Source organism: Pinus tabuliformis, chromosome 4_2 (assembly GCF_031772625.1).
Source record: "Pinus tabuliformis cultivar Carrire ecotype Pingquan chromosome 4_2, CPIR1, whole genome shotgun sequence".
NCBI lineage: Eukaryota > Viridiplantae > Streptophyta > Pinopsida > Pinales > Pinaceae > Pinus > Pinus tabuliformis.
In genome coordinates, this window is record NC_142304.1 from 1,040,915,597 (window position 1) to 1,041,203,954 (window position 288,358).

A 288,358-nucleotide genomic window follows, 5' to 3' on the forward strand; every position below is an offset into this window, starting at 1 on the left:
ACCCCCAACTATCTGTATATTATAATGATAGAGAACATGTAACAATACATAGTACAATACTCCTCACAAGTACTCAATACTATCTCCCCCTATTACACACAAACTAGCTCAGATCTGAACAAGTCACAGGTTCAAATCTCCTGCGCTGCTTGCCTGCCTCCACTGCGCAATCCTGCATGATAATAGATGATAATGGCTGATCCAAACTTGTATTTCCCTTGTGTTGCACTATGCAATCCTCATTGGCAATCTCAATCCACTGATTGTGCAAATCTCATGCACAACTATAGTCACAACTGACAGCTGTCTTGCCCTTTCACTCACCTCTAACACTTGTCTCCACTGAACTGTCCATGCACTGAGTTAACTAATGTATTATTTAGTTGCTTTATGATTTAATAATTAGTGAATTAATTAATAATTAATTCACATCACTCATCACTAGTGTATTCTGCAGATAGACTAAATAGAACTAGTTCAACTAAGTCAAACTGAACACAACTCCATCAACTCCACCAAACTCAATCACTTGAGTTCTAACTGAAGTCCATCATGCAATAGCTCAACTGACCCATAAGAAAAGCGTATTTCCTTCTGACAGCTGCATGTGCCACATCCGTAGCTCGAACTGAAGTGCTCCAAGAGGATAAGATAATGTTTATAGTCCAAATATTATTAAGAGCTAATAATATTCGACTGTTCTATTTTTAGCCTGGCAGTCTAAAAATAGACTCCGCCCATATGTCTAAAAATAGAAGTCCATCTATTTTTACCAACATGGCCAATCATCCATAAATAGCATCCTGCAACTCATAGACCATGATCCATATGTCTAAAAATAGACATAGTATAAAAATAGACTTTGCGCCAAAAATAGCCTGCGGGCCCACTTAGTGAAGGCGACTCCTTTCCACTAAGCTCCATCATCTTGTTGCATTTTCAACATTATTTTATTTGCGATGATGATGTGGCTTGCTGGTGGGGCTGATTCTGACCTTTTCACATGACGTGGAGGATTTTCTCTTTATTAAATTTATATAATACACATTGTTAATTCATTGAGTTGTGGGAAAATTACATTGCACTTTTACTAAAAGGCCTACTTTTCTCTAACCTATGTGATTGTTGATATGCAATATGTGAACGACCCTATTAAATTTTTTATTAAGTTATTTAATTTCCAAATAAATTTAAAGGGTTTTTTAGGAATCTTGTTTTATTTAATTATTAAAAGATTTTATACTAAAAATTTTGAAGGGTCCCCATTATGGATAAGTTAACGTGTCTATTTATAATAGGGGTCGTTGAGTGACACAACAATATCCAAGAGTATGGGAGAGAGAGAATAATGAGAGAGCTCCAAAAATAAACTGACAAAAGTTTACCAATTGCTCCACATAAGCATTTTTATGAATGATGCCTCTATTTTCTTCATTTTCCATTATTTTCCTTCATTTCCCTCCTCACATGCAACCTATGACCCTTCACCTCACTTTTCTCCTAATTTCCATTATTTTCATAAATAATTGTGCCCAAAATTCCATTTTTCCTTTCCAAAGCCTTAGCCATTTCCTTTTCCAATTTCCTTAGCCATTAATAACCAAATGAACACCCACAGTAGGATGTCTTTCAAAAAATTCAGCGTGGAATAAGTGTCCCATCAAATGTGGTATTTTTTTCCTTTATTAACCTTTATTACATGGAATTTTTACCAGGGCTATTGCACATTCTCTCATCCAACACATTATTGGGATTGTACTTCAATGACTGTATGGCCCTTTGCCATTGATGTCAAAGTGGGAGAGATTTGGATGATTAGAGATCATCCTCATATGTCGTATTGAGGTTTACATCAATGCCAAATGGGGAGTTTGTTGGCATTGATGTCAAAAGGATAAAGGTGTTGCTCGTCATATGCATGAGTGATGAGTGTTTGGTGTAGGATGATTGGTGATGGCCTTATTAGTTAGCATTGATGTCAAGATACTTATGACTAGACCTACTAGAGATGATGTTGTGGTTGTTGAGTAGAGATGGATTCCTCATATGTGTTTGGATTGCTACTATGGGTGTTGATGTTGTGTTGTAGCTTGGAGATGCTGCTATTTTAGGTAGTTTGAGTGCTTCTCTAGATGTTTCATATGTCTCTACATGTCTTGGATACATTGCATATGTTTCTACATGTGTGACATGTGGTTGCTTATGTTGGAGGTGATTCTACTAACAATGGAGGAAGTTGTATGCCTTTATGCAGTTGTATTCCTTGATGTTGTTGTTGCATGAGCTTTAGAATGCCACTATAGGTGATGGAGGTGTTGCTACAGGTGCAGGAGGTGTTAGAGATGTTTTGGTCACTGCTTGAGGAGCTGGAGGTGTTGGTCTTGGTGCTAAATTTGTCAGAATAGGTCTAGCATGTCATTGACTTTCTCTTAGCCTATTTAATCAGTTTTCGACTTGTTGCATAGGCTTGGAGGATTGTTCAGGTGCTGGAGAAGATGATGAAATAAGTGGTAAAGGTTTAAAGCTGAGAGGTTGTTGTTTTTACTGAGCCTAATCCCCATTCACATGAAAAGAGGCCTATGGGAGAGGTTAGAATGCTATAGTTTCATGGAGGCCAACTCAAGGGAGAGGTTATAGTCCAAACCAAGTTTAGACAATGTTAAGGTTCTGATTGGGGAAAAGCACAAGAAAAGCTTCGTGTTCCTTACACTGTTGAGCCAATTTTTGGCTTGTGGCAACTTTCTTGATTGTGAATTTTTGGTTTATGATTGGAAAAGTTCATGGGACCTACAATATCTGATTAAAGTTGAAAATATCAAGAAGGTTAATGTTGTTAGTGGTTGATTGAGTAAATTAGCTGAATCTGGATCAAATCTAGCATATGAACATAGTTTTGATACTCAGTAGTTCTGAGTAATTATTGAGGTTTTCACTTGAGTTCATCTACATATTGGAGATAGTTCATTCTGAGTTGGTTGATTATCTAGTTATGTTGATGGAATGAGTGTGTGTAGGCGAGCCTACAAGCTACATGTATTCTCTAGTGTAGAATTGCTAAAGTAGATTTCAGTGGTAGCAGCAGTGAGATGAAGTATATTTCAACCATCATGTTTATGCAGAGTGCGTATAAGTTGTGTATAGAAGAAGTGATTGGAGAGGTTTTGTGGCAGCTTGTGGAGTATTTGGAGTTTGGATATTTAGTTTTTTTTTTTTTGCTTTGATGCTATGCTATTGCAGTGCTCATGTTGACCAAGTTTTGAGAGTCTAATATGAAAATATATGAAATAGGATTGCATGGAGGAAGTGAAGGCATGGAGGATTTGAGTAGACAATGACTTGACAGGTTCAATAGAAGTAATAGTTTTCTCCATCCAATGGTGGTTGGATAGTTCGACAGAAATTGAGAGAGGTTCAATGGTCATGACTCTAACTAGTAGATAGGAGTTTGTAGAGTCGTGTTGTTATTTCAAGAGTAACTGGACAAGAATCATTTATCATGGTGGCCTTCAATGGATGATAGTCCACAGATTCGAGAGAGAAACAATTTTCTAACTAAAATGATCAACATACTGAGAAAGGAGTCGATTCTTCCAGCTCATATAAGTGATCTTATCCATGTATAATTTTTTTCAGAAGATAATAAAATATCACGTAGCACAACAACAATAGGGTGGTTTTTTGTGTGAGATGGATTTTCCACTAGAAACACTTGTTTCTATGGGTTGATTGATTTTAGGGTTGCATGTTTATTTGTGATTATTTAATCTCTGGTTATGTGCTTCAGTTTATTCATGGAAAAATATTAAATAATTGGAGAAAAAAGTTTAAAAGTGCCACACTACTAATTCACCCCCCCCTCAGGAGTGATCTAGTTTCCAACACCAAGAACATGTCCTTGAGAAGTGCTAGTGAGAAACATGTTACCTCCTACCATCCACATGACACATACTTGATCCATCACTTGCCTAACCCTGAAAAACATATGGACTCTTATTTATATTTGGTAATAGGCTATCTCAATACCAAGGATATGGTCAAGACGTGGGTAAAGGAGTTGTCGAAGTTTCACTTATAAGACCAATTCACTAAGAAAGGTGTTTCAATATTTGATAGTATTATGCTGCCAAATTTATAGATAGAATAATACTGAATCCTCCCAGAAGGATGGGTTTACATGCAATATCATATTGTCTCCAATGGGAAGATATTCAATTTGTTAGATATTATCTCTTATCAGCTGAATATCAATGTAAATAAGGCCAAAAATCCATTAAAAGGAATGCAACAATAATTCTACATGTCTACCTACTTGCTCGACGATATATGTTGTCGCAATGCTTTCTCTAACATGGATTGGAAATGGACTTCCAGAGACCCTCCTATCCATATCTTTTGTAAGTTGTTATTCGAAGGAATTTATAAGGGAGTTTTTGAAAAGTTGGCTGATAATTTCTTTAAGGTCCTATACGAGATGATCTTTGGAGAAGAGGACCCTTTCACATTTCGTGAGGAAATGAGTGTAGTATCAAAGGTTGCAGATTGGTTCACCTCATCAGATAACACTTACCTCAGAGTTTTTGGCTACCATAAACTATCTCATCTCTTATTGAGGTACTCCACTAACAAAATAATCATGCAATAGATCACATATCATCTTGTCACAGGTTTATTCAAATTGCTCCAAAGGAAGAAAAAAGCACCATGCCCTACTCTTTCCTTGCAGGTGTGATCCTACATGATTAGGATTTTGAAGGTTGTAGAAAGTAAAGAAAAGAAATTCAAAGACCTGAGGTTTGATACAATAAAATATCATCAGTATGATCCTAGAGGAGTTTGCAAGAATCAATGTGCCAAGCTACACTTTGTCTGGTCATATGGGACCTATGCTAGACCAGAGGAAGGAAAGACAAAGAATCACTAAAATTCCTCTCGTCCATGTGCACTAGAGGATCCGAAAGGCCCTTCCAATGCAGTTGAATAGAAAAGAGTTACTTACGAAGCTAAGAAGCTAAAAGAGAACTCTCCATTGACTATTAAATATAAGATGAAGGTTTCCCACAACCCATCAGAGGAGCACAACCACAAATTCAAGACAGATCTAACTATTCTATGGGAAACTATGGTGGCAGAAAGGAAAAGGGAGCAAGGAAAATTGTAGAGGAAATAGGAAGAACAATGGATACAGAAGGAAGAATAGGAAAGGAAGGGATAGGAGGAAATGTAAGCATAATAAGAGCTAAGAAGAAATGAGGAAAAAGAAGCTACACTGAAGAAGGTAGAAGCAACTTGAATAAGACAAAAGTAAGTGAAAGCATGATCAAGATATTGTTAAAGAAAGAGAGGAGCATATAATAGCCGAGAACATAAAAATAGAATAAGGGGAGAAAAACCAACATGTTTACCTCATGCTTAGTGCATATAGATTATCAATCAACTTTCACCTCCCATCGCATATGGGCAAGTGCTAAATGATGAAGAAGAGATGTATCATCTAGATTATGAGCCAATCATGGATGTCTTGAACTTATCCTTTATTGAGCTCTAGAACAAAATTGTGTAGGAAAGAAAGAAACAGTTTCTTGATGATTTGGAACATCCAAGTTTTATTTAGATGGAGAGGGTGATCATCACTAATACAAGAAGAAATCCTTAGATCATCATTGCAGCTAAATTAGCCTTTACAGGTGCTTCAAAAGAAAATACATATTTCCTGATGGTCGAGAACAAACAAATGGAAAAGAATCTGGAAGCTTTAAAGAAAAAATTATAATAACTCCAAGCATAGACTCATAGGTTTTCTTCCACACATTCTTTCTTGCAGGAACTTCGAAAAGATATATATGGCAAGATCTAGGCATTGGGTGACACACTATGAGGCATATTTACGAGGAGTTGGTCAACATGCATATGGGAGTAGTTCCTCTGCATGATATGTAAAAGAAATTGTGGGAAAAATGTGAAAGACATGAAATTCATTCATGCATCCATTACCATGATTCATGAGTGGGAAACTAAGTATAGTAGCGCACTAGCAAAATTGGTCAAGAAGACATGGAAGGAAGCATAGTTGGAAAATGTTAAGGTTAGAATGCTTATAAAAGGCATTTGACAACACAACACCTTCTTGGCCAGCATTTTAGCTTCTTATGCATGGTTATATGACAACATCGATTCCTTGGTTCAAGCACACAAGATCCCCTCTATAGGGCCATTTGAAAAAACAAAGGGAAAAAAAAGTGGTTAGGTGGGAGATCAAGGAGTACCTGAATCAACTAAAGTAGATCACTACTTAAGAAGACTTGGAGGTTAAAATACACAACATTTAGAAGTTCATAAGTGGTTTTGTAGCTCATTTTACTTTTCTATATGTGTTCAAAAAAAATGTATATATATGCACTCAAAAAATAAATAAATAAAATCATAAAAAAATGGACAAAAGTTTTGATTTTAAATTTTACTTAATTTGTAAAGGTGGATTAAGCTATGCTAATCAAATTCGAATGAATATTTAAGATTAAGAAGCTTATGGTGGGTCTCCATACATGAAAGTTGACAATGTTTAAATGTCCTTTAAATTTTTCAAGTGCGATGGAGAATACAGGTGGGGCCCATCAGATGGAACAAACTCGTACACACTACATGCCCGACGGTTAACTCTCCTATGGATTCTGCAAAGACTTTTTCAGATCTCTGATGACTACAAATAAATGACTTATAATTGTTATGGGGGGACTCCATCAGGTTTCCTTCGTACATGATTCTGCCCCCATATTACGTTTACAAGCAAGCATGGGCCCCATGTATCCATTCTACCACTCCTCTGTCATCGCCTGTCACCATATCCCTCCACCACCTCATCAACCATGTCATCCATCACCTCATCCATCTTGTCACCATGTCATCCATCACCTCATCCATCTTGTCACCATGTCAACAATTGAAACAACCCACGTTCACATTCAATTCCATTTTCCCTCCCGTTATTATGTTTTCCCTATAAATCTTGTTTCTTTTACTCATTTCATTTGTCATTGTCCCTTGCTATTTCTTTTGTGGATTTAATTGTACAAATTGCAACTCCAGTCAGCATCACCCTCCACTACTCAGGTATTTTCACCATATCTATTACATACAAGATTATCAAAATGTCAAAGAAATCCATTTTAGTAGGTTCTTATTCCCATATTCCATTGATGGACACCGAAATGGATATATTTGACCTAGTTTTCTCCATTAATTACATAGAAATTTACCATATCATCCTTCTCAACTAAGATGAGTCTCCTATATATGCTGCTATTGTTAGGTCAAGTGTTTTAGTTGCAATGATTCCTCAAGCCTTTGTTCCCAGAATTCATACATTATCTGGTCTCTACCCTTTATCCTAAAAAATGTTTTGTCATGAAAAAATTAGGTGAAAATATTTTCCAAGTGTCTTCCCTTTTGATTCAGCAAGGATTATTTTTTCCTTCCTCAAGTTCTTATACTCCTTTCAGAGAAGAAACTCTATTCTATGCCTTCCAAGACTTATCCGAGTTGAATTATGCTCAATTGACTTTCTTTTTAATGCTTGTTGGGAAGCATTTACCTTTGGAACCTACTCATTTTCCTTTGGATACTTTTGTTGAGGAGGTTAGACCTATTCTTCAAATTTTGGCCAAGATTTTAGGAAGAGAAGATACAACTATTATTGACAGAGCTATCTTAGGAATTTTTAGTTTGATGATGAATCCTGATTTTTTTTTTTACATAATTTTTTTCTGGGAAAGGATGGTCAATTCTCAGTTAATAGATTTTTCTCTCACTAGATGTTTCATATTTCATTCTTTAATTACTTACCTCTTCTTATATACTCATGTTGAAATCTTTATGAACATTAGATTGAATATCATGGATCCTCACAAGAATAAATAGTTAGTGGTGTTTTGGATTGATGTGGTAAGAAGTACTGCAAATAATGAGGGCTTGATGTACTTTACCACTCCCTTTTTATTAGTTTCTTACTCAATAATAAACAACTCTCCTTCACCTTGCATATTACCAAAAGCCCAGTGTTTTCTTCAACCCAATAAATATGTCAAAGTAGGTGATTGGTTTTTATTTCAAGATTATGAAAAGATTAGTTTATATGGAGCAGAAGTCAACCCCCCCCTGTTGTGGGGAAAAATGCCTATGCAGGACGATCCTATCCACCTAAGGTGTGACAGAGCCTTAGCAACAAACAGATACAGCTATTCTGGTTTCTTCCTTTATGAAATGTGAAAGAGGGGAGATTAATGGACTTACCGGTGTCTTCTGTTTGTCCCTCGATCTAGATCCTCTTCTCTTTGGATGTTCACAGCTACTTGCCTCCTCGCTCGCCCAAGAGAACAGCTACTTGATTCCTGCGAGATCACAAGAGAACAACTACTTGCGACAAGAGAACAGCTACTTGCGACAAGAGAAGAACACAACACAAAGGAAAATATTCATATTCATAAATGATTCAGGATTAGAAGTAAATCAAATACACTAATGCAATCATACAAATACACCAGTATATAGGAGAAAACCAAGATAGCTTTATTGATAAATAACAAGGTTCAGGAAGAGATACAACCCAGAGGGCTCCAATCCAGCATCTCCTTCCCAGCAGAATGGAATTCCTATCTTCACCTCCCTTCAAAGCATTAAGCACCCAATGATTCCAGTCTCAAACCAACAGCAATTCTTTGCAATAACAAAATTCCAGCCTCTAGATCTCATGGAGGAGAGATCTATATATAGTTATTTTGGAGAGAGGATGAGTCAGCTTGAGATCTGACTAGTGTCCTCTCCCTCTCTCAGTTCTTGAGTCCACTTGGAGGTTCTTGCTTCCACTTGGAGATTTGGAACCTCTTACTCATCACCAGTCGAATTCCCTGAGGCAAGTGTCATTTTGGAAGCTTCCTCGCTTCTGACACCTTGAGGAATGAGTCTGCCACATGTCCAAACTCGCTCAACACAGGTAGCTAGTGTTGGAGTTGACATTCAACGCAGGTAGAAAGTGGAGCCACTGACATTCAGTGCAGATGGTCAATGGAGCAGTTGACATGATCCTGAATTGACTTGTTTTTGAGCAGTTTCCGGTGTAGAACTTCTGTGAATTGTTGTGGTTTGTTAGCCTTGTTCCTCTAGGGGTAGGAACAACATGTTTAGGGACTTTGGATCCCTTAGATTATGGACATTTCATGCTCAATGCTGTAAGGCACAAAAATGTCTATAACAGCCCCCCCCGCTACAGGCTCCCCACATTTCTTCCTATGAGATTGTTTTCAATGGAATTTATCAGGAAGAGTTTGAATTTTCATCAAGTACATTTTGTCCTCGCAAATAAGGGGCATCTATTTAAATTGCGAAGGACAGTGGGACCTTTTATTGTGAATAACAAGAAAGCTATAGGAGAAGTGCAGAAAGCTCTTGAAGATATGAATTTGCAACTGGGTGAGAAATGGGCATATGACCCTCACCATATTATTTCAAACAGGAGAGTGGAAAATTCTTATGCTCCCTATGTACATGAAGCTCAACTAGATGTTGAGAAATTAGAAAATGGAGGACAAACTAATTTGTCAGGAGGGGTGGAGATTGAAACTCCTCATCAAAGTGAAAATAATTTAAAAAGAGGTAGTGAAGATGTCATTGATTTGGAGGAAGAAATAGATAGAGGTACTAAAAGGGTTAAGCTATCTGAGGGGGGTAGTTCATCATCAACATTAGGTTTTCAATTACAGTTAGGGGAAATTATTTGCACACCTTCTTCTCCTGTTCTAGAAGAGACTGCTTAGAGCTCTATTCCAGTGATAAAGCAATTGTATTCTCAGATTGACGAAAAGAAAAAAAAAGTCAAAGAAATCATGGAGTCCCAATTATAAGCCTGGTTCATTTCAGATTATCAAACTAGATTTCTTTCTGCCATGGACTTGGAGAGAAATCAACTAAAATTATCTTTCTCTCACCCCTCTGCTTTGACTATGTCTTCTTCATCAGGTTTCAAGACTATCAACTTGACAGTAAATGCTACAGAGATATCACTACCTGACAAAATCAACTTACATAGGCAGACTGGAGAATTGATTTATAGTGATTTGAATAAAACTTATTTGGCTACTAGCAAAGTTGAAGCCTTGTTAGAGAAAGTGGTTAATCAATTGAAATTATTGTGTTAACATTGGAAAATTGTACACCTATTAGTACAATCCAGAAGACACTAAAATGTGGCCATCATAATGCACAAGTGAACATTTTCCAGCTAAATACATCATGAAGTTAAAAAAAATCAAATTTCTCCTAAGGTCCAAAGTTTATAAAGAAAACAAAATTAAGGTCACGCATCTATTTCTTCGATAAACACGTGCACATAGAATATCCTTGAAAAGCCATGCAGTTGTAGAAAATGATGACTCAACAATCCAGGACCACTCTACACATTTGGGGCCAATTCTCTGACATGAGTTCAGTCCAATACAGCTGAATTCGAGTCACCTTAAAGATATGTAGCCCTCAATGGAATCATATTGTCCTAATAATGTATCATTATCATGCATTAAGCAAGAGGAGGAAGATGGATTCAAAAATTATATATCAACAGGCCATGGGAGAACCAAAATATGAGACATTGTTATGTTGGGCAAATTGTTATCTGAGCAAACCACCATTGCCTTTTTTAATCCAAATAAGGGAAGAGCACTAACACATTGGCCATATTTATTCTAAGCAATAATCATCTTAGTGAGAGAAGATGAATACACAATTGGAGAGTCTTTATACTTCTTTGAGCAAGAGGATAAACTTGCAATGAGATTGAGGAAATGAAACACCCTTGCTGAGGATTTTTGAGAACCATAGCTTAAAGAATTCTCTTCAAGTTTCTAAGATTCATATATTTTATTCAACCTCTATTACCAACGTCCAATAAAGGAGATTTTTCCATTATCTTTTTGATCTTTTTGCTCCATTTGAGCATCATTTGTGTATTTACCTCGTTTAGTTTATATTTATGTATGTATTGTTTCCACTACTTACAATTTTATGTCTATTTAAGTATGTCAACTAACAACACCAATTCTGCCTATAATCCTTTGCAGGGAACAATCAAATGCTAAGGAAGTGTCTTTTGGTACACGGTTTCCAAAAAAATAATACCATAGGAATGGTGACCATACAATTCTCTTTTCATTAATCTAAAGTTTTTTTTGCAGAATTTCCTCTCTACACATCCATCCTATAAGGTGCTCAACACATATCTAGAATTTTTACAGACCCCAAGGACCTATTCTGAGCCCACAAAAGTGAAAATTTTCCTCTTCTTTCTTGCCGGCATGACTTTCCCACTCACAAATGCATGCACTTGTGTCTATGTGTGCTAAACCCGCGTGACCAATAGAAAACAAAAAGGAGCCTTGTATTTTTCTTTTTTCTCAGGTGATTGGAAGCCTTTAGTGAATTTCCTTCACCTTTGCATTTTGTATTTTTTGTTTAATACCCCTAGTTTCTTTACTAACCTCAATTGGTGAAGCAATTAGATTATTTTTCATTTTTCATTTTCAAATACACACATAAGCTTAATTAGGGAGAAAAGTAAGTGGCCAAATTCCACATATGTTTTTCAAACTATTTTGCTTAAATTTTCTGCAAATCACATAGCTTAATTAGTAAAGAAGTAAGTGGCCCATCATCCACAAATATTTCTACTAACCAAAGCATTTCATTCATAATTTTTTGGGACTAGGAGAAAATGTTATTAGAGAAAGTAAGTAATCTTTGCTTCCCTTGCGTCTCTTAGACGAACCTGGGCTTGCACATGAAAACTTTCTTGAAATCATTTGAATTTCCATCTCCCTTATTAAACCCCACATATTTTAATAGGAAAAGAGTAAATGGCCCATAATACATACTATATTTATTTTTCCATGCAAGGAACAATCAACACTTAGGGTAATTAGAAGGACAATGTAAAGGATCACTGCATATTCACATCTTATCACACTTTGTATGCTCACTTGCATCACACACTAAGCATCTATACACTTTGTACTAAAGGGCATCTAGTTTTCAGATCTTCGGGTAATTAAGTGTATTTTGGCTTACAAAATCACTCGATAAGTGAATTCAGATTCCTTAAAAACAACCATAACCTGAACCAACTATGTTTCCCCACAGGGTCCACAAAAAAATTTATTGTCCAAGTTAGGACTGTTGTGGGTAGACATCCCATAAGCTACCATGGTCATGTTACACCTTTGAAACATAGTTTTTGAATTTTTAGGGAGCTTAAAATCCTTCAATCATCCCATGGAAAACAATACCCGAGCATGGTAGAGACCCGATTCAGAGGGGGTTCGGCTTAGGTCCAGTATGTGCAATACTCTTTGGGGCTACTTGACCTATATAGTGCTCGGTACTGGTAACAAACTACAAAGAAGCTAAAGACTCGAATGATCACATGGGACGAAGGTACTTTAGTGGCAAATATCTAGGGCATCCTTTCCCTATAGGTGACGGTACAGGCAACACTTGAGCCTCATTACCATTACCTTGGTTGATTCTTCGACTACTAGAAGGCATTGCCAGTTCTTCCCGAACATTACTCTAGGACCCATCAAAAGATATGTTCACAAGGCTTAGTTACTTTGAGAGTGGAAAGGATGATTAAGTCTACATAGCATTTTTTTTTGGTCATACGCAACAAACAAAACCCTTTTTCTTGTTTTCTTGATCACATAGTTTAATTATTAAAGGAAAATAAACCATTTATATTTTTGTTTTGTTTTATGTATGTGATCATATTTCATTGATACTTATCTCCTTCCCTCACCATATAAAAAGTAGAACACATGCTAATCAACACCATAGGGGACCCCACGACCCCCCATCGATCTAGATGTTTTTTAAACTTCCCCCCATTACAGGGAGGTGTGTTAGGACTCTTGTCATTTACACATAGAATACATCACACAACCACCATTATTGGATCTTCATTTATTGGTGCATATTTTCTTGGAACCCCTCCCCGACAAAGTACACCGTTAACTACTCTAGAAGGGTCTCCATGTGCCACCCGCTTTAGGAGCGCACACACCACTCCTCCGGATAGTCCCCGAGACACCCATCGAGGTAGTTCTCCTGAGACATCCCCACAGAGGACCCCTTTGCATATAATTGGCCAATTTTTTTTTATGACAGGTAATGCACATATCCCATTCTTAGCTTCACTAAAACTGCTAGATTTAAGCAAGCTAACCAATGACCTGACCACCCACTACCAAAACTGGATGGCTATTCCCACCAAGCTTGCTTAGGATATTCCAAAGTTTGAATGAATACAGGGAGAATAACCAAGGAACCGTATCATGAGTTTTCACCTGTGGTGTTCATCTAATAGTATCTCGGATGATACTATTAGATTATGACTATTTCAACACACCCTAACTGGACCTGCAACAAAATGGTATGTTGATTAGCCTACTACATCACACAGAAACATTAGCTCATTATCTACAACTTTCCTCACCTTCTTGCAGCTCCCTTTTCACCATGATTCAGGTCTAGAACTCCTCAACCACTTCAAACAAACACCCACTACCGACATCTTAGATCATATCCATGAATAGTGAAAATGCCACAACCTGTGTAAAACCCAGTTTGAAGATAAAGCCCTCTTGGACTTGTTCCTAAGATCCCTCACATCTAAAATCTCCAAGGACATGGAAAATCCATCACGGAAGACGGAGGAAGAAGCCATTAGTAAAGCCCAAAAATTGGAGCTCATGTATACCTAGTTTGGGTACATTTATCATGTGCTCTGAGATGCCCTATGCCTACAAATTCATAAAGAGATCCCAAGCGCATCCAATGCCGCTGACGGATTAGTTGGGTCCATATCCCAAAATCAACACAACAATAACTACCAATACCCTAGATATTCATTCAATGGCCAATAATTTGATTTTATGCAAAACGCACCACCTTTGCAACATATAGGGTATTATCATGGTAAACCCACACCTATGCAGAATACGGTCAATTGGGTTAACCAATATCATCCCCCTCAAGGAGGCTCATATCCAACCCCACAAGGAAACCAATACTCCTCTAGGAATACAAACATGATGTTCTCTTCCCAGAATCCATACATTAACTAGGGACAAGGAAACCAATATTCTCCTTTCCCAACACAACAACAAAATAACCCACTAATGCAAAATAATGCAAGGGTGAATCTAGTGCAACCTTCTCTTGCTTCACAATAGCAATTGGAGGAAAAAATGACTTTAGCTAATCCTTTAAATGTTACTAAGAAAAAACTAAAAAGTAATCCAAAGGGAGAACCCAAGAAGGGGGCAACAACCAACAACAACTCCCATGGGCATGTTGTGTCCAGCAACAAACCCCCCCTCCTTTTATTTAGTTTTATTACTAATACTAAATAAATGGGGCCTCTTCTAAAAAGTAAAAAGTAGCACTTATATTCCCCTTCAAATAAAACTTACTATCATAAACTTAGGAAAACACTTGCAAAACCAAAAAGGACTTAAGTTTTATGATAAGTTCGAATAAAATCATTCTCTCAATAAGACGTCGCATTGCAAAAGGTAATGAATGACACCATATAAGAAAACTATTGAAATTGCAAAATCGTGATGAGAGATCGCATGCTATAAAGACTCATCGAACGTCGCAGTTTTCATATGCCTCAAGTATCACTTAAGGTAAAATATCTCGACCCAACGATATGCAATAAGGCATCTCGCAAATCGCATCTCGCAGAAACATTTGGTGATAGATGATTGTTAACATAATGGAATAGCGATATTGCGAAGCAAATCACAAAATCGCTTTATCACAGATCTGTAGGGCTCATGATTCAATAAATCTTTTCGTAATCTGATACCAAGTTATGTGCATTAATGTCAATTTAATGGGTTAGTTGATGATCATTAATGAGATAAGATTTATATCTGATCGAAAGGTCATTTCACGTAGGGTGGTATATTTTATATGATTTCGGCATTAAGAGCTTTCCCGTCACCTTATTTTTTATCATTACTCTTTCCTTACTTGTAAGTTGCAGGAGCAGAAAGCAGAAAAATATACGCAGCAGTGTTCAGAGCGTAATGGGAAAGAAATGAAAAGCTTTGAATACTGAGGACAAAGAAATGACACCCTTATACATAGACACCACCTGTAACAGAGATGTCGGCATAACGACTAGGGAAGGCATGTACAGTCTGCTCGAAGAATAAAATCCTAGAGTAATGGAGGTTAAAGCAATAGAAGAATCACGCGGGTCGTCTGAGGCATCAATCACAGAACTTGCATGTTCATTCTTTCACCGGGTAGCGGCAAGACCCAAGATTCTTCCATACACAGACATGGTCAAGTGGGTACTGGACAGTGCTGATGTAACAAACAGACAATTTAAGGCTCACAGCCAAGAACTCATTGGGTCATTCACTCGACAAGATTTAAGGTTTATGTATCATCAACCAAAAAATGCACAAGAGGCAAAATTGGCACCAGGGAAGCCTGGTTTGAGAAACGGAGGCAGTTTCCGATGCGCGATGTACAAAACTCCTCAAGAAGGAAAGCCTTTGATCGCTCAATCAACTATAAGCCCGGAAATCTGTAGGAAAAAGCGCTAAAGGCTAAAAGCAAAACCCGCACTCAAAAACCAGTGGTATTTATCAAAGATATCCTTAGGTCGTATGCAAATTTCTGATTATTTAATTTAGCATCTACAGAAAAGCTAGAGACAAAAGGCTGAAGAAAGAGTATATTCCATCAAAAATTTAACCAAGTTGAATTGGGATTCTTAGTGGCAGTACTTGGTTAAACTACACAATCAATGCATGAATCTCAAATGTCTTACGAACTCTACCGAGAAGATAGTGCCAGCACTTGCCAATTCTGTTTTCGTAGGGCAACTAAAATCGGATGCTGGCTAACCGACACTCCTCAAACCGATGCTGAATCCTTGCGACCTCAGAGAACAGATACATGGATAGTTAATTTCTAAATTCAGTTTTAGTTTTAGTTTTGATTTATTTTTTCCTTAAATGAGGACGGTCATTTAAACCTCCTCCTATATTTTTGTAATAGACTATTTTGAGGATTTAGTTAGTAGTATTTTAACCCGTCTCATGCATTTAGAGAGGGGTCCTGAAATTTTTCAAAAAAGTTTCCTCAAAACATGCACTTCTGCACCCTTGGAGGAGGTTTTGATGAATGAATGGAACAAGATTTATTGATATTTGTGTTTAATGTCTGCTATTGAAATGCACTTTTGTACTCTTAGTAGATGTTGAATTAAGAAGAGATAAATCTATATTGATGAAGCTCATGAGTAGAACTTGTTATCAATGGTACTTTTATCTCTTAATGATTTCTTCTTATGTGTTAAAGTGATATTTATGTTCAGTTATTTATATGTGAAGGCTTGAATGCTTGAGTTATCATTTAGCACTTTTGTACGGTGATGACTATTCTATTTATGCTTAATGTGTGAATGACTTATTATGCGATATGCTTCTCACAATTGTTTTAGCTAACCTTTTATACGAAATTGTTCATTTTTAGTGAATTCTTTTCTCATAGCAATTGAATGATCCTTATTACCAATTTCCATTAGAAATTATTTTATATCGCATAACTAAAAGGTTAAATCCCAGGTTAGTTTTAGAATTAGATATTTCTGTTCATTAGAATACAATTGCATATTATTAAATTAGACTTAGATTAAAAGCATTTTACTTAGGAATCATTAGAAAGGAAATATCAATTCTCATCACACACACACAAATTGGGAAACTGGTCCCATTATCCCCAGTCAGACCCACCATCCCAAACGGAAAAGGAGTTGCTTTCAAGGTCCGGATCGGGTGGGTATCCCCCTTGTTGTAGACCCAATTTTCAAGGCTTCAACATATTTGGCGCTAGAAGGAGGGCCTCGAACTATGAATGGCTAGTAAATCCAAATCTAAATACCATTCTGAGAGTAAATCACCCTCAACATATCCCCCGACTTCTCCATCACACTTCGAATCTTTAAATCTTGAGTGAGAAGTCAATAAAACAACAACCACTGCCACAAACCTGAACATTTTAGAGAAATCCACTATTGAACCTCCTGAAGTTGAATCTTTGATTCATAAACTTCAAGGATTTTCCATATCACCCCAAAAATCTGAAATATCTCAAGGTAGTGTGACTTCGCAATATAATCCTTCTCATCCTCTTACCAGATTGCAGAGTGAAAAGTTTGGTATCGAACCAACTAAATTACCTCTACCTAAAAGGAAAAGAGAAAGGAAGTCACGTAAAGGGTCTGATAGTGAGACCCTTTCATCATCATCATCCAACTCAACCTACCCACTACGAAGTCAACAAGCCACCCCTCCACTTCAAATTGTTGTCCACCAGATTACTGGAACTTCAACATCTTCTTCTCAATCATCTGGAACTGTAATATCCTCATCTTCCCAACCACAAGGAACATCTTCTGCATTTTCCTCTGTTAGTAGTTCAACGATGACCCAAACCCCATGGAATAACCCAGGGGCGGTCTTAATGCCTGCGCCATTAAGTCAAATATCGACCCATCCTGAAAAATGGTTGCCTAAGTTTAATCCTGAAGTAGGCATGCTAGCAGAAGAACACATAAATAACTTTATGTTATCTGTAAATATAAATGGATTTACTAATGAAGATGTTGTTTTCCGGCTCTTCCCTTACATTTTATAAGGAGAAACCGGATTCTGGTATTTTTCATTACCAACGAGATCCATCACTAGTTGGGATATTTTCCAAGAGCAATTTCTAACTAAGCTTGGTGATGATAGGTCTACTGCAACATTGATCAATGATCTATCAAATCTTAATACTGAATCTAGAGAACCTATCAAAGATTTTAACTCGTGTTTCAATAAGCTTTTGAATAAAATTCCTATTGCTTCTAAGCCTAGCAAAGAAGTTCAAAGTGAGTGGTACATATTTGCTCTACCATCAAACATAGAGATCTTCATTGATAGGGCTGCCAAAACAACATTGGTTGATAATATGAAGGAAGCAATAGTGGTAGAAAACGTATCTTAGCTTTAGAAAAGAAAAACATTGTCAATGAACGAAAATTTAAGAAGGTTACTTTTAGAGATGATCCTAAGAAAAAACAATCAAAAGACCCATTTGATTTAGAAGGATTACAAAAAGTCCTAAAAACCATGTCTAACAAAATGGTTGACATTAAGAAACAAGTAGCATAGACTTCTTCTAAAAGGCCCTACAAACCTTATAGAAAAAATCCATCAACTGATTCAAATCCTCCCAACGCTATAACAATTGCAGAATCAGAAGAAGAAGAAGAGGAAGTTTCTAACGAGGAACCTACTGATGAAGATGAAGTTGTAGAAGTACAGGGAATGTGGGACTTCATCCTCCCAGATGAAGAGGATCAAGAGGCATCACCAGTTAGTACTAGAAGTAGAAATCAACTCGATCCTCCACAACCTAGTCCTAAACAGAAGAGCGCAAGCTCAGTATCTAAAGATAAAGTCATAGGTAAGAAATCATCACCAAAAGTGACTCAAACAAGCCCAGTGCAACCCAATTCACCAACTCCATCTAAAACACTGATTGTTTCTGATGATATGGAGTATAATATCGTTGAAGAAATGAAGGAGACTAGGGCTAACATTACTTTGCATGAATTGAGCAAATTGAAACATCAACAAAAGCTACTTTTAAAAGAGTTACATGCAATACCTGTTGCACCCCTGCCTTCCGTTGTAATCTCACAAGCTTCTCATGAGATGGGAAGACCTCCAACTAATATGACTATTAAAGTTGATCCTAACGATATCGCTTTAATTGGAGGTAGGTCAAGATCTCATACTCCCCCATTCCTTCTTACTTATGAAATTTTCAATAAAAACTTGCATAATTGTTTGATAGATTCAGGAGCTTCATCTAATATCTTACCTAAAACAATATGTGCAAAGTTAAACGTCCAACCTCAAAAGTATGCAGTACGCATAGTTCAGCTGGACCAATCGTAGGTTGAAGTAATTGGTGAACTAAATCAGGTTACCATAAGGCTGTCATCTAATCCAAAGGTATTTCAAGTCATTGATATTTTACTTGCAGACAATCCTGAATTTTATGGCATAATTCTTAGTAGGGATTGGTTTGAAAAGCTTCATGGATACTTTGCGACCGATTGGTCACATATGTGGCTCCCTTATAATGGCAAACTGAATCAAATAAAGGTTAAACGAGAAAGACACCAAAAATACATAGTGACATAATTGGAAGGAGAAAATGAACCTGTAGCATACAACAACAATATAATTGACAACAATATAATTGGCAACTATTCTATTGACTCTTTCTTAGGAAATTTTAATGCTCATACTTCGCCTAGTTCTAAATGTGTTAATTTTATAAATAGTCCTATAAATAAATCTTTATTTTGGAAATTATTTTTTGATGGTTCTATGTCTAACGATGGAGCAGGAGCAGGATGTGTATTAGTTAGTCCAGAGGGAAACAAAACTATGCTAACTTGTAGACTCGAATTCGATTGCACCAATAACACTGCAGAATATGAAGCTTTAGTCCAAGGGTTACACAAGGCAATCAAATTAGATATAAAGTATCTACAAGTATTTGGAGACTCTGAGATTGTTATTAAACAGGTATGAAATACTATACATTGTCCATTAGGTCATTTAAAGCATTATCAATCTTTAGTGCAAGATCTGACTGAACAATTTATAGCATTTAACATTTCATCGATTCCCAGACTCCAAAATACTAGTGCTGACCTCCTGGAAAATGTAGCTTCCAAGCTCATTCCCTCATAATACTATAGCCCAGACAGATTCTCAAGCGAATTAATCTTTAGGCCCTCGATTCCTGATAATGTTACAAACTGGAGAATTTTCAACGATGAACCTGATATTGTAAGTTTCTTGACATCGGAAGGATCTTACACTAATCAGATAATTGATCAGGGCCAACATGACAAATAGTTACAACAAGAAAGCACTAATAATGCTATTCCAAAATCTGTAGTCAACTTGGAAGACTTATATGATTTGAAAGACCGATTTAAGAGATCTACCAATTCAAAACTTCAGAATTCAACTCTGAACTATGAATTAGTAAATCTAGGAACGGATACCAAGCCACAGAATATCAACCTATGTATTGGAATAACCTGTTAGTGTCAGTCTTTGCAACCTTCCTCCAGTGATCAAATATGCTCTTACAAAGTGGTCTCAGAGTGTCAAGGTCAAATTTTATCATTTCAATGAGTCTTCAAGTAAAATTTGGTCACTATGCATTAGATCTAGGGTTTGCTTTTACTCCTTTCAAAGTTGTCCAAATGTTGGTCTATGTCACTATTCAGCTGAGTCTACCATCATTCAGAGGGTTACCATCATCATGTAAGGTTCCAATGGGTCATTTTACACCTTGTTCATGCTTCAGTTGCACCTAGGTAAGGTCATTTCCCTCTCCTAGGGTTTTGAAGGCAATTTCTCTTGGATGGTCAAATCACCAGCAAAGCTTGTATCCTGATGTTCATCCACCTTCCCCTATCCTTAAAGTACCTTTTCAAACACTTCCCATCACTGAGACCCCCCAAATTCCTCATTTTCGCATAAACCCTAGTTTCTTGCTACAACTTGACAATTTTCAAGACTAGGCCTATGTTTTTCCCTTTTGGACCCCTTCCCCTCACTCAATTTCAGAGATTACACTTTCCCCTCCTTCCTAACATCCCTACCTACTTCCCAAAATTTCCTCAAGAATTTATAAGCCCCTTATCCCCTTCATTTCGCTTCATTTCAACAAATCCCTTGTTCCACACATCGGGGTAGGTTTTACTCAAATGATGTTTCTGACCAAGAAAAGATGAATTTGGAAACAATTAGAGAGGTTTTTGTCCACAACAGACCCAAGAAGAAAAACCTCCTTCACTTTTTACACAGGTGTCATGGTTTAAGAGAAATGTCAAAAATATCGTTGCCTCGGGGAATTGAATGCACCTCTCGAGTTACCTTGGGTAAATCAAGTTTTCTCCTAGATTGGTTGGCCAAATGACTTACCTGATGAGTTAAATGATGACTAGACACAAATATCTTTCCAATGAGCTATCATGAGCTCAATTTGGAGTTGAGAAAGACCTTCAAACGTTGACTACAACATCACTCTGCCTTGAGGCAGCCTCATTCTGCACATTTTGACCAGTCTTGGGACATTTGACTTTTGACAGAGAAAATAAACTCCAAAATGAAAAATTCTAGTTGATTTGGAAATTAGACTCAGAGACCTTTCCAACGAGCTATCTTGCACCCAATTTGGAGACCAGGAAGGCCTCAAAAATTGGTCTACAAGAAGGCATGGCACATAGGCGCGACACACTCAGGGTCCGCACCTGTCACAAAGAGAAGGTGGGTCAGGTCAGCAGGATCCATGACCATTAGGTGCAGGACCGCAGGTAATGTGAAGATAAAGTGCGAACCTAGACATTTTTGGCAAAACACAGGTTTTTTCTCCCTGTGGCGTGGCGCTAAAAATCTAGAGCTCCAAATGAGGAATGGTTTGCATTTATGGATTCAGCATGGAAAATCACGACTACTGGTGCTCGGACAAGAAATTTGGGCAAGATCTGAGTCTCCAGGAGATAAAAAACACCCAAAAAATGGCCTCTCTACCCCTTTTTTGACACACAACAAGCAGTCTTGGGAGAATGGAGATTTGGATAGGAAAATGAGCACCAAATTCAAAAATTCTAGTGGGGTTATAAAGTAGACAGGACAGGCTTTCCAACAAGCCCACTTGGGCACATTTTGGACACCTAAAAGTGCCCCAAAACAGGCCCTAAAGTAGCACGGCGCACAGAGGAAAAATTGCCCAATTTTCTTCCGTTTCGCGAAATTTTGGTTCGCGACTTCTCCAAGTGGGCCCACTCATCTACACTTCGGTTTCTTGGCACTAAAGGCGGCATTTAAAGTGTTTTTTCTCCAGATTTGCTTCTATCCAAGTGGCAAAGGAAGGCAAACGGTCACCCAAGCCAAATGTCATGTTTGTAGCGCTGCACCTGTAGCTGATGGTTGGCTCTCCATCTCCATTTTGCAATGATTTGAGTAACTTCCCAACCCTTGGGCATTCTATCTCTTCCTTACACATTCTATATATTGTATGCAAGCTATTTGCAAAGGGTTGGTTGTCTTGTAACTTCTGGGAGATTGTGGGAAAGAAACTTTGTTTCTTCATTGTGTAATTTTGACAGAGAATTAATGAAAGGAAATGGCTCTGTTTCATGAGATTCTTATGGTTGTGAGTGTAGCAAATGTGTCTCTTATGTTTTCATACGGATTTCGTGATGTTTCATAATTTAATTCATGTTCATTTCTAGTGAAATTTTCTGAGTGAGATTAGGTAGAATTCAATTTTATTGCTCTGCCCGTGGGAAAATTTCATGTTCAGTGTTTTTCTTCTGTTGAAAAGGATTCATGTAACTATGCCCCTTTCACTTTCTTCAACAACCTATTCATTCCGCGTTACCTCAAACTAAATTGCTACATTTTACACCTGCCTTGCCTCACGGAATAATCTGTGCCTTTGTATTTAAATTCTCTGTTCTTTTCTGACTGTTGGTCCCATACCATCCCAGAAGCTCGGTCATTCATGAAAATGGTTTCTTGTATCCCTATTCACTTACTAGCCTAAGATCAATATTTCATTGTAAGTCATCTCAGACTGTTTTTTCTTATATATTCACTGAGCGTGACTCGAAGAGAGCCCTCTCCTGTTCTGGTAGGGCTAGCTACCAGACTGAGCGTGGTTTGTGGTTACCCTGAATTTTTCCTTCCTTCAGCCTAGGGCAGATTTAGGTGCTAACATAGTGGCGACTCCACTGCAGAAGAAAATGGTTTGCTTGAAGATTGTTTTTCCCCAGTACATATCTCAAGTTCAAAGCTGATTGTTGATTGTGAACAACGATCAGACATAAGAAGATGGCTGAAATCATTCACCTGGTGACTCCTTTCACTGAAGAATCCAGTAACCGATGCTTCATGGTGACTCCACTGTAGAGAGGTCAGTAGCTTTGAGATTTTCAAAATGGAGCGGGTTGCAAGAAGATACGCTCCCATGAGCTGAGATCACATCCCAGGTTTTCCAAATAAGATTCCGAAAGTAGATTGGTCAAGGAATTTGCCTACGTTTAAAGATGATGGTAAGAAGGACGCTGCTTTACATCTAGTTCGATTTCACATGCATATTCGCAAGTTGAAGGTTGATTTTCCTGAAGATTGCTTAATGAATATATTCATGGCCACTCTAGAAGGTGAAGCCCAATCTTGGTATGAAAGTTTGCCGCCTGCTTGTATTTACTGTTTAGAGGATTTTCATGCCATGTTCATTGAAAGATATAAAGGCTCTTAGGCTCTTATCCATCATTAAATCTAGTTCATGACTGTTGCAAACATGCTTCTAGTTTTATTGAAAGCCTTGAAAAATACTATGAGGATGATAATTTTATGGATGATGAGATCATGGAAGCCCTGGATGAAAATCCCTTTCAGCAGCGTAAAGACGATCATGGAAATTTGTAGCATGATCAATATTGTAGTGTGATGGAAGAGGAAAGAATTTTGCATCTTGACAGTCAACAGGAATTACATGAAATGGATCAGCAGTATGAGGAATATTTATATACACCTTCACTTGAAACTAATGAAGACAATCACTGTTTGAGCGAAAGGAAACAAAAGGTCTTATCTCCTTTGTCTGAAGACGAGATAGGTCAACTCTTGCACAGTTATGTTCCAGCTCAAGCTAAAGCGGCTTTGCAGTGCACACATGGTCAAGAAAGTGATGGTGGAAATTTTTCCTCTTCTGAAAAGGACGACAGTCCTATGGGCAGCTTTATAGATCAGCAGGCTGAAGATTTCCATATGGCTAGAAATGATGAAAGAAGAAGTTTTGTTTCAGATCTAGTGGAAATAAAAGATGATATGCAAGAAAATGATGTTCCAATCTCAGATAATGGGGATGATAAATCAGATCAAGAGACAGATGGTGAGGAGGAAAAAGAGAGTTGCATGGTTGAGGCTGCCTCAAATGAAGAAAACAGAGGTACGAACCTAACTAACCTTATGTCATCAAAACACAGTCTTCATGAAGAGGTAATCTAGTCAGCTCATGAACAACAAGATGAGAATTTTGTTCAAGTAAGTGAAAAAGGTTCCTTGGATGAATCGTTGGTAGATGATAGAAATGTCATGCTTGGGTTTCAAGAATCATTCGAAGTTTCTTTTCTCATGATTGATGAATGCAAAGACAATCTGGCTGTCATGTCATATGAAGGTGACCTACAATACATTCAGGCTACCGAAGAGCAGAACATTTAAGATTGTCTTTCAGACTCTTCCTCATATGTTTCATGTTTTGAAGTGTTCTTTGAAGAGGAAATCCGCTTATCTGCTTGTTTAGAATTTTTTGAGGACCAGGAACATACTTTTTCTAAAGTACATTATGAAGGAAGATCAAAATCAAAGGAAAAAGACATCTTGTTTCCTCAGCAGGAGATAAATCTTCATGTTTTTCATGATCCAATGGAAAATCTGTTACAGTTAGCAGTGAAGGTCATTATTGCAGTATTCAGTGACGAAGGAGATCATGGTCAATTATGTTTTTGGAGGCCCAGTTACCAGTATCTGTTGTTGACCAGAAGATATGATCCGGAGAATCAATCAAGGAGGCATCTACTTGATTGGTTACATTGGAAGACACATTACACATGATTGTACATATTGCATTAGTATGCGGGTGGCTATCATCATGATTTGAAACCCTCGAATCTTGATGGACTGCTGCCATTGAATAAGTTTTGTCAGTTCGTGTTTTAGTTAAGTCAGCATGAGTCATTTCCTTTTGTATAGAGTCAAGTTTTTCAGTCATTTCAGTTCACATTGAGTCAGTTTCAGTCAAGTCTTAGTCAATAAATTTAGTCATGTTGGTTTGCCGGAATAATAGATGAAGGCACTGTCTAGCTCTTCGAGAGATCTATTGTTCTTGGCACCTCCAAGGAGCTACCATCCCCCATTAGAGCCAATGTTAGTGTCAGTATTTTCAGCCTTCCTCCAGTGATCAAATATGCTCTTACAAAGTGGTCTCAGAGTGTCAAGGTCAAATTTTATCATTTCAGTGAGTTTTCAAGTAAAATTTGGTCACTATGCATTAGATCTAGGGTTTGCTTTTACTCCTTTCAAAGTTGTCTAAATGTTGTTCTATGTCACTATTTAGCTGAGTCTACTGTCATTCAGAGGGTTTCCATCATCATGTCAGGTTCCAATGGGTCATTTTACACCTTGTTCATGCTTCAGTTGCGCCTAGGTAAGGTCATTTCCCTCTCCTAGGGTTTTGAAGGCAATTTCTCTTGGATGGTCAAATCACCGGCAAAGCTTGTATCTTGATGTTCATCCACCTTCCCCTATCCTTAAAGTACCTTATCAAACACTTCCCATCACTGAAACCCCCAAAATTCCTCATTTTCGCATAAACCCTAGTTTCTTGCTACAACTTGACAATTTTCAAGGCTGGGCCTGTGTTTTGCCCTTTTGGACCACTTCCCCTCACTCAATTTCAGAGATTACACTTTCCGATACTTCCTAACATCCCTCCCTACTTCCCAAAATTTCCTCAAGAATTTATAAGCCCCTTATCCCCTTCATTTCGCTTCATTTCAACAAATGCCCTATTCCACACATAGGGGTAGGTTTTACTCAAATGATGTTTCTGAGCAAGAAAAGATGAATTTGGAAAAAATGAGAGAATTTTTTGTCCACAACAGGCCCAGGAAGAAACAACTCCTTCACTTTTTACACAGCTATCATGGTTTAAGATAAATGTCAAAAATATCATTGCCTCAGGGAATTGAATGCAGCTCTGTAGTGACCTTGGGAAAATCACGTTTTCTCCTAGCTTGGTTGGCCAAATGACTTGCTTTCTGAGTCAAATGATTACTAGACACACATATCTTTCCAATGAGCTATCATGAGCTCAATTTGGAGTTGCGGAAGACCTTCAAACGTTTACTGCAACATAACTCTGCCTTGAGGCAGCCTCATTCTGCACATTTTGACCAGTCTTGCAAGATTTGACTTTTGATAGGGAAAATGAACTCCAATATGAAAATTTTTAGTTGGGTTGGAAAGTAGATGGAAATACCTTTCCAACGCGCTATCCTGCACCCAATTTGGACATCGGGAAGGCCTCCAAAATTGGTCTTCAAGAAGGATCGGCGCACAGGCACGGTGCACTCAGGGTCCGTACCTGTCAGAAAGAGAAGGTGCGGTCAGGTCTGCAGGATCCATGACCATTAGGTGCGAGACCACAGGAAATGTGAAGATAAAGTGTGGACCTAGACATTTTTGGGCAAAACACAGGTTTTTTCTCCTTGTGCAGCACGACGCTAAAAATCTAGAGCTCCAAATGAGGAATGGTTTGCATTTTTAGATTCAACATGGAAAATCATGACTACTAGTGCCCGGACAAGAAATTTGGGCAAGATCTGAGTCTCCAGGAGGTCAAAAACACCAAAAAAATGGCCTCTTTGCCCCTTTTTTGACACACAAGAAGCAGTCTTGGGAGAATGGAGATTTGGAGGGGCAAATGAGCACCAAATTCAAAAATTCCAGTGGGGTTAGAAAGTAGACAGGACAGGCTTTCCAACAAGCCCACTTGGGCACATTTTAGACACATACAAGTGCCCCAAAACAGGCCCTAAATTAGAGCGGTGCACAGAGAAAATGGCACGACGCACAGAGGAAAAATTGCCCAATTTGCTTCCGTTTCGCGAAATTTCGGTTCGCGACTTCTCCAAGTGCGCCTGCTCATCTACACTTCGGTTTTTTGGCACCAAAGGCAGAATTTAAAGTGTTTTTACTCCAGATTGGCTTCTATCCAAGTGGCGAAGGAAGGCAAACGGTAACCCAAGCCAAATGTCATGTTTGTAGCGCTGCACCTGTAGCTGATGGTTGGCTCTCCATCTCCATTTTGCAATGATTTGAGTAACTCCCCAACCCTTGGGCATTCTATCTCTTCCTTACACATTCTATATATTGTATGCAAGCTATTTGCAAAGGGTTGGTTCACTTGTAACTTCTGGGAGACTGTGGGAAAGAAACTCTGTTTCTTCACTGTGTAATTTTGACAAAGAATTAATGAAAGGCAGCGCTCTGTTTCATGAGATTCTTGTGGTTGTGAGTGTAGCAAATGTGTCTCTTATGTTTTCATATGTATTTCATGATGTTTCATAATGTAATTCATGTTCATTTCCAGTGAAATTTTCTGAGTGAGATTAGGTAGAATTCAATTTTATTGCTCTGCCTGTGGGAAAATTTCATGTTCAGTGTTTTTCTTCTGTTGAAAAGGATTCATGTAACTATGCCCCTTTCACTTTCTTCAGCAATCTATTCATTCTGCGTTACCTCAAACTAAATTGCTACATTTTCCGCCTGCCTTGCCTCACGAAATAATCTGTGCCTTTGTATTTAAATTCTCTGTTCTTTACTGACTATTGGTCCCATACCATCCCAGAAGCTTGGTCATTCATGAAAATGATTTCTTGTATCCCTATTCACTTACTAGCCTAAGATCAATATTTCACTGTAAGTCATCTCAGACCGTTTTTGCTTATATATTCACTGAGCATGACTCAGAGAGAGCCCTCTACTATTTTGGTAGGGCTAGCTACCAGACTGAGTGTGGTTTGTGGTTACCCTGAATTTTTCCTTCCTTCAGCCTAGGGCAGATTTAGGTGCTAACATAGTGGCGACTCCACTAGGGAAGAAAATGGTTTGCTTGAAGATTGTTTTGCCCCAGTACATATCTCAAGTTCAAAGCTGATTGTTGATGGTGAACAACGATCAGACATAAGAAGATGGCTGAAATCATTCACCTGGCGACTCCTTTCGCTGAAGAATCCAACAACTGGTGCTTCATGGTGACTCCACTGTAGAGAGGTCAGTAGCTTTGAGATTTTCAAAATGGAGCTGGTTGCAAGAAGATACGCTCCCATGAGCTGATATCACATCCCAAGTTTTCCAAATAAGATTCCGAAAGTAGATTGGTCAAGGAATTTGCCTGCGTTTAAAAATGATGGTAAGAAGGATGTTGCTTTACATCTAGTTCGATTTCACATGCATATTCACAAGTTGAAGGTTGATTTTCCTGAAGATTGCTTAATGAAGATATTCATGGCCACTCTAGAAGGTGAAGCCCAATATTGGTATGAAAGTTTGCCGCCTGCTTGTATTTACTATTTAAAGGATTTTCATGCCATGTTCATTGAAATATATAAAGACTCTTATCCATCATTAAATCTAGTTCATGACTGTTGCAAACATGCTTCTAGTTTTATTGAAAGCCTTGAAAAATACTATGAGGATGATAATTTTATGGATGATGAGATCATGGAAGCCCTGGATGAAAATCCCTTTCAGCAGCGTAAAGACGATCATGAAAATTTGTAGCATGATCAAGATTGTAGTACGATGGAAGAGGAAAGAGTTTTGCATCTTGAAAGTAAACAAGAATTACATGAAATGGATTAGAAGTATGAGGAATATTTATATACACCTTCACTTGAAATTAATGAAGACAATCACTGTTTGAGCGAAAGGAAACAAAAGGTCTTATCTCCTTTGTCTGAAGACGAGATAGGTCAACTCTTGCACGGTTATGTTCCAACTCAAGCTAAAGTGGATTTGCAGTGCACACATGGTCAAGAAAGTGATGGTGGAAATTTTTCCTCTTCTGAAAAGGACGATAGTCCTGTGGGCAGCTTTATAGATCAGCAAGCTGAAGATTTCCATATGGCTAGAAATGATGAAAGAAGAAGTTTTGTTTCAGATCTAGTGGAAATAAAAGATGATATGCAAGAAAATGATGTTCCAATCTCAGATAATGGGGATGATAAATTAGATCAAGAGATAGATGGTGAGGAGGAAAAAGAGAGTTGCATGGTTGAGGCTACCTCAAATGAAGAAAATAGAGGTACAGACCTAACTGACCTTATGTCATCAGAACACAGTCTTCATGAAGAGGTAATCCAGTCAGCTCATGAACAACAAGATGAGAATTTTGTTCAAGTAAGTGAAAAAGGTTCCTTGGATGAATCGTTGGTAGATGATAGAAATGTCATGCTTGGGTTTCAAGAATCATTTGAAGTTTCTTTCTCATGATTGATGAATGTAAAGACAATCTGGCTGTCATATCATATGAAGGTTACCTACAATACATTCAGGCTACCAAAGAGTAGAACATTTAGGATTGTCTTTCAGACTCTTCCTCATATGTTTCATGTTTTGAAGTGTTCTTTGAAGAGGAAATCTGCTCATCTGCTTGTTTAGAATTTTTTGAGGACCAGGAACATACTTTTTCTGAAGTACATTATGAAGGAAGATCAGAATCAAAAGAAAAAAACATCTTGTTTCCTCAGCAGGAGGTAAATCTTCATGTTTTTCATGATCCAATGGAAAATCTGTTACAGTCAGCAGTGAAGGTCATTATTGCAGTATTCAGTGATGAAGGAGATCATGGTCAATTATGTTTTTGGAGGCCCAGTCACTAGTATCTATTGTTGAACAGAAGATCTGATCCGGAGAATCAATCAAGGAGGCATCTACTTGATTGGTTACATTGGAAGACACATTACACATGATCGATATTGCATTAGTACGCAGGTGGTTGCCATCATGATTTGAAACCCTTGAATCTTGATGGACTGCTGCCATTGAATAAGTTTTGCCAGTTCGTGTTTTATTTAAGTGAGTCATGAGTCATTTCCTTTTGTATAGAGTCAATTTTTTCAGTCATTTCAGTTCGCATTGAGTCAGTTTGAGTCAAGTTTCAGTCAATAAATTGAGTCATGTTGGTTTGCCGGAATAATGGACGCAGGCACTGTCTAGCTCTTCCAGAGATCTATTGTTCTTGGCACCTCCAAGGAGCTACCATCCCCCATTGGAGCCAATGTTAGTGTCAGTATTTGCAGCCTTCCTCCAGTGATCAAATATGCTCTTACAAAGTGGTCTCAGAGTGTCAAGGTAAAATTTTATCATTTCAGTGAGTCTTCAAGTAAAATTTGGTCACTATGCATTAGATCTAGGGTTTGCTTTTACTCCTTTCAAAGTTGTCCAAATGTTGGTCTATGTCACTATTCAGCTGAGTCTACCATCATTCAGAGGGTTGCCATCATCATGTCAGGTTCCAATGGGTCATTTTACACCTTGTTCATGCTTCAGTTGCACCTAGCTAAGGTCAATTCCCTCTCTTAGGGTTTTGAAGGAAATTTCTTTTGGATGGTCAAATCACCAGAAAAGTTTGTATCTTGATATTCATCCACCTTCACTTATCCTTAAAGTACCTTATCAAACACTTCCCATCACTGAGACCCCCCAAATTCCTCATTTTCGCATAAACCCTAGTTTCTTGCTACAACTTGACAATTTTCAAGGCTAGGCATGTGTTGTGCCCTTTTGGACCCCTTCCCCTCACTCAATTTCAGAGATTACACTTTCCCCTACATCCTAACATCCCTCCCTGCTTCCCAAAATTTCCTCAAGAATTTATAAGCCCCTTATCCCCTTCATTTTGTTTCATTTCAACAAATCCCTTGTTCCACACATCGGGGTAGGTTTTACTCAAATGATGTTTCTGAGCAAGAAAATATGAATTTGGAAAAAATAAGAGATTTTTTTGTCCAAAACAGGCCCAAGAAGAAAAACCTCCTTCACTTTTTACACAAGTGTCATGGTTTAAGAGAAATGTCAAACATATCGTTGCCTCAGGGAATTGAATGCACCTCTGGAGTGACCTTGGGAAAATCAAGTTTTCTCCTATCTTGGTTGGCTAAATGACTTGCATGATGAGTCACATGATGACTAGACACAAATTTATTTCCAATGCGCTATCATGAGCTCAATTTGGAGTTGAGGAAGACCTTCAAACGTTGACTGCAACATCACTCTGCCTTGAGGCAGCCTCATTTTGCACATTTTTACTAGTCTTGGGAGATTTGACTTTTGATAGGGAAAATGAACTCCAAATTGAATAATTCTAGTTGGGTCGGAAGTAGACTCAAATACCTTTCCAACGAGCTATCCTGCACCCAATTTGGACACGGGGAAGGCCTCCAAGATTTGTCTGCAAGAAGGCGCGGCGCACTCAGGGTCCGCACCTGTCACAAAGAGAAGGTGCGGTTAGGTCCACAGGATCCATGACCATTAGGTGCGGGACTACAGGTAATGTGAAGATAAAGTGTGGACCTAGACATTTTTGGGCAAAACACAGGTTTTTTCTCCCTGTGGCGCGACGCTAAAAATCTATAGCTCCAAATGAGGAATGGTTTGCATTTTTGGATTCAGCATTGAAAATCACGACTACTGGTGCCCAAACAAGAAATTTGGCCAAGATCTGAGTCTCCAGGAGGTCAAAAACACCCAAAAAATGGCCTCTCTGCCCCTTTTTTGACACACAGGAAGCAGTCTTGGGAGAATGGAGATTTGGAGGGGCACATGAGCACCAAATTCAAAAATTCTAGTGGGGTTAGAAAGTAGATAGGACAGGCTTTCCAACAAGCCCACTTGGGAACATTTTGGACACCTACAAGTGCCCCAAAACAAGCCCTAAAGTAGTGCGGCACACAGAGAAAATGCCGTGGCGCATAGAGGAAAAATTGCCCAATTTGCTTCTGTTTTGCGAAATTTCGGTTCGGGACTTCTCCAAGTGGGCTCGCTCATCTACACTTTGGTTTTTTGGCACAAAAGGTGGCATTTAAAGTGTTTTTTCTCCATATTGGCTTCTATCCAAGTGGCGAAGGAAGGAAAATGGTCACCCAAGCCAAATGTCATGTTTGTAGCGCTGCACCTGTAGTTGATAGTTGGCTCTCCATCTCCATTTTGCAATGATTCGAGTAACTCCCCAACCCTTGGGCATTCTATCTCTTCCTTACACATTCTATATATTGTATGCAAGCTATTTGCAAAGGGTTGGTTGGCTTGTAACTTCTGGGAGACTATGGGAAAGAAACTCTATTTCTTCACTATGTAATTTTGACAGAGAATTAATGAAAGGCAGTGGCTCTCTTTCATGAGATTCTTGTGGTTGTGAGTGTAGCAAATGTGTCTCTTATGTTTTCATATGTATTTCGTGATGTTTCATAATTCAATTCATGTTCATTTCCAGTGAAATTTTCTGAGTGACATTAGGTAGAATTCAATTTTATTGCTCTGCCTGTGGGAAAATTTCATGTTCAGTGTTTTTCTTCTGTTGAAAAGGATTCATGTAACTATGCCCCTTTCACTTTCTTCAGCAATCTATTAATTCCACGTTACCTCAAACTAAATTGCTACATTTTCCACTTGCCTTGCCTCACGGAATAATCTATGCCTTTGTATTTAAATTCTCTGTTCTTTGCTGACTGTTGGTCCCATACCATCCCAGAAGCTCGGCCATTCATGAAAATGGTTTCTTGTATCCCTATTCACTTACTAGCCTAAGATCAATATTTCATTGTTAGTCATCTCAGACCATTTTTTCTTATATATTCACTGAGCGTGACTCGGAGAGAGACCTGTCCTATTCTGGTAGGGCTAGATACCAGACTGAGTGTGGTTTGTGGTTACCCTGAATTTTTCCTTCCTTCAGCCTGGGGTAGATTTAGGTGCTAACATAACCCCTGAAGAAAAATTAGCCTATGTTCATCTCCTAAAACAATACAAAAGTTTCTTTGCCTAGAACTACTATGACCTTAAGACTTATGACACTTCAATCATTCAGCATATTATCCCAATGATAACTGATGAAAAACCTGTCCAGAAAAAGCTGAGGAAGATCCATCCTAATCTGGAAAGCCAAATTAAATTTGAACTCAACAAATTATTGAAATCCAAAATTATTTTTCCTATTTGACATTCTAGATGGGTTTCCAACTTGGTTCCCATCAGAAAGAAAAACAGAGACATTAGAATTTGTATTGACTTTCGAAATCTTAACAAAGCCTACCAAAAGGATAACTTTCCCCTGCCTCCTATGGAATAAATATTGCAAGCAGTTGCAAGATCAAAATTAATGTCCTTTTTAGATGGTTTCTCTGGCTACAACCAAGTTTTGGTCCATCCTGACGATCAACTCAAGACCACATTCAAAACCAAATGGGGTACTTACGCATATCAAAAGATGCCTTTCAGTCTGATCAACACTGGCGATACATTTCAAAGGGCCGTGGACATCACATTTAAGGGATTAGTAAACAAATCAGTGGTGATTTACTTGGATGACATAATTGTATATTTTAAAAAATGTGGTAATCACCTTAGAGACTTAAAGTATATCTTCCAACGTTACCAAAGGTATGGGATTTTCACTCAATCCAAAAAATTCCTTTTTTTGCATTAAGTGAAGGAAAAATTCTTGGATTTATAGTGTCAAAATCCAAAATCCATATTGATCCCAATATAATTAAGGAGATTTCTAAAATACCCTTGCCTCACAACAAGAAAGTCATGAAATCCTTCCTTGGCCAAATTAATTTTTTGAAGATATTTTTTCCAGACTTCTCAAGGATTGTATCCCCATTACAAGCAATGATCAAGAAGAATTCACTCTTCAAATGGGGCCAAGATGAATATGAAGCATTCAATCTGATTAAGCAAGCGATTGTAAATGCTCCATCCTTAGCAACTCCAAATTTTTCCAATCCTTTCATTTTATATACATTTGCCTCTGATAAATCATATGCTGCGATACTCACTCAAGCAAATCAAGACAAGGTGGAAGCCCCAATTGCCTTCTTTAGTTCAAATCTACAAGGGGCTGAATTAAATTATTCCGACGTCGAGAAACAAGCTTATGCTATTTTCAAAGCGATCAAACACTTCAGACCCTTCCTTCTTAAAACCCATACAAAAATCATAGCACCATTTCCAGTGGTAAGAAATCTCTTAATATAGAAAGACGTGGGTGAAAAAAGAGCAAATTGGGTTACTGCCTTACAAGAATACTACGCTAAGATTAAGCCAACAAATATTGTAAAAGGTCAAGGCTTTTGCAAAATGTTGGTTGGAGCATCGCTTATTTCTGAAATACCATCTTCAAATCAAGAAGTGCAAAGGTATGAGGTAATCCTAAACAATATTGAATCAATATATGCTGATATCATATTTTACCTAAAGAATGGATATGCTCCTTCAAATTTGGATTATACAAAGAAAAGAGCCCTAAGATTGAAGGCTAAGCAATATCAACTTGTAAACGATGTACTTTTTAGGATGAATTATGATTCTGTTCTCCTTCGATGTCTTGAGAAATATGAAGCTGAAAAAGTTTTGCAGGAACTCCAGGATGGACCAACAGGTGGACATTATGCTGGAGATGCTACAACACATAAAATTTTTCGCACAGGATACTATTGGCCTACACTATTTAAAGATGCGCATAGCTATGTAAGGAAATGTCAAGTTTGTCAAACTGCTGCTAGAAGACAAAAGAAACCGTCGTTGCCTTTGCAACCAGTCAATATTGATCAACCCTTTGATCAATGGGGATTGGATATAATAGGTGAGATCATTCCTCACTCTTCTAAACAGCATAGGTATATCCTTACAGCTACAGATTATTTTACTAAATGGGTAGAAGTAGTTCCTCTCAAGATAGCTAATGCTGAACACATCATTGATTTCATAGATTGGTTCATAATCACCAGGTTTGGTTTACCCTCTGCTTTAATGTTTGATAATGCATCATATTTTTTTGGCAATGCTATGACTGAATTTGCACTCAAAAGAGGTTTTAAGCTTAAATACTATGCCAATTATTACCCACAGGGGAACGGGTTGGCCAAATCAATGAATAAAAACTTAATCAGAATCATTAAGCGAACCATTGATCAGAATCATAAAAATTGGCACAAATCTTTAATGTATGCCTTGTGGGTAGACCGAATAACGCAGAAAGCCTTCATTGGCACTTCTCCCTTTCATTTAGTTTATGGGAAAGAAGTGGTTCTCCCAACTCACCTAGTAATTCCCTCTTTGGCCTTAGTTCAATTTATTGACGAAACACCAACTTCATCTTTACAACTAAGACAACTGCAGATCCTTAAGCTAGAAGAGAAACGAGAACAGGCTAAAATAACACATGCTCATCATCAAGCATTAGTAAAGGCTTCCTTTGATTCAAGCATGGTATCTAGAAAGGACTTTCAAATTGGAGATTTAGTTTTAAAATGGGATAAGGCTCATGAAGAAAAAGGCAAACATATGAAATTCCAACGAATGTGGCTTGGCCCATTCCAAATTGCGGAAATCATAGGCCCATCCACTTTTATGTTGCAAGATTTAGTAGGGAAAAGAGAATCTTTACCTGTTAATGGGCAGATCCTCAAAAAATACTTTCCATAGAAGATAACCTCTTCTACTTTTGTAAATTATTGTTTATAGCTTTAATTTTGATAATAAAACCAGTTGTAAATGGTTACGTTTGGAATTCACGAAAAAGACTAGTGTTTCTTTTATATTTTGTTTTTCTCTTGTATAAATAGAACTGATTTGGAAAACTGGTCATTATTATTGAAAGATACAGTCAAAGGCTATAAGCCTGGGAATGTTACTAGTTTCAACCTTGCGAATTTTGATAAAAGACAACCTTTAGTGGGAATTTGTTCTATATCAGTCAATGAAAAACATCAATAACAAAAAACGAAGACTCTTTGTAGAAAAGCTCTTTCCAAAAACTCTATAATTGTCATCCAGAGCTATTCTTAAGGAACCAATGACTTCCTCCCCACCTAGAGAATTACGAGCTTCAAGGAATAATCCAGTGATATACCATAAACTTGAAGAATAACACGAGTTGACTTATCATGATCATAGATATTATAACTTGCTGACATTGCCAAAAGTTGCATACCAAAACAGGGCAATGACTCAAGATTATTGCAATCAAAAGACAAGGGGTCTCATCACAAGCCAGATTGTTTGTCAAAGTTATAAATCAATTGAATGGCACTTTCATAATTTGGCTACCAAACCAAGACATTGTTCTTGAAGAATTAAAAGAAAATAAAAGCAATAAGTGTGCATATGGATTTCCCTTTGAAAATCATATATTTCTCCAAGTAGGATACAAGATCATTGCTGGGTAACATGTAACCCTATCGAGGCTATGAACGGCTGCTGGCAGCAGAGGCTCTACCTATGACAAATGAGCATATTTAAAACTGATTTACAGAGAAGACTTTGTTTTTATCTTTATAAACCAAGTAGCGACTGATGTAAATACAATGACTAGCTTTAGGAAGTAAATAATCAGAGTTAACACAGAAGAAACAAACTATCATTAATAGTTGAAAGCATGATGTACTTTATGTTTCTATAATAAAGTTTGATTTTCTGGAAAACTCTTCTATTTTGGAAGTTTATAAAATTCATAAGATAATCATAGATAATTGGTTCTTCCAAGTGAATCGCCAATTGTTGTGGCCAGCAACAACCCCCCCTTTTATTTAGTTTTATTACTAATACTAAATAAATGGGGACCCTTCTAAAAAATAAAAAGTAGCACTTATATTCCCCTTCAAATAAAACTTACTATCATAAACTTAGGAAAACACCCACAAAACCCAAAAGGACTTAAGTTTTATGATAAGTTCAAATAAAATCGTTCTCTCAATAAGACGTCGCATCGCAAAAGGTAATGAAGGACACCATATAAGCAAACTACTGAAATCGCGATGCGAGATCGCATGTTATAAAGACTCATCGCATGTCACAGTTTTCATATGCCTCAAGTCTCACTTAAGGTAAAATATCTCTACCCAACGATATGCAATAGGGAATCTCGCAAATCGCATCTCGCAAAAACATGTGGTGATAGATGATTGATAACACAACGGAATAGCGATATTGCAATCTACGATATGGCAATCTATGATATTGCGAAGCAAATTGCAAAATCACAGATCCGCATGGCTCATCGTTCAATAAAGTTTTTCGTAATCTGATACCAAGTTATGTGCATTAATGTCAATTTAATGGGTTAGTTGATGATCATTAATGAGATAAGATTTAGATTTAATCGAAACGTCATTTCACATAGGGTGGTATATTTTATATGATTTCGGCATTAAGCTTTCTCGTCAACTTATTTTTTTATCATTACTCTTTCCTTACTTGTAAATTGTAGGAGCAGAAAGCAGAAAAATATACGCAGCAATGTTTACAGCGTAATGGGAAAGAAAGGAAAAGCTCTAATTGTTGAGGACAAAGAAATGACGCCCTTATACACAGACAACACCTGTAACAAAGACATCGAAATAACTACTTGGGAAGGCATGTATAGTCTACTCGAAGAAGTAAATCCTAGAGTAATGGAGGTCAAAGAAACAACAGACTCACACGGGTCATCTAAGGCATCAATCATAGAACTTGCATGTTCATTCTTACACCAGGTAGCGGCAAGACCCAAGATTCTTCCATACACAGACATGGTCAAGTGGGTACTTGACAGTGCTGATGTAACAGATAGACAATTTAAGACTTAGAGCCAAGAACTCATTGGGTCATTCACTCCACAAGATTTATGGTTTATGTATCATCGACCGAAAAATGCGCAAGAGGCGAAACTGGCACCAGGGAAGCCCAAATCGAGAAACAGAGGCGGTTTCCAATGCGTGATGTACAAAACCCCTCGAAAAGGAAAGCCTCTGATCGCTCAGTCACCTGTAGGCCCAGAAAACTGTAGGAAAAAGTGCTAAAGGCTAAAGGCGAAACCCACACTAAAAAACCAACAGTATTTATCAGAGATATCCTTAGGTGGTATGCAAATTTCTGATTATTTAATTTAGCATCTGTAGACAAGCTGGAGACAAAAGGCTAAAGAAAGAGCAGAGTCCATCAAAAAGTTAACCAAGTTGAATTGGAATTCTTATTAGCAGTACTTGGTTAAACCGCACAGTCAATGCATGACTCTCAAATGTCTTACGAACTCTGCCAAGAAGATAGTGCCAGCACTTGCTAATTCTGTTTTCGTAGGGCAACTAAAATTAGAGGTTGGCCAACTGACGCTCCTCAAGCCGATGCTGAATGCTTGCACCTCAGGGAACAGATTCATAGATAGTTAATTTCCAGATTCAGTTTTAGTTTTAGTTTTGATTTATTTTTTCCTTAGATGAGGATGGTCATTTAAACCTCCTCCTATATTTTTGAAATAGACTATTTTTAGGATTTAGTTAGTAGTATTTTAACCACTCTCATGCATTTAGAGAGGGGTCCTGAAATTTGTCAAAAACGTTTCCTCAGAACATGCACTTCTGCACCCTCGGAGGAGGTTTTGATGAATGAATGGAACAAGATTTATTGATATCTGTGTTTAATTTCTGCTACTAAAATGCACTTTTGTACTCTTGGTAGATGTTGAATTAAGAAGAGATAAATCTATATTGTTGTAGCTCATGAGTAGAACTTGTTATCAATGGTACTTTTATCTCTTAATGATTTCTGCTTATGTGTTAAAGTGATATTTATGTTCAGTTATTTATATGTGAAGGCTTGAATTCTTGAGTTATCATTTGGCACTTTTGTACAGTGATGACAATTCTGTTTATGCTTAATGTATGAATGACTTATTATGCGATATGCTTGTCACAATTGTTTCAGCTAAATTTTTATACAAAATGGTTCATTTTTATTGAATTATTTTCTCATAGCAATTTAATGATCTTTATTACCAATTGCTGTTAGAAATTATTTTAGATAGCATAACTGAAAAGTTAAATCTCGGGTTCATTTTAGAATTAGATATTTTTGTTCATTAGAATACAATTGCATATTATAAAATTAGACATAGATTAAAAGCATTTTACTTAGGAATCATTAGAAAGGAAATATCAATTCTCATCACACACACACAAATTGGGAAATTGGTCCCATTATCCCCAGTCAGACCCACCATCCCAAATAGAAAAGGAGTTGCTTTCAACGTCCAGACCGGGTGGGTATCCCCCTTGTTGTAGACCCAATTTTCAGGGCTTCAACATGGCACCATGAAGGGGCAACCCCAACTGGAATCAAAACTAGGGAATGGCCAACAATAACCCATTAAAAAAAGGAAATAAAAAAAGTCTTCGAACTAATCACTCATGTGATATATGTGGGGAATACGGTCATTATACCCACCACTATCCTCAAATTCCTGATTTAAAAAGGATACAAGATAGTAGGGGGTAGGGATGTCAAGAAACTGCAGTGATACAGGACCCCTTCCCCCATCAAGGAGTAGTTAACATAGAGCAATAAACTCCCCACCCTCATCCATATGGAGGGAACCCCCATAACAATCAAAATCATGATACTTTCATGACAGGAGAGGATATCCTCCTGAAAACTTGGAACTAAATTTATGAAGCTCCCCCAAAGTCCAATCCATTAACCTCGGCTACGAGAATACCTACAGGTTTGTTGACCATCTATCAACCTTCTATAGAATCTATGCCTAAAATGGTCAAAGGACCTTTATGTCACGCATAACACAACTCAAAAGCTACTCATAGCTGCAGAATATTTGACGACTTAGCACACTCATCATCAGGTGTGCCTTACCTTTTGCTCTGTGCACAATCTACCCAATGGAAATCCTTACTTTATGCTCTAGGTGCAATCTACCCATTCGATTCTTGCCTAATGGTATTCGACTTGGATAAAGGAAATCCATGACTACCATCAACCATTGCTTTCAAAATCCTAGTCTTAGTCTGTTGATGGTGTTGGACCTACCAACATATCAGGGGATCTCCCCTGTAAGAAGTCCCAACTAGACCTCAAACTATTTGGTGTAGGAGTCCTAGCAGTGGGTCGTACGATATCACCTTGACCGCAGTTGCGTACAGAGGTAGAAGGATGTCCTTGTTGGTAGCAAGGGTGTGACATGCACATCAGGTCAAGGAAGGTGCATGAATGGTTCTAACACTCGGAAAGTGGGGTGAGTGCACCCCTTGGAAACCTTTGGAAACACACAACTTGGAAGGGAACACACAAGCAAAGATGCATCACAAACTGGAACGCAGGTAAACCAACAATCCAAAGTGATGGTTAAACTAGAAACACATCTCAGTAAGATTCATATATACATATATAGAAAGAGTCTATACATACATGTGTAAGCAAACAACTACATATATCATTAGGGTAACCAAGATAACTGAAATGCAATAACAACATATGCATGAAATGTGTTGGCTTTGTTATATAAAGAAGTGAAAGTTCCAATCATACAATACAACCATGACCAAGCACTAGTCCTGATAACAGAACGTTACAGTCACTGGCGTGTGATCCTCCAAAGAGATGTACTATCTCTGCATTGTGGAGAAGTCAAGGCTCATTACAATACACTCCAAGCTTTCTCTAAGATACTCCTATGGGAAGCTTGGCTACCCAAAAGCATGTACATTGAATTATTAGGTTCTATGAATAACAAAGGGTGGGGTGAAGCTTGAAATCCCCTTTGTGACTGTTCACCTACCTTCATGACTCTTCAACTACCCTATGACTGTTACATTCAACTATCAACACTTGGACTTTCACTTTACAAGATGTTACATACAATCTACACATGTACCCATGTGAGAAAAAACAGTCTTGAGCAAGCCATGCAAGGCATCACTAACACTCAGAAAACTATGGAAATACCAACTCTTCAACATCCTCACAATGGTCAATGGTGGCGAACTGATGCCAATCTTGGTAGTCAGCGATGGTGTCTGTGTACTCTGTGGTGACATCTTTCTGAAACAAACTCTTGCCTCTATTGCATCCAAGTACACTGACTTTTCTCCTATGTCCAACTTGTTTGATAACATGCACATCATTGTCTTGAGTGCGGCCAGACCAGTGACATATTGATGCATAGTTTCTACGTTGATCACCAAGTCTGCGATGGTGGCTATGCGCATCAACTCGTCAAAGTACATGTCCATCTCCAGTCAGACTTGATTCTTTGTCTTTACCTTAGTGAGTGTCCCAATGGATAGGATCGCATGCACATGCACAAAAACATCCATGCTTTTGAATACCCGTGCATGTGAAGCCTCCAAACTGGTGATGAGCTCCAGGAGTTCCTCATAGTTCCAGATCTGACTCTAGATGCATGCCTTTAACTCTACCACCTTGGGCTTCATCAACTTGGGTAAGTATAACAGGGCTCCCTTGTATCTCATTATCCATGTTTGCATGTGGTCGACAATAGTGTGCAAATCTGATAAGATATATTTTCTCCTAGCATAGCATTGTTGCTAACCATTGAGATGGACAACTGACTTATGCATGGTGACAAATATGGAATACAACATTTTCATGATTGGCTCGAGAGACGATAACTCATTCAGTATTCTCTCTTCAATTCTTCTCTGGAGGATGTTGTAACCTAGTCTCCTCCCTGCTTGACCATCTGTAACTCCTTAGCCCATTCACTCATTCTCTGCTATCAAGAATAGAACACTCGAGCTGGTGGCTTCGACATATGCTTTGGTAGCATCGGCCAATGCTGTTGGATGCTTGCACACATCAGATATGATCACTCGTTCTTCAAATTGCACAAGATATGCATGGACATCCGAAGTAGTCACTCTTCACGATTGCACAACTCTAGGTTGCAACTCGTCAAATAATATGTTGTGCATATTTTCTTCCAAATTGTCTCCAAGGATCTCAGTATCTCCTTGGTCACTCAGGACTTGCTCTACTTTCGGATCTGGTGAAGCTGATGGATTTACCTATTGGTTGTAAGGCATGAGGTCAATATCATGTTCTGACTCTGGCTACTCCATATTGGTATCCATCTGCTCAAGTATCTGTTCAATCTCTTAAGTGAAGTCCTACTCCTACGACTGCTCATCCTATCTACCAGCTTCTCGGATGATTCTACAACCGTTATCGGTGCAGTTTCATTAATATGTGCATGTTGCACCTCCTGCTACGTCTGTCCCTGGTACGTTTCCTTCTCCTCTCTTCACAGCTCTTGCTCTTCCTAGAGTTGTTGCTTCAACTCTTGAAACTCCTTCACTGTTTCGTTCATCCTTTGTTTCTCTCTCTGCCTTTGTGTGTTCCTCCTGTCGTGCTGTTGCCTCTTCACCTGTATCTCAAAATCTGCTTTCTCCACAAGTGGGTCTGATTTGAACTTGAAGCTTTGTTCTACCTCTACTTTGTCAACAACCTTTCTCTTGCATTTTTCACGCGTAGGTACAATACCCTATGCTACTGCTAATGATGGTTCTCTCCTAGATGTTGCTTCACATTGTTCACTAACGATTCCACATATATGTAGACTGGTTCATTGATCCTAGAGAAGTTATGACAATATCTCCATGGGTCTTCCTTAGCCCAATTACATGCCCCTGGATCTAAGGAAATTTCACTCTCACATAGTGGTCCTTTACAAAGCAATGTGGGTCGTACGGATTGAAACTTCTGGTGTCAAAAGTAAATCTTTTGAACTCTTTCATCTCGGCATCAGCATGCTTTAGATTTTGTATCTCATACAACTTGATCCACAAAGGAAGAGTGGGCCAGGGTGCCTTCTTCTTCCGATGTAGTTTAGGTGACAATCCTATCGAGATGTGGTACGACACTTCTTGCATGATGAGCTTGTCCATGGAAAACTTTGGTAAAACATGTGGAGGCTTCTCCGTGTTGTACATCCGTATGAAGGTGACAAGGGGTGATGCATACCAATCTGCTATGTTGATCAATGTCTCCATTGTTGCCTGTGCCATGCAAGGTAGTGTTGGAAATAGCAACAAGAAATGATAAAAAATAGAATCTAGAAATTCCAATTTTAATTTGTCCTTGAATTAAAATTGTGAATTAAAATCTAATTTAGTCTCACCAGCTTCTTGGAAATAATTAATTAATTCATTATGGATTAATTAGTTGGAGAAATTCAAGTTAGAAGTCTTTCTGAAGTCATGCAAAAGTTATCCCTTAAATTAAGGAGATTATCCCTTAATTAAGGAGATAAGATTGAGTTATATTTGAGTTGTAATTAGTTAACTCAGTTTACTGAGTTAAGTCTAGTTAAATTAGTTCCAAACTGTTTGAGGAACTAATTATGAGTTGTCAGTCAGTTGATGCATGCATGCACTCAACGAGTGTACTCCAGATAACTAAAGATTCCCTCATCAGAAACTCATGCATGTCTATTCTGAGAAAGACCCAGTTGAGAAAAATGTCAAGGACAGCGTACTATTTGTTGCATGTGTTTTCCTATAAAGGAAACTCATGCATGCAGTCAAGGTAAGGTTCCTTGAGGATTGCACAATTCTAACAGTGTGTTAGAGTGGTGTGAGAGCAACGTTACACTGGGTGAAGGAGATCATCCTAGAGGCAACTGCGCAAGGAATAGGAGCTTGAAGGGCAGAGGAGAAGGCTTGTGAGAAGCCAAGTTTGCCTGTGAGCATCCAAGAGGATTGTACTGAGAGATGGATATCTATGAGAGCTAAGGCTTTGTATAATATTGATGTATTTTCAACTTGTATGATAATACAGATAGTGGGGTTTTTAGTTGAGGCTTTTCCTTGAGTATTTTCTATGTTTCATGTGCATTGATTCTTCTTATTCTGGTTATATGTGTTCAGCTCTAATATTTCTCAATCTTTAAGTTCCGCAAATTGATGGTAGAAGTAGATTATAGTATTTTGCTTTGGTATATTGCATTATCAGGTTAATCTACAGTCAGATTTTCTATAGAGATCTTAGAGGTAGATTTTTAGATAATTTGCAGAATTTCTACAGGTAGATCTTGCTCAATTATAATCTTATACATCGGGGTGAAAAAATGGTCTAAAAATTGTGTGATGACTCTGCGAAAGCTGCATTCGGAAAAAAATCTACAGTAAGTGTGTGGAGATGTTTCCGCTTATGTTAATGCCCAACCCAGCCTAGGAACTGCTGATAGGCCTAGATTGCATCCAGAATGTATGCATACATGTATATCTCTACTTTATGTCCTTTGTGTGGATGCCGAGCTTTTGTTACCTATTCCTTGAGCTTGTGAGCCAACATGTCAGATCCATTGCATGGTTTTCTTTCACTGGCCAGTTGGTCCAACGTGATCACCCAACTCTGTGGGAAGGTCTTTGTGATGTCTTGGTCATATAGGTGACATGAAAAAATGACCAAGTACTGATATGCCTTCCATAGTATCTTCCTCTTGTAAACTTGGTTGGTTTTCATCCTGAACTTGGTTGGCTCCTTCACCCAGCTCTCCAAGATACCTCTGGAATTTGCAGTGCTCATGAGAATTTTGGGACAGCCAAACCTTGTCAGTACGTTCTCGAACAAAAACTTCGCAGTTGTTTCAGTCGTGCAATCCTAAACTGACTGTGCCTTTTCCCATCGGGTCAAATAATCTGTCGCGGTGATGATATAGTGCACGCTCGTCTTCCTTCATGGCTCGATAGGTCCTATGAAATCAATTTCCCACTTCTCAAATGGTTGTAGCATCATCTGTGGCTGGAGAAACATTTCATCTCTCTGCAATGCTTTCCTCGTCCATTGACATACATTGTAGGTTTGGTAGTATGCTTTCGAATCCTGATGCAAAGTGGGCCACCATAATCCTACACGAAGAATCTTCTAGGCTGTGGCGTGACCTGCATAATGTCCACCAGCAATCCCCCCATGTGCTTCGGCCAGGATCTGTCCTCGCTCGAACTCCGGGACATATCTACGCAATATTTCGTCATTGCCCATTTTGTAGAGGTGTCCTGCAATCACGGTGAAGTCTGCTGCACGTATCACCAATTCCTTCTTCTACTGAACAGAATATCCCTGTGGCACAATTCCTGTAGTTAAGAAATGGATTATATCCTCAAAGTGACCATCCGCTACGTGCACCGCATATTGTTGTGCATCTGGGAGTCTATCCTCTAGATTGATGGGTTCTTCGCGAGTCTCAATTCGGGATAGGTGATCAAGGCCTACGTTTAGACATCCTAGCTTTACAATGACCACAAAGTCATACTCCTGGAATAACAACAACCATCTAAAAATGTGCCCCCCCAACACAGGCTTGTTCACTAGGTATTTTAACGTTAAGTGATTAGTATACATCTTAAAGTGGCCTCCAAGCAGATAGGGGAAAATTTTTTAAAGCATGTATATCATCGCTAATCCATTGTGCTCAATAGTGGAGTAATTCTTCTCATCTTTTGACAACTAGCGACTTGCGAACGTGATCGAGTGGTAAATTCCTTCTGCTCCTGGTTGAGTAAGTACCGCCTCCAATGCGATACATGACGTGTCAACATGCACATGAAATTCGACGTCCCATTTCAGAAAGACCAATATAGGGGTTGATGCCATCTTTTCCTTAAGCGTCTCCAGACTTTTGTTGCATTCCTCATTCCAACAATAAGTAGCATCCTTCTTCAGCAAATTTTCCATCGGAGCCGTGATCTGAGCGTAGCTTTTTATGAACTTCCGATAGTAGCCCGTGTGTCCCATTGTGGCACGTAATTGTTTGACACTTCACGGCACTTGCAGATTGAGTATGATGATGATCTTTTCCGGATCCACCATCAGGCCTTGCTTACAGACCACATGGCCGAACAGGTTCCTCAATGGGACAAGGAAAGTACACTTCTTTAAGTTTAGTGCAATTTGGTGTCGGCGGCAAGTATCCAGCATCAACCATAAGCTCACTACGTGCTTCTTAACTAGCCCAAACACGGTCCAATCATCAAGATAGACCTCTAAGAACTTGTGGATAAATTCTTTGAATGCTTCTACTACTATCTGTGAAAATATCGTCGATGCATTATTTAGTCCAAAGGGCATCACCGTGTACTAAAAGCAACCCAATTCAGTGGCGAACGTTGTTTTACTCCTATCCTCTGGCACGGTCTTGATCTGGTGGTATCCTAAGAACCCATTCATGAAGGAGTAGGCTTCCTGCCCCCCCCACATTTTCCAGTATCTTATCTGTAAACGGTGCTGGAAATGGATCGTTAATGCAAGCATCATTGAGCTTCCTGAGATCCATGCAGATGTGAATCTCACCCTTTTGTTTCTTCTCCTACATAACCACTAGACTTACCCAATCGGAATCCTCGACTGGTTCAATGATTCTTGCTGCCAGCAACTTGTCCAATTCTTCGCGGACCTTTGCTTTATATTTGGATTCAATCCGTAGGGTCATTGTTTCACTGGTTTCATGTCTAGCTTCAACGTTATCTTCATCACTCCCAAGTCTCCTAGGATCCATTTTAGCGCGACAAAATGGTTGGGACTTGCGCATCCCTGCTGTGCTATGGGCATACCAAACCATGTGCAAGAAGTTGATGAGCCAAACACCTTTTCGGTTAGTCTATGGCAAGGAGGCCATTATGCCTATGGAATATATTGTACCTAGTCTATGGATCGCAACAATCACAAGTATGGCAGACTGTGGGGCTTTGGAGGAAAGGCTCGCGCAGCTAGAGGAACTCGAGGAGGAACAGTTTTTGGCCGGATTCCATTAGCAAGTACAGAAACAGCGCAAGAAAGCGTGGCATGATCACCATATCAAGGTACACACCTTCAAGGAGAATGATCTAGTATTGCTATACGATAGTAAGTTCAAGAAATTCCCTGGAAAACTCTGAATGCATTTATTAGGACCCTATGTCGTCAGAGAAGTTACCAATGGGGGCGCGGTTAAGCTTGCCAAACTCAATGGAGACCCCTTCCCAGGTAGAGTGAATGGCAGTCGCTTGAAGCTCTATATGGGCGGGCCGATAGCCTGACTAACTGTTCGTAGGATAGTCTCACCGCTCCAGCTAGTTGAAAGAGAGTGTGGGATGGTAAAGCAGTCTGAGGGAAAGAGGCGTGGGTGCCAAGATACGCATCGATCTGGCCCATCACCAAGATCACGGTCGTGCGGTTCGAAGTATGCTGCTGCATTGCTACGAGCAAAGGTCACCGATCATGTCATTATTCATGACAAGATGTCTGCATTATGGCAAAAGAGAGCAAGCGGAGGGCAATTAAGAGAAGGAGTACAAGCCAAATATGGAACGAGCTGCCACAGATTTTACATGAGGACGCTAAACCAGGTGGGAACGAGTGAATTTGAAATTTTATAAATCATCGGGATGCATCCACCAGGTGATCTACACTTCGAGAGAACACCTGTTGGTTATCGATATGGAGCTTTTCATTATCTCCACACCAGTAGTAAGCCCAAGGGTGGTGATATAGCTGATGAAGAAACATGACTCGCTAAGGAATAGGGTGGTGACGACTACAGTCGTCCCGCAGCATGTAGCATCAGTAGTAGGGGATGTACCGAAACAGGGGAAACACGAAGTAGAATTGGTCTGAATGTTGTCGCCTTGCCCAAGGGCAGGTCGATGAACCACAACAGATAAGCGAAAGAATGGAAAAACGGAGACCATGGGTAGAAACAATGTTAATAAGTTGTCTCTGAAGGACCTTGAGGATTGGGATCTCGCAGACAGTAGCACAGGTCTTGCAAAATCGCAACACAAGCTGCCACAGACAGTGCAAAGAGTAGATACAAAGGCCAGAAATGGATGCGGTGGTACAAGGAGGTCCCGTATGTAGCTCCCTCACTAGAGCTAAAATCCTAGGAGGGGGTGTTCTGTGTTAACTGAGCAGAGAATAATGAGCATTATCAGTCACAAGAATTGGGACAAACAACGAAGCAGGAGTCAGACGAAGCGTTGTAGGAGACAATGAAGAAGCAATGGGACGATGAGCATCACTCAGAGGCAGGTGAACCGCGAATCCATGGTAGCGCATCTCGCCACACCAACGAGTCACTCAGGATTAGTCACAATGATTGTGTTGGGGGACTGTTGGGTAGCGGAGGTCCTGCGTAACAATTTTGGGTTTGATAGCCTAGAAAGTAGGATAAAAATATTGTAAACCTCCAAAATATGCGGAGCGCAAAATGTAAAAGGCCGAGTGAAAGGGTTGTATGCCCAAGAAATAATATAAAATATTAGGAAGTAAGTTGGTCTATGGACAATAGAAATGTATAAATAGAGCGCAACTCTATGAGGGAAAGGCAGTTCTTTTGGGTATGATCTGGGAGCTTAAATGTAATTGGTTTTTGAGGAGAACAATTTGAAGCATCTATAAGTCTAAGTCGAGGGTTTGGGTAGTGGGTAGAGGCTCTGCAGCTATGTGCATAGAGGCCTGGAAGAGTCCGCAGCTATGTGCGCGGACCCTTGTAGCTGAGTGCGCAGGGCGGATCTGGATGTATTGGTGAAGAAAGTTGAATAAAGATAATTGGTTACTGTAATTCTGTGTTAAATCTGAATTATCGCATATCTGGCTTTTTGTATGGTTAATATAATTGCTTGATCTATGCGCATATGCTTATGTTATGAATCTATGTGAATCTGAGTGCGCGAACTGGGTAAATCTATTAAATTTTTTCTTAAAGACCCTATGAAGAAGATCTGATTTACACAAGTAATTAATATTACGAATTAACCCGGATTCGGATCTACGCAGAAGAAAAGTAGCGTGAGGCTACAAAATGGCATGCGAACCCTCCAGACCACATCTAGACACCCCCAAGGTGTGGAAACCTAGTTCCAACACCCTCCCCTGCTACCTCAGGTGAGACCTCAGTCCGCGCTTTGCAAGCTATTGCTAAAAGGGCCGGTAGCTGCGGGATTTACTTGGCTAAATAATTCTTCTAAACCTTGGTCAGGCCCATATAAGCCAACAATAGATCATCATAAACTGGTGGCTTCAAAAAATCAACTGTGATAGAAACATGATCGTGATCGAATATGGGAGTAAATGGATCATGACAGCCACGATCATAAAAATCATTGATTTCATTGGCATCCTCATGATCTGATGAATCAAACAGAGGGGTAGATGAAGAGTGAACAAATTCATCTTCTATTTTTCTGGAAAAGGCAGTTGAAAGATCAAGTGGATTTTCAATGAATAACTTATCCTTTCCGTTGTCATATGATGGACTAACATCTGGTGTGTCCTACGAGTGATCAATAATGGGTGCATCTATAGATGAAGATACACATGCGAAATCATTGATTGAAGGTTCACCAAAAATGCCAGGAAAGAATGGAAGGGGCTCGGATGGAAGGGAGTCATCCTTTGCTAAGTTTGATGCTCAAGCTCCCAGTCATATTCTTCATGAATGACAACACATGTTGGTTGTACAACACCAACTCCATCGATGGCTTGATCCTCGTTCACAACAAGTTTAGAGTTTGGAATGGAAGAACACAAGATATTATCATCCACAGGATTAGGCGAGTATGAAGATGGAGGTTGTGGAACAAAATGCATGTGACAACTCGATGGACTCACAACCAAATTTGCATGAAAATTAAGCGAAGTGATGTTGGAAAAATGTGACAGTTGAACATATGTGTGAGCATGATCTCCCACATCACTCTGTAGTGGTGGAGCCTTTTGATGAGGGGATGGCAGACAGTCACTTGTGACAGTGACAACATCCATTTGTGATTACAAAACTCCATCACTAAATAATGCTGAGCGAGGCTTGATTTCAGACTTCTTCTTGGGATGAGAAGACTTTTTAACACAATACTAAAATCGTTCCCAAAGATAGAAAAATTTCATCTACCTCTTCGAAGCTTGAAACTGCAAATCATGGAAGCGGTGCCAAAAATCCATAGTCAATTCATGCGAATCTTTCCATTGTTGTAATAATTTTTAGTCAAGATGGTCTGGTTCAAAATTATGCAAAGTGTCTTCAATGAGATCACATAAGTGCTCAAGTGAGTGCATGATGTGAGCTAGTAGGTTGCACAACCATCGTTTTGGAGATTCACAAAGTGTGTATGCAAGCAGCAAGCTGGCCTATTCATTAGAACATCCATCTTCCTCATGAAGCATGGAAAGAAAGTCATGTAAGAACTCAGGCTAGGCCACTTCACCTTCACCATCATACGTGTAAGTGGACAAGAGATCAAAGAAATCCCTCGTGATGGTGACATCTTCATGATTCGAAAAACATCGTGGAGGGATAAGAGTGCAAGAATCCCTGATAGACATGTAAAGGTTCAAAATAGGATGAGAGGACACAACTTGTCATCTGGAACTCCTTTTAGTGCCAGAAATATTGACGGTGCCGGATCTGCCAACATGTCAGGGGATCTCCCCAATAAGAATTCCCAATTAGACATCAGACCATTTGGTGGAGTCCCAATAGTGGGTCGTATGGTAATTCCTTGACCGTGATTTCACACAAAGGCAAGTAAGATAACTATGTTGGTAGCAAGGGTGTGACCTATGCAAAGAAACAATGAAGGTGCATGAGAGGTTCTAACACACGGGGGTTGAGATGAGTGCGCCCCTTAGAAACCTATGATAACATAGAGTTAAGAAGGGAACACATGAGCAAAGATGCATCACAACATGGAAGGAAAGTTAGCTAGCAATACAAAGTGATGGTTAAACCAACAACACATTTAAGAAAGAATCGTACATACATACACAGAAAGCGATACATGCATGCATAAGAAAAAGGATACATATATCATTTAGAGTAAACCAGATAGCATAGAATACAATACAACATATGCATGAAATGTGTTGGCTCTTGTTATATTAAGAAGTGTAAGTTCCATTCATACAATACATCCATGTCCAACCACTAGTTCCAACAGAAGAATGTTACAGCCACAACTGCCTGCTCCTCCAGAGAGATGTAATAGCTCTATGCAGTGGAGAAGCCAAGGCTCGTTACAATAATGTCTAAGCTCTCTTCAAGATAGTCTTATAGAAAGCTTGGCTAACCAAAAGCCTATGCAATGAGTTATGATGGACTATTTATAGCAAAGGGTGGGGTGACCCTTGGCATTCCCCTTTGTGATAGTTCATCTACCCTCATGACTCTTCATCTACTCTATGACTATTACATCCAACTATCGACACTTGAACTTACACTTGACAAGACATTATATTACAATGCACATGTATCCATATGAGACAAAATGGATTGAGAAAGCCATTCTAGACATCACTATGACTCAGACAACTGTTGGAAGACCAACTCTTCGACATCTTCCTTGTGGTTGACAGTAACGTACTGATGCAAAGACCAGTAGTCCGTGATAGTGTCCATGTGCTCCATGGTGACATATTTCTAGAACCTGACTCTTGCCTCCATATCATTCAGGTAAACTGCTTGGGCTCCTTTGTCCAAGTCATCATAAACCATGCACATCATTGTCTTCAATGCGGCTAGACCAACAACATACTTGTGCGTGATTTTTGAGTTGATGGGAAAGTCTGAGCTGGTGGCAATGCACATCAACTCGTCAAATTATGAGTCAAGCTCTAGTAGGACATGTACCTTTGTCTTCGCCTGGGTGAGAGTCCCAATAGATGGGATTGCATGTGCATGGACCACAACATCCATACTCTTGAATACATGTGAATGGGAAGCCTATACACTAGTGATGAACTGCGGGAGCTCTTCATAGTTCCGGATCAGACTCTGGATACATGCCTTCAACTCGACCACTCTGGGTTTCATCATCTTAGGCAAGTGAACTAGGTCTCCTTTGTATCTCATCATCTATGTTTGCATGTAATCAACAACAACATGCACATTCGCTAAGATACATGCTCTTCTAACACATTGTTGTTGCCATCCTTTAAGATGGACGACTACCTTGTGCACGGTACCAAACTTGGAATACAACACCCACATGACTATGTCAAGGTACAACACTTCATCTAGTATGGCCTTCCTTAGTTCTGCTTGAGGGGATGTTGTAACCAACTCTCCTCCTTACTTGGCCATGTGTAGTTCCTTAGCCATTCACTCATTCTCAACTATCGGAAAGTGAACACAAGAGCTAGTGGCTTTGGCATATGTTCTAGTGGTATTGGCCAAGGCTATTGGATGTTTGCATATGTCAGGCATGATCACTCATTCCTCATACTGTGCAAGAGATGTATGATCCTCTGGAGTTGACACTCTGCGAGATTTCACAACTCTATGCTAAGATTCATTGAATGAGATGTTGTGCATCTCTCCTTTCGGTTGATCTCCAAGGATCTCAGTGTCTCCTTGGTCGCTTGGGACTTGCTCATCTTCTGTATGCAGTGAAGCTAGTGGGTCAAACTCTTGGTGGTGAGGCATGAGGTCAATGTCCTGCTCTAACTCCTGTTGCTTCATGTCTGTATCCATTCATTCAAGTGCTCGCTCTATCTCCTGAGAGAAGTCTTGCTCTTGCGATGGTTCACCCTGTTCGCGTGATGCCAGCTGTTCTGATAAATCCAGTACCTATACAGGCACTGTTTCATCTGTCTGCACATGTTGCGCCCCCTGCTGTACCTATTACTGTTGTGCTCCCTCTCCTTTTTTCACAACTCTTGTTCCTTCCGGAGTTGCTCCTTCAAATCATGCAAATACTTCTCTGCTTCCTCCATTCTCTATTTCTCCCTTTGCCTTTGCTCAATTTGCTTATCGTGATGTTGCCTCTTCACCTCTATAGCCATAGTTTATTTCTCTACAAGTGGATCTGCTCAAAACTTGCAGCTTTTCTCTTCCTCCATGTGATCGATAATATTCCTCTTGCACTTGTCGTACACTGGTATGTTCACCTCTACCGCTATTTGTCCTTTTGGTGCTCTCCAAGATGCTGCTTCACGTTGCTTCACTAACCACTCCAAAACAAAGCTGGCCTATTGATTGGGTCTAGAGAAACTCTAGAAATATCTCCATAGGTCCTCCTCCGCCCAATGAAATTCCCTGTGGATCCAGTTGAACTATACTCTCGTGTAGTGATCTTTCACAAGAAAATGTGGGTCATATAGATTATAAGTTCAAAGGTCGAATGGGTACTTCTTCATATGTTCTTCTTCGACATCCGCATGCTTGAAGCTTCATATCTCATATAACCCAATCTGCAACGAAAGAGCGGGCCAAGGTGCCTTCTTCTTCTGGTGGAGTCTAGTTGTCAATCCTTCTGAGATGTGATATGTTACTTCTTGCATAACGAGTATGTCCAAGGAAAAATTCGATAGAACATGTAGAGGCTTCTCCGCACTGTACATACATATGAAGGTGCTAGACGATGAGGCATGCCAATCAGCTATCTCTATCAGTGCCTCCATTGCTGCCTTCGACATGGAGGGTGGATCCTGTTCGAATATCATCTTGTAAACCGAGGTGACAAAATTATTGGATAGTCATTTGATAACTCCTCTCAAGTTGCATTCAGACAATAACTTATAATAAGTGTTCACAATAGTCTTCGCCGGTGACCATGCCAACTTCAAACCTAGGAACTCTTGTCAAGCACAGATTGCATCCAAGATATAGGTGGACATGTAGATTTCTACTTGCATACCTTTGGGCAGTTGTCGAGCCCTCGTTACCTATTCCTTCAACTGATGAGCCAACATGCCAGACCAGTTACATGGTTTTATTTCTCTTTCCAGTTGGTCCAGCACAATCACCAAACTTTTTGGGAAGGTTTCCATGCTTTCTTGGCCATACAATCGACATGAAAATATGACCAAGTATTGATACGCCTTCCGCATTACCTTCATCTTGTAGATCTGGTTGGGTGTCATCCTGAATCTAGCCAGCTCCTTTACTCTGTTCTTCATAATGTCTCTCAAGTTGGCATTGTTGTTGGGTAAGCTGAAGGGAGTCTCCATGATAGTTATGAGATCTAACATCTGATACATCTCATCATAATCCTCTATCCTAAAGGTTGCAATATTTTTCCCGCTGACACTGCTCGAGGTCATCATCTCGGGATTAGTGTGTGAGATGATCTAGTGTATCATGTCTGTGCATGGGAGCACGGGGTGTCTCCATGCAATCTAGTACAAGCTGAACTTGTGAATGTTCACGTACATCTGGTAGCCTTTGAGGTCTTCCCCAAATGTGGTTGTAAATGCATCATTGAACTCTTGCCATTTCAACTTGATGTCCTTGTCTAGAATCAACTTGGTATCTTCATAGATTGGTAGACTTGATGAAACTCGCTCAACTGCTGCTCCAGCTACACTTCCATCACTATCCTTTGATCCTACTCTCTTGGAGGCCATTGATCCTGTATGGTTAAGAGGTGGATGAACACCTGGAAGATCTGGAGACAAAGTGACATGCATGGCAAGGCATTTGTCAGTGAAAACCAAAGAAAACTTGAGGAATGACATAACACATACCTGGGGATTGATAGGCAAAGATTAAACAATTTCTTCTGGGAGGCTGGGTGACTGCCTTCCAGATCTGTGCAAAAGGCAGTCTAGGCTTTCTAGGAGGCATGACTGGCTACTGCAATTGCACAATGTACAATCCATGTTGAATGCTGACTGTTGGAATTGTGCAATGTGCAATTCCAACTGGCAATGACTGTAGGATCGATGACTGCATTGTGCGATTTTTTGGGCCATCAGTCACTGTCCCTCATGATTATGCAAATCAGGCCTAGGGAAAAGCTGCTGGGTAGAAATATGCATCTCTAGAGAGGAAGGTAGAGCCTTCCCTCTCAGGATTGTGCAAAGTTGTCTTAGTGAGGCAGAGTCTGGGCCAAGGATGCCCAGACCCATCGACATGCAACTCAAAGAAAATGTGAAAGTGATTGCATGGCAATACTGAGTGTACGCAGAATCAAATGACCATGCATGCAAATAGTGAATGAAAGATTCAGAAAACAGAACAACATGCATGTCGGTGAAGCGAGTAGCTGAATCGATGACTGTTCATGCAAAACAATTTCATGCATGCGACAACAGTGAGATAGCAATGCAAATTGAAACTATGTTATTACAAGCTAGTATGCATGTAAACGATATCAAGCATTCAAAGAAATCAAGAAAACAACACTCACACAAGAAAAAACACAAAAGCGACAAAAATGCTGAAAAATACAAGTTGAGACCACTTACCCGTGAATAGCTGAGCCGATGTTTTGAAGAGTCCTGGATGTGTTGTGGGATGTCAGAGCTCCAAGATCGATGTGAAAGAATGAGCTCTAATGCGTTGAATAAATAAGTTTAGGCTCATGATGTGCATGCCACAGATCTAGGAAAAAGTGACACTTGGAGGAAAGATTCCAAAACGATCTTTGCATGTAACCTCCAGCTACTAAAAATAGCGCCCTAAATCAAGGGATGTTTTTCTGCATGTTGCCTTTTTCTATTCCAGGAAAAAGAAAGCCATGCTCAAGTCAAGTTTCCTTGGTCCTGGGTGGAACTCATAAAGCCAAATTTCACATGCAAGAGGTTGCTCAACTGTTGGGAGAAAATGTGCATTTCTGGATGGGAGCTGGGTTGGTTTCCCAGGATATTTGTGCAATTTCTTGGCAGAACAACTGACTGCTACCCAAGATTGTGTAATTCCTGGGCTGAATAGCCCTGCTCGGAAGAATTGTGCAATTTTTTGGATGAATCCTGACTGGAAGAATTGCACAATTTTGTAGCCCAGTAGGCTGCCAGACTGAATTGTGAAATTTATGGAGGAAAGGATGGTTTCCCTCCAGAATTGTACAATTTCTTGAAGGAATTTCTCAGCCTACAACTGGACCAAGTTCAGAGAAACAACCTGTGAGGGAAGTTCATCAAACTTTGTTTGACAGACTGCATTTCTGCAAGAAAATCATTGAAGCTTATGTACTTGACGAAGCAATACATGTTGTTTGTGAAAGGTTAGTAGGGAGGCTCCAAAACGAAGCTAAGGCAAATTTGAGGGTGGTTGTAGTTGCTACAAGAAGTCCCTAAAGTCTATGTTAGAGTCAGTATTTGCATACTACCACCAGTGATCAAAATTTCTCTTTTATATCATATCAGAGTCTCATTTGAAATGTTTTGCATTCCACTCACATCATTATGAAAAACTTTGTTCACTTATGGTAGTCCAAAGTCCAAAATCACTTTTCCCTCTTAAAAGTTTGTGTTTGTTGGCCCTCCTTCATGTGTCTTCTGGGTTACCATTGAACATGAAGGCTCATTTCATCACATTTTATATCAGTCAAATCCACATGAAATTCAGTCATTTGAGGTTCCATTAGATCACCTAGGTTTTATTTTTCCAAGGGCCAATAAATCACCATCTCACTACATAAGGTCAGCAAAATATGAGAGTCAAGTATATAACGTCTTTCTTAGTTAAATAAAGCTTTCCAAAGCATGTAACCATAGTTACTGTAAGCCCTTAATTTTATTTCAAGAAGGGATTTTATCCCAAGTTTGTAAATTAGACCTACAAACAGATGTAATATTTTTTATTTTTGTTTATGTAATTTTATGTCTATTATATGTAATAAGTTACTTTTAGTTGCATACTCAATTCCATTGCCAAAAGCATCCCAAGAAGAAAGTCAAAATCAAGATTTCCAAAGCATCATCCACCTATCAAGAGCAAAAAAGTTCAGAAAGTCAAAAAGGCATTAATATGAGAACTTGGAAATGATAAGAAACAATAGAAAGTGGGTATGAAAACTCATAAATTAAAGTCCATTCAAGTATAAAGCCTCTTAAGACACTCATGAAAGCCTTATTTGCACTCTAGAACTCTCACAACTCCTTAGAAAAAGAAAATTAGCAATTTTATGGTGAAATTGGGCAAAACAAAAAAAGAGGACGCATTCAGCAAGATTGTTGCGCATTTAGCATGGTCACTACTTTCTTGTAGAGGTGGCTGCACATTTGCTAAGGATCACAGTGTAATTTATAACGATGTTGCGCTCCTATAGAGGTTGTTGCACGTTTGACCAGGTCACTGCGCCTTTGCCCAGGTTGCTGCACGTTCACCTGGAAGGAGCCAAACATTCTAAAAACCATCCATCGCCACCAAGTTTCCAAGTTAATCATCATTCACTCCAGCAAATCAGGTTGGTGGAATAATTACTCACTCCTTCCCTCCTTTGTTTGCCTACATAGGGTTTAAATTATTTGTTTTTTTCCTAAGAGCAAACCCTAGTTTAGCATTCCCACCATCTCAAATCACATTTCCTAGCTTTCATCACTATTCCCCCTCACTTAACAACTATTCCCTATCACCTCCCTCATTCCACATATCCCCATCTCCTCCTCATTATCTTTCCTCACATCATTCCACTTTTCCCATATCCACAGTCCATTCTACCATTCCCCTAGGGTTTTGAAAAGAAACAAATCATGGAAGAAGAAGAACACACAAGTCAGAGTGATGGAGAAAAACAACAGAGGAGGAAATATAAAAAAGGAGGGAAAATCATCAGATATGAACCAACCAACACTAGAGAGCTCATGGCATCTCCCATCACTGTCACAAGCTTCAAACATATGGGATGTTTTGAGTTTTGCGAGAAGGTGGAAAGGACACAACATCATTCTGAATTGACCTGAAAATTCATCATCAACCTCCATCACAATCAAGCAACCCTTGGTGGTGTCACCTTTTCACCATATCTTTTTCTATCATATCAGCTGCTACTGGGATCCCAGATGTTGGGGAAAAATGGTTTAAATGGGAAAATTTGGATTATTGCTACTATGAGCCATATATTAAACCCAGCCAGAAGAAAGAAAGAAGGAGGATTTTTCCTTTCTCTTACCTCCTAAATAGGTATGTTCTTATGATGAAAATCATCATGAAGTACTTCACATGTGAGGTCAGCTTTTCTAGGCTCTATTCCTATCATATTCAGCTACTCATGCATTTTACAAGAGTTATAATGCTCAATCTTCCCTACTATCTTTACCAGGATATTGAAAATATGTCATACATTTCCCGAAGGAAAGATCATGATCATCAAATGCATAGCATATTTCACCATTCTCTAATCAAAATTATAGTCCTCCACCACCTTGATTGGGTTAACATTGCATGGGACACTTTCATATCCAATGAGGTTTTCACAGTCCCACCTATTTAGCATGGCCAAGAGGCACCTTCATCCTCTCATCCATCCACCTCCATTCCTACACCTTAGTACATACATCATTCATCTTCATCTGATGAGTCAACCACACCATCACCTCCATCATCACCATTTCATGAGCCTATTCATTCACCTGGTAGAGATGAAGGCACTGAGCAGTAGCATGTTGAGCATGGTGAGAGTAGCAAGTCTAAAGGGGTTATTTTAGGTACCTTGGCACATACCTATCAGAGAGGGCATAGGCAAGTGTTTTCCCCATTGATTGTGGGAGGGGCCTTGCCTTCTTCGTCGACAAAGCAGGTACAGAAGGTTAAGGAAAACATTATAGAGGCAGAGATCCAGCAGTAGGAGGAAGACCTCCATGAGGTAGAGCATGATTTTAGCTAGTTGAATCAGATGAGCATGATGACAATAAAAGAACAACTATTTTCATCAAGGAGAAGAATGCATGCATAGGTGAGCTCGAGGTCAACTTGCAAAGGGCCAAATGGATCATTTCCTACTATGAGCAGGAAAATAGGCAGTTTGAGGTCAAAAATGAGCTCATGGAGTTTCAGCTTAGAAAGGCAAAGAGAGAGGTTGAAAAGGAAAAGGCCTTACCTGATGAGGCATATGGGTAGTATCGTGAGCCACTTAACGAATAGGTGCCAAGAAGAAGGCCAAGGACTAGAGGCCTGAAGAAAGCCTTGGAGCAAGAAAGGAAAAGGGAGGAAGAACTAGCAAATCAACTCACCTTGAATGAGCAATTTGCCAAGATGGTAAATGAGAATCGAGAATATTGGCTTGAGAGGGTAAATAAACATCTGGAGAACCTCCTAGACAAGGCCAAGAAGGAAAATGATATTCAAAGAAGGATGGTGAAGCACAATGCTATGAGAGACAAAATTGCAAGGGCCAAGCTCAAAAGAGCTCATGCAAAAATTGAGGCCTTGACCAAGAAAGAGGAGAGAAAGAGGTTGGATATCCTTGTCGAGGCATCACTCCATGCCTCAAACAAATAGCCAGCCGTCAGCCCACCAATTTTGGCCATTTTTGAACAATTTTTGCAAGATATGTTTTGTTGTGCTTTTTGAGAAATTTTGGCACAGTCATCATGGTCAAACGCACAGCACCTAGGACGCTGCACTTTTGTTTGGAGAATCCAATGAGAAAATGATTAGAATTTTTGGATTCAGAATGATGAGGACATGCACCTTGTAATTTTTCTAAGAATTTGGAGAAAAAATGGTCAGCTAAATGGGTTAACAACTACCAAAAAATCACCTTTCTGCCTCTTTTCTGGCCTAGTTGCTATGCGTTTGAGTAGTCTTGGGAGATTGCAATTTTGGATGTGCAAATCAAGCCCATTTTGAAAATCAAGGGAAGTTTTGGAAACTAGACATGATAAGGTTTCCAATGAGCTATTCTAGGCTAGATTTGGACATCGGGAAGGTGGCCAAATGTCATCTTGAATAGGACATTGCGCGTTTGACCAGGGTTGTTGCGTGTTTAACCAGGCCGCTGCGCGTTTGACAGTTTTCCACAAATTTCATTGTTTCATTCCAAGTTGACTTTTATCTATGGGAAATTCAAGTTTTACCTATTTAGTTCATCTATATGATGTAATTATTATGTTTTTACTTTTATCTAGGGTAGATACATCAGTTAGATGGCCTATGTGGCATGTAATGAATCAATTTTCTAGAGTGAGGGATGAGTCACTTTGATCACCCTACACTCCAGCTATCAGTTCAGCCTTTCTTGCAACTACTCCTCCACTCATGGATTCGACCCCTAAGCCTAGGATGAGTTGGTTGTTGGCCTATATTATGTATTTTCTTAGTCATTTTATAGGTTGGATTCAATGGGATGCTATACTAGTGATCAGAGACCATTGTATCAAATATTGGCTAGTTTCAATAGATGAGTTGTAACTATTTTTCTGGGATACATGTGGTATGAATGTTTAGCATTGTTTCTTCTTTGTGATCATTTTTATGAATGTTTTATCAGTTGATAAGCAAAATACATGCTTTCTCATGCTCTGTTTTGGGTAATTTATCATACTTTGTCCATTTTTCCTTAGTTTAGGAAGAATACATCTTTTATGCTCTTCCTAACACCTCATCACTCTTAAACCATCTCATCAAATCACCTTTTAAGTGTTAAGCTTCATACCTACCTTACCCCTTTGAATGTTTGCAATCATATCTCATTCGCACTGATCTAGTCCCTCTGACCTAAATCACCCATCCTTGTGACTACCCAACCAAAATCAAATCAAACAACCCCCTACACTTTACATCTAGCCTAAAACCCTAATCTATCTATCCCTCTTGGTTGTGATCCTTTGGAGAGAACCCTCTCCGGCTTGGTAGGGCTACCTACCAAGCTAAAAGATTGGTCTCTAGTTATCTCAGTTGGACTCTTCCTTAGCCTTGGAGATCCGAAGGAGTGATAACATACTATCGTCTTTTCCAAGGAACACAATGTTCATTTTCCCTGGGTGTATGACAAAGTTTAGATCTAATTACTGATGGTGGATAACAATCAATCACATGAAGGCTGAAATCATTCACTTGGCGACTCCATTGACTGAAAGATCCAGAAAAGCAACACTGCATGGCGACTCCACTTTTCAAGAACCAATAGTTTAAAAACCTTTTTGCTGACTTCATTGTTTTCAAGATGAGTTCTACTGCAAGAAGAAATCCCAGGTATGCTCCTATGGATCAATCTTAGATCCCTGGATTTCCAAATCCTATGCGTCATGTTGATTGGTTTGAAAATATTCCTATATTTAAAAATGGACAAGAAGATGATGCTACTTTGCATTTAGTAAGGTTTCATGTACATGTATGTAGACTAAGAGTTGAGTTTCCTTAGGACTGTCTCATGATGTTGTTTATGGCTACCCTTGAAGATAAAGATAGGGTATGGTATGAAGGGTTACCAGAAGGAAGATTATGTTCTCTAAAGGATTTCTATAATGTGTTCTCCAACCATTATGTGAAGTCTTATCTTTCTTTACAAATATGTTGTGATTATAGTGAAGGTTTCATTGCGTATCTTGAAAGTATTGATGATATCGAATATATGGATGATGAAGAAATCATTGAAGCCTTCTTTGATTTTTCCCTTCAACAATAGTTTGAAGAAGCCAGTCACTTCGATATGCAAGATCATAGTCAGCATACAATAGCTTCCCCTATGGTTGAAGATGAAGGAATTTTGCATTTTGATAGTCAACATGAATCACATGAAATGAAACAATAGTCTCATGAAAATTTATATACTCCTTTGCTTGAAATTAATGAATATATTCAACATCCTTGTCAAACTTTAACAGGCAAAGAAGACAATTATTGTTTTAGCAAAAGAAAACAAAAAGTACTATCTCCTCTATCTGAAGAGCAGATAGATCAAATCTTGAAAGTTCAGGTTACAACCCAACCTAATGCAGATTTACAATGTTCACATTGTCAAGAAGGTGTCAGTGAAACTTCTTCCACTTTTGAAAATGAGGACAGTCTTGAAATTAGATTTATAGATCAACGAACATATATTGTTTTCTTTCATGAAGATGATAGGGCTGTCATGTTTGATAATCTTGAAGAATGTTTTATGTTTAAGAATGACTTAGACTATGAATTTGAGGAGTATGAGCCCGAGAGAGACAGTATGCAAAAAATCGAGTCAGAATTTCTCATGCTTGAGGAATTTATAGCGAACACTCAGATAGAAGAAGGTTATAATTCCCTATGCCTTCCTATCAATCAACAACCAACTGTTCTTTCAAGTTAGAATGAAGGGAGTACTTGTATTTTTGTTGTTGGATCTCAAGACAAGGCAATGCTTCAGGATTTTCAAGATCCCTTCGGCATTCTTTTGCAAGCATTGGAGAAGATGAATGTTGTCTGGTTTTTTAGCATAAGCCTTGGTTTCAGTTGTTATTGTGAGTTTCCTACATGTACATCATTCTGCCTACTTGGGGAAAGTGAGAGAAAAATTTCAGTGAGTAGCCATCTAATGGATTGGTTAGATTGGAAGGCTCACTTTACATGATTGTACATATTTCTTCAATAGGCAGCTGGTTGTCATCAGTATTTGAAGCCCTCAAATCTCGATGGTCTGCTTCCATTAATAAGCTTTGTAAGTACTTGTGTCAGTTAAGTAATTCTTGAGTCGTTTTTTCAGTCAATTTCAAGTCAGTTTCGAGTTAGTTTTGAGTTAGTTTCAAGTTAGTATCACGTCAATTTTGAGTTTTTGACTGCATTGTCCCAAATAAGGCCAATGTTAGAGTTAGTATTTGCATACTACCACCAGTGATCAAAATTTCTCTTTTATATCATATTAGGGTCCCATTTGAATTTTTTTGTGTTCCACTCAGGTCATCATGAAAAAAATTGTTCACTAATGGTAGTATAAAGTCCAAAATGACTTTTCCCTCTCAAAAGTTTGTGTTTTCTGGCCCTCCTTCATGTGTCTTTTGGGTTACCATTGAACATGAAGGCTCATTTCATCACATTTTATATCAATCAAATCTACCTGAAATTCAGTCATTTGAGGTTCCATTAGGTCACCTCTAGGTTTTATTTTTCCAAGGGCCAATAAATCACCATCTCACTGCATAAGGTTAGGAAAATATGAGAGTCAAGCAAATATTGTCTTTTTAAGTTAAATAAAGCTTTCCAAAGCATGTAACCATAGATACTGAAAGCCCTAAATTTGATTTCAACAAGGGATTTTATCCCAACTTCGTAAATTAGAATTGCAAATAGATGTAATAATTTTTATTTTTGTTTATGTAATTTTATGTCTATTATATGTAATATGTTACTTTTAGCTACATACTCAAGTCCATTGCTAGAAACATCCCAAGAAAAAAGTCAAAATCAGGATTTCCAAAGCATCATCCACCTATCAAGAGAAAAAAGGTCAGAAAGTCAAAAAGGAATTAATATGATACTTTGGAAATGACAAGAAACATTAGAAAGTGGGTATGAAAACTCATAAATTAAAGTCCATTCAAGTATAAAGCCGCTCAAGACACTCATGAAAGCCTCATTTTCACTCTAGCACTCTCACAACTCCTTAGCAAAAGAAAATTGGTGATTTTAAGGCGAAATTGGGAAAAATAGAGCAAGACGACGCGTTCAACAAGGCCGTTGCACATTTAGCCTGGTGGCTGCACTCCTGTAGAGGTTGCTGCACATTTGCTAGAGATCATAGTGTAGTTTATAATGGTGATGTGATCCTGTAGAGTTCACTGCGCATTTGACCAATTCACTGCGCCTTTGCCCAAGTCGTTGCATGTTCACCTGGAAGGAGAAAAACATTATAAAAACCCTCCATTGCCACCAAGTTTCCAGGTTAATCATCATTCACTCTAGAAAATCAAGTTGGTGGAAGAATTACTCACTCCTTCCCTCTTTTTTTTTCTTACATAGGGTTTAGATTTTTTATTGTTTTTCCTAAGAGAAAACCCTAGTTTAGCATTCTCACCATCTCAAATCACATTTCCTAGTTTTCATCACTATTCCCCCTCACTTAACAACTATTCCCTATCACCACCCTCATTCCACATATCCCCATCTCCTCATCATTATCTTTCCTCACATCATTCCATGTTTCCCATACCCACAGTCCATTCTACCATTCCCCTACGGTTTTAAGAAGCAACAAATAATGGTAGAAGAAGAACACATAAGTCAGAGTGATGGAGAAAAACAACAGAGGAGGAAATATAAAAAAGGAGGGAAAATCATTAGATATGAACCAACCAACACTAGAGAGCTCATGGCATCTCCCATCACTGTCACAAGCTTCAAACACATGGGCTATTTTGAGTTTTGTGAGAAGGTGGAAAGGACACAACATCATTTTGAATTAACCAAAAAATTCATAATCAACCTCCATCACAATCAAGCAACCCTTGTCGGCATCACCTTTACCATATCTTTTGCTATCACATCAACTACTAATGGGATCCTAGATGTTGGGGAAAAATGGTTTAAACAAGTAGATTTGGATTATTAGTACTATGGGCCATATCTTAAACCCAGCCACAAGAATGAAAGGAGGATCTTTCCTTTCTCTTACCTCCTAGATAGATATGTTCCTATAAGTACTTCACGTGTGAGGGCAAGTTTTCTAGGCTCTATTCCTATCATATTCGGATACTCGTGCATTTTACAAGAGTCAAAATGCTCAATCTGCCCTACTATCTTTACCGAGATATTAACAAGATGTCATACATTTCCTGAAGAAAAGATCATGATAATCAAATGCATAACATATTTCACCATTCTCTAATCAAAATGATAGTTCTCCACCACCTTGATCAACTTAACATTGCATGGGACACTTTCATATCCAATGACGTTTTCATAGTCCCACCTATTCAGCATGGCCAAGAGGCACCTTCATCCTCTCATCCATCCACCTCCATTCCTCCACCTCAGTCCATACATCATTCATCTTCATCTGAAGAGTCAGCCACACCATCACATCCATCATCACCATTTCATGAGCCTATTCATTCACCTAGCAGAGATGAAGGAACTAAGCAGGAGCATGTTGAGCATGGTGAGAGCAGTAAGCCCAAAGGGGCTAGTTTAGGTACCTTGGCACATACCTATCAGAGAGGGCATAGGAAAGTGTTTGCCCCACTGATTGTGGGAGGGGACTTGCCTTCTTCATCGACAAAGTAGGTACAAAAGGGTAAGGAAAAAGTTGTAGAGGTAGAGATCCAGCAGCAGGAGGAAGACCTCCATGAGATAGAGCATGATTTTCAGTTAGTTGAATCAGATGAGCATGATGACAGTCAAATCATAGCTATTTTCATCAAGGAGAAGAATTCATGCAAAGGTGAGCTCGAGGTCAACTTGCAAAGTTCCAAATGGACCATTTCCTACTATGAGCAGGAAAATAGGCAGTTTGAGGTCAAAAGTGAGCTCATGGAGTTTCAACTTAGAAAGGAAAAGAGAAAGGCTGAAAAGGAAAAGGCCTTACTTGATGAGGAATATAAGCAGTATGGTGAGCCACTTAATGAACAGGTGCCAAGAAGAAGTACAAGGACTAGAGGCCTAAAGAGAGCCTTGGAGCAAGAAAGGAAAAGGGAGGAAGAACTAGCAAATCAGCTCACCTTGAATGAGCAATTTTCCAAGATGGTAAATGAGAAACGAGAATATTGGCTTGAGAAGGTAAATGATCATCTGGAGCAGCTCCTAGAAAAATCCAAGAAGGACAATGATAATCAAAGAAGGATGGTGAAGCACTATGCTATGAGAGACAAAATTTCTAGGGCCAAGCTCAAAAGATCTCATGTAAAAATTGAGGCCTTAACCAAGAAAGAGGAGAAAAAGAGGTTGGATATCCTTGTCTAGGCATCACTACATGCCTCAAACACATAGCCAACTGTTAGACCACAAATTTACGACATTTTTGAACAATTTTCACAACATATGTTTTGTTGTGTTTTTTGAGAAATTTTGGCACAGTCAGCATGGTCAAACGCGCATCACCTAGGAAGCTGCACTTTTGTTTGGAGCATACAATGAGAAAATGGTCAGAATTTTTGGATTTAGAATAATGAGGACATGCATCCTGTACTGTTTCTAATATTTTGGAGTAAAACTGGTCAGCCAAAAGTGTCAAAAACTACCAAAAAATCACCATTTTGCCTCTTTTCTAGCCTGGTCGCTGCGCGTTTGAGTAATCTTGGGAGATTGAAATTTTAGAGGGGAAAGTAAAGCCCATTTTGAAAACCAAGGGAATTTTTGGAAACTAGACATGATAAGGTTTCCAATGAGCTATCTTAGGCTAGATTTGGACATCGGGAAGGTGGTCAAAAGTCAACTTGAAGAGGACGCTATGCGTTTGACCAAGGTTGCTGCGCGTTTAACCAGGTCGCTGCGCATTTGACAATTTTCCACAATTTCCACCATTTCATTCCAAGTTTTACCTATGTAATTAATCTAGATGATGTAATTATTATTTTTAAACTTTTATCTAGGGTAGATACATCAGTTAGATGGCCTATGTGGCATGTAATGAATCAGTTTGCTAGAGTGAGGGATGAGTCACTTTGATCACCCTACACTCCAGCTATCAGTTCATCATTTCTTGCAACTGCTCCTCCACTCATGGATTCGACCCCTGAGACTAGGATGAGTTTTTTTTTGGCCTACATTATTTATTTTCTTATTCATTTTATAGGTTGGATTCAGTGGGATGCTATACTAGTGATCATAGACTATTGTATCAGATTTTAGCCAATTTCAATAGATGAGTTGCAACTATTTTTCTGGGATACATGTGGTATAAATGTTTAACATTGTTTCTTCTTTGTGATCATTTGTATGAATGTTTTATTAGTTCACAAACCATTTCATGTCTGTTATATGTTAATTTTCAAGTTGATAGGCAGAATACATGCTTTCTCATGCTCTGTTTTGGGTCATTTATCATACTTTGTCCATTTTTCCTCAGTTTAGGAAGAATGCATCTCTTATGCTCTTCCTCACTCCTCATCACTCTTAAACCATCTCATCAAATCACATTTTAAGTGTTAAGCTTCATACCTACCTTGCCCCTTTGAATGTCTACAATCATATCTCATTCGCCCTGATCTAGTCCCTCTGACCTAAATCACCCATCCTTGTGACTATCCAACCAAAATCAAATCAAACAACTCCCTGCACTTTACATCTAGCCTAAAACCCTAATCTATCCAGCCCTCTTGGTTGTGATCCTTTGGAGAGAACCCTCTCTAGCTTGGTAGGGCTAGCTACCAAGCTAAAAGATTGGTCTATGGTTACCTCAGTTGGACTCTTCCTCAGCCTTGGAGATCCGAAGGAGTGATAAAATACTGGCACCATTGTCGGGGAATGAAAGGTTCATTTTCCCTGGATGTATGACAAAGTTTATATCTGATTGTTGATGGTGGACAACGATCAAGCACACGAACGCTGAAATCATTCACCTGGCGACTCCATTGACTCAAAGATCCATAAAAGCAACACTGCATGGTGACTCCACTTTTCCAGAACTAGTAGTTTGAAAACTTTTTTGGTGACTTCATTGTTGTCGAGATGAGTTCTACCGCAAGAAAAAATCCCAGGTATGCTCCTATGGATCAATCTCAGATCCTTGGATTTCCAAATCCTATGCCTCATGTTGATTGGTTTGCAAATTTTCCTATATTTGAAAATGGAGAGAAGATGATGCTACTTTGCATTTAGTAAGGTTTCATGTACATGTATGTAGACTGAGAGTTGAGTTTCCTGAGGACTGTCTCATGAATTTTTTTATGGCTACCCTTGAAGATAAAGCTATGGTATGGTATGAACGATTACCAGAAAGAAGCTTATGTGCTCTAAAGGATTTCCATAATGTGTTCTCCAACCATTATGTGAAGTCTTATCTTTATTTACAAAGATGTTGTGATTATAGTGAAGGTTTCATTGCATATCTTGAAAGTATTAATGATATCGAATGTATGTATGATGAAGATATCATTGAAGCCTTCTTTGAATTTTCCCTTCAACAACAGTCTGAAGAAGCCAGTCACTTCGATACATAAGATCATAGTCAACATACAGTAGCTTCCTCTATGGTTGAAGATGAAGGAATTTTGCATCTTGATAGTCAACAAGAATCACATGAAATGAATCAACAGTCTCATGAAAATTTATATACTCCTTTTCTTGAAATTAATGAAGATATTCAACATCCTTGTCAAACTTTAGGAGGCAAAGAAAACAATTATTATTTTAGCAAAAGAAAACAAAAAGTACTATCTCCTCTGTCTGAAGATGAGATAGATCAACTCCTGAAAGGTCATGTTACAGCCCAAGCTAATGCAGATTTGCAGTGTTCACATTGTCAAGAAGATGTTAGTGAAACTTCTTCCACTTTTGAAAATGAGGATGTCGAGCAGTAAAAAGGGTCTTTTTCAGCTCTATTTACCCTACATTAACTGCAATCTAGAAACAATTTGTTATCTCAAAGAGTGTACTCAGTTTGACGCAGTCATTTGTCAGAGTAATGCTAGTAGTATAGTGCTCTAAATACAAGAGTAAACAAATGCTTGGAATAAGATCTACTTATAAAAAGAAACTTAAAACTCAAATCGTGCATTCAAAAAGCTATAGCAATTTATCAGTCAAGGGTACAATAATGGTAACTCCTCCCTCTATAAACTGATGCAATTAAAAGGCAATCAAGGAAAATATCATCAATCTGGGAACTAGACAACATCTGTCAATGTTCACTATAGTCTCAGATCATTCTGCACACCAAAGCAATGATACTTCAATTGACAGGAAATGGAACAGCGACTAGTCTTATGAACATGATTGAACAACAAAACCTTAACCTACAGAAATGAAAGCAACAGTAATTATATCCTACAGGAATTAAGTAACAATCCTTACTTTAAATATGAATTGGACAACAAACAAAAATAGAATAGCAACTAACAGAAATGAGATATGGAACAACAACTTGAATAAATGCACAACAAACCAGGTCAATTATTACACACGGCACGCTTAATATTGAAAGGAACAGTAATCTGGCTTCGATACAACAAGTATAAATCACAGTTATAAAGAGAAGCAATTGTGATTCACGATGGAACAACAATCCCAAATGAACAACAATCACGTTCAAATGTGAACCATAGATAAATACAGTAATATCGATTTATGAATGTACAGCACAGTTACTCTGTAATCGAACAGCAATGGTAATCTGTAAGGAATGGAAATGTTACATCAATGGTTAAAGGAGCAGCAATGCGATATAAAGTCAGAATGAACGACACAACATTCTTGTTACAGAGAATAACATCACTTAGTCAAGTATAAATAAAATATAATAGAACCATTATGTAAAACAACAAGGCACATTAGATTACTGAACAAAGCTAATAGAGAAAATCAAACCACACACAAATTGGAAATAATGGTACAGGAGCAAGTGTTCCACAAGGGCCGGGCCCTTAGCCTCTAGGGACAGACTACTTGAGATTATTCCAGAATCAAAGATGGAATGGCAACCAAATTTATATATTAAAGCATCAACACAGAGTTACATTGAATCGCTCTTCAAAGAGAGTCGATGATCCAAGTTTCAAATACAAAGGAGAATTTCATAAAAACAACAACAGTTCGTCCCCCTAGGCTAACAGTGTTGCCCCTTCTTATAACAGCCGAGTGGAGATATCAGCGATACAAAAAACTGTTAAGATAGTGATCCCTCAGGATCAAAGGATCCTGAGGGATTCACCAAACTATTAGTTCTTAGTTATCCTCTTGTTCTCTTGCGCCGATTTGGTATCTCCTTTTCCTTTTCCTGGCTGATACGCTCCAATTTGGATCGCCTTGTTTGCATGCGGTTCCCTGTCAAAGGGACAACAGTTAACTTTGTCTTGTCTTTTCCCTTGGGACAACAATCTTCTGTTTTCTCCTTTTTCTGCATAAGAAAAGGGTAATTATTAGTTATTTCGTGTTACATACAAATCTTCTAGATTTTATCATAATTTCTTATTATCTACCTAGTTCATGATGTAAAGAGGTTATGAGTTTTAAAGAAAAGATGACAAAATAAATGATAATAACATACCTTCTCTAGTGCTCAACACACCCCCCTGCTTACCCTTTTTCATGCCCTCATGATACATTGTAGTTGACATGCAAGGCAGTGAGGGAGTAGGCTCGAGATGGGATCTCATGAGGTGGTCTACAACCAGGATGCCTAGCTAGGTGCTCAAAAAGATGTCCTGTTTGACCCTCAAGCATTTCATACAAGGCTTGGTATCTTGGTGTAGGGTGCCAAATAACTGGAATTCGGAACCCACAGCCTAACCAAGATGGGCCTTCTCTCAAAATAAGGTCACCATAGAGACCCAAGCGATCAGTAGCTAGCTTAAAGTTCTCATAGTTAAACGGTTCCCTGAGTTGGATGTTCGGATTAGAAGTCTGATATCGGAACTTGGCAACTACAATGGCAAGGTCCTTGATGGTAAAGAAGTATTCTATCCCTTGCCAATTGATTGTTGTATGAATAGGTCCTAATTCCTCAATCATGCCTGGAGTCCTCATTAGGTTCCTATGTTTAGGCCATAACTGTAATGGGTCTATAGGCTCAGCTCACACCCATAAGTCTAATCCATTTTCTTGTCTTTGAAAGGAATTGTAAGCTTTAAACCATTTTATTTTATTAACACCAAAAGAAATGAATGTCTACAGTTGGACATCCCCAATGAAAGGGCTAGGATCCTGCTTTGTTTCTTGATCTAACACAAGGTTGTGCAAATAGAATTCACACAATAATCTCTGAACCTTCACCCCATAATGCTTACAACAATTTATGAAATCATCAATAGTGTTTACTTCTATAGGGGCTCCTGCTTTGATAGCTTTGCTTTTCGATTGCAAATATCTTTCTGTTAAAAACAAGGCATAGTTCCTAGCAAGTGCTCTACATGCTAGGATGTCAATGTACAAAGAGCATAAGGTATCCATTTGTTTGATGACTACATCTAGTCTATGAGTTACCTTTTTTACCCTTTCTTCTTCCTTTCGCCATCCTTCAAAGGCTTGGATTTCAGATAAGTTGACGTTCCTCAACTTCTGTTGTAATTTCTCATACTTTTCTCAAGAGATAGTATGTTCTGTAAGTTTCTCTACTACTTGTTGGGCTTGCACCAAATCCTTTCGCAGAGTTACTGTCCTCGGATCACTATCCCACATAGTAGTTGTAAGCGAGAGGTTTACTTGAATCTTCTTATTGCATCGTCCCGTATTCATGATTCGAATTTCCTCAGAGGACTGTGCCTCTGTCTAAACTTCTTTGTCACAGGCCAATATATTATCTATTTGTACTTCGACATGGGCGACAGCCAAATGCTGTTCATTTCAGTTTTGAATGGCAGGCTAGACTTGAGTCCTCCTAATATTTTTCTTAAGGGGTTTCGCCGGAGTGGTTGCATGCTTTACCACCGAGGTCCTTTTTGCTTTCTTTCTCATTTTCAAAACCCTGATTTGTTGTCGAAGTTGTGCTATCATGTTAAGTAGTCTTTGTTGTTCTTTTCATAATCTTTTGATTTCTTCTGTTTTCTTGGAAGGAACAACTGTTCGTTTACTCAGGCCTGGACTTTTGCCTTGACCAATTTCCTAGTTTTCTTCTTGGGGTGCTTCCTCATTGTTCTGATTGGGTTGTTCAGGAGTAGAAACCCTAGCTTGTTCTATTATTTCCTAGGTAACTTCTTCTTCCACCCTTTCTCCTTCATGAAATTCTTCTGGTGTAGTCTGACTAGGAATAGATTGTTCCTCTTCTTTATCTTCATCACTTTTCTCTCCGGATATACTTTCATCATGGGCATAATGATTCTCTTCTTCTTCTTCCTAGTCACACAATTCTTCGAATGCACTCTTATCATGAATAGAGTGCTCCTGTGGTCCTTCTTCCTCATCGCACAGTCCCTCGGATGCATTTTTGTCATGAGAAGAATGCTCCTTTGGTTCTTCTTTGGTGTGGAGGTTTAGTGGGCTGAGAGGTTGAGCATATTCACCCATATTGGCCAAAATTTGGGCCAATTCATCTTCTTGCAATGGATTTTGCAATGGGCTTTCTTCACGTTGCTTTGTTTCTTCCTCTACCTACCCAGACTGCCTAGTCTCTTCCTTTGTTTCTCCTTCATCGTTTTCCTCCAACTCTTTTTCATTCTCCTCTCCTTCCAATTCCAGGGGTTGCTCATCCCCTGAATCATCTATCTCCACCAGTTGACTGGTGTTCCCTTGGGAATTTTCCAGCCTCCCTCTGATCCATGCCAATATAAAGGATTTCCTTTGTTTCAACAGTCTATTCAATGTACTGGAAGCATGTTTTCATTTTGGGGCTGGCAAAGCCAGTCCCCTGTCTATTTTGAAGATCAGTTCTTCCCAACTGCTCTGTTGTTGAGCAAGATTGTAGCTAACTATCAGTCGTATCAACCCATGGTGACTTACTACCGATTCTACGTGGCAAGATTTCTTCATGCTTCGGGCAACATCGTGTAATAAAGAATTTAAAAATGCAGGCAAATTCACAGTGCATTTCTGTTTTAATACGGCTAAAAGTTTAAGGTGGCATGGTCTTACCACGTCTTTCTTGCCTTCACAGGTGATGTAACTCTGGATGATTCTTGCCAATTCTGCCCATGGCTCTCCTAATGCTACTGGTAGAACTCCCTTTCCTCTTACAGTCAGGTTTTGGCCTTCATCTTGGAAGATTTTTATGACATTTCGTAGTCTCTCCTTCTTCAGAGTCCACACAGGTCCAGTGGTTGACAGTCCCGAGACCTCTGAAATTATGTCATCGGTGATTTCTATCTATCTCCCTCTGACTGTGGAGTGATGTTCTTGCAAGTTTTGTAAGAATTAAATGGCTACGGTCTCGTTGGATTGTTGTAAACGATTGAGATAAACTATCCATCCTGCCCTTGTTAGGATTTCTCATGTAGCATCAGAGACTGTCAATACCTATGGTTCTCTACAAATTGATCTTCTTCCCATGCTTAACACACTATAAAAAAATGCAGAGACGGCAATGGAACAACAAGTTGTTCAAGCTGTTAGGAAACACAGAGAAAATGACGAAACAACAAGCTTGTTCAAATTTCGAATTACTTCTAATTTTTGTAGAGCATAACATGGAGATAGCTTTGGAACAGCAAGCCATGTAAATTGGAAAACAATATACCGTTAAGCCTTGCTATTCCCGAGTAAGAATTATTTGAATGATAGTTTGACACGTATGCCAGCAACTTATGAGGTCACCTGCTCCCCCCCGTAATGTGATAGGCCGTCCTCGACTGTCAAATGAGGGAGCGACATGCTGAACTCCCATGGTACAGATTCATAAAGGAACAGTGTATAATGAGATGCCATGTTTACAATAACGAGTAGATTGTCGAAATCAAGGTATATAATAGAATCGCTTAATAAATAAGAGAATGTCGTGATATGATGTGAGATTGGGAGGATAGGACAGCTGATGTGCACAAAAATTCTAATGCGTTCATTATAAAATCATTCCATCATAATTGATTGTAATAGATTTTCATGTATTAAAGGTTCGGAGGGATTATGTACATAATCTCATTTTGACCGATTACAAAGATATAAGAAGAAGAAGGGTTTTATAATTGCTATTGGTGTATAAGGAATGTGACTTCAATACCATCAACAGAGCTCTATTTCCCACAGGTGTCCATAACCTTGACAGAGTTGTTTATTTCACCCATGGAACCATGATCCTTTGTGTATGCTTAGGAAAGTGTTGTGAAATGTCAAAATGGAGGCCATTATGCTGGCTTGGTAACCAGATAAATCATAATTCCATTCACCAGGAAGGAGTGAAAGGTGGGTAGGCCAGCTCGTGATGAGACCTCCTGTTCCAAGGACTCTTTTATTTTTTCTGATGTGCCTCTTGGATCATATCCCTGGTGTGGTGGCAATAGTGGGAACGCCACTTCACTTTCTTCCTTATGATCATGGTAGGCTAGCTCTTGATGAGACCCCCTATCCTTCATTTGACAAACCATGTTAGCAAATCATATAAACATTTTTCTCTCTTTTTTCTCTTTATAAAGTAGTTTTCCTATTTATACACAAAGGGTGGTTCAGCACTCCTTAAGAGTAGGAATGGTGGAAGAAGTCTTAACATCTCAATAGAAAAATATACCCTTTGTTCTTATTTCTTAATAATGATCAAAGAGGATTATGGGGATTTAGAAAGGAACCATCATGATAAAGATAACCAATCATATCGGTATTAGTAGAATAATGACAGCAAGGTGATCAATAGTTGTGTCCTTTCCTCTTTTCTCTTATCAATTCAAAGCAATTTCTTGTAAAGATAACGATTTTATGTAATTTGTTGATTTCAGTATCCTGTAGTTTTTGTATTCATTGCATAGGTGTATAGTTGTGCTTCAAAAATGATTAAACACAGAAAGAAAAAAGATAAAACAGGTATTGTGCACAAAATCGCAAGCAAAAGGAAGAAAAATACTTGAAACTGTTGTGTATTAAGAGGAAAAACAGTTGTTCTTAATTGGAACAGCAAAGAGAACAAGCACAAGCAAAAAAAATGTGAAAATGTTGTCCTTTCAAAAAGGAACAACAGAAAAATGAAGGTGCTATTCCTTCGGAAAGGAACAACAGAGAACACAAGTGTTGTTCTTTCGGAAAAGGAACAGCAGAAAATGAAAGTGTTGTTCCTTCGGAAAAAGGAATAGAAAAAAACAAAAGTGTCGTTCCTTCGAAAAAGGAACAACAAAAATGAAAGTGCTATTCCTTCGGAAAAAGGAACAACATAAAACAAAAGTGTCGTTCCTTTGAAAAAGGAACAACAAAAATGAAAGTGCTATTCCTTCGGAAAAAGGAATAGAAGAAAACAAAAGTGTTGTTCCTTCGGAAAAGGGAACAATGGAAAAAAAAAAGTGTTGATCCTTCGGAAAAAGGAACAACAGAAAATGCAAGTGTCGTTCCTTCGGAAAAAGGAACAGCAAAAACAAAAATGTTGTTCCTTCAAAAAAAGGAACAACAAAAAAATGTAAGTGTTGTTCCTTCAGAAAAGGAATAGCAAAAAAATGTAAATGTTGTTCCTTCGGAAAAGGAACAGTAGAAAGCGAAAGTGTTGTTCCTTCGGAAAAAGGAACAACAGAAAGCGAAAGTGTTGTTCGTTTGAAAAAGGAATAGCAAAAATGAAAGTGTTGTTCCTTCGAAAAAGGAACAACAAAAACGAAAGTGTTATTCCTTTAGAAAAAGGAACGGAAGACAATGCAAGTGTTGTCCCTTCTGAAAAGGAACAGCAAGACGGTGAAAATGATGTTCCTTATGAAAGGAAGAGTAGAATGCAAAGGTGTTGTTCCTTTGGAAAAAAGGAACAACAAAATTCCAAGGTGCTATTTCCTCAAAAAGGAAAAACAAGGTGGTGAACATGTTGTTCCTTTCCAAAAGGAACAGCAAAGTGTAAACATTACATAAATGAAAAAATATGTACAGAAAGTAATTTATACTAACAAAACAAAGGAATTATGTACAGAATGTAAGAGCAATCAAATCACTTAATGAACCAAAGGTGAGGAAGATTTCTCTTCGTTAACCAAAATCTGCATGTCGGAGTCTTCGCGGAGTTGTTGGTAGAAGGATTCCCGAGTAAGTGGTTTGCGGTATAATCAAAGTCGGTGGCCGTTTTCCTTAAAGGTATTTCCGGATCCATCAATGGTGGTTATAGTAATGGTACCATTATCATGTACCTTCTGGATTTCATATGGCCCCAGCTAGTGAGTATAAATTTTCCCTGGAAAACCCTGAAACCTGGAATCGTATAGGAGCACCCAATCTCCTTCGCGGGAGACTTTCTTTTTAATGATGGTGTCATGCCATTTAGCTCGTTGTTGTTGGATCAACGCAGTATGTTGAAGGGCAGAGAGCCTGATTTCATCTAGCTCATTGATATGTTGTAATCTATTAATCTGGGCCTCGTTTAAATCTAGACCGACTTCTTGTGCTGTTCGCAGTGTCTGTATTTCGAATTCTATTGGAAAGATGGGTTCCTTTCCAAATACTAGCTGGTATGGTGAATAACCGATAGTACTTCTCCATGTTGTTCTGTAAGCCCACAAGGCTTCCGGCAATCTTGTAGCCCAATCGCGTCTATGTGATGCAATGGTTTTTGTCAGGATTGCTTCTATTATTTTATTCGTGCTTTCTACTTGACCATTTGCCTCCGGGTGGCATGGAGTAGTAATTTTATGCTGGATATGATAGTTTTTTAGTATTACAGCAATTTTATTACCAGCAAACTGTGGTTTTCCATATGTAATTATATCCCTTTGGAGGCCATATCACACAAATATGTGGAACAGGAACTGTATGACGGAATCCTCTATAGCTCTCGGCAATGCCTCTGCTTCAACCAATTTGGTGGCATATTTTGTTGCTACCAAAATATATGTTTTCTGGTTCGATGATGGGTTAATTGGACCAAAACAATTGAGGGCCCATCATTCGAATGGTTCAATGACTAGCTGTGGGTTAAGGGGCATTTCATCAGACTGTCTAGGGCATCCTACTCTTTGGTAGTTTTCACAAGCTTGAACGAACTTCTTTGCATCTTTGAAGATCATGGGCCAATAATACCCTGTCTACAGCACTTTGTCCGATCTACAAAATGTCCACCACATGGTCCGTCGTGACAAGCTTTCAAAATGTCAAAAATTTCATCTTCACGGACGGATCTCCTGATGTGCATATCTGCCCCTCTATGAAACAAGTAGCCCCCAATCCAAGAAAATCGAGTACTATGCTAGACAATTTTCTTTCGTTCATTAGGGGTCAGATGTTTCGATAATTTCCCTACTGCTAAATAATTCGCAATGTCAGCATACCAGGGTGTTTTAACAGTGACAGCGAACAAATGTTCGTCTAGAAATTGATCTGCGACCACTACTGCGTCCAATGGTTTTGGCATTTGTGAGAGAAAGTCAGCTACAGGATTTTCTTTTCCAGGTCGGTCCTTTATTGTGATATCGAATTCCTGCAATAAAATTAGCCATCTGGTTACTTTACCATTTGTGATTGGTTTATTCGCTAAATATTTTATGGCAAAGTGATCTGTATATAAGATAACAAGATATCCAGTGATATAATGCCTAAATTTATTGACAACATGTATTATGACTAAAAATTCCTTTTCATTGACAGTATATTTCAATTCAGTAGGAGATAAATTCTTGCTAATATAATAAATTTCATATGGTTTTTTATCTTCTTCCTGCCCAAGGACTGCTCCAATAGCTGTGTCTCAAGCATCTGATGAAATTTGAAAGGGCAGGTCCCAATTTGGACCTTTGAGTACTGGGGTTGTTGACACAAGCTTTTTCAGATCCTCAAAAGCATGGTCACATTTATCTGTCCAAACAAAGTCAACATTTCCTATTAGTGCATATAAAGGTGCAACAATATGAGAAAAATGTTCTATAGATCTTCGATAATAACTAGAAAATCCAAGAAAATTGTGTACCTCTGTCTTAGTGGTAAGAGTAGGTATTAACAAAATTATTTGAATTTTGGCCGGATCTACCTGTATTCTAGCTGTTGAGATATAATGGCCTAAAATAAGTCCTTCAGTCATCATCATGTAACATTTTTCATGGCTTAAACAGAGATTGGTGGCAATGCATCGCTGCAACACTTTTTCCAGTGTGTCCAATGCTGGGTCGAAATCATCTTCGTATGGTGTAAAATCATCCATGTATACTTCGATCCCTTCATTTATTAAATCTAAAAAGATGCTGAGGATAGCCCTTTGAAATGTGGCAGGGGAATTGCATAGGCCAAAAGGTAAAACTCTGTAGGCAAATGTTCCCCAAGGACAGGTAAAAGTAGTTTTGTCTTGGTCTTCAAGGGCAATCTGAATCTGATTGTATCCACTGAAGCCATCTAAGAAGGAAAAGAATTTCTTTCCTGCTAAAGTATCTAATACCTGGTCAATGAATGGAAGGGGAAAGTGGTCTTTTTGTGTTTCTTTATTTAGCTCTCTATAATCTACACAAATCCTCCACTTTATTCTTTTTTGGCAACAAAACAAGTGGAGAGACCCATTTGCTATCAGAGATAGGGTAAATGAAGTTCACATCTAAATTTTTTTGAAGTTCAGATTTTACAATGTCTTTTAGATGAGGGTTAAGTCTCCTTTGTGGTTGGTGAACAGGTCTTGCATCCTTTTCTATGTAAATGTGGTGTGTACATAACTGGGGATCAATTCCTTTCATGTTAGGGTAATCCCATGCAAATGCTTCTTTGTATTTTCTCAGTAGTTGGATTAGATTCTCTTCTTGTTCAGGAGTCAGGTTTCCATTAATGTTTAAAGTTTTCCCTGGCTCAATTTCTACAGTTTTGCTATTTGAGATAGAGGTAGTAGGTATTGTTTGATCATGAGTTTCTTTGAGAGGATCTTCTTCTAATTCATTATCAAATGTTGCTTCTATCATGTGACATTGTATGTGATATCTAGATTCGGCTTGGCTAATAAAGTTGTTAATGACATCATCCTAAGTTTGATATTTGAAATCGGGGGCATCTTCTATGGTTAATTGAGATCTAATATTTTTGGTGAGGTATGATACAAGATTTTATTAGTTGTTATTATTGTGACACTTGGCTGGGCTGGAGGGTATAAGGCTAGATTCTTGATATTAGCGCCTCTAGTTATGGTCATACTGCCTTGCTGGTAGCCAATATAAGCATCAGTAGTTGCAAACCAAGGTTTGCCTAAAATCAATGGATGTCCATCAAGTCAGTTTTTTGGATTTATTATCAGAAATTCGGCAAGATACTCCCAGGGATCAACGGATACCATGACATCATGCAGTGTGCCTTCTGGCCTAAATACAGATCGGTCAACCAGCTCTAATAAAGTGGAAGTCGGTTCTACTGATGTAATGCCCAGTTTTTGACAAGTGGTGGTTGTTAGGATATTGATTGCAGCTCCTAGGTCGACTAAGGCATTTGAAAAGGTTTGTCCATTGATTTGTTACTATTGGATTTCCTGGGTCTTCATATTTAACGGGTGTTTCTTTTCCTGATAATAGATCGGATAGGGTGCCAACTACTTGGACTGTTGGGTTATTTGTTATTCTCCTCCTTTGTTTTTTTATACATAGTTCTTTGATGGTCTTTGCATATATTGGGATATCTTGGATGGCTTGGAGGAGTGGGATTTTTATGTACAAGTTTTCAAGTTCTCCCAAAATGTCAAAATCAGGACATTGTATAGGTCGAGGTATAATTAATCATTCTAGGAATGGGGGAGAAGATGTGGTTGCTTGATCATGAGTTTGTTGTCTGATCACATCCTCTTCTTGTGGTGGTTGTTCTATAGGTAACTGATTTTCAACTTGAGCGGTTTTATCTCCCTCTATTTCTATAATGCGCCCAGATCTTAATTGAAGGTCATTACACTCCTTTAGATCGGTTTCTGGTTCTGGTGTTTCAATTATTTGGATAGATTGAACTGGTCTATTATTTGGATTAGGGTTGGGCTAGGCCGGGAGTTGCGGTCTTAAGTTAGACTGGGGGTTTTGTTGTAATGCTGGCAGTGTAGATTGAGGGAGCGGAATGGTTCCTACTGGCTGATTCATCAGTCTTTGCTATTTTTTCTGCCAAGCTTGACTCTGTGAAGTAGGAGGGGACCATTGCGTTGGGTATACATTGTTTTTCCAATATGGTGGGGCATAGGGAAAATTTGGCCAATTGGGTTGACTTGCTTGATTTGGCCATGGTGATGATGAAGGAAATGGTTGTTGTGACCAATTTGAGAGGGGAGGTTGACTTTGCCACATTGTATTATATTACTGAGCATGATATTGTGGAGGTTGAAAAGAAGAAGCTGGATCGGGGAACATACCTGACTATCGCGGCTGCCATTGATGGCGCTGATTGAGTAGGTACACTGGTTTTGGCTCTTCTTCCACTTCCTTGTATACTGCTTTCAATCCAGGAAGTGAGGGACAACTCTCTATAGAATGGTATTTTGTACAAATGGCGCAAACTTGAACCGCATCTAATGGACACTCTTTGTGGCTGTGTTTCTTTCTTCATCTGGGACAAAAGATTGCCAAATTATGTTCTACCTCTGCTTGCTTCTGCTTGGCTTGCATAATATCAAGTTGCGTTGTCAGAGTCCCCAATATGTCATTTTTAAAATTTTCTAATAAATTTCCAATTTCTGCGTTAGTTACTCCTTCTGTAGAGATCCTATTGTCTCTTGTAAACTTGTCATGTTCCACTGGTTTTAGTCTTGTGCTACCTCTCAAACTCCTGATACATAAATCAATAATGTCAGCAAAATTTTCCTGATAAATATCTCCTTTTCCCATAATATTTAGTGTTTCAATCCATTGTTCCTTCATTCCTCTAATTAATGTTGTTTTTAATACATTATCAGGTAAGGGTAATTATGCACAAGGAGATCTTTGAAGATTATACTGAAAAAGTTCAACATAATCTTCTAATGTTTCATTCAGTCTAGCTACCATCTAAAATATTTCATCTTTTAATTCTCTAGACCTGCAATAGTCCTGATATTTTTTCAGAAAAGCATCTTTCATTTGATCCCAGTTATTTATAACACCACCACCCAATCCCATAAACCATCTTAAAGCAACCCCTTTTAATGTAGAGGGAAATAATTTTAGTTTCTAGGGATCAGTGGTATAGTCATATCCTCTACACAACACATCAAATTCAAACAAGAATGCATCCACATCTTCGGATGTAAGGCCATGGAATGTAGGGATATGCTAGAGAGGAATTGCTTTCATAGGTGCATTAGCTGTAGTATCCAAAATGGGATATTGCAGTGTAGAGGTTTGGGTGTTTCGCTGGTTCTGGGCCATTTGGTCAAATATATGCCAATAATCTTCTGGGATGTCTAGGAGGGTATTCCTAGGCTGAGGAGGGGGAATGGCTTCAACATGAATGGCCTTAACAACACTTCCTTTATCTGGGATGATGAAAGTACCTAATTTCTGGGGGGATTCTGATTCTTGAGGTTCTTCAACTTCATTATAGATGCTTTTTGTAGCACTTCCCTTATCTGGGTTGTTTATGGCTGAATTATCCCAAGAGGAGATCTTGGTTCTTCAGTTTCCCCTGTTTCTCCTCTCCCTTCACAGAAGTTGCTAGGGTTCTTTTCTTGCAATGATTTTGGGCTAGAATTCTCAATTTCTTGAAAATATTGCTCTTCAGATTGACTATGCACCTCAGCAAAGGCTACAGATGGTGATCCTGTGGCTTGAAGGGAACTAGTAGGTTGTCTAGAAGCAACGTTTCTAGGTCCTACTAAAGGCTGAGATTCTGCTTTCTTAAGGATTTTGTCTATAAAGGTTGATCGGCCAAGGGTCATCGACCCCTTAGCTTTATTAGACTTGGGTGTGGTTTAGGATTCTTTTCTGGCTTTTTCTGCTTAGTCATGCACACAAATCAAATGCTAATTTCTACCCAAAAAAAAGCAACAAATCTGTAGGAAACTAGGCAGGGGAGCAGGGATATTACATGCCCCCTACGCAGGTTCTTACCTTCCATTTTTAAAATCCAATTCTCTCCTGGTAGGTTCTTACACTACTCTAGAAAAGAAACAAATGGCTACGCTCTACCAAGCAATGACGCCAAAATTTCAAGAAGTAAAAAGGGTATTTTTCACCTCTATTTACCCTACATTAACTGTCAATCTAGGAACGATTTGTTATCTCAAAGAGTGTACTCAGTTTGAGGCGGTCATTTGTCAGAGTAATGCTAGTAGTATAGTGCTCTAAATACAAGAGTAAATGGATGCTTGGAATAAGATCTACTTATAAAAAGAAACTTAAAACTCAAATCATGCATTCAAAAAGCTATAGCAATTTATCAGTCAAGGGTACAGTAATGGTAACTCCTCCCTCTGTAAACTGATGCAATTAAAAGGCAATCAAGGAAAAGATCATCAATCTGGGAACTAGACAACATATGTCAATGTTCACTACAGTCTCAGATTGTTCTGCACACCAAAGCAATGATAATTCAAATGACAGGAAATGGAACAACAACTACTCTTATGAACAGGATTGAACAACAAAACCTTAACCTACAGAAATGAATGCAACAGTAATTATATCCTACAGGAATTAAGTAACAATCCTTACTTTAAAGATGAATTGGACAACAAACAGAAATAGAACGGCAAACTAATAGAAATGAAATATGGAACAACAACTTGAATAAATGCACAACAAACTAGGTCAATTATTACACACGACACGCTTAATATTGAAAGGAACAGTAATCTGGCTTCGATACAACAAGTATAAATCACAGTTATAAAGAGCAGCAATTGTGATTTGTGATGGAACAACAATCCCAAATGAACAACAATCACGTTCAAATGTGAACCATAGATAAATACAGTAATACTGATTTATGAATGTACAACATGGTTACTTTGTAATCGAACAACAATGGCAATCTATAAGGAACAACAATGTTATATCAATGGTTAAAGGAACAACAATGCGATATAAAGTCAGAATGAACAACACAGCATTCCTGTTACAGAGAATAACATTACTTAGTCAAGTATAAATGAAATATAATAGAACCATTATGTAAAATAGCAAGGCACATCAGATTACTGAACAAAGCTAATAGAGAAGATCAAACCACACACAAATTGGAAATAATGGTACAGGAGCAAGTGTTCCACCAGGGTCGGGCCCTTAGCCTCCAGGGACACACTGCTTGAGATTACTCCAGAATCAAAGATGGAATGACAACTAGATTTATATATTAAAGCATCAAAATAGAGTTATAGTGAATCGCTCTTCAAAGAGAGTCGATGATCCAAGTTTCAAATACAAAGGATAATTTCATAAAAACAACAACAGTTCGTCCCCCCGGGCTAACAGTGTTGCCCCTTCTTATAGCAACCGAGTGGAGATATCAACGATACAAAAAATCGTTAAGATAACGATCCCTCAAGATCAAAGGATCTTGAGGGATTTGCCAAAGTATTAGTTCTCAGTTATCCTCTTGTTCTCACGCACTGATTTGGTATCTCCTTTTCCTTTACCTAGCTGATACTCTCCAATTTGAATCGCCTTGTTTGCATGTGGTTCCTTGTCAAAAGGACAGCAGTTAACTTTGTCTTTTATTTTCCCTTGGGACGACAATCTTCCATTTTCTCCTTTTTCTGCATAATAAAAGGGAAATTATTAGTTATTTCATGTTACTTACAAATCTTCTAGATTTTATCATAATTTCTTATTATCTACCTAGTTCATGATGTAAAAAGGTTATGAGTTTTAAAGAAAAGATGACAAAATAAATGATAATAACATACCTTATCCAGTGCTCAACAGAGGACAACCTTGAAATTAGATTCATAGATCAATGAACAGATATTTTTTTCTTTCATTAAGATGATAGGGTTGTCATGTTTGATAATCTTGAAGAATGTTTTATGTTTAAGAATGACTTAGACTATGAATTTGAGGAGTATGAGCCTGAGAGAGACAATATGCTAGAAATCGAGTCAAAATTTCTCATGCTCGAGGAATTTACAGCCAACACTCAGATAGAAGAAGTTTATACTTCCCTGTCCCTTCATATCAATCAACAACCAACTATTCTTTCAGATCAGAATGAAGGGAGTACTTGTATTTTTGTTGCTGGATCTGAAGACAAGGCAATGCTTCAGGATTTTCAAGATTCCTTCGACATTCTTTTGCAAGCATTGGAGAAGATGAATGTTGTCCAGTTTGTTAGCATAAGCCTTGGTTTCAGTTGTTATTGTGAGTGTCCTACATGTACATTGTTCTTCCTGCTCAGGGAAAGTGAGAGCAGGATTTCAGTGAGTAGCCATCTGCCAGATTGGTTACATTGGAAGGCTCACTTTACATGATTTTATATATTTCCTCAGTAGACAAGTGGTTTTCATTAGTATTTGAAGCCCTCAAATCTCGATGGTCTGCTGCCACTAATAAGCTTTGTAAGTACTTGTGTCAATTAAGTAAGTCTTGAGTCATTTTTCAGTCAATTTCAAGTCAGCTTTGAGTTAGTTTCAAGCTAGTTTCACGTCAGATTTGAGTCAGTTTTGATTTTTTTCACCATATTGGCCCTTATGGTAAGGCTACTTGGTCTACGGTATTCTTGTCACCTCCAAGGATTTTCCATCCCCAAATAAGGCCAATGTTAGAGTCGATATTTACGTACTGGCACCAGTGATCAAAATTTCTCTTTTATATCATATTAGAGTTCCGTTGGAAATTTTTTGCATTCCACTCAGGTCATCATGAAAAAAATTGTTCACTAATGGTAGTCCAAAGTCAAAAATCACTTTTCCCTTTCAAAAGTTTGTGTTTGTTGGCCCTCCTTCATGTGTCTTCCAGGTTACCATTGAACATGAAGGCTCATTTCATCACATTTTATATTAGTCAAATCCACCTGAAATTCAATCATTTGAGGTTCCATTAGGTCACCTAGGTTTTATTTTTCCAAGGGCCAATAAATCACCATCTCACTGCATAAGGTCAGAAAAATATGAGATTCAAGAAAATAATGTCTTTTTTAGTTAAATAAAGCTTTCCAAAGCATGTAACCATAGTTACTGAAAGCCCTAAATTTGATTTCAAGAAGGGATTTTATCCCAAGTTTGTAAATTAGAACTGCAAACAAATGTAATAATTTTTATTTTTGTTTATGTAATTTTATGTCTATTATATGTAATAAGTTACTTTTAGTTGCATACTCAAGTCCATTGCCAAAAGCATCCCAAGCAAAAAGTCAAAATCAGGATTGCCAAAGCATCATCCACCTGTCAAGAGCAAAAAAGGTCAGAAAGTAAAAAAGGCATTAATATGAGAATTTGGAAATGACAAGAAACATTAGAAAGTGGGTATGCAAACTCATAAATTAAAGTCCATTCAAGTATAAATCCTCTCAAGGCACTCATGAAAGCCTCATTTTCACTCTAGCACTCTCACAACTCCTTAGCAAAAGAAAATTGGTGATTTTAAGGTGAAATTGGGCAAAACAAAGCAAGAGGACGCGTTCAGTAGGGTCGTTGCGCGTTTAGCTTGGTCATTGCACTCTTATAGAGGTCACTGCGTGTTTGCTAGAGATCACATTGTAATTTATAACGGTGTTGCGCTCCTGTAGAGGTTGTTGCGCATTTGACTAGGTCACTGCGCCTTTGCCCAGGTCGCTGCGCGTTCACCTGGAAGGAGCCAAATGTTCTAAAAACCCTCCATCGCCACCAAGTTTCCAAGTTAATCATCATTCACTCTAGAAAATTAGGTTGGTGGAAGAATTACTCACTCCTTCCCTCCTTTGTTTGCCTACATAGGGTTTAAATTGTTTGTTGTTTTTCCTAAGAGAAAACCCTAGTTTAGCATTCCCACCATCTAAAATCACATTTCCTAGTTTTCATCACTATTCCCCCTCACTTAAAAACTAGTCCCTATCACCTCCCTTATTCCACATATCTCGATCTCCTCCCCATTATGTTTCCTCACATAATTCCACATTTCCCATACCCACAGTCCATTCTACCATTCCCCTAGGGTTTTAAAAGGCAACAAATCATGGTAGAAGAAGAACATAGAAGTTGAGTGATGGAGAAAAACAACAGAGGAGGAAATTTAAAAAAGGAGGAAAAATCATCATATATGAACCAACCAACACTAGAGAGCCCATGACATCTCCCATCACTGTCACAAGATTCAAACATATGGGTTGTTTTTAGTTTTGTGAGAAGGTGGAAAGGACACAACATCATTTTGAATTGACCAGACAATTCATCATCAACCTCCATGACAATCAAGCAACCCTTTCCGGTGTCACCTTTACCATATCTTCTTCTATCATATCAGCTGCTACTGGAATCCCAGATGTTGGCGAAAATTGGTTTAAATAGGTAGATTTGTATTATTGCTACTATGAGCCTTATCTTAAACCTAGGCACAAGAATGAAAGAAGGAGGAATTTCCTTTCTCTTACCTCCTAGACAGATATGTTCCTATGAGAAAAATCATCATGAATTACTTCACATGTGAGGGCAAGTTTTCTAGGGTCTATTCCTATCATATTCGGCTACTCATGCATTTTATAAGAGTCAAAATGCTCAATCTGCCCTATTATCTTTACTAGGATATTGACAAGATGTCATACATTGCCCGAAGGAAAGATTATGATCATCAAATTCATAGCATATTTCACCATTACCTAATCAAAATGATAGTCCTCCACCACCCTTATGAGCTTAACCTTGCATGGGACACTTTCATATCGAATGAGTTTTTCACAGTCCCACCTATTCAGCATGGCCAAGAGGCACCTTCATCCTCTCATCCATCCACCTCCATTCCTCCACCTCAGTCCATACATAATTCATCTTCATCTGATGAGTCAGCCACACCATCACCTCCATCATCACCATTTCATGAGCCTATTCATTCACCCGGAAGAGATGAAGGAACTGAGCAAGAGCATGTTGAGCATGGTCAGAGCAGCAAACCCAAAGGGGCTGGTTTAGGTACCTTGGCACATACCTATCAGAGAGGGCATACGCAAGTGTTTTCCCCACTGATTGTGGGAGGGGCCTTTCCTTCTTCATCGACAAAGCAGGTACATAAGGGTAAGGAAAAAGTTGTAGAGGCAGAGATACAATAGCAGGAGGAAGACCTCCATGAGATAAAGCATGATTTTCAATTAGATGAATCAGATGAGCATGATGACAATAAAATCATAGCTACTGTCATCAAGGAGAAGAATGCACACATAGGTGAGCTCAAGGTCAACTTTTAAAGGGCCAAATGGATCATTTCCTACTATGAGCAGGAAAATAGGTAGTTTGAGGTCAAAAATGAGCTCATGGAGTTTCAGCTCAAAAAGGCAAAGAGAGAGGCTTAAAAGGCAAAGGCCTTACCTGATGAGATATATGGGAAGTATGGTGAGCCACTTAATGAACATGTGCCAAGAAGAAGGACAAGGACTAGAGGCCTAAAGAGAGCCTTGGAGTAAGAAAGGAAAAGGGAGGAAGAACTATCAAATTAGCTCACCTTGAATGAGGAATTTGCCAAGATGGTAAATGAGAACTGAGAATATTGGCTTGAGAAGGTAAATGATCGTCTTGAGAACCTCCTAGACAAGGCCAAGAAGGACAATGATATTCAAAGAATCATGGCGAAGCACTATGCTATGAGAGACAAAATTGCAAGGGCCAAGCTCAAAAGAGCTCATGCAAAAATTGAGGCCTTGACCAAGCAAGAGGAGAAAAAGAGGTTGGATATCCTTGCCGAGGCATCACTCCATGCCTCAAACACATAGCTAGCTATTATCCCACCAATTTTGGCCATTTTTGAACAATTTTGGTGAGATATGTTTCGCTGTGTTTTTTGAGAAATTTTGGCACAATTAGCATGGTCAAACGCGCAACACCTAGGACTTTTTTATTTTGTTTGGAGCATCCAATGAGAAAATGGTCAGAATTTTTGGATTCAAAATGATGAGGACATGCACCCTGTACTTTTTCTAAGAATTTGGAGCAAAACTGGTCAGCCAAAAGGGTCAAAAACTACCAAAAAATCACCTTTCTGCCTCTTTTCTGGCCTGGTCACTGCGTGTTTGAGTAGTCTTGGGAGATTCAAATTACGGAGCAGAAAATCAAGCCCATTTTGAAAACCAAGGGAGTTTTTGGAGACTAGATATGATAAGCTTTCCAATGAGCTATCCTAGGCTATATTTGGACATCGGGAAGGCGGTCGAAAGTCAGCTTGAAGAGGATGTTGCACGTTTAACCAAGGTCGTTGGGCGTTTAACCAGGTTGCTACATGTTTGATAGTTTTCCACAATTTTCACTGTTTCATTCCAAGTTGACTTTTATCTATGGGAAATTAAATTTTTACCTATGTAATTGATCTATATTATGTAATTATTATGTTTTTACTTTTATCTAGGGTAGATACAACAGGTAGATGGCCTATGTGACATGTAATGAATCAGTTTGCTAGAGTGAGGGGTGAGTCACTTTGATCACCCTACACTCCAGCTATCAGTTCAGCCTTTCTTGCAACTACTCTTCCACTCATTGATTTGACCCCTGAGCCTAGGATGAGTTGGTTGTAGGCCTATATTATGTATTTTCTTAGTCATTTTACGGGTTGGATTCAGTGGGATGTTATACTAGTGATAAGAGACTATTGTATCAGATTTTGGCTAGTTTCAGTAGATGAGTTGAAACTATTTTTTTGGGATACATGTGGTATGAATGTTTAGCATTTTTTCTTCTTTGTGATCATTTGTATGAATGTTTTATCAGTTCATAAACCATTTCATGTATGTTATATGGTAATTTTCAAGTTGATAGGCAGAATAAATGCTTTCTCATGCTCTATTTTGAGTAATTTATCATACTTTGTCCATTTTTCCTCAATTTATGAAGAATACATCTCTTATGCTCTTCCTAACTCCTCATCAGTCTTAAACCATTTCATCAAATCACCTTTTAAGTGTTAAGATTCATACCTACCTTGCCCCTTTGAATGTCTGCAATCATATCTCATTTGCTCTGATCTAGTCCCTCTCACCTAAATTACCCATCCTTGTGACTACCCAACCAAAATCAAATCAAACAACCCCCTGCACTTTACATCTAGCCTAAGACCCTAATCTATCAAACCCTCTTGGATGTGATCCTTTGGAGAGAGCCCTCTCCGGCTTGGTAGGGCTAGGTACCAAGCTAAAAGATTAGTCTGTGGTTACGTCAGCTGGACCCTTCCTCATCCTTGGAGATCCGAAGGAGTGATAATAGTGTGATCACAGACCTTTGCGGAGGTATAGAGGTTGTTTTCTTAGAGTTGCAGTAGTGATCCATAGAAGGATACAAATCTGCACGAAGGTAGATCTGAGTTACAAGGGCTTAAGGTCACTTATCACATGGTCTTTGGATGCATAAACCTAGTTCTAGCATCCCTCAATACTACTTCAGGTGAGACTGCAGCATGCGCTATGCAGGTTTTCTCCGAAAGGGCCAGTGGTTAGGGTTTTTTTGGTTGGCGCAAACAACTCTGAACCTGGGTCAAGCCCCCTTAAGCCAACAAGTGCCAACACATCTAAATCCACATGTCATGAATATAGTAAGACTATTCATTATATATTTGTGATATGTGTTGTTTCACTTACACTAATGATAATGAGCTAATTCTTTTGCTTTAGTATGTATATTGTTGGATGTGTGATGTTATGTTATTGCACTTATTGTTATCTTGTGAATTATTTTGCAGGTTAACTAATGATTCTCTTGTATTGCTTGTGCTACTCTTTTAAGTTAGTACTATTCCTTTCTTATAAGGGGCTCACCTATTTCCCTTCATTGTGATGGAACCTTTCATTCATTACATTTGATACTTCACAAAGTTCATACAGTTGCTATCACAAAGGTCATGTAGATATCATTCTATGTGTTTATCCCAACCAAGGCACATATTTAAAACCACTACTTTGGAAACCAACCATATTTCGGTTGGGGATCCTACTCCAAATGATGTGGGGTCTAATTGGGACCTCACATCAGGGACAACCCCTTCCCTATTGACAGCTTCCAATGTCGACAACAGGATGCAAAGTATGTTTTTCTTGATAACCTTTCTGACTTATCTAATAAAAAGTGCTTTGTGAAACTGTTGACAGTGCTGGACCCGCCAACATTTAGGGGATCACCCTGGTATGAAGTCCTAGCTAGACCCCACATTGTTCGCTGTGGGATTGCCATCCGATATGATGGCCTGATTTCCATTATCTTAAGGATTTGCCTCAACTCTTGCTTATCAGCATAGAAGAGTGGTTCTCTTTTGAGAAGTGAGGTTCACATGCCTAATGAGTGTAAGTGTACTTGTGTCAATGGTTCTTTCACTGTGAGGGGAAGAAGGTGAAGGTGAGTTCTAGGTTGAAAGGGATCAGTCCCAACTCAGCTAGGAACACACAACGCAAAGGACATACATAGCTTTTGGTGAAGCAGTCCACTCAAATGCGGCAGTCACAACATACATGGTAAGATAACACGTACAACACTCATAGAATAGTCCGAACGAGTGCAACAGTTGTTACACCAAGGTTCATGTGAAAGGTCTTTCTGATGTCTGGTAGAGAAGTCGACATGGATGGGATAGCATTAATAGCATATACAACACATTGCCATTAATATATTGTGCATTACAACAAATGAATCAGTTCAGATGTAGAAAACAGGTTAAAGAAACATGCATTACAAGTGTTAAAGATCAATCTTACAGCAAATACAATACATGTGTGAAAACGTTTTGGCCTGTTAACAGGCTCCTAAATTAAGAGAAAGTTCCAAGACACATCGTTACACCATACATCACTAACCCTGTCAGTGGGGCATTGGAGCCACTACTTACTCAAAGAAAATATTACAGACTCTCTTGGCTATGTGGGAGGAGCTAAGGTGAAAAGTCCTTTCATGTACAAATGAGGGGGGTATTTATAGCCAAGGGTGAAACTAACCCTTGTGGCTATTCGACTACCCTCATGACCATTCGAATTCCATCACTTTTTGACTTTCATGACTCTATGTTCAACAAATGGGTCTCTTGGACTTCCACATTACATCACATTGATTGACAACAAGCCCATAGTGGAGAAGTGGGCAACATGACTCAAGAATTGACTCGACATGACTTGACATGACAATGATGGTACATTCATGTTGTTGCTGGAGTGCATGTTGAGCTAGTGTTGCTGTGTGATGGATGTCTTCATGGTGTATCATAGCTTCACCTCTGCATGGTGAAGTGTGTGGAGTCTTCGATGGTCCTTGATTTGCTTGATGAAGCTTTAGGATTTTGTTCCTTGCTTTCATGCTAGAAGGCTTAATAGGCTCACTTGTTCGCGAAGGTGCATGTTCATCACGTTCATCTGCTTCACATGCATGATTCATTCATTCGTCCGTTGGTGAACCTGTCCATCTTCATGTGCTCCCTTCATTCATCCCATTCATCGTCTTGAAATGTTTTTTGGTGTACCTATAATTGCAGTCACTCATGAAAAGACAATATCAAATACAAAACCTCCTAGTCTACCATGACACATGATCATTCGAATGCAGGTGATCGAGAGAGGTAGCAGGGTTGTGATGTGGGATGATGGCTCTGGGCAACTGCTGATGAAAACTGCGCAAGGGTCACTAAGAGATGGAGATAGACAATCTGAGTTGACACTGACTGTATGTAAGGTTTGGCTCAGCTAGGAGGCAAAATTGCGCAAATTTTGGGAGGGACGGTCCGGGCTGCAGGAGGGAAAGGCAGACATGTTATTCACATTTTCCAGAATGAATAGTCAGTAGGGTTGGACAACTAGATTTGTGCAATTTTCTAGAGGAATGGGTCGGGCTCCATGAAGGGTGAGCAGGTAGGGATTGCGTAGTTTTTCCGGGGAACTGCCTAGGAGACTGGTAGCCAAAACTGTGCAATTCCCAGAGGGAATTTCCAGTTGGCTGCTAGGGTCACTGGCAGCCAAAACTGCGCAATTGCCAGAGGGAACTACCTATTGGCTACTAGGGTCATTGGCAGCCAAAAATGTGCAATTCCCATATGGAACTGCCAGTTGGCTGTTGGGGTCACTGGCAGCCAAAACTGCACAATTCCTAGAGGGAACTGAGAGTGAGCTACTCAATCACTAGCAATAGAAACTGTGTAATTCCTAGAGTGACAAGCAGTCTGCTACTAGGAGCTGCTGGCTGGGAAAACTACACTGAGGCTAGGAGGTTAGGCTATTAATCATCTCTTCACAATATCTAAGCTAAGATGAGCTGATTGATGGGCAGCGAAAGGCCTACTCATGAGCACTACACAATTTTTGAGATGAACAGTCGGTCGATTGTCCGGATGACTGACTGGGAAAACTGCACAATTTTCTGAAAGAGGCATGGATGGGTACTTGGTGTCTGTCTGACCTGTCTGTGTAGTTTACTTAGTTAGTTGAACGGGTGAGGCCAATGGCCTTTGCACAAATTTTGAGGGGATTTAGTCCCAAGGTGACTGTCGGGTCAGACTATCCAGGTGGCTAGCATGAGATTTGATTGAGTTGCTTGCGGGTAGCGCATCATGAGAGGACTAGCTTGGTGCTTCTGCATTGTTCTGGTTGACAATCGATCAAGTTGAAAGTAGGTTGATGGTCTTCTGGTCATCAGAACTCTAGCCAAAATGACTAAGTTTGTGAACAATTGAAAGATGCATAGGTGATCATATGAACACATGCTCGCATGACTTGATAATGAAATGACCAAACCATCCAGATACAATGTTCAACACGACTGACCAACGGTGCAAGTAACAAGCGTGACACTTGTGATTTATTGTTCATGATTGAGATGACGCTTGTGTGACAGTGAATGTGACTCTATGTGTGAGTGCAACAAATGCTTTCATGGCGAACACAACAAAAACATACGAGGCAAAGACTTTGAGCATAACCAGAACATGGCCGCAAGCATGACTTGGACATCAACATGCAGAGACTTGGATGCAATGAGCAAGCAAGTTGAATGTAAAGACTCACATGAGCTCATGGAGTGAACCCAAGTATATGCAATCATCAAGTGAAACTCTTCAGGGGAGGCTCCAAAATTGGTGCAAGCCAAAATTTTGGAGGGTGGTTGTAGCTGCTACAACACATGGCGACACACTGGTAGAACTCTAGCTTCTCTATCTTGGTTCATTGCTAGCACAGGGCCTTATTATTTCAAGGAGTATTGAATCATTTTGCATGTTACTTCAGTTTCCCCACTTACCCCATGGTCATACATGGTTCACCCTTTGTCAACTCAGTCCAACACAATAGAAAGTTTAGCTTAGATCTTAGTGTTTCGAATCTAGGAAGGGTAGTTTAGTTTGCAAGATGAAGATTTTCAGAGTATAAGTTTTCATCTCTAGTGTTGCTCCATGTGATGCAGGAAAGTGTTCCCTTTGCGGACAGAGGCAACCCCTCTAGCCCTAGAGTGGGTCTAGTCATAGCAAGGACAAAACAACAATTAACTCCCTTAAATATTTATCGTTGGAGGCTTACCTCAAACTGGTGGTTGATGAAGTTCCATTGCGCTGCTCCAGCTTCTGTTTCCTTCTCCTTAATGAGCAATCAACCTAAAACACCACAAAGAAACAACAAAGCATGTAACTGAGAAACAACAATGATCTATTTACTCATAAAGTCAAGATGTCATGAGCTATCAGGTAAATTACATACAAGACATAGGAAATCATCATTGATTGTATTAATAATAAATCAAGAGAAAATCTTACAACCAAGTCTTGACGTTGCAAGCCTTCTCAAAGGGTCCAACCAATGTGTTTCTTCAAGCATTCACTCTCAAATATGGGTCTCCCAAATAGCAATATATCTCTCTCTCTCATTCACAAACTTTAATACAAGGTTAAGGGCACTCCACAACCTCTTACAAACTATTAGCAATCCCACACTTGTCACACTCACACCAAAGCTATCTACAGAGCTCAAAACAAGAACTAGCAACCAGTAATCCAAGAATTAGGAACTAGTAGATCATAGCAATGGTGAGTGATTTCATAGGAGGAGGAGACTCCATGGAATGAGGGAGAGGGATCTTATCCTCAAGGGAGGTTGCACAAGAGGTGGAACCACCATCCCAGAGGCAGAAAGGCCACCCAAACTAACCCAACAACCAGTTCTAGGAACATCCAGAAGGTCAACCATTTGAACTAATTCGCCAAATCTGGATCATCACGAGTTTATAACTAAGCTTTTACACCGACATCGCTAGTAGGCAATGTAATCAGTCAAAACGTCACCAAAGATAGCAAATAGACTCGTGTCGGAGCATGAAATCTGATCGTTATGGGAATCAGATGTACTCCCACGATGAAAGCGTGACTGGACTGTTTATGACTGCTATCTGTCGCGTATATTTAGCTAATTATCACGATGAGGCAGAAAAATTAGGAAAAGTGGGTCAATTGGCAACATAAGAGAGCACTTGTTCAGTATGAGCATGTTTTACTGGACACATGACACAATAGAAGGACTGGGGTGAAGGCAGTGACAAATTACTGTGTAACAGATGCCCCCTAAAGTATGAAGCCCGAGAGAGTGGGAGGGGTGAAATGCTTTACAAAACTGCCTGAGCTGGAGCACCATCTGGAAAACCATGCAGGTGCAAGTACAAATAATATCTCTGATAGTGAAATACATGTAGTCTAGGTATGGGCACAGCCATCCAAAACACATACGAACTAGGTTTGTGGTATGGACACAGCCATCCAGCTAGTAAGACCATGATAATGACAAAGGCATGGTCATATCCATCCATGAAGACTCAAGTATGGTCGCAGCCATCCATCAATGAGTCATGAAATCACAAACCAATCCACGCATCTTGAATATGTGTAATCTTAGTTCGGGGTCTTGAAACCCAACCAATCATAATAAACATTCTAGAATGCGAATAGATGTGCTGAAGTCGAGCATGATAGAAAGTCGCTTGATTACCGGTCAATGAGGAAAACCATTAACAAGTGCGAGAGAAACCACCAATAATGCCAATGGCTCTCAAGGTATTGCCAAGTACGAACCACAAAGTGTGAAAAATAAGTTGAAGTTGAACACTTGTGGACTCAGCCAATCGACAACCAATGATGAAAGTCGACCGTCAAGCACGAAGAAATTGCCATTGAGGCATGCAAACTCTAAGGTACCAAAGGGGATCTCTAGATCAATCTCTTGGATAATGAGCTAATGTCAACAGGAGACGATCCATCGTAGGAGGGCCATAATGTTTCCCCCATCAACGACACGAGATAGAGAACAAGTGCAAGATGGTGAAACAAAGTATCAGAGGAGGAGGTAAGGATGTGAACTACAGAAGGATTATACTCTTGAACATGTCAGTGACACGACTGCAGAGGGTGGCAGCATTCAGGTACCAAGAGATTAGAGGCTTGATGGAGATAGCGTGGATCAAATGGAATAAGGCTAAATGGCAGCCCAAAACCCCAGAAGGCCAAAAGAAAATGTATGGATATCCCAACCCAACAAGAAGAAAAAGTGTCGATGTTCAAGAGTGACTAGCTACCGCAGGTAACCAATGACAACTTCCAAATTTCCCCCTACCATTGCTGGGGAGTACCCCAATTATTTTTGAAAACAAGCTTGAAGGGGATAACATATGCTTGTAATATAAGTTCGACCTTCGGCCGAATCCAACCTAGTGAGAGTTTAATGAGCCCTAGGGTGGAGAAGCTCGAGTCTCGTCATGGTGACGAGTCCAATGTCGTCAGGGTTTAACGAGTCCGACATCGGTAAAACTCAGAGTCTTTTTCATGTTTAGAGAGTTTGAAAAAGACACGGAAAAGAAAACTCCAGGGGGGTCCTTTTTCGTAGATTTGTGTCTCTCGAGCCCGAAAAAGTATAAAATAATACTCGAGATAACCGCTTCACCATTACGATCAAGGAGTACTTTTCATAATTAGTGGCCCCGATCTGAAAAAAAGTAAAAAAGCGATCGAAGACACGTCGTTTCATAACCAATATCGAACTAGAAATGACAAAAGTCTGGCTATCTTTTCAGATTTATACGATTGGAAAAGAGCTGAAAGTGGACCGCCTTTTTATTCTGTTTAATTAGTAAAAAAAGGAAAAATACTCGGCAATATTTTCATATTTTACGAGTTAGAAAAGAGCTTAAAGCAGACCTTCATTTTTATTCTGTTTAATGAGTAAAAAAGGGAAAAATACTCGGCAATATTTTCATCTTTTACGAGTCAGAAAAGAGCTTAAAGTAGACTCGTCCTAGAGAATGAGTGGTATAAAGGGTAGTAACTAGTTCTGGCAATGATGGAACTGCTCAAAACATGTAATGGTCAAGAGGCTGGCTAATAAAACCAGTCATTGCTACAGTTCCTCAGGAAAGGACAAACAACCAAGTGAAAGCATATGATCGGCCAAAGAGATGGTGGCGATGGAATGAAACAACCAAGGCTCATCTAGCAGAATTTAGCAGATAAAAACGGCAATCATGAGGTGTAAATCGGGTATGGGTTCATTTTTACACAAGCTTGAACCATGGAGAACTTTTCTTGGATTTGGTTTCATGTTTACACAAGCTTGAAACGAAAAACTATGCTTGTTATGAGTTCGCATGCCCCCAGCATAATGACGCAAATCGAGGTACATACCCCCCAAGCTTCATTTCATCCAACGGAGTGGATGGAATGAAGGTTCACTTTCAATATCTTGGAAAGACTCGACTTGGATTTTACAAGATCTTGATCAAACACTCGATTTGGAAAAGGAGTTGTTTTATTTTTTAATGAGGTTGACATAGTAAAAGAACTATCCTCATAACCCTTGTTTCATTTTTTAACGAGTTCGACACAAGAAAAGAACTATCCTCGGAATTCCTTGTTCATGGGCCATACGAGAACATGGATCCAAAGAGGTCTTCACTAGATGGAAGAAACGCACTCTGGGAGGAATACATGTCATGATGCACCAATGACAGATCGGGTTCCAATGCCCCCAGTACATGATGTACGAGACCATCTACATGATCATCAGTAGAGGCGGAGACGGAATGGGTAGCCACATAATTGACCTATGGCAAGGAAGGCACTGCTTGCGAGAAAGAACTGATAGGGGAAAAAACATTTCTGAGACTTGAATGAGCGAGCCACCTTCTTCATCCTTCCAAATTGCTGCAATGAGATTTATGTCCATATCATGAAGATTTGATTCTGCCATCAGTTTTTCTAAGCCTTGTCCCTTGATTAGTTTAGTGGGTTTAATCTCCAGATCATATTCCAACATTGTCGCTATCTACTCACCTCTACTTCCCTCCGGATCGGTGTGCATCAAAACATCCTTTACTGCTGCATTAGGATAAGTAATTTGAAGAATTTTGTAAGAAGTGTGGTATAGCATGCTAGAAGACTACTCCATATACACCTCAGCAAAATGGAGTTGTAGAAAGAATGAACAAGACATTGATGGAAAGGGCAAGAAGCATGCTCAGTGGTGCCGAGTTAGGATAGGAATTCTGGGCAGAGGCGGTGGAGACAGCATCTTACCTAGTCAATAGATCACCTTCATCAGCATTGGAGGATAAAACACTACAAGAGGTATGGACTGGTAAGAAACCCTCTCTTTCACATCTGAGGGTATTTGGATGTGATGCATATGTACATGTTCCAAAGGAGAAACGAACCAAGTTGGATAGTAAATCTAAAAAGTGCATCTTTATTGGGTATAAGAATGGTTTAAAGGGTTATAAGCTTTGGAACCCAGTAACAAGTAAGGTTGTGTACAACCGAGGTGTGGTGTTCAGAGAGGTGAAATATGTTATTAAACTTGAAGTCCAACCAAAAGAACTTGAGAAGATAGAGTTTAAGCTAAAGGAGGAAGAATCAGACTCTACAACAGAGGAGGAATCAGAAGATGAAGAGCCACAAACTCCAGGTGTGAGAAGATCAGTTCGAGAAAGAAGGCAGCCAAAAAGGCATAGTCCATCTGCTTTCTGTTCAAATTTTTCTTTATCTATTACTGATGATGATCCCAGAACTGTGAAGGAAGTAGTAGATTCAGAGGATGGAAAACTCTGGAAAGAGGCCATGGTTGATGAAATGGCATCTTTGCACAAAAATGAGGCTTGGGATCTGGTGGACTTGCTGGCTAGAAGGAAACCCATTGGCAGCAAATGGGTGTTCAAGAAGAAGACAAATGCATAAGGAAAGGTGGAGAAATACAAAGCTCGGTTGGTAGCAAAAGGTTATTCCTAGGTGTCGGGAATTGATTTTGGTGATATTTTTTCTCCTGTTGCCAAGGTAACTTCTATTAGATTACTTTTATCTATTGTTGCTGCTTTTCATTTTGAGGTAGAATAGATGGATGTGAAGACAACATTTCTTCATGGGGATCTGGAAGAGGAAATCTACATGAAGCAACCTGAAGGCTTTGCGGTGAAAGGTAAGAAAGAATTGGTATGCAAGTTAAAGAAGTCTCTATATGGGTTAAAATAGTCACCAAGGATGTGGTATCAGAAATTTGATACATTTATATGGGGACTTGGCTTCACCAGAAGCAAAGCAGATCATTGTGTGTATTTTAAATTAATTGGTGACCTTGTTATTTATTTGGTTTTGTATGTGGATGATATGTTGCTAATTGAAAATGACAAAGAAACTATCCAAGATTTGAAGACCCAATTGTCCTCCAAATTCGACATGAAAGATCTTGGTGCTGCAAACTATATTTTGGGCAAGAAAATTAAAAGAAATCGGGCAAAGAGGAAGCTTTGGTTAAACCAGAGGAAGTATGTTGAGACAATATTGCAGAGATTTAATATGCAGGATAGTAAACCGGTGAAGGTTCCTATTCCTGTAGGTGTAAATTTATCTGCTAAACAGTGTCCCAAGACACAAGAAGAGGAAGAGGACATGTCCCGTGTTCCATATGCAAGTGCAGTCGGTAGCCTGATGTATGCAATTGTCTGTACTAGAAAATACATTGCACATGCGGTGGGAGTATTGAGAAGGTTTATGTCAAAACTAGGAAAGGAGCATTGGACAGCAGTGAAGCGGGTTTTCAGGTATTTGCGTGGCACTAGTGATTATGGTTTGTGCTACCAAGGAAGACCAGGATTGGATAGAGCGTTGGATATTTGTGGCTTTGTTGATGCAGACTGGGATGTAGATTTGGATAAGAGAATATCAACAAGTGGGTATGTGTTTAACCTATTTGGAGGTGCAGTCAATTGGATGAGTAAGAAACAACCTGTAGTGGCACTATCAACTACAGAGGCAGAATACATGGCAGCCACTCATGCAAGCAAGGAAGTAGTTTGGTTGTAGAGATTGTCTTCAAGTATGGGGTTAGTATAGGAAGCTATAAGGATAGACTGTGACAGCCAAAGTGCAATTTTCTTAGCAAAGAACCCCGCATATCATTCAAAGACAAAGCACATTGATATGATAGAAGACAAAATGGTGTTGCTGGTAAAGGTGGACACTTTGAAGAATACTACAGATGCATTGACAAAATCTGTGAGCTCTAAGAATTTCTCTTGGTGTAGAGAAACAATGGTCATTGCAAGGCTGGATAAATGACTAAGCTCTCTTGTGGCCCCCTATGGAAAGAAAACAACAAGTGGGAGAATGTTGGGTTGTGTTATATTCTTTCCACGACTAGCCCAGGTAGTTAACCGGGGGGTTAGAGGGGGGGCGGATCCCCCCTTTGTTGCGCTGATTGCGTAGCGAGGGGATCACAGGGCGTTTGAGGGGTGTAGGTAACCCCACTCTATGGGGTTCAGGGTAGCACCGAGGAAAATTTTGGTTTTGGAACCTATGTTAGGTTGGGCGGACCCACCTATGGTTTTGTGCATGATTTTCGCACATGTTTTTGGACGCGATGGTTTTCGGTCCATGGTATTGGATTCTTCGGCATGTATAAATATGTATTGTAACATTGAAAGGAACATAATGAAAAATCAAGCTGGTATTCTCGGTTTTGGGATCTAGGGGAAAATATCTGTGTATATGTGTTTTATGTGTTATGCTCTTGAATTGTTTATTTTATGTGTTTTAGAATTTGTATGCAGGTAATTTCTATATGGGGTTAAAACCTACAGGATTGCATTTCTAATGAAAAGGAATAACACAAAGGAAAGGATTACAATAATAAACATTTATGCCCCAATAATCTATGATGAAAAAGGTGATTTTTGGGAATCATTGATTTCATTATAGGAGGTCCAATAGCATCTAGAAAGTATAGTAGGAGGATATTTCAACATAATCCTCTTCTCTTTAGAGAAGCGAGAAGGAAATCTAGTCAGAGATCCCTTTAGGGAAAGAGTGGAAGATCTAGTGAGTGAATGGGACCTAATCAACATAGTACAAAAAAAAATCATGTTCACAAACAAAAGAAGCAGAGTAGATCATATTACAACAAGGTTGGATCCGTTTTTACGTCATAGTAATTTGCTACTAAGTGGATTGGATTGTGTCTCCTAAATTTGGGCATAAGGAGACTTGGATCATCATTTGATATTGTTGGAGGATGACCCACCAGAAAACCTATGTCCTATTTTGTTTCAATATAACAAGGAGTATATGATTTAATAAAAACAAGTTTGGATGACTCCAGTGACAAGAACACCTTCCTTTATTTCGGAATCAAAGTTGAGAGTAGTTAAGCAAGCCCTTCAACTTTGGGAAAAATAAAAATACAAACCTTGACGCCAAAAAAATCTTGAGCTAGTAAAGCAATTATAGTAACATCAAAATTTGATTGACAACAAAGTAGTGTAGGAATGGAATATTAAAAGATAAAATGATTTGAGAAGACAAATACATTTATTAAATAAACAAGAGAAAGAGTAATAAAGGTTTAATTCAAGAAGCGTATGATTGAAAGATAGATATTGTTGTGGAGGTAAATCCTCTCTGCAGACAGAGACGATCCCTACTAGCCCAGACCGGGTCTAGCAAAAATCACACAATGCTATCACGCAAGTTCCTAACTGCAAATACAAAGTAGATGGTGAGAACCTACTTGGATTCCAACGCTAGTGTTCGTCGAAGAGATGTCGCCTTCGTTCCTTTGCTTTAGCCGGTCACGATCTGCACGATCTCCGTGATAGGATACCTGCACATGCAAAGAACAACACGAAAACAAGCGTAAAATCTAGTAGATGCAATTATATACCAGTCAGAAAAGATATAACTCAACATCAAACATAAGACAATGAGAGTGGAACCATAATGATAGTCATCTATTATTAATGAATAACAAAGAAGAATACAACCATTGTTCTGACGTCAAATTCTCCTTTGGCTGGGTAGTCAGCTACACAAGTCTTGCAAAGCTTGTTGGGATGAGGGACAAGCCTCTCTCTCTTTGGGTGACAAGAATCTCCTTACTTAGATTTGGCCTTATGGGTGCAAAGAAGGCTCTTGCAGCTTCAAACTCTTAAACTCCTAGAACTATTGTAATTCTAACTGTAACTATTGTGACTAGCTTGCTCAAGGCATAGAGGCAAGATTTTATAGATAGAGAGGGAAAGAGATAGGATCAACCACATTATTCATGGGATTGGCTTTATCACTTGGAAACTTCCATGAAAGGCGGGCAAACCACTTTCCCTTCTATGGAGATTCGAAGCCAAACCATCCTAGCTCAACATAGATTCAGTTGGTGAATGGGTTGAAGAGAACCTTCGGGAGTTTGGTCTTTGAAACCTTTACTCAATTCGGTTGGCGCGAGTGCGACTCTGGGACAGAGTGCCAATGGCGCGCCCTTTATAGAAGATTTCCCTCATTGGCGCGGGCAGTAAACTGTGAACCCACGCTAATGCAAAAAGAGCTGTTTTCATGAGGATTTTGCAGGAGATGTCTTCAGGGAAAATGAAGCTCATACTTAGAGGAATATGATGCAAGTGGTTTCAGGTCATGTCACTTCTCACAGGTCCCGAAATGAGTCCTCCAGTATGCGGGTGAGGGATAACAGGGACGATGACAAACGGTGACAAATTGTTGTGTAACAGATGCCCCCTAAAGCATGAGGCCCGAGAGAGAGAGGGGTGAAATGCTTTACAAGAACATGCGTGACTGAAAACACGGCCGCCGGAGAACCTGCGTAAAGAAGTACAACTGATATCTCAAGTACATGATATATGTGTGGTATGGGCGCAGCCATCCGTAACAGAGTACATAATAATCTAGATCCAAGGTATGGACGCAGCCATCCGGAGAGGATCGATAAATGGACTCAGGCATGGTCGCAGCCATCCAGTAAATGAGTCATGTAATCATAATAATCCACAAATCGCAACCTGGATCTCAATAGACAAAATCCAGGGTCTTGCGCTCCATCTCGACCCGAACAGAGTACAAGTTCAAGCATGCGAATGTATGAGTTGAAGTCGAACATGCATGAACATCGTCTGATTACCAGTCAATAATGAAAACTGTTAACAGACGTGAGAGGTACCACCAATAATGACAATGGCCCTCAAGGTACTATAGGTACAATCTACGGCGTGTGAATGAATGAGCTGGCGTCGAACACCCGTAGAATCATTCGATCGGAGGCCAATGATGAAAACCTCTCGTCGAACACGAAGAACCTTCCATTGAGGCATGCAGGCTCCAAGGCACCGAAGGGAGTCTCTAGATCGTTTCCAGGATAATGAGCTGAAGTCGACAGGAAGTGATCTTGATCAAAGGTGGGCCATGATGTTTCCCACATCAGTGACACGAGACAAAGGAAAGATGTTATGGTGATGTAAAATTATGTGAGGTATCAGAGGAGGTAGTATTGATGCAGAGGTCAACTTCTCTTGAACATATCGGTGGCACGACAGTGGACTTGGCAGTATTTGACATCAAATGAGCAGAGGTCATGGTGACAAGGCAATGAGGAGATGAGAGGTCAAACAGGATAACCCAAACCAACGGAGGCTAGTGTAAAACAAGATGAGATGTCCCCACCCCGACATGAATGCAGACTAGTGCCATGTTCAAGAGCAACATACTGCCGACACGACGACAATTATGGATCCATTGTCCCCACCATTTCTGGCGAGTACCCCAGTTATTTTTAGCAAGCTTGATGGGGATAGCATATGCTTGTGAGTGTCATTACGATGGAATCCGACGTTAATAAGTTTTAACGAGTCTGACAAAGGAAGAACTCGGTGTCTTTTCCTATTTAGAGAGTCTGAAAAGACAGTAAAAAGAAAAACTCCAGGGGGGTCCTTTTTCGTAAAGTTGTGTCTCCCGAGCCCGAAAAAGTATAAAACAATGCTCGAAAGAACCGCCCAACCATTATGATCGAGGAGTACTTTTCATTTATAGTGACATCGATCTGAAAAAGTAGAAAAGTGATCAACATCACGTCGTTTCGTAACCATTCACGAATCGGAAACGACAAGGGTCCGACGATATTTTCGTTTTTACACGGTCGGAAAAGAGTTTAAAGACGACCGCCTCTTATTTACGTTTAACGAGTCAAGAGGGATAACTTGGTGATCTTTTCGTCTTTAAATGGTCGGAAAAGAGCTGAAAGCAGACCTCCATTTTTATTCTCTTTAACGAGTCAAAAAGGGGAAAATACTCGGAAATCTTTTCATATTTTACGAGTCAGAAAAGAGCTTAAAGGAGACTCGTCCTAGAGGAACGAGTGGCATAATGGGTAGCAACTGGTTCCGACAATGGTGGAACTGCTCAAAACATGTAATGGTCAAGAGGCTGGCTAATAAAACCACTCATCGCTGCGGTTCCTCAGGAAAGGAAAAACAACCAAGTGAAAGCATATGATCGGCCAAAGAGATGGTGGCGATGGAATGAAAAAACCAAGGCTCATCTAGCAGAATTTAGCAGATAAAAATGGCAATCACGAGATGTAAATCGGGTATGGGTTCATTTTTGCACAAGATTGAACCATGGAGAACTTTGCTTGGATTCGGTTTCATGTTTACACAAGCTTGAAATGAAAAACTATGCTTGTTATGAGTTCGCATGCCCCCAGCATAATGACGCAAATCAAGGTACATGCCCCCCAAGCTTCATTGCATTCAACAAAGTGGATGGAATGAAGGTTCACTTTCGAGATCTTGGAAAGACTCGACTTGGATTTTACGAGATCTTAATCAAAGACTCGATTTGGAAAGGGAGTTGTTTCATTTTTTAATGAGGTTGACACAGTAAAAGAACGATCCTCATAACCCTTGTTTCATTTTTTAACGAGGTCGTCACAAGATCAAAACTATCCTCGGCCAGATCCAGTTTCATTTTTTAAGGAGCTTGACACGGGAAAGGAACTATGCTCCGACCAGACCCAATTTCATTTTTTAACGAGCTTGACAACGGAAAGGAACTATGCTCCACCCGAACTTCATCATAATGAATAGAAAGTCGGGGCTTCCAAGATTGCCACTCCTGGTGGAAGGGAAACATCTTGGAAGTCAAGTCCCAATGCCCCCAGGACACTATGCACAATGGCGGCATCACTAGATCCAGGCATGGGATAGGTGGCCACGTAGTTGATCTGTGGTGGGGTAGATGCAACTGGTGGGTGAAAACTAGGAGGGGATGACAACGACGCAGGAGGCATCGGGGGACTAACGAATGACACTTGATCGATAGTCACAATTCTTCCATCATGCAGAAAGCAAACCACATGGAAAAGCGAAGAAATGAGGGCCCCCATGGCGTAAACATAGTCACGACCAAGGAGAAGACTAAAGTCTAAAACACCTTGGGTAACCAAGACGTCTATATAGACGATTTTGCCTCCCAAAGTAATAGGGAACTTCAGGAGGACTCCTAGAGATGGACAGGCTCCTCCGTCAAAGGCCAACAGATTCTGAGTGACTGGCTCAAGCTGCGGGGAACCTAAAGCTTGCCAAGTAGTGTATGGCATAAGACTGACAGACGCCCCTTCATCCAAAACAGTGCCAGGTACTGCCTTAGCACAGGCATATACTGTGATCTGGAAAGGCATATGGGATGGAAGGCGATCGGCGATCAGGCGATTCCAATCAAAGGAAGTGACCATACTACTTGGTGGGGGAATCGTATGATTGCCCCCATGTGCTAAAGGAACCGAAGGAGAACTTTCGGGAGCAGCTGGGTTAGGAGAGTCATTACGGGACTCAGGAGAATCTGAAGAGACGAGAAGAACATGGGCATGATCCTCTTCCGAAACAGAGTGAGCGAGCGGCGGACTCGAGTCGACACTCTTTCTGACCAATGGTTGGTCCGGAATAGGCTTAGCACAGCCTGGTTCGGGAAGAGGAGCCGGGACAAGAGAAGAATCTAAGTCAATCTCTTTGTCAACAGGGAGAGGGTCTGAAGAGAGCCTCTGATAACCAACAGGAAGTTGGGGTGAAGGAGCTGTAAGACTTTCCAAGACAACGGAGGCTTTATCCATGAGTGGACAGAGGTGAAGGAGATGATTGCCTCCACAAAGTCTACAGGGGATTCGAATCTTTCCTTTTCCTTTACCATTCCCGACTGTTAAGGTAGCATCGCCGTGAGCTTCAGAGGACGATGAGGGGTGGCCAGATCGCGAGACCATACTTCTAGTACCCTAGGAATGCTAGGACAATCGCGAAGAAGATGGTCCTCCTTGCATAATCGACAAGGAAACTTGACCTTCCACGGAGGAGCAGAAGGTGGCCCGACTTCAGGTATACTCAAGGGAGTAGCTACACTTGTAACCTCTCCTTTGGGAGCCTTCTTCTTCTTCGTCTTCTTCTTCTTCTTCTTAGCCACCGGGTTACTCGAATCAAGACTTTCACCAGGCGAAGTAGAAGATGAGGACGTAGAATTAGGCATAGAAAGTGAGAGGTCCACCTTAGAATCAACATGATGTTGTTTAGGTGGAGGGACTGATTGACCTGTAGTTGATACGGTAGGGACCAAAGAGGTTGAGAACAACCAAACAGGCAACCCAACAGTTAACCCTGGGAGGGAAAACGTTGCCATGTAAGGACCACCAACATTCCCAAAAGGAGGGAAGTGACCAGGGTTCCCGTCAGAGGGGATCGCTGGGTTGGTGAACCCCGGAAAAGTTGCCATCGAAAAAGAAACCTACTCAAGCTAACACAAACACGATCTAACCAGGTAATGTTAATCGCGGCCAAATAAATTTTAAGACGCAAGGACACAACTTGACCTTTTCATGTTTTAAGAGTCAAGAAAAGGACAAAAAGGTGACTCTAGTCGCCTTCGAATGTTTTGTGAGCCCGAAGTGACAAATGCTCAAGTGAGCCTTTTCTTTTAAGGAGTCCGAAAAGGATCAAAAGTGACTGCTCTGGAGAAACTAGGGAAAAAGGTTTACCAAACAAATCCGTAAAACTGCATATACACCTTGGCAGGTATATGAAAACCAAGGACTTCCCATACGGTAGTCAATCTTCCCGAATGTTGTGTTCGGTGAGTTACGGCTTGTAAGGCGGCAGACACGGCTTCCTGTGGATCAAGGATGATAACCTAGTGGGGTCTCCCCATATATACGCAACGGTACGTGGGAGCTCAAGTCCGTGCTAGACCACTATCGAGTCACAAAAGGAGGAATCACCCAACTGTAGTGTGAAACAACAGTGACTAGGTTTAACGACGCCGGAGCACGTCTCTAGCCTAGACCTCTAATTAGTGAGCGTTATGTTCCAATGCGTTTTTAAGTTCATTCAGTTCATTTTATGGTGGATCTTTAGTTAAGTTTCAGTTTCCAGGTTCTACCGTATGTAATCTCTCACAATTCCCTAAATGCAAGCTATATGCCAAAGAATATCATTTCGTTCGATGAATACTAACTACGGGAGAGTTGAGAATTTTTCAAACAAAATGACCACGAACAATCAAGAACCACTCTAATGCAACTAATGGCAATAAATGAAACTTTTCTTTAAAGTCACTAATCGCTAACAACAACGAAAAGCTCTAATTTCCATTAACTAATTCAACGCAAAAGAGACTGTTTGTTTTCTTTTCAATGGCAAAGTGCACTAAACAAATTTTGAGAGATAAAAAAAAAGAGTAGAAAGACAAATTTCACTCAATGAGAACACAATCAAGTCCCCGAAACACCAAGACAGTCCTTCAAAACGAAGAAAAACACCAAAGACTTCAATGAGCCATGTGATCTAGGCCCAAAACGAAGCCGAGCGGAATCCAAGTGAAAAAGAAGTAAATCACTCGAATAACGCAATAAAATACTTAACAACCACTGAACAAGTGCAAGAGAGTAACCAAAAAGTCGACTGGAATGATAGAAGACGCAAAGCCACTAGATGTCCTAGGGCTAAAACGTGAAATCAATAGAAAATGGCAAACACCCAAAGTATGCAAATGTAATTTATGCACACTTTTCATTCATATCCTGAAAATGAGAATTATAATTGCGCAAGTGTGATCTATGCAAGAGAATTCTCAAACACAAGATGATTGTAATCTAAGAATCAATCAAGTGAAAATCAAGAAAAACGGGTGAGAGTTCCAAAGATCATAAAATAAAAACACTCAAAGGCGATTAACACTCATACACAATTGTGAAAATACTGAGACAAACCTCCAAGTAATGATCAAAGGAAATCAAATTAAGAATTTCTCAAAAAAGAGACTCAAAACCAGTCAAACAAGACTCTGACACACTCCAGTAATTGAAAAATATATGACTAGACACAAAACCCAAGCTGGGAGGGCTTGAAAACAAGAAAACTGGAAAAGTTGACAGACCTGGCGTGACTGTCAGGCTGCAAATCGCGCTTTTATGGGATTGGCGCGGGTTGTCTTTGAGCAACGTGTGCCAATTGGCGCGACTGTTAGGCTAAAAAGCGCGCTAATCGAGTTTGCTAAGTCAAAAACAAAAACAAGCAATCCAGGGCTTGAAAACAGTATCTAGGCAAACCAGGAAGCAAGAAACAACAAGAAATCCAACCCAGAAAGCTATCTAAGCAATCAAACGAGAAACCAAAGAGACAAGATTCCCCAGCGGAGTCGCCAAATTGTTGTGGAGGTAAATCCTCTCTGCGGACAGAGACGATCCCTACTAGCCCAGACCGGGTCTAGCAACAATCACACAATGTTATCACGCAAGTTCCTAACTGCAAATACAAAGTAGATGGTGAGAACCTACTTGGATTCCAACGCTAGTGTTCGTCGAAGAGATGTCACCTTCGTTCCTTTGCTTTGGCCGGTCACGATCCGCACGATCTCCGTGATAGGATACCTGCACACGCAAAGAACAACACGAAAACAAGCATAAAATCTAGTAGATGCAATTATATACCAGTCAGAAAAGATATAACTCAACATCAAACATAAGACAATGAGAGTGGAACCATAATGATAGTCATCTATTATTAATGAATAACAAAGAAGAATACAACCATTGTTCTGACGTCAAATCCTCCTTTGGCTGGGTAGTCAGCTACACAAGTCTTGCAAAGCTTGTTGGGATGAGGGACAAGCCTCTCTCTCTTTGGGTGACAAGAATCTCCTTACTTAGATTTGGCCTTATGGGTGCAAAGAAGGCTCTTGCAACTTCAAACTCTTAAACTCCTGGAACTATTGTAATTCTAACTGTAACTATTGTGACTAGCTTGCTCAAGGCATAGAGGCAAGCTTTTATAGATAGAGAGGGAAAGAGATAGGATCAACCACATTATTCATGGGATTGGCTTTATCACTTGGAAACTTCCATGAAAGGTGGCAAACCACTTTCCCTTCTATGGAGATTCGAAGCCAAACCATCCTAGCTCAACATAGATTCAGTTGGTGAATGGGTTGAAGAGAACCTTCGAGAGTTTGGTCGTTGAAAACTTTACTCAATTCGGTTGGCGCAAGTGCGACTCTGGGACAGAGCACCAATGGCGCGCCCTTTATAAAAAATTTCCCTCATTGGCGCGGGCAGTGAACTGTGAACCCGCGCTAATGCAAAAAGAGTTGTTTTCATGAGGATTTTGCAGGAGATATCTTCAGGGAAAATGAAGCTCATATTTAGAGGAATATGATGCAAGTGGTTTCAGGTCATGTCACTTCTCATAGGTCCCGAAATGAATCCTCCAGTATACGGGTGAGGGATAACAGGGACGGTGACAAACGGTGACAAATTGCTGTGTAACAGATATCATAATACAAAATTCTTCCATAAGCAATCGAAAGCTTGGGAAATCCAAAATCGAGTAATAGAAATAGCTCCTAAAGGTAAGACTAAAATTTAAACCTTTTCTAATATAAAGCGGGAAGCCTTTCTGCAATTTTTTGCCTCTTTATACTGAAGATAAAGAAGTAGAGTATTAGATGTGTCCAATTTCTCAACTATAGAATCATCATCACTCATTGTCAATGCAAACAATTTTTTTCATGGAAATTTTTAATTAACCTAATACAAATATTCCAATTGCTTCTAGAGATTTTTTATGGTTTTTCTTTTAGAATCGTTCAATGATATTGAATTAACAAAATACAACATGATAAGGCATATTACCTTAAATTTCTCCAACACCACTGACTCTTCATCTTTTGTACTAGAGGATTTGGTTCTAGATACTGGAATCCTTAGATATTTATCTATGAGACGATCCTCCATCTTAAGATTTCACAACCTACAGTTAGTTCCATTTAACTTCTCCATTTCTAATATGGACATGCTTTTCATTTCCATACAACAAAATTTCCTTTTTGATCAAATTTCCACTCAAACCACAATTAGATCAAAAAAGATTTTACCTAACCCCTTAGATATGAGATGATCAAACTGCAATACCAAATGAAAGGAAATAGAGTTATGGAATAATAGTAAATGTGTTCAAGTTATTGACTATAGAATCATCATCACTCATTCTCATGTAAAAAAAATCCATGGAAAAATTTATTAACCAAGTACAAATCCCCCAACTACTACTAGAGAGTTTCTATGGCTTTTTTTTCAAAAGCGTTCAATAATATTGGATTGACCAAATAGAACTTGATAATGCTTACCTTAAATCTCTCCAACACGACCAAATATTCATCTTTGATACTAGCGGATTTGGTTCTAAATATTGCAACCCATAGATCATTCATCTTGATTTTACACATCTTACAGTTAGTGCCATTTAACTTCTCCATTTCTAATGTATATATAATTGTCATTTCCCTATAACACAATTTCTTTTTCCTCAAATTTCCACTCAAACCATAATTAGATTAGAAAACCTTGTAGCAAACCCTTTGTGTATGAGGTGATTAGCCTCCAATACCAAATGAAAGGAAATAGAGGTATGGAATATCATTAAATGTGTTTAATTTCTTGATTTTAGAATCATCATCCCTTGTTATCAAGTCAAACAACTTTTTCATTGGAAAAAAATAAAAATTAACCTAATACAAATCCCCCAACTACTTCTAGAGACTTGTAATATCTTTTTCCTTAGAAGTGTTCAATAACACTGAATTGACCAAGTAAATCCCGATAAGTCATATCTCCTTAAAAATTTCTCCAATACCATTGACCCTTCACTTTCATACTAGTGGGTTTGGTTCTGAATATTACAACCCATAGATCTCGCTCTATGAGAAGATCCTCTATCTTGAGATTTAATAGTTCACAATTAGTGCCATTTAACTTCTCCATTTCTAATCTAGACATATTTTCCATTTACCTACAACAAAATTCCCTTTTTCTCAAATTTCCTCTCAAACCAAAATTAGATTGAAAAATCCTTGTACCTAACCTAGTAGATATGAGGTGATCAATCTCCAATACCAAATGAAAGGAAATATAGGTATGGAATAATATTAAATGTGTTCAAGTCAAGTCCCACTAACACAACCAGTTGAGGATGGGCCTCATCAACAAGGTGACCCAGGATCAAACCTCATAGGGGGTGTTTATGACCTATGCTAGGGGGAGGAGACATGCTAAAAAATCTAGTCAGCTTAGGGCTAATGCGGCCTAGTTCGGGTATGATTCCTAGGTGAATTTGACAAATTAGATGCCCCTAGTTTACGACTCCTCAAGCCATAAGTCAAGCTTGGAGGATAACAAACAACTTGACAAACACAAAGAATATTAAATTTGTTCAAGTTCTTAATGATAGAATCATCATAACTTAGTCTCAAGTCAAACAAATTTTTCCATGAAAAAAATACATTGACCATAGATTGACCTAATACAAAGCCCCAACTGCTTTGAGAGAGTTTTTACAGTTTTCATTTAAAATCATTCAATAACACTAAATTGACTAAATAGAACCGAATAAGGCATATTTCCTTTAATCTCTCCAATACCACCAATAGATCTTGATCTATGAGAAAATCCTCCATCTTGAGCTTTCACATCTCACAGTCAACAACATTTAACTTCTCCATTTCTAATCTAGACATGCTTGTCATTTCCCTACAACAAATATCCTTTTGTTCAATTTCTACTCAAACAAAAATACATAAAAACCTTGTACCTAACCCCTTGAATATGAGGTGATCAAGCTCCAATACCAAATACAAGGAAATAGAGGTATGAAATAGTATTAAATGTGTCAAGTTCTTAACTATAGAATCATCATCGCTCAGTTTCAAGTCAAATAACTTATTCCATGGAAAAGGTTTATTAACCAAGGATTGACCTAATTCAAATCCCTCAACTGCTTCTAGGGAGATGATATGGTTTTTTCTTCAAAAGCATTCAATAACACTAAATTTATCAAATAAAACCTAATAAGGCACATTGCCTTGAATCTCTCCAACACCACTCACTTTTCATCTTTTATACTAGTGGGTTTGGTTCTAAATGTTGCAAACCACTAACCTTGATCTATGAGAAAATCCTCCATCTTTAGCTTTCACGTCTCATAGTAACTGCCATTTAACTTCTCCATTTCTAATCTAGACATACTTGTCATTTCCCTACACCAAAATTTCATTTTGCTCAAATTTCCACTCAAACCACAATTTGATCAAAATAACCTTGTTTCTAAACCCTTTGATCTGAGTTGATTAAGCTCCAATATGAAATGAAAGGAAATAGAGGTACGAAATTGCAGACTAATTAATGAGAGAAAAATGTGAAAAAAATAAATATTAAACATCCCTACAATATACAACCACTAGATGATTTTCTAAGGAAATCGCTTCCAAGAGAAAAACCCTACAATAAAGCACATTTAATGTACTATTTAGTAATTAATATGTTATAGTACACTACAGAGTCTCCACACTCTCAACAAGAGAGTTCAACAATAACATAAGAATTCTAGAGAAATTTTGAGAGAATGAGAGTAAGTTAAAATTATCACTTTATATTTCTTCATCCCTAACATTAGGCATAACAAAAACTATCGACCATATATGATTTTCCAATTCTAAATGTTTCAAACCACCAAACAATTAACAATTATTGTTACTTGGCATTCATTGTCTTCTAGTAATTTGCATTTATTTTCTTTCCACTACTTTTTGATTATTCTTTGTCATTACTCTATGTTTATTCTTTTCTACAACTTTGCATTTATTCCCTACTATTGCTATGCATTTATTCCATGCTACACCATAATACTACAAAGTGTGTGATAGGCTTGTCCTAAGATTTTACATTATAAGATGCTAATTGATTGGTATAGACATTGTATATGGGGCATTCAAATCACTCCATTTTTAATTAGAATGTTTTTTTTATGAGTCAAAGTTCCATCTTTTAATTTTTCTTTATTTTTGAAATGTCACTATTTATGTTGCCTTCAACTTGGTCAAAAGTAATGCAATTAATATCACATGTAAAGCTTTTTATTGAAAAAATTTATTGCAATCAATATCACATCATAGGATGCTTATTGATGGCTTTCATGTGAAAGGTTTTAGTTTGGAAAAATATTTGAGAGTAAATGTTGCATTATAGATGCTTATTTGATTACGTTTAAGATTTGGATAGAAAATGTATATATATATATATATATATAGAGAGAGAGAGAGAGAGAGAGTTAAAAAATATTCATAGGAAATTTATCGATTACTTTTATGTGAAACATTTTGGTTTTGAAAAATATTTGACAAGCAATGTGGGATGTGTATTTGATTATCTTCACAATTTAGATTCAATAGAAAATATATTATATTTTTTTTTTGTATATATAATAGATCTACGGAAAGGAAAAAAAAGTTATATTATAAAAATAAAGGACCAATCCAACTATGATAATAATAAATGCTTTTGTATATCACATGACCTCTTTTTCATAACTTCAATGTGGATCATAATGGAATATTAGGTACCTCGTGGATAGGATGATCATTATAAGATATTAATTATATAGTGAATGCTATTAAATATCACATAACTTCTCTTTCATAACTTCAATGAGAGTTATGATGGAATATGGGGTATATGGTGGATAGGATATTTGGTATATGACAAATATTAGTAAAATTTCTTTAATTATTAAAAACTTATTTTTATTAAAATAAAGAAAATAGTATAATAACCTAATCTATATATATTTTATAAAAATGGAATAAGTTATTATACATTGTTAAGATTATTGTTTTTAAAACAATAATATCAAAGTTTTAAAAATAGTATTAAAAACTAAATTTTATAAAAAACAGCTTCCTCTCAGTTTGAAAGTAAGAGTGAGTACTATGCTAACCCACAGCTATATTCATTTATGAGTTATTTTTTCAAACTGTAATTTATTATAATAATAATTATCAAAACATTAAAACTCATTAAATTCATGGAATACCAAAAATAATAATGATTTAGTCCAACCAATATATATATATATATATAAACTAATTTAAATAAATATAAATTATAATAGAAACAACTCATTTACTCTTTCTCTTTTTGATAATATAAAATACAATAATTAAATAATATTTTTATATAGAATATAACATCTAAGTAGAAAATAAATTATATATATATATATATATAGTTTATTATTAAAAAAATAATATAATAAATATTTAAAAACTTAAAATATAAGAGACAAGTACTTATTTTTTTTTGGTAAGTTTCAAATTATATTATATTTGACTTCTTTATCCAAAAACCCAAAATGATATAGGAGGCATTGGTAAAAGCTGTTTTTAAATCAATACCTTCACCAAACCCCCACAATAAACTTTGTGGAAAAAAACACTGCAAACACCCAAATTTAAATAGTTGAAACTCATGCCATAAAGATGGGAATCCACAGTAAAAGATTAGATATATATATATATATATATGACCATTAAAAGATTATATATATATATATATATATATATATATATATATTATTTTATTATTAAAAAATAATATAATAAATATTTAAAAACTTAAAATATAAGAGACATTTTTCCCATTTCTTTAAAATACAGTTTTTTGGGTCATGTTTGAATTTATATTATATTTGACTTCTTTATCCAAAAACCCAAAATGTAAATCAATACCCTCACCAAACTCCACAATGAGCTTTGTCAAAAAAATATCCACAGTGCAAACCCCGAAATTTATATAGTTGAAACTCATGCCATAAGGATGGGGAATCCACTGTAAACATGACATATGACACCATGTGTTAGACAGCTTGACAGTCAATGGTTATATCGCTTTTTTCGTTGTGGAATAAATCCTATTTGCTGCAAAATTGAATACACAGTTACTTGATCAGTACAGTCCCAACCTGTATAGTTTCAATATAAATGTCACTTATTGGCCCCATTGACAATCTTGTCCCTGAAGGTATACTCCTAGTTCTTAAAAGTAGAAATATAGATACATTTATTTAATGATTCTGTGCAGTGTGGATATTTTGTGAGACAGTTTTAAATTTATAGTTGGTTGCTTTTTTCAATTTTTCTTTTTATATATAATTAAACTGGAGACAAATCAACTAATTCTTATTACATATTATCATTCATCATTTTTTAAATTAAAATTTCTTAAAATGAATTTTCAAATTTAAATTACTACACCATCTAAATGTAAAAAATATTACTTTCAATTCAAAAACTCTACAATTTGATGCATGTCCTTCGTATTTTGATATTGTAAACAACCATCTGAGTTTTATGAGCCTTTTAAGACTGATCCCTTCTGCAAGTTATGTAACATAATGAGCAGTACTTTTCATATATATAAAATAACCTTTTACAATTTTATGAACAAAAGTAAAAGTGAAAAAAATCTAAGTAGAAACCAAATATATCAACTGCAAGCTGCTATCCAGAAAATTAGACAGACCATTTCTGTGTCATAAATTGTATATTGAGTAACAATCTACAATTTTATGAAAAGAAAATTCAATAAAAAGTCTATAAAATGTTATAATTTTTATTTTAGGATAGGTAAAAGTTATTTTTGTTATTGGTTTTGGAGTATGCTCTAAAATATTTTTCTTTAGGTTAAGAAGTAGTTTTTTCTCAAGGAAACAGATTAATGACACAAGACTGAAGAGACATCTTGCAGGAGTGAAACTGTGCCCCTTAGAGACCACAAGCTAGTAATTTCAGATAGTTGGTTTTAGTTGAATAATAGTGATGAGTCAACTTCCATTCTTAGCCAGTAATAATTGTCCTACTATTGTTTTAGCAACTGATTTTTAATTGGTTTTCCCACCATCTAAAAGAAAAAGTTATTGGTGTTATTTGTTTGTAAAAGATGTGAGTTTGGCAGAAATTGGTTGTACAATAAATTTGAATTTCATTTCGATCTTGAACTTCACCAAATAAAATTAAATTCCAAAATTTTTGTCAACAAATTTACATAAGCAATTTTCTAGTGTGTCACAAAATACCTACTTTACTATGTTACTGACAATATGGCTATGCAATCTCTGATACTAATCAATCAAGATCCTGAAAGCTCAAAACCAGGTTATTAGAGAAGTCCACATTACCAATAACAATCTCATTCAATGTCCATAATTTCTCAACCTCAAACATGCTACACAACTTGATCCAACCTGCCTGACATTCTCTTGTCCCTATTAGAATGATCCCTGTGGCCAGACATGCATTTATAAATTATATCAACTCAAATCACATGAAGCAGCTCCAGAATAGCCAGGACATTAAATATTTTGTGAATACTACTTTTTCTGGACAACTGAAAGGGATAAACATGTGAGAAGAAAAATATGAAAGTGTATCAAATATGATTCAATATATTACAAAGAATTCCATAAAGTGAAACACTATGACAGCTCAGTATGTTAAGAGGATAAAAAAGGATAAACAGGTTACAGAATATTCTGAAAGTACACAGAATATATTAGATAAAATGAATTACTTGTCTTTATTCTGACGTTGTTTTTTATTGTATTTTATTTTGAGTTAAAAATATGTTTTTTCTGACGTTGTTTTTTATTTTATTTTATTTTGAGTTAAAAATATGTTTTACTAAATTGTAAAAGTATCAATTTGAACTAGGCAGCGAAATTTAAATAGTTTTTAATTAATATACATTCATGTAAAAATTATGATGGCCAGCGAGGTCTGCATGAGCTTCTACTAACTAGTCAGTTGAGTTGAATTTACTTTTGACCAAATTTATTTCTTTTTTATTTCCTAAGGTTTTTCTAACCTTATTCTAATGCATAAAATGAAATTGACCAAGTTTAAATGCTTTGGTAACTTTTTCTCTAATCTATCATATCTACTAATTTCATCCAAGATTAGACAGTTTGGTTGAAATATTTCTTAATCTAAAAATATAAATTTAAATATGTTTGATCATGATTATACTACATGATTCAAACAAGAATTATTTCTAGTGGCATTTGAGCTTGCTCACTTGTACACTTGTTTTTCTTTTCATGGGGTTCTTTTCATTATTATTTTTAAAAAAAATTATATTTTCATTCTTTTATTCTATTTTTTATTTTTTTATACCCTCTTTTATAAATATCTAATGTATTCAAACCATTTATGTTACAACATCGTCTCCCACTGGGGATTGCTTCCTCCTGTAGGATGTAGAGAACTTGCAGATCCATGTGTCTTCTCCTCGGGCTAATGGGGTCTCTGTTGAAAACAATCACACTTTGCTTAAAAATAAAAACAATCCAGAGATGTACAAATGATGAATGAATGAAGGAATCTCAATATTGGATATAATGCTTCAAATATTTCCCATTGACACACAATGAGGAATATTGTCCTTCCAGGTTCTACAAGATAAAAGTAGTGTTGCCTTTAACTTCTAAAATGCTAAAAGGTCTAAACCAGAGATTATCAAACTTTCCATGTTTTCATTTATCTTTCCTTCTAGCATCCAATTCTAATACTAAATCTCCTTCTTTAAAATCTCTTTCTCTAGCCTTTCTGCCAAACAGAATTTTCATTTTGTTCTGATATTTCCGAAGCTTATAATGAACTCCATCTCTATTTCCATTAAGTTCTATAATCTGATTGATTCTCCTAGAAAAATCACGAGGTTCTTCATTTGCTTCTTGTAGAAATCTCATGACAAGAAAAGCTAGATGTGTAGGAAATATGGCTTCTTTACCATAAACAAGCTGAAATGGAGATTTACCTGTTGACCTCTTTGGAGATATTCTGTTTTCCCAAACTGCATATATGAGATGGTTGTCCCAACTCCTTTTGTGGTCTTCTAGCATTTTCTTAATGACTTTAACTAGGGTCTTGTTTGAAGACTTTGCCAATCCATTTCCCTGTGGATAGTAGGGGATATAATGATGCAACAAAATTTGGTATTTCTGACAAAATTCAATCATTTGACACTGTTGAATGTTGTTCCATTATCTATAACTATCCGTTGGGGGAATCCAAACCTAGATATTATATTTTCTTTAATAAATTTAATAACTGCGGCGTTAGTTGCATTCCTAACTAGAATTTCCTCTACCCATTTAGTAACATAATATGTGGAAGTTAATATCCATTTATGTTAGCTTCTTGATATTAGATGAATTTCTCCAATGAAATCCAATCCCCACTGTAGGAAAGGTTCTTGAACTAGTACTCAACTAGAGGAAGTGTTGCTAATATTTTCTTTCCAACAAAGATTTGGTTGTGGAGAAATGGCAACAAGGAATTCCAGTTTCATTTGTACTTGAATTAAACTGTGAATTAAAATAGAATTATTTTCTCACAGAAATTTGAAAATAATTAATTAAGTTTAATTAACTTAATTAATTTAGGAAATTCAAATTGGAAGTCTTTTAGAAGACATGTATATGTTATCCCTAACTTATAGGAGTTAAAGATGAGTTATGAATGAGTTGTAATTAGTTAACTCAGTTTATTGAGTTAAGTCCAATTAAATTAGTTCCAATCAGTTTCAAGAACTAATAGTGAGTAAACAGTCAGTTGGGACACTAGTGACCTAATTAGTGCTACTCTAGTTAACTGAAGATTCCACCATCAGAAACTCATGCATGTTGATTATGAGAAAGACCCAGTTGAGACTAGAGTGCAAGGACAGTGTACTATTTGTTTTAGATTTTTCTGAGTTGCACTAATAGTGCATGCATTCAGGAATTGATCCTTGAGGGATTGCACTATTCTTGATAGGAATTACACATTGAAATAGAGACTTGGAGAGATTTTGAATTGGCTAAGCTTTGGCCTTGATCTTGCTTATGAGTTGGAGATTGACTTTTTTGAGTGATGGGATTGTTCTAGAGAGAACAAGCATTGTAATTTCATCTTGATTTTCCAAATTAATACAAAACAAATAGTGGGTTTTGAGTTGTGGGTTTCCTTGGATATTTATTGTTTTATGTGCCTTTGATTCTATTCCTCTATTGATTAGTATTTGCTCGATGTTTATGGGCATCTGCTGTAAAAAGTAGAAGTAGATTCTTGTCTCTTGTTATAGTAGATTACATGAGCTTGTGAATCTATAGCTTTTTTTACATGGTATCAAAGAAAGATTTTTTTTTTTGGGTCGAGAGTTTGTAGAGAAGTTCTGAGAATTTCTGTGCAAAAGTTTCAGAAACAAATTGCATATTTGGATTTCTCGGGAAAAAATACACAAATTAAAAAAAAACAATCAGCCGAATCAGAGTTCGGATGAGGGAGATATCGCTGATTTAAAATCAACTCTCTAGAGGAGATTTCGAAGTTTTGAGTTTCTGGGTTACAGGTGAAAGTCGAATTTGCATACATACTTCAGGATCAACAGATGGCATTCCATGGGTTGAGGCTTGAGTATGCCTTGGAAGGCAGCTCAAATTTTATATCCTGGAGGGACAGGATGGAGGTTGTGCTAGAAGATAATGGCTTGAAGGAATTCATTGATCAAGAAGTCCCTAATCTAGTAGCTACGGATCCACAGAACTTGGCCAAATAGAAGAAGTGTGTGGCGAAGGCAAGGCAGATAATCCTTGAGGGAGTTCGAGACCACATTGTCTCGAGTCTCCATGGCAAGGAAACTCTGCATACTATGTGGAAAACATTGATGGACTTGTATTAGAATATCAGTGATCAAAGGAAGTTGGCACTGAAGGATAAACTTTGTAAAATCAATATGGAGAAAGGTGAGATGATTCCAAATTACTTGACCAAGTTCACTCAATGTCACAATGAACTTGGAAGTGTTGGAATCATCATTGCCTAGGAGGATATGGTGAGCCTTGCTCTTCTTGGACTCCCAAAGAGTTGTTATAGTTATTAGGACTCTGTAAATGGTCAGGAGAAGCTACTAGATTGGGAATGACTATGGTCAGATTTGATGCAAGATCAGATCAAGAGGAACACCAGGGATGGCTCTTCATCAAAGAATTATGATGAAGAGAACTATGCCTTACCGATTAAGGCAAGGAAGGGAAAAGGTGAAATTTCTCATTCTAAATCAGATTCTTATCATGGAGGTAAGAAGAAGCACATGACGAAAGTTAAATGCTTTCATTGTCATAAGATGGGTCACTTTGCTACAAATTGTCCATTGAATAATTCCAAGGAGAAGTCCTCAGGAGGAGTGGCAGGTGAGGCTTTGGCCTCCCAATTTGAATTGAACTTTTCCCTCATTGCATGCATGGTGTATTCAATGATGGGAAGTGCCTAGTACTTAGAAAGTGGAGCTTCTTTCCACATGACTGGCGACAAAGAGTTATTCAGTGAAATGGAGGAAAAAGATCTCAAGATGCATATCGAGATGGGTGATGATGGTAAGTATAGTGTTACTGGTGTGGGCACTATTACATTTTAGAGGGAGCATGTGGCTCCACTCTCCTTGAAGAATGTTATCCATGTACCTGGACTGAAGAAGAACTTGGTATCCGTTTCCATGCTAGAGGATAGAGGTTATGATGTGATATTTTCGAAAGGAAAGGCGTTCCTTCAACACATAGCCACGGATTAAGTAAAGAAGACAGGGATTCGAGTTCAGAATCTCTATAAGATATAGGTAGAGGATTATGTTGCTTTGATTTCAAAAGCGGAAAATATGTTGAGTTGAGATGTCGACGAGTTGTGGCATGGGTGATTGGGCCACTTGCATCATGGGCTTTGAAGATATTGCAACAAATCTCTACTGGTCTTCTGAAAGGTATGCTTGAGCAAGTTGATACATGCAAGGGTTGTACTTTGGGAAAATACACCAAGTCTTCATTTGGAGATAAATATAGTTGAACAGAGTCTATTTTGGAGAGAGTCCATTCAGATGTGTGTGGACGATTCTCGACAGTATCCACTGCCAAACACAAGTATTATGTTATATTTGTAGATGACTATTCTCGTAAATGCTATATATTTTTCATGAAGAGAAAGGATCATACATTCACAAAGTTTTGTGAATTCAAAGCATTGGTCAAGAGAGTCGGGTAAGAAGGTTAAAGATATACAGAGTGATAATAGTGGAGAATATGTCTCTAATGAGTTTTAGAACTTATGTGCAGCGGAAGGGATTAAACGAGAGTTGACAACACCTCATAACCCTCAACAGAATGGGGTTGCCAAGAGGAAGAACAGGAGCATAGTAGGGGAAGCAATTGCGATGTTGCATGATTAGGGCACACCACTACACTTGTGGGCCGAGGCATGCAACATAGCGGTTTATGTTCAGAACCATAGTCCACATCAGATACTTGAGAGTATAACCCTAGAGGAAGCTTATTCCTGTAAGAGGTCAGATGTTGGTCACTTTAGGATTTTTGGTTCATCGGTTTACTTCCATGTGACCAAAGATGCATGGAAGAAGCTTAAGCCAACAACAGAGTTGGGGATGTTTATGGGGTACACTAATACTCCCCACAACTATCGGGTGTACAGGCAAACCAGTCGGATGACAGTGGTTCGAAGGGATGTCAAGTTTGATGAGGAGAAGGTCGTGTGATTATCCCTTGAGAGGGGTCTTGAGCTACATGCATAGTAGGAACTTTTAGTTCCTAAGGTTGAGGAACCTCATATTGATGTGGAGTATCCAGATGTATAGGTTCTGTGAATGGATACATCCACTCAGGCAGAGTCTTCCAGAGAGGGAAGAAAGTGCACTAGAGAGGCTGATAGATTGTTGGATGATGAATGGTAGAATGTGGGAACACTCTTTTCTTAGCACAGGCGGAGGAGGTCAATAGAGAGGTACATTGGATAAATGGCACTTATGGGTGCATGTGTTGGGTCAGAGCCATCTTCCTTTTAGGAAGCAGTGCAACAACTAGTTTGGGTTGATGCGACGGTGGAGGAGTATGACTCCATAGTTCGAAACAGTGTTTAGGATGTGGTCCAGGGACCAGAGGACAAGTTAGTTGTGAGATCGCATTAGCTTTATAAGGTAAAGAAAGTTGCAGATGGTAGTGTTGAGAAGCATAAGGCCAGATTTGTGTTCTGTGGATTTTCACAGGTAGAGGGGGTTAACTATGATGAGACCTTTGCTCCTATTGCAAGGTACTCATCTATCAAATCTATTTTGGCACTATCTGCACAGCTTGGTTGGAGTATCCATCAAATGGATGTGAAGACTTCCTTCCTCAATGGCATGATTGAAGAAGAGGTGTACACAGAATAGCCCAAAGGTTTTGAAACCTTGGACGTGACTCACATGTGTGTCGACTGAAGAGAGCGTTATATGGGTTGAAGCAAGCACCCCGTGCTTAGTACACCAGGATAGATAACTACTTCAATATGTTGGGCTTCATGAAGAGTGAAGCAGATGTGAACCTGTATCACATAGTGGTGGAAGGTAAGATTTTGATCATTGTACTTTATGTAGATGATCTCATACTTGTTAGGGCCTAAATCTACCTTAGGTTGAGAAAGGAAGGATCTAGGATAACATCAAACCACGCTTAACCTGGTAGCTAGCCCTACCAGGTTGGGAGAGGGCTCTCTCCTTGTCAATCTCAAGAAAATATGATCAATAAGGTTTGAGATGACTGATGTAAAGACTAATTTTAGGCTAGGTATATGCTCAGAGGAATTTAATTGAGTATAATTTTGTTTTGCTAGCTCAAATGTGAAAGGCAGATTTGGGTCCAGGGAATGGACACACTCTTGCAGAGATCTCTATGGGGAAAGGTAGGGAAATGGTTTAGTACTTAAAATTGAGTGATATGGAGAGATTTTAGACTGGAGAGGAATTGGAGAGGGCATGAAAGTCTCAAGGATCCTCTTCAAACAGTTGAAAACATAAATAACTAAACAAATCCTAGGTAGAGCACTGCAACATCAATGTATTCTACCTTTATCCTTGTTTCATTTAGTTAAGATGAACAGAGAGAGATGATGGCATACAAAAACACATGTAAACTTGCAATTACAGAAGGAAAGACAATACCAAATCAAGTTGCTACAAGAATCCCACAAAGTGTTGCAAACCCTAGACTATTCCTTTGCCAAACTGCAAAGATGAATGTACAATAATGCTCAAAGCATTCACAAGAGTCCAACCTTTACGAATGACTGAAAAAATACTAGATATAGGCAAAAACAACTCATGCTAGGATTTAGGGGTCGAATTCATGAGCTTAGGAGATTTTTCAACAAGATCTAAACTAAGAATTGAAAAGTAGGTAGTCAAACAACTTGCCTCTAAAACCTAGGAAACTGATTCATTCAGTTGCAAACTACCTTTTCATGATGTATCTACCTCCTTGAGTGAAATTTTAGCATATTTATATCAAAATCCATCAAGTTACATCAAATTACATCATGAGTTTGACTATTAGAGAGAAAAGAGTCAAAGTGAGAAAAAACCAGGCGAAAAACAAAGCTTTTTGGCAAAAATGACAAAATTTCATCCTGTGCGCCGTGCTCCTGTCCTTGTGCACCATGCTACTTTGGAGCTGATTTTGGAGGCCTTCCCATGCACCAAAGTTGCTCCAAGTGGGCTTGTTGGAAAGGTCTACCTGTCTACTTTCTATAACAAGTGGAATTTCTGAATTTGATGTCCATTGGTCCCTCCAAAAATGAGTTCTCCCAACACTGCTTCCTGTGTGGCCAAAAAGGGGCAGAAAGGGCATTTTTGAGGTGCTTTTGACCCTTTTGGAAGCTCTAAACTTGAAAAATTTTCTTGGCCATGTGTGAGAATTCATAGTTTTTCCTGAGGAATACAAAAATGCTAAGTTTTGCTCCAAAGGAGGTCCCTAGCAAAAGCACGCGCCAGGCAGAAAAACCTGTTTTTTGGTCCAAAAATTCAAAATTTGCAAAAAGTATCCCAAATTTCTTGAAATTTGGGCTAAGTATCCTGCATCAAGTGTTGTGTTGGGCTAAGGAAGCCTCAACCAAGATCTGGGGTTTATCTTGCTCTTTTCTCTTCCTCAATGCTTTCCCCAATTTGGCCTTCAAAATCCTAATTCTTACTTTGCAAGCTTTGTTTCTCGCCAAGAAGTGGTAGGCCATGTGCCTCAACATCTTTTTCTCTTTGTTGGCCTTCTTCAGCATCTTTTCTAGGTGCATGTTTTTCCTCTCAAGCCAAGATTCACAGTCAGTTTCAATTTCTTGTTTAAGCGGTGTCAATTTGGTTTTCCTCCTCTTGGCAGCTTGCTGATTTCCCCTTATGTTTTGGAGCTCCATGATGGCTTGCTGATCCTCTAACTATTTGTTCTTCTGATCCAGATATTTGATTATCCACTTGGCTCTTTCTAGGTTGAGAGACAAGTCATGAATGTCATCTTGCTACCCCTGAATGATCTCCTTGAGCTTTGAGCTCAAATCAGTGTCATCATCCTGAATGAGAATGAAATCTACCTCTTGACCTCCTGAAGGCCCGTCATCATGTAATGGCTACTTACCCTTGTCCTGTACCTGCTCCGCTGTTGGAGGAAATGAGAACCCTTCCACCCTGGGTGGAGATAGTATTCATTTTGCTACTACAAACAATCTCCTGGTGCCCTTTTGGCAAGTGACAAACACTGGCACACTGGTGGTTTTTGTTTCATGCACCTCTTGCTGATGTGAAGGCTCTCCTACCTCATGAAAAATTGGTGGGGGCACTTGACGACCCGTAAAGACCTCATGTGAAATGAAATCCTCCCATGAAACATTCAGTAAACTAAGCTGATGCAAAACCATAATTTTGATCAATGCAAAGTGATAGATGTTGTTATACTACTGACGAGGAGGCTTCCTTTGCACCAATGTGGTCATTTTCTCAATATTATGACAAATGAAATAGGGGAGGTTCATCATCCTCACCCTAGTAAAATGCATCAACAATCTTATATGATAGGTGTATAAGTGAGAAAATTTGCCCTCACAGCTGAAATATTTGATTATGAGTTTTATAAGGGGAGCATATGTGTCCTGTAGGTACCTGAAAGGGAAGACCCTACTAACATGCCAAACCAACCTTGATATAAGGATCATAATGATCTCTGTCCACCAGCTACCCCTTATTCTACTGTTCACCTACATTCGGAATACCGGTTGCTTGAGCTATAGTCTCAGGTGTCAAGGTGAATGTCACACCTATCAAATTGACCTGGCCATTGTGAAGATGGAGCACAAAGAGTCTGGCAAGCTCATGGTGGTATTTGACTCTTTCCACCATCTCACAAAATTGATAACAAGATTGATGTTGGAAGCATGTCACAGCAAGAGGACGAGCCAATAGCTCGGTAAGTGACGTAGGTTCCTCCCGGTTATGTTTTCCACTCTTGTGAGGTCTCCTTGGTGCATGAATTTCCTTGGAGGAGTCGTTGACTGTTTCCTCATTTTTTTCATAAGAAGAATCTGACTCCATGTTTGCCAATGCTTGAGTTTTCTTAGATGAATATGAAGATATTTTAGAGTGACAATAGGTATTCGCTGCTAAAAGATAGGGATTGATGATAACGACTATGAAGGGATTGTGTATGAGGGGTTGGGGATGCTGTTGGTTGAGCTTTTGGGGAATGGAAGGGTTTGGGGAATAATATTTAGGGTTTATAGTTGTTAATTAGGGTTTGGGGTAATGGCATTAGGGATTAGGGTTATTAGTTTTAGGTATAGTGGGAAATAAGTAAGTGTGAGTGAAAAGGGAAGGAGAAAATAGGTGAATGAGATGGTAGTGAGGGGATGTGAAAATGGTGGGGGTGTGTAGGACAACAAAAAACAATAATTTACAAACCCTAGGTAGTTTTCTCAACAAACTGTGCAAGGAACTAGGATTTATTTATTTCCCTATTGAAACACCATGAACATTAAAGCAAACTCATACATTGGCCATATGGGAGTGTTGACTTACTTGTGAAATGAGGAATTAGCGATTTTGAAGCTTGGAGGAAGATTTAGATGAAATTCAGGCCTTGAAGACTGGTGCACCGCGCCCACTGACAGGTGTGCCACGCCTCTCTAGTGCGTCGCACCTGCTAAAAACTCAGTGCAATTTTCTCTCTGTGTGCGCCACGCAGCCCAGGTGCGCCGCGCCTGCAAATTTTCACTGTATGGATGCAAAATCACTCCCTTGGCTCAAAAACATGATTTGTGCTTTCTCTCCTCTTCTTTGGCATACAAATGAGCCTCCTTTGACATTTAAAAACTTTATATACCACTGGTTTTAATTTTTCACTCATGAAAACCCACTTTCCTAATGTTTGTCTTTCATTTGCTTTTTAAAACTCTATTTTGGGTAGTTTGTCTTACTTTTTGCCTTCGATGCACTAAATGCTTTGACATTTTGTTTCTTTTGCAGGAACTGGAGTGCGGAGGCTTGGAAAGGTGACCAAGGCTGCCTCTTGAAATTATTACATATAGAAAAATGAAATTACATAAAAGTTTGTACATAAAACATAAAAAAAAAACTTTGTTTTTCCTCAAAACAAGGTTTCGAGGAAAAATCAATCACTAAGCATGTGATTATTGAAATTTTTGTTTCTGAGACTTTATTTGACCTCTTCATGTGCTTGCTAACCATTATTGAGTGTTTTCAAGACCTTATTGACAAAACCCTAAACCTAATAAGACCTAAAACCCTAAAAATGACTTTTGCAGATTTAAGGACAAAAAATGACTACAAATGACCTAAATGTATGAAAATGGGCTAGCAAGTAAAGAACATGAGGGAAAATTTACAATATGCCATTACCATCAGATGGTCCATGACCCTAATGGAATGCAATTGATTGGATGAGACACCTAACATGCAATGCAACAAGAGAATTTGATCACTGATGGAGGGATGAAGATACCGACACTAACATTGGCTCCAATGGGGATGGTAGCTCCTTGGAGGTGCCAAGAACTACAGACCTCTGGAAAGCAGACAATGCCTTCTTCCATTGGGCTATGGAGTCAATAACTTTGACAAACCAAAACCAATATCTTGACTCAATTTCAGGACTAAAATCCGACTCAAAACTGACTCAATTTCAAGACTGAAATCGACTGAAAACTTGACTCAAACAATCCAAACCAAAACTGAAATCAAACCTTCAGTTTTATAGCCTTCACTTCGGGCCCCAAACTGAATGAATGATAATAGTACACACTTGCAATGAAGGAAATAAAACGGTATGTACAATGATACATATGACAACAGAAAACATTTCAGAGATGGTACCATTTCAGCAGCCAACCATTGACCGGCCCACTTGGACAATCTTCTCCATCCATTTCTTTCAGCAAGAAAGCATTTTGACCCCGGTATGTAGCAATTCTGAAAGGTCCTTTCCACAGGTTCTCGAACTTGTTGTGCTTGCCTTTGTCTTCGTTTCGAGCATCCAATTTCAGCACTATGTCTTTAATTTGAAACTTTTCCGCCTTTGCCTTTCGATCATATATCTTCTTGATTCTAACTTGCAGTTTGAAGGTATTCTAAAAAACCTCCTCTCTAGCCTGCTGTAAATGTATCATTTGATTGATTCTTTGCTCCAAATAATCTTCCTCGTTGCCAGCTTCCTATAGAATTTTAACAACCAGGACTGCGAGAGATGTAGGGAAAACCGTGTCAACACTATACACGATCTCGAAAGAGGACATACCTATTTATTTTTTCTGACTTACTCTATCTGCCCATAGTGCATTGACTAATTTCTTGTGCCAACTCTTCTTGTTTGTTTCCAACAGCTTTTTGGTAATGTTGACTAATGATTTATTAGAGGATTCCACCAATCCATTACCTTGTGGATAATATGCAGTTGAGTGCCCCAAGGTAATTTGATATTTATTGCAAAAATCAATAATCTTTTTAGATTTAAAGGTTGCTGCATTATCTGTAACCATCTTATTAGGACAACCAAAACGTGACAAAATATTGTTTTCAAGAAACTGAATTATTACCAAATCAATGGCCTGCCAATAGGAATCGCCTCAATCCATTTAGTGAAGTAGTCTGTCGCTGTAAGGATCCACTTATGTTGTGCTGAAGAAGTAGGATGGATCTCACCAATGAAATCTAAACCCCACTACTAAAATGGTGCACTTACTTCAACCGGTTGAAGTGGCAAAGGCTGTAATTTTCTCTTACCTTGAAAAATCTGACATTCGTGGCAGCGTGTAACAGTTTTGTACACATCAGCAAAGAGGGTTGGCCAATAATATCCCGCTCTCAAAATTTTATTGGCTATTGTCTTCCAAAATAGATGACCTCCACAATCTCCCTTGTGAGAATCATCCGTGACCTGTTTTGCTTCTTCTTCAACCAAACAATTAAGCAAGATGCCACCAAGATCTTTCCAATAGAGTGCATTATTCATTATACAAAACTTGGCAGCCTTTAATTTCAGGGTCCTACTTTTATTCTTAGCCATTCTAGGTGGCGGTGAAAAATGTTGGAGCACATAAACAATATCCAAATACCAGGGAGAAAGAAGAAACATTGAGATACCTGAACAAGTGAACTTTCCTCATCTTCTTCGGACATAGCAGCAATGAGATTTATGTCCAAGGCATGCAAATTAGACTCCACCATCAGTTTGGCCAGCCCCTGTCCTTTGATGATCTTTGTTGGTTTGATCTCCACATCATATTCTAACAAAGTTGTGATCCATTTTCCTCTTCTCCCTTTCGGATCTGTTTGCCACTAAGACATCATTAATGGAAGCGTTAGGGACATAAGCAAGGATGTGAGAATGCAGAATATAAACTCGAAAATATTTCAATGCCTTTACCAAAGCAAGAGATTGCTTTTCAATAATATTGTACTTTAAAGCTGCATCCCTTATTGTTCTGCTGAAAAAATCAATTGGCTTCTCAAGCTGGTCTCTTTTCTGCATTAAGACCACTGCCATAGTATGATCTGAAGCAAATGAAAACAAAATAAAATCTTGGGAATAATCCAGGCTTATCAAAATTGGAGCTGAAGAAAGGGCTAACTTTACCAAATTGAAAGACTTGATGGCTTCCTCGGTCCACTTCACTACACTATCTTTCTTTAACATGTTTGTGATTTCCCTTAAATGTTCTGCAAGACTTGGCACAAAACGACGTAAGAAATTCATCTTACCATTGAATGCTTGGATCTCCTTTCTACTTCGTGGAAAATCAATCTTGTAAATGGCTTTCACTCAAGCTGGATCGATGTGGATGCCCTCCTTGGATATGATATGACCGAGAAGCTTGCCTTCATCCATGGCAAATAAGCTCTTCTTTAGATTGAGAGATATGCCATACTTTCTACACCGCTGAAATACAATCTTCAAGTGATAAAGGTGCTCTTGATCTGAATTAGAAAAAACTGTCAAATCATCAAGATAAACAACTAAAAATACATCTTTCTCATCTACAAATGCGATATCCATAGCCCGCTGAAAGGTTGCACCAACATTCTTCAATCCGAATGGCATCTTGGCATAAAGGAAAGTTCCCCATGGAGTGGTGAACATTGTTTTGTCTCTATCATCCTCATGGAACAAAATTTGGTTATAACCAGAATACCCATCGAGTAATGACATGCGGGATGCTCCAACTACTCTTTTAAGTATGTGATCCATCTTGGGCAACGGACAGTTATCTTTCAAAGAAACTTTATTCAAATTTCTGAAATCAATACATAATCGAATCTCACCTGTTTTCTTGCGCACAGGCACCAATTAGAAATCCAATATGAAAATCTTATGGGAACGATTATACCAGCTTTGTACAATCAATTCACTTCCTTCTCTATTGAGGGTAGCAGCTTTGGATTTATCCTTCTTAGCTTCTGTCGAAGTGGCTTTTGATTTGGCTTGATCAAAATGATGTGCTAAATTATACTCTTATCATATGCCTTCAAATTTGAATAGTCCCATGCAAATACATTAGTAAATGAAGATAATAAACTAATGTATTTTTCCTTTACCTGTGGAGGCAAGGCCTTTGATAACTTGACCATTTTAGGATTTTCTGTTGATCCAATGTTTACATCCTCAACTCCTTTCTTGGTTGGTACCAAGCTCGGTTTCTGGGCTACATCATCTTGATCAAACAACTCCTCTAAAGGTATTAGACCTTTAGGAATGACATTGTCCTTGAGCTGCAAAACTTCCATCTGATTTACTTCCATATCCACTTCACCATCATCATGCTCTCCATCTATAGAAGTGTCTTTGTATTTTCCTTCATTTTGCAGAAATTCTTCGATCTCTTTATCATCTTGAAACACCTGCCAATATCTTTGATTATCAGGGATAGCAAGGCGATGTTTCACATGAATTTCAAACTTATTGTTTGAATTCATCAGAATTTTCAAATTACTTGCAGCTGTTGCAAGAGAATCTGCAATAACATTCTGTACATGAGGGACACATGTCAAAGTGTAATCTGGAAACAATCTCAAAATATCTAATACCACATTACGATAAGCCCGCATGCGAGGATGCTTAGCTTGGTATTCACCTTTCACTTGCTTGATAACTAACTCGGAGTCGCCATATACTGAAATTCTTTTAGCATTTAACTTCTTAAGGATTTTCAAACCAGCAATTAAAGCTTCATATTCAGCCTCATTATTTGAACAATCAAAAGCCAATTTATACGAACAAACCCTTACATTACTTGGCACTTTGTTTGGAAGAAATGCAGGGCTGCGTATCCAAATGCCAATTCCAGCACCTTCCCTACCTACTACGCCATCAAAATCCATGCTCCACAAACTAGCTTCATCCTCCAAGTGCTGAAACTCTTTTTGCTCTTCTTCTTTTTCTTGCTATCCATCGATTTTTTGTTGCCGTCGGAAGGCTGATTGCTCAGCGGTACTATCAAGCTTTTGTCTTTCTTGATCTAGTACAACTCTGAAATTTTCAGTGATCTCTGGAATATCTTCTACTTCAACTACTTGGCTATTTACATCATTAAAACTATCAGAATATAGAACAAAAGATTCTAAATCAGTATGTACATAATTGATTGGATGATTTAGAGGTTTCTCCTTGCTAGTGATCATGTACTTCATCTTTTTCTCCCTGTATAATTTCCTCAACTGACCAAACACAAGAATAGTAACATAGGAGAAATCAAGTTGTAATGTCCCTTTGAGTTTTGCTCCCCAAGATCTGGAAAGAAGCATACCAAATCTAGGAGGAATATCTGCCACAACCACATCCATCAAAACATTCTTCGCTGAAATCTGATCTAAGGTGACAACCAAATCTTTAATAAGCCCAATGCGCCTGACCTTACTGGAATCAAAGGAATATAGATCATGGTACTTGCAAGTGATATCTAAACCCAAATTTTCCATGATTTCTTAGGCATGAGATTATGCGAGGCCCCTGACTCAAACATGGCATTGTGCAATACATAACCATGCAATCTAAGGCTGATGTAAAAAGGAGCTACATCACTATCCTCAGACTAACATTATAATGCTAGCCCAAAGATAACTTCGGGCTGGTCATCCTCCACATTTACCATATCAGATAATGGATCCAAATTCAAAATATTCAACACATGACCTTTATAGCTACCGTTCTTCATTAATTCAGTCAAAGGAATTGACACTTTTAACTTAGCAATTTCATTTTCTAAGCTAAAGGCTAATGTTTTCTCTACCTCTTTGACTTGAGCATCCATGTTTTCAATTTTCTCCTTTGATACAATTGGCTGATTTGATCTTTCATTTGTTGATTGTGTCTTGCTGGTGGTAGGATCAACTGCCTCCTTTCCCTTACTCTGCGCTATTGGAGAATCATTCTTTGGCGGTGACACTTCCTTCCTCTTTTGAATTGGATTGATCGGAAATTCTTTACTCTTGAGTGAATATTGTTGTTGTTGGGCTGTCAAAGCATTCATGTATCCCCTTTGATATTCATCAGAATCTTCTTCAAGAATTATTTCAATTGCCAAGATGAAATCTTCATCTTTTTGTACAACTAGGCTTTCTGAATACTCTTCATCTTCGGTGATATAAATGGGTAGATCATCAAGTGTTAAGAAATGATTCTCCTCACCAATTATGTTTTCATCATCATCTGATTCTTGACCATGTACAAAATTCTTTTGTAGGGGTGTCTTTACTTGTTGCTGTGCTGCTTGGTCTCGTGCTCTTTGTTCTCATTGCTTGATTCTGAATTGTGGTTGCTGCTGACCATGGAAGTTTGGATTTATGACTTATGTTTCAGGCTTATCAACAATTTTGAGCCTATCAAACATCTTCTCGATCTTGTGAAGCAAATGATCAGAGGAAGAATTTTCCTCTTTTATGATCACCTTCTTTTCGACCTTTGCTCTAGCTCTCTTGGCAAGCAGATTTGCATCAACGCTGACTTCAATTTTCTGCATGTCCTCCAATGTGGTCGGATCTCTTTCTTTCAATTGATATGCCATGTCGAGATCGAAGCCATCAGGAAATTTAATCAAAGCTAGCCCCATAGGTGGCTTTATATCAACAGGAAATGCATTGTAAACAGTATTGAATCTGACACAATAATCTTGGACACTCTCACCAACATTCCTCTTGATGTTCTCATATTCAGAAAGAATTTGAAGAGGGTTTTTCTTTACCTTCCAGTGATCCAAGAATTGTCCTTGAAGAGTAGCCAATGTAGTGATACTCATAGCTGGTAAAGCTCTGAACCACATTTGCACTTCACCTCCAAGAGTTTGCACAAATAATCTCATAGTCACATTTTTGGCATCAATCTCATGAAGGTCAAAGAATTCTATCATCCTATCCACATGCCGCTGAGTTGTGATACTTTGAGGAGTGCCATCAAACAATGGGATTTTTCTCTGGTAGTCAGTGGGCATGGCATCCAAATTTTGAGGCAACACAAGGGGTGCTTATCGGGTAGCCATTGCTTTAGGTGGATTTACAACTGGCCTTACGAATGTAGGAGGAGTCGGAACAATGATAGCAGCTGACGATGTAATTGGTGTATGAGGTGTCAAAGGAGGAGAAGAAATACAAGATGTTTGAGGTCTTGATGGGGTTGATGGAGGATATGAGACAGGAGGTCTCTGATCTGATATAGTGGGCTGCACGGGAATGGTGGGAATGAAAGGAGGTTCGGTAGGAATTTCTGAACTAGATGCAATTGCAGATGAACCAAGAGTTGCAGATGCAGATTCTAAGAACTCAAGAATGTTTGAAGCCACAATGGAAGTTTGAAGATTCAAGATGTAACTGTCAATTGATCTATTTGCCCTTTCAGTTTCAAGATCTTTAACAAAATACAAATTTAGGGCAGTGGAACCAACAACACTTTCATATTTAGTCTCAAACAATGATAGATCAAAACGTTCATCAAACTCAAGATCTTCAAGATATTCAAAAACAACGGGACATGAACAATATTTGAACACGGGAATCACAGAACTTTCTTCTCAAAGAATTCTTGGGATGAGATTTGGGTTTTCATACAAAGGAGGAGGATCAGGATCAGGATTGGCCCTGGTGTATCGTCTGGAAGCCAGTGTGTTGAATTATTCCCAAAAATCAAATCGACAAAATCAACTTTTTCAGCCTATCAAATTCTAAACTCATCATCCAAAGTCTAGAATCACTTAATGATACTGAGGTAATCGTTTAGATCAGATGTTCAGTTTATAAAATAGACCGGAGATTGACTGAAGCAACATTCATCTACTTTCGATAATGCAAAGCAAAAGTGTTTCGAAGGCTACCTGGCTAACTTCAGGCTCCGTCTGTAGTCTACAAAGAAAAACAATGATAATAAAATTTCTTCCATAGTATGGTCACCAATATGTTAGGGCCTAAATCTACCTCAGGCTGAGAAAGGCAGGATCTAGATTAACATCAAACCACGCTTAACCTAGTAGCTAGCCCTATTAGGTCGGGAGAGGGCTCTCTCCTTGTCAATCTTAGGAAAATATGATCAATGTGGTTTGATATGACTAATGTAAAGACTAATTTTAGGCTAGGTATATGCTCAGAGGAATTTGATTGAGTTTAATTTTGTTTTGTTGGCTCAAATGTGAAAGGCAGATTTGGGTCAGGGGAATGGACACAGTCTTGCAGAGATCTCTATAGAGTGAGGTAGGCAAATGGTTTAGTAATTAAAATTGAGTGAGATGGAGATATTTTAGACTAGTGAGGAGTTGGAGAGGGCATGAAAGTCTCAGGGATCCTCTTCAAAAAGCTAAAAACATAAATAACTAAACAAACCCTAGGTAGAACACTGCAACGTCAATGTATTCTACCTTTATCCTTGTTTCATTTAGTTAAGATGAACAGAGAGAGATGATGGCATACATAAATGCATGTAAACTTGCAATTACAAAAGGAAAAACAATACCAAATCAAGTTTCCACAAGAATCCCATAAAGTGCTACAAACCCTGGTCTATTCCTTTGCCAAACTGCAGAGATGAATGTACAATAATGCTCAAAGCATTCACAAGAGTCCAACCTTTACCAATGACTGAAAAACTACTAGATATAGGCAAAAAACAACTCATGCTAGGATTTAGGGGTCGAATTCATGAGTTTAGGAGCTGTTTCAACAAGATCTAAACTAAGAACTAAAAAGTAGGCAGTGGAACAACTTGCCTCTAAAACCTAGGAAATTGATTCATTCAATTGCAAACTACCTTTTCATGATGTATCTACCTCCATGAGTGAAATTTTAGCATATTTACATAAAAATCCATCAAGTTACATCAAATTACATCATGAGTTTGACTATTAGAGAGATAAAAGTCAAACTGAGAAAAAACTAGGCGAAAAACAGAGTTTTTTGGCAAAAATGACAAAATTTCATCCTGTGTGTCGCGCTCCTGTCCCTGTGTACCGCACTAATTTGGAGCTAATAGTGGATACCTTCCTGTGCACCAACTTTGCTCCAAGTGGGCTTGTTAGAAATTTTTTCCTGTCTACTTTCCAGAATAAGTGGAATTTTTGAATTTGGTGTCCATTTGCCCCTCTAAAAATGAGTTCTCCCAACACTTCTTCCTGTGTGGCCAAAAAGGGGCAGAAAGGGCATTTTTGAGGTGTTTTTGACCCTTTTGGAAGCTCAAAACTTGACAAAATTTCTTGGCCATGTGCGAGCATTCATATTTCTGCCTAAAGAATCCAAAAATGCTGAGTTTTCCTCCAAAAGAGGTCCCTAGCAAAAGCGCGTGCCAGGTGGCACAACGCACCAGGCAGGAAAACCTGTTTTTTGGTCCAAAAATTCAGAATTTACAAAAAGTATCCAAAATTTCTTGAAACTTAGGTTGAGTATCCTACATCAAGTTCTGTGTTGGGCTAAGGAAGCCTCAACAAAGATCTAGAGTTTATCTTGCTCTTTTCTCTATTGGGTGTGGAGCCTGATTATCTTCTGTATTCAAAGGTATTGCCACATTGGACCCCAGTTCGAAATGGTGTGGCAAAGCCGCTCGAAAAATATTCACTACAGGGGGGGGGTCCAGGGGGGGTGGCTACGGCCTTTGGGGAGCCCCCCCCTGGCAGGGAGTTTCGGGGGCAGTGCCCCTGAAGCTAAGAATAGATGCAAAATTGCCTTGTAAAAGTATAGTAATTTCTAGTCAATCTGGGCCGTTCATTAGGCGGAGATCTAACGATAGAAGTTATGTTTAATTTAAGTTTTTTTTCCCTAGAAGGAAACACCTCACTATATATGAGGGAATTGTATTGCATCTATGTAGATCTATATTCTTAGTGAGAAAGAGAGAGGAGATTAAGAGCGAAGAGGGTGTTACAACAGATCTGCTGTAGGTTGTATCTCTTCAGTTTTCTGGATAATATAAAAGGAAGGACTGGTTGTTTCTCCATGGACGTAACCCAAACTGGGTGAACCACATATATCTGTGTCTCTCTTGTTTTATGCATTTTCTGTGTTTATATTTCTACAATATTTTATGTGTTCCATTGCTCCGTAATATATAATTTTCTAACATTCTCTTCCTCAATGCTTTCCTCAATTTGGCCTTCAAAGTTATAACTCTCGCTTTACAAGCTTTGTTTCTTGCCAAGTAGTGGTAGGCCATGCGCCTCAACATCATTTTCCCTTTGTTGGCCTTCTCCAGCATCTTTTCCAGGTGCATGTTTGTCCTCTCAAGCCAAGATTCACGATCAGCTTCAATTTCTTGTTCAAGTGGTGTCAATTTGGTTTTCCTCCTCTTGGCAGCTTGCCGAGTTTCCCTAATGTTTTTGAGATCCATGATGGTTTGCTGATCCTCTAACTGTTTGTTTCTCTACTCCAGACTGTTGATTATCCACTTGGCTCTTTCCAGGTTGAGAGACAAGTCATGAATGTCATCTTGCTACTCCTAAATGATCTCCTTGAGCTTTGAGCTCAAATCAGTGTCATTATCCTGAATGAGAATGAAATCTACATCTTGACCTCCTGAAGACCCCTCATCATGTAATGCATGTTTACCCTTGCCTTGTACCTGCTCTGATATTGGAGGAAACGAGACCCCTTCCACCCCAGGTGGAGATAGTACTCGTTTTCCTATTGCAAACAATCTCCTGGTGCCCTTTTGGTAAGTGACAAACACTGGCACACTAGTGTTTTGTGTTTCATGCACCTCTTGCTGATGTGAAGGCTCTCCTACCTCATGAAAAACTGATGGGGGCACTTGAGGACCTATAAAGACCTCATGTGAAATGAAATCCTCCCATGAAACATTCAGTAAACTAAGCTGATGCAAAGCCACAATTTTGATCAATGCAAAGTGATAGATGTTGTTATACTACTGATGAGGAGGCTTCCTTTGCACCAATGTGGTCATTTTCTCAATATTCCGACAAGCGAAATAGGGGAGGTTCATCATCCTCGCCCCAGTAAAATGCATCAACAATCTGATATGATAGGTGTATAAGTGAGAAAATCTGCCCTCACAGCTGAAATATTTGATTATGAGTTTCATAAGGGGAGCATATGTGACTTGGAGGTACCTGAAAGGGAAGACCCTACTAACATGCCTCTGAAAACTAGCCTTGATATAAGGCTCATAATGATCTCTGTCCACCAGCTGCCCCTTATTCCACTGTTCAACTACATTCAGAATACCGGTTGCTTGAACTATAGTCTCAGGTGTCAAGGTGAATGTCACACCTGCCAAATTGACCTGGCCATTGTGAATATGGAGCACAAAGAGTCTGGCAAGCTCATGGTGGTATTTGACTCCTTCCACCATCTCACAAAATTGATAACAAGATTGATGTTGGAAGCATGTCACAGCAAGAGGACGAGCCAATAGCTCGGTAAGTGACGTAGGTTCCTCCCGGTTATGTTTTCCACTCTTGTGAGGTCTCCTTGGTGCATGAATTTCTTTGGAGGAGTCGTTGACTGCTTCCTCATTTTTGTCATAAGAAGAATCTAATTCCATGTTTGCCAATGCTTGAGTTTTCTTATATGAGTATGAAGATATTTTAGAGTGACAATAGGTATTTGTTGTTAAAAGATAGGGATTCATGATAAGGACTATGAAGGGATTGTGTATGAGGGGTTAGGGATGCTGCTGGTTGAGTTTTTGGGGAATGGAAGGGTTTGGGGAATAATATTTAGGGTTTAGGGTTGTTAATTAGGGTTTGGGGTAGTGGGATTAGGGATTAGGGTTATTAGTTTTAGGGATAGTGGGAAATAGGTAAGTGTGAGTGAAAAGGGAGGTAGAAAATAGGTGAATGAGATGGTAGTGAGGGGATGTGAAAATGGTGGGGGTGTGTAGGACAACAAAAACAGTAATTTAAAAACCCTAGGTAGTTTTCTCAACAAACTGTGCAAGGAACTAGGATTTATGTTTTTCCCTATTGAAACACCATGAACACTAAAGGAAACTCATACATTGGCCATATGGGAGTGTTGACTTACTTGTGAGATGAGGAATTAGTGATTTTGAAGCTTGGAGGAAGATTTACATGAAGTTTGGGCCTTGAAGACTAGTGCGTCGCGCCTCTCTGGTGCGTTGCACCTGTTAAAAACTCAGTGCAGTTTTCTCTCTGTGTGCACCGTGTAGGCCAGGTGCACTGCGCGTTGACGTAGGTGCACCGCGCCTGCAAACTTTCACTGTATGGATGCAAAATAGCTCCCTTGGCTCACAAACATGATTTTTGTTTGATCTCCTCTTCTTTGGCATACAAATGAGCCTCCTTTGACATTTAAAAACTTTATATACCGATGGTTTTAATTTTTCACTTATGAAAACTCACTTTCCTAATGTTTGTCTTTCATTTGCTTTTTAAAACTCTGTTTTGGGCAGTTTGTCTTACTTTTTGCCTTGGATGGACTAAATTCTTTGACATTTTGTTTCTTTTGTAGGAACTAGAGTGTGGAGGCTTGGCAAGGTGACCAAGCCTACCTCTTGAAATTATTACATATAGAAAAATGAAATTACATAAAAGTTTGTACATAAAACATAAAAAAACTTTATTTTTCCTCAAAACAGGATTTTGAGGAAAAATCAGTCATTGAGCATGTGATTATTGAAATTTTTGTTACTGAGACTTTATTTGACCTCCTCGTGTTCCTTTTAACCATTATTGAGTGTTTTCAAGACCTTATTGACAAAACCCTAGACCTAATGAGACCTAAAACCCTAAAAATGACTTTTGCAGATTTAAGGACAAAAAATGACTGCAAATGACCTAAATGTATGAAAATGGGCTATCAGGTAAATAACATGAGGGAAAATTTATAATATGCCACTACCATCAGATGATCCATTACCCTAATGGAATGCAGCCGATTGGATGGGACACCCAACATGCAATGCAACAAGAGAATTTGATCACTGATGGAGGGATGAAGATACCAACACTAACATTGGCTCCAATGGGGCTGGTAGCTCCTTGGAGATGCCAAGAACTATAGACCTCTCGAAAGCAGATAGTGCCTTCTTCCATTGGGCTATGGAGTCAATAACTTTGACAAACCTGTTATCGGGAAACCTAGTGTGCACTCGGAGCTGTCCAACTAAGACTGGTAGCTATCTTAGAAGCAAACAAACTAAAACTACTTTCGCTTTCCTTTATGAGAAGTACATAAGAGGGGAACAAAGGACACCAACCTTAGTCTTGCACTTAGTTCCTTGCTTGGTTCCTCTCACTTCTGACAGATCCTTGCCTCTTTTCCTTCGTCTTCCCAGCTTCAAAGAGCACCTGTGGAATCAAAGCAGCATAATACTATCGAAGAACAGAGATCTACAATCATAAACAATATAGGACAAGATATATATCGACCACACAAATGCATATATCATCAAACATACAAGAATGTGGAGGGAAACTTGAATAGCTTTATTAATATCAAGAATAGCAAAGAGGATTGTAGGAATTTACAGGGTCAGTTCCTCAGACAGAGCACCAAAGGACACCGCTCACAAACAGATCACAGATCAATACACCAGTATTTTGACATGGTTAAAACCATCAAAGAGGGAAACAGTCCACGGCCTGAGCCAACGCGGCCACTTCAGGCAATTTATTAATAAAAGAATGAAAATTTACATATGCTTCTCTCATAGATGGATTACCCTACAAATGACCCTCCATGCTCTTTAAATAGAGATCATGGACCAATCGGGTGTTAAGCCACAGATCAAGTGTCGGTAATACTGAGGAGAGAATGAACCGTCGATCACTACATATCGTGACCGTCGGATTGTAAGTTACAAAATGTACATAGTAAAGAAACACACTTTACCTAACTCTATACTAGACCAAGTTGTACTTAACTATTTCCTATGTGTCGGAATATCCTAACATCCCCCCTAAGAACAAGTTGGGATAGGATTGAAGGATTTAAAAATATGACACAATAGGAGAAGGAAGGAGGCACTAGAGCCTATCCCCCCTTAGTGACAACTTCCTGAACTCCAACCATAAATCGAAGTTTAGTGAACTTCGCCTCTGTGAGAGCCTTTGTAAAGATGTCTGCAACTTGATCATCTGTTGAACAATATTGCACTTCAAGAACATGGTCATGAATGAGCTTTCTCATGAAGTGCATGTGCAATTCAATGTGTTTTCTGCGCTGATGTTGGACTGGATCTTTGCATAGTTGAATGGCACTTGATTATCACACCAAAGTGTAGTCGGATGCTGCTGCTGAAAGCCAAACTCTGATAGGATCTGACGAAGCCACAAGGCTTCCTTATTAGCTTCTACGACACCACGATACTCTGCATCTGTTGACGAAAGAGAAATGGCACCTTGTTTCTTGCAAGCCCATGTAATAGGTCCTGAACTAAGAGTAAACACATAACCTGCAGTAGACTTCCGATCATCAGGGTCACCAGCCCAATAGGAATTAGTGAAACCAACCAATAGAGGAGTTGCTTCAGCACTGTAATGAATCCCAAACTAAATTGTACCTCGAACATAACGAAGTATTCTTTTAGCTGCTTTCCAATGAATTTCATGTGGGTTTTGCATAAATCGAGCAACAAGGCCAACGAAAAAGGAAAGGTCAGGACAAGTATGGGTTAGATACAAAAGTTTTCCTACAAGTTGACGGTATAAGGTAGCATCAACTTCAGGAGAAGTACAAGTGACTGAAAGTTTGACTCCAGACTGAAAGGGAGAAGGGGCTGGCTTACAGTCTTCCATGTGAAAATGGCGTAGAATATCACATGCATACTTGGACTGAGAAAGGGAAATACCTTCCTTGGATTGCAAGACTTGAAGACCGAGAAAATAATGTAAGTGTCCTAAGTCTGTCATTTCAAACTTCCTTTTAAGGCTAGACTTCACATGGTTTATAGGGTTGGGATCACTACCAGTCAGGATAAGATCATCAACATAAAGAACAAGAATGATAAGAGACTTACCCACTTTCTTGGTGTAGACAATATTGTCAGAATGACACCTAGAGAAGCCAGATCCTAAAAGAAAGTTATCCATTTTGGCATACCAAGCTCGAGGAGCTTGCTTGAGACCATAAAGGGATTTCTTAAGCCGACATACAAGGCTAGACTCTGTTTGTATAAAGCCAATAGGTTGTTCCATATAGATTTCTTCATGCAAGTCCCCATGCAAGAAGGCAGATTTAACATCCATCTGATGGACTTCCCATTTGAAAGAAGCATCAAGGGAAAGAACAAGGCGGATAGAGTTCATTTTGGTAACAGGGGAGAAGGTTTCAGTATAGTCAATGCCTTCAACTTGTGAAAAACCCTTAGCAACAAGACGAGCTTTATGTTTATCAACTTTCCCATCTGGTCCATACTTGGTTCTGTAAACCCATTTGCATCTAACAAGTTTTCGTCCCTTTGGTAGAGGAACAAGATCCCATGTATCATTTGATATTCTTCATTCATAGCTGCATCCCAATCTGGATGGCCTGAAGCTTCTGAAAAGGTGTCAGGATCATAATTCACTGAAGCTTGAGCTAGTAAAGAAGAGGCTCTCTCGAACTGAGAACGTGTACGTCGCTGATCTGTAGGATCACCAGCAAGATCACCTGCTGCATCTCGAGTAGCACAGACCCATTTTGGAGGCTGAGGAGCTGAAGGAGGATCTTGAGAAGGTGGGGGATGATTTTCATCCTCACTTTCATCATCTGAAGAGAAATATTTTCAAAAGTAGAAGAGATAGGGAGAGGTGGCACATCCGCCGATACTAGGCTCGTAGGCTGATATATTTTCAGCAAACTTTACATCTCTTCTAATGATAACATTTTTGGACTTAAGTGGAATAAGTCTATATCCTTTGACATCTTCAGAATATCCAACAAAAATACATTTTTCACTCTTAGGTTCTAAAGATTTATGTTTCTCATCTGGAATATGGGCCCATGCTTCACTTCCAAAAACACGAAAGTGACTTACATCTGGTTTAATTGAGCTCCATGCTTCTTCTGGAGTGATATTCTTAAAACCTTAGTAGGAATGTGATTTATTATGTAATTTGCACAGTTAATTGCTTCTGCCCAATAATTAAGACTAGGTCCTTTAGATTGAAGCATACAATTAGCCATTTCCTTTAAGGTGCGATTCTTCCTTTCAGCTACACCATTTTGTTGTGGAGTATATGGAATAGTATGTTGCATTTGAATTCCATTCTCAGTGCAAAAGTTAATGAATGTGTTTTTAACATATTCTCTGCCATTATCAGATCTTAGCTTAAGAATTTGATGTCCAGATTGTTTTTCAACAAAGGCCAAGAACATGTTAAATACTTCACTCTTGAGTTTTAAGAAGTATACCCAAGTGCGTCTAGAGAAATCATCAATGAAAGTTAAGAAATACTTGTAGCTAGAGAATGAAGCAACTGGAAGTGGACCACATAAATCACTATGCACGAGTTGTAAAGGGGTTGAGGCGTGCCAAGAGGTACGTTTTTCAAAACTATCCCGATGATGTTTTACGAGTACACATCCGGAACAAACACCATCTCTGCAAGATACCATTGGAAGACCTGTCACCATATTTTCTTTACATATATTCTGAAGAGAGCGATAGTTTAAGTGACCAAATCGCTCATGCCAAAGTTTGCTCACTTCATCATTATGAGCAACAAATACTGAGGGAAGATTTGATGACCCAAAGCTGTGAAACTTATACAACCTTGTAGAATCATCAGCAATGCCAGTAGCTAAAATCTGTCTAGGATCTCTTAGGTCCTTAATTACAACATCATGAGGTGAAAATTCAACAATTTTACCTTCACCTTAATGGGTTATCTGATATACAGATAGAAGGTTGCAGGATAATGTTCGAACACATAATACATTATTAAACTGACCATTGTCTAGATGAACAGTTCCAGTCCCTACAACACTAAGAGATCTATCATCACCAACATATATATTTTTGGTGTTACAATCATTTAAAGAAGAAAACATGGCTTTGTTTTTGGCCATGTGATAAGAAGCTCTAGAATCAATGAGCCACTCATGAGAATGAGAAGAAGAAGTGTTAAAATTGGCAACCAGGGAAAAACTTCATGTGGGTCATCCTATTCATGGCTGATAATATTTTTATTAGATTCCTCTCGTCGAGAGGTGTAAGATTGATATAAATATCATCCAATTCCGATAAGTATTCATGAAGATATGAATTTATTTTGATTATGGAATTATTATCAAGCTGACCTACAACTCATGTAGGCTCAGAAGCCCAACATTCGCATCTATTCACCCACCAACGTTGTGTATAAATATAAGAGGAATTTTCCTCATTTGGACTCACTCATCTCATCACATCTCTCTCTCTCTACTGCGCAGATATGAGTCTCTTCTCTACTGTGCTGAAATGGGTCTCTCTCTCTCTCACATGTGAAGCCAGAAGCTGTTGAATTTGAAGCTGCAACTGCAGAAGTAAAGATTGACTTACGTGGCCTAGAAGATATCCTCTTTGGAACTGCGCTGTAGGTTCATCTAAACCTTCTTTGAAAGCTGCAACTTTTGGTGGTGGAATGAAGTCAATCCGACGAACGGTTTGCAAGATATCGACTGCCCTAGTTTGAAGTCGGAAACTGCTGAAACTGAAGCTGCAACTGTAGAAGTAAAGATTGACTTGCGTGGCCTAGAAGATCTCCTCTCTGGAATTGTGTTGTAGGTTCATCTGAACCTCCTTTGAAAGCCGCAACTTTTGGTGGTGGAAGGAAGTCAATCCGACGAATGGTTTGCAAGATATCGACTGCCCTAGTTTGAAGCCAGAAACTGTTGAAACTGAAGCTGCAACTGCAGAAGTAAAGATTGACTTGCGTGGCCTAGAAGATCTCCTCATCTGAACTGCGTTGTAGGTTCATCTGAACCTCCTCTGGAAGCCGAAACTTTTGGTGGTGGAATGAAGTCAATCCGACGGTTGGTTTGTGAGATATGGTCTGCCCTAGTTTGATAATGAAGCCGCAAATGATGATGCTACTGATCTAGGGTTTGCTACTGCTGATATGAATCATATTTATTGTACTAATTCTCTCTGCTGAATTATTGAAGATAAAAGAAGATTTGATCAAAGGGTTTCCCCACACATTGTGGGGTTTGTCCCTGACTAGCCACCACATCTTGTGTCTCTTGTCTTGGCTTGTTTTTTGTCGATCGTTTAATGTTCTATCTGCACTTTACTTTATGTACATGTGATTGCTAATCGATGGAATATAATAAGAAAAAGAAGTAAACTGTTATAAGCATAGAACATACCATAACTTAACATGGTATCAGAGCTGAGGTGAAGACAAAGCCCGAGCAAGAGCAAGAGCAATCATCGAAGAGAATATTGGCAAGGCTATCCTAAAAGAACTATGGGGTCCTCAACACTCTTTCCTGCTGAAGACAAGCTCCGTGAGAAAGCTGACTATCACGGATGGAAGATGTCTATCGATCTAACCCTTGAGAATCAAGGAGTGTTGGACCATGTAAGAGGCAATATTGTTGAGCCTTCATCAAATGCATCTACTGCTGCCTTGAACAAATGGAAAAATGGAGAAGTCAAAACAAAGAAGATCATCCGGGACTCTATCGACAAGCGCTTGGTGGCCTACATCTCTGATCTAGACACCTCCAAGGAAATCTACGACAGACTGGTGAGTTTATTTAAAGTTAATGATGCAAATCAAGTTTTGTTTCTTAGAAATAAGTTGAGGGAAATCAAGAAGGGTAAAGATGAAAGTACACAAGCATACTTCTTAAGAATCACTGAGATCAAGAACGATCTCCTATCTATTGGGGAAACTATTACTGACAGAGAAATGGCACTCAAAACTCTTGGAGGATTGCCATTTGAATGGTATGTGTTCAAGACTACTCTTTTGAACTATAATGTAATTCTTGGTTTCGAGGAATTAGTGGCTAGATGCATTCAAGAAGAAACAAGGGAAGAAGTGCAAGAAATGCCCATGCCTAAAGGTCCTCCTGCTGCCTTTTCTTCTCATGAAAAGAAAAGAAATAATTCTGGGACTAAATCAAAAGGAAAGGCTGGACCTAAGGCTAGAAGAAAATGATGATGTTACATTTGCGATAAAGCAAGTCACTATGTATGAGATCATGAGCATCATGATGAATGAGATCATGGACATAAAGGGCAACATGAGATCATGCACATATAGGATAGCATGATGATGATGCACACTAGTTTGAGCAGCATTATGATGGATAAAATCATGGACATGGGCAGCATGATGATAATCATGATTAAAGAAGCATGGTACAGTATGCAGTGGTGCAACTTGAAATCCCTCCGATGGCAATCAAAGGAATGACAAATTCAACAGCAAAGGTAAGAGGAGAGCTGGGAATCAAGGAAGAGGACAAGCATTCAAGAAGGCTAGAAATTCTAGGATGTATTAAATGCACCTGACCTCAAAAGGAACATGGTGTCCATCTTGGCAATGGAAGACAGAGGCTTCAAGGTAACCTTCAGCAATGGCAAGGTATGTATATGGAAAAATAATGTTAAATATGCCTTTACTCTTGGGTTTAGTGTTGATTCATTATATCAAGTCGATGGAAGTCCGCTAGGTGTCATGTCTTGTGACACATCTCTTTAGTCCGAACTTTGGCATCGAAGGTTTGCCCACCTTCATTACAAAGCTCTACCCGATGTAAGACAGATGGTAACAGAGATGCCCGAATTCCAAGTAGAGAAAGAAGGTGTATGTCCGGGATGTGCCTAAGGAAAGCTCAAAAGGGGACCATTCCCCTCAAGCCAAAGCAAGACCTCCGATATATTACAATTGGTTTACTCAGGCACACCTGAGGTTGGCATTAAGAGGGAGACTACTACACCACATACTCCTGAGCAGAATGGTGTGGTGGGAAGGAAGAACCACACGATGATGGAAGCTGTCTGGGCCATGCTACATGATCAAAGACTTCCGAAGTTCTATGAGCTGAAGCTGCAAACATTGTTGTATGTGTACAAAATCGATGCCCTCATCAAGCATTGGGTTCCAAGACTCCTGAAGAAAAATTCACCGGTAAGAAACCTGATGTTTCTCATTTTAAAATTTTTGGAAGCCCTGTATACTTTCATGTGCCGAAAGAGAAAAGAAATAAATTGGGTGCATCTGGAAAGAATGGAATTTTCGTGGGATATGGGAAAATACTAAAGGATATAGAATCTATGTAGCTGGTCAAAGGGAAGTCGTAACTAGTCATGATGTCACCTTTGACGAAGATATGGCTCTCAGCAAGCTGAACAATCTTTCGACTTTGAGGAGCTCTCAAGAAGCCGACACCAGGGAACCGAAAGAAAAGGATGATGAATCAATGCCTGATGTAGAAGAACCCATGGATCCGATTGATCCTCATCCACATGAGCCTTCCTCTTCTAGGAAGAGGCCTTCATGGCTTAGGGGGATACTTGATGATGCTGAAGGACATGCTGCACCCTGAGGAACCTTCCATCAAAGTAAGAAACTTAATAGGTATCAAGGATACCATACCATCATGAGCACGATCATACAAAATGAGCCTTTGTCATTCTCAGATGCCGTCAAGCGTCAAGTATGGAAGGATGCTATGACCGAAGAATATGAGTCTATCATAAAGAATGATGTTTGGGAAGTAGTTCCCAGACCCCAGGACAAGACTGTTGTTACTTCCAAATGGCTTTACAAGATAAAGCATGCAGCAGATGGAAGCACGGAAAAGTATAAGGCTCGTTTTGTTGCTCGAGGTTTCTCCCAAAAGGAAGGTATAGACTATGATATTTGCACCTGTTGCCAGATATACGACCATCCGCTTGATCATAGCCCTTGTGGCTTCATAAGGATGGAACCTACATCAGATGGATGTAAAGATCACGTTCTTGCATGGTTCTATCAAAGAAGAGGTCTATGTGGAGCAACCTGAAGGATTTGATATTTATGATTGAAAAACTCATGTATGCAGGTTGAAGAAGGCTCTCTATGGGCTGAAGCAAGCACCCCGAGCATGGTATGAGAGGATCGATAGCTACTTGATGAAGCTGGGATTCACTAGGAGTGAAGCTGATCCTAACCTTTACTTTAAGGTTGAAGATGACAAGCCTCTCATACTGGTGTTGTATGTGGATGACCTCTTTCTAACAGGTGCAAACCCTCTCATTCACAAATGTAAGAGGGAGATGGCTTTTGAATTTGAAATGAAGGACCAAGGACTTGAAGTATGGCAGAAGCCAAGGGAAATTTTCCTAACTCAAGGAAAATATGTGGTAAATATATTGGAAAGATTCGGTATGATGGACTGCAAGCCTGTGACTACCTCGAGGATCTTAACTTTTAGAAGTTATATGGTAGTGATGTCGGACCAGACTTGGGAAATGCCTCTGAGTTTCAAAAAACTCATTCACATTGATGTTCTTGGTGAACCACCGTCCGAACATATGTTTTGCAGTTAGCATTGTGAGCTCATATTTGGTTGAGCCTCACTAGATTGATGCCAGGAATCTTCTGAGATGTCTTCAGGACACAATCTCTCATGGATTAAGATACACTGTCGGAGATGTGAGACTACTTGGATATACTGATGTTCATTAGGCAGGCAGTGTGGTGGACCGTAAGAGCACTTTCAGGTACTGTTTCACCTTGGGATCTACTTCGATATCCTGGATGAGCAGGAAGCAGAAGTCGGTGGCTTTGAGCACCGCCGAAGCAGGATATATTGTTGCTAGCATAACCTCGTGTGAGGCAGTCTGGTTGCAAAAGCTCTTCAGTGAGTTGTTTGGATTTACATTAGATACCACTGTGATTCTTTGTAACAACCAGAGGTGGGATTCGATTATTGAGGAATCCCGTATTGGTCAATTTCTCCAGCAGATAGACATCATCTGGGATATGGTACGTCGATGAGAAAGGAAGCTCCATCACATTAAGATGATGTACAGGTTGATACACCTTGTCAAAGCCCCGAGGAAAGATCTAATCTGTGATTTTCCCAAACGACTTAGAGTCGGCAAGAAACCTTTGTACAAGGGTCCTTCATGTTGCATACATTGAGCTCTAGGAGCTCTAAGGGCTTGCGGTTCCTACTGGAGCAACATATGACCACAGGGTGACTCACCCTCCCCTGGTGGTGCACACTGGAACAAGATGATTCGCTCTCTTGTGGGACAAGATGATTTGCTCTCTTGTGAAATAGGATGATTCGCTCTCCTGTGTAGCAGGATGATTAGTTCTCCTGTGAGGCCTGGATTGATGTGTTCTCCATGGTAGCCTGGATTGATGTGTTCTCCACGGCGATTGTAGCAGGATTGATGTGTTCTCCTGTGAGGCCTGGATTGATGTGTTCTCCATGGAAATTGTAGCGGGATTGATGTTTTCTCCTGTGAGGACAGGATTGATTAGTTCTCCTGTCGAGGCATCCTACCCATGTAGTCTGGGACTCATGCGAAGTACCTCTCATCTGATGAATGAGTAGGGAAATGAAGTTAGGGACCATAGTAGTACCGATGGACGCATCGTTGTAACTACCGTACTCCCTACGCTAGGATGACCTCCATTGATCTGGGATCAATGATACTGGTCTAGGACCAGTGGTAGGAGTTGTACCATACTATGACGCTGACTTCGGGTCGGTTGAGACTGGTCTGGGATCAGTGGTACATACTCTGAGACTGACTTTGAGTCAGTGGAGGATGATATTGGTCTGGGACCATTGGAGTTGTACTCACTATGACGCTGACTTTGGGTTGGTTGAGACTGGTCTGGGACCAGTGGTACATACTCTGAGACTGACTTTGAGTCAGTATGATACATCCTCGATCATTTCTTCTTCTTCATAATTCAGACAAAAGCAGAGTAGAACAGAAAAATGCAAGAGCAGAGTAGAACAAAACAAAATAGTATAGATCAGTGCAGGGCAAAACAAGACAAAGCAGAATAGGCAGAATAGAGCAGAGCAGGGCAAGGGTCAGGTTGTACAGGGTAGTGCATTTGATGGATGAATAGTAACGACCGATAGACAGATTGCAGATGAAGTTCTCCATGGTTGAGAGGGAGTGTTAAAATTGGCAACCAGGGCAAAACTTCATGTGGGTCATCTTATTCATGGCTGATAATATTTTTATTAGATTCCTCTCATCGAGAGGTGTAAGATTGATATAAAGATCATCCAATTCCGATAAGTATTCATGAAGATATGAATTTATTTTGATTATGGAATTATTATCAAGCCGACCTACAACTCATGTAGGCTCAGAAGCCCAACAGTCGCATCTATTCACCCACCAACGTTGTGTATAAATATAAGAGGACTTTTCCTCATTTGGACTCACTCATCTCATCACATCTCTCTCTCTCTACTGCGCAGATATGAGTCTCTTCTCTACTGCGCTGAAATGGGTCTCTCTCTCTCACACATGTGAAGCCGGAAGCTGTTGAATTTGAAGCTGCAACTGCAGAAGTAAAGATTGACTTGCGTGGCCTAGAAGATCTCCTCTTTGGAACGTCACTATAGGTTCATCTGAACCTCCTTTGAAAGCCGCAACTTTTGGTGGTGGAATGAAGTCAATCCGACGAAAGGTTTGTAAGATATCGACTGCCCTAGTTTGAAGCCGGAAACTGCTGAAACTGAAGCTGCAACTGCAGAAGTAAAGATTTACTTTCGTGGCCTAGAATATCTCCTCTTTGGAACTGCACTGTAGGTTCATCTGAACCTCCTTTGAAAGCCGCAACTTTTGGTGGTGGAATGAAGTCAATCCGACGAAGGGTTTGCAAGATATCGACTGCCCTAGTTTGAAGCCGAAAACTGCTGAAAATGAAGCTGCAACTGCAGAAGTAAAGATTGACTTGCATGGCCTAGAAGATCTACTCATCTAAACTACACTGTAGGTTCATCTGAACCTCCTCTGGAAGCCGAAACGTTTGGTGGTGGAATGAAGTCAATCCGACGGTCGGTTTGTGAGATATGGTCTGCCCTAGTTTGATAATGAAGCCGCAAATGCTGATGCTACTGATCTAGGGTTTGCTACTGCTGATATGAATCAGATTTATTGTACTATTTCTCTCTGTTGAATTATTGAAGATAAAAGAAGATTTGATCAAAGGGTTTCCCCACACATTGTGGGGTTTGTCCCTGGCTAGCCGCCACATCTTGTGTCTCTTGTCTTGGCTTGTTTTCTGTCGATCGTTTAATGTTCTATCTGCACTTTACTTTATGTACATGTGATTGCTAATCGGTGGAATATAATAGGAAAAAGAAGCAAACTGTTATAAGCATAGAACATACCATAACTTAACAAGAAGATACATTTAGTGCATAGCCAGACCGAGATGCTTGAAAACCACATGCAGAAAGTGCCATTCCTGAAGATGAAGTTGAAGTTGAAGAGTGCTCCAAATCGATGTTATGGTTCTTCATTGTTGCTTCCAAGGCTTCCATCTTTTTAAAGAATTTGGATTCTAAGTGGCCATCTTGATTACAAAAGTTGCAATGTCTATCAGTCTTCTTCCCTTTGTTTTTTTTTGTCTTATCATTTTGTTGAAATGATTTTTCATTTTGAGGCTGAAATTGCTTAGGACCCTTGTTTGATTTAGGACCATTCATTTTAGGATACAACTTCTTAGGATTCTTTGGATTTGGTTGTTGTTGGGCGGCTAACGCTTTCTTAGAAGAGTTTCCAAGATGAAGAAGACCAAGGTGTAAGAGTTTTTCTTGTTTTCTTATTAAAGAATCACAAAAGGAGTCAAAGGAAGGGGACTTGTAGGTTTGTCCTTGAGAAATGAAGTCTTCTCTTGTAGAATGGAAGGTGGAAACAAACACAGAATAGGCTGGTCCCAACTTAGTAAGAATGGAGTAGATAAGTCTACTATCTTCTTTCTTAACCTTAACACCTTCCAAGAGAAGTCTAAGGGTCTTGAATTTGGACAAAAAATCTTCAATGCAAGAAAAATTATTGGGGTCCAATGTAAGCAATTCATTTTCAAGTTGATGGGCTTTAAGTTCATTTTTAGTTCCAAAGACTTTAGTAATTTGTTTCATTGCTTCATCAGGAGTATCAAGTTTTGCAATATGGAATCTAAGATCTGGAGAAATAGACATCCCTATCAACCCACGTGCTTGGTCTTGTCTATTATCCCATTTAACTGCCTTGTCTTCATCTTTCGGTTTGGTCTCTTGGCCTGTGGCTATTCTGTAAAGACCTTTACTTCTAAGTAAATCCACAATGTAGGACCACCATTGGAAGTAGTTGGTGCTGTCAAGAATAACTTGGCATGGACTTTTCATTTTTTAAAAAAAATTGAAGCTATAGATGCTGAAACTAAGTGTTGCAATGGAAAGATCTCGAAAAATTAGGCTGTTTAAAAAAAACAGTTCTGAAAACGGCTTCCGGATGAAGAAGTTATGGCTTTTTGAAGAAAATTTGATGAAGTCGCCGACGAAGTGTGGGAATTTGCGGAAATGAACCCAAGACCTCTACTCTCATAAATTAGCTTTGCACCAAGTGAGCTATACAAAAAGTTTGAGAGAGAGAGAGAGAGAGGGGTGGGGGGGGTTGATGCTTTGGGTTGCGTGCTTGCTTTGAGAAAGCTCTTTTTCCCTACAAAACAAAAAACACAAAACCCAACACGGACATACAAAAAAAAAATAAACCTTGCGGCTCGAAGTTAGCTTTAGCTGGAAACTAAATATTTTCAAAAAACGAACCTTGCAGCTCAAAGTTAGCTTTAGCCGGAAACTAAATATTTTCCTCAATGTTTCTGATTTTCCGAGATCACACTAAGGCGCAGTAGAAAATAGCATACGCATGAGAAAAATCCTTCCTTTCTGTTTCTGATTTGCCCAGATCGCACAAAGTCGCAGGGAAAAGAGCATACGCAGAAATGAAAGGTATAGATCCGGTACTAAGAAAAGCTAAATAAACCAAAAATCGAAATAAACAGAGAGAAAATAACTGTAAACTGCAAATAAACATTGTATACCTCCAGATCTTAAAAATGACGCAGCTAGGGCTACCGGAAACCTTTTCACGTCAAATGAAAGGGGTTCCTCACTGGAACAGATGCTCCCAACACAACAGAGCAGTCCTCTCGGCCTGAAAGTAGTCAGAAACAGTAGATCTAGGAAACGGTATTTGGATGCAGTTCTACCGGCTTCAGATTTGGATCACCATCGGACGCGGCCCTCAAATAGCTCTGATACCATGTAGGAATTTACAGGTTAAGTTCCTCAGACAGAACACCAAAGGACACTGCTCACAAATAGATCACAGGTCAATACACCAGTATTTTGACGTGGGTAAAACCCTCAAAGAGGGAAACAGTCCACGGCCTGAGCCAATGCGGCCACTTCAGGCAATTTATTAATAAAAGAATGAAAATTTACATATGCTTCTCTCATAGACGGATTACCCTACAAATGACCCTCCATGCTCTTTAAATAGAGATCATGGACCAATCGGGTGTTAAGCCATGGATCAAGTGTCGGTAATACCGAGGAGAGAATGAATCGTCGGATTGTAAGTTACAAAATGTACATAGTAAAGAAACACACTTTACCTAACTCTATACTAGACCAAGTTGTACTTAACTATTTCCTATGTGTCAGAATATCCTAACAAGGATTACAACCAATTGTTCTGACCCAACGTCATCCTCTTAGCATTAAAGCCCTTCTTCACCTCATGAAAAGTTTAGATCACCCAACACTATGATATTCCACCAAGAAACCAATAGCACTTCCTTACAAGATACAAAATTCCAGCCTCTGGATCTCTGGGATGAGGGATCCATATATAGATGATTGTAGGGGGGTGAGTCAGCTTCTGGGATTTTGATTAGTGTCCTCTCTTTGATATTTCTTGATTCCACTTGGAGATTGATGATCTCTTACTCATCCCTGGGCGAATTTAGAGAGGCAAGTGTCACAGGAGAAGTTTCTGGAAGATTCCATGACGATCCACCTTGCAAACTGTCTCTGCCATTTGTCTACTCTCACCCATCGCACCCTATAGAAGGGCTTTCCAGTATGCATCGCACCCTTTTCATTGGGCAGGTGAGATGCATCGCACCCTCTGCACTGGGTAGTCTGTATGGTCCAGCTTTGACCAGTTCTGAGCAGTTTACTGTGGAGAACTTCTGGGAGATGATGTAATTAGCTGACCTTGCTCCTTTAGGGTGTGAAGCAACACTTTTAGGGACTTAGGAGCCCTTGGTTTATGGACATGTATGATTGCAGTTGCAGTGCCCAAGAATGTCTATAACAGTTGCCCCCTAAAGCATGAGGTCGTTAATCTTTTTATGTCGGGTGAAATACTTTATCATGAGGATCCGAAGTTTTTTCAAGTTGGAAGGTGACCTGTAATAAGATAAAATACAATACATTATCTTCATAATATTTTTCATGATCTAGCTAAGGTGGGCATTCCCATGCTCAACTTTATAAATTCATTTTCATGTACATAAGATAGACAACCGTCTGTGTGGCAGACTGATGATTCTGATAGAGCCATCATCCTTTGATTCAGATGATCATATGTGCAGCAATGATGTACATTTGATGTCTTTATTTTCCTGAATATATCGCAGCCCAGATGGATGAAACTAGATCCGGGGTCTTCAAACTCGTCCAATCTTCACTCGGAGTACAAGTCGATCCATGTGAAAGATGTTCTGGAGTCGAACATGGAAATACATCGCCTGATTACCAGCCAATGATGTATTCTATTAACAGGTGCAAGAGGAATCACCGATAATGATGATGAACCTCAAGGTAATACAATACAATTCGCGTGGTGTGAAAAGGGACTTGGCGTCGAACACCACACAAAATCTTTCGGTCGAAGGCCATTGATGTAAACCTGTCGTCGGAAGTGAGAAACTTGCCATTGAGGCATGCAAGCTTCAAAGTACTGAAAAGGTTGTTCCTAAGTCAACTTCTTGGATAATGAGCTGATGTCGACAAGAAGTGACCCATTGTACGAGGGCCTTAATGAATCCCACATCTATGACATGGAACAAAGTAAATGATTTTGGAGGTGAAAACGATCTGATGATACAGGGTTCAGGGTGGCGGTCATGAAAGAATGGAGCGTGAATGTATTGTAGTGGATGAGACACAAGTGAATTCTCTGAGTGGCTTCTCTTGAACATACCAGCGACACTGACATGGATTGGTAGCATTAACCCCAAATATGGATGGTGTGATATACCAATGGTGATATGACCGATGAACGGAATAACCCAACCCGACTCGGATGTGGAGTGAAAGTGTCATGTTCAAGAGCGACTTGCTACCAATAAAGTTTCTTCAAGTTTTCTTCCCAATTTTTCCCCAATCATTGCTGACCAGTGCCTCTTTATTTTTATCAAGCTTGAGGAGGATAACATATGCTTGTTCTATAATTTTCCCTTCGGGCAAACCCATCGCTATGTTTTAACGAGCCTAGTGACAGTGAAACTCATTCTTGTCTATATGGAAAAGTTTGTCGCTATTTGGTTTTAATGAGTTTAACGACGAAGATAACTCGGTCCTTTTCAATTTTAGAGAGTCTAAAAGGGACATAAAGGAAACTCCAATAATCCTTTTTCGTCATATAATCCCTTAAGTCTGAAAAAGTATAAAATAATACAAAAGGGATGAATGTTTCGGTAATTTTAACAAGCCGAACAAAACAAGCGCTCAATCTTTTTGTGTAATGATACCTCAGGTCCAAAAAGATTAAAATATAGAGGAGGGATAGCACTCCCGGTAGCTTTAACGAGCTGGAGAGGCCAATTTCTCGACAATCTTTTCATAATTTACGAGTCAGATGAAAAGAGCTTAAAGGAGACTCGTCTTTTGAGGAACGAGTCATAATTTTAGGTAGCAGCTGATTCCAGGTAAGGTTTGGAATTTTCCAATCATGGTAGTGTCACAAGGATGGCTAACAGGATCACTCATCACACTTGTTCCTCAAAAGGGGTAAACAATCAAATGGAGGTGAATGATTGACTAAAACAGAGTGGAGGTGATGGCAAGAACACGACCAGGGCTCAAAAGCTGATGATAATGCATTCACAATGGTTATTTACTGGGGATTGGTTCATTTTTTAATGAGCTTAAACTCTCGGGGAAACATTTGCACATTGCTAAGGTTTAATTTTTAATGAGCTTGAAATTCGCATAAAAACTACTCGTGATAATGGTCGTTGATTATTTGATTTTACCGCTAACCACTTTGTTCCTTCAAAGGTTGTACTGCCTGTTCAATTGCTTCATCAAACCGATTAGAAATGAATAATATATGTTTGAAAAATGAGTTAAAATACTAATATTTTACTTGAATTACGTGAAAAGTAATTTAAAAATGGTTTTTACCCCTCATTTTACCATTTCATTTGAACTTTGGTTTGTTGGAGCTCTGGAGGTGCTTTTCCCCCTTGATTTTCACCAGCTGATTCTGGGAGATTCTGTGGACGATTCTTGGCGCCGTCTAGACCAGGTAGGAGCTAAACCTGAGCTCTTCCAGTTTTTGAATTCTGGAGCATGAAATGGACAACATAAGCGCTTGGGATGGGGAAGCATGATCACTAGCAACCATGTTTATTTCTGGGCTTGGAAATGGATTAGTCAACACCGTCGGGGTATTTGAAGTTTTTAAAATTTTCATAACCTTAGCTTTATGTGGAGAATCTTTCGTGAAATGCTCATCGTCGCATATGAAACATGGATAACGAGGTTTCTTTTGCCCAGTAGGGTTTTCAGAAGATTTTTTAGGAGGTGACCCATCCTGCTTCTTCTTTTTCCCTTTCTTTTTCTTCTTGCCTCCTGGTTGCTTCAGTTCTTTGCCTTTGTCAGTCGACATGGCATTCACCTCTGAGGTGAGAAGTTCTTCATTTGCATTTTGACTAGAAACCGTACGAGCTTTCTTAGATGTAGACTTTGTGGTTTTTGTGCTTGTCTAACCTATCACGCCATCACCGGCATGAGAGTCTTTGTTCGATTTAGGAGGGGTAGGAACAGAGAATTCCGGTCTAGGAGCATCAGGGATTTTATCGTAGAGCATGCCAGACTGAGTATATATCAAGTCTAGATATTGTGCACGAGAAATTACTTTCTCTTCAGTGATGACTCCTCCCTTTGCCTCATATTCCGTAATAGAAGGTAATAATGACTTAATAAACCATTCAGCTAGCAGCTGATCAGGAACATATGTTTTCACCATTCTACAACGATGTCACCACTCATGAATATGATCAGATATGTGAGTGGCTGTTGTCTTTTTGAAATTGGTAAGAAGCTCTGTTCCTGTTTCGTACCTTATGGGTAACTGAAAATGGGTTAAAAAGGTTGTGGCTAGGGTGCTGAAGTTATCAAATGAAGCTATAGGCAATTCGATATACCATTTTGCTGCTGGACCAGTTAACGTTCACTAAAAAAGGCGAAGCCTGATCGAATCATCGTTGAGAGTGTTGGATGAACACCACAGATGAAAGGTCATCACATGATTCGACGGGTCTTCACCCAGATTTCCATTAAATTTGGGAATACCTGACGGAATTTTCTGCGAAATCGCCGGCCACCAAGGGGAGTAATCAATTGGATCATTCATCAGCCGGTTTAGATTTGGTAATTCTAGAGTTGCTACAAAGGGCAACTGTTGATTCAGGTTAGGCGAAGCATACCCAGGATAAGATGGAATTTCCTAAGTAGTGGGTCTTTGCATACCAACATAATTTATTTTATGCTGGTAAATTTGATAAGGTTGATGGGCATAACCATTATAAAATGGTTGATGTTGACCGTTTTGAATATACGGCTACCCATTACTTGCAAAGACTTGGTGCTCATATCCTTGGTAAACTTGTTGGAATTGTGGTTGTTGATATTGCACCAGCCATAGTTGTGAGACCATGTGTCGTTGTCCAATACTGGTTGTTTGACCAAGGTGAGGAGTAATGGTACCTGTTTGAGCCTGGGTCACTCCAGTTAAGGAGCCACTAATCGATGATTGTGGTGGCATCACAGAGACAAGGGGTTGTTGGATTGTGACCTGAGAGACTTGAGGTTGGCATACAATAGGTAACGCTTGTACTTGCGACACTGTCACAATAGCCAGTGTAGTGGGGATATTTTACATAGACAGACTTTGTTGCATTGAGTATACAACTCTTGGTTGTTGAGCCAGTATTGGCATCCAACCACTGGATGTAATTCTAGCATAACTTGAATTTTGTTGTGAACTCCCATATGTTTGACCTCTTGGAGGAGACAATGAAAGGGCATATTGCCCCCCATACGGTAGTAATCCGATGCTTAAGGGAATGATTTGCCTTTGAGGACCGGACTGCCCAAATTGACATTGCGAAGGATCAATTTTCTGAGACTCAACATAAGAGATTCCAGATATTATTCCGGACAAACAAATGGTAACAGACCATACCATTGAAACAGCCCCTGAATGGATTCCATGTGATTGAGAGCTAGTTGCGACAGATGGTACGCCGACGAACATTGTTGGAGTGGCAACAGGAAGTTCTGCTGCTGATGTGTCAGATGACACAGTCCTAGATGTCAATGGTTGTTCAGACATATCTAGTCTATCCAAAAGATTTCCTAGCGATTCTACAGGAACTTGTGATGAAGGGAGACTAACTTCTAAGACCAACGAGGGAACAGTGACGTTATTCCAATTAAAATAAATCTATGATGCTTTGACACAACTTCCTTTTTCAATTTTTAAGAGTCGAGAAAAAGTTAAAAATGACTCTAGTCGCCTTCGATTTTTAATGAGCCTGAAGTGACAATTTCTCAGATGGACCTTTTCCTTTAAGGAGTCTGAAAAGGAACGAAAGAGACTACTCTAGAAATCTAGACAGAGGGATTACCAAACCAATCGCAAAATTGCAGAATACTTTTTACAATACGGCAGTCAATCTTTTCGAATGCTGTGTTCAGTGCATTGCTATCAATAGGGCGGCAGACACGGCTTCCTATGGATAAAGGATATAGCCTATTGTGGTCTCCCAATATATACTCGACGGTACATGGGAGCACAAGTTCGTACTGGCACTTGTCGTCTCAAAGAGGAGGAATCACCCAACCAACAATGAAAGCGACAGTTACCAGGCTTTACGACGCCGGAATACGTCTCTAGCCTAGACTTCTAAATGTTGTGCGTTAGGTTCCAAAGCATTTTTATGTTCATTGAATTTATTTTACAGTTGATCTTTCTTAAGAAATTTGCGTTTCAGGTTCACCGTATAATGTAGATATACAATTCCTAAAATGCAATCTAAGATGATAAACAATCGTTTAATCTTCTTTTTGCAATGAAAATCCTAGCTACTAAAGAAAGAGAGATGATATTCTTACAGAGGGATTACCAAACCAATCGCAAAATTGCAGAATACTTTTTACAGTACAACAGTCAATCTTTTCGAATGCTGTGTTCAGTGCATTGCTATCGATAGGGCGGCAGACACGGCTTCCTATGGATAAAGGATATAGCCTATTGTGGTCTCCCAATATATACTCGACAGTACATGGGAGCACAAATCAGTACTGGCACTTGTCGTCTCAAAGAGGAGGAATCACCCAACCAACAATGAAAGCGACAGTTACCAGGCTTTACGACGCCAGAATACGTCTCTAGCCTAGACTTCTAAATGTTGTGCGTTAGGTTCCAAAGCACTTTTATGTTCATTGAATTTATTTTACATTTCATCTCTCTTAAGAAATTTTCCTTTCAGGTTCACCGCGTAATGTAGATATACAATTCCTAAAATGCAATCTAAGATGATAAACAATCGTTTAATCTTCTTTTTGCAATGAAAATCCTAGCTACTAAAGAAAGAGAGATGATATTCTTTCAACATAGAGCAGAGAGCACACAATAGATACACTGTCCTAAATCAAACCAACAAGCAGTCTAAATGCAAATGCACATGCATGTATTTGTTTTCAGCTTTCTTAATGTGTGAATGACAAGAAGAATGCTAAGTACAAATCTAAATTATCTTTTCAAAGTGACAGTGCTAACAAATTTCTCTTCAAAAATGAAAGGAAGATAATGACAACACTTTGCTATTTTGAATAACTGTAACTATATAATCGACCATCAAGAGCAATAGAATTCTTTTCTTTGACTGGAAATGACACTTGCGACACTTTCAAATCAAAAGATGACAGTTTGATTATGCTACTTTTTTGTAAAAGAGAACTGTAAATGGTGCACAATACATAAAAACATTCACAATTCTTTGTACTATGGAGGTGGAATCATGCAAAATAAGGTATTTTCTACAATGGTATACTGATCACAGACAACAAAACCCCTGAATAAAGCTGAAGAGAATGAACACAGAAACAAAATCTGAGAGCAGAAGAGGTCTTTCCTGATCAATGCACCTGCAACACAGGGAAAGTGCGATGTAGCGCACATACGGCACACGGGAGGTGCGATGCATCCAGATTCCCAAGAGGAGAAAGTGCGATGGTCCAGGGAAGAGACTTCAACTTGGTTCCGGGTCATAGTTTGCAGCTTAGTTTAGGGATTTAGGCCGAGCTAATGATAGTCAATAAATAGAAATCACAGGGGCTAATCTAATGAGGTTACTAGAGCCACCACTAGGGAAATTAGGATGTTTGCAAATCGATTGTTCAGTTTATAAACAAAACTCGAAGATAGATTCAAGCAACATTGATCTATTTTGCACTCGCATAGAAAATGCAGTTCGGAGGCTAGTTGTCTTGACTTCAGGCTCCGTTTGTAAGTTTATAAAACAAAAAATATAGATAAGCAAACAATCTATTCGCCTCCCAGTGGAGTCACCATTTTGTTATCGGGAAATCTAGTGTCCACTCGGAGCTTCTAGTCCCACTAAGACTGGTAGATATCTTAGAAACAAACAAACTAAAACTACTTTCGCTTTCCTTTATGAGAAGTAGATAAGAGGGGAACAAAGAATACCAACCTCAATCTTGCACTTAGTTCCTTGCTTAGTTCCTCTCCCTTCTGATAGATCCTTGCCACTTTTCCTTCATCTTCCCAGCTTCAAAGAGCACTTGTGGAATCAAAGCAGCATAATACTATCGAAGAACAGAGATATACAATCATAAACAATATAGGACCAGATATATATTGACCACACAAATGCATATATCATCAAACATACAAGAATGTGGAGGGAAACTTAAATAGCTTTATTAATATCAAGAATAGCAAAGAGGATTACAAAGAATTGTTCTGAGCCAGCGTCATCCTCCCAGCATGAAAGCCCTTCTTCACCTCATGAAAGGCTTAGATCACCCAACACTATGATATTCCACCAAGAAACCAACAACACTTCCTTACAAGATACAAAATTCCAGCCTCTGGATCTCTGGGATGAGGGATCCATATATAGATGATTGCAGGGGGGTGAGTCAGCTTTTGGGATTTTGATTAATGTCCTCTCTCTGATAGTTCTTGATTCCACTTGGAGATTGGTGATCTCTTACTCATCCCTGGGCGAATTCAGAGAGGCAAGTGTCACAGGAGAAGTTTCTGGAAGATTGCATGACGATCCACCTTGCAATCTATCTTTGCCATTTGTCTAGTCTCTCCCATCGCACCCTATAGAAGGGATTTCCAGTATGCATTGCACCCTTTTCACTGGGCAGGTGAGATGCATCGCACCCTTTGCATTGGGCAGTCTGTATGGTCCAGCTTTGACCAGTTCTGAGCAGTTTATTGTGGAGAACTTCTGGGAGATGATGTAATCAGCTGACCTTGCTCCTTTAGAGTGTGAAGCAACACTTTTAGGGACATAGGAGCCCTTGGTTTATGGAAATGTATGATTGGGGTTGCAGTGCCCAAAAATATATATAACAAAACCAAAACCAATATCTTGACTCAACTTCAGGACTGAAATCCAACTCAAAACTGACTCAATTTCAAGACTGAAATTGACTAAAAACTTGACTCAAACAATCCAAACTAAAACTGAAATCAAACCTTCAGTTTTATAGCCTTCACTTCGGGCCCCAAACTGAATGAATGATAATAGTACACATTTACAATGAAGGAAATAAAATGGTATGTACAATGATACATATGACAACAGAAAACATTTCAGAGATGGTACCATTTCAGCAATCGATCATTGACCGGCCCACCGGGACAATCTTCTCCATCCATTTCTTTCAGCAAGAAAGCATTTTGACCCCGGTATGTAGCAATTCTAAAAGGTCCTTTCCATAGGTTCTCGAGCTTGTTGTGCTTGCCTTTGTCTTCATTTCGGGCATCCCATTTCAGCACTATGTATTCAATTTGAAACTTTTCCGCCTTTGCCTTTCGATCATATATCTTCTTGATTCTCTCTTGCAGCTTGAAGGTATTACGAAAAACCTCCTCTCTAGTCTGCTGTAAATGTATCATTTGATTGATTCTTCGTTGCAAATGATCTTCCTCGCTGCCAGCTTCCTACAGAAGTATAACAACCGGGACAATGAGAGATGTAGGGAAAACCGTGTCAACACCATACACGATCTCAAAGGAGGACATACCTATTTATTTTTTCTTACTTACTCTATTTTCCCATAGTGCATTGACTAATTTCTTGTGCCAACTCTTCTTGTTTGTTTCCAACAGCTTTTTGATAATGTTGACTAATGATTTATTAGAGGATTCCGCCAATCCATTACCTTGTGGATAATATGCAGTTGAGTGCCCCAAGGTAATTTGATATTTATTGCAAAAAATCAATCATCTTTTTAGATTTAAAAGCTGTTGCATTATCTGTAATCAACTTATTAGGACAACCAAAACGTGACAAAATATTGTTCTCAGGAAACTGAAATATTACCGAATCAGTGGCCCTTCGAGTAGGAATCACCTGAATCCATTTAGTGAAGTATATTGTCGCTATAAGGATCCACTTATGCTGTGTTGAAGAAGTAGGATGGATCTCACCAATGAAATCTAAACCCCGCTGCTGAAACAGAGCACTTGCTTCAACTGGTTTAAGTGGCAAAGGCTGTAATTTTCAAATTCATGGCAGCTTGTAACAGTTTTGTACACATCAGCAAAAAGGGTTGGCCAATAATATCCCGCTCTCAAAATTTTATTGGCTATTGTCTTCCAAAATATATGACCTCCACAATCTCCCTTGTGAAAATCATCCGTGATCTGTTTTTCTTCTTCTTCAATCAAACAATTAAGCAAGACACCACCGAGATCTTTCCAATAGAGTGCATTATTCATTATACAAAACTTGGAAGCCTTTAATTTCAGGGTCCTACTTTTATTCTTAGCCACTCTAGGTGGCGGTGAAAGATGTTGGAGCACATAAAAAATATCTGAATACCAAGGAGAAAGAATAAACATTTAAGATACCTAAACAAGTGAACTTTCCTCATCTTCTTCAGACATAGCAACAATGAGATTTATGTCCAAGGCATGCACATTAGACTCCGTCATCAGTTTGGCTAGCCCCTGTCCTTTGATGAGCTTTGTTGGTTTGATCTCCACATCATATTCTAACAAAGTTGCGATCCATTTTCCTCGTCTCGCTTCCGGATCTATTTGCACTAAGACATCTTTAATGGCAGTGTTAGGGGCATAAGCAAGGATGTGAGAATGCAGAATATAAACTCGAAAATATTTCAATTCCTTTACCAAAGCAAGAGCTTTCTTTTCAATAATATTGTACTTTAAAGTTGCATCCCTTATTGTTCTTCCAAAAGAAGCAATTGGCTTCTCAAGCTGGTCTCTTTTCTACATTAAGACCGCTGCCATAGTATGATCTGAAGCAAATGAAAACAAAATAAAATCTTGGGAATAATCCAGGCTAATCAAAATTGGAGCTGAAGAAAGGGATAACTTTACCAAATTGAAAGACTTGATGGCTTCCTCAGTCCACTTCACTACACTATATTTCTTTAACATGTTTGTGATTTCCCTTAAATGTTCTGCAAGATTTGGCACAAAACGACGTAAGAAATTCATATTACCATTGAATTCTTGGATCTCATTTTTACTTCATGGAAAATCAATCTTTTGAGTGGCTTCCACTCGAGATGGATCAATGTGGATTCCCTCCTTGGATATGATATGACCAAGAAGCTTGCCTTCATCCATGGCAAACAAGCTCTTCTTTGGATTGAGAGATATGCCATACTTTCTACACCGCTGAAATACAATCTTCAAATGATAAAGGTGCTCTTCATCTGAATTAGAAAAAAATATCAAATCATCAAGATAAACAACTAAAAATACATCTTTCTCATTTGCAAATGCGATATCCATAGCCCGCTGAAAGGTTGCACCAGCATTCTTCAATCCGAATGGCATCTTGGCATAATGGAAAGTTCCCCACGGAGTGGTGAACGTTGTTTTGTCTCTGTCATCCTCATGGACTAGAATTTGGTTATAACCAGAATACCCATCGAGTAGTGACATGCGGGATGCTCCAACTACTCTTTGAAGTATGTGATCCATCTTGGGCAATGGATAGTTATCTTTCAAAGACACTTTATTCAGATTTCTGAAATCAATACATAATCGAATCTCACCTGTTTTCTTGTGCATGGGCACCAAATTAGAAATCCAATCTGAAAATCTTATGGGAACGATTATACCAACTTTTTACAATTGATTCACTTCCTTCTCTATTGAGGGCAGCAGCTTTGGATTTATCCTTCTTAGCTTCTGTCAAAATGGCTTTTGATTTGGCTTGATCGAAATGATGTGCTAAATTATACTCTTATCATATGCCTTCAAATATGAATAGTCCCATGCAAATACATAAGTAAATGAAGATAATAAACTAATGTATTCTTACTTTACCTGTGGAGGCAAGGCCTTTGATAACTTGACCATTTTAGGATTTTCTGTTGATCCAATGTTTACATCCTCAACTCCTTTCTCGGTTGGTACCAAGCTCGGTTTCTGGGCTACATCATCTTGATCAAACAACTCCTCTAAAAGTATTAGACCTTTAGGAATGACAATGTTCTTGAGCTACAAAACTTCCATCTGATTTACTTTGATATCCGCTTCACAATCATCATGCTCTCCATCTATAGAAGTGTCTTTATATTTTCCTTCATTTTGCAGAAATTCTTCGATCTCTTTATCATCTTGAAACACCTGCCAATATCTTTGATTATCAGCGACAACAGGGTGATGTTTCACATGAATTTCAAACTTATTGTTTGAATTCATCAGAATTTTCAAATTACTTACAGCTGTTGCAAGAGAATCTGCAATAACATTCTGTACACGAGGGACACATGTCAAAGTGTAATCTAGAAAAAATCTCAAAATATCTAATACCGCATTACGATAAGCCCGCATGCAAGTATGCTTAGCTTGGTATTCACCTCTCACTTTCTTGATAACTAACTCGGAGTTGCCATATACTGAAATTCTTTTAGAATTTGACTTCTTAAGGATTTTCAAACCAGCAATTAAAGCTTCATATTCAGCCTCATTATTTGAACAATCAAAAGCCAATTTATATGAACAAACCCTTACATTACTTGGCACTTTGTTTGTAAGAAATGTAGGGCTGCGTATCCAAATGTCAATTCCAGCACCTTCCCTACCTACTACGCCATCAAAATCCATGCTCCACAAACCGGATTCATCCTCCAAGTGCTAAAACTCTTTTTGCTCTTCTTATTTTGCTTGATGTCCATTGATTTTTTGCTGTTGTCGGAAGGCTGATTGCTCAGCGGTACTATCAAGATTTTGTCTTTCTTGATCTAGTATAGCTTTCAAATTTTCAGTGATCTCTGGAATATCTTCTACTTCAACTACTTGGATATTTACATCATTAAAACTATTAGAATATAGAACAAAAGATTCTAAATCAGTATGTACATAATTGATTAGATGATTTATAGGTTTCTCCTTGCTAGTGATCATGTACTTCATCTTTTTCTCCTTGTATAATTTCCTCAAGTGACCAAACACGGGAATAGTAGCATAGGAGAAATCAAGCTGCAATGTCCCTTTGAGTTTTTCTCCCCAAGATCTGGAAAGAAGCATACCAAATCTAGGAGGAATATCTGTCACAACCACATCCATCAAAACATTCTTTGCTGGAATCTAATCTAAGGTGACAACCAAATCTTTAATAAGCCCAATGCACTTGACCCTACCGGAATAAAAGGAATATAGATCATGGTACTTGCAAGTGATATCTAAACCCAATTTTTCCATGATTGCTTTAGTCATGAGATTATGCAAGACCCCTGAATCAAACATGGCATTGTGCAATACATAATCATGTAATCTAAGGCTGATGTAAAAAGGAGCTACATCATTATCCTCAGACTGATCTTCTAATGCTGGCCCAAAGATAAGTTCAGGCTGGTCATCCTCCACATTTGCCATATCAGATAATGGATCCAAATTCAAAATCTTCGACACATGACCTTTATAGCTGTTGTTCTTCATTAATTCAGTTAAAGGAATTGACACTTTGAACTTAGCAATTTCATTTTCTAAGCTAAAGGCTGATGTTTTCTCTACCTCTTTGACTAGAGAATCCTTCTTTTTAGTCTTCTCCTTTGAGACAATTGGCTGATTTGATCTTTCATTTGCTGATTGTGTTTTGCTGGTGGTAGGATCAGCTGCCTCCTTTCCCTTTCTCTGCACTACTGGAGAATCGTTCTTTGGCGGTGACACTTCCATCCTATTCTGAATTGGATTGATGTGAACTTCTCTACTCCTGAGTGAATATTGTCACTGTTGGGATGTCAAAGCATTCATGTATCCCCTTTGATATTCATCAGACTCTTCTTCAAGAATTGTTTCATTTGCCAAGATGAAATCTTCATCTTTTTGTACAACTAGGCTTTCTGAATACTCTTCATCTTCGGTGATATAAATGGGCAGATCATCAAGTGTAAAGAAATGATTCTCTTCACCAATTATGTTCTCATCATCACCTGATTCTGGACCATGTACAAAATTCTATTGTAGGGGTGACTTTACTTGTTGTTGTGCCGCTTGGTCTTGTGTTCTTTGTTCTTGTTGTTTGATTCTGAATTGTGGTTGCTACTGACCATGGAAGTTTGGATTTCTAACTTGTGTTTTAGGCTTATCAGCAATTGTGAGCCTATCAAACATCTTCTCGACCTTGTGAAGCAAATGATTAGAGGAAGAAGTTTCCTCTTTTGTGATCACCTTCTTTTCGGCCTTTACTCTAGCTCTCTTGGCAAGCAGATTTGCCTCAACGCTAACTGCAATTTTCTGCATGTCCTCCAATGTGGCCGGATCTCTTTCTCTCAATTGATATGCCATGTCAGGATTGAAGCCATCAGGAAATTTAATCAAATCCAGCCCCATAGGTGGCTTTATATCAGCAGGAATTGCATTGTAAACAATATTGAATCTGACACAATAATCTTGGACACTCTCACCAACATTCCTCTTGATGTTCTCATATTCGGAAAGAATATGAAGAGGGTTTTTAGTTACCTCCTAGCAATCCAAGAATTGTCTCTGAAGAGTACCCAATGTAGTGATACTCACAGCCGACAAAGCTCTGAACCACTTCCGCAGTTCACCTCCAAAAGTTTGCACAAATAATCTCATAGTCACATTTTCGGCATCAATCTCATGAAGGTCAAAGAAATTTGTCATCCTATCCACATGCTACTGAGCTGTGATACTTTGAGTGACATCAAACAATGGGATTTTTCTCTGGTAGTCAGCAGGCATGGCTTCCAAATTTTGAGGCAACACAAGGGGTGTATATCGGGTAGCCATTGCTCTAGGTGGATTTACAACTGGCCTTGGGGATGTAGGAGGAGTCAGAACAATGATAACCGCTAATGATGTAATTGGTGTATGAGGTGTCGAAGGAGGAGAAGAAATTAGAGATGTTTGAGGTGCTAATGGGGTTGATGGAGGAGATGAGACAAGAGGTCTCTGATTTGATATAGTGGGCTACACGGGAATGGTGGGAATGAAAGGAGGTTCGGTAGGAATTTCTGAACCAGATGCAACTGTGGATGAACAAAGAGTTGCAGATGCGGATTCTAACAACTCAAGAATGCTTGAAGCCACAATGGAAGTTTGAAGATTCAAGATGTAACTGTCAATTGATCTATTTTCCCTTTTAGTTTCAAGATCTTTAACAAACTTCGAATTCAGGATAGTAGAACAAACAACACTTTCAGATTAGTCTCAAACAATGACAGATCAAAACGTTCGTCAAACTCAAGATCTTCAAGATATTCAAAAAAAATGGGACATGAACGAGATTTGAACACGGGAATCACAAAACTTTCTTGTCAGAGAATTCTTGGGATGAGATTTGGTTTTTCATACACAGGAGGAGGATCAGGATCAGGATTGGCCCTGGTGTATTGTCTAGAAGCCAGTGTGTTGAATTATTCCCAAAAATCAAATGGACAAAATCAACATTTTCAGCCTATGAAATTCTAAACTCTTTATCCAAAGTCTAGAATCGCTTAATGATACTAGGGTAATTGTTTAGATCAGATGTTCAGTTTATAAACTAGACCGGAGATTGACTGAAGCAACATTCATCTACTTTCGCTAATGCAAAGCAAGAGCATTTCGAAGGCTACCTGTCTAACTTCAGGCTTCTTCTGTAGTCTACAAAGAAAAACAATGATAATAAACTTTCTTCCCTAGTATGGTCACCAATATGTTAGGGTCTAAATCTACCTCAGGCTGAGAAAGGCAGGATCTAGGGTAACATCAAACCATGCTTAACCTAGTAGCTAGCTCTACCAGGTTAGGAGAGGGTTCTCTCCTTGTCAATCTCAGGAAAATATGATCAATGAGGTTTGAGATGATTGATGTAAAGACTAATTTTAGGCTAGGTATATGCTTAGAGGAATTTGATTGAGTTTAATTATGTTTTGTCGGCTCAAATATGAAAGGCAGATTTGGGTCCGGGGAATGAACACAGTCTTGTAGAGATCTCTATGGGGCGAGGTAGGAAAATGGTTTAGTACTTCAAATTGAGTGAGATGGAGAGCTTTTAGACTGGTGAGGAGTTGGAGAGGGCATGAAAGTCTCAGGGATCCTCTTCAAATAGTTGAAAACATAAATAACTAAACAAACCCTAGGTAGAGCACTGCAACATCAATGTATTCTACCTTTATCCTTGTTTCATTTAGTTAAGATGAACAGAGAGAGATGATGGCATACATAAACACATGTAAACTTGCAATTACAGAAGGAAAAACAATACCAAATCAAGTTGCCACAAGAATCCCACAAAGTGTTGCAAACCTTGGTCTATTCCTTTGCCAAACTGCAGAGATGAATGTACAATAATGCTCAAAGCATTCATAAGAGTCCAACCTTCACCAATGATTGAAAAAATACTTGATATAGGAAAAACACAACTCATTCTAGGCTTTAGGGGTCGAATTCATGAGTTTAGGAGCTGTTTCAACAAGATATAAACTAAGAACTGAAAAGTAGGCAGTGGAACAACATGCCTCTAAAACCTAGGAAACTGATTCGTTAAGTTGCAAACTACCTTTTCATGATGTAACTACCTCCATGAGTGAAATTTTAGCATATTTACATCAAAATACATCGAGTTACATCAAATTACATCATAATATTGACTATTATAGAGAGAAAAGTCAAACTGAGAAAAAACTAGGCGAAAAACAGAGTTTTTGGCAAAAATGACAAAATTTCATCCTGTGCACCGTGCTCTTGTCCTTGTGCACCATGCTACTTTGGAGCTGATGTTTGAGAACTTCGCGTGCACCAAATTTTCTCAAAGTGGGCTTGTTGGAAATATCTTCCTGTCTACTTTCCATAGCAAGTGGAATTTCTGAATTTGGTGTCCATTTGCCACTCCAAAAATGAGTTCTTTGAACACTATTTCTTGTGTGGCTAAAAAGGGGCAGAAAGGGAATTTTTGAGGTGCTTTTGACCCTTTTAGAAGCTCAAAAATTGACAAAATTTCTTGGCCATGTGTGAGAATTCATATTTTTTCCTGAGGAATGTAAAAATGCTAAGTTTTCCTCCAAAGGAGGTCCATAGCAAAAGCGCATGCCAGGTGGCGCGGCGCACCAGGCAGAAAAACCTGTTTTTTGGTCCAAAATTTCAAAATTTGCAAAAAGTATCCCAAATTTCTTGAAATTTGGGCTGCGTATCCTCCATCAAGTGCTGTGTTGGGCTAAGGAAGCCTCAGCCAAGATCTGAAGCTTATATTGCTCTTTTCTCTTCCTCAATGCTTTCCTCAATTTGGCCTTCAAAGTCCTAATTCTCACTTTGCAAGCTTTGTTTCTCGCCAAATAGTGGTAGGCCATGTGCCTAAACATCTTTTTCTCCTTTTTGGCATTCTCCAGCATCTTTTCCAGGTGCATGTTTTTCCTCTCAAGCCAAGATTCACAATCAGCTTCAATTTCTTGTTTAAGTGGTGTCAATTTGGTTTTCCTCCTCTTGGCAGCTTGCCAATTTTCCCTTATGTTTTGGAGCTCCATGATGGTTTTCTGATCCTCTAAATTTTTGTTCCTCTACTCTAGATAGTTTATTATCCACTTGGCTCTTTCCAAGTTGAGAGACAAGTCATGAATGTCATCGTGTTGCTCCTGAATGATCTCCTTGAGCTTTGAGCTCAAATTAGTGTCATCATCCTAAATGAGAATGAAATATGCCTCTTGACCTCCTGAAGGTGCCTCATCATGTAATGGCTACTTACCCTTGTCTTGTACCTACTCTGCTGTTGGAGGAAACGATACCCCTTCCACCCTAGGTGGAGATTGTACTCGTTTTGCTACTATAAACAATCTCCTGGTGCCCTTTTGGTAAGTGACAAACACTGGCACACTGGCGGTTTGTGTTTCATGCACCTTTTGCTGATGTGAAGGCTCTCCCGCCTCATGAGAAACTAATGGGGGGCACTTGAGGACTTGTAAAGACCTCATGTGAAATGAAATCCTCCCATGAAACATTCAATAAACTAAGCTGATGCAAAACCAAAATTTTGATTAATGCAAAGTGATAGATGTTGTTATACCGCTGATGAGGAGGCTTCCTCTACACCAATGTGGTCATTTTCTCAATATTCCGACAAATAAAATAGGGGAGGTTCATCATCCTCACCCTAGTAAAATGCATCAACAATCTGATATGATAGGTGTATAAGCGAGAAAATCTACCCTCACAACTAAAATATTTGATTATGAGTTTCATAAGGGGAGAATATGTGTCCTGTAGGTACTCGAAAGGAAAGACCCTACTGACATGCCTCTGAAAACCAGCGTTGATATAAGGCTCATAATGATCTTTGTCCACCAACTGCCCCTTATTCCACTATTCACCTACATTCAGAATACCGGTTGCTTGAGCTATAGTCTCAGGTGTCAAGGTGAATGTCACACCTGCCAAATTGACCTAGCCATTGTGAAGATGGAGCACAAAGAGTCTGGCAAGCTCATGGTGGTATTTGACTCTTTCCACCATCTCACAAAATTGATAACAAGATTGATGTTGGAAGCATGTCACAGCAAGAGGACAAGCCAACAGCTCAGTAAGTGAAGTAGGTTCCTCCCGGTTATGTTTTCCACTCTTGTGAGGTCTCCTTGGTGCATGAATTTCTTTGGAGGAGTCGCTCGCTGTTTCCTCATTTTTTTCATAAGAAGAATCTGACTCCATGTTTGCCAATGCTTGAGTTTTCTTAGATGAGTATGAAGAGATTTTAGAGTGACAATAGGTATTTTCTGCTAAAAGATAGGGATTGATGATGAGGATTGTGAAGGAACTGTGTATGAGGGGTTGGGGATGCTGCTAGTTGAGTTTTTGGGGAATCAAAGGGTTTGGGGAATAATATTTAGGGTTTAGGGTTGTTAATTAGGGTTTGGGGTAGTGGGATTAGGGATTAGGGTTATTAATTTTAGGGATAGTGGGAAATAGGTAAGTGTGAGTGAAAAGGGAGGGAGAAAATAGGTGAATGAGATGGTAGTGAGGGGATGTGAAAATGGTGGGGGTGTGTAGGATAGAAAAACATTAATTTACAAACCCTAGGTAGTTTTCTCAACAAACTGTGCAAGGAACTAGGGTTTAATTTTTTCCCTATTGAAACAACATGAACACTAAAGCAAACTCATACATTGGCCATATGAAAGTGTTGACTCACTTGTGAGATGAGGAATTAGCGATTTTGAAGTTTGAAGGAATATTTAGATGAAGTTTGAGACTTGAAGACTGGTGCACCATGCCTCTCTGGTGCATTGCGCCTGTTAAAAACTTAGTGCAATTTTCTCTTTGTGTGTGTTGCACAGGCCAGGTGTGTTGTGCCTTGACCTAGGTGTGCCGCGCCTGCAAATTTTCACTGTATGGATGTAAAATTGCTCCCTTGGCTCAAAGACATGATTTGTGCTTGCTCTCCCCTTCTTTGGCATACAAATGAGCCTCCTTTGACATTTAAAATTTTTATATACCAACGGTTTTAATTTTTCACTTATGAAATCCCACTTTCCTAATGTTTGTCTTTCATTTGCTTTTTAAAACTATGTTTGGGCAGTTTGTCTTACTTTTTGCCTTGGATGGACTAAATGCTTTGACATATTGTTTCTTTTGTAGGAACTGAAGCGTGGAGGCTTGGCAAGGTGACCAGGGATGCCTCTTGAAATTATTATATATAGAAAAATGAAATCACATAAAAGTTTGTACATAAAACATAAAAAACTTTGTTTTCCTCAAAACAGGGTTTTGAGGAAAAATCAATCACTGAGCATGTGATTATTGAAATTTTGTTTCTGAGACTTTATTTGACCTCCTCATGTGCCTGCTGACCATTATTGAGCATTTTCAAGACCTTATTGACAAAACCCTAGACCTAATGAGACCTAAAACCCTAAAAATGACTTTTACAGATTTAAGGACAAAAAATGACTACAAATGACCTAAATGTATGAAAATGGGCTAGCAGGTAAAGAAAATGAGGGAAAATTTATAATATGCCACTACCATCAGATGATCCATGACCCTAATGGAATGCAGCTGATCGGATGGGACACCTAACATGCAATGCAACAAGAGAATTTGATCACTGATGGAGGGATGAAGATACTGACACTAACAATACTGACAGGTGATGAGAAGCTCATCAAATCTTGCAAGGAGGATCTTGCAAGGCAGTTTGAGATGAAGGACATGGGGCTCATGCATTACTTTCTTAACACGGAGGTATCACAGGGAGATGGGGAGTTGTTTGTTTCTCAAGGCAAGTATGCTAATGAGAAACTGAAGAGATTCTACACGGAGAGCAATAAACCCATGGAGACTCCTCTAGGTGGTAACTAGAGGAAGGAGGATGCTACTTCAGGAGAAATAGTGGAAGCTACTATTTATAGGAAGCTTATGGGTTCACTCATGTATTTGTTGAATACACGACCAAATATGTGTTATGAAGTTAACCAAGTTATTCAACCGATGGTTAGGTGTACCAAGATGTATTGGAAGGCAACAAAGCATGTATTGAGATACCTCAGAGGCACTACCCAGTTTGGGTTGTGGTACCGACGGAGAGAGGGAGTGAATATTCAAGGCGTCATCGATGTAGATTGGGTGGGGAGTCCATCTCAAAGGAAGATCACATCAGGAGGAATCCTTAGTATTTGTTCAACTGCAATTTCTTGGTACAACAAGAAATAGAGATCGGTTTTACTCAATTCGGCAGAGGCAGAATACATGGCTACAAGTCAAGCAGCATGTGAGGCCATCTTGATGAGGAAGATCCTGGTTGGTTTTTTTGGTCAGTAGATGGATCCAACAATGATTTATTTTGATAATCAGAGTTGTATCAAACTCTCTGAAAATCCTTTTCTCATGATCGGTCCAAGCATATAGATATCCAATATCATCATCTTAGAGATTGTGTATTGAGGTAGATCATGTTGTTAGATTACATTCTCACAGAGAAGAAAGATGCTAACATCTTGACAAAGGCATTGCCAAGATGTAAATTCAAGTTTCACAGAGATAGGATTAGGGTAATGGATAATCCATTTCTTGTTGAAAGGGAGTGTTGAGAAATGGAAACAAAAAATTCCATTTTAATTTTTCCTTGAATTAAACTGTGAAGTAAAATATAATTCTTTTCTCATAGCAATTTGAAAATAATTAATTAAGTTTAATTAACTTAATTAATTTAGGAAAATTCGAATTGGAAACCTTTTAGAAGACATGTATATGTTCTCCCTAACTTATAGGAGTTAAGGATGAGTTATGAATGAGCTGTAATTAGTTAACTCAGTTTATTGAGTTAAGTCCAATTAAATTAGTTTCAATCAGTGTCAGGAACTAATAGTGAGTAAACAGTTAGTTGGGACACTAGTGACCTAATTAGTGCTACTCTAGTTAACTGAATATTCCACCATTAGAAACTCATGCATGTTGATTCTGAGAAATACCTAGTTGAGACTAGAGTGTAGGGACAATGTACTATTTGTTTATATTTTTCTGAGTTGCGCTGATAGTGCATGGATTCAGGAATTGATCCTTGAGGGATTGCACTATTTTTAGAGGCTTTATTTCCCTTTAAATACAAGCTATTCTCCATATGAATTACACATTTGAATAAAGACTTGGAGAGATTGTGAATTGGCTAAGATTTGGCCTTGAGCTTGCTTATGAGTTGGAGATTGAAATTGTTGAGTGCTAGGATTGTTATAGAGAGAACAAGCATTGTAATTTCATCTTGATTTTCCAGCTTAATACAAAATAAATAGTGGGGCTTTGAGTTGTGGCTTTCCCTAGATATTCATTGAATTATGTGCCTTTGATTCTCTTCCTCTATTAATTATTGTTTGCTCGATGTTTATGGGCTTCTGTTGTAAAGAGTAGAAGTACATTCTTGTCTCTTGTTTTAGTAGATTACATGAGATTGTGAATCTAAAGGTTTTTCTACATTGGCATTGAGTAAAACTTCTAACCTTTGCTCCTACTTGTGAAAACAATTTTGGCCAATAAAATCCTACTCTCAACATTTTATATGTTGTAGCTCTCCAAGCATAATGTCCTCCATAAATACTTGCATGAAATTGTTTAATAATTCCTTCTATCAAATTTTCTGTCAAGCAAAGCAAAAGGATATTGAGTGGATCTTTCCAATACATATTTGCATTGATGATATAATATTTTATGGCCTTCAACTTTAGTGTCTTGCATTGATTCTTTGTGAATTCAGATGGACACTCAAAATCTCTAAGAAATTGTACAATATCAATGTACCATTTAGATAACAAGAATTTCTCACCAATATGAATAGGACTTAATTGAATTGAAGATGAAGGCTCTTGTGGATTCTTCTCTGCTAAAGTTTGAGAAGGTTCTTGTGGATTCTTCTCTATTGAGGGTTGATAATGTTCTTGTGGGTACTTCTCTGTTGAAGTTTGAGAAGTTTCTTGTGGATTCTTCTCAGCAAAAATTTCCAAAACATAATTTATCCCCAAAAATTTACAATTTGACTCAGCTAAGAGTTTATTTTTAACCCTGACCTTTCACCAACTTTGTAGTTTTGATAATGAGATCAAATTCTAATATCTTAGTAATCCATCTTCATCTTCTTCCATCGGTATTAGGTCAAGTTAATATAGTTTTAAAAACACTATTGGGAACATAGGAAATAATGGAAGAATGAAGGACATAGACTCTAAAAGATTTTAATGCTTGAACTAAGGAATAGGCTTGCTTTTCAATAATATCATATTTGAGTTCAACATCTCTCATAACTTTATTGAAAAGGAAATACGTTGGTTATCTCCATCCTCATTATTTTGTAAAAGAATAACAACTAAGGTGGTTTCAAAGGCAAAGGAAAAAATACTAAATTGTTCAGAATAGTTTGGACTCGCTAATATTGGGGCTTTAGAAATAGCTTTTTTTAATCTAGTCAAAAGAAAATCTTGCTGGAATTTTCCATTTGACTTCATAATCTTTCCTCAACATATCAATGATATCCTTAACTATTTCAGCATAATTAGGTATAAATATCCTTAAAAAGTTGATTTTTCTAAGAAAAGCCTAAATTTCCTTTTTATTCCTTGCTAATGAAAGTGCTTGGATAGCTTAAACTCTTCTAGGATCAATGACCACTCCTTCCTTAGAAATAATATGGCCAAGAAATTTTCCTTCTTTGATTGCAAATATGGACTTTTTGGGATTGAGTGATATCCAAAACTTCCTACACCTATCAAAAACTTTCCTCAAGTGCTTTAAATGTTTTTGATCAGAATTAGAAAATACAGTGAGATCATCAAGATCAATGACAAAAAAATTATTTTCCTTACCCATAAATGCTAAATCCATAGCTCTTTGAAAGGCAACTCCAACATTAGTTAATCTGAAAGGCATCCTTGCATACCTAAATGTATCCAATGGAGTTGTGAATGCTGCCTTTTCTTTATCTTCTGGGCTCACCATGATCTGACTGTATCCAGAAAAACCATCTAACATAGAAATTCTATTAGCACCTAATTTTTTTTAATAAATTGGTCCATATTGGGTAGTGGATAATTATCTTTCAAAGATGATTTATTTAAGTTCCTAAAATCTACACATAGTCCGATTTCACCATTTTTCTTTCCTACTGGAACTAATTTTTCTACCCAATCACAATACCTCAATGGAACTATGATCTTGGAATCAAGTAGTTTTTTAATTTCTTTCTCAATGGTAGGAAGAAGGATTGGATTAATTCTCCTTAACTTTTTCTTAAAAGGTTTAGTTTCTGGTTTTAAAGGGATTTTATGTTCAATGAGTGTTGTATCATATGTCTTCACCTCATTATAAGACCAAGCAAAAACATATTTATAAGTGTTAAGGAGATGTAATATTTATCTTTCACTTCCATTGGTAAAGATGCAGAGATTTTAATATTTCTGATTTCTTCTGAAGTTCCAATATTACATTCTTCTATATCTTCTTCAGGTGAATTTGATAATGGATTTTTAGGAACATCATTGTGGTCAAACAATTTTTCAAGAGGAACCAAGCCCTTAGGAATGAAATTGTTAGATAATTTAATGATGCTATGATCACCAATTCTTGAGTCTAATTGTGAAGTTTGATTTTCCTTATTCAACTCATTATTATCCAATTGTTATTCTTCAATTTGTAAGGCTAAAAAATGCATCAGTTACTTGAAAAAATGATTTCAAATGTTCATCATCGTCAAATATTTTCCAAAGTTTAAAATTATCAGGAATTGAAGGCCTATATTTAAATTGAATTTGATAGTGCACCAGCATTTGATCAAGAATTTTAAAAGAACTAGCTGAAATAACTAAAGAGTCTGCATGAATATTCTCATTCCTTGGAATAGTCGTGATATTAAATCCTTGAAATAAATTATCCATTAAATCCCATACCTCATTTCTATAAGATCTAAGTCTAGGATGTTTTGTTTGACAAATATTCTTTACTTGTTTAACAAGGAGTTCTAAGTCACTAAATACACTTAGATTTTGCATATTAAGACTTTTGGCTAATTCCAATCCTAGAAGCAAGGCATCATATTCGGCTACATTATTTGTAACATCAAATTCAAGCTTATAGGGTTGAGTTATATTCTCTTTTTCTGGTGAAACTAGTACAACACTAGGTCCAACTCCTTCCTTTGAATAAGAACCATCGAAATATAACTTCAAAATATCAGTCTTAATATCCTTTGGTTTGTCTAAAATGTTTTCAATTCTAAGCTGAGTGGTATGTAAGTTATTTGATGATAATTCAAAATATCCAAAATCTTGATCTACTGCATAAATTGGATGATTTCTTGCTTGATATGATTTGCAAACAGTATTAATTAATCTTGCCTCTTTGTATAACCTAAGATGTTCACCCCCATATACAAGAATGGTAGCATACGACATGACCATTTGAAGATTTCCTCCTAATTTGGCACAACATGATCTTGATAATAACATGCCAAATTTAGGAGGAATATTAGTAACTACAATGTCTAATACCGTGCTTAACAGGGATTTGAGCTAAAGTGACCACTAGATCCTTTATAAGTCCAAGACAAGGTACTTTCTTGGAATCAAAAGTATATAGATCATGATAAGATCGGGTGACCTCTAATTGAAGTTGATCCATAATTACCTTTGGCATCAGATTATGGGAGGCTCTAGAATCTAACATGCAGTTGTATAATAAAAAATCATGAACTTTTAAAGTAACATAGAAGGGTGGTACATTTTCATCAATCATATCTGAGCTGGGACCAAAGACTACTGAAGGTTTTTCATCTTGTAAGCTTATTACATCTCCTTCAGCATCAACACTTGAAGATTGGATCCATTTGGAAACTTGATTTTTATAACTTGGATTCTTTGAAAGTTCAGACAAAGGAATGGATATTTTGACTCTTTATAAAAAAATTTCAACATTGAAAGTGGTTAGAACAATTTTATCAATTGAAGTTGTTTCATTTGGTTGATTCAATGGTTGGATTGTTGTTGTTTGAGATTCAGTAGATTTAATTTGTGATTCATTTACAATGGGATTTTTAGGAGGTCTACCAAGCCCTGACCTTGGTCTTAAATAATATCTTCTATTCAACTCTATAATTAAAAAGTCAGAAAAGGCCTGATATTTTGAAACTTGTGAGTTTTATTGATCTTGTTGAGAATATTGATTGGGAGGAAGAGAGCCAATAGTATTTTGAACAGATGAATGATCGAGATTATTGATATCCTCAGTAATCAAATGGCTAATATCTTCAGGTTGTTGATCATCAGTCATTAATGGAGGTTGAATTTGTTGATCAACATTTGGTCTTTATAAGGTTTTAGGTTGGGGAGGTCTCCTATATTGAGTTTGAGGTCTAGCAGCAGTTTGTTGAATTGTTCTAGGCTGAGCTTCTATTTTTGAAATCCTATTTGAAAGGTTTCTAAGAAATGAAGTGATTTCATCTATCTTTTGATCTTCATTTTTAGCTTTTGAGGAAGAACCCTCTTCCTTGGCTTTTATTTTCCTTTCATTTTTTTCTGCCTTAGCTTTAAGTTTAGTTGATGCTAACTTATTGACTTCAACTTCTACGGAATTTGTTTTCATGCCTTCTAAGGTATGAGATGTTCTTTCCCTAAGAATAACTGCAAAATCATCTTCAAATGCTTTGGAAAATCTACCTTTGGTTGCTGCTACTGGTGGCTTGCAGTCAAGTGGAATTTTATGCTAAATTCTATTAAATCTCTTTATGAAAAAAACCACTCACTCACTAGGGTTTATTTTTAGTTCTTCAAATTCCATAAGAAAATACAAAGGATCCTTTTTAAGCCCCATTGATTCTTAAATATGGTAGTTAATTCATTTAGAGATCAGATAAAATTTGGTCTTAGTTGTCTAAACCAAATTATGACATTCCCTTCTAATGATTGAACAAAAAATATCATATACATATTTTCATGTTCAGTATTCATGTTATCAGCAAAGTCCAAGAAGGCAGCTAAATGGTCTTCAACAAAAAACCTAGTTTATCCATTAAACCTAGGTTGGTGTTTTAAATACCCATCAGGAAAATTATTGAGTATATTAGGAAGTTGTAAAGTGGCATACCTGGCTTGAACAATAGGTTGAAAAGCAACCGTACTTGAAGATGAAGATGAATGAGTAGAATATGTGGTAGAGGATGATGAAGTTGTAGGTGAAGATGGAGGTGAAAAAGAAGGTGGAGGAGAAAAAGAGGGTGGAGGATTTCCTGAAGTTTTTAAAGGTGTTTGAATGACTAACTTCTAGACCTCTGTTTCAACTTATTCTTTGGTTTCAAACAAAGGATTTGAATATAATAAAAAAGTTTCCTCAATTTGGGAAGAGGTAGATGGAAATGTATAAACAGTTGGAGAGCTAAAATCAGTAGGTTTTAACTCAGGTAAATGTCCATCCAATTCTTCTTCTAACTTAGGTGATTCTGAAGTTACTTCAGGAATTTGATATGATTCCAGTGAATGGACTAAATTAAGAGATGAATACATATCAACTCCTTTGGATACTAGTTCTAATACCCTAGGTGATAATTCAGCGAAATCTAAAGGAGATGGAACAAGCCTAAAGGGATGAGAGGCTGAAATATCCTCAGGTTGTAGTGGTACAGAAAAGAGGAAGAAGCTTCAAGTCTTCTTCTTAAAGAGGCTTCTCTTACCATTCTCTCTGGATCGGACAATGGAGAAACAATTTCATAATCATAATGAGATCTGGTGTGTCTTGAATGATCCAGTTTGGTTTTGTGAAGTCGCCAAGTGAAATTTTTTAACCTAATAGTCCTTTATTCACCTTAAAGGAAAAGTTCTATCGTTTCCCCAGGGAAAATAATTCAATTTTCATTCCCTGGTAGCGGCGCTAATATGATGTTATCCTCTGAGATAATTCCAGGTTAGGTAATTATGCCAGATCATCTAAATGTTTTTTTGTTTTTAAAAGTTTTTTGGATGACCAATGTTATGAGCAGATTAAGGGATGTGCTTAAACTTTATTAATACTAAATATTTAGAAAGGGTTGATTCTTTACCTCTGAATAGTAATTTTATTTAAAAGTGTGTGGAAAGGCAGAGACGTAAGAGACTATGATTCCCTAAATATTCAAACTAAATTTTTAGTTAATCATAAGAAAGCATGCAAGTAAACAATGTTTACAGGCCAAAAAATTATATTTAATCTCACGAAGATGATTGACAATTTATAAATGTAGAGGAGCTTATAAAGGACAATAGTCTAATAAACAAATCTCTAAAATAGATTATAACTTCAAAGGGTGTTTAAGATAGACTGATATTTAGTTTTCTCTTACCCAATTTTCTTCATAAAAACTTAAATACATGTAGAACAAAGAAATGAAGTGAAAACATAATAAAAACTCACAAAGTGACAAGTTGTCTAAAGCAAATCCAGAATCCTTTCATTAATATGAAGAAATTTCAGTTTGATACAATTCTTCTTTAGAAAACTCATCCAAGGGTTCAACCCTTAATACATCGAATTGCTACTTATTTATACAAAAATATTTGGATTCTAGAAATATCTAACTAATTTACAAAAATAGTACAAAAATGTAGGAAGGCTTAAACTATTGAGGTTGCTGGCAATATTTTTGAGGAAATTGTTTGATGACTCGGCCCCAAAATTTGTTGTCTTGGTATATGTACGTTGGAGATAAAAAAGTTTACTCGATAGTATCACACAACTAATCCCACCTTTCATCATTGGGTATAGAAAGATTTATTAGCTTTCTATAAACTTCATCTACTTCAGTATATTTCTCGAAAGTTGGGTTGTTGATGAAATGTGCTTGATTTCATGTTTGATAGTTAAATCAAACTCCAAAACTTCTAAGAGATCTTTACCTATGACATCTCCTTTGAAACCTAAAAACTTGGATTTATCTATTGCAATAGTGTAAAGTTTCTCACAGTAATCTTCCAAGTTGATTAATCTATTATTGGGAGCTACTAACCCTGGCAATCCTCTTTGATTCATAAAATTAATCTTAACATGAAATCTTTGGACAACATTTTCTAGAGTTTGACTCTTAGTCTCCAACTAAGTCATTAAATTCCTCTTCTGCAATACCTTCTTGATTTCTAGGATGGTCTTTGTCCTATCTGCAATCTGGAACTACTCTAACTCATATCTAATCTTTGAATTCAACACTTTGATCATGAATGCAGCCTTAGTTGGTTTTTGTCCTAGTGTTGTTATGACTTGTTCAATGGTTGTTTTTCACTTGTTAATTAACTATTCTTGTTCAAAAATAATCTAAATGGATGGCCAAATCTCAGTTATGGCATGATTTATATCTAGCCAAATACTTGCGTAGGCTTGGAACAAGTTGTGACCCATCAGTGACTGACTTTCTTATTAATCAATCTTCTTGGCAAGTTGGTGATATTTCTACATCTCTTCCACCAAAAGGGTATCATTTTTTTTATCTTATGTGCTTCTAGATTATTTAGTTTTGTTGGAGCTTATCATTTTCTTGTCTCTGAAGAGATAGGTGTTATAGACATTTTTGGGCACTGCAACCCCAAGCATAAAATGTCCATAAACCAAGGGCTCCTAAGTCCCTAAAAGTGTTGTTCTAACCCCTAAAGGAACAAGGTCAACTGATTACAGCTTCTCCCAGAAGTTCTCCATGAAAAACTGCTCAAAACTGGTCAAAACAGGATCATTTCAGCTGCTCCATAGGCAAAGTGCGTTGCACCTCACCTAAGTACACTCTGTGGGTGCGTTGCATTTCAAAAATCCCTTCTATGGGGTGCGATGGGCGAGAAGTGACAAATGGCAATGTCAATCCGCGAGGTGGAGAGGCATGGAATCTTCCAGAAACTTCTCCTGTGACACTTGCCTCTCTGAATTCGACCAAGGATGAGTAAGAGATCATCAATCTCCAAGCGGAAACAAGAACTATCAGAGGGAAGACACTAATCAAATCACAAGTTGACTCATCTCCCTTATAGATATCTATATATGGATCCCTCATCCCAGAGATCCAGAGGCCGAAATTTTGCATCTTGTAAGGAATTGTTGTTGGTTTATTGAGACAACATCATAGTGTTGGGTGATCTAAGCTTTGTATGAGGTGAAGAAGGGCTCACTTGCTGAGAGGATGATGCTAGGTCAGAACAACTGGTTGTAACTCCCTTGGCTCTTTCTTGATTATCAATAAAAGCTATTCAAGTTTTCCTCCATACTCTTGTGTCATTTATGTTTTATGCATTTGTATGGTCAATTTACATCTGATTATAGATTGTTTATGATTATAGATCCATGTTCTTGTATAGTGTTATGCTACTCTGATCCTACAGGTACTTTGTGAAGCTGGGCGTACAAGGAAGCAAGTAGCAAAGGACTATCAGAAGAGAGAGGAATCGAACTAGGAGCTAAGCACAAGACAGAGGTTGGTCTCCTTTCTTCTTCTCTCATCTATATTTCATAAAGGAAAAATGAAAGTAGCTTTACTTTGTTTGTTTCTAAGGTAGCTACCACACCTTAGTGGGATAAGTAGTTCTGTGTAGACACTTTTCCCTGTAACAAAATGGCGACTCCACTGGGGAGCAACTAGGTTGTTTGTTTATCTTCCTTGTTGTTTATTTTATAAACTTACAGATGGAGCCTGAAGTCGAGCCAGGTAACTTTCGAACTGCATTTGCTATGCAAATGCAAAGTAGATAAATGCCGCTTCAGTCAATCTCCAGGATTTGTTTACGAATTAAACAACTGATTTACAAACTCTCTAATTGCCCTTGTGGTAGCTCTTGGAACCTCCTTAGATCTACCCTTGTTGTTGATTTACTGATTACCATTTGCTCAGCCAAAACCCCTGAACTGAACTGCAAACTGTGACCCGGAACCCAAGCAAATTCTCGTCTCTGGCCCAGCGTAGGCTCTGTTCTGTGAATCTGAAATTCAGTGCACTTCCCGAGTGTAGTAGGTGCGCTGCATTTCAAGTTCACCGTGTTACAGATGCGCTGATCAGACTAGGCATTGTTCCTCAGTTTTGGTTTCTGTGTTCATTCTTTTCAGTTCTATTCATGAGTTTTGTTGTTTGTAATCAGTATATCTCTGTTTGAAACCCGTTTCCTTGCTGATATTCCACCTCCATTGTGCAAAAGAACTGTAAATGTTTTTGTGTATTTGTTGAGTCATTTTCAATTCTCCTTTGCAAAAAGTAACGTAATTGTACTGTCGTTTCTTGATTTGAAAGTGTCGCAAGTGTCGTTTTCAGTCGTAAGAGAGAGTTTGGTTGCTCTTGATAGTCGATTACCCGGTTACTATTGTATTTGGTCTGAATTTGTAGTTTTTCTAGTGTCGAAAGCAAGTATTCATTTCTGAATCCTAAAGTGTTGTGATTGTCTTCATTTTTGATTTTGAAAAGAAACTTGTTAGTAGTTGTCACTTGAAAAGTAATTCAGATTTGCGCATTAGCTTTCTTTTTATCATTCACATACTAAGAAAGCCGAAAACAAATACATGCATGTGCATTTGCATTTATACTGTTTGATTGGTTTGATTTAGGATAGTGCATTTAGTGTGTGCTCTTTGCTCTTTGTGAAAGAATATTGTCTCTCTTTCCTTAGTAGCTAAGATTTTCATTGCACAAAGAAGATAAAAGACTGTTTATCATCTTAGATTGCATTTTAGGAATTGTACATCTACATCTCGCGGTGAACCTGAAAGGAAAATTTCTTAAGCAAGATCAACTATAAAATAAATTTAATGAATCTAACAACGCTTTGGAACCTAACGCACAACATCTAGAATTCTAGGCTAGAGACGTATTCTAGCGTCGTAAAGCCTGGTAACTGTTGTTCTCACTGATGGTTGGGTGATTCCTCCACTTTGAGACGATAAGTTCCAGTACGGACTTGTGCTCCCACGTACCATCGAGTATATTTTGGTAGACCACAATAGGCTTGATCCTTTATCCATAGGAAGCCGTGTCTGCCGCCCTATCGATTGCGATGCACTGAACACAACATTTGGGAAGATTGACTGCCGTACCATAAAAAGTATTCTGCAGTTTTGCGATTGGTTTGGTAATCCCTCTGCCTAGATTTCCAGAGCAACCCCTTTCGTTCCTTTTTAGACTCCTTAACGGAAAAGGTCCATCTGAACACTTGTCACTTCAGGCTCATTAAAAATCGAAGGCGACTAGAGTCATTTTTGTTTTCCTTGACTCTTAAAAATTGAAAAACCAAGTTGTGTCAAAGCGTCTAAAATTCATCTAATTCGGAAACATACTTCCCCTTTGATTTTTAGTTGATCGAGTAATCCGCAATCGTGGAAGAAATTCAATTGAAACCCCATCGTTCGCGGAGTCTTACGAGTCAACCGTATTTGTCTCCGGAATCAAAACTATTACAGACAAAGCGAACTCGTCTAACCGATTCCAAATCTCCTGGTAAAGTTAGAACATGTGTTCCAACAACATCAGAGACTCCGGTTACTCCAAACATTTCTGGTATCCCTACCTTTACAGAAGAAGTTTAGCAGCCACCGAAGGACAGTAGTACTGATCCTAGCTTGAGGGTAAATACTTGTATCATTGAACCAGTTCCATCTACAACCGGTTCGGAGAGTGTTGTTCCCCAAACATCTATCACTGCAGATTCCATACCTTCTTCGGCACCAGAAATATTCTACGGACCTGATGGTCTGCCTCTTCCACCTGGTCTGATTACTATAGAAGAGATTGTGGAGGATCCTCCATCTAGTACTCCATCGCAATTTGGAGTCGGGATCACTCTGTATCCTTCTTCGTCAGATATTAGTCTACCGCCAGCGGAATCTCCTGTAGAATCGCTAGGTAATCTTTTGGATAGACTAGAAATGTCTGAACAACCGTCAACATCTAGGACTATGTTGTCCGACACAGTGATGGCAGAACTTCCTGTTATCACTCCAACAATGTTCGCTGGTATACCATCTGTCCCAACTAGCTCTCAATCGCTATAAGGAGCCCACTCAGGGTCTATTTCGACGGTATGGTCCGTTCCTATTTGTTCATCCGGAATAATATCCGGGAACTCTTATGTTGAGTCTCAAAAAATTGATCCATTTGGAGGTCAATTTGGGCAGTCCAGTCCTCAAGGGCAAACCATTCCCTTAAGTACTGGATTACCGTCGTATGGGGGGCAGTATACCCTTTCATTGTCCCCTCCGGGAGGACAGCCATATGGGAGTTCACAACAAAATTCAGGTTATGCTGGAATTACGTCTAATGGTTGGGTACCAATAGTACCTCAACAACCAAGAATTATATATTCGATGCAACAATGTTTACCTATGTCAAGTATACTAACTACGCCAACTATTATGACGGTGTCGCAATTTCAAGCGCTGCCTATTGTATGCCAACCTCAGGCTTCTCAGGTTGTAATGCAACAGCCTCTTGACCCTGCAACTCAACCACAATCACCGACTGGTGGAATTTCACAGGTTCAAACGGGTACAATTACCCCTCATCTTGGTCAAATAGTTAGTATCGGGCAACAGCACATGGCTTCAAAACCATGGCTTGTGCAATACCAACAACCGCAATTCCAACAAGTATACCAAGGATCTGAGCAACAAATCTTTGCAAATAGTGGGCAGCTGTATATTCAAAACGGTCAAAATCAACCATTCTACAATGGTCATGCCCACCAACCTTACCAAAGTTACCAGCATCAAATGCATTATGTTGGTATGCAAAGACGAACTGCTCAGGCGATCCCATCTTATCCTGGGTATGCTTCACCTAACCTGAATCAACAGTTACCCTTCGTGGTGACTTTAGAGTTACTTAATTTAAATCGGTTAACAAACGATCCAATCGCTTACTCCCCTTGGTGGCCAGTGATTCCGCATAAACTTCCATCAGATATTCCTAAATTTAATGGAAATCCGGGTGAAGATCCGTCAAATCATGTGATGACCTTTCATCTGTGGTGTTCATCAAACACCCTAAACGATGATTCGATTAGGCTTCGCCGTTTTTAGGGGACGTTAACTTGTCCGGCAGCAAAATGGTATGTCGAATTGCCCAGAGCTTCGTTTGACAACTTCAGTACCCTAGCCACAAGCTTTTTAACCCATTTTCAATTACCGATAAGATACGAAATGGGAACGGAACTTCTTACAAATTTCAAACAAACAACGGCCACTCACATATCTGATCATATACATGAGTGGAGACATTTTCGTAGAATGGTAAAAACGTATGTTCCTGATCAGCTTTTAGCTGAATGGTTTATTAAGTCATTATTACCTTCAATTACAGAAGATGTGGCAAAAGGGGGAGTGGTCACCGAAGAGCAAGTTATCGCTCGTGCGCAATATTTAGACTTGATTTATACTCAGTATGGCACGCTCTACGATAAAGTCCCTGACGCTCCCAGACCGGAATTTTCCGTTCCTCCTCCTCCTAAATCGAACAATGACTCTCATGCCAGCAATGGCGTGATTGGTACTACAAACACGAAATCAACAAAGGCTACATCTAAAAAGGCCCGTAAGATTTCTAGTTAAAATGCAAATGAAGAACTTCTCGCCTCGGAGGTAAATGCCGTGTCGACCGACAAGGGCAAACAACTAAAGCAACCAGGAGGCAAGAAGAAAAAGAAAGGGAGGAAAAAGAAGCAGGATGAGTCATCTCCTGTAAAACCTTCTGCAAACCCTTCTGGGCAAAGGAAACCCCCTGCGGGGTGTCAAATATGCGGTGAGGATCATCGGACAAGAGATTGTCCACATAAAGCTGAAGTTAAGAAACTCTTTAAGAGTTCAAAAACCTCAGCAATATTTACTGATCCGTTTCCAAACTCGGGAACCAAACTGGTTGCTAATCAAAATGCTTCCTGATCCCAAGTGCTTATGTTGTCTATCTCAAAGCAGCAAAATGATGCTTTGAAAAGGAATAAAGATTACGGGAATCGACAACTATCGAATAACAAGGCTAATGAACAACCTAGTATTTCAACAACAACGTTGATCGAAGTTGTGCCACCCATCATTCATGAACCAATGATAAAGTCGCCAAAGGGAGTAGTACACAAATCGACATTTAATCCTTGTGCAAAAGTAGCACAGGATTATAAAATAGTAGAGGACCTGGCCCAATCGATGTCCGCTATGTCGACACTTGAGGTACCGCAAAATTGCCTCTCCCAAAAGCAAGATCTATTATCAATAATAGGTGGGATTGACCCAACGGATTCCAATATTGTATCCTTTAATCACAAAGGATATGACCCTCAGTTACCAGCTCAACTAGCTTTCCTTATTCAAGTGAAAGCCCTCAACAAAACTGTTCATCGAACAATTATTGATGAGGGGGCATCTACATGTATTATGTCGATGAGTTTCTAGAAAACTTTAGGCTCACCACCCTTGTCACGATCATCAACAATGTTAAAAGCATTCGATGGATGATCATACACTCCATACGGGATTTTAAGTAACTTGCAAGTTGAACTAGGGGGAAAAACAGTAGGAATTGATGTTGAAGTAATTGACGGAAACCTCGATTACAACATCCTACTGGGAAGACCCTAGGTATATGCCATGGCCGTAGTTGTGTCGACCTACTTTAGGAAGATTGCATTTCCCTTTCAAGGAGGAATTACAATCGTCGACCAACAAACATTTCTCCCCAACAGTTCACAAGTTACAGGAAGCATTCCAATGATCCATGGAAGCAATCATTCACTTCAAAATATCGGAGTAGGTCTCCTAAAAGACCCTGCCTTAATGGGTACTTTTTCCCTACCGCCTCCGAGGAATCTAGCGAAAGTGGCCACACTGGAAACCCGCAATATGAAATCTTCTATATATAATGGATTCAGAAGATTCCTAAACATTTTGTCAGCATGGATCATCGCCATTTTAGAAATATTGTAGCAATCAATTTTCTTGGCCTGGGGGGCAAACCCAAATCAATGCTCATCGAGTGTTTGGATAGATAGGTCTAAGGAATATGGTACCTCTTCAGATCCTTGGTCGCATGTACATTCTATAGACAAAGGAATCAATCAGTCAATGATGTTAGGAGAGGCACCATGGGAAGATCACCACCATCGTTCCCATCTCCCGGATTACAAGGAAGATAGTTCCAGTGACCTTAATCATCCTTCAATTTTTTATTTTCTATCAAATACTGTAAATACAGTGGATTCCGAGGATGGTTCTTATCTCGTGTCGACCTCGTTAAAAAATGAAACAAGGAGTCATGAGGATAGTTCTTTTACTGTGTCAACCTCATTAAAAAATGAAACAACTCCCTTTCCAAATCAAGTGTTTCGAAGATCTCGAAGGTGAACCTTCATTCCAACCACCTCGTTGAATGCAATGAAGCTTGGGGGGCATGCACCTCGATTTGCATTATTATGCTGGGGGCATGCAAACTTATCACGAGCAGTGTTACTGCAGGGTTCAAGCTCGTTAAAAAATAAACCCGCATCGAGTAGTTTTAGCACATAGTTCAAGCTCGTTAAAAAATAAACATGTCATGAGCAAATGTTTCTCCCCGTGTTTAAGCTCATTAAAAAATGAGCTATTTCCCGGTAAATAACCATCGTGAATGTAGTACTTCAACCTTTAAAGCCTTGGTCATGTTCTCATCATCACCTCCACTCTGTATTGGCCGATCATTCACCTCCATTTGATTGTTTACCCCTTTTGAGGAACAGCTGCGAAGAGTGATCCCACTAGCCATCCTTGTAACACTGCCGTGACTGGAAAATTCCAAACCTTACCTAGAATCAGCTGCTACCCAATTTTATCACTCATTCCTCAAAAGACGAGTCTCCTTTAAGCTCTTTTCAACTGACTCGTAAAATATGAAAAGATTGTCGAGCCATTGGCCTCTCTAGCTCGTTAAAGGGACCAGAAGTGTTATCCCTCCTTTAAATTTTAATCTTTTTGGACCTGAGGGATTATTACACAAAAAGATCGAGCGCTTGTTTTGTTCGGCTCGTTAAAAGTATCGAAAATTCATCCCTTCTGTATTGTTTTATACTTTTTCGGACTTAAGGGATTAGATGACGAAAAAGGAATTTTGGAGTTTCCTTTACGTCCCTTTTCAGACTCTCTAAAATTGAAAAGGACCGAGTTATCTTTGTCGTTAAACTCGTTAAAACTTAATAGCGACAAACTTGTCCATAGCAGATAAGAACGAGTTTCACTATCGCTAGGCTCGTTAAAACATAGCGATGGGTTTGCCCGAAGGGAAAATTATAGAACAAGCATATGTTATCCTCTTCAAGCTTGACAAAAATAAAGAGGTACTGGTAAGGAATGACTGGGGAAAATTGGGAAGAAAACTTGAAGAAACTTTATTGGTAGCAAGTCGCTCTTGAACATGACACTTTCACTCCGCATCCAAGTCAGGTTGGGTTGTTTCATTCACCGGTCACATCACCATGGTCCCATCACACCATCCACATTTGGGGTTAATGCTACCAATCCATCACGTCAGTGTCGCTGATATGTTCAAGAGAAGTCATCCAGAGAATTCACCTATGTCTCACCAGCTGCAATACATTTACACTCCATTCTTTCATGACTGCCACCCTGAACCTTATATCACCAGATCGTTTTCACCTCCATTAAAATCATTTGCTCCGTTCCGTGTCATTGATGTGGGATTCATTAAGGCCCTCCTATGACGGATCGCTTCTTGTTGACATCAGCTCATTATCCAAGAAGTCGATCTAGGAACACCCCGTTCAGTACTTTGAAGCTTGCATGCCTCAATGGCAAGTTTCTCACTTCCGGCGACAGGTTTACATCAATGGCCTTCGACCGAAAGATTTTGCGTGGTGTTCGACGCCAAGTCCTTTATTCACACCACGTGAATTGTACTGCAGTACCTTGAGGGTCATTATCATTATCGGTGATTCCTCTCGCGCCTGTTAACAGCTTACATCATTGGCTGGTAATCAGGCGATGTCTTTCCATGTTCGACTCCAGAACATCTCTCACATGGATAGACTTGTACTTCGAGTGAAGGTCGAACAAGATTGAAGACCCAAGATCTAGTTTCATCCATCCGGGCTGTGATATATATTTAGGGAAATAAATACATCAAATGTACATCATTGCTGCACAGATAATTATCCAATCAAAGGGATGATGACTCTACTAGAATCATCAGTCTACACTCAGACGATTGTCTGTCCTATGTACATGAAAATGAATTTATAAAGCTGAGCATGGGAATGCCCGCCTCAGCTAGATCATGAAAATATTACGAAGATAATGTATTGTATTGTATCTTATTACACGTCTCCTCCCAGCTTGAAAGAACTTCGGATCCTCATAATAAAGCATTTCACCTGACATCAAAAGATTAACGACCTCATGTTTTAGGGGGCAACTGCTATAGAAATTTTTGGGCACTACAACCCCAAGCATAAAATGTCCATAAACCAAGGGCTCCTAAGTCCCTAAAAGTGTTGTTCTAACCCCTAAAGGAACAAGGTCAACTAATTACAGCTTCTCCCAAAAGTTCTCCATGAAAAACTACTCAGAACTGGTCAAAATAGGATCATTTCAGCTACTCCATAGGCAAAGTGTGTTGCATCTCACCTAAGTACACTCTGTGGGTGCGTTGCATTTCAAAATTCCCTTCTATGGGGTGTGATGGGCGAGAAGTGACAAATGGCAGTGTCAATCCACGAGGTGGAGAGGCATGGAATCTTCCAGAAACTTCTCCTATGACACTTGCCTCTCTGAATTCGACCAAGGATGAGTAAGATATCATCAATCTCCAAGTGGAAACAAGAACTATCAGAGGGAAGACACTAATCAAATCACAAGATGACTCATCTCCCTTACAGATATCTATATATGGATCCCTCATCCCAGAGATCCAGCGGCCGGAATTTTGCATCTTGTAAGGAATTGTTGTTGGTTTCTTGAGACAACATCATAGTGTTGGGTGATCTAAGCTTTGTATGAGGTGAAGAAGGGCTTACTTGCTGAGAGGATGATGTTGCGTCAGAACAACTGGTTGTAACTCCCTTGGCTCTTTCTTGATTATCAATAAAAGCTATTCAAGTTTTCCTCCATACTCTTGTGTCATTTATGTTTTATGCATTTGTATGGTCAATTTACATCTGATCCTAGATTGTTTATGATTATAGATCCATGTTCTTGTATAGTGTTGTGCTACTCTGATCCTATAGGTACTTTGTGAAGCTGGGCGTACAAGGAAGCAAGTAACAAAGGACTATCAGAAGAGAGAGGGATCGAACTAGGAGCTAAGCGCAAGACAGAGGTTGGTCTCCTTTGTTCTTCTCTCATCTATATTTCATAAAGGAAAAACAAAAGTAGCTTTACTTTGTTTGTTTCTAAGGTAGCTACCACACCTTAGTGGGATAAGCGGTTCTGTGTAGACACTTTTCCCTGTAACAATAGGTCCTGCATAACTTCGTTCAAATCGTCTCGTATTGATGTCGAATCCCCTATTGCACCTACAACTGTAATTGATATGGTTGTTACTGGAGCTATAGTCAATTTTTCAACCTCTTATTTTTCCTTAAGTATCTTCTCTATATGTTCCTCCATTTCATTTATCTTTATATTTTTCTCAATGATCAATTTGAGCATGCCTTCTTTATGATGCTCACTTTCTTCTATCTCTTTCTTTTGTGGATCCCCTATAGAAGGTAACTTCAGTTCTTTCCTAAGTGTTGCTATGTTTGTATTCTTTTTCTTGAGGATCTCCTCCACTTCTTTGACATCACAGGGATCATAACCCAGCTTGATCACCAAATCTTCCAATGTTTTTATTTTAGTTTCCTTTGCTAATGAAGACATTTTATCTAATTTTAATTGTGTCTGGACATTGGTGAGGGATGTTCTTAACTTTCAAAGTGCTATAGAAATATTTGTCATGGTGGAGAAAATCATTTCTCTAGATTGCCTATACATATCCATTTGATCAATGGGATGTATTTTCTTTGCATAAAATGAGAAGATAGTCTTCATATAGTCTGAAGGGGTTTTTGGAGATGGTACTTGAGCCTATAAGAATTCCATTTTCATCCTTCCTTTCTCACTGTCAAATTTTGTTAGCAACCTATGCTAGGAGGTAGAAGTCTATTTCCAAAACGAAGCATGGGTGAGTGTTTCATTTTTTTGTTTAATTTCCAAAATCTTACTGAAGATATTGGGATCATCATGTTCACCCAATTCTGTTGACTGTGATTTTTTTGAAGGATTCTATGAGGCCGAGGAGGATGGGGTATCAGGGAAGAGCTCTGACCTTGTGGGAACCTGTAAACCAATCATAATAATAATTTCTTGTTCTTCCTCATTCTAAATGGTGACATATTTGAGATGTGTCCTTTGATTTTTCTGTTGAATGATGAATTCTTGGGCACTTATTTTTATACATGCTGGAGATGAAGGTTCTTCCCTTTTCCTTTTTTCTTGTTTATCTTGAGGTACTGGAGTGTGGAGGGTGGTTGTAGATAGAATCTTCTCTTCTGCTTCTTGTAGTGTATTTTACTCCCACTAGTATTGATTCATGAACTTCTCAATATCTGGTTTGGGGGTATGATTATAAGGTGTGGTTTTGAGTTCCCCCCTTAAATTAGAAATTATGCCAAATGGGTCATATGACCAGGCGAAACTGGGCTGAAAATTGAATTGCTTAAGGATTGAGTCTTCCTCATATCCTATTGTTCTGGTATTACATATGAATGGTCCCACTTGGGTCTTGATCTTAAATTGTGATTTTCTTTTACCTAAGACAATTAAATGGATTTCATCCATATTGATCATCTTCCTTATGTATTCCATAGAGGAAATCCTCATTGAAACATATTTAGGTAGCTTGTATGGAGCTAGCTCACATCCATACATCCTTATCTCTGAATAATTCTGGTATAGATACTGATATCCAATTATTGTCAGCTCACTCAGGTTCAACACCATTTTAATATCTGAACTGATCCTTGGCTCACTCTAACTGCTAAGAAGCCCTGCAATTGTATGAACAAAATTGTCTATGAAGTCTGCAAATTTCAACTCTATTGAGCTTTTCCTAAATAATGAATTCCACTATATCATTAGTTGGTTGATGCATTGATAATCTTGTTTATGTAAAGTTATTGGAAACTTATATTCTTGGTGAAAAAGAAACATATAGACTAATATAGATACATATTTAAACATGCCTTCTGTAGTAATATTCATCATTTGTTCACGCATATTATCAGCCAGAAATTGACTAAAATTAAACATGAATGTTGGCTTATATTCATTAGAGAAAATAGATAGAAAGCTTAGAAGAGGCTCATCCACCCACTGGTCTTATTGATACCCTAAAAGCCAAGAAACTAAAGCAATGATCTGTTTGGATTTATCTAGGAACATAGAAGCTAGATAAGGGGGGTTTTTCTTGGGAAGTTGAGAATTTTCTAGAAGGAAAATCTCAAAAATCTGGTCTCTCTGAGGAAAGGTGAGCTTATGATACAAATCCATAAGGACAACTGCAAAAAAATGGCTGAGGGAGTCATTTTCGGGAATTAGCAACATCTGGTTTATGGTTTTAGGTGCAATTGAGATTAGAATGTCTCCCTTCTAGGCCACAATGGTTCTTTGCAGGGGATTGTATCTAGCTTGACACCACATGACACGATTAGGGAAATAGTGTGTATATGGGAACATGAACATTGTAATAGGGATTCCCAACGGTTAATTTCATCTTGATGGTCTAGGTAGTTTTGCTTCAACCAGTTGTGTAATTCAAATAGGTTGAATTGACACTCAGTATCAACAATCTTGTAATACTAGTCTACCAATGGCATATGGTCGAGGTCTAGCGTAGCAGAGGTTTTAGGATTATCCTCACTCTTTTGATTTTCTACTAGAGGATTGGCCCTTTCCCTTTGGTGCCATGTCTAAGGAGTTTGAGAAGGAACAAGATAACAAATATTTGGCATGTGAACACGTACCTGGATGAGTGATGAATATATGTCAATGGTAGTGGGCTCTGAATTTGATGGGATTGATAGGTGTTGGCAATAGTGGGGGTTGCGAGACCTGAAATCAGTACCTACAATCAAAATAGTAACATCACAACTAGGAGAGTCGCGTCAGGTGAGACGAGGCGGATTTTATAAGACTTAGATCAATTACCGTTGTGGTTAGTACCATTACATAATGATATTTATATGAATTAATGGGCAACGAGAAATTTGCAACTGATAATGTATAACAGCCGAATAGCAACGAGAATTGGTGGTGAGCAAGGGTTAGAATTACAAGTGGCACGGTGTAATTAGAGGTAGGTAAAATATGGGAGGTGACCATTGGTGGTAGCGAAGGAGAGATAGGAAGATTTGAAAGGGGGGAGTGGTGGTATGTGGTTTTCAACGAGGGGGGTGCGAAGTCATGAGGAAGGGCCACGTTGTGTGGGGCTCAGGAAAATCAATACCACTTTTCGAACCCCCCCACTTGCCGTTAACAGGAAATGAGGTGAGCGGGTGTGAAGTTGTTTCCCCACTATTGATTCGGGCGGGGAACATCATGGCCATTGAGAGGTTCATTTTCGATATCACAAGCTCACAAAACATCTTGTTGTCTCCCGACCTTATAATAAAACCCAATGCTTAATGCTTATTAAAATTTGTTAATCATGTTTAAATGAAATGATTAGTTCATTATTTAACCAAGGTTAATCTATCTAAAGCATGATTAATATATCCTATGGGTGCATTTGATCTAGAAGACCCTCTTTTTATTTCCTAAGGTTACTTCTGACCCTATTCTAGTGCATAAAATGCAATTGACCAAGTTTAAATTCTTTGGTCGTTTGTTCTCTAATCTATCTTATCTACTAATTTCAACCAAGATTAGACAATTTGATTGAAATATTTCCTAATCTAAAAACATAAATTTAAATATGTTTGATCATGATTATACTATATGATTCAAATAGGAACTAGTGGCATCTAAGTTTGCTCACATGTACACTTGTTTTTTTTTTCATGGGGTTATTTTCATTATTTGTTTTCAATTTTTTTTTATATTTTCATTCTTTTATTCTATTTTTTGTTTTGTTTTTTTATACCCTCTTTTATAAATATATAACTTATCAAAACCATTTATGTTACAAAAATTTTCATCAAGATAAGATCAATGTGGGTTAGAAAATGAAAAAAATCTCAAAACTAAAAAAAAAATAGGTAATATAAAAATACAAGAATATTCATTTTTTTAATTTTTTTAAGGATCTAAGGCATCCATGACATCAAATAAATTCATATATTCCACATAAATTTTAAAATAAAACTAATATATAAGGTGTATAATATTTCTAGTGCTAAATCACGCATACTAATGAATCATGTCCTAAATCTTGTCTCAATCTCAAATTACCAATAAAAAATATAATAAATGTATCTCATCATCATAAGTCATATACAATGAAACTAGATATGTAAAATACTAACTAATGATTTCCTCTACCCTTTTTACTAGAAAATGTAATGCCTTTTCCTCTAGAGGAATAAGGCCCTCGAGTGGGATTAGGCTCTTATGTCCTCTTGAAGAAGTCGGTGGTGGTCAACTATGTCCATTACTGGTGACCATGCTATGTGTAGAATTTCCTATAGATTCACAACCTCATGCAAATTACTAAAGCACAAGACAAGAATCTACCTCTACTTTCAACGAGCGGAAACCAACAGATTGATGAAAACAATATGAATAATAAGAAGATAAATCTATGGCACATAACACAATAAGTTTTCATGGGGAAAGCCACAGCTCAAGACCCCGCCTATCTGTATTGCATTAAATCAGAAATATGAGTGAAGATACAAATGTTGTGTTAGAGTCGGTCCTTACAGCCCTCCGTCAGAGATCTGTTTGTTTTTTTGCATAACATTCTTAGGTGTCTCACTCATTCCACTTCGTTGCATTTCGCTAGGGGCATGCCATTCACTGACGACAGGGTCTGGTCATCTTGTCTTTCCTCATGCTTGTACCTGCAGATCTAATTAAAATTCCTCAAAAAAATCACTGAAGTTTAGGTCACGTCATCACAGTCATAAATAATTATTTTCGGTAAAAAGAGTCTTTAGTCCTAGAGTCTAGGGTTTCAAGTCTTTTGATATATGTGATAAAAGCTCACAGGCCATGAGGTTGGTTTCGAAAGTTTCCTATTTCATATTCCCAAAAACATTTGAAGACATTTTTTAGTTCAAAACTCTATTTTGAATTGGAAACTGTCAAATTTAGTTTTTGTAATATGGATGTATTTGTTTGACCATAAGAGGTTTCAAAGCAAGCCTCTAATTTTTGCCAAAGCCAAATGCCAAAATTCCTACAAAAAAGTCAAGACAATCATCAGTGAGAGATTAAGAGAAAGAATGAAAAATCAAAGACATAATTGTATTAAATGATAAAGTGCCAAAAGCCAAACATTATAAAAGTGGGTTATGGTTTAATGAGATATTTTATAACCCACTATAAAGCATGGAAAACAAATCATTTTCACAAATTTCTCAAAGCAAGACCAAAATAGAGTGTTGAAGGCGAAGTGGAAACGTTTCAAGGTTGTGGAGTTGAAGGAGAAGTGCGCGCTATGCACAGAGAAGGCGCGCGCTACGCACTGGGCATCACCGGCCTGTGCAAAATTACATGCGCGCTACGCATTGGGAGCGCGCTACGCATACAAATTCAGAGCCAAAAAAATTTTGCTCCTTCGTTCGGATCCACGCCAAATCGCCTCCAACTGTTTGCAAACAGTCTGATTTCAGCACAATGTCAGAGACGGATTCAGTTTATGAACAGGATCATGACAGTGATTCCCACAGCAAAAATTAATGTGCCACGGAGGTTTCATAACTCAGGGAGGAACCTACTTCTTTGGCTTAATTGCATGTTTGCCCGCTTGCAATGGATTGTTTTCGCTATCAGACATGCTACCACTATTGTGAGTTGATTTCACAAATTCAGCATCATCATGAGCTAGCTCATCTATTTGTTCTACACTTACATGATGGCCATATAAATCTTGTCAGAGTAGATTTCATTCTGTCACCAGAAACCATTGCTCAGGCCACCGGAATACCAAATGTAGGAGAGGAATGGAACAAGAGATAGCAGCCAGATAAATTCTACTATGATCCATACTCAAACCTGGGTTTATAAGGCAGCTAAGCAAGGTATTTCCATTCAGATTTCTAAAGGATGAGTTTGCACCCTTGATGAAGCTTATCATTCGATATTTTAGTTGTGAGGGCAGATTCTCGCACCTCTATACGTACCATATTCGTTTGTTGATGCATTTCACGAGGGTACGTATGATGAGCATTCCATACTTCATGTATCACAACATAGAGAGGATGACATATCTTGTACAGAGGAAGACCCCAGCACAACAACATAGAAGTATATATCATTATGCGCTGATCAAAATCATTGTGGTACAGCAGCTCACACAGCAGGGCATCACTTGGGAGGATTTCATCTCCCGTGACTTCTTCACAGCGCTACAACCGCCTCCTGAGGTAGTTCATGATGAGGGAGAGCCTTCACATCAGTTTGACATTCCTGAGACCGAGCATATTAGTGCTCCAGTGTATGTGACATACCAGTGAGGCCACAGGGCCTTATTTGCAGCTACACGACGAGTACTATCTCCACATGGCATGGAAGGGGTCTCGCCTTCTTCTTCAGCACAGGTACAGGTTCAGGACAGAGGCAAGAGGCTGATGCATGAGGAGAGCCCATTAGGAGGCCATGATATTGATGTTACACTCAGTGATGTGGATGGGAGCTATCCTGGCTTGGAACTGAAAGAGGTCATCCAAAAGCAGAAGGCTAAGATTGATAGCTTGAATGAGAAGTTGATGAAGGCAGAATGTCTGATCAAATATATAGAGCAGCGCAATAAGCAGCTAGAGGACCAGCACACACTTATAGAGCTGTGACAAATCCGTGAAGACCGAAAGTTGGCCCGAAAAAGACCTGGCGGTTTGACACCTTTTGAGCGGCAATTTTGGCTTGAGAAAATCAATCGACATCTAGAGGAGTTATTGGCGAAGTCCAATAGAGACAAAGACATGCTCTGTCATATGAAACATCACTATTGGGCTCGCATGCACGTCGGCAAAGCAAAAATAAAGATTTTGAAAAGGAGGTTGAGAAAAGCACTAAAACGGCGAAAGAGGCCTAATCCACTTCGGATTTTGGCTGAGACTTCGGTGGCTGAGCATGATACATGATGGAGGGTCTTCACTCCGAATTTGAGCAAATTCGGAGAAATTTTTGTCATTTTGAAATTTTTGGCTTGCAAAACAGGTTTTTCAGCCCAACGCGTAGCGTGTCAACGCGCTCGCTTATGATTGGGACACTTTCTGGAGGAAAAATTTATAGTTTCGGATTTTTCATGGTAAGTTATGCATGCTCTAGTATGGCCGAGGAATTTCATCAATTTCTGGATGATCAAAATGGTCAAAAACACCACGAAATCCACCTTTCTGCCACCTTCTGCACCAGCAGGAAGTACTTGTGGGAAAATGAAATTTTGAAAGGGCAAATGAGCTCCAAATTGGGAAATTCCACTTGGGATGGATAGCAGACATCCATGGATTTCCAACCAGCTATTGTGAGCTTGACTTTGATGTCGGGAAGTGCCCCAAAAACAAGCTGAAAGGCGCGCTACACATAGAGGTTTTTGGTTAAATTTTCATCCTCCAGCTCAGGAATTCGGCCAGTTTTCACCAATTTCACCTTCTGATGTAGTATGTGACTTATTTGATGTAATTTGATGTTTATGATGTAAATTTGTCACTTATTTACCTATTCTAGATGATTCATTCACAAAATAGCAAAAATTTAATGTAATGAATCAGTTTCCCTTCTTTTAGAGGCAGGTTGTTTGGATGCCTAGTTTTCAGCTCTATGTTTGGAATTAGTTCAAACTGCTCCTAGAAGGAGGAGCTCGACCCCTAGAGGCTAGGAGATAGGTTGGCATGGTCTATATTATGTAGATTTTCAGTCAGTAGCAAGGGTTGGACTATTGGGAAAGTTTTGGCACACTATTGTACATATCTTCTGCATTTTGGCTAAGGAAAGATCAGAGGTTTTGCAGCACCTGTTGGGATTCATGTGGTTTTCAGTTTTGATGGTGTGTTCTCTCAGTTATTTGTAAGTTCTTTAATGTTTTAATGTATGCCATTCCCTTCTTTTGCTTCCGAAACTAAATGAATTAGTAAGTGAGGTTGAATCCATTGATTTCAGTGCTCTGCCTTTAAATTTGTTTAGTTTTATATGTTTTCATCAGTCTGGAGAGGATTCTTGTTTCCCCTTGCCCTTTTCAGCTCCTTGTCATTCTGATCCATCCATACATATGATCAAAAAGCATTAAAGCTGTTAAATTGAGACTTCGGTGATCCATAATAGTTGTAAGAAGAGCTTCGGCATAAATCACATAAAGGGAGATCTTTGTCGACGCGTTTCGAGCCAGCAAGTGTGGCTCATCGTCAGGACAAGTTGAAGAAACAGATCGAGCTTTGCAAGTTAAATAGTCTGAGTAGGGCCTCCAACAGCTATCTAGATCAACGGCTAGATTTGACCAAGGGAGAGTCAAAAAGTCAAATGGATTATTTAGAGGGTTACATTATTAATTTAATAATTAAAAATTATTATTAAATGGGAAATAGTTATAATGGAGACCTAATATTTTATACCTAAGGTAAAAGTAAGAGGATAATAAAATAAATAATAATAAAAATAAGCAATTAAATAAATAATAATAAATATTCGTTAGTAGGTAAATAGATTAAAATAATAAAAACATAAATAAAAATGAAAATAATATAAAATTTAGTTACGAAAAATTAGCTAGAAATAACAATAATAATATAATTAAATAAATTAAGATATAAAATAATATAAATTAGTCATGAAAGAAATAGTAAAATATATATTCGTTAATAACTATATGAAATAATAACAATATATAAAGGCTAGTTACGGACATCAAAAAAATAATAATAATAATAATAATATGTATACGTTAATAGAAAAAAAAAAAAATAATAATAATAATAATATGTATACGTTAATAGATAAATAAAATAAATAACTTATATATATATAAATACTAATAATAAAACTAAGTAAATATATATTTGTTAATAATATAAGTACCAATATCAAATGGGAAAAAGGGGGGGGGGGGGGGGGGGGGGGGACGACTAAATAATACTGATATTATTAATATATTTGTTAATAGATAAAAAATATACATAAAGATCATATAAAATAGATAAAAATAAAAATAATAATGAGTCAATAAAAAACTGATAAGAATATGAAAACCAATATCAACTCGGCAAAGGCGGGAAAGGAACGATACAACTCAGAAGGAGAAGGACCGGAAAGAGTCCAGAGCAAGAAGGATAAACCAAAGGAGACAGGAAGGCTCCAGGGGAACGATGAAAGCGAAAAAGATGAAGGGGGGGGCGAACTAAGATGAAAGGGCAGGGATCCAACACCTACTGATCTTCCAGCCGTCATCTCTATTGAGATTGTTAGGTCTTCTTTTAATCTCAATAGCTTCCCTGAGTTTGCTTCCCTGAGTTTAAGATGATGGAACTGGGCAACCTTGGCAACCACCTTAGCCTCCTAAATACAAACATGATGCTTGGTCTTCACCACATGCTCTGCTAACGCTGAAGACTTGGTTCTCCCATGTCTTAGGTCAGCTGCATGTTCGTTGATCCTTTGATGGATGGAGCGCCCCGTTTCCCCGATGTAGGGGGTCCCACAAGAACAAGGGATCAAGTAGACACCCTTCATGTCCTTGGGGTCAACGGGATCTTTCACAGATCGGAGGGAATTACGAATCGTGTTGAGGGGTCTAAAAGAAGAGGGAATATCATACCTCTTAAGGATTCGAGCAATCTTGTTTGTGGTTCTTTGGACATAGGGAAGGTGGACCCCTATTCGGTGTTCCTTAGGTTCTTTTTTAATAGTTGCATTCCTAGATGCTTTAAGGAAAGCCTTCTAACCTAGGCGTCTACTATATCCATTCTCCACAAAGACATCAAGGAGATGGGATCTCTCCTTATCAAAGCTCTCATTATCAGAAATCCTGAGGGCTCGAGTAGCAAGGGTGTTAAGGACACCTATCTTCTGAGCAGGGAAATGATGGGAATCGGCATGCAGATACTGCTCAGTATGCATTTTCTTCCAGAACACAGAGTGGAAGAGATAGCCGTCCTTATTCCTCGAAATAAGAATATCTAGGAAAGGGAGGCAACCATCGACTTCTTTCTCCATGGTTGCCTCCCTTTCCTAGATATTCTTATTTCGAGGAATAAGGACGGCTATCTCTCCCACTCTGTGTTCCGAAAGAAAATGCATACTGAGCAGTATCTGCATGCCGATTCCCATCATTTCCCTGCTCAGAAGATAGGTGTCCTTAACACCCTCGCTACTCGAGCCCTCAGGATTTCTGATAATGAGAGCTTTGATAAGGAGAGATCCCATCTCCTTGATGTCTTTGTGGAGAATGGATATAGTAGACGCCTAGGTCAGAAGGCTTTCCTTAAAGCATCTAGGAATGCAGCTATTAAAAAAGAACCTAAGGAACGTCGAATAGGGGTCCACCTTCCCTATGTCCAAGGAACCACAGACAAGATTGCTCGAATACTTAAGAGGTATGATATTCCCTCTTCTTTTAGACCCCTCAACACGATTCATAATTCCCTCCGATCTGTGAAATATCCCGTTGACCCCAAGGACATGAAGGGTGTCTACTTGATCCCTTGTTCTTGTGGGACCCCCTACATCGGGGAAACGGGGCGCTCCATCCATCAGAGGATCAAGAACATGCAGCTGACCTAAGACATGGGAGAACCAAGTCTTCAGCGTTAGCAGAGCATGTGGTGAAGACCAAGCATCATGTTTGTATTGAGGAGGCTAAGGTGGTTGCCAAGGTTGCCCAGTTCCATCATCGTAAACTCAGGGAAGCTATTGAGATTGAAAGAAGACCTAACAATCTCAATAGAGATGACGGCTGGAAGATCAGTAGGTGTTGGATCCCTGCCCTTTCATCTTAGTTCGCCCCCCCCCCCTTCATCTTTTTCGCTTTCATCGTTCCCCTGGAGCCTTCCTGTCTCCTTTGGTTTATCCTTCTTGCTCTGGACTCTTTCCGGTCCTTCTCCTTCTGAGTTGTATCGTTCCTTTCCCGCCTTTGCCGAGTTGATATTGGTTTTCATATTCTTATCAGTTTTTTATTGACTCATTATTATTTTTATTTTTATCTATTTTATATGATCTTTATGTATATTTTTTATCTATTAACAAATATATTAATAATATCAGTATAATTTAGTCGTCCCCCCCCCTTTTTCCCATTTGATATTGGTACTTATATTATTAACAAATATATATATTTACTTAGTTTTATTATTAGTATTTTTATATATATAAGTTATTTATTTTATTTATCTATTAACGTATACATATTATTATTATTATTATTATTTTCTATTAACGTATACATATTATTATTATTATTATTATTATTATTATTATTTATTTATTTTTATTTTTTGATGTCCGTAACTAGCCTTTATATATTGTTATTATTTCATATAGTTATTAACAAATATATATTTTACTATTTCTTTCATGACTAATTTATATTATTTTATATCTTAATTTATTTAATTATATTATTATTGTTATTTCTAGATAATTTTTCGTAACTAACTTTTATATTATTTTCATTTTTATTTATGTTTTTATTATTTTAATCTATTTATCTACTAACGAATATTTATTATTATTTATTTAATTGCTTATTTTTATTTTTATTTATTTTACTATCCTCTTACTTTTACCTTAGGTATAAAATATTAGGTCTCCATTATAACTATTTCCCATTTAATAATAATTTTTAATTATTAAATTAATAATGTAACCCTCTAAATAATCCATTTGACTTTTTGACTGTCCCTTGGTCAAATCTAGCCGTTGATCTAGATAGCTGTTGGAGGCCCTGCTCAGACTATTTAACTTGCAAAGCTGGATCTGTTTCTTCAACTTGTCCTGACGATGAGCCACACTTGCTGGCTCGAAATGCGTCGACAAAGATCTCTCTTTATGTGATTTACGCCGAAGCTCTTCTTACAAGCATTAAAGCTATTACCTACCTTGCCCCAACTCGAATTCTGCAAAGATCTAGTCTCATCCCCGAGCCCAAATTTGTTTTTTCCTTTTTTTTTCCAACAAAACCCCAAAAATTTTAAATCAAACCTACCTATCCATTTACTAGCCTAAAATCAATATCCATTACAAGTCATCTCAGTTCCTTTGAAGACTTTTTGCTGAGATAGACCTGGAGAGAGCCCTCTCCTGTCCTCGTAGGGCTAGCTACGAGGCTGAGCTTGGTTTGATGTGGCCTTGAGTCTCGCCTTCCCTCAGCCTAAGGCAGATTCCAGCGCTAACATAGTGGCGACCATACTGGGGAGAAAATGGTTTGCTTGTTGATGTCATTTCTTTTATAAGCTACAGACGGAGCCTGAAGATTAGCCAGGTAGCCTTCGAAACGCTTTTGCTTTGCATTAGCGCAAGTAGATAAACGCTACTTCAGTCAATCTCCGGTCTAGCTTGTAATCGTGACACTTGAAACACCCCAGTACATCTGCAAATTCTAAGCTTCTGGATGATAAGCTTAGAGTTTAACAGGCTGAAAAAGTTGTTTATGTTCCTTTGATTTCTTGAAAATAACACGCTGGCTTCAAAGAGATATACCAGAGCTAATCCAGATCCTAATCCTCCTCCTGTTTACGAAAATCCCAATTTGATTCCGAGACTCCTTCGTCAAGAGAGCTCTGTGACTCCCGTGTTTAAATCTCATTCATGTCCTGCAATTTTTAAGTATCTTGAAGAACTTGATTTTGACGAGAAGTTTGAATTGTCGCTGTTTAAAACTAAATCTGAAAGTGCACTTGATTCTCTAGTTCCAAATCCTGACTTTGCTGCAGCCCTTGAAATTGAAAGAAACAATAAATTAATTGAAAATTTTATCTTGAGGCACCTTCAGAGAAACATTCAGGCTGCAAATCTTGCTGATTTCCTAGAAGCTGCATCTGCAAATATTGGATCTTCTATCACGGCTTCCGCCTCGAAAGTTCCCACCGAACCGCCTTTCATTCCCACTATTCCCCTACAACCTATAATCACATATCAAAAGTCTGCAGTAAATTCCCCTTCTTCATCCCACGTTGCTTCTCCTCCGCATACACCTCCTCATACTCCTCATACTTCAGTTACACCCACTCCTCCAACAACCCCCAGACCAAATCCGCCAAGGGCAATGGCCGCTCGGTTTGCACCTCTCGCTCTACCTCAAGTTTTGAATGACATGCCCGCAGATTATCAAAGTAAAATTCCTTTGTTCGATGGCACACCTCAGAGTATCACAGCTCAGCAACATGTCGACAAAATGTCGGATTTCTTCGATCTCCATGAGATTGATGAAGAGAATGTGACTATGAGGTTATTCGTGTAGACTTTTGGTGGAGAGGTAAGGAAATGGTTCAGAGCTTTGCCGGCCAGAAGTGTTCCTACATTAGAATATCTGAAGAGACAGTTTCTGGAACGTTGGGAAGTAAAGAAAGATCCACTGCAAATCAAATCTGAATACACTAAGATCAAACGAAATGCTGGAGAGTTCATTCAAGACTATTGCATTAGATTTAACGCAGTGTATAATGCAATTCCAGATGATTTAAAACCAACTAGAAAATCAGCATTTTTTAAGTTCCCGGATGGTTTTGATATGGACATGGCTTATCAATTAAGGGAGAGAGATCCACCTACCTTAGGAGAAATGCAGAAAATTTCCGTTAGTGTTGAGGCAAATTTGAATGATAAGAGAGCTAGAATGAAAGCCGAGAAGAAAGTCTCAATAAAAGAAGAAGCCTCCACATTAGACCAAGTTCTCCACAAGGTAGAAAAGATGATTGAAAGGTTAGCTCTTGATAAGCTTGAATTGCAGATTCGGAATCCTAATTTTCGTGGCCAACAGCAGCCTCAATTTAGGATCAAATAGCGTGAGCAGCGAGCACAAGAAACGGCAGCACAACAGTAGCAAGTAAAGACACCTCTTCAGCAGAATTTTGTTGGTCAAGAATCAGATGATGAAGATAATGTAGTTGGGGAAGAAAATCACTTCTTTACTCCTGATGATATGCCCACATTTATCACTGAAGATGATGAAAATGCAGTAAGTTCAGCAGTACAGCATGATGCAGATTTTATCTTGGCAAACAATACACCCCTTGACGAAGAGTCGGATGAGTATCAGAGAGGTTATATGCATGCTTTTTCCACCCAGCAGCGTCAGTATTCACTTAGAAACAGAAATGTTCCCATCAATCTAGTCCAAAAAAGAAAGGAAGTTCCAGCATCTAAAGATGAAACACCAGTTGCCCCAAAGAAAGGAAAAGAGAGTGTTGATCCTATGACTAGCAAGCCTCCACCAGCAAATGAAAAGGTAAATCAGCCCATTGTATCAAAGGATAAACCTAAAAAGAAAGATGTTCCAGCCAAAGAGGTAGAAAAGACTTCTACTTTTAGTTTAGAAAATGAAATTTCTAAATTGAAGGTATCCATTCCTTTGACTGAGCTCATGAAAAACAGCAGCTATAGAGGTCAAGTCTCCAAAATTTTGAATTTTGACCCAATGTCTGATATGGTGAGTGTGGAGGATGATCAACCGAAATTGATTTTTGGACTAGCATTGAGTGGTGAGTCTAAAGTACCTCATTTTTATATCAGTTTGAGAGTGCATGAGTTTGTGTTGCATAATGCTATGTTTGATACCGGCGCCTCCCACAATCTTATGCCGAAAGCTATCATGGAAAATTTGGGTTTGGACATCAATAGGAAATATCATGATCTTTATTCATTTGATTCTAGCAGGGTGAGATGTATTGGGCTTATTAAAGACTTGGTTGTAAGTTTGGATCAGATCCCCACAAAGAATGTCTTGATGGATGTTGTCGTGGCTGACATTCCTCCCCGCTTTGGTATGCTCCTTTCTAGATCTTGGGGAGCAAAATTGCAAGGAACAATACAACTTGATTTCTCCTATGCAACGATTCTCGTGTTTGGCCAAATGAGAAAGTTGTACCGGGAACAGAAAATGAAATACATGATCACCAGCAAGGAGAAACCAATTAATCATCCGGTTAATTATGTACATACAGATCTAGAGTCTTTTGTTTTGTATTCAGATAGTTTCAATGATTTTGATAGTCAGTTAGTTGTAGCAGATGATATTCCAGAAATAGCAGAGAATTTCAGAGAAGTTTTGAAGAAAGAACGACAAGAACAGCAAAACACCATTGAACAATCAGCTGGAGGTAATGGACAGCAAGCAGAAAAATTACAGCAAACAACATTTCAGCACTTGGCAGAAGAGGAAGATGGTTTGTGGACCATGGATTTTGATGGAGCAGTGGGCAATGATGGTGTTGGAATTGGTATTTGGGTACGTAGTCCTTTTTCCGCCTCAGACAAAGTGCCTAGTAATGTGTGGGTATGTTCTTACAAGCTTGCTTTTGATTGTTCGAACAATGAAGCTGAGTATGAAGCTTTGATCGCTGGCCTGAAAATTCTAAGAAAGCTGAATGCTAAGAGGATTGCAGTATATGGCGACTCCGAGTTGGTGATTAAGCAAGTTAAAGGCGAATATCAAACAAAACATCCTCGGATGCGGGCATACCGGAACGCTGTTCTAGATATCCTGAAGGTGTTTTCAGATTATACATTGACGTGTGTGCCTCGTATTCAAAATAGCATTGCAGATGCACTTGCTAAGGCAGCCAGCAATTTGAAGATTCCTATGAACTCAAGCAATAAATTTGAAATCCATGTGAAGCACCGCCCAACTGTCCCGAACAATCAGAGACATTGGCAAGTTTTTCAAGATGATGAGGAGATTAATGATTTTCTGCAAAACAAAGGTAAGTTCAAGGATACTTCAATGGATGTAGAGCATGATGATGGTAAAGATGAGGTCCAGATAAATCAAATGGAAGTGTTGCAGCTTAAGGACAATGTAATTCCTAAAGGCTTGATACCTTTAGAGGAGCTCTTTGATCATGATGACGTAGCCTGCAAACCGACATTGCAGCCAACAGAAAAGGGAGTTGAAGACGTGAATCTTGGAACAGCCGAGCATCCGAAGATGGTAAAGCTCTCCAAAACATTGCCACCTAAGGTAAAGGCCAAATATATCAGCTTGTTGTCATCTTTTTCCAATGTGTTTGCTTGGGACTATTCTGATTTGAAGACATATGATACAAATATAATTCAGCATACCATTCCTATTAAGCCTAATCAAAAACCTTTCAGACAAAAGTTAAGAAGGCTTAATCCAAAATTGCTGCCATCAATTGAGAAGGAGATAAATAGGCTGTACAAATCAGGAATTATTGTTCCCATCCGCTTTTCTGATTGGATATCTAATTTGGTGCCTGTGCGAAAGAAGACCGGTGAGATTCGTTTGTGCATTGATTTCCGAAATCTCAACAAAGTTTCATTGAAGGATAATTATCCGCTGCCCAAAATGGATCACATACTACAGTGAGTAGTTGGAGCATCACACATGTCACTACTCGATGGTTATTCTGGATATAACCAAATTTTAGTCCATGAAGATGATTGAGACAAAACAGCGTTCACCACTTCGTGGGGAACCTTTCATTATGCAAAAATGCCTTTCGGTTTGAAGAATGTGCGCGCTACTTTTCAGTGGGCAATGGACTTGGCTTTCGCAAATGAGAAGGATGTCTTCTTAGTGGTGTACCTTGATGATTTGACCGTGTTTCCCAAATCAGATGATGAACACTTGCTTCATTTGAAAATTGTCTTTGAAAAGTGCAGAAAATATGGTGTGTCGCTCATTTGCCATGGATGAAGGCAAACTACTTGGGCACATTATCTCAAAGGATGGCATCCGTATCGATCCAGCACGTGTGGAAGAAATTCAGAAAATTGGCTTGCCCCGGAATAAGAAAGAAATTCAATTGTTCAATGGTAAGATGAATTTTTTGTGTCATTTTATTCCTAATATTGTTGAGCATCTTAGGGAGATTACAAACATGCTTAAGAAGGATAGCCAAGTGTCATGGATGGAAGAGGCTGTGAAATCTTTCAATTTAGTTAAATTGGTTCTTTCTTCAGCTCCGGTTCTAATCAGCCCGGATCATACTCAGGATTTTATATTGTTTTCTTTTGCTTCGGAGCATACAATGGCAGTTGTGTTAATGCAGAAAAAAGATGAGCATGAGAGACCCATTGATTTCTTCAGCCTGATCATAAGATATGTTGCTTTGAAATACAACATTATCGAGAAACAAGCCCTTGCACTTGTAAAAGCACTAAAAGATTTCCGTGTGTGCATTCTGCATTCTCATATTTTAGCTTATGTTCCTAACGCTGCCGTCAAAAATGTTTTGGTTCAGACCGACCCAGAGGGAAGACGTGGCAAATGGATAGTAGCTTTGCTGGACTATGATGTGGAGATAAGGCCCACAAAGCTTGTTAAAGGTCAGGGATTGGCGAAATTGATGGTTGAATCAAATTTACACATCTTAGACATAAATCTGATCGCTGCCTTGTCTGATGAAAATGAGGAAAGTTCTTCGCTTTAGGTATCAGAAATGTTTGTTCTTTCTCCATGGTATTCAGATATCATATATGTACTTCAAAATTTGTCTGCACCACCTGGTATGGCTAGAAACAAAGCGAGAACTATTAAGTTGAAGGCTGCAAAATTTTGTGTTTTAAATTCTACACTTTATTGGAAAGATCCCAGTGGCGTTTTGCTAAATTGTTTGGTGGAAGAAGAAGCGAAGCAGGTCATAGAAGATTTCCATAAAGGGGATTGTGGCGGTCACCTTTTTTGGAAAACAACAGCAAATAAATTTTTGAGGGCTGGATACTATTGGCCAACATTGTTTGCTGATGTGTTTAAGGCTGTCAAGAGCTGTCATAATTGCCAGCTTTTTGAAGGGAAACAAAAATTACAGCCCTTGCCGCTTAAACCCATTGAGGTGAGTAGCTCCTTTTTAGTAGTGGGGGTTAGATTTTATTGGTGAAATTTATCCTTCTTCTTCAGGTCAGCATAGCTGGATCATCACGGAACGGATTACTTCACGAAATGGATTGAAGCAATTCCCACCAGGCAAGCTATGGATACGGTAATAGTTTCATTCCTTGAGAATAATATTTTGTCTCGTTTTGGTTGCCCGAATAAGTTAATAACTGATAATGCAGCAACTTTCAAGTCAAAAAGGATGGTTAAGTTTTGTAGTAAATATCATATTACTTTGGGGCACTCAACTGCCTATCATCCGCAAGGCAATTGATTGGCGGAGTCTTCCAATAAATCTTTGGTTAATATCATCAAGAAAATGTTGGAAATGAACAAGAAAAGTTGGCATAAGAAGCTGGTACATGCTCTTTGGGCAGATCGAGTGAGTCAAAAGAAATCTATTGGAATGTCTCCTTTCGAGTTGGTGTATGGAGTGGACACAATGTTTCCTTCATCTCTGGCTGTCTCGGTAGTCAAATTGCTTCAAGAAGCAGGCAGCGAGGAGGATCCTATACAGCGAAGACTTAGTCAGATGATTCATTTACAGCAAACACGGAAATCTTTCAAAACACATTCAAGTTACAGGAACGCATAAAGAAGATCTATGACAGAAAAGCTAAAATAGATAAATTTCAGCTGGATGAGATAGTTTTGAGGTGGGATGCAAGAAATGAAGAAAAGGGCAAGAATGACAAGTTTGAAAACCTTTGGAAAGGTCCTTTTAATATTGCAACATTTCGGGGTTAGAACGCTTTTCTTCTTAAGGAGATGAACGGGGAAGATTGTCCAGGAGGGCCGGTCAATGGTCGACTGCTCAAGCGGTACATTTTCTGAGTTTTTCTGTTGTTCTATTATCATTGTAAATACCATTTTATTTCAGTTTCACTACAAGTGTGCTGTGATCTTTTCTTCAGTCTGGGGCCCGAAGTGAAGGCTATAATTCTAAAGAAAGATTTTAGTTTTAAGTCAGTTTGTTTAGTCAGTTTAGTTTTAAGTCAGATTTGGTCTCAATCAGTCTTCAATTAAGTTTTCAGTCAATAAATATGTCAAAATATTTTGTGTTGTCTATTGAAATAATGACTCCATAGCCCAATGGATGAAAGGCACTGTCTAGCTATCCCAGAGATCTACCGTTCTTGGAACCTCTTTGGAGCTACCATCCCCATTGGAGCCAATGTTAGAGTCGGTCCTTACATCCCTCCGTTAGAGATATGTTCGCTTTTTTGCATAACATTATTAGGTGTCTCGCTCATTCCACTTCGTTGCATTTTGCTAGGGGCATGCCATTGACTGACGAGAGGGTCTGGTCGTCTTGTCTTTCCTCATGCTTGTACCTGCAGAGCTAATTAAAATTCCTCAAAAAAATCACTGAAGTTCAGGTCACGTCATCACAGTCATAAATAATTATTTTCATTAAAAAGAGTCTTTAGTCCTAGAGTCTAGGGTTTCAAGTCTTTGGATATATGTGATAAAAGCTCGCAGGCCATGAGGTTGGTTTCGAAAGTTTCCTATTTCATATTTTTATTCCCAAAAACATTTGAAGACATTTTTTAGTTCAAAACTCTGTTTTGAATTGGAAATTATCAAATTTAGTTTTTGTAATATGGATGTATTTGTTTGACCATAAGAGGTTTCAAAGCAAGCCTCTAATTTTTTCCAAAGCCAAATGCCAAAATTCCTGCAAAAAAGTCAAGACAATCATCAGTCAGAGATTCAGAGAAAGAATGAAAAATCAAAGACAGAATTGTATTAAATGATAAAGTGCCAAAAGCCAAACATTATAAAAGTGGGTTATGGTTTAATGAGATATTTTATAACCCACTATAAAGCATGGAAAACAAATCATTTTCACAAATTTCTCAAAGCAAGACCAAAATAGAGTGTTGAAGATGAAGTGGAAACGTTTCAAGGTTGTGGAGTTGAAGGAGAAGTGCGCGCTACGCACAGAGAAGGCGCGCTATGAATTGGGGGCGCGCTACGCACTGGGCATCACCGGCCTGTGCAAAATTACATGTGCGCTACACATTGGGAGCGCGCTATGCATTGGGTAAGCGCGCTACGCCTACAAATTCAGAGCCAAAAAAATTTTTCTCCTTCGTCCGGATCCACACCAAATCGCCTCCAACTGTTTGCAAGCAATCTGATTTCAGCACAATGTCAGAGACGGATTCAATTTATGAATAGGAGCATGACAGTGATTCCACAGCAGAAATTAATGTGCCACGGAGGTCTCATAAAAGTCGCAAAAGTGGTAAGCAACTCAGGGAGGAACCTACTTCTTTGGTTCAATTGCATGCTTGCGCACTTGCAATGGATTGTTTTCGCTATCAGTCATGCTACCACTATTGTGAGTTGATTTCACAAATTCAGCATCATCATGAGCTAGCTCGTCTATTTGTTCTACACTTACATGATGGCCATGTAAATCTTACCAGAGTAGATTTCATTCTGTCACCAGAAACCATTGCTCAGGCCACCAGAATACCAAATGTAGCAGAGGAATGGAACAAGAGACAGCAGCTAGATAAATTCTACTATGAGCCATACATCAAACCTAGGTTTATAAGGCAGCTAAGCAAGGTATTTCCATTCAGATTTCTAAAGGATGAGTTTGCACCCTTGATGAAGCTTATCATTCGATATTTCAGTTGTGAGGGCAGATTCTCGCGCCTCTATACGTACCATATTCATTTGTTGATGCATTTCACGAGGGTACGTATGATGAGCATTCCATACTTCATGTATCGCAATATAGAGAGGATGACATATCTTGTACAGAGGAAGACCCCAGCACAACAACATAGAAGTATATATCATTATGCGCTGATCAAAATCATTATGGTACAGCAGATCACACAGCAGGGCATCACTTGGGAGGATTTCATCTCCCGTGACTTCTTCACAGTGCTACAACCACCTCCCGAGGTAGTTCATGATGAGGGAGAGCCTTCGCATCAGTTTGACATTCCTGAGACCGAGCATATCAGTGCTCCAGTGTATGTGACATACCAGCGAGGCCACAGGGCCTTATTTGCAGCTACACGACGAGTACTATCTCCACATGGCATGGAAGGGGTCTCGCCTTCTTCTTCAGCACAGGTACAGGTTCAGGACAGAGGCAAGAGGCCGATGCATGAGGAGAGCCCATTAGGAGGCCATGATATTGATGTTACACTCAGTGATGTGGATGGGAGCTATCTTGGCTTGGAATTGAAAGAGGTCATCCAAAAGTAAAAGGTTGAGATTGACAGCTTGAATGAGAAGTTGCTGAAGGCAGAATGTCTGATCAAACATTTAGAGCAGTGCAATAAGAAGCTAGAGGACCAGCACACACTTATAGAGCTACGACAAATCCGTGAAGACCGAAAGTTGGCCCGGAAAAGACCTGGCGATTTGACACCTTTTGAGCAGCAATTTTGGCTTGAGAAAATCAATCTACATCTGGAGGAGTTGTTAGCGAAGGCCAATAGAGACAAAGACATGCTCCATCATATGAAACATCACTATTGGGCTCGCATGCACGTCGGTAAAGAAAAAATAAAGATTTTGAAAAGGAGGTTGAGCAAAGCACTAAAACGGCGAAAGAGGCCTAATCCACTTCGGATTTTGGCTGAGGCTTCTGTGGCTGAGCATGATACATGATAGAGGGCCTTCACTCTTGTTATCACTGAAAAGTCTGTTGTAAAAATTTTTAGCTTAGCTTAAAGACAGCGTGTTTTCGCAGCACATGAATCCGTTAGCAGTTTAGCAGCGCCATCTGTTTTAGTGATTTCATAGCGAAAACACTGACCTTGCATTGGCTGCGCTGCGAAATTGCGCAAATGACAGATATTTAAGGGAAACTTCTAGAAGCACTACAGAAAGCTGCACATGTGGCATTGGCAAGCTGCCCTCCAAATTGCCCAATTGCTCATATAGAACGAACCATTTCTACAGTACTTATAAAGGTGGTACGGAAGTACAGTAGCAAACGGCCAGAAGTTATTGTAATGGCTAGGGAAAATATTTCTGGTGTCACTACTAAAGAGTTAAAGTTAGAAAGATCCAGAAAAGACCACAAAGTTCTTGGGAGCCTTGATGATAGTGTGCCAAAAATTACATCTTTGCAAGGTTCCCACTGAAACATTGAATGTAGACTTGTCAGTTATATCTCCAACTAAGAAGCGTGGGAATATGGAAAATAGGTTTAAAGCAGAGAAGGAAAAGGTAATCTGGGAAGAGATTTCGGCATCTTTGTTCAAGCATGGAATTGATCGTGGTCCAGACCAGTGTAAATCTCTATGGACATCACTGAGTACAAAGTATGAGAGTCTTCTCCGAGGAGAGACAAACATCATTAGATCTTTGTATTGCGGAGCGGATGAAAATAGCCCTTGATGGCATTATAATTGCAAGTGTGGATCCATGCCCACGTAATGTTGAACTTGGTCAAAACATTAAGATTGCTCTTGATTTTTATGTGCAGTAGCAAAGAATGCGGTATGCAGTCCATGATGGTTATGTTCTTCAGAAGGCTATGATGTTTCTCCCATTGGCGGGGAGGTTTTAGCTGACTGGCTTATGAGGTTTTTTACGAGTAAAAAAAGGGATGAAGCGAAGAAACATCTATTCTATATACATTTTCAAGATAAAAAGCCCCTTGTCTTTGCAGCTCTTTATGACACATGGCAAGATTTTGAAGGAGGAGTATTCTTTACATTTACTCTTTTGACTACACGTTCCTCTAAGGCGTTGGCGTGGCTTCATGATTGAATACCTGTTATATTGGGGACGGAGGGCGCAATTGAGAAATGTTAAATTCATTTCAGAATCAGAGGAGATTGATATTGTTGGCAGAAGCCGAGAAGCGATGGCTATGGCCATGACTGTATTACTTGTGTGTTTTAGTTTTTTTATTCATGTTCTTAATGCAGAACAGTCTCTGCGTATCCGTCTGCCTTCATAAGATGCCGACTCTTCAGATGGCTAATTCTTCAAACATTTTATGCGCATTCTGTCTGCCTTCATAAGATGATGCCATAATTCAGAAGATGCCAAAGCCGAAAGGAATGGAGCTCGTGAAAAGCTCAGCACGGCATCTAATGTCTCATACATCGCGGCTTCTTATGTCAAATTCGTAGAATCGGGGGTGCATCGCCGGATTGACTTGACATCACACATTGTACAGGTTGTTACATCCTCGAAGGTTGAAAATACTGGTTTGGGTACGACTTCAGAAGTTCTTCTTGCTTTTCCTCCTGACCAGGTCGAAAATCCGGCGTATCTGAAAGCAGCTGCCCTTGAAGGAAAGGATAAAAATAAGGTTTCTGTTCCACTTATAGTAAGCCCTTCTCAATTGGAGGATGCACCTGGTGGTATAGTTTTATTTTCAATCTCTTTTGTGAAGGCATTAAAAAAGGGTGACACTGTAACTATAGAAGTGCTTTCAGTCTTCACACATTCAGTGAAGCTTTTCCCTGAAGAGATCTCTCAGGCACAAGCGCAGCTTGTTCTTTATCGTGACAGTGCTTACTTTCTTTCGCCTCATCTGGTTGAAGCGCAAACTACAGCCATCAAGACCCCAAGTCCTAGAATAGAATCATATTCCAAAGTTGATCCCACAAAATTGGTGGATACAGAACTTAAATATGGTCCATATGAGAATCTTGCTGCATTTTCATTTTCACCTTTTATTGTTCACTTTGAAGATAACCAACCATTTGCAGTTGTCAAGGAGCTGGTGTGAGAAATAAAAATTTCACATTGGGGAAATGTTTAGATAACTGAAAATTATTACTTTTTTCATGGTGGTGCTCGAATCAGAGGTGGTTTTTCAAGGATTGAATATCAAGCAAGATCCAATGCTAGAAGTGCACCATCTTTTAAGAGTCTAGTGGCAAGACTGCCACCTCGAGCACATTCAGTTTATTACCAAGATGAAATTGGGAATATTTCTACCTCACATTTGAATGCTGACTCTAGAAAAACAGAACTAGAAATTGAACCTCGATATCCTATGTTTGGAGGCTGGCAAGCCACTTTTACAATAGGCTACGGCTTACCTCTACAAGATTTTCTCTTCCAAGCAGCTGAAGAAGCTACCAAGTAAGGAGATTGACAGTCGCATATCTTCTCATGAGCAGAAGCTTATTGTTTTGAAACAGGAGGTAGATGAGTGGTTGCAGGTAACTGATGTCCAGTTAGTCTGATAGGTAAAAAGTTCACTGAGAGGAAGGTTTTCTTTTTTGTTATAATTGAGGATGGCATGGTGGAGGGACTTGCAGATTCCACATCAGAATTAAGGTCACTTGAGCACCAGCACTTAAAGGAATACAGTGATACATGCAAATGAAGCTGCATAGATGAACATTGGAAATGCAGGAGGTTTTCTCTATAATACTCTGTTTACTGAAATGCAAGGGTGGTTGCACAGGAAAGAGACATGAATGTTTTCGGTCCATTAATATCTTCAGTTTCCTGGTGTTGAAGGTTTTACTTTCTATGTTTGTTGCAAGACTTTAAATTATACAGCGGGTAGCCTTGTAAAGGTTTTATAAGCTGTTTTAACCTAATTGATTTGGAATGTATTCCATATCAATAGTGTTTGTTAAAGACTATGAGCACATCTTGCAGAGGCATATTTACGCCTTGTTTAGTGATCTTTGGAAAATGGGTTCTGTAAGAATAAAGATTCTCACTTAAAGCTGATGTGCTCGATTCAGATTATAGAATGTGCCATTGTTTTGTGCGCTTAAGGAATCAGAAATGGAAACAATTTCAGATGGCAGAGCCAAACATGAGTTTGATGCAGATTTCAATTCAACACATAAGGAAGCAGGTATTGAAACAACAGGACAGTTACATGAGAAAGATGGTCAGTGTTCGGACCTTGCTGATGTTGAAGCTACACACTGGCAATCATTTAGCTATGAGAGGAAGACTGTGTTTTAAATCACACAGCAGTTTCGTAGTGCGCTACGAAACTGCTGTAGGTGATGATTTTAAGCGCAGAGCAGCTATTGTGATACTGTGAGCGGGAGTTGAGGAAGAGAAACACCTGTCTATCAATACCACCTACAGCACATCAGAAACATGGCAGCATTCCATACCTGGGGTTATTAAAAGATTTGGGAACATGCCGCTACACTTTCGGAGAATGTTGGGAGACAGAGACCGTTAAAATAGAGCACATCTTTTGGTCAATTAATGAGCCATCAGCGCTTTCAAGCATCCAAAGTCAGCGTTCCTTGCATCTTTAGCTCAGCCATCTCAGCCTAACTGAAGGAGGACAGCTGTCAAGGATCCAAGAAGAATCAAGCATACGAGGAGAATGGAATTAGTGTTTTAGTTTGATTAGGATTTTGTGTAATTACAGCTCAGCATGTTTGTAATTAATGAATTAGTTAAATAGCATGTAGGAGTAGTTAATAGGGCCTTCGAGCCCATTCTAGAGAGAGAGGAATAGATTCCTATAAAGGGATCAGATTAGGATGTAATAGGGGTTGGAGATTTTATACAAAAACAGAGTTTATTTGGGCCAATGTAAAGACTTATTACAGTAATAGTAAAGCAATGGTTGTTTCTTCTCAAGATTCTCAATGGATTATATTGTTCAAATATGATGGTGGTTTATTCTCTTAATGTTCTTTTACAGCCTTGTTATAGCATAATCACTCAGAATTCATTTTTAATGCTCTGACTTCCTGTATGTTTGGCAAGCTGTGGTTTATGTGAAATATGTTTGAACATCTGATGCAAAGAGCCTTGACTTCCATGAAGTGACTGTGATTTTGTTTACTAAATGTGTGAGACTCCATAGCCCAATGAAGACCAATTTGATATGTGTCCAACCAGCTTTGTTTTTATAAATTTGTGAAGAGTTAGCCATCTGTTGTTGTGATTGATTTTTATCAAAAGTCTGTGAGAGAGCCCTCTCTGACCAAGGAGGCTAATATTTGGTCTAAAGTCTGGTTGAAAGAGTTACATGAAATCTTGCTTGGCTGCAGCCCTTAGTATTGATTTTGTGATAACATTTTGGTGCGTCTGCCGGGAGCCTGATGATTACTTATTCCCGAAATTTGAAGATTGGATTTCTGAAGGTAGCAGGAGTTCAAAATGATTTTCGAGGCTGAAAAACTACCTTGGCGACTCCATTGTTGAAGAATTCAAGGTTTATACATTCATGGTGATTCCACTGGAGTTATGAAGGACCCAGAAGCTGCCATTCTTTGTTCAAGGTATGCATGCATAGATTTCTCAGGAATTCATGGTTTCCCAAATCATTTTCCCAAGGATGCATATTTTCTAAAGAATGGTCCAAAATTCAACGGTGAAGATTTGAGTTTAACCTTGAAGCATATATCAGATTTTTGTGAATTTACACAGCTTCTTAGAGTTAAACATGAGGATGTTTGCATTATGTTATTCTATGATTCACTTCAAGGGAAATGCAAACAGTGGGTTGAATGCTTTCCTGCCAAATCCATTAAGTCATTTCAAGACCTTTGGCTCATGTTTTTGGAAGAATGGATAGATAGGTCAGAGTTGGTGGCAGACTCTCCCTCAGTTGAAGGTTTCAAACAATGGAATGATGATCATAGTAAAGAAGAAACAAATGAATCTTTTTCTTTGTCATTATCCTCATATTTAAAATCTTTTGACTGCAAGGCAGAGGATAGGATGAGATTTTTGGATGAATTTGCTGAGGACCTTGAAAAAGAAATTGAAGGTTTAGAAGGACAAATTCAGGCATATAGTTTCCATGATCATGATCATTATTCTCAGAAATTTTCTATGGCAGAACGCAAGGAGACAATGCTGGTTCCTTTCTCTTTCACGATTGAGGAACTGAACACTGTGGTTGAAGATCAGTTTGCACAGCTGGAAAGTTACAAGGAAAACCAAGCTGATCATGTATTCTGGGATCCTGTAGCTGAGTACATGGAAGATTTTTACTCTCCAGTATTTCAGTTTTTCAAAGAAGATCAGAGACAATTTCAGTGGCAGCGGTCATCACACCATCATATTGGCTCTGAATTCCGATGCAGTCAAAGAAATCAAGTATCAGATAAAACAGAGGATTGGCTACATTGGAAATTTCATATTGATTGAGCAGAAAGAAGTTGAAATGGTTAGGGTAGGTAGGTAGAGGTAAATGCAAAATAAGCTCAAGGTCAACTGAGCATCTTTCAGTAGAAATAGCTTTCTTTCTCCTACAGTCATGCTAGTCAAGCAAATTTCTGTTGTCAAATAAAAGGCACAGGAACTGCAGGTTCTTAGTGCACCACAAGGGCACACTATCCCAAGTGGAGCCGCTATTATCACTGAAAAGTCTATTGTAAAAATTTTTAGCTTAGCTTAAAGACAACGTGTTTTCGCAGCACATGAATCCGTTAGCAGTTTAGCAGTGCCATCTGTTTTAGTGATTTCGTAGCGAAAACACTGACCTTGCGTTGGCTGCGCTGCGAAATTGCGCAAATGACAGATATTTAAGGGAAACTTCTAGAAGCACTACAGAAAGCTGCACATGTGGCATTGGCAAGCTACCCTCCAAATTGCCCAATTGCTCATATAGAACGAACCATTTCTACAGTACTTATAAAGGTGGTACGGAAGTACAGTAGCAAACGGCCAGAAGTTATTGTAATGGCTAGGGAAAATATTTCTGGTGTCACTACTAAAGAGTTAAAGTTAGAAAGATCCAGAAAAGACCACAAAGTTCTTGGGAGCCTTGATGATAGTGTGCCAAAAATTACATCTTTGCAAGGTTTCCACTGAAACATTGAATGTAGACTTGTCAGTTATATCTCCAACTAAGAAGCGTGGGAATATGGAAAATAGGTTTAAAGCAGAGAAGGAAAAGGTAATCTGGGAAGAGATTTCGGCATCTTTGTTCAAGCATGGAATTGATCGTGGTCCAGACCAGTGTAAATCTCTATGAACATCACTGAGTACAAAGTATGAGAGTCTTCTCCGAGGAGAGACAAACATCATTAGATCTTTGTATTGTGGAGCGGATGAAAATAGCCCTTGATGGCATTATAATTGCAAGTGTGGATCCATGCCCACGTAATGTTGAACTTGGTCAAAACATTAAGATTGCTCTTGATTTTTATGTGCAGTAGCAAAGAATGCGGTATGCAGTCCATGATGGTTATGTTCTTCAGAAGGCTAGGATGTTTCTCCCATTGGCGGGGAGGTTTTAGCTGACTGGCTTATGAGGTTTTTTACGAGTAAAAAAAGGGATGAAGCGAAGAAACATCTATTCTATATACATTTTCAAGATAAAAAACCCCTTGTCTTTGCAGCTCTTTATGACACATGGCAAGATTTTGAAGGAGGAGTATTCTTTACATTTACTCTTTTGACTACACGTTCCTTTAAGGCGTTGGCGTGGCTTCATGATTGAATACCTGTTATATTGGGGACGGAGGGCGCAATTGAGAAATGTTAAATTCATTTCAGAATCAGAGGAGATTGATATTGTTGGCAGAAGCCGAGAAGCGATGGCTATGGCCATGACTGTATTACTTGTGTGTTTTAGTTTTTTTATTCATGTTCTTAATGCAGAACAGTCTCTGCGTATCCGTCTGCCTTCATAAGATGCCGACTCTTCAGATGGCTAATTCTTCAAACATTTTATGCGCATTCTATCTGCCTTCATAATATGATGCCATAATTCAGAAGATGCCAAAGCCGAAAGTAATGGAGCTCGTGAAAAGCTCAGCACGGCATCTAATGTCTCATACATCGTGGCTTCTTATGTCAAATTCGTAGAATCGGGGGTGCATCGCCGAATTGACTTGACATCACACATTGTACAGGTTGTTACATCCTCGAAGGTTGAAAATACTGGTTTGGGTACGACTTCAGAAGTTCTTCTTGCTTTTCCTCCTGACCAGGTCGAAAATCCGGCGTATCTGAAGGCAGCCCTTGAAGGAAAGGATAAAAATAAGGTTTCTGTTCCACTTATAGTAAGCCCTTCTCAATTGGAGGATGCACCTGGTGGTATAGTTTTATTTTAAATCTCTTTTGTGAAGGCATTAAAAAAGGGTGACACTGTAACTATAGAAGTGCTTTCAGTCTTCACATATTCAGTGAAGCTTTTCCCTGAAGAGATCTCTCAGGCACAAGCGTAGCTTGTTCTTTATCGTGACAGTGCTTACTTTCTTTCGCCTCATCTGGTTGAAGCGCAAACTACAGCCATCAAGACCCCAAGTCCTAGAATAGAATCATATTCCAAAGTTGATCCCACAAAATTGGTGGATACAGAACTTAAATATGGTCCATATGAGAATCTTGCTGCATTTTCATTTTCACCTTTTATTGTTCACTTTGAAGATAACCAACCATTTGCAGTTTTCAAGGAGCTGGTGTGAGAAATAGAAATTTCACATTGGGGAAATGTTCAGATAACTGAAAATTATTACTTTTTTCATGGTGGTGCTCGAATCAGAGGTGGTTTTTCAAGGATTGAATATCAAGCAAGATCCAATGCTAGAAGTGCACCATCTTTTAAGAGTCTAGTGGCAAGACTGCCACCTCGAGCACATTCGGTTTATTACCAAGATGAAATTGGGAATATTTCTACCTCACATTTGAATGCTGACTCTAGAAAAACAGAACTAGAAATTGAACCTCGATATCCTATGTTTGGAGGCTGGCAAGCCACTTTTACAATAGGCTACGGCTTACCTCTACAAGATTTTCTCTTCCAAGCAGCTGAAGAAGCTACCAAGTAAGGAGATTGACAGTCGCATATCTTCTCATGAGCAGAAGCTTATTGTTTTGAAACAGGAGGTAGATGAGTGGTTGCAGGTAACTGATGTCCAGTTAGTCTGATAGGTAAAAAGTTCACTGAGAGGAAGGTTTTCTTTTTTGTTATAATTGAGGATGGCATGGTGGAGGGACTTGCAGATTCCACATCATAATTAAGGTCACTTGAGCACCAGCACTTAAAGGAATACAGTGATACATGCAAATGAAGCTGCATAGATGAACATTGGAAATGCAGGAGGTTTTCTCTATAATAGTCTGTTTACTGAAATGCAGGGGTGGTTGCACAGGAAAGAGACATGAATGTTTTCGGTCCATTAATATCTTCAGTTTCCTGGTGTTGAAGGTTTTACTTTCTATGTTTGTTGCAAGACTTTAAATTATACAGCGGGTAGCCTTGTAAAGGTTTTATAAGCTGTTTTAACCTAATTGATTTGGAATGTATTCCATATCAATAGTGTTTGTTAAAGACTAGGAGCACATCTTGCAGAGGCATATTTACGCCTGGTTTAGTGATCTTTGGAAAATGGGTTCTGTAAGAATAAAGATTCTCACTTAAAGCTGATGTGCTCGATTCAGATTATAGAATGTGCCATTGTTTTGTGCGCTTAAGGAATCAGAAATGGAAACAATTTTAGATGGCAGAGCCAAACATGAGTTTGATGCAGATTTCAATTCAACACATAAGGAAGCAGGTATTGAAACAACAGGACAGTTACATGAGAAAGATGGTCAGTGTTCGGACCTTGCTGATGTTGAAGCTACACACTGGCAATCATTTAGCTATGAGAGGAAGACTGTGTTTTAAATCACACAGCAGTTTCGTAGCGCGCTACGAAACTGCTGTAGGTGATGATTTTAAGCGCAGAGCAGCTATTGTGATACTGTGAGCGGGAGTTGAGGAAGAGAAACACCTGTCTATCAATACCACCTACAACACATCAGAAACATGGCAGCATTCCATACCTGGGGTTATTAAAAGATTTGGGAACATGCTGCTACACTTTCGGAGAATGTTGGGAGACAGAGACCGTTAAAATAGAGCACATCTTTTGGTCAATTAATGAGCCATCAGCGCTTTCAAGTATCCAAATTCAGCGTTCCTTGCATCTTTAGCTCAGCCATCTCAGCCTAACTGAAGGAGGACAGCTGTCAAGGATCCAAGAAGAATCAAGCATATGAGGAGAAAGGAATTAGTGTTTTAGTTTGATTAGGATTTTGTGTAATTACAGCTCAACATGTTTGTAATTAATGAATTAGTTAAATAGCATGTAGGAGTAGTTAATAGGGCCTTCGAGCCCATTCTAGAGAGAGAGGAATAGATTCCTATAAAGGGATCAGATTAGGATGTAATAGGGGTTGGAGATTTTATACAAAAACAGAGTTTATTTGGGCCAATGTAAAGACTTATTACAGTAATAGTAAAGCAATGGTTGTTTCTTCTCAAGATTCTCAATGGATTATATTGTTAAAATATGATGGTGGTTTATTCTCTTAATGTTCTTTTACAGCCTTGTTATAGCATAATCACTCAGAATTCATTTTTAATGCTCTGACTTCCTGTATGTTTGGCAAGCTGTGGTTTATGTGAAATATGTTTGAACATCTGATGCAAAGAGCCTTGACTTCCATGAAGTGACTGTGATTTTGTTTACTAAATGTGTGAGACTCCATAGCCCAATGAAGACCAATTTGATATGTGTCCAACCAGCTTTGTTTTTATAAATTTGTGAAGAGTTAGCCATCTGTTGTTGTGATTGATTTTTATCAAAAGTCTGTGAGAGAGCCCTCTCTGACCAAGGAGGCTAATCTTTGGTCTAAAGTCTGGTTGAAAGAGTTACATGAAATCTTGCTTGGCTGCAGCCCTTAGTATTGATTTTGTGATAACATTTTGGTGCGTCTGCCGGGAGCCTGATGATTACTTATTCCCGAAATTTGAAGATTGGATTTCTGAAGGTAGCAGGAGTTCAAAATGATTTTCGAGGCTGCAAAACTACCTTGGCGAATCCATTGTTGAAGAATTCAAGGTTTATACATTCATGGTGATTCCACTGGAGTTATGAAGGGCCCAGAAGCTGCCATTCTTTGTTCAAGGTATGCATGCATAGATTTCTCAGGAATTCATGGTTTCCCAAATCATTTTCCCAAGGATGCATATTTTCTAAAGAATGGTCCAAAATTCAACGGTGAAGATTTGAGTTTAACCTTGAAGCATATATCAGATTTTTTTGAATTTACACAGCTTCTTAGAGTTAAACATGAGGATGTTTGCATTATGTTATTCTATGATTCACTTCAAGGGAAATGCAAACAGTGGGTTGAATGCTTTCCTGCCAAATCCATTAAGTCATTTCAAGACCTTTGGCTCATGTTTTTGGAGGAATGGATAGATAGGTCAGAGTTGGTGGCAGACTCTCCCTCAGTTGAAGGTTTCAAACAATGGAATGATGATCATAGTAAAGAAGAAACAAATGAATCTTTTTCTTTGTCATTATCCTCATATTTAAAATCTTTTGACTGCAAGGCAGAGGATAGGATGAGATTTTTGGATAAATTTGTTGAGGACCTTGAAAAAGAAATTGAAGGTTTAGAAGGACAAATTCAGGCATATAGTTTCCATGATCATGATCATTATTCTCAGAAATTTTCTATGGCAGAACGCAAGGAGACAATGCTGGTTCCTTTCTCTTTCACGATTGAGGAACTGAACACTGTGGTTGAAGATCAGTTTGCACAGCTGGAAAGTTACAAGGAAAACCAAGCTGATCATGTATTCTGGGATCCTGTAGTTGAGTACATGGAAGATTTTTACTCTCCAGTATTTCAGTTTTTCAAAGAAGATCAGAGACAATTTCAGTGGCAGCGGTCATCACACCATCATATTGGCTCTGAATTCCGATGCAGTCAAAGAAATCAAGTATCAGATAAAACAGAGGATTGGCTACATTGGAAATTTCATATTGATTGAGCAGAAAGAAGTTGAAATGGTTAGGGTAGGTAGGTAGAGGTAAATGCAAAATAAGCTCAAGGTCAACTGAGCATCTTTCAATAGAAATAGCTTTCTTTCTCCTACAGTCATGCTAGTCAAGCAAATTTCTGTTGTCAAATAAAAGGCACTGGAACTGCAGGTTCTTAGTGCACCACAAGGGCACACTATCCCAAGTGGAGCCGCTGTTATCACTGAAAAGTCTGTTGTAAAAATTTTTAGCTTAGCTTAAAGACAGCGTGTTTTCGCAGCACATGAATCCGTTAGCAGTTTAGCAGCGCCATCTGTTTTAGTGATTTCGTAGCGAAAACACTGACCTTGCATTGGCTGCGCTGCGAAATTGCGCAAATGACAGATATTTAAGGGAAACTTCTAGAAGCACTACAGAAAGCTGCACATGTGGCATTGGCAAGCTACCCTCCAAATTGCCCAATTGCTCATATAGAACGAACCATTTCTACAGTACTTATAAAGGTGGTACGGAAGTACAGTAGCAAACGGCCAGAAGTTATTGTAATGGCTAGGGAAAATATTTCTGGTGTCACTACTAAAGAGTTAAAGTTAGAAAGATCCAGAAAAGACCACAAAGTTCTTGGGAGCCTTGATGATAGTGTGCCAAAAATTACATCTTTGCAAGGTTCCCACTGAAACATTGATTGTAGACTTGTCAGTTATATCTCCAACTAAGAAGCGTGGGAATATGGAAAATAGGTTTAAAGCAGAGAAGGAAAAGGTAATCTGGGAAGAGATTTCGGCATCTTTGTTCAAGCATGGAATTGATCGTGGTCCAGACCAGTGTAAATCTCTATGGACATCACTGAGTACAAAGTATGAGAGTCTTCTCCGAGGAGAGACAAACATCATTAGATCTTTGTATTGCGGAGCGGATGAAAATAGCCCTTGATGGCATTATAATTGCAAGTGTGGATCCATGCCCACGTAATGTTGAACTTGGTCAAAACATTAAGATTGCTCTTGATTTTTATGTGCAGTAGCAAAGAATGCGGTATGCAGTCCATGATGGTTATGTTCTTCAGAAGGCTATGATGTTTCTCCCATTGGCGGGGAGGTTTTAGCTGACTGGCTTATGAGGTTTTTTACGAGTAAAAAAAGGGATGAAGCGAAGAAACATCTATTCTATATACATTTTCAAGATAAAAAACCCCTTGTCTTTGCAGCTCTTTATGACACATGGCAAGATTTTGAAGGAGGAGTATTCTTTACATTTACTCTTTTGACTACACGTTCCTTTAAGGCGTTGGCGTGGCTTCATGATTGAATACCTGTTATATTGGGGACGGAGGGTGCAATTGAGAAATGTTAAATTCATTTCAGAATCAGAGGAGATTGATATTGTTGGCAGAAGCCGAGAAGCGATGGCTATGGCCATGACTGTATTACTTGTGTGTTTTAGTTTTTTTATTCATGTTCTTAATGCAGAACAGTCTCTGCGTATCCGTCTGCCTTCATAAGATGCCGACTCTTCAGATGGCTAATTCTTCAAACATTTTATGTGCATTCTGTCTGCCTTCATAAGATGATGCCATAATTCAGAAGATGCCAAAGCCGAAAGGAATGGAGCTCGTGAAAAGCTCAGCACGGCATCTAATGTCTCATACATCGTCGCTTCTTATGTCAAATTCGTAGAATCGGGGGTGCATCGCCGAATTGACTTGACATCACACATTGTACAGGTTGTTACATCCTCGAAGGTTGAAAATACTGGTTTGGGTACGACTTCAGAAGTTCTTCTTGCTTTTCCTCCTGACCAGGTCGAAAATCCGGCGTATCTGAAGGCAGCTGCCCTTGAAGGAAAGGATAAAAATAAGGTTTCTGTTCCACTTATAGTAAGCCCTTCTCAATTGGAGGATGCACCTGGTGGTATAGTTTTATTTTAAATCTCTTTTGTGAAGGCATTAAAAAAGGGTGACACTGTAACTATAGAAGTGCTTTCAGTCTTCACATATTCAGTGAAGCTTTTCCCTAAAGAGATCTCTCAGGCACAAGCGCAGCTTGTTCTTTATCGTGACAGTGCTTACTTTCTTTTGCCTCATCTGGTTGAAGCGCAAACTACAGCCATCAAGACCCCAAGTCCTAGAATAGAATCATATTCCAAAGTTGATCCCACAAAATTGGTGGATACAGAACTTAAATATGGTCCATATGAGAATCTTGCTGCATTTTCATTTTCACCTTTTATTGTTCACTTTGAAGATAACCAACCATTTGCAGTTGTCAAGGAGCTGGTGTGAGAAATAGAAATTTCACATTGGGGAAATGTTCAGATAACTGAAAATTATTACTTTTTTCATGGTGGTGCTCGAATCAGAGGTGGTTTTTCAAGGATTGAATATCAAGCAAGATCCAATGCTAGAAGTGCACCATCTTTTAAGAGTCTAGTGGCAAGACTGCCACCTCGAGCACATTCGGTTTATTACCAAGATGAAATTGGGAATATTTCTACCTCACATTTGAATGCTGACTCTAGAAAAACAGAACTAGAAATTGAACCTCGATATCCTATGTTTGGAGGCTGGCAAGCCACTTTTACAATAGGCTACGGCTTACCTCTACAAGATTTTCTCTTCCAAGCAGCTGAAGAAGCTACCAAGTAAGGAGATTGACAGTCGCATATCTTCTCATGAGCAGAAGCTTATTGTTTTGAAACAGGAGGTAGATGAGTGGTTGCAGGTAACTGATGTCCAGTTAGTCTGATAGGTAAAAAGTTCACTGAGAGGAAGGTTTTCTTTTTTGTTATAATTGAGGATGGCATGGTGGAGGGACTTGCAGATTCCACATCAGAATTAAGGTCACTTGAGCACCAGCACTTAAAGGAATACAGTGATACATGCAAATGAAGCTGCATAGATGAACATTGGAAATGCAGGGGGTTTTCTCTATAATACTCTGTTTACTGAAATGCAGGGGTGGTTGCACAGGAAAGAGACATGAATGTTTTCGGTCCATTAATATCTTCAGTTTCCTGGTGTTGAAGGTTTTACTTTCTATGTTTGTTGCAAGACTTTAAATTATACAGCGGGTAGCCTTGTAAAGGTTTTATAAGCTGTTTTAACCTAATTGATTTGGAATGTATTCCATATCAATAGTGTTTGTTAAAGACTATGAGCACATCTTGCAGAGGCATATTTACGCCTGGTTTAGTGATCTTTGGAAAATGGGTTCTGTAAGAATAAAGATTCTCACTTAAAGCTGATGTGCTCGATTCAGATTATAGAATGTGCCATTGTTTTGTGCGCTTAAGGAATCAGAAATGGAAACAATTTCAGATGGCAGAGCCAAACATGAGTTTGATGCAGATTTCAATTCAACACATAAGGAAGCAGGTATTGAAACAACAGGACAGTTACATGAGAAAGATGGTCAGTGTTCGGACCTTGCTGATGTTGAAGCTACACACTGGCAATCATTTAGCTATGAGAGGAAGACTGTGTTTTAAATCACACAGCAGTTTCGTAGCGCGCTACGAAACTGCTGTAGGTGATGATTTTAAGCGCAGAGCAGATATTGTGATACTGTGAGCGGGAGTTGAGGAAGAGAAACACCTGTCTATCAATACCACCTACAGCACATCAGAAACATGGCAGCATTCCATACCTGGGGTTATTAAAAGATTTGGGAACATGCTGCTACACTTTCGGAGAATGTTGGGAGACAGAGACCGTTAAAATAGAGCACATCTTTTGGTCAATTAATGAGCCATCAGCGCTTTCAAGCATCCAAAGTCAGTGTTCCTTGCATCTTTAGCTCAGCCATCTCAGCCTAACTGAAGGAGGACAGCTGTCAAGGATCCAAGAAGAATCAAGCATACGAGGAGAAAGGAATTAGTGTTTTAGTTTGATTAGGATTTTGTGTAATTACAGCTCAGCATGTTTGTAATTAATGAATTAGTTAAATAGCATGTAGGAGTAGTTAATAGGGCCTTCGAGCCCATTCTAGAGAGAGAGGAATAGATTCCTATAAAGGGATCGGATTAGGATGTAATAGGGGTTGGAGATTTTATACAAAAACAGAGTTTATTTGGGCCAATGTAAAGACTTATTACAGTAATAGTAAAGCAGTGGTTGTTTCTTCTCAAGATTCTCAATGGATTATATTGTTCAAATATGATGGTGGTTTATTCTCTTAATGTTCTTTTACAGCCTTGTTATAGCATAATCACTCAGAATTCATTTTTAATGCTCTGACTTCCTGTATGTTTGGCAAGCTGTGGTTTATGTGAAATATGTTTGAACATCTGATGCAAAGAGCCTTGACTTCCATGAAGTGACTGTGATTTTGTTTACTAAATGTGTGAGACTCCATAGCCCAATGAAGACCAATTTGATATGTGTCCAACCAGCTTTGTTTTTATAAATTTGTGAAGAGTTAGCCATCTGTTGTTGTGATTGATTTTTATCAAAAGTCTGTGAGAGAGCCCTCTCTGACCAAGGAGGCTAATCTTTGGTCTAAAGTCTGGTTGAAAGAGTTACATGAAATCTTGCTTGGCTGCAGCCCTTAGTACTGATTTTGTGATAACAACTCCGAATTTGAGCAAATTCGGAGAAATTTTTGTCATTTTGAAATTTTTGGCTTGCAAAACAGGTTTTTCAGTTCAACGCGTAGCGCGTCGACGCACTCGCTTATGATTGGGACACTTGCTGGAGGAAAACTTTATAGTTTTGGATTTTTCATGGTAATTTATGCATGCTCTAATATGGCTGAGGCATTTCATCAAGTTCTGGATGATCAAAAGGGTCAAAAACACCATGAAAATCACCTTTCTGCCACCTTTTGCACCAGCAGGAAGTACTTGTGGGAGAATGAAATTTTGAAGGGGCAAATGAGCTCCAAATTGGGAAATTCCACTTGGGCTGGATAGCAGACATCCAGGGCTTTCCAACCAGCTATTGTGAGCTTGATTTCGATGTCAGGAAGTGCCCCAAAAATAGGCTGAAAGGCGCGCTATGCATAGAGCTTAGGCGCGCTACGCATAGAGGTTTTTGGTCAAATTTTCATCCTCCAGCTCAGGAATTCGGCCAGTTTTCACCAGTTTCACCTTCTGATGTAGTATGTGACTTATTTTGATGTAATTTGATGTGTATGATGTAACTTTGGCACTTATTTACCTATTCTAGATGATTCATTCACAAAATAGCAAAAATTTAATGTAATGAATCAGTTTCCCTTCTTTTAGAGGCAGGTTGTTTGGATGCCTAGTTTTCAGCTCTATGTTTGGAATTAGTTCAAACTGCTCCTAGGAGGAGCTCAACCCCTAGAGGCTAGGAGATAGGTTGGCATGGTCTATATTATGTAGATTTTCAGTCAGTAGCAAGGGTTGGACTATTGGGAAAGTTTTGGCACACTATTGTACATATCTTCTGCATTTTTGCTAAGGAAAGATCAGAGGTTTTGTAGCACCTGTTGGGATTCATGTGGTTTTCAATTTTGATGGTGTGTTCTCTCAGTTATTTGTAAGTTATTTAATGTTTTAATGTATGCCATTCCCTTCTTTTTCTTCCGAAACTAAATGAATTAGTAAGTGAGGTTGAATCCATTGATTTTAGTGCTCTACCTTTAAATTTGTTTAGTTTTATATGTTTTCATCAGTCTAGAGAGGATTCCTGTTTCCCCTTGCCCTTTTCAGCTCCTTGTCATTCTGATCCATCCATACATATGATAGAAAAGCATTAAAGCTATTACCTACCTTGCCCCAACTCGAATTTTGCAAAGATCTGGTCTCATCCCTGAGCCCAAATTTGTTTTTTCCTCATTTTTTCCAACAAAACCCCAAAAATTTTAAATCAAACCTACCTATCCATTTACTAGCCTAAAATCAATATCCATTACAAGTCATCTCAGCTCCTTTGAAGACTTTTTGCCGAGATAGACCCGGAGAGAGCCCTCTCCTGTCCTCGTAGGGCTAGCTACGAGGCTGAGCTTGGTTTGATGTGGCCTTGAGTCTCGCCTTTCCTCAGCCTAAGGCATATTCCAGCGCTAACATGTTGTTCTTACAAAAACAATTTCACACAAGTATGCTCAACTCTCTCTACCTCACAAGCTGGCTATTAGCCAACACTTAGCCAATTTACACTACCTTCCAAGCCCCCATTTCCTTGTGAAATTCCTAGGATGAATAGCCCGTATATAAAAGAAATTCATGCTTCCAAAACTATGCAATCCTAATGAGGTCCTCTTCCTAATTTCATGCATGATATTTACAACTCAGTAAATCATACACCTGATAGTACATTGTCCCTCCAATCTTGTCTCAACTGGGTCTTTCTCTTAACTGACATGCATGAGTTTCTCATGAGGGAATCTTCAGTTAACTAGAGTAACACTTGTGGATGCACCAGTGCACCAACTGACTATTAGTCCTCTATTAGTTCCACAAACAATTAGAACTAATTTAACTGACCATAACTCAGTAAATTGAGTTATCTAATTACAACTCAATTTAAACTTATACAGGACCCCTAAAATTTAGGGAGAATATATACATGACTTCCAAAAGACTTCCAACTCGAAATTCCTAAGCTAATTAAGTTAATTAACCTTAATTAACTATTTACAAGTTGCTACGAGAATAAAATTTGATTTTAATTCACAATTTAATTCAAGGACAAATTAAACTAGAATTTCTTGTTGCAATTTCTCAACACTCCCTCTCAAAAAGAAAGGGATTATCAGTTACCCCAATCCTGTCTCTATGAAACATGAATTTACATCTTGACAATGCCTTTGTAAAAATGTCAGCATCTTGCTCCTCTGTGGGAATGTACTCTAAAAACATGATCTGCCTCAATACACAATCTCTAAGATGATGATATTGGATATCAATGTGATTGGAACTATCATGAAAAAAATGGATTTTCAGAGAGTTTGATACAACTTTGATTATTGCAGTAAATTGCTATCGGATCCATCTACTGACCAAATAGACCAACCGGGTCTTCCTCATCCAGATGCCCTCAGATGTTTCCTAAATTTGATCCATGTATTCCGCCTCTGTCAAACTGAGTGCAATCCATCTTTGTTTCCTATTGTACCAAGAAACTACCGCTAACCCAATACTGAAAATCCCTCCTGATGTGCTTTTCTGATCAGATGGACTCCCCACCCAAACTACATCCGTGAAGCCTTGAAGCTTCACTCCCTCTATCTGTTTATACCATAATCTGTACTAAGTAGTTCCCCTGAGGTATCAATACATGCTTTTCTACCTTCCAATAAAGCTTGGTGAGCCTAACCATCACTTTAATCAATTGGTTAACAGCATAGCATAAATCTGATCATGTGTTCACCAAGTATATTAGTGAACCCACAAGTTTCCTGTAAACAGTAGCTTTTACTACCTCTCCTGAAGTAGCATCCTCCTTCCTCCAGTTACCAGCTAGAGGAGTCTCCATAGGCTTGCAGGCCTCCATGTAGAACCTCCTGAGTATCTCGTTGGCATACTTTCCTTGAGACACAAACAAATCCCCATCACACTACCATACTTCCATGCCTAGAAATTAATGCATGAGCCCCAAGTCCTTCATCTCAAAGTCTGTCAGTATGAGATCATCAACATAAAGTACAATGATCATCAGTTTACCCACCACTATGTGGTACAAGTTTGCATCAATTCACTCCTCGTGAAGCCCAACCTGGTGAAGTAGTTGTCTATCTCGGTGTACCAACTGTTAGGTGCTTGCTTTAGCCCATACAATGCTCTCTTGAGTCGGCACACATGCGACTCATGGTCAAAGGTTTCAAAACCTTTAGGATCCTCTCTATACACCTCTTCCTCAATCATGCCATTAAGGAAGGTTGTCTTTACATCCATCTGATGTATCTTCCACCCCATCTGCCTGATAGTGCCAATATAGATCTGATTGAAGAGTACATTGCATTAGGAGCAAAGGTTTCATCATAGTTAATCCTCTCTACCTGTGAAAATCCATGGGCCATAAATCTAGCCTTATGCTTCTCCACACTACCATATGCAGCTTGCATAACCTTGTAAATCCAATGGGAGCTCACCATGGACTTATCCTCTGTTCTTGGGACCACATCCCAAACACTGTTAGGAACTATGGAGTCATACTCCTCCACCTTGGCATCAACCCAAACCGGCTGCTACCCCACTTCCTCAAAGGAAGATGGTTCTGTCACAACACATCCTCTCATAAGATCCATGTATCTAGTGTACCTAGCAATTGACCTCCTCTGTCTGCACTGTGATGTGGGTGCTCCCACATTCTCTCTAGCATTCGATGACAATCTATTTGCCTCTCTAGTGCACTTTCTCCCATCTCTAGAAGAATATTCTTGAGTGGATGTCTCCACTCCTAGATCCTCTGTGTGTGGCTACTCCACATCAATCAGAGGTTCAGCTAAAATCTCCTCAACCTCATGTAGTTTAAGCTCCCTCTCAAGGGAAACCCACATGGCCTTCTCCTCATCAAATCTAACATCTCTGTGAACCACTGTCATTTTGTTGGTCAGAAAGTACACTCGATAGTTGTGAGGTGTATCAGTGTACCCCATAAATATCCCAAACTCTGTTGTCAACTCAAGCTTATTTTGTGCATCTTTGGTCACATGGAAATATACTGATGACCCAAAAATCCTAAACTGCCCAACATCTGGCCTCTTATCGGAATGAGCCTCCTCTGGTGTCGTCATCCCAAGTATCTGATGTGGGCTACGATTCTAAACATAAACCATTGTGCTTCATGCCTCAACCCATAAGTATAGTGGGATACCTTGATCATGCAACATCTCCCTCACTACCCCTACTATGCTTATGTTCTTCCTCTTATCCACCCCATTGCGCTGAGGGTTATGGGGTGTCGTCAACTCCTATTTAATCCCTTCCACTAGACAGAGGTTCTTATGCTCATTTGAGACATACTCACCACTATTACCACTCCATAGCAATTTAACCTTCTTGCCCGACTCTTTCTCCACCAATGCTTTAAACTACAAAACCTTGTGAAGGTTTGATCCTTTTTCTGCGTAAAAAATATCCATAATTTTCAAGAAAAGTCATCAAAAAATATAACATGATACCTGTGTTTGAATGTGGATGTTGTCGAGAATGGTACACACACATATGAATGGACTCAATCTAGAATAGCCTCTACTCGACTGTCTCTATCGTGAAAGGAATACTTGGCGTATTTACCCAAAGTAAACCCCTTGCATGTATCAACTTTCTCTAGTGTACGTATGGGAAAACTAGTGGAGATTTGTTGCATGATCTTCAAAGCCCCACAATGCAAGCGACCCAATCACCTGTGCCACAGCTCACCAATGTATCGGCTTTGCACCATCTCTAATTTTGTGCTCAAAGAAACACAATCCTCTACCTCCAGCTTATAGAGATTCTTCGCCCGAATCCCTATCTTCTTTACTTGAACCGTGGCTATGTGTCGAAGGAACGCCTTTCCTTTTGAGAAGATCACATCATAGCTTCTATCCTCAAGAATGGCAATGGATACCAAGTTGTTCTTCAAATGGAACACATACATAACATTATTTAAGGTGATTGGATCCCCATGCTCCCTCTAAAAAGTAACCATGCCCAATCTAGTAGCACTATACCTCCCATCATCGCCCATCTCAATATGCATCTGGAGATATTTCTCCTCCAAGTCACTAACTAACGCCTTATCACCAGTCATGTGGAATGAAGCTCCACTGTCTAAGTACCATACACTTACCATCATTAATGACACCATGCATGCAATGAGGGAAAAGTCCAATTTGAATTGAGAGGGCAAAGCCTCACTCGCCACTCCTCCTGAGGGCTTCTTCTTGGACTTCTTGAGTGGAAAATTTGTAGCAAAATGCCCAACTCATGACAATGAAAGCACTTAAATTTTGTCATTTCTTTCTTCTTACCTCCATGGCAAGAATAAAATTTTGAATAGGAAGCTTTCCCTTTCCCCTTCTTCACCTTAGTTTCTAAGGTGTAGTTCTCTTCATCATCAGTCTTTGATGAAGAGCCATCCCTGATGTTCCTCCTAATCTCCTCCTGCATCAAATCTTACCATAGCCATTCCCAATATGGAAACTTCTCCCGAAAATTAACAGATTCTTGATAACTATGCCAACTCTTTTGGAGTCTCAAAAGAGCAAGACTCACCATATCATCCTTGAAAACTGTGATTCCAACACTTCTAAGCTCATCATGACATTGACTGAACTTGGTCAAGTATTTTGGAATAGTCTCGCCTTTCTCCATTTTTATTTTTCGTAGTTTGTACGTCAATTCCAATTTCCATTGGTCACTGTTGTTCTAATACAAGTCTGTCAATGCTTTCCACATAGCATACAAAGTTTCCTTTCCATGGATACTCGAGACAGCGTGGTCTCGAACTCCCTCAAGGACTATTCACCTCACCTTCACCACACACTTCCTCCATTGTCCAGATTCTGTGCATCCGATGCCGCTGGATTAGGAATGTCTTGATCAACGAATTCCTTCAAGCCATTATCCTCCAGCACAACCTCCATTCTATCCCTCCATGCTATATAATTCGAGCTACCTTCCAAGGCATACTCGATCCGCAAACTGTAGAATGCCATCTAAAGTATGTATTACAAATTCGAATTTCACCTGTAACCCAAAACTCAAAACTTTGAATTCTCCTCTAGGATGTTGAATTCATCTTTGATACCATGTAGAATTTTGTGTATATTCACAAGCTCATGAAATTTACTGAAGCATAGGACAAGAATCTACTTCTAATTTCAACCAGTGGAAGCCAATAGATCAATCAAAACAATCTGAACAAGAAGAAGACAAATCAATGGCACATATCACAATAAGTTTTCCTAGGGAAAACAACATCTCAAAACCCCGCCTATTTGCATTTCATTAAATCATAAATATGAGTGAAGATACAAAGCTTATTCTCATAAGAAAAATTCCACACAAGTATGCTCAACTCTCTCTACCTCACAAGCCCGCTATTAGCCAACACTTAGCCAATTTCCACTACCTACCAAGCCCCTATTTCGTTGTGCAATTCCTAGGATGAATAACCCATATTTAAAGAGAATTCATGCTTCCAAAACTACGCAATCCTAATTAGGTCCCCTTCCTGATTGCATGCATGATATTTACAACTCGGTAAATCATACAACTGATAGTACAGTATCCCTCCATTCTTGTCTCGATTGGGTCTTTCTCTAAACTGGCATGCATGAAATTCTCATGAGGAAATCTTTAGTTAACTGGAGTAACACTTGTGGATGCACCAGTGCACCAACTGACTGTTAGTCCTCTATTAGTTCCATAATCATTTAGAACTAATTTAACTAACCATAACTCAATAAATTGAGTTATCTAATTACAACTCATTTTAGACTCATACTGGACCCCTAAAATTTAAGGAGAACATATACATGACTTCCAAAAGACTTCCAACTTGGAATTCCTAAGCTAATTCAGTTGATTAACCTTAATTAAATATTTACAAGTTTATATGAGAATAGAATTCGATTTTAATTCACAGTTTAATTTAAGGACAAATCAAACTGGAATTTCTTGGTGTTATTTCTCAACACTATGTGGTGTTCACTCTTCCTCTTGTTGCTTCTCCTCAACCCCCTCCTCATCCTCTATTATCTCTTCCTTTCACCCTCCTCCAATGTCTCCTCCTCTAGCCAATCAATGGTAGATTCCATGAAAAGTCTCTCGGCCTAAACCCTCCATGCAGTAGTGGTATCATTCTCATCCAATGAGATGGCCTCCACATTAGTTGTTTTCTAAAGTTGCCTCACTCACAATGAAATATTGTAGTAGAGGTAGAGCATGTCATCAAGGAACTGGGGCTCCAATATATATGAGGGTCAAAAATTATAAATTAACAATTATAAAAATAATAAACTATAATTTATAATTAATTCAAAAAATTAATTTGAAGATTTTTAACCTATTGTGCTTCTTGGTGTGTCCTTTTTTCTATTACACTCTAGTGGTGCTACACGTTTGGTTGATCACTCAAATTGAAATATTTTGGAGATTTGGTACTCTACCACCATATCTTTTCCACCACACGTTTACAACAAATAAGAGAAACCTAATAAAAAATTTGAAATTTGAAATTTGAAGCAAAGTATGAAGAGATAATGAAATTTGAAACAAACTATATGTTACTTGGAATTTTGGTAAATGGTGCTATAACAGATAGCCATGTCAAATCTAAATGTGCCACTTCCCATCCTATATATGAGCCCATTGTTTTAAAAATCTATGCACGTTCTTCCAAAGATGCTACCATCTTATGGATACAACTAAAGAATCCATCCATCACCTCAACATCAAATATTAAACTAGAGGAGTAAGAAAATGTGTGGTTGGGGTAGATCTTTGTAACATGATTGGGGTGATGCAATGTATTGTTCCATCACTCTTTAATCACTCTCTATATCAACTGTTGTTTCTCAAACCCCTCATCCCCCTAATCCTCATAATAGCTATGAATGGATTCTTTGGTCTTATCCATGGCCTCATACAAGTAGCCCATTGTGGGATTGTCTCCATCAACCAATTGAATAACCTTTACCAAAGGTTCAATAATGTCACACATCTCATGCACTCCTACCCAAAAGCTATCATGATATGAAGCTAGCCTACATATGGGCTCTCCCTTTGGTTTCCGGCTAAACAATAAAACATGCACTTCCTTTGCAAGAAACATTCTCTTCACATCCCTCATAGAATTCAAGAGAGATTGAAGAGATTTGAAGCTAGTGGAAAACCATGTAATATCAAGAGGAACCAAAGCCTTGTTATTGGTGAATCTTCTTAGAAACTTAAGCATAGATGCATCATTATATAAATTTGATTATGCTCTTTCATGATTCAACAATAACCCTTACATAAGGAATTTTCCCTATATCATCTAACATCAAATCAATACAATGTGTAGCACAAGGTGCCCAAATAAGTTAGGATACCTCTCCATAAGAAACTTACCAACAACAACATAATTTTCAATGTTGTCCATCATGACATGGACAACATTTTTTTGACCTACCTCGCAAATGAACACATCCAACAAATCACATAATAAGTGTGCATCTTGATATGTGTAGATGCGTCAATAGATTTCATAAACATTCTCCCCTTGGGACAATTAACCAAAAATTTTAACAGTTCTACCATTTTGATCAGTCCAACCATAAAAAATCATAGTGAATCCAATATGTTCCCATGATGCCCTAAATTCCTCCAATATATTAGTGCAACCAACCTTTTCATTTTGAATAATAGGCCCTCTTAAGTCATCATAGGAAGGGGCCTTGTGCCCCAGGTCAACAATAACAATAACATCAAAGATAGCTTGGTAAAATGGATTTTTCTTGGCAATGCTCAAGAGAATTTCATTCCATAGAAAAAACCTACCCATCAACTTGTTAACTTGTTCCTTCTTCTTTATTTAAAGCATTGACCTAATAGAAGGTTGACAACTAGGTGTGGTTCTAAGAATAAAAAATGATTAACTCTCATGATCAGGTGTGAAAGTGATCCTAAAGAACCACTCTCACTTCCCCCAATCCTCCCCTTGAAATTTGATGTTTCACAACTGCCTTGTTACTTTTGGAAGAATATTTATCTTCTAGTGATTTGATGGAAATACAGAGATTTTTAGAGATGCATCTAGGTAAAGTTCTATGTCATGTCCCAAAATTTGTGCAGGGTGGTATTTCAATCAAGATATTCCCCCTTTCATATGCTTCCCACACAATTCTCAACACAAAATTTTTGTATTAAAACCCCCCTCAAGTTCACCATAATCCCACATGGAATCCAAAATTCTTAGCATGTTTATTCTTCAATGTGAGCTTGAATCTAGGGCACAAAAATAAAAATCAAAATTTTTACAATCAAGGAACATTCCCCACTCAAAAAAATGGAAATGGAAACAAAATACACTCCCTCCCCCTAGTAAAATCATGGAAAATAAATGGGTGGCTAAAAAACCAAGGAAAACCAAGGAAATCAAGAAAACAGGGTCGAATTTGATGCTCATCTTGCAAGTGTGCATCCTCTTGAGGAAACTTAGCCCATACTGAATTTGTTTTTAGATGGATCCTAAAAATCATAATTTTTTGTCTCCTTCATTTTAAGAAATTGTTTCTCATTCTTCTCTACTCTCTAACCCCTGGCCCATGTTTGAAAAGTAAGAAATAAAAACCAAAAGATCAAGTTTATAAACCAACCTAGTTTATAAAGTGAAGACTTGGATCCTCGTTTTAGACTAACATAGAGAAGACACTATATTGGAGATGAACTTATGGAATCATGAACTTCCCATATTTTAACCTCCATCCTAGTTGTTGTGTATTAGGTCATGTTAGATGCATGAGAAGGAAGAAGATACACCTAAGGATGGTTTCGTAGTGCAACAAGAGATACGCACATTACTAACACCCTAGTAGGAAAAACAAAACAAGGAGGAAACCCTCAAGGTGTCTTAGGAAACCAACATACAACTCCAACTAAAAAAGTTGCATCTAATATAGTATAAATCCTCCCAAAGGGATTCTTTAATTTATGTTATCATAAGCTATCCAGTTTCAAAATATTTGAATAGAGAGGCTCTGAAGTATCTAGAGAATCCTATTGAGGAACCTGATTACTTTATGGAATCTGACAAATCCTTATTGTCATTAAGAGCTAAGTTTCTTTATATAGCTAAGGATGGAGAAGGGGATAAAATGAATGAAATAGTCATTGCCTATCCAAGAATCCAATGGCTTGGACATAAAATATCGAAACACTTTCCTCTTTGATTTTGATGTCCTATGTTGGAGTTATGGTTACTCCTTTGATACCCAACAATAAAAATTCTTCCAAATATCTTAAAGGAAGTAGCACTCTTTTGGTTCATGATTATTTGGGGAAACACTATTTGAACATGGGATGAAATGAGGAAGAAATTCATAAAGAAGTACTAGGATTTTTGCAGACTCTACGATATTAGGAAGGAGATCTTTAATATGTCACAAAAGGATGAGAAAAATATAAGAAAATTTTATGTTGAAAATTATCAAATACATTCTATATAATATGGAACAAAATGTAGTATATATTGAAACTTTACACATTATCTTCCTTGGATGGATTAGAGAAGATTGTATAGATGTGTTAAACCTCATAGGAATTGGGGATATTTTCCAAATGAAATGATGAAATTTAGGAATTGTGCATATGCTACTCATATTGTAACACAAAATATGGGAAAGTTTCTTGGTATGTGACTTCTAGGATTACATAGTCATCTGGGACAGGGGTTACTAAGGATGATCTAGGAAATCTGTTAGACATCCAACTCAAAATCGATATCCCTAGCTCCCTCAATTATTAATGGTGCTAGACCCGCCAACGTTTAGGGGATCCCCCCGATATGAAGTCCCAATTAGACCTCACACTATTTGTTGTAGAAGTCCCATTCGGAGTATGACCCTGTTGTCAATGCAGTGGGTTTTAATGATGTACCTTGGATGAAATAACACATTGAGTGATGTATGGTGAATTTGGTGGGAACAAGTGTGTTACTCTTAAGAAATTCAAGTGTAACGTATGAAGGTTTTAACACACAAAGGGAAAATGAGTGAGTCCCTTAGAAGCCTATAATAGTATGCATATTGGAAAGAACACATGAGCATAAACACATCACAAGATAATATGTAAAATAGTTCAAAAGTTAACAGTGATGGAATTAAACAACAACACGCATTCAACAAGATTCATACCAATGCAAACGAAATAGTTCATAAGCATAAGTGTAAGTTAAATAACATACATTGCAAACATAACAAGAATAATCCTACTATATTCACAACATATGCATGAAAATGAGTTGGTTGTGAGATTTTATTAAGTGAAATTTCCAATCATACATATATTAGTGATGGACCACTAGCCCTAATAGTGGAATATGAAGTCAACACTTGCTCCTCCAAAGAAAGATACTCCCTCTATGCTATGAAGAAGCCAAGGATTTCACAAACTCCCAAGCTCTTGATTCTAAGCCTAATCCTAGCCAAAATATTGGCTCCCAAAAATCCCTTTACATGAGTTATGAGGGTCTATGTATAACAAAAGGGGTGACTACTCAATTCCCCTTGTGATGCTTGGACTTCCCTCATGACTGATCTTCAAGTTCTTTACAAAATGACTCATTATATTCATCACATCATGACTCTTCACATTCCAATAGTGACACTTGGAGTTCCACTTACAAATTAATTACAAAAAATATTACAATACACTCACACCCATATAAGACAAAATTGGGTAGAGACAACTAGACAGCCTAATAAGACAAAATAGTTAAGCTTGAGTTTGGGGAAACTCCGGCTCAACAACTTCCACTTTATTTTTCTCGGTAACATAATGGTGCCAAGCTTTGTATTGTGTGATGACATCCCCAAATTGTGTGATGGTGTTAGGTGGAAGCTGACTCTAGCCTCCTTAACATCCAAGGACACTGACTTGGAACTAGTTTGTGTTTCCTTCTTGAGCAGGAGCAACATTGTGTTGATTTGGATAGGGCCACCAATGTACTTGTGCATATTATGTTTGTTTAATTCAAGATATTCCTTGATGGATACCTATCTCAATTGTTCCAAGTATTCTTCAATCGCTTGCATGACTTGATTCCTTCACTTGATCTCTGTGAGTGATCCAACTGATGAGCACCAATATTGCAACAAGAATGTTGCAACTCTTGGGGCTACCAACTTTACTTTATCAACTTGGGGATCGTACAAACTTGGAGGTGATAGTGTTGTATACACAAGTAGATGTGATGGGTCCACTCTTTGTCACTGCTGAGTTGGTGATAGACCACTATGGTTTCTCAAACTAGCCTTCTATTGATCCAGAAGGAGTTTGATTATCAATGAAAAAAGGGAATTTTGCACTAATTGGGAGAATTGAAATATTGTCTACTACATTAAGGAAAGACTGAAATCAATGCTTTAAACACACCACTCATCTAACTAATTGCTAAGAGATATTGCTTCAAAAGAATTCTAAGCTAAGATGTGTGTAATCCTAACTGTCCTAGGCATGCAATCTGAAATAACCAAACATTCTATTGATGTACATCTAAATGAACACAATAACTCTTTTTTCCTTTTTGTCTTTTTTTGTGAAAGTGTAATGCTAAATCTTCTTGGTGATGTGGCAGGTCGGTTAGAGATGATGATAGAAGATCAGATGGCTCGGGAGGCAAGTAAGGGTATTCTCCTATCTTCCTGGATGCTTTTTCCACAAATCGGACTCAAAACAGGCCACTACAGGTCGTCCTACAAGATTTCCTAACGCTTCCTACAGGATGTCCTAATGCTCCTACAAGACCCCCTGTATTCCTACAGGATCCAGCCAAGAGCAATAGGGGTGATTTGGAAGGTGGTATAGGGCCTAGGGAAGGTGAATGATGGAAGAAACAAGGCAAGGTGATGGCTAGGAATTCCTCAGAGCTCAAACCAAAATTTGTAAGATGGCTGGATTTGCTCAACAAACCTGGAAAGTTGTTCTTATGGAATGATGAATTGTTTGAGGGACTTGGTGTCTTTTGGTGATCATGGATGGATAAAGTTAGGTTGGGGTTGTTGGCATGAGATCTTCCTGCAATACATACATTACTGGCATTTATCCATGAATCATATCAAACAAGGAAGATTTCTAATCAACTTAAGAAAACATAATTTCATTATTTAGTTGCCTAATTCATGCATGGAAATACTTGCATAATATTGTGAAACACCATGAGATCTAATACAAATATGAATACATCAGAAATGGAAATTGAAACATATTCTTGAAAACTGAAAAGATGTTGGCCTAAGTAGCAGAAAACCCTAAATTCCATAAGAAATCAGAATTCTGTCTTTTTGGGGCTGAATAGGAGTTTTTCCTCAAACCATGGTCCCTGAAGGGAGGAGTGAGGCCAAATCCACCTACTATTAGCCTTTTTGGTATTCATTTATCTCTCTAAATCTACTGCTAAAGAAATGCACAAAAGGAACCAAACTAATCAAATTCACCACTACTTGCAATGAAACAATGCTAAAATTAATTCAACACTTAATCTATGAAATAACCTAAACATACAAGTACAAGAAGAGTAGCCTTTGATGCTAGGGTTGGGCCCTAACCCAAGAGCTTCAACCCTCTGAGTCAACTCAATGCTGGATCAAGGAAATGCTCATTCTCATTATCATCTTATAAAAATTACATAATAATGTTTTTCCACAAAGATTGAACTAGAAAATGCTTAGTTCTCTTACATAAAAAATCTGAATCCTAATGACACTTTAGGCCTACTTATTTATACAACTGAACTCTCCAACAACTTCCTTAAATCTAGGGAGGCTTGGCTCCCAAACTCAAGATGAATTGGCTCTTAACTATCATTGGCTCAGCTGCCCATGATCTCCATGACTCAACTGCTTGCAACTCCGAGCTAGTGTGATTTAATTGAGGAATATTCAAATGAGTGAGGATTTAATGAGGATCTATCTCCTATAATCTCTCCTCCTTGTCTCATTTGAGTTTTTGCCAACGAGCCAAAATTTCCATGATTTTCTCTCCAAAACCTGCAATCAATGCACATTAGATCACTAGACATGCATCTTACTTTTACTCATCTCATTAAGAAAAATATAATTAAAACATGTAAGGAATTATGAGAAGAGCTGATTTTAATAAGCTTGGAGGTGTATTAATGTCCATATAGTTACCCAATGATGAGGCTCATCACCGACTGATGGGATCCCATGCGATTTCACCAAGAAGTCTAGGTTGTTGTGCAATTGTGCATATGAGGCCTGAGTGTTGGCAATAAACGAGGTGAGTTTATTTTTATTTTTTTTTATTTTTTTTTTAAGATGAGAATATAAACCTTTTATTTGTCCAATTCTGCCTCGTTTCTTGTCTTATTTCCCAATTCAAGTGGTGCCCCTTTGTATTGCATTGACCATTCATGCACGACAACAATAACTAATTTCACAACTTTGAGATTTTTGACATAATCTCTACATTTATGTTGCAACCCACGCAAGTGGACAACTTCCATATTCATGAGAACAATATCCTCATAAATACTCCACATGGTCTCTCCCAATGTTGATACTTCCCCAAGTATCGATGCCTTCAGTTCCCTCCAGATAGAGCTATGCAAGAGATGTGTTCTGTAACTCTACTTGGAGTTGTTCAACCTCTTTCCTAGCAACCTACAAGTTATTGTCCAAATGTTTGTTCTTAGCCATCAAATATTATGTATTTGACTTTGTATCACATGCGAAGGCCAAGTTGGTTGTGGCAATGGCACTTGGATTTCATCTGGTGTCTGTCATGATCATCCTTTCTTTGATGAATGAAGGAGATGCGAGGTCATACAAAAAATGTTTCTTCCTCACTTGTACAATCTCTTTCTAAATCTTGTCATAAGTCATATTGTACATATCCATTACCTGACACTCATTGAGAGGAATAGTTTCATCTTCCTCAATTAGGGCCTGCTCTGTTGGAGGATGGGGAGACTAAATGAAGACTTGTTGTGTACTTGGCATTAGGCTGACATCTTGGTTCTGCAGCTTTGGTTCCTCTTCCATGTCTTGGATCTCAATCAATTCTTCAATATCTTGAGCAAGCTCCTTATCTTACAGATTTTTTCTCTCCTCCTCTAGTTGTTGATTATTTTCTTGCTTCTTGGTTTGTCTTTGTGTTGTTTCTTCTGCTATTACTTCCACTCTTCATATTTCTTCTTCTTCCCTCTGCTTCTTCTATTTTTCTTGCATCCTTTGTTTCCACTTATTCTCTATTCATATAGCCACTCTCATAATAACTAGGTCTACTTTCATTTTGTGGCTTCGCTTTCCCCATAGACTATGCACAACCTTCCTCCTTCCCTTCTCGCGCACTGGGTTGTGCTCTTCTGCTGGTACTAATTCTAGAGTGACTTCCTGCTACGGAGTAATCTATGATGTTACTGCAAAATTGACTCAATCACAAGACCTCGAGGCATTATAACAATTCTTCCATGGTTCCTCCTCTAGCCAATGAAAGCTCTGAGCTAGCCACTAAAAACTGGATTCTCGCACAATGGTCTTTGCAAATATTCCTTGGATTGTACATATTGAAATTCATAGTGTTGAATGAAAATGTCTCTATCACCTTCCCTTCAACCTCCACAACCTTCAATTTCTTAATCTTGTACAATCCAACCTGCATAGGAAGAGTGGGCCAAGTTGCTTTCTTCTTCCTGTGCAAAAATGATGACAACCATGTTGAGAGATGATACACAACTTCTTGCATGACAAGCTTATCGGTGGAACACCTTGGCAAAAGATGTGGTGACTTCTATCCATCAAACATTCTAAGGAAAGTGTCATCCGGTGAGGCAAACTAAGATATGATCTCCAATATTGCTTCCATTACCCCACGCGACATGCAAGGTGGCTCTTCCTCAAAGATCATCTTACATAATGGAATGAGGAAGTGATCAGTCAGCTTCTCCATTACTCATCTATGGCTACACTGCAAGAGCAATGTAACAACCCTGGTGAAAATTCCATGTAATAAATGTTAAAAAAATAACCGTAGATGACTCAGATACTTATTCAAAGCTTAATGTTGGGCAAGACATCCTAGGGGGTGTTTATTTGGTTGTTTATGGCTAAGGAAATTGGAAAAGGTAATGGATAATGCATTAAAAGGAATTTTGGCACATTTATTTATGAAAATAATGGAAATTGGGAGAAAAAGGAGGTGAAAGGTCACAGGTTGCATGGGAGGAGGAAAATGAAGTAAAATAATGGAAAATTAAGAAAATAGAGGCATCATTAATAAAAAGGCTTTTGAGGATCAATTCAGAACCTTTTGTCACTTTAGTGTTGGAGCCCTCTCTCATTATTCTCTCTCTCATACATTTGGACACTTAAAGTTTTCTAGGAGCACTCTTGGAGGGTGTGGCATACTTGGATTCTTGGAAAAAGAAGGCAAAGGAAAGAGAAGGAAAGTGCAACAAGGCATTGACATCAATAACTACATCATATTTGCTTGCAGGTACCAAGTTGCATGTATGGTTTCTGCACTAGTTTTGGCATGCATGACATATGCATGTGGTTTATTGGTTGTGATATTTCATTGGCATGGAGGATGGCCGGGATTGATAGTGAATTTCCTAGTCTTTCTATTTCCTGGATAGCCATGGTGATTGTGGGTTTATTCCCTTGTTGTGTGTTTGATTGGTTCTCATGTTTCCTTAGCTTGGGTTAAGTTACTACTCCTATAGCCTTGTTTGGACAAATGCTCTAGAGGCCTGGAATAACTTGGGTTGAGATACTAGTCCCGTAGCCTAGGTTGGAAAAATGCTCTCGAGACCTTGGTGGGTTAAGTTACTAGTCCCATAGCCTTGGTTGGAAAAATACTCTAGAGCTCAGTTAAAGTTATGGGTTGAGTTACTAGTCCCGTAGCCAGGTTGGACAAATGCTCTGGAGCCCTTTATGGCTAGGATAAAGACCGATCTGATGATGGTTTTGGTGATGTTCGAATGTGAGGTGGAATCATTATTTGATGGGTTGAGGTGGATGGCCTTTGGAAGCCCTGGATGAGTTTTGATTTATGTGTTCTATGTGATCCCACATTCATGCTTGGAATATGGCACGTGGGTGAATGGATGAAGAGAGATTTGGCTTAGCCATTCTGCGGTTCGGTGGAATGTGGTAGTCCCCTCTCTGGTTGGTTCATTGCATTCATTAATGAGAAATCCATTCCCTTGATTTTTATGTGTAAAGGTATTGATGTATTTATGGATTTGATGGCTGATATGTTTATTGTATTTTTCTTCCTATTATGCTAGTTATATGCACATTTTAGACATTAGTTATGTATGGCTCCCAACATGTTTTTACTTGTATGTGAGTGGATAATGTGTCTATGACCTAATAGATGATAATGCATAAAATGGCATGAGGAAGTAATGGTTCATAGCGATTCTCAAATAAGTATGAGATCCCTACACTTAACTATGTTATTTACACCTGTAGATTACATATCGATGATATGTTTAACGAAATGCCTGTCATGGGTAGTAGGGATATAGTTAAGGTCTTGAGCAAGTATTTTATTTAGTAATTTCATTTCCATGTTTCTTTATTGATTTCAAGAGATGGTTAAGTTTGGGAAGTGACCTGGGCTCTAGGCCTAAAAAAGTGGCTGAAATCCCGGAGTCGTTGACATAATACTGATAATTCTCATCCACAGTTGCTAGCAACTAGGCTTGTGAGAGTGACTTTAGGTTGTTGGTCACTCCCTTGCCCATAGCATGAGAGTGACTATGGCCTAAAAGACCTAAAACAATAGTGGGACGCAGGGACAGGCTGTCTAAGTAGCTGACTTGTCCTCTGAGTGTTATGTTGATGATGTTGGATGTCTATATGGTGTATTTCCGTCAGTTACACTTCTTTAAGGTGACTTAGGAGGTTGAATCATATCATAGTGGCCTCTCGTCACATTTTTACCATGGCTGGTTGGTTGCTTGGGTAGATGTGGGAAGAGGGTGTTACAAATTGGTATCAGAGCTAAGTTCACCATCGAACTGGATGGGCTATGTGTTGGTCATGCATGCATGTCAATTAGATGTGTGTCTCTTACACTTATATACTTGTTGCAATTGCTTGATGTTGATTAGGGTTGTGGTATGGGTATTATGGAGAATTTGTTATTCATTTCATGAAATGTGTTTGAAATGAGTATGTGACTAAATGTGTATGGATTATATGTCGCTTACATGTTGATTTCATGGTACCTACTTACATCGTTGTATGTTAGGTTACATTTTTGAATATTTTTATTACATGCATCAGTATTGTAGGTTGATTACAAGAATTGGTTGATTATGTTCGACTACATGTGGTTATGTGTATTTGTAGTTGGTTTGGCATTTCTTATGCATACTGCTGGTTACATGTGGTAATGTGTACAATGGAGTAATGGTCGTTGTCATGGATGAGGTCATGGCATGCATTTTTGATATGGCCTTGCATTGACGAGTGGATCTTAGTTAGAGTAATGTTTATGAGTGGATACATTTACTCACGTATGTCTATATGTTTTTATGATTATGTTATACATGTATCACACTGATTTAATAATCTTGCAGACAAGTATCCTCCCCAAGATATACTAAGGTATGTTGGTTTATTGTGATTTTCTCTATCTAACATATTATGCCTTGCAAGAAGAAATATCAAATGGCTAGAAAGATGGTTGACTATAGAGACTATCCCTATCAATCTGAAGAGTGGTATGGTGTTGGGATCCCCTCTGACTTGGAAGTTACATTGAGAAGTTTGAAGGAGGAGATAAGGAGTTGTAAGACGAATAATGTTATGAGACCAGCTCACAAAAAGATAGAAAAGATAGATCAACGCCTTAGAAATAACCCTCTTCGAGGGCGCAACCTCCTTTACGTTACACAAATGAACAATTCTTGGATGCTACAAATGACAAGATCTCCTTTCTATATATAGGAGTCTAATGGGTCATAATATAATCAGAGCCGACATAACAATAATAACGTAAGGGCACAATAATAACAATAGTGGGCTTCTATGGGGCACAATAATAACAATATGGGGACTACATGGGCACAACGATATAATAAGGGGGTTGTAATAATAACAATAAGGGGTTACACTAGTAGTATAGGGACCTCACATGCCCTCTCCTTCAAAAAGTGTTGTCCTCAATGCTTGAGTAGTTCTTGATGCTTGTGTATAAAATTCTTGTCCTCCCATGTGGAATATTTAGTGGGTAAGTCCTTCCACTTGATGAGATACTTTGAAATTGATCTATTTCGTAGCCGTTGGGTTCTTGTCTCTGTGATTGTTCCAGGTTCCAACATGATTTTTCCTTCCTCATTAAGTTCTAGAAATATTGTTTGAACTGGGATCTTTTGCAACTTTTGAATGAGTGACCACACTTCTTCATCCTTGTTCCATTCATCCCTTGCTTCATTTATCCAATCTGGCTGGATAATAGAAATAGAACAAAACAATGGTTCCACATCCTCATCCTTTCTTGAGAGTGCATTTGCAACACATTTTGCTTCCCTTTTTTGTAGATGATTTCAAAGTCATAACCCGACATATTTGTGACCCATTTTTTCTGTTCTTCTAAAGATAATCTTTGTTCTAAAAAGTATTTAAGATTATCATGATCCATTTTTACCTTGAAGTGTCTTCCCATTAGGTAGGGTCGCCATTTCTTAAGTGCGTGTAGTATTGCCAACATTTCCTTCTCATAAATAGCTTTGTGTAAATACTTTCCTTTGATTGGATGACTTTTGAAAGCAATGGGTCTTTCATCTTGCATTAAAACAACACCAATTCCATTTCCTGAAGCATCACATTCCACAATAAACGGTTTTTGTGAAGTCTAGTGTAGCTAAGACTGGTGCTTGGCACATTGCCTCTTTAAGATGTTCGAAGACCTTTGTTGCTTCTGGAGTCCGTGAAAATGCATCTTTCTTCAATAATGTTGCTAGAGGTGCTATTATTCTCCCATAATTATTAACAAACTTGCGATAATACCCTGTCAACCCGAGAAATCCTCGCAGATGCTTTATGGATTGCATATAATTGTTTCTCCTCCAATAGTTTGAGCATCATGTCAACATGTTGAACATGATCCTTCCAAGACATGTTGTAGATTGGTATATCATCAAAAAATACTAACACAAATTTTCTAAGGAAGAGTTTGAAAATGGAATTCATCAAACCTTGAAATGTAGAAGGTGCATTGGTAAGGCCAAAAGGCATGACAAAAAATTCATAATGACCCTCATGAGTTCTAAATGTTGTTTTCGGAATGTCTTCAGTCTTCATTCTGATTTGATGATATCCTGAATGAAGATCCAACATGGTGAAGTAAATTGATCCATGCAATTCATCCAATAATTTGTCAATGACATGAATGGGAAATTTATCTTTAATAGTGAGCTTGTTGAGCTCCCTATAATCTAGATACATGCGCCATGATCCATCCTTCTTGTGCACCAATACTACTAGAGCAGAGAAAGAACTTTGACTAGGTCTAATTATACTAGCCTCTAGAATTTCTGCAACCATATGTTCAATTTCACTCTTTTGGGCATAGGGATATCTATACGACCTGATGTTTGGAGGAACACTTCGTAGAATCAAATGAATAGGATGACCATGATCACGTATAGGTGGGACGCCTTTGGGAGTCTCCAATACCTTGGAATGATTGTCCAAGACTTTTTGGAGATTTGGAGAAATAGATGATATTGATGTGGGAACCTCTAGCGAACATTATTGTGCAATTACGCCTCGTTGTTCCTTATTTAGAAGATTTGTCATACCATTAGAGCTAATTATCTTTCTTGGTTTCCCTGCAATACCCCTTAATTCAACTTCCTTTCCTTCTGCACAAAATTTCATGAAAAGTTATTGAAAATTAAAAGCTATTGTACCCAAGGATTGTAGCCATTGGACTCCTAGTACAACATCAGCACCACCCATTGGATAGAAATAATTGGGCTATTCAATACATATTCTCCCATGGATAGCTTGATATTATGGCACTTTCCATAGAAATTTATGGTTCCTCAAATTGCAACCATCACTTGACACTCTAGTGCTGGATATAGGAAGCAATTCAATTCCTTGGCTATCTTACAATGAATAAAATTATGGGTACTTTCGGAATCAGTCAACACTATTAACTTTTTCTTCTTGATATGTCCTTCTATCTTGATAGTTTGAGGAGCGGTAATTCCAGCCAATTCATTACAAGATATGGTCGGATTCATTTCTTCTTTATCTAGGGTTTGTTCCTGGAGTATATCCTCTTCTTTTGAAATTTCTTGTTCCTTTTCTTCCTCCTCTTCATAATCTATGTAGAATAATTTCTTCTCAGCACATTTATGACCTTTAGTGTATTTTTTATCACAACTATAATAAAGCCCTTTTTCTCTTTTTCCTTCCAATTGTTGTGGTATCAACCTTGTAGGTTGTGGAAGGCTAGGGGAAACAACTCTTCCATATTTATAGTTGTGAGTGGTAGGCTTCCTGGTTGCCATAATTTTTCTTTCCATTTTTCTTGCTAACCTGAATTCCTTCTCCAATGAATCAGGTTCCCAACGGCGAACCTCATCTTGGATATTATCCTTTAAAGTCCCTATGAACACATCAATCCTATGCTCCTCTGGAATATATTTTACCCTTATGTTCAATTTTTGGAAGTCCTCAATGTGTTCCATTATTGAACCCTTTTGTTTGAGATTTATCAATTGGCTAAAAAAGGTGTTGCTTTTTGTATCATCATAATTCGCTATCATTTCTTTCGTAAAAATTACCCAAGTGACAATTTTTTTACAAGATAAAAGCCATCAATACAATACAAATTGATTTGGTTCCAAATATAAAGTTGAAATACATACCTTTTGTGTGTTTTTCACATTATGTAGATCGAAAAATTGCTCCATTTGTAGTATCCATGTTCCAGGATCCTTGTCATCAAACTTCCTCATATTGTTTTTTTTTCTTTTGGGAGCTCGATATTGAAATGACTGTGACTCTGTAATTTCAGATATCCAAGTTCTGAAATTGCGTCCTACAATATCCCTCTGTGTTCTCTTTCTAACCCCGCAAGTTTGATCAAGATTGGATTCTTCAAGGAAGAGTTATGTCAAATCTCCCATGGTGACCTGATTATAGATGCGTTCAGTAGAGCGCATTTGTACGAAGTTCCACGTGTCACTGTTTCCACCTTAGGAAATGAAAAATATATAAAGAAAACTACAGTCCATCCTCTTTCTGGAACTTCTTATGAAATTTCAATCTGATGCTCAGAGAGAGAGTTATGATTATTTTACCAAGGTCACCTATTTATAATGTAATTTGGGAGTCTGTAAAAAACCTAACTTCCTCAGATTATATCTCCGAAACTATAGTGAGACAGGATCTGAAATTCTGAACCAAGATTCACCAAGATTTCAGTTCAAATGGTTTTAATTTCAGAGTCAGGACCTTCGTAGAAAAAATATTATAGCCAACATTCCACGGTGGTTTGTTTGAGATGAAATTATGGAGTTTGCAAAAACCCTAACTTCCTTAGATCATATCTCCACAAATATAGCAAGAAAAGATTTGAAATTTGGAACCAAGGTTCAGACCGATTTCTTCTCAAATGGGTTTTTGTTTTCGATTCTGAAAGTTCGTAGAGAAAAATTTATAGTGCAAATTATACGATGACTTGTTTGGAGCAGCGAAACCCTAGAATCCAAAGCTCTGATACCAAATGTTATGAAACCAACTCACAAAAAGATAGAAAAGATAGATCAACGCCTTAGAAATAAGCCTCATCGAGGGGGAAACCTCCTTTACATTACACAAATCAACAATTCTTGGATGATACAAATGACAAGACCTCCTTTCTATATATAGGAGTCTAAGGGGTCATAATATAATCAGAGCCGACATAACAATAATAATGTAAGGGCACAATAGTAACAATAATGGGCTTCTATAGGGCACAATAATAACAATATGGGGACTACATGGGCACAACAATATAATAATGGGGTTGTACTAATGACAATAAGGGGTTACACTAGTAGTATAGGGACCTAACAGATAATGATAGAATCATAGAGTCACATGAAAAGTTAGCAGAGGTGAATGTAGTAATACTTCAAAGCTTGTCGTATTTGCGGTGACAAGGACCACTACAGACAAGTCATGAGTAGGAAGATAAAACTAATGGGGCATATGGTAATATATCGCATGGTGGTTTTCGATTAGATAGAGATGATATAGTTAGATATGGAATATTGTTGGACACTCCGAAAAGGAGAAGGGATAGACACAGGTATGATTCTAGTTCTAATTCATATATGCAATATGATCTTCATTGGTATCATCCTTACAAAAGGAGTGATAGGGGGTACTAGACAGATGAATTTAAGAAGGAAAACCCACCTACTTTTGATGGAGAGATAAAGAGATTACATGATGCATAGGCATGGCTTCTTGGTATGAACAAATTCTTCAGGTTGCATGACTACTCAGAGAACATGAAAGCTAGAGTGGCTACTTTCAATATTAAAGGTAAAGCAGACATCTAGTGGGAAGATGTGAAGAATTTTAGGGACATAAATGAGGAAGATCTGACTTGGAGTGAATTTGAGTGACTATTAAAGAGGAAGTATTTGTTAGAAAGATACTTTAATGACAAAGCAAAAGAATTCTATGAACTAAAGATGGGATCCATAACAGATGATGAGTACACTAGTAAGTTCTTGGATCTATTGAGGTATGTGCCTTGCCTCAAGGAGGAGAAGTTAAGTTCTTGGATCTTTTGAGGTATGTGCCTTTCCTCAAGGAGGAGAAGGCTAAGATTCAAAGATTTGTTAGTGGGTTACCTTTTGCATTCAAAGATAGGATTGAGTTCTATGAGACTAGATCATGGGTGGAGGCCATCCAAAAAATAAAGCATTGATATTAACAATCGAAGCGCCAAGCTGAAACAAAGCTAGATTAGAGAGGTAAAACAAAGAACAAAGGAAAATGGGACAAAAAGCGAGTAAGACCACAGGATTCGGGTAACAAGGAGAATGTTGCACCACTTAAGAGGTTGAATACATCAGATAGAGGACATGGACACAGATCTGAGGAGCAGAATAAGAAGCCCGTGCAATGTTGGACTTGTGGAGGAGATCATCATAGGAGGGATTTTCCATAGTACAAGAGTGCTAGGCCTAAGATATACAATGCGCGAGAGTCACAGACTATTGGAGACATTGGTCAGAGTATTCCACATATCTATGCAACCTTGGATAACAAACAAGCAAAGCATCAAGCATCTATCATTGAGATGGACAGTAAGATTTGTGATCAAGTTATATATATTTTGATTGACCCTAGATCTAATTATAGTTATGTTAGTCCTGACTTGGTGGATAATTGTAGTTTGAGTAAGGAATTGCATGCAAAATCTTGGTTAGTGCAATTGGATACAGGTACAAAGACTCGAGTGCATCATTAGGTAAGGGCTTGTGCATTTGATTTGAATGGCATGCCTACAATATCACATTTGAATGTATTACTGTTGGGTTCATACAGGATTTTATTGGGCATGGATTGGTTGTATCTACATAGAACCACGATTGACTACTATGACAAAGCTATTGAGTCTATTGATGACAATGGAGAACCAAGGTTTTGGCAGGGTAAGAAGAAAGCCACATCAAATAGGATGGTGACAGCTATGCAAGCAAAGCATAGCCGTAGGAAAGGGTGCAAGTTATTTGCAGTACATATTTCTAGTGATAAGGGTAAGGAGGTTGAGGATGTGTGTTGAACAAGTACCCAATTTTATAGTAGTTCAGGGATGAATTTCCTAAGGAAATTATAGGGTTTCCACCTCATAGGGAGGTAGACTTTTATATTGAGTTAGTGTCAGGGGAAACTCCAGCATCAAAAGCAACTTATAGGATGAGCACATCTGAGTTGGTTGAGTTAAAGTTACCGCTGAAAAAAATGTTGGACAAGGGGTACATTAGGCCAAGTGTATCATCTTGGGGCACACTGGTCTTGTTTGTGAGGAAGAAAGATGGTACCCTCAAATTATGCATTGATTATAGGTAGTTGAAAAACGTGACTATTAAGAATAGATATCCTTTTTTGAGGATTGATGACTTGTTCGATCAGTTGAAAGGAGAAACAGTGTTCTCGAAGATTGACTTGAGATCTAGATACCATCAGGTACACATAAAAGAGGAGGACATTTACAAGACTGATTTCAAGACTAGGTATGGGTTGTTGGCTTGTGGGGGCCCGACCCAGGTTCAATGTTAGTTAGCCAAACAAATCCATACACTACTGGCCCTTTCGGCATCAGCCTGCGAAGCACAGACTGAAGTATCACCTAAAAAAGTATGGTGGGATGTTGGAACCGAGTTTCCGCACCCTTGAGATGGTTGTGATGTCAGTTTATTCCAACTATATCTGCCTTCGCACAGGTTTCTTATCCCTCTTCTCTTCCCTTCAGTATCTTCGTGAAATGTTACAATCGCCTTCCACGCAGTGCTAACCAGGGGCTAATATGCTTTCACACTGCTAGGGCAGTGAGCTATATATCTCCCAAACTAAGCTAAGTATCTTACTTATCTTATTAACAGACCTTAGATAGCTTTGTGTAAATAGATGTTCTTACTTGCGTTTACTTAATCAATACAGTTATGGACATTCGTGCATCATATAAGCATTAGAAGTGAAATTCATACCCAAAATAACAGATGCATAAACAGGAAATAAAGATGTGGAAATTATAGATTACTTCTCTTTATTGATAATTCTAGACGTTTAAAGACTCAACTCACCCTGCGCACTCAGCTGCAAGGGTCCACGCACTCAGCTATGGACTTCTAGGCCTCTCCGCACTCAGCTGTAGAGCCTCTACCTACGCTACAACCCAAAACTTAGACTTCTGCTTTAGAGCCATCTCTCATACATCTTGATTTCTTTCATATATTATTACTATCTACTTAGAGCTTAGCTCTATTTATACAATCCCATGGTCCACGGACCATGGGTAGATATTTTACAACTGGCATTACATTATTAAAATAAGGGCAAGCAACCTTATGACTCTTTAACATCTACGTGCTCTACGACCACAAAATTCGGAGTCTTTACATTTGGATTACAAAAATTGGACCCAAATATGGGCTTTAAGCCCAAAAACTGTCCTTGGGGGATCCCACGCCCCCAACGCAAACATCGTGACTCATCTTTGAGTCACTCGGTAGGTGAGAAGATCTTAGCACGAAGATCTCCTAACTCTGTTTGGAACATCGACAACGCACTGAGCGATTGCCTGCTGGACTTCTTCCACGCATTGTTCGATGATTGCTATTGAACTGTTGCTCTGAATATTTTGTTGAGTTACCTGCAATTTCGCGAGATTTCATTCAATGGAGGCTGTGATCATGTAAGCCTCGTCTATCCATGGTTGTAGGAACATTTTTCCTTGAGCACCTTTGCCTCTTGCACCCATGCAAGCCTTCGTGTAAGGGAAACCATTTGCGTGGTCCATTTTACCTTGTCATACCTCTGTTGTAGCTCGCGCGCCTCTGTCTCTAGGTGCTCTACATTCAAGTCCCCCTGCAAGGTGGTTAGGACCTCAAATGACTGTTCAAATAGCTGCATGCAGTCTGCCAATGCACTGTCAATCGTCATTGTTGCTACTGTAAGAGCAGTGATACGTTGTTCCCTGATCTCTGGCGGAGTTGAAGGCTGAGCCTTCAACTGTAGTTCTATGATCTGCAGGTTTAGCTCCAACTAAACCTTGGCCATCTCTGGTCGAGCATCACACAACCATGTGGCCAATTTGTGAACGTGCGCCTCCATCGGTTCTTCTACCTGAATTTCCAACTCCGAGACCATCCGGTAGGCTTCCTCCAGAACCTACATTATTTGCTTATTCTACTCTACTGCTTTATTGTGCTGTAGGCCCAACTGCTCGATGTTGATGCGCTGCTTGCTCATCACCTGCAGAGCGTGACTCTTCCAGGCCCTGAGTTCCGCGGTAACTCCATCCTGTAACAGGTAGAGCATCTCCTGAGGGAGCACGGCCATGTTCAATCCTACCCATTTCAAACTACTAACCCTAGGCCTGTCGGCCTCATTTTCTGTAATGAGCGCCCTATTAGGTAGGAGTACTACGTTGGTTACCCTTGTGCGCAACATCTCCTCGGCAGCTGAAGTGCCGATCGCGAGGCTGGTCGACACTGTGCCAGCCTGTGGAGTGTCAACCTACAACTCCTGTAGTTCTACTCGAGGAGCCCCCAATACCAGCTGTTGTTGTTCTTCAAATTGTTTTAGGGCCTCCGCAATGACATCCCTCAACGTTTCACTGATGTCATGCAAATTCCCGTCAGTGAGGGTGATTGGGTCAAAAGATGTCTTTGATGCCTTTGTTTTATTTCGTGGCACTTCCTGCTCTCACTGTTGCGGACGCTTGAGTTGGGTGGATGTCGTCTATGGGTCCGCGCCACTTTGTTCTATCTTTGTTTCTTCCTCAGTGCTGGGCGAAGGTGACTTCTATCCTTCAAACTCTCCTCCTCCTGTTTTCTACTGTGCCACCAATTTCGCAGCGTCATGTGCTACCTGGTGTTCTCAGGAAATCTAGTGTCTATGCAGAGCTTCTAGTCCCACTAAGGCTGGTAGCTACCTTAGAAACAAACAAACTAAAACTACTTTCGTTTTCCTTTATGAGAAATAGATAAGAGGGGAATAAAGGAGACCAACCTCTGTCTTGTGCTTGGTTCCTTGCTTGATTCCTCTCCCTTCTGATAGATCTTTGCCACTCGCTTCCTTGTCTACCCAGCTTCAAAGAGCACCTGTAGAATCAAAGAAGCATAACATTATCCAATAACATATATCTATTATCATAAACAATATAGGACCAAATATATATTGACCACATAAATGCATATATCGTCAATCATACAAGAATGTGGAGAAAAACTTGAATAGCTCTATTAATAATCAAGAAAAGAAAAGAGGATTACAACCAATTGTTCTGACCCAGCATCATCCTCTCAGCAAGAAAGCCCTTCTTCACCTCATGAAAAGCTTAGATCACCCAACACTATGATGTTGCACCAAGAAACCAACAACACTTCCTTACAAGATACAAAATTCCATCCTCCGGATCTCTGGGATGAGGGATCCATATATAGATGTTTGCAAGGGGGGTGAGTCAGCTTTTGAGATTCGAATAGTGTCCTCTCTTTGATAGTTCTTGATTCCACTTGGAGATTGATGATCTCTTACTCATCCCTGGGCGAATGCAGAGAGGCAAGTGTCACAGGAGAAGTTTCTAGAAGATTCCATGATCCTCCACCTTGCAGATTGACCCTACCATTTGTCCACTCTCCCCCATCGCACCCCATAGAAGGGATTTTCAAGATGCATCGCACCTCCCGTGTGTATTTAGGTGGGATGCAGCGCACTTTGACCATGGATCAGGTGAGATGGTCCAGTTTTGACCACTTCTGAGTAGTTTTTCATGGAGAACTTCTGGGAGAAGATGTAATCAGTTGAGATTGTTCTTTTAGAGGTTGGAACAACACTTTTAGGGACTTAAGAGCCCTTGGTTTATGGACATTTATGATTGGGGTTGCAGTTCCCAAAAATGTCTATAACACCTGGGCCTTAGCCTCTGCTTCCTCTTTCATGTGCTTCTCAACTAGCTACACCATTCGAAGCTTTGTCTCTTCCTGGAATTGTCCCTTTCCACCGTAGAGCCTGCTGGAGCATGCCACTCCTGTGGCCAAGACTCGAGGACTGTAAATATCACGTCATCAGTCACCAGATATGGTAAGTTGTGCCATCTCTTCGTAGAGTCCCTCCGCACCTTGATAAAGACATGGTGGAAATCTGCTTTGAACTCTGCAAAGCTCTATAGACTGGCATAGATTGTGGGTGAAAACTGCGGCTTGCGATTGATCCCCATTTGGATGCTCCTTTCCATTAGGACCCAGAAAATCTTACTTTATCTAATACACTTCACATCCTTGTTCACCCATAGAAAAGCGTACTTCACTACCTCTGGAAGGTCCAGCGTGACTGAAGGGAATTGGCTATCTTCAGGTAGCTCCCATGCCACCAGTACTATCGACAACAAGAGCCACGCGTAGTGAAACGTTTTGCCCTGCTCCTGTGCCTCGCGACAGTTCACAAGGAACTCACCGCATAGATAGTTCGCCTAGTTGAACTAGACTCCTTCCGCACATTAGGAGGCTAGTGCAACCACAGGCATGGGCACCTCATCCGCGCGACACTTTTGCATCACCTTCCCTACTAGGATTTGTGTCGCGACCTTGAATATAGGGTTGTTAATGCTAGAGATGGCGTATCCTCGCTTCTTCTTCTCCAACTTGAACCTCTTATTCATTGCTTCCGCGAGGGCCAACTCACCACCTTTTCCTTCTGATATGTTGGTTGGATCCTCCCCTAAGTAAGGAAGTTGTGTAATCCAGTGAATCAAATGGTTTGTGATGGGAATGGGCTCCTCCAGCCATAAACACCCATCATGCACCAAGCAGAGCAGCTTCCTGATGACAAAGACGGTCATTGGGGCACGGTGGTAATGCAGCACCTAGAGAAGGTTAAGTAACCTGACTTTCTCTACCCCTCTAAGCCATGTCCACAGCTCTAATTGAATTATTCCAACTGTCGCGTCAATCCTCTGGCACATTAGCTTCTCAGTCGCTAAATCTGGGAACTTCTCACGGTCTTTGAGGTCCCAATCTTCAAACTTCAACACAAGAACCTGCCCCAAGTGCACTCCCTCAAAAACAATATCGTCTGGGAGCAGCGGAGTTTGCAGAGAGCTCTTGCTCTCATCTATGTCCTTCGACACCTTGGATTTACCCTTGTGCGGAGGAACATATTCAGGTAACTGGGTAATAGGGTCTGCACCCTAGGTTTCAACTTCCATTTCTTCTCCCTGCTCCTCCACCAGGATTTCTTCAGATTACTCATTGTCGACCTCCAGATTAATTCCCTTCCCCTTTTCTTACAAGGTGAGCTTGGTCCTCTATGGATTTCTTGGTGAGACACGCAGCGGTATCATAGCCTACTTATCCTGCTTAGGTCTCGGTGTTCTAGGTGATTTAGGGACCGCAACGATTATTCCAGCGCTCTCTGGGGCTTCCACTACCATACTTTCCCACGTGACTTCTTCGGTTGTCACTACTCCTGTGTCGATGGCTTCTGTGGGTTCTGACATAGCGTTATTCCATAACAGTGTCTTTGGTAGTTGCTTAAACAATGAATTCTCTTTCAAGGTCTCGAATAGGTCTCAGTTCATGTATACTTGAGCGCGCAACAACTCAATCTCAAAATGCCAAGTGTTTTTCACTAGATAGGTACTTGTAATTTATAAGGCCTTTTGAATTTGAATTCGACTGTTCCCCCCACATTCGGTCCATTAATGTTAGATTAGCGGCATATTTTCAAGAATATAGCCCATAAAGTTCACTTTAAATGCCTACCGCCCACTCCATTTGGCCTCAAACCAACCATCAAATCATGAATAGTGACTTTAATGGTCACTTTCTGGCAGACTTGTGCATTAGTGTAGCTGTCTTTGTGCTGTCACGGATCCTGCGACACTTCGAGCAATCCTGAAATCGTGTAGCTGTCTTTCGCGCCTCCTTTCAGCTACTTGGAGCGCTAAGACTTTGCTTCTGTCGACTAGTCAGATGGTCGGGCCACCTGTGTATGGCTTCAAATGACTGCCATTCACTTTTCCTAGGAACGGATCTCCATTTACCTTAACCAGCTGGACCACGCCCATCAGTAATCTCCTTAATAACATACAACCCCAACCAATTCATTCTGAGTTTCCTTGGAAATTTATCAATCTTATTGTCATATAATAGCACCAAGTCATTAACCTTAAAGGTGTTCAACATAATAGGTCAATCGTGCCCTGCCTGTTCGCACTGCTTTTGGACCTGCTGGTGAAATCCAGCCAAAAATCTCTCTTATTCTAGATCATCGAACTGTGCAAGCCTCTCTTCTAGGGCTCCACCATCCATCATACCTGCGAGCACTGCTATGCATAGACTAGGCACGATGTATTCCGTAGGCATCACAGCTTCAACCCCATATACCAACCTAAAGGGTGTCTATCCTATTAGCTTTTTTCATGTCATCTGATAAGCCCATAATACTGCAGGTATGCGTAGGTCCCAATCACTTCGTTGAGCATTGCATACCATGGTCAGTGCGGTCTCCAGCACATTGTTGAACATCTCCACTGTCTCGTTAGCCTGCGAGTGATAAGGTGTGCTCTTTTGATGATACACCTGAAATTCTTCCGTTAGTGTGCTGATCGTTTCGTTCAGAAAGTCCGTACCATGATTGGTCATTAAGATCTTTGGACATCCAAATTGTGTTAGTACATGTTCAAATAGAAACTTTGTGGCCATCGCGCTTGTGCAATCCTTCACAGGTTGTGATTCTTCCCAACGAGTCAAATACTCCATCGCAGTGATAATATACCTCGCGCCTATCTTTCCTTGGGGCTGAATAGGTCCTACAAAAACTATTGCCACTTTTCGAAAGGTTATAGTGTCATTTGTGGATTCAAAGGCATTCCATCCCTCCACGATGGCCTACATGTTCTTTGACATACGTCGCATGCTTTGCAATATGCTTTTAAATCCTGATGAAGGTTTCGCCACCATAACCCTGCACTTAGAATCTTTTGAGCGTTTCCCTCCCTACATAATGTCCACCCACGGCGCCCCCATAAGAATCTGCAAGGATGTTGCTAATTTCAAATTTAGGTACATACCTTCGCAGTATTTCATCATTCCCCATTTTGTATAGATTTCTAGCAATGACAAAGAAGTCTGTCGCGTGCACCACTAATTCCTTCTTTTGCTGGATAGAGTATCCTTCTGGCACAGTTCCAATTGTTAGGAAGTGTATTATATCCTCGAAATTTCCATCTACGACACGCATAACAAAAACCTACACATCAGCTAATCCTTCCTCCAAATTAGTCAGTTCCTCCCCTATCTCAATGCGCAACAAGTGGTCAGGTCCCACGTTCAGTCGTCCAGGCTTCGCAACAACTTCAAAATCATATTCCTGGAACAATAATAGCCATTTGCAGATGTGCCCCCCCAACATAGGCTTATTGACTAGGTACCTTACTTCAGAGTGATCCGTATACATCTTAAAATGACCCCCTAGCAAGTAGTGTCAATACTTCTGGAGTGCATACACCCTAGCTAGCGCCTCACGTTCAGTGATGGAATAGTTCTTTTCTACATTGGATAATCTACTGCTTGCGAATGCGATAGGGTGGTCCAAGCCTTCTCCGCCATCCTGTGTTAGTATTGCCCCCATTGTTATACATGACGCGTCAACATGTACATGAAATTCTTTCTTCCAGTTTGGGAAGACTAAAATCAATGCGGTAACCATCTTTTCTTTCAATATATCCAAGCTTTTCTTACAATCATTGTTCCAGTAGAATGAGACATCCTTCTTCAATAATTTTTCCATCAGCACGGTGATCTGGGCATAGCCTTTGATAAACTTTATGTAATACCTCGTATGTCCCAGAGTAGCACGCATCTATTTCACATTTCTCGGTGCTTTCAAGTTTAGAATAACCACAATCTTCGTGGGGACTACCATCAGCCCTTGTCTGCAAACCACATGCCCCAATAGGTTCCTAAAAGGAACACAAAACAAACATTTCTTAAGGTTGAGCACGATCTGGTATCTTCAACAGGTATCTAATATCAAGCGCAATCTCGCTAAATCGCGCTTAACCAGTCCAAATATAGTCCAGTCATCAAAATATACCTCCAGGAACTTATAAATAAATTCCTTGAATGTTGCAACAACCATGCGCGAAAATATAGAAGGCGCATTCTTCAACCCAAACAGAATTACAATATATTGAAAGAAACCCCAATCAGTCGCGAAGGTTTTCTTGCTCCTATCCTCCAGCGCGATTTTGATTTAGTGGTACCCAAAGAACCCATCAGTGAAGGAGTATGCTTCCTGGCCACCTACGTTGTCCAACACTTCATCTGTGAACGAAGTTGGGAAAGGATCATGCACACAAGCATCATTCAGCTTCCTAATATCGAGGCATATCCTTATCTCATCCTTCTACTTCTTCTCTTGCACCACCATTGGGCTTACCCAGTCGGATTCTTCCATAGGCTCAATGATGATGGCTACTAGCATTTTGTCTAGCTCTAAGCGGACCTTCTGCTTGTATTTTGCGTTTAGGCGGTAAGGCCTCTACTTAACTGGCTTCACGTCGGGCTTTAGCGTGATCTTCATCACTCCTAGGTCTCTGATTATTCCTTTCAAATCTATAAACTTGGTAGGGAATAAGTCTTGATATTCGTGGAGTAATTCAATGACCTTATCCACCGTCGCGTCATCCTAGTAGTCTCCAATATTCGCGAAGTTGGGTTCTGCCTCCGTACCAATGTTCACCTGTCTTGTTTTCACTGGTGCAGTTATATCAGGGTTCTTAATCTGTGGTCCCTAAACCTCGCGGTGGCCTTCTATCTCTGGAATTTTAATCTTCTGCAGATCCTCGTCCTCTTCTTCAAAAGTTACATTATAACATTCCAGCACGCAACTTAACTGAGTAGCCCATTCAAGCTATGTCAAGACTAAAGGATCCTGTGGTATCCTAAAGATGGTTGCTTTCAGCTCTTGTAGTGCTTCCTCAATACTATCAAACCATTCCTCAAAACTAAAGGTCATCATGAATCCTTCGCGCAGAATATCCTATTCACCTATCCCATGGCGAAGCTCTGTTTCGATATACAAATTCATTGGGATAACATACAGGGTATGACATAATAGGTGAACCCACTTAGGTTGTGGCTTTTCTCCATAAGCCTATGTCCACTTGACCAGATGTGCATGAAAATCATCCTGCCCATCATACTTGTCTGTCAGTCACATCTTAGGCTTCCCAAATCATGTTCACATCATTTTTCTACATTCGCGCCAATCATCAAAACTCCCCTTGTGCATACCCCACCATCTTACGGGTGTAGCGCACATTGCCCAGTCAAAGGCATGGAAGCATTGTTTTTTTGGCACTTCCCTTTCGAATGCATCCAAAAAGGTATCTACCTCATCCAGGCCATCATAAGTAGGCATATTTCTTACCTCTGATGATATGCAGTGCAACAACTTGGTCATCATATTGAAATTCACCGTAGTTACTTCATGTAACCGATTCTACCAGCGTTATATTTCTTTTTTGGAGTCTAAAGTGCAAGAACTCTCGAGCTCCCATGTAATCCTCCCATCTGTGGTGGAATTTACCCAGTCTTAGTCTCACGTTGTTATCTTATAGATACAGTCCAAGTCATCGTCACTCTCATAGTCGTGGACTTGTTCTGCATAGCGCGATCCTTCAGTAAGATATAGGGGTATTATTACGCACAACGATTTCTTCTCAAAGATCATCTTTCAATTCTTCATATTGATTACCCCATTCATATCAATAGCCCAGTCAATTCCCAAGAGCGCAGGGTAGTGATTGTTGTCATCAACAATCTCTATTACTTCAAAATCTGCTAGCATGCTCACTCCCTCAATATCCACGGTTACTCCCTGCAACCACCCCATGGGTATTATTTTTTGTTAATTTTCCATCCTTAGCTGAATTGGAGACCAATGCAGCACAAGTCTTCCCATTCACTCCCATGTCTATTTTGGTAGCACATTTGCATCTGATCCAAAATCCAGAATGACTTGATCCATCTCATATTCTCTGATATGCACGGTCAGTCTCATTTCACAACCTGTCCTTGTATTATCCTTTCTGATCTTTTGGACTAAGCGCGTTCACCTGGCACGGTCCCAGCACATCTAGTGATAAGTTCCTGTAACCCTTTTACGGCCTTACTATTGCACAGTAACTTCATACAGGTTTCGAGGAAAGTTGTGAGCATAGATGGGTCCATCTCTAGCTCAGGCTTATCCTTTCTTCCTAAAGTGGAGGCCTCAATGAAGCTCTTCTTAGCTTCCATGAAGGTTTCCCGAGCGTACTCCAAATCAAACTCAGCCTCTTTCGCCGGGGCTTTGTGAAGCCATGTACTATCTTCCGGGTGTTTTCCCTTGTCATCCCCTATCGCGATTCCACTCTGGAGCACTATATTTACATTCATATCTTCCTTGCATGGCTCAGACCTCATCATCTGCAGGTTCTGAGTCAAGGGAGGTAGTAGCGCCCCTTTGTCATGTATCCCAGCTATTAGCGTAGGACAATCTTCAATTTCATGATCAAATAGCATGCAATACTTGCACGACGGGTGCGTTGGATTAGTGCAATCACAAGCATAGTGTCCTAGCCCTCCAAAATTGTAACAAATCAATTATCTACTACCTCTACCAGGTCCTCCTCCGCCTCGGCCTCGTCCGCACCCCTGAAATCCTGTTCGCTCCATCCCTACATTCTAGTCAAGGGGCCGCGATTTGGACTGAACCCTGTAGGTGGGAGTTCTATCCATCATCAATTCATAGCTCCTGTAAGTACGCTTGTCATGTCCCACCAACCTATAAAAGTTGCAGAACAACTATTGCGGAGTTTTCATATATGTCTGTAACAAGTGGCAGTTATCCGTGGCATATTTTTCGGCTATTTGATAGAGAGTGCACCACAAAGTAGGCACCACGCTAGGTCCTGCTTGAGCTGCCGGCCTTAAAGACATCGGTCCTCCTCCTGCAAGGTAATTTGTAAATACCAGGCAATGTTCTTTGTCATGACCCTGACTCTTGCATTTCACGCACCACACTTCTCCGCATACCTCTAGCCAAACCATCATATCCTTCTTCAAGCTTTACATCTCAAGGCACAGATTCTTCAGGTGCGCGTGGATCTGCTAAACTCCTAGATTTGGATCTTGCATCGGCGTCTCATGTCGTCTCATGGAAATCTCCAAAGCCTCTGCCTAAGTTGTTATATTCTACAGCGATAGCGCACTCCTCAAATGTGGTAGTAACGAAGCCACAAACCACTCGCGATGCTATTCATATGTGAAATTCATGTTGGCTTCGCAGATCGTACATTTTTGCCTTTGATCTAGTTCCCAAGGCATCTCGCCTGGTAGCATCGTGATCTCTTTGAATCCCACAATTGATTGTGCTTCATATTTAGGCCTACTAAATTACCTATTCAGTGTTGCTTGGATGTCCACTACTCTAGCATTCGGGTTATCACTAGAGTACTTAATATACCAAGTTAGCAGGCGATCTTTCATAACACTATCCAGGGTTTCCTTCTTTATGTTATCATCTGTAACACCTTGAGCTTCATATACAGCCCTCACAACGAACTAGATTTGGTCTGAGTCCTCATTTCCCAAGCCTTTGAACAAAGGCAACTTCACTATGTTTGCCATACCAAATTATGGTGGTGGTGGAGGTGGTACGGGTGAAGTTGGAGGTGATAGCAGTGAAGATGGAGGTGGTGTGGGCGGATGTCGTATTTGCGGAAATCCTTGTCTTATCAATTGAATAGAACTTTGTGGAGAGACCTTCGCTATCCCTTCTTCGTCCCTTTACGGTGGTGAAATCAAGGGGCTATACTCTGGACCCTTATTTCCTTCGTTTCTGTAACTTTTTCTGCTTCGCGTAGTCCCAAACATCAAGGTAACTGCATAACCCATTTTTCACACAACAATATTTTTATCCAAGTATTCAGAGATTTTACATACTTACCTCATAATCCTTTGAAAAAGCATCGCTCTGCCTCACTATAGCTGACTGAGGTGTCAATCACAAACTAAATAACAAATCCTCCTATAATGCGATCGAGCCAATGATCGATGGTGTGCACGATCTTATCCTCTGATGCTTCCAACCTTCACACTAGCTCTAGGGTCCACACAATAGGACCGTCAAGTTTGCATCTTCCTTGGCTATTTGCTAGCTTCACAATCCACTCATATAGCTCAGTAGGGAAAGAGGTGAAAAAGATTTGGGAAGCCTAAGATGTGACTAACAGACAAGTATGATGGGCAGGATGATCCACCCATGGATCTGGCCAAGTGGACACAGGCTTATGGAGAAAAGCCACAACCTGAGTGGATTCACCTATTTTGTCATACCCTGGATGTTATCCCAATCAATTGGTATATAGAAACAGAGCTCCGCCATGGGATAGGTGAATGGGATATTCTACGTGAAGGATTCATGGTGACCTTTAGTTTTGAGGACGGGTTTGACGGTATTGAGGAAGCGCTACAAGAGGTGAAAGTAACCATCTTTAGGATACCGCAGGATCCTTTAGACCTAACGTAGCCTGAATGGGTACTCAACTAAGTCGCACGCTGGAATGTTATAATATAACTACTGAAGAAGAGGGTGAGGATCCACGAAAGATTAACATTCCAGAGATAGAAGACCACCGCAAGGTTCAGGGACCACATATTGAGAACCCTAATATAACCACGCCAGTGAAAACTAGATAGGTGAACATTGGTATGGAGGTAGAACCTAAGTTCGCAAAGATTGGAGACTACTAGGACGACGTGACGATGCATAAGGTTGCTGAATTACTCCATGAATATCAGGACTTATTCCCTACCAATTTTAAATATTTTAAAGGAATAATCAGATACCTAGGAGTAATGAAGATCACGCTAAAGCTCGGCACGAAGCCAGTTAAGCAGAGGCCTTACTGCCTAAACTTGAAAAACAAGGAGAAGGTCTACTTAGAGCTAAACAATGTAAACTTTGAAACGGGAACTGATACTGTTACCCGTTTTGTAGAGGTGGCAAAAAAATGACCCGATTTTCAAAAGTGTTGATGCAGAATACACATGTTTTTTTTAGAACATGGTTTTTGGAACTTTAATTTTTTTCATGTGCGTTAAGTTTTAGAATGGTAGCGAATGGTAGTGATTTTCATCCTGATTTTAAAAAGTGAGTATTCTGCATCATACCCTTTTTTTAAAAGACCTATTTTTTGAATATCCATTTTTTTAAAAGACATAGTGTATGAAATGTAAAAAAATATTTTCTAAATTTGATAGTTTTTGAAGTCGTCATTGTATTCATATTTTCTTGTTCTCTATCTTAATTTTTTTTTTTTTTAGTGGGGTTTTTATTGTTTTGCGTTTTTAAATTAGAAAGTCGATAGTTTGAATTTTAGATAATCTACATATTTAGACATCCTTAATTAATTTTTCAATCCACATGAAATAATTGTTTCTAAAAAACAACATTTTTTAACAATGGACATAAAAAATAACCATTTTTAACATAAACATAACAAAAAAACTAAACGTTTTGATAATTTTTTGCTAGAATTAACATGTCAAAATCACAATTTTTATACAAAAATATTAACTAAAAATGGTCAAATAATAGTTTGTTTATGAATTTCATGTCAAAAAAATAATAATAACAACTTTTTTTTCAAAAAATAATAATTAACTTACTCGACTCACTATCCAAGATTGGCAACGCATCCTTGCCCCATCGTTTTACCCGAACGACCAATTTACTTATATTAATAACCGTAAGAATGTTACATGTTTATATAAGTAAAATTGTCCCGCGATCACATGTTTATATAAGTAAAATTGTCCCTCAATCAAATGGTATTAGCCACTTCAAGTTCTCAAGAAAACACAATAAAATAGACAAACTCAAAGATGATCTAAATGTCTAACTCCTATCCTCTTTAGCAGGCTTGATGGACTTTTTAGAAACTTTATTTTATATGGTACTAGCCACTTCAAGTTCTCAAGAAAACACAATAAGATAGAGAAACTCAAGGATGATCCAAATGTGTATTTTATGCACTCTTGAAAAATGGATCGAATCAAAAATTAAAACCAAATTATGGATCGAATTAAAAATTAAAACTAGAATATGTATATTATGCACTTGAAGCGGGGTTCATAAAATGGATCGAATTAAAAATTAAAACTAGAACTTTACTATGATGAGTCTAGATGAGAAAAAGGGGGAGATTCAATGAATGGAACTGGTAGTGCTCTTATTCTACGATATGATCTAGGAGCTTAAAATAGTATACATGAACATGGTCAATGAAGTTCACACCTGGAATGACCAAAAAGGTGGGAAGCATCAGGTCACTTAATGCTAGATTTATTTTCTCTATTATAGGACTTGCTAACAAAATATTTATTTATGCAAATTAGAATCTTCCCGAGCTTAGGATCTGAGCATTCACCTATCAGGTTAGATGCAGATCATGAAGCTTGAGTTGAAGGAATTAAAATTGAGAATTAAGCAATGGAACTGAGTGGAATTTTGGAATATCTTTCAAGAAAAGTGAAAGATGGACAAGTAGATGGAAACGATCCAAACATCCATTATTCAGGAGGGAAAGACGAAATATTGGGTGGAAGAAAAGCGAAATTTGCTTCACGCCCTTGAATCTCGATGAAAATAAGATGAAATACTTTGGCATCAAAATCCGAGAGTATAATGGCTAAGGAAAGGCTAAAATAATACATGATTCCACAAAGCCCTATTTAAGCATCAACATAATAATATGACCTACTCTTTCACTTCAAGAGATGGAACTTAGCTCGTTGAGAATGAGGGCATAAAGGAAGAATTGGTCTCCTTTTACAAGGAAATTGTTTAGGTCGACATATTCGATAGGGAAGATGCTATATCAAGAATCACTAAGCACATTCAAAATTGATCACCCGATATCATAATGCAACACTAATGAGGGAAATATCCTTCTGTGAAGTTTAAGAAGTGGTTAAAAACATGTCAAATAACAAATCCCCGAGCCCAAATGGATTTACTATAAACTTTTTCAAGGTATGTTGGTCATTCATTGGTAAATAAGTGCATGTTGTGGTAGAGGAATCAAGATGCACTCAATAGGTATGATATGGTTTAAATGTTACCTTTCTTACTTTAATTCCTAAGACTAACAAATCCAATGCTGACAGTAGCTTTAAAGTAATAGCTTTGTGTAATGTGATATACATGATTGTCTCATCGTTCATTGTAAAGAGGCTTAAACCACTGTTGGGCATGGAAAGTACGTGATTATTTTGTGAATGGAAAGCGGGGGTCGATTCCCGGAATCGACCCGCCGCCGGGTCGGGCGGGGCGGAGTGGCCCATAAGAAAACAATCTCCACATCAAACCAACAGTTAAACTGAATAATTTAACTTAGCTAAGTGAAAAGTTGGTGGATTATAATCCGGACTGATTCGCTAAAGAGCATTGAGACTAGTGGCCGTCAGAGTTCATTGCTATAGATATTGCTGAAGGCTGGACCGACAAATAGCATAACAACCTATAGATCAATTAAATACTACCAATTGAGCCAACAGTCGGTGCATCGCATTCACCTTCCGTTTGGGCGATATGCTTTTGTGGTAGCTTCATGTAATCCGGCGACTTATTTGTTCAAGACGTACAACGTATACATTGAATGCCAGAAAGATTGCATTTTCATTATAATGTCCACTATGATGCAAATACAGGACTTTAGACAGAAACATGGGCATTTGAAGCGCCTAGATTTCCCCAGACTAGACTTTTATTAAATTATGTAAATTATGCACAAGTCTCTTATCGCCCATTTAAATAAGTAATAAAAATAGGAGATTCTCATTATGGTGCAATATCAATAACTTGTTTATAAGCATCAATATAATGATGGTTTTTCTCATCTGTTTCGAGGCTGCATGGTTTGTGGTAATCGAACAGCAGTTGTGAAAAATTGCGGATAATTCATATTAAATAAGCCATCTGAGGTGGAGGTTTCTACACAAAAATGCCCTTCTCAATGCGTGTTTTTTATGCAGGAAATAAACAATGCAGTGACCTAGTCACGTTTGTCCCAAATGAACTGATGGTTTAATATGATTTTCTAGCACAAACCATCGCAGCCAGTTTTAAAATGCCCATCTTTAAGGAGACCTTTCATTGAAGCAAATCGTGGAAACTCATACGAATCAATTCTGTAAAGCTCCTAGCCGAACAAACATGGCTTACACCACCTTTACAAATAGACAAAAGGTTTCACGCTGATGTGATTTGCCCGAAGTGGAATGTGTGAATCTGAAAGTTCTAGATCTCCAAGTGGGGCATTTTGTTTTTTCTTTCCACCATCAGATACAAAACGCTTTACACATTTTTTTTAATCTCATCTCGGAAGTTGTAGCTTTGCACTAGCCATCAGGCATAAATAAATACGAGCTACAGCTCAAGTTGAAATATACAAATAGAGGAAACCCCTCTAGGTCCATGGATACGACAACAATTGATGGGGAAACTCTCACGTATATTCAGGTTATGTCAAGGTGTGCAATTAGCATTTACAATTTGCTCTTGTGGTGATACAGGACAATGTATATCTAAATGAGGTGGAATAACAAGCCTCTGCAATGGCTTGAGAGCAGCCATAAGCTGTGCGAATGAAGGCCGTAAACTTGGATCGCTGAAGAAAGAATGCAAAATGGAAAGAAAGTTAGATTGTAAGAAAACATCAATTTTTTTCACATTAAGGTACTGCAGAAAGAAAAATTATTAACGGTTTCTCCCGGATAGTTTAAAAATTCAGGTGTCGTAAATTATTGCAGAGTCATGAAAGTTCCAAGGTGGGAGGGCATAGAACTTGCTTACCTTTGCCAACATTCCCTGATTATCCTTGCAACCAATGGATCTAAATCTTTGGGAATATCAAGGCGTCGATTCTGGAAACCAACAGCACCAACTACCTGCATAGGATTCATCCCACTCCATGGCATTCGCAGTGTAGCCAATTCCCATAGTATTATACCAAAGCTATAGACATCACATCTGTAAAAATACCATGTTGACTATGAGATGCCTCCTGAATAAACTAACCTGTATTTTCCATCCCATATCAAAATACTAAGGTGCAAAGTTAGCAACTTGGACATTGTCCATGAAGTAAAGAAGTTCTTGAGGGTTTCACTTCATCACACACCGATTGTAAAAAAAAAAACAGAAAATCAAAATTTAGAAATGGAAAGTACGTGATTATTTTGTGAATGGAAAGCGGGGGTCGATTCCCGGAATCGACCCCCGCTTTCCATTCACAAAATAATCACGTACTTAGCTTTTGTTTGGATATTTCTTTCCCCCGTTTCTGCACGCAACCTTTGCTTACTTGGTATTATTGAAGTTTTTCATGTTGGACTGGTCAAGATATATCCCGGTCAAGCATTTCCTGGTATCTCCGAAAAGACATCTGGTGCTGCAACCTCAAGTGCTCATAGAATTTAGCTATGAATTCTTCGGCTTGCCTGTCCACCTCATGGTCGTTATTTCCTTCACCGGATGAGCTCGATGCTCTTCGAGACAGAGGAGACAACAATGGGTTCAGTTTCTCGAGGGAAGGCATATCACTACGTTCAAGGCAATCCTTGCTGCAGGATCCGTTGTCGTAGTCCAACATGGGAAGGAAGAACGAAAGCACTGAGCTCTTCCTTGTGATCTTCAATTGGGTGTGGACGAATGCAAGAACAGTGCAGAATATGTGTGGGCAAGTGGTAATGTTTTCTCTTGGCTAAGGGATTGGCCGGGCTGTTGCTGCAGGAGAATTCATATTCATGGAGCCCAAAACCCCCATCGCTGTTGCCTCTGGAATGATGGAACACCAGATTCATCTGGCTTCTGTGTGAAAGTAGATTTGGTTATCAAAAAGTCTAGTAGTTTAATGTGAACCTGACTGCATCCACTTAAAAACTACTCCGCAATTAAGAAGTAAAGAGATGTGATGTACATGAATTCATATAATGATGGAAGTAGCCAGTAACTAAATCTACCTTTCATAATGGCAAGTTTCAGCTTTCTGAAAAAGCAATTGAAAATCAAGAGGATGATAAATATATTACTGAAATGTGGTGGATTAGTAGCGTTACAGGATTACAGGCATTTTCTTTAGGTACTGGCAGTTTTGGTTATTTCCGTGGAGTTTTTAGGAGTAGATGGAAATTGAAATAAATGCTAGGTATAATTTTCAGTTTCATAGAAATTCCGGTCAGTGATTGGAATCAACCTTTGTGTTTCAAAGGTTTTTGAATAAGAGGTGGGGCAATGAAATGTTTTATTTCATATGCATGTATTACCTTACTGCAGTGTTTTCTTTCTGCAACGTTATGCAATAGTTTGACACTATTACAAAACTTGTGGTTCATACTTGCAGTATCGGAAATCTCAAGTATAAATTTAATCGTGGAATGTTGGAAGTGTTTAATTGTGAAAATGAATTAGGTTTCTTTTGAAAATAAGTTCTGAATAAATGAGCCAAAGGGAACATGAATGGCAGTATGTGCTTCGTCGGAGTATAATTTTTCATATACAAATCATAAAATATGCTCTGCGAATTATTATCATTTATAATGGCCATATTGTAAGGACATTATTGTACATATTTTATTATAGTAATGATTATGAATAAATGAGATGCTCATTATATAATGACCGTTGATGACAATATTAACTAATAATTATGCCAATAGAGGTGATATATTTTGGAACTCGGCTTCAGTAATTTAAATTCTTTATAAATTAAAAATTGTTTGGATGGTTAGGATTTGATATACTACGAATATTTTTCGCCTAAGTCATAATGATTAACTAAAAGGTTTGGGAAATGAGTGATTATGGTTTTCAGTTTCAAAACCAGGAATATGAAATCAAGTGTTTTGCCACCTGCGACTGCTTCTATTACCTTAGCGTTTCTCTTCAGCTGCTTATTTCAATTCGGATTTCAATCAGCGTGGTGATTTTGTGTGTGGATGGCCCCGTTTTAACAACTACTGCAAATCGATTTGGAAGCATCCAAGACAGTGAAGTTGAGACCCAAACTTGTTATAGGACCGCCAAATATAAAGGATGATTTTCTTTCATACTTGTCATATTAATTGAGGATGAAATTGGATTTGGAATCATCCAAAATAGTAGTCGAGACAACTTGTTATAAGATAGCCAAATATAACAGATCATTTTCTTGGTAGCAGTTCTAATTGAAATGCATAATTGTCTTATTATGATAAAATATTTAATTTTGTCCATGAGCTAAAAGCTTACTTTTCAAATCCAACCTCACTGTTTAAGAATCTTTGAGAACTTTTCAACAATTGAAATGAATGTTTAACTAGCAACCCAAACCTATTCTGCAAAAAAGTACCATAATGAGAACTCATCAATCGAAATAATGTAAATAAATGTTAACCAACAAAACAAGCCCCATCCTCAATAAAGCACCATAATCATCAGTTTCATTGTTCAATATGATAGGTTTGTTATTAATATAATATAGATAGTTTTGTAGTGTTTTCACCGTACATATAAGCATCACAACCGGATTATTTGCTTTCAATATAGTGCCAAATCAAATAATCCTAACGCTCAAAATGTGGAGTGCTACAGCAACATCAATGTAAAGTTATCTGATCCCTCAATTTAATGTATTGGATCTAAATAAACATAAGCAAACAATGGTTTCGAGTATTGTAACAATGATATAAATTTAGTTGATCTCTCAATTTAATGTGTTGGATTTAAAAAAATATGAATGCATGTACTTATTTACCGTATCTATTTTATGGTATTATATATCTTATGTATATAGCAGTTGATAAATTCGGTTGTGCCATATATACAGGTTGGATAATAGAGGTTAGGGCTGAAGTCAATACATGGTAGTTTTTTTTAATCACTGAATCTGAATAAAATAATTCAAGTTAGGAATTTAAATTACAATTTTGGGTATAGATAAAGCGCGAACCTGAATTCGAGGAATTTGAGTTTTTGTCTCCCTTCATTGCTCTTGAATTATGAGTGCACCAAATTTATCTTATTACATAATAATAGAAATGGCGGATGGATGCATCTTTCTTATGTCGGGTTCCAACAAACTCTAGGATTCAAGCACTATTCCTTATGCCTATTTTATATTGAAGCCCAAATGCTTGAATTGGGGAATTTTTCAGATTTATTTTCATGATCAGAGAGAAAAGAAAGAAATATTTTTAAATGAAAATTTTCAAGTCTATATTTATGATTAAAAGGAAATAAGAGAAGCAACAGTAAATTGAAATTAAAAATGATTTCAACAGTAAATGAAAAACAATCAAACTAGGCCTAAAGCCTCTTACAAAACAATATACGATAAGGTCATATATTCAAAAGCGTTTCACTATCTGACCAAAAATTATTCAATGCTTACAATGAGCTTGTTAAAGACCTGGAGGGGACTTGTAAATTAGAAGAGTACAAATAAACAAGAGGTACCTACTTTGTCAATGGGGTCTAGCTTAGATGATTGAAAGGAAAAAAATTTAGATTGTTATCCTCTCCACCTGGGTTCAAAATCTTGCTTGTCACATCTTTGCCCTTCATGAACCAATTGTTGTTTGAGGCTCTTCATGAGCCCTGAGGAATATCTTACCCTTGCTTATCAATGGTGAGAGTGCTTGGTTACACCATACATGTAAAAAGATCAAGAGGCAACTACAAATATGCCAGAGTTCTTCTTGTGAAACCTCACATCAAAAACCCATTTAATGATGTTAAAGAAGCAGCCATCTATCAAGTTCTTGTATTTGTAGACTATAATCACTAGTCATATCCAACCATATTGTATCAAATCGAAGTGAACTGGGTGAACGATATGCCATTGGGAGGGAGACTAATGGAATAATGAAATTATTGTTTGAAATAGATACCAAGTTGTCATTCATGGACAACCTGGAAGAGTAATGTGGTGATGTTCATCAGGCATTTGGGAGTTATGTTCAAACGATTTTCCATTGGCTCGACAAGTCATGTTCCACCGAGATCAATGGTCAACAAATATGTTGGGTTGAGAAGTAGTGAGGGAGTTAACTACCTCGAGAAACATGATAACTAATATGACCCATATCATTCTGACAAAAGGAGGGGGCTCCAACTTTGGGGATGTAGATCATCGATGCATGAGCATATCGAATCATAAGGTAGCAAGGGGGTTAACTACTTCAAGTCACCTGATATGTTGTAGATTGAGTTAGTGCTCCACCACGGGACTTAAGCTCTAGCGTTGATTCTTTTATTAAGATGAGAAACTATTGATTTTGGTTGAAAACATGTTAAATTTATACTGAGGAAAGAAAAATGATATTCTACCAGAAACATTAATGTGTTTTTTCCTTAAAATTTAACTTTGTTTGAGACATAAAAAATTGGTTTTATTAGCATTTTTTAAAAAGTATGAAAATTGACCCTAAAAAAAAAATCATTATTCCAGTATCAACACTTTCATTCTGAAGCTATATTTTGCAGGAAAATTTCGTAGAAAATTTCGTAGAAAATTTCGTAGAAAATTTCGTAGTCACTGCCATTTTTAAAACAGCCGCAAAATTGACACCTAAAAAAAAAATCATTATTCCAGTATCAACACTTTCGTTCTGAAGCTATATTTTGCAGGAAAATTACGTAGAAAATTTCGTAGTCACTGCCATTTTTAAAACAGCCGCAAAATTGACACCTAAAAAAAAAAAACATCGTTCCAGTATACACACTTTTCGTTTTGAGCACTGTTTTTGTGGTTTTTTTGGGGTTTTTGGGCCAGAGTTCCCGTTTTGAGTTTATAGTTCCCGTTTCAAAGTTTACATTGTTGCTAGACAAAATGCTAGCAACCAACATCATTGAGCCTGTGGAAGAATCTGATTGGGTAAGCCCAATGGTGGTGAAAGAGAAGAAGCAAAATGATGAGATAAGGATATGCGTGGATCTTAGGAAGTTGAATGACGCTTGTGTGCATGATCCTTTCCCAACTCCATTCACAGATGAAGTGTTGGACAACGTAGGTGGCCAGGAAGCATACTCCTTCACTGATGGGTTCTCTGCGTACCACCAAATCAAAATTGTGCTGGAGCATAGGAGCAAGACAACCTTCTTGGATCTCTGTATACAGGTATTGGTCCAACCACTGTTCTTTTGACACTCGCGGGATTCTGTTCTCCTGCACCGCGAACTCATGAATACTTTTGTCCAACTAGCCTTCGATTTCTTTCTTAGTTGGATTCCAGTGATACGAAATCACACATCTCTCCTGCAGATTCCGGTCCCAGAAATGGAACCATTTGTTGGCTTATGGGGGCTTGACCTAGGTTTAGCGTTAGTTAGTCAAACAAATTCCTACACTACTGGCCCTTTTGGCATCAGCCCATGGAGCGCAAACTAAAGTCTCACCCGAAGTAGTATGGGGGGATGCTGGAACCAAGTTTCCACACCCTTAAGATGGTTGTGATGTCGGTTTATTCCAACTATACCTACCTTCGCGCAGGTTTCTTATCCATCTACTCTTCCGTTCATTACCTTCGCAAAATATTACAATTAGCTTCCACGTAGCCCTAACTAGGGGCTGATATGCTTTCGCGCTACTAGGGTAGCGAGCTTCGATATCTCCCAAACTAAGCTAAGTATCTTACTTATCTTATTAACATATCTTAGTTAGCTTCATGTAAACAAATGTTCTTACTTGTGTTTACTTAATCAATACAGTTATACACATTCGCACATCATATAAGCATTAGAAGTGAAATTCCTACCCAATATAATAGATGCATAAACAAGAAATAAAGATGCAAAAATTATAGATTACTTCTCTTTATTGATAATTCCAGATGTTTATAGACTCGACTCACCCTGTGCACTCAGCTGCAGGTGCTCGCAATCAGCTGCAAACTTCTAGGCCTTTGCGCACTCAGCTGCAAAGCCTCTACCTACGCTATGACCCAAAACCTAGACCTCTGCTTCATAGTTATCTCTCATACATCTTGATTTCTTCCATATATTATTCCTATCTACTTAGAGCATAGCTCTTAGATCTTTACAACCGAAATTACATTATTAAAATAAGGGCAGACAACCCTATGACTCTTTAACATCTACGCGCTCCACGACCATAAAATGCAGATTCTTTACATTTGGATTACAAAAATTGGACCAAAATATGGGCTTTAAGCCCCAAAACTGCCCTTGGGGGATCCCACGCCCAACATGGGCATTATGATTTTGTTGTTTTTCCATTTGTCTTAACTAATGCTCTAGCTACATTCATGTGTTTGATGAATAGTGTGTTGCATCCATATTTAGATAAGTTTGTTATTGTGTTCATTGATGATATACTGGTATATTCTAAAAATGAGGAAGAGCATGCCAAGAACTTAACAAAAGTGTTGAGGTTGTTGAGAGAGCATATGTTGTATGTTAAGCTCAACAAATGCACCTTCTTTTAGACCGAGGTACACTACTTGGGACATGTTGTCTCCAAGGAAAATATTGGAGTAGATCCAGAGAAGATAAGTGCCATCATGGAGTGGGTAGCTCTTAAAAGTGTCAATGAGGTGAGATATTTCATAGGTTTGGCAAGATATTATAGGAGGTCCATCAAGAAATTCTCGCAGATTGCATATCCAATTACATCATTGCAGAGGAAAGGTAAGAAATTTGAATGGATTGAGGAGTGTGAGGCTAGATTTGAGTAGCTTAAGTAGTTTCTAACACATGCACCAGAACTACAGATTGCAGATCTAGACAAAGAGTTTTTGGTATGTACATATGCTTGCAAGAGAGGACTTAGTGGAGTCCTTATGCAGGATGGACAGGTGGTATCTTATGAGTCCCAGAAACTAAAAGAGCACGAGCAAAATTATCTCACGCATGATCTTGAGTTGGCAGTGATTATACATGCATTAAAGATGTGGAGGCATTATCTTCCTGGTAGGCAGTTTGTGCTTATGAGTGATCACATTGGATTGAGGTATTTGTTTGACTAGCCAAATCTGAATGCCAGGCACACTAGATGGTTGGCCACAATAAACGAGTTTTATTTCGAGATCACATGCATCAAAGGCAAGGAGAACAGAGTGGCAGATGCTCTTAGCAGGTTGGTACAGGTGAATCACTTAGCAACTATGAGCTCTTATGGGATAGATTTACATGACATGATCTTGTAGGCAAGACAACAGGATGTGAGATATATGGAGATTGTGCACAAGTTGCAGCAAATTACAGGTACAGATACAAGTACAAGCGATAGTATAGGTGCATGTACAGGTAATAGTATAAATATAGGTAGAGGTGATGGCACAAGTACAGGTACAAATAGTGGTACAGGTATAGGTGATGGCACAAGTGTAGGTATTGGTAGTGGCACAGGTAAAGGTGCATAGGGCATGGATTATTGTCTTACGATAGATGGATTGTTCAGGTTCTAAGACAGGATATATGTGACAGATGACAATGACCTCAAGAATGTGATCTTGAGGGAGCTTCATGCGAAACCGTATTTACGTCACCCAGGTTACCAAAAGACACTAACAACAGTGAAGAGATCTTACTATTGGCCAAACTTGAAGAGGGACGTAGCAGATTTTGTGGCTAGATTTCTCGATTTTCAATGAGTGAAGGCAGAGTGAAAACATCCAGGTGGACTCCTACAGCTGATCACGATTCCCGAATGGAAATGGGAGGTCATTTCCATGGACTTCGTCACAGGGTTGTGAAAGATAGTGAAGCAACATGATTCCATCATGGTCATTGTGGACAAGGTAACAAAGGTTGCACACTTCATTCCCATAAAGTCTACATTCTCAGCTAGTAATATGGCATGGGTATTTATCAAAGATGTGGTTAGAATACATGGTGTCCCAAAGAAGATTGTATCAGACAGGGATGCAAAGTTCACTTCCAAGCTTTGGAAGGCATTATTTGCAGGTCTAGGCATAGAGTTCGCTTCCAACACAACTTATCATCTGCAAATGGATGGACAAATGGAGAGGGTTAATAGGATATTAGATGACATGTTGAGGATGCATGTGATGTGTTATCTCAAAATCAGACCCTGGAAGGATGCTGACCAGGAAGACCTTAAGTAACTATTTCAAACCTACTTTAGGCTGAGGCTTAGCCTCCCCAACTTGAGAGGGCTCTCTCAAAGGATTAATGATTTTTGATTATGATTAAGATGGCTAACTCTTATGAAACAAAGATAAAAATGTAAGTGATGGAAACACAATTAAAAAGTATCCATTGGGCTTATGGAGTCAAAATCGTTTCAGTATAACAATGATATCAACCTTATATAGAAGTCAGGACATTTAGATTTCAACCATTCAGAACACACCAGAAACATGTAGGACAACACAGTTTATAAATATGTGAAGGAAATTAGAGCAAAATCAGTGATTTCTAAGTAATCACACATATATACCACTACAAATACTGAGGATAGGATAATACACAACATTCTGAACAGTAAACTCCTTCTGATTCCTGAGAAGTAAATCCAAGTATTGTATTACTAAAAATGAGTCATATACATAGCACAATAGTTCCAATTTCTCTGAAATTTTCCAACCCCTGGTACATTGTCCTCTCTCCTATATATAGAATTCTTTACAAGGCTGAGATTCCTCCTCCAGCATGAGGGGAACTCGAAGTCTGCTTGCTATGACACCTATTCAAACTTTAACTACTTATTAAATGCAACAAACTGCTAACTAGACGTTTTAGAAACCTAAGACAATTAGGAGTCTAACTCCACATCATGCTGGTAATAACATTAATTACAATCAAATCTCGTTCTCTGACAAGTGGTCTCCTTCAATTTAGCTGTGGTGGATGTTCGAAGCTCCTTACTGGTCCTTAATGTCTTATCCCTTTACTGCTGCTGAGAAGTAGGAAACTGCCCTGTTTTTATGCTTTTGGTTTCCTCAAAGATATTCGGAACCAATTAACCATGTTGATCTTCTTTAATTACCCAACCATCTATTTGAGTGCCACATTCTTCATGTGCTGTAAGCCTTTCCCATATACATGTGTGATGACAAAAACCTTTTTAAATCTGATTGAAAAGTCATTTACAATACTATCATTTGTATAACAAAAATTTTAAAATTCATATAACTTATTTCCTCTTGTTTTGCCGTGGCTGGTTGCTTGCACGTTGTAAATGATCTTTTCTGAGATTTCCTTTCAAAAATGTTCCCTTGGTCCCTCAAAATTCGTCGACTGGACTTTAATTATGCAACTACATAAGTTTCGTAGCGCACTACGAAATTGCTGTGTAATCACAAAACACAGTTTAACACCAAAATCTGACTGACTTGAGCCTCTTTTATCTTGACATATCCCTTTAAACTACCCTGAAGCTATCAAAACTGAGTAGAGATGTATCATTCTTCAAGAAACTGTAACAAGGTAAATCATCAAAATTTTGAATATAACTTTACTTGTTGTGTGGTTTCCTTAAGGAGTTCTTTCCCGCTGGCTTAGTTGCAGCTTCAACTCTTCAATTTGTCTCTTTATGACCCTGATCCCAGCTCTAAGTTTCATATTAACTCTTCTGATGAACTTTGCTTCTTTTATTGCGGGGACTGTCCAGGTATAATATTGTGCATTGCAGTCAACCAGCTCGGGTATTTGAAATTTTTTGTCTTCCCACAGAGCTTGCATTTTGTCAAAATGGGCTTCCTTGATTGCATGCTTCCTAGAGGCTTTCTTCAATCTAGCAATTTCAAGACCTGCTAACCTCAACTTATCTTTCAATTCTTCAACACTAAATTCCTTTTGCGGGGTAATTGCCTTCCCTCTATCTTCTTTATGCAATTGTGATGATGTTTCTAATGAAGTCACACGTCTGTCATGAGTTTTTACGATCTCCTCTGTTTCACCTGCTTCTGGTAGTATCTCCTGTATCTGTTTGAAATTCCTCGTTATGGGTCTTCTGGGCTTAAAGACAAATTGAGCAACCTGATCATCAAACTTGAGCTTTTTCGAGGCTTTATTCTCTTAGTTTTGTCTTTCCCTGATTCTATCAAATCTTCTTGAACCAGGGGAGATTCTTCAATATCAATGGCTTGTAGTAAGTCACTCAAGTTTCCCTTTGAAACAGGGTTTTCCTCAGCAACCACCTTCTTGCCTTTTTCCTTGGCTAATTGAGTCCTGGTCATTCTTCTCTGAACTACTTCTCCTGTAGATGATTCACTTCTACCTTCTTTGATGTGAGTTTTCTCTTTCAGGGACTACTGGGGTGTGTCTTGGATAACCATTGATCTGGCGGGCTCCCTTACTTGTTTCCAAGCTTTCAATTTTGTGAATCTCTTGGATCTTGTTTCTGTATGATGACCAGTTGTTGGTGGATAATTTTTCACAGCTTGGGGGCTGAGACCAGTTTCATTTTTAAAGCCAGACATAAACATAAACGTGGGTCAGTCTCTACCTACTCTCTGGAGTTCATGCAGAACGATCAACTTAACTAAGCCGTGGTGAAACAATGAGGTCTCGCAGGCTTCTTTCCTTAGTTGCACCTTGTCACACATTTTGCTTAGGCTATGAAATAAGTAGAAAGGTAAATCAAGAGATATCTTCCCTGTGAAATGCAGCAGAAGCTTGAAATGATATGAATACACCTTATTATATCTCCCTTCACAAGTAAGGTACCTCTGTATGCAGGTAAGCAAATTGGCATATGAGTCCTTGACATAATTTCTAGGCACAAACTTGTTTAAATCTGAGTTAATGAATTTCGGCTTCAGAAATTCTTTGCAGGGGGTCATATCAAATTTGAAATTTTTAAACCAATTTTCTTGTCCCCTTGGAATCTCAGTAACTGTGGATATTACCTCTGGTGATATTTGCAATTCAAGCATCCCAACCTTTGAATTCAGTCCTGTGAAATTCAAGGCAAATTCCTTGGTGATTTGTGCATGACCTCCCTGGAGTTTCTCGCAAAAATTCCAACATCCAACCTGCTTGAATGCATGCTCAACTTCTCTGTTCTTCAAGATAATGTCTAAACCTTCAGGTTCGTTCCTCAAACATCTCCCTGACCTGTGCTCTTTTCTTTCTGTAGATCCTTCCATGAGACTTCAGCGTAATGAAGGTTTGAAATACTAGCACTGCTCAATCTTCGATCCCTGCCTCGCTTGATGGCTGCCTCGCTTGATAACTACCTCACTTGATGTACAATGAATTCAAATTGAATGCTTGCAGATTTGTTCCTCATGCAATGAATACAATCATAATTATGACTGTGAATGTCTGGCTCTTCTTGAAACTTGCAATCTGAGTGTACCAAGGTACCTAACGACTGTAATGATGAAGATGAGTGGTTGTACATGATAGGTGAAGTGTATAAGCTGATAGCGGATGATGCAACCATAAATGAACTTGACATATCTAACAGTTAAGAAAGATTTGCTACGGATTGCACGAATCTCCGATTTCGTAGCGCAGCCAGTGTAAAATCTAGGTTATGCGCTACGAAATCACCTAAACTGCGCTGCGCTACGAAAACACCTAAAGCATTTCATAACACTTAAGAACCTTTACAACGAGCTTGATAAAGAGAGTCTATGTAAGTTATGGGACCAATGGTGAATGAGAACGGACTATTGACCTTTATTTAACCATCCTACCAAGACTCTTAAGGCACTAAGACTTAGATACTAAAGCAAACATGGAAACACTGAACTCGGACTAACACCTAATCCTCACAATCAAACTTGATGTGAACATTTTAGAAATTGCTTCTTTAAGTGATAACATGATGCATCAACATCGAAAGTGGGAAGATTATATCCCTTTTGGTTAAGTTTTCATACAACAACGGTTATCAAGAGTGACTAAGGATGAGTCCTTTTGAGGCATTGTATGGGCAAAGTTGTAACACTCCCCTTAGTTGGGGCGATCTGGTTAGAAAACTATTGATTGGACCATATATGTTGGCAGACAAGGAACAGGAGATGCAGGTAATCAAGAAGAATCTCAAGGTAACAAAGGATAGGCAGAAGAGTTATGAATACATGAACAGGTTGTTCAAGGAGTTCCAGGTTGGGGAATAGGTGTACTTGTGCATCAAACTGAAGAAGAGATCCTTGCGGATTGGATGATGTGCCAAGATAACGCCACAGTTTTGTCGACCCTTCAATATCACCAAGAGGATTGGGCCAGTAGTCTATTGACTTGCACTGCCTCCGACAGTGAAAGTCCATGATGTTTTCCATGTCTCATTTCTTAAGAAGTATGTTAAATATGTTGATCATGTGATTGACTAGTCGGTATTGCAGGTGAAACCAGATTGAGAATTCTAGCTAGAGCCTCATTGTATATTATAGAAAAAGGTGCTCATGCACTGGAACTGAGCAATAGAGCAAGTTAAAGTGCAATGGAAGCACTTTGGGCCTGATGAAGCTACATGGGAGAAGGTGGATCATATGCGGGCCATGTATCCTTCCTTGTTTATCGGTTGAGGCAAAGAAGCTTGATATGGTGGTTTGGTGATTGCTTATGGTGGTTGGTAGTTGCTTTATGGTGGTTTAATATTCGCTTGTGATGGCTTGGTATATGCTTCATGGTAGTTTAATATCCTTTTTCTGTTGGTTTAGTATATGCTTTATGGTGATCAGTAAATGCTTTATGATGGTTGATATATGCTATATGATGTTTTGATATATATATGGTTAGATATGATGTTAGTATATGTTTGATATATGTTTGGAAATATGATTTGGCATATGTTTGGTATATATATTTTGATGATGTTGTTATATGTGCACCCATGTATCGATGTAAATATTGTAATGAGTTGTGTTATAAAGCTCCAATATGCAGTATGGGTGTTATGTTATTATGCTATCATGCGGTTAGTTAGCATGACATTATGATGTCATATGAGTTTGTCTTGAGCAAGACTTTCATTGTAAATACTATAACAAGTTGTGTTATCAAGCTCCACTATGCGATATGTTTTCCTGGTGTCATGATGTTCTTCTCTGTAGAAAATATTTCATTGTAAATACTGCATCGAGCTGTGTTATAAAGCTCCATAAGAATTTTGTCTTCTTTAAGCAAGTTGTTGAGGTATATGTGTGATTGAACACCGAGGATGGTGTCCCCCAAGGGAGAGAGTTCTGTAATAGCCCTGGTGAAATTTCCATGTAATAAATGTTAAAAACAATAACCACAAATGACTGTGATCTGAAAATCACTCTTGAGTGATCTCAGTTAAATATTTATTGAATGAAGGTATTACAGACTCATGTGATGGTGTGTGTCTATGTTATTTTAGGCAACGGATCGATCAGATTGCAAAATACACAAACACTAGAAATATGGAAAACAGCAAGAGAAACACAGTAAGCAAATACAACACAACAAATTAATAAGGAGTTCACCCTATCCTCCAGGACTATGTCTTCGATCTAGCTTTCAGTGGTGGCCTTCTTTTATTGTGTCTTTAAAGCAGAGATTTAAAATGAGGAGCTCGATTTGAGTCTCCTGAAACAGAATTGCTTGGTAGGCTGGTCCTTGGATTCCCCAAGCCACTAGAGTGCATAGACTTTTTTCCTTACCAGCTCTTGACCTCTCTAGTCTTCAAAGGAAGGAGCCCAATGTGTTGCTCAATTCCCGATAGATCCTCTCATGGATTGCTTGAACTTCTCAAGCTTTTTGTCTGATCGATGTTGCCTTATGTTGCAGGTTAGCTCGGCTCTCTGTCTTTCTACTTCTTACTTTATTGTCTCTTCTTTCTTTGTTTCCTTTCTTCTGTCTTCTGTTTTTTCATGGCTTTAAAGCCAATCGATCTCATGACTACTCACTTCCTCTTCCACCCCCGTCAGATCACCTACTGCTGCTCGCTTGGAGTTCCCTGTCTCTACGTCTTCATCAACGGCTCACAGGGAGTGGCCACTTGTCCTCTTACGAACTGCACCAGCTCTTCCTCAATGGTTCGGTTTTTTGATTACGTTGTGGAATGAGTCATCTTCCAACTCAGCGGTCAAATCAGACGTCAAACTTCTCTATGTCGCTGCTTAATTCCCCTGCCAATTCCGATTCTCCATCAAGCGCAATTTCCACTGTCAGATCTGGAGCCCCCAGATCCTACGACATTCGCTCATTTCACGTGGTTAACTTGCTCGACCGTTAGCACGTGATGAGCGGCAGTTTTCTCTCTCATCCACCTGCCACGCGTCGGTCGCGGAGTGGAATCACTCGTTGTTCTCCAAATCCGGTCACTGCCCAAGGGTTCCCCCGATATACTGCCAGTTTTGGAGCGTGGGTCCCACCTTTCACCTTAGTGCTTTCCCCAGGGTTTTCCAGTTTCCATGTGATCAAGTGCTTCGGGGCCTTTCCTTCTTGAGGGTTTTTTCCCAGCACTTAGCGCGTCAGAAATGCCCTCTGTTTCCCGATCCGGGCTTCCCAAGTGCCAGTTTTGCCTCCTGCGCAGTCTCCATGGGCTTCGATTAGCGCGCTTTGACCGAGGTCCCCGTCGTTCCTCACTAGCTACAAACTGCCATTGTCCAGAGGTCTTCCTGATTGCTCTGTGTTCATAAATTTTGAAGTCTGTCCTATTTTGATACAGTCATGGCTCTTTGATTATTTTCATGGATCCAATTTGGATCACGGCCTTCCCACTGAAAAAGCTTTTGGACCACCAAAAGTTGATTTTCAAGCATCGACTAAGTGAGGATACAATTGTCTCACTTGTCCAATCTCTATCCACTTTCCACTGCTTAGCTTTGAACCCTTGAGCCCAATTATAAGGTACTCAACATCTCCCCTGCATGTCGTCCTCACCTTCCTGTCTAGAACTGTGTATTCCTACAATTCATTAAGATATTCAGGTAGCAGGTCATCAAGAGAAGGCAATTGACTATGCTCTTTGAGATCCTCAATCAGTGAGGGTTCAAACAATCTCAAGCAATCTGCATTTACGACTAAGTAGATGTGCATGTAAGCTAGAAGATCAAGGCGAAATGCATTCTTACCAATCTTCTCAAGTATCCTAAATGGTCCATACCTGATGGGCTTTAGCTTTTTACCTTCACCTTGCATCCTGTCCTTGCTGATGTACAGCCAGACTTGGTCACCAACTTGGAAACTATGCTCCATCCAATGCTTATCATGCCTTGCCTTGTATTTAGCTTGGCTTTTTTCCAGTTGTTACTGTACTGCCTGGTAGATCTCTTGGATTTGTTCAATGAACCTAGTTGCCATGTCCACATCACTATGTCCCTCAACTGTGGGTCTTTACCAAAGACAAAATTCAAAGGAGACCTTGGTGTGAAACCAAAACAAGTCTCAAAGCGAGATCTCTGTGTAGAAGAATGTTTTGCTATGTTGTAAGCATGCTGCACATAACACAAGTGTTCATCGCAAAGCTTAGGATGTTTGCTGCAATACCCTCTGAGTAATTGGATCATTGTCCTATTAACTACTTCTATCTGGCCATCAGTTTGTGGATGAAACGCTGTGCTTTTCTTCAGTTTGGTGTCCATCAGTTCCCACAGACTTGACCAAAACTTCCCCACAAATCGGGTGTCTCGATCAAATACAATGGAAGTGGGTAATCCAAAATGAACCCATACATGTTCAAAGAATAGTTTTGCAGTTTTTTCAACTGTAATCTATTTATTACAAGGTATCAAAATACACATTTTGCTGAACCTATCCACAACAACATATAGATAATCATGACATTTCCTAGATTTAGGTAGTCCTCCAACAAAATCCATGGAAACACTTTCCCAAGGGTGAGAAGGAACTGGTAATGGAGTGTACAAGCCTAGTTTTCTATTGTTGGGCTTGCTTTTAGCACACATAGTACACCCTCTTACATATCTAGAAACTATCTCATTCATTTTTGGACAATAACAAATTCTTTGCAGCTGTGCAACTGTTTTACTTACCCCAAAGTGACCTGATATTAGAGAAGTGTGTGCTTCTCGAATGATATTTACTCTTTTAGTTTGTGGAATGTATAACTTCCCACAATGGCATAAGAGTCGGTCCTTTACATGATAATCCAATTCATCTACTCTTCTGCCTTGACTTAAAGTTTCATATACATCTTTAAAGTCTATGTCTTGAGCATATTGTTCAATGTAACTCTCATGTAACACAGAATTATGCTTAAGTATAGTAAATGCATTTATAATGGGTCTAGATAACATGTCTGTAACTTTATTATGTATGCCCTTTTTATATCTGAGGACTAAATGAAACTATTGTAGAAAACCCATCCATCTGTAGTGTCTTGATTGCTGCAACTTAGTTTGGGAGTGTAGATATTGAAGTGGTTGATGATCAGTATGTATTACTGTTTCTTTTCCCATTAAGTAATGTTTCCACTTTTTCACACTCTACACTAATGCATACAATTATTTATCATATGTAGGATAGTTAACTACTGCAGAATTAAATGTCTCAGAATGATAACATATGGGTTTACCGTGCTGTGTCAACACTGCTCCCATGGCATAGTCACTGGCATATGTTTGGATCTCAAATGGTCATTGAAGATCAGGCAATGCTAGTACAGGTGTTGTACTAATCTTTTCTTTCAAGGTGTCGAAGGCTTTCTGATGTTTACCTCCCCACTGAAACACCTTGTTCAATCTTGTTAAAGCATGTAAGGGAGCTGCAATTAAGGAAAAGTTAGAACTGAACTTTCTCAAATATTGTGCTACTCATAAGAAGCTTCTCACTTCTGTAGCAGACTTGGGTTTAGGCTAGTTCACAATGACTTCCACCTTAGAGGGATCTATCTTTAATTCACCACCCCCTACTATATAACCCAAATAATTCAAAGATGTTTTGCCAAATTCACATTTTGAGAGTTTAACATAAAGTTTCTCTTTTCAAAACATCTAGTGTCTACTTAACATGCTTTAAGTGTTCTTTCCATGTTTTGCTAAATATCATAATGTCATCCAAATACACAATAACAAAATCATCAAGCAAAGGTCTGAGTACATCATTCATTAATCTCATGAAAGTAGCAAGAGCATTAGTTAAGCCAAAAGGCATAACCAGCCACTCATACAATCCCTACTTTGTTTTGAAAGCAGTCTTCCATGCATCTTGTTCTGCGACTCTGACCTGATGGTATCCATTGTGCAAGTCTAGCTTGGAAAAATAAACAACTTCCTTCAATTGATCTAAAAGATCATCTATGCAAGGAAGGGGATAATGATTTTTTATTGTTATCTTATTCAGTGCTCGGTAATCAATGCACATTCTCCATGAGCCATCTTTCTTTCTCACTAAAACGATTGGTGACCCACATTGTGATATGCTCGGTCTAATAAACCTTTTCTCGAGCAACTCCTGCACTTCCTTCTTTATTTCATCATTCTCTAAAGCAGACAACCTATAGATTCCAATGTTACGCAATGAAGCATCTTGCTGCAAAATAATATCATGTACTATTTCCTTTTTGGGTGGCATACTTTTAGGTTCTTGAAACAAGATATCATACTCTGAAACAACATTTTCTAAATCAGCTTGTTGTTCAGCATTATAGCCCTCAAATACATTGGTTTTATTAGGTTTCTTTTCCTTTACAACCATCAGTAAGAATTGTTTACATGAATTTATCATTCGTTTCATCTGCCCTGAGTTTATGAGAGCATAGTTATTCTTAAGCTTATGAGCTCTTACAAAGTATTCGTTTCCATCTTTGACAAGAAGATACTTGTTCTCAGATCTATAGAAAATAGGTTTTTTGTCATACAAGTAAGGACTTCCTAAAACAATTCCACATATATCCAAAGGAATTATGTCTAACTCAACCTCATCTACAAATGCTAACCCAAAAGAAAACTTGAGTTTGCACTGTCTAGTCACTTGTAGTTGTGCTTTGTCATTCAACCATCCTAATGGGCATGGTTTCTTGTGAGGTGTAGTTACTAATCCCAACTTCTTTACAATTGCTTCAGAAATTAAATTTACTTGTGAACCACTATCAAACAAAGTATCAATCTTTTGATGTTTGGAAATAACTCGAATATGGAAAATCTCATGTCTTTTTCTCTCATTTTCTTCATGAACAATAGATTGTGCAGAATTACTAGTAGATGCTTCAGAATTCTTACCTTTTATACCTGTGGCTACAATAGTTGTTTCATCTCCTGAGTTTGACCCCAAATCCTTCTGAATAGCTACAACAGTCTTCTTCTTCTTTCCCTCCAACTTCTTAGGTCTCAGCGCTGGGTGCAGAATCCAACAATGCTCATCATCATGCCCATCCTTTTTACAGTGAGTGCATGAAGCCTTGATCTTCTTTGCAGTATTAGCCTTCCTTGCTTTCCTTTTCTTCTTTATTTTCTCCTTATTCTTGCTTGCAATGGGTTGGGATGGTCCCCCAACTTCTGGATTTCCATTCTTTCCTCTAGCTTCTAGATGAGTAGCTTGTACAGATACCTCATCTATACTAGTGGGATTAAACATGAGGATAGTGTGCCTCATGTAGCTGTGTAGACCACCAATGTACTTCAACAGAGTCTCTGGTGAGTCTAATGAGATTCCTAGAATCAATGCTCTCCTTCTAAATTCTTGAGTGTACCCTTGCACACTTTGCCCTTTCAACTGTTGAAGAGTTTTCCAACTCATCATGGCTTGTTGCATGTAGGCCAATGGATAGAATTGTTTTTTAATTGCATAAACAAATTCACTCTAGACAGAGATAGTCTTACCATGTCTCTTCATGTTAGCTTGGGTCCTGCCTTCCCGCCAAACCAAAGCAGTGCCTCCAAGGCATAGGCTTACCAGCTGAATATTGCTCTTGTCTAAATCAATACTATGCACTCTGCAATAAACATCAATTTGTCTAATCCAATTGTCCAACTTTTGTACATTCAACTCTCCATCATAAATAGGTAAATCAAATTTAACATCTAGTTTGATCGAAGATGCTTTCTTTTTATGTTAAGGGTTGTTAGGAGGTATGAGAAAGCTTTCCTCTTTCTCTTTTCCTTTTGAGCGGTCATGGAAGTGATACTCATCTTCTCCTTTGTCTTGCTTGAAGCCTGATGAATCTTCCTCCTTATGTTTTCTAAAGTCCCTATACATTTCCTCTACCATGGACTTTATGGCTATGAAGCTATCTATGAATTGAGGGTCTGGCCCCATGGAGCCTTCTTCTGACATTGTCTTCTGAGGATAGACTCTCCCAATTTCAGGATTAGTTTCAACCAACTCTCCTTCTCCTAACTTGAGCTTTGATCTAGTTAGCATTCAATAGCTAAACCAACACAAGCTTGTCTAACCTTAACAGCCTAGAGGCTCTGATACCACTTGATCTAAAAATCACTCTTGAGTGATCTCAGTTAAATATTTATTGAATGAAGGTATTACAGACTCATGTGCTGGTGTGTGTCTATGTTATTTTAGGCAACGGATCAATCAGATTGCAAAATACACAGACACTGGAAATATAGAAAATAGCAAGAGAAACACAATAAGCAAATACAAGAACATAACAAATTAATAAGGAGTTCACCCTATCCTCTAGGGCTACGTCTCTGGTCCAGCTTTCATTGGTGGCCTTCTTTTATTGTGTCTTTAAAGCAGAGATTTATAATGAGGAGCTCGATCTGAGTCTCCTGAAACAGAATTGCTTGGCAGGCTGGTGCTTGGATTCCCCAAGCCACTAGAGTGCATAGACTTTTTTCCTTACCAGCTCTTGACCTCTCTGGTCTTCAAAGGAAGGAGCCCAATGTGTTGCTCAATTCCCGATAGATCCTCTCATGGATTGCTTGAAATTCTCAAGATTTTTGTCTGATCGATGCTGCCTTATGCTGCAGGTCAGCTCGGCTCTCTGTCTTTCTACTTCTTACTTTATTGTCTCTTCTTTCTTTGTTTCCTTTCTTCTGTCTTCTATTTTTTCATGGCTTTAAAGCCAATCGATCTCATGACTACTCACTTCCTCTTCCGCCCCTGTCAG

General features: G+C 38.8%; 1 protein-coding gene and 3 pseudogenes across 1 annotated transcript; 3 read left to right on the forward strand and 1 right to left on the reverse strand.

The window, feature by feature from the left end:
* The first annotated feature begins 47,516 nt into the window (after positions 1-47,516).
* LOC149173173 (dolichyl-diphosphooligosaccharide--protein glycosyltransferase subunit 1B-like) lies at positions 47,517-213,327 on the forward strand (annotated as a pseudogene).
* Positions 213,328-217,723: 4,396 nt separating this feature from the next.
* LOC149173174 (dolichyl-diphosphooligosaccharide--protein glycosyltransferase subunit 1A pseudogene) lies at positions 217,724-218,959 on the forward strand (annotated as a pseudogene).
* Positions 218,960-219,615: 656 nt separating this feature from the next.
* LOC149173175 (dolichyl-diphosphooligosaccharide--protein glycosyltransferase subunit 1B pseudogene) lies at positions 219,616-224,594 on the forward strand (annotated as a pseudogene).
* Positions 224,595-267,318: 42,724 nt separating this feature from the next.
* Positions 267,319-268,401, reverse strand: LOC149173176 (serine/threonine-protein kinase EDR1-like). Its single transcript, XM_089427886.1, has 2 exons — positions 268,234-268,401; positions 267,319-268,048 (listed from the first exon to the last, which is right to left on the reverse strand). Exons 1-2 carry the CDS (start codon positions 268,356-268,358, stop codon positions 267,907-267,909), a joined length of 267 nt encoding a protein of 88 aa, XP_089284012.1. The 5' UTR covers positions 268,359-268,401; the 3' UTR covers positions 267,319-267,906.
* Positions 268,402-288,358: the final 19,957 nt, after the last annotated feature.

What these genes read in the sequence shown, in the direction of transcription:
- LOC149173176 (XM_089427886.1), bottom strand. Translation starts at nt 268,358, where the DNA reads ATGCCATGGAGTGGGATGAATCCTATGCAGGTAGTTGGTGCTGTTGGT. An exon ending in ATCAGGGAATGTTGGCAAAG is followed by an intron (nt 268,049 to 268,233) that starts GTAAGCAAGTTC and finishes TTCTTTCTTCAG; the next exon opens with CGATCCAAGTTTACGGCCTT.